The sequence below is a fragment of the Macrosteles quadrilineatus genome, unplaced genomic scaffold, assembly GCF_028750875.1.
Source record: "Macrosteles quadrilineatus isolate MER2022 unplaced genomic scaffold, UCM_ALF_1.0 Scaffold_8__2_contigs__length_117827958, whole genome shotgun sequence".
Taxonomy (NCBI): domain Eukaryota; kingdom Metazoa; phylum Arthropoda; class Insecta; order Hemiptera; family Cicadellidae; genus Macrosteles; species Macrosteles quadrilineatus.
In genome coordinates, this window is record NW_026542601.1 from 74212564 (window position 1) to 74419952 (window position 207389).

General features: G+C 35.6%; 7 protein-coding genes across 9 annotated transcripts; 4 read left to right on the forward strand and 3 right to left on the reverse strand.

Annotated features, from left to right (window-relative positions):
• Positions 1-2198: 2198 nt before the first annotated feature.
• On the reverse strand, positions 2199-19636 carry LOC129000477 (katanin-interacting protein-like). Its single transcript, XM_054427440.1, has 16 exons — positions 19584-19636; positions 19028-19203; positions 17847-18224; positions 16627-16859; positions 14022-14219; positions 12988-13125; positions 12384-12524; positions 11781-11915; positions 9231-9310; positions 8369-8528; positions 6999-7153; positions 6468-6649; positions 5559-5698; positions 4201-4302; positions 3474-3580; positions 2199-2283 (listed from the first exon to the last, which is right to left on the reverse strand). The coding sequence occupies exons 1-16, from the start codon at positions 19634-19636 to the stop codon at positions 2199-2201; spliced, it is 2463 nt and encodes an 820-aa protein (XP_054283415.1).
• A 9912-nt stretch (positions 19637-29548) lies between these two features.
• On the reverse strand, positions 29549-71623 carry LOC129000190 (piwi-like protein Siwi). The gene is made up of 18 exons (XM_054427139.1): positions 71491-71623; positions 59670-59803; positions 58174-58303; positions 53997-54098; positions 53158-53387; positions 52002-52187; positions 51327-51497; positions 50878-51030; positions 49317-49598; positions 47002-47179; positions 39772-39892; positions 38584-38738; positions 37483-37610; positions 36396-36564; positions 33177-33298; positions 31950-32092; positions 31505-31652; positions 29549-30088 (listed from the first exon to the last, which is right to left on the reverse strand). The coding sequence occupies exons 2-18, from the start codon at positions 59799-59801 to the stop codon at positions 29972-29974; spliced, it is 2667 nt and encodes an 888-aa protein (XP_054283114.1). The 5' UTR covers positions 59802-59803; positions 71491-71623; the 3' UTR covers positions 29549-29971.
• Positions 71624-75900: 4277 nt separating this feature from the next.
• On the forward strand, positions 75901-96310 carry LOC129001621 (nudC domain-containing protein 3-like). The gene is made up of 8 exons (XM_054428988.1): positions 75901-76155; positions 78784-78912; positions 79323-79454; positions 80350-80437; positions 84583-84765; positions 85098-85223; positions 89035-89097; positions 96141-96310. The coding sequence occupies exons 1-8, from the start codon at positions 76052-76054 to the stop codon at positions 96234-96236; spliced, it is 921 nt and encodes a 306-aa protein (XP_054284963.1). The 5' UTR covers positions 75901-76051; the 3' UTR covers positions 96237-96310.
• A 1388-nt stretch (positions 96311-97698) lies between these two features.
• On the reverse strand, positions 97699-110044 carry LOC129001475 (facilitated trehalose transporter Tret1-like). Of its 2 annotated transcripts, none has more exons than XM_054428775.1 (7): positions 110012-110044; positions 105714-105783; positions 104882-105017; positions 103824-104012; positions 103030-103215; positions 102747-102853; positions 97699-101082 (listed from the first exon to the last, which is right to left on the reverse strand). In XM_054428775.1, the coding sequence occupies exons 1-7, from the start codon at positions 110041-110043 to the stop codon at positions 100282-100284; spliced, it is 1521 nt and encodes a 506-aa protein (XP_054284750.1). In that variant the 5' UTR covers position 110044; the 3' UTR covers positions 97699-100281. The 2 variants fall into 2 exon arrangements, with proteins under 2 accessions (XP_054284750.1, XP_054284749.1); XM_054428774.1 differs by lacking the exon at positions 110012-110044 and adding an exon at positions 106874-106962.
• Positions 110045-131804: 21760 nt separating this feature from the next.
• On the forward strand, positions 131805-146420 carry LOC129000056 (protein dimmed-like). Its single transcript, XM_054426913.1, has 5 exons — positions 131805-131969; positions 139311-139449; positions 139833-140032; positions 140810-140946; positions 143902-146420. Exons 2-5 carry the CDS (start codon positions 139311-139313, stop codon positions 144002-144004), a joined length of 579 nt encoding a protein of 192 aa, XP_054282888.1. The 5' UTR covers positions 131805-131969; the 3' UTR covers positions 144005-146420.
• A 3884-nt stretch (positions 146421-150304) lies between these two features.
• LOC129000808 (glucose dehydrogenase [FAD, quinone]-like) lies at positions 150305-160855 on the forward strand. The gene is made up of 11 exons (XM_054427829.1): positions 150305-150482; positions 150886-151088; positions 151609-151795; positions 152147-152287; positions 153951-154063; positions 154357-154527; positions 155308-155458; positions 156364-156518; positions 156805-156982; positions 158277-158499; positions 159027-160855. The coding sequence occupies exons 1-11, from the start codon at positions 150323-150325 to the stop codon at positions 159226-159228; spliced, it is 1884 nt and encodes a 627-aa protein (XP_054283804.1). The 5' UTR covers positions 150305-150322; the 3' UTR covers positions 159229-160855.
• Positions 160856-195143: 34288 nt separating this feature from the next.
• On the forward strand, positions 195144-202779 carry LOC128999282 (actin-5C). Of its 2 annotated transcripts, none has more exons than XM_054425687.1 (6): positions 195144-195361; positions 198675-198883; positions 199166-199480; positions 199800-200035; positions 201522-201810; positions 202319-202779. In XM_054425687.1, the coding sequence occupies exons 2-6, from the start codon at positions 198694-198696 to the stop codon at positions 202417-202419; spliced, it is 1131 nt and encodes a 376-aa protein (XP_054281662.1). In that variant the 5' UTR covers positions 195144-195361; positions 198675-198693; the 3' UTR covers positions 202420-202779. The 2 variants fall into 2 exon arrangements, with proteins under 2 accessions (XP_054281662.1, XP_054281663.1); XM_054425688.1 differs by lacking the exon at positions 195144-195361 and adding an exon at positions 196081-196205.
• Positions 202780-207389: the final 4610 nt, after the last annotated feature.

The following is a 207389-nucleotide window of genomic DNA, read 5'->3' on the forward strand; positions in this document are numbered from 1 at the left end:
AATGGTTAAATCCAAACATTGAACGAAATGGGAAACGCTATAAACGCTGCACCATTAGCTGATCGTAGTCGTAATATCTTTAAGTGTTGCCAACTTATTTTCAAGCATACATTATGTTGTTTTATTGTTATTTGTGTAGCTATTATAGCTGCCTGTATTGTCTAGAAAAAACATGCTGTTTTGTGTTGTTTTGTTGGAGCACTGTGAGACAAAGTAAAAAGTGGGGTGGGGGTTGGGGCCCCACCCGGAAAAATGTTTAATTTAAAGCATAAAAACGTATTTTTATACATATTTCATCTCTACAATTTGCTCAACCTTATAGTATTTATGTTAGCTAATAAAATATAAAATATTTGGGGGGGATATCCCTCCCATCCAATAATCTCTGGGACGGCCAGTAGTGGCTGGAATATAACCCGGGCCTACAGGACACAGTTTATACATAGCGCTAAAATAAGTAGATTTCTTATTACATACTCCACTACTGCTTACTACTGTTAAACTCGCTCATCACAGCAAGGAACTAGGCTGGTTTATTCTCAAGATAATGCAAATTTATTTCATTAGAACTTTTAAAAAATAACGCTAATCTTTCCTTTATAACAAGTCTCTACACACATAAAATCAACCAAAGTTTGTATAAGTTTTCTTCAGAATTCAACAATGTTATACTTTATAATGAAATGGCAACCATACAAAGTAGTTATTTTAAGCCAAGTTAAGTATGAATAGAGATGAGTGTAGGATGAGTGACACGATCTTGTAGTCTTGTTAGTGACTAAGGCCTTGCCTACATATTCCTTAGACACAGCTGTTAATTAATAGCCCATACAGATAATGGCAACTAAGGGGCCTACAGTTGATAGTGGAATCTGAACCACATTTTTGCCTTGGTATATACGAATTGGTCTAATTATCAGGATAGTACTACGGATAGTCGTAGTAATTAAATATAGACCGTCAGCTGTGCTGCGGTTACCATAGCTTCTGGCGCACACCGCTTGGAGCGCCATGTATTTACGGCGTACGCGCTACTTAAACTACAGCGGTGTGCGCCGGAACCTATGGTAACCATGGTAATCGCAGCACGGCTGACAGTCTATATTTAATTCTTTTTGTCTATGGTAGTACTCACTCGTGCGGACGTTAATCCACACCAGAGAGTATCGCATCCACAGTGCATGCCTATAAATATCCACAATTCGTGACCTCCTAGTAGCTGGATTACAGGACGACGCCACCCGTCCCAGTCTATACTGTATTTTATACGTGAGATTTACACAACATTTAAGACAAGTTTGATCTCTGATAATCTTTTTACAATTAAACTTTTTATTCTTTATAACCAATCCCTTCAGGTGCTCCCTATGCAGTGGTGTAGTGGGGCGAGAACTTTGCTTTCTGCTTTTTCCAACAAACCTAAGAAATGGTGTCCGATGTGTTATGTCAGATATAATCACCACCTATTTTTATCTAAACTACCTGTAACCAATTATTCCAAACTATTCACGCAAATGGTAGCATAGGCTTTTGTAGACACTGAAATGAATGTTCAAAAGTTCAGGACCAACTTTAATAACCAAAGTATTAGTTTCTTTTTTACTCAGGGAGTTCCGGAGTTGGCTAAATAAAAATTAAACTGAAAAAAATAAATGTACTCAGTTTTTAAAACTAATTCATTTATTTTTTTATGTTATACAAAATAGCACATATAGACATAAATTAAACCAAACATATATTTGTACAAAATATACATGTCTAAATTAGAGTGTACTTGTGGCAAACTGATGATTATTAAAATACGGCAAGAAAATATATACTAGGCCTATCTACAAATAAATATTTTAAACATTTACTACACTTTTGTACTTAAAACTTACAATACATATTCCTGAAACCATTCAAATTAAACTAAATATATATTTATTTAGGAGAACATATTACAGCCAACTAATTTGTTATTGAGGAATATTGATCGACAAATGAATCAGATTCCATGTTTAACACTAAATACTTTGACAAGAAAGGATACGAAACATAATATATACTATCCGATAGTTATTGATACATGCGCAGTCTAGTTGTCTTAGTACTCTGGTACAATATATTTGACATTTCATAGAGTAGACATTACAAGTTTCCACAATTTTATGGGAAACTTCATAATAATTATAACTGTTACAGGGATTACGACCATGTCACGTTTGGATGGAGGTAAATGGACGTTGAGATTGGTCAGGTGTGATACTTGACAATCGGTCTTGCTCCTTTCCACCGCTCAAGCTGAAACATAATATAGACTATATCAAATTTCATAACAATACAAATATTTAATCGTAAAATAATGACCAAACTAAATGGGGCTAATATCTCATAACATCTGGTTGATTTTTGGGGAGTGGAGTATAGACACCCCACCTATGTAGACCAGATGTAGCATTTTATTTAAATAACATAATTGAATGAACTTTTACAGATAATCTCGCATGTAAGAACATTTCAGGAAAATGGTACATGTCATAGTCATAGTCAAATTTCTTTATTTATCTTGTATATACATACATAAATAGTGTCACAGTAAAGTAAAATAATTATAATCTTATGGTAAACTACATCAAAACTCTCTCAAAGCTATTTAAAAATTAATTGAAATAATTCATTAATCAACTTACTAGATTTAACTTATTGAAAAAAAAAAACAATACTTAAAAATGTGTATATGCTAAGTTAAGTATATACATTTACATGTGTTTTGGCTTCTTTTACTACTGGCAAAGACTTAAACACCACTGGGACAGACCTGGAAACTTTTACTGGTGCCTGCAGGTCTGCTAGTAGCATGCAGATGATGTTGCATATATTATATATATTTTGTACAAAACGTGGTGTTGTAATTTTGATTCATACAAATTACAAATATGTGTTTAGTAATATTGGGGGATATGGAATAAATACACAGATTTTTATGCATCTCAATAAGAGGGTTTCATGAGGAAAAAACACACTTTTTGACTGATGTGGTTACAGTTAAGGAATACTACAGCTTCCAATCATTTCTCTCACCCTACTTTTGTCAAGTTTTGGAGCAAATCACCATAAGTGAGAGGTCACACATCACACTGAACTCCAATTCACTTAAACATTCACACAAACATGTAGTAGAGTAAATATTTTTTTGGTCCTAAGATGCTAGGCACGAGCCCTGGATTGTTTTTCACATTACTTCAGGCTAGCCCTAGGGGTTGCGGCATTATCACTTAGATAAAATCCATTGGTTATTTGGCAGGATTTGAACCCGGGACCTCAGGGACTGAAGTCCCGTGCTTTAACCACTAGACCAGCTTGCTCCCCAATAGAGCAAATATTAGGTTGAATATACATTTAAACAATGGACACATAGATTTTAAAAAAATATGGAAATATACTTCAGAGATTAAGTTTATGATTAGGACGTAAAACATCTGCCAAATTACCTGTAGTTTACATGTCGATGGGTAAAACTGACTGTGTGAACATTTGAGACACTTCCAACAATAGTTTCCAAGACTCCGTTGTAAATTAGCAAATCATCCACCAGGATCTGTAATATAGAAGCTGATTAACAAACAGTAATACAATTAGTGACCGTTATTTACAGTTTCTTTATAAAAGATCATACTTAGATAATAAAACTAACTACTAGACAGTTGAGAGTTGAAGTGACATCTTTTTCTTATTCATATGAATTTTTAAATATTAGTACTTTTTCCAGAAAAATCTGAAAAGAAACTGTTTACAAATTTTAGTGCTATGGCGATTGTATTAGACCGGACAAGAATAAAAAGTTATCTGTGATAGCTTTTGTATTTTCATTGAAGTTCATCATAATCGGTACCTATCTAATGTAATTCAAGCAAATATTATTGAACAAAGAGGTTTTTTTTTCATGAATAGGCTTCCACCATCACACCCAGTAGATTTGTGGTATTTGGGAGAGGCCTGTGTGAAAATTTATAAAACACCTCAGTTAACCAACGTTTCGGTATCAACGTAGAAGTTCTTGTTATACGTCAACTGTTCAAAACTCAAGCCCTCCTGAAGGACTATATCACTCTATATCAAGACCAAACAGAAGTGTTTCATCGATTTTGACAAGGTCTTTGTGCAAAGACCATAAATCCACCGAGAGGACTTTTGTTTAACCAAGTGTATAATGATTACCCCAAACTCCTTGACTCCACGAGATGGCGTCTTAGTGTAGTTCCAAATTTTGATGACAGACACTGCTACAGGACTGTCAAACACAATGTACACTCTGTTCAGCTGAAACAAACCACCAAACTTGTCAATAACTTGAGTAGATTCAACTGTTATAATTTCTTTTAATCTTTGACAAACACTATTGATACAACTAAAGATTCCCTCCCCATATTAATGTTGTCACCAGTTTTTTTTTAAATCAAAAGCACCTTAGATGATGTGAGCCATCTAAATTACTAAATTTATGTCAAGTACACAATCCTTTTCACCAAGTCAAACTCAAAACTCAAAGACAAAAAGTCAATGGAATGACCTTTTGCGAGCGATAGCAACTGTTATTCGACCAATCAACTTGATCAGCAACAAAAAAATATAGTAGAAAATAGAATTTAGATACTAGCACATTCTGTGACACAAGCTCACACAACTATGATCTGTTTTGATACAAATTGGCAACAGCTGGTCTATATAGATGGGACGTTCAATTCAGTAAATCTTTTAGTCAATGATACCGGTATTCTTGTCGTCAATCAACTATTTATTACGGTACTATAGACTAACCTACAAAAGTCAACTTCTCATCGCATTGTAAATTTTTAAGCTCGTTTTTTCTGTTTAGTTCATGTCCAGTGACACTGATTGCTAGTGTCGATGAAATTTTGTTTCTATTATTTTAGGGTTGATTTAATAATTTGTGCGTTACTGTATGGTTATATAACTAGGGGAGTGATTGTTTGTGATTAGATCGTTTTATCTGGTTAAACGAGGTTTTAAACTACTTTAATAACAAGAAACAAATTGTAAACAAAAAACACAGCCTCTACAGTGGACCGGAATAAAATTTTCTAAAGCGTCAAAGACACTTGTCGTCTCGTCACAAGATACATTTTAAAGCTGGGTTTTCCTAGGCGTGGGGAGAGGAACGCGGAGAGCGGACTTCTCTTGTCTTAGGTACTTTAATGTTACTGTTTTCCTAGAAGCGGATGCCATGCTAATCGGTTTTCCGCTCTTCGCCCTCCTCGCTCCTCTTCCGGGTCTAGGAAAACCCGGCTTTATACTTTTTACTTAAATAGAGATACATAAACCTTAAATACCAGGACAAAATTTTGTTGACATGACCTAGCCACATGGCTAGCCAATTGAAAAGATTATGTCTACACACCAAACTTAATGGATAGAAGGTTAGCCAGACTTTAGATCAATATTACAAAAGTTGTAAAAAAAAAACAAGTACACACACATTTAAAAAAAAAAAGCTGTAAGCTTCATTGTTAGAACCGTGCTTGGTGCAATCTGCCTCAGCAAATAATATTACTTACCTGTCCAGGCAGTATGGGTGCGAGCCAAGCATGTCTGCCGTCGCTGGAGTTGTTGACACCATCGATCAGTTTATCAACCGTCCTCACGTCGTTCTCCATTCCATCCAACTCTCTCACACTTGCCGGATGAGCACTGATATCTAACAAAGTGTGACTAATTTAGGCATACATATGACTTTTAATGTCACAGTCCAATAATTCAACTAGTCTATATTACAACTTGATAGGATTAAATACAAAACAACTTGTCAATAGACTTTTCCACAAACGGTCTAATGTACCAAGTTGCAAGAAATGACCCAACAGAAGAACCTCGATATTTCAACACTTTGTGGATAAGGGGGTATCGAACTATCTAACGATAGAAAGTCAAAGTATATTGGACATTTTCACACAGCGAGGATTTAAAACAAATTTAATGAATTGTATAACACTTGACAAAAAATAAACATACCTATCAACTTGCAACTCTACTGTACATTCTTTGACACCTAACTGTATAAAATAGTTCGTAATGTTTAACTCCTTTTCACTTTGGATGTTAGAAAAAAATTTAAATTAATGGGATAGGCCTAGTTACAGCATTGAGTTTTTGAGTTCACAAAAACAATTGTGAAGGTCTAGTTTTTGACTTCAGCGTAGTTGGCATCTCAGCTTGTGTCAAACTATACGGTGCACCTATCGAGGGTAAAACTAATGTTTAAACTAACAATCCTTGTGTAAACGTCATATAAAGCTTGGTACTAATATAGGGAAAAATTACAAGGATGATTATAACGGCAAAGTCAAACAATATATAAATTTAAAAATAATGCTGTAGTTTTAGATAGGGCAACAGTGACACAAATTTCATAGAGAAAATATAAACTATACATTATAGTCTGCCATAAAAAACAGTGTTTTACTCACTAGAAGGTGTGAGAGTGATGACATTGCCAGCAGCATTATACATCTGTAGACCATTGAGACCAATGTAGTAGAGATCTCCCCAGGTAGACAACAACTGTAGTTGGAACACAAAGCCCTGTGGCAGCTCTGGGGGCTCATAGTCCAGTGTCAGACCTACTGTAGACATATACAGCATTATACATCTGTAGACCATTGAGACCAATGTAGTAGAGATCTCCCCAGGTAGACAACAACTGTAGTTGGAACACAAAGCCCTGTGGCAACTCTGGGGGCTCATAGTCCAGTGTCAGACCTACTGTAGACATATACAGCATTATACATCTGTAGACCATTGAGACCAATGTAGTAGAGATCTCCCCAGGTAGACAACAACTGTAGTTGGAACACAAAGCCCTGTGGCAACTCTGGGGGCTCATAGTCTAGTGTCAGACCTACTGTTTATTCAGATTATGTCAGACCTACAGGTACTGAAAATATTATGCAAAATCCATTCTTTAAAATAGTCATTCTATATGCCTACCTCTAGGTGACAACTCAAGATTATCGATGATGTCGAGAGAGGACTCACACCTAGACGCCACAAGAGGTAGGACCTGTGCTAGTCTGTGATGGCGATGACCCGGAGACTTACGAAGTGTGAACATCAACGGCTCAGAGTTGTCAAGGCGGACCAATAGTCTCTTCACCTGTTTGTAATACAATAAACTGTCAAGTAAAAAAAAAAAAAAAAAAAATTAAAAAACATTAATTTTAAACAAATTTGGTATATGCAGAAAATAGGTGGATAAATGACTGGAATAACAAAAACTATTTGCAATGGAACTGTAATTATTAAATAACAGGTAATCAAACTGTTGAATGAATTTAAACTAAACTTAATGAAGATTAATTTTTTAATCAAGACATTGATAATACTTGTGACGGCCTGGCATATTTGCCTCATTTTGTTGTAATTTGTTAACTTTGAGCTTAAGCTGATTGGCCTTACTCCCTAAACCTGGCCGTTGGCTATCACCGAATATTTGCTAGGTTGATGTGTCAACCGTATTTAGCAATATTGAATTTTATTTAACTTCACATAAGTCTCCAAGTGAACCTTAAAACTCATATTCCAATTAATTTCATTACTTTGTAACCTACAATAATCCTAACCAGACGTCGTGGCTTGGCCGGATGTGCCTTGGAATGTGCTAACTTTGCATGCACGTGTGTCGCGATAAGCAATGTTACACTTCTAGACTCCGTTCCCCGCTACAATTAGTTTCATTAACGACCATTGTAATCGTTTGGCTGCAGCACCTGTCAAGCAACTGTCCACGCGTTGAATTATGGGCTGAGCGCTCAGCATGCGCTGATTGGCTGACGATGGTCATGTGACCACGCTGACGCTTCCGCTTGGGCGATGCTGAAGCCTCAGATCGCGCCGGAATGTAGCGAACGACGGTAAGGTCCGCCGCGCGCGGTCTCGCGCCCTTTCTTTCTCTTACTCTTTCTATGAGTCCGTGTACGTTCTAAATTCAGTGTTAAAATCATTTAATATTCTGTTAGTCGCGAGTACATAGTGTTAGTGGTTTCTTTTCTTGTATCATTGTAAGCGATTGTAATTATGTAAAGTTTAACCGTTTGATAATTAATAAATTTAGTTGATCCCTATTCGCTTGTTTTAATATTCGTTCTTCCTGCTCCCAACCGCTACGAAGACTAGAAGAGAGGCTGCTGTGACATACTTTCTCATTAGCTTATTAAACTTTACTTCCAAGAACATCTTAACCACGTAGGCCTATCCAGATTCCAAGCTCATCAAATAAAATGCCTTTCATTTTACTCAGTAATTTAATATATGACGACAAATTTTCTCGGCTATGAGAGCAATAAAACCATAGGCAGAACATTTCACTTACACCGCAGTAGGACGTATCAGCCGAATGGTTGTAGTTCCACACCAGGATGGCGCAGATATGGAGGGGCGAAGGGAGAGAAAGCCGTAGCGAGGGGGGAGGGGTGGAGGGGCAAGACCACATGTGGGCCGAGTCTGTCGTGTCGTTAACTCCGTCTAGCAGCCTGCGGAGAGATAAGAGTAAAGTAACGCAGTGGAACATTGTTTAGTAACGTCTGCTGGTTAGAGGAATCAAAGTCAAAATCCCATCAACTAAAAAAAATTTCTCTTTTTATTATTTATTCTCCATAGGAAAACATGTGAATCATAAATGTATATTTTTTTCATTCTCTCTGTAAATATCAAGTGTACACATCACTTTAGCATACTGGTACTAAATTAATTTATTTTATGATCTACAAAGTGGTAAAAAAAATAAATACGAAATTTGATGATTATTAATCAAAAAGGGAGAAACCCTATGAAATCCTGTTCCCATAATCTGATGCTAATTCACAAGCTCATTTGAATAAACGTAGGTTTACACGTTAACAATTTCATCAGACTCGGTTAAATTTTATCTCCAGTTATTATACATCAGTTGGACACTCATACAAACATATCCATTTGAAAAAATTGTGTTTTAGTCTCTAGGGATATCAAAACTAAATTGGTCCCGGATCTATAGTCTACCATCACCTGTGGCAATAGCTTCTTCTCTGTAGGAGAAATTCACTAAAATTATGGTTCATTTCGAAACCCAGTATGTATTATACTGAGCTCATTGGGATCATTATTTGCCTAGTAATTAAGCTACACAGATCACCTCACTCCATATTTGTATTCATTCTACAATTTTTACTTATATTTATGTTTTTAAAACTTACCTGTGTATATGTGCGTTGGCAGGGCTGTGAGAACATGTTATTTTGGCAACACTCACTGGTTCTCCAGTCTCTCCTAGGACCTGAAATTATAAAAACTGTTGAAGCTGAGCTGACTGTTAAACAATGTGCACACAGGTAAAATAAGCCTAACACTGTAATAGAATCCTTCTTTGTTTGTAATGTATGTGGACATCATACAGCATTAGATGGATTTCAAACCATCGGATCATGGTATTGCCACAAAACCATTGACGATTACCGTAGCTGTCTCAACATAAGTTGAGGCAGACTACTTGACCAGAGGGTAGAGCAGGACAATGGCTAGGCCAACCCTTCGATGGACCCTCCCGAGCCTTGGTGTATATCCCATTAACCACGCATCACTGTATACTCCACTTAAAAGAGTAGGGGAGAGTGGGGATCCTTGAGACAAGCTTTTTATATAAATTTTATTTTTTTCCTATATGACTTGAAGGGCTAGATTATGTATTATTATTAAGCTTAAGTATATACCTTTCTCTTCCATTGAATTTCAAAGATCTATACTAAGTCATAACAAAAAAAAATAATAATTTGTAATTTTTGTAAATGTCTCAATGTGCCCCACCTATGGGGTACGTTGAGACAGGTGGTGGGGATGGTTGGGGATGGTGGGGATGGTTCGTTTTGTTTTTCCTTTGTCATTTGAAGGAGACAGTAAGATCATAACTATATCTTTTGATTGCTACACTGCCAATGTCGTCACCATTTGGGAAAAAGAATGAGTTTTTCATTTTAGAAGATTTCCTTAAAAATTTAACAACGAAGTCTCCATTTTCAGTTTTTGTAAGAACTGTTCCTGCATAGAAAACATCTTTTCTGTCCAGAACAAACTTAACAAGCACAAAATCTTCTAGGTCAACCTGCTCTACATCGAAGTTTGTTTGTCTCAACCTTCCCCACTCTGCATTTGTAAACAAAGCCGCCATTACTACTAAAACGAATAGAAATTGGCGAATAAAAACACAGCCAATTATACACTGTTACATGGCCTGTTCAAAAATACAAATCTTAAAAAATTTGAACTATAAGTAAACTAACAGTATTAACTTACCCAACGACTCAAGTATTTACTTTTGATGTTCACAAATACGTTTAACTCACTAACTCAGACACAACCATTCAGAAAGATACAATATTCAGTCTGGGGTTATAGGAGAAAGAAAACAACAGTTTGAGCTTAGTGTTTCCAACCGGCAACATTAAATTACCCTAAATTTATCTTTGTCTCAACGTGCCCCTTGTCTCAAGGATCCCCACTCTCCCCTAAACATATAATAAATTTGTTATGTCAGAAAATAATGTATTCTAGGTTACCGGTATCACAAAACAAAATTGTTCATGTTCGTTCCAAGTAAATCAAGTTTGGCTTGTTGTCCATTGTTGTATTTAGTGCTAAGAAGTTATTTTTGTACACTTATTTGTAAATAAAAGCACTTTTTCATTCATTCATTCATTCCAAGTAAATCAGCCGACTTGGTCGGGAGGGTAAGATCTAAAATTAGGTTTCAAATTCATATTCACTGACTGGTACACACCAGTGTTGTTAATTTTTGCTGTCCCAGACTGCATTAAATTCCAGATACAGTAGTTTATACGTCTAGTACCTAATTTTAGTATGGAGAATATCCACAAACAATATGTATACAATATTAACTCAGAATCACCACATATGATCTTCTTACAAACTATTTCAAGTAATTTTTATATACTAGTTTCTCTGCCCGTACTTTGCTACGGGGTGAGAATGTAGAAAAGAATAATTCGACTTTACTTTAAGTAGGAGTATAATATACTATAAGAAACAGTTACAACACACTTACCAGGAAACATACAGTCAAAGGCTCAATCGTGCTTATTAATTATTCAAATGAAGATCTGTTTAATGTATTACAGGACTATCATTTTATATAGTGTATAGCGTTTAAAATATATGCAAAAGTATAATTCATTGGCCACATGCACCAAGAAACGATTCTCCTTGTAAACAAATTAAATTAAATAGCAGAACAGCATTTCTGACAACTGCTGGAGTTTCATAACAATGTTTAATGTTTGTTTCCCATGTTAATCTTATGGAGAAATACGTTACTTTAAAGGGCCCAAGGGCCTCACTCTCTAATTATTTCCCTAAAAAGAAAGTTTCCTGCACAACTTCACGTTACGCTCTTTCCAGTGACACCAAAAACATGTCAATCGGTTTAATAATTTTGGAGGAGTAATTGTCACAAAAAACCTGCTTGCGTATTAAATAAGTATAGATTTTCTCTTTGTCGAAAATCATACTTATAGTGATTTTTAAGCAAATATCAACAGGCAATAACACTTATCCATCTTGAATATAAACAACAGTGAAAACTACAGTAATTGTTTATGTAATCCATCATGCAGATGTCAATAAAATCACCACTTAATAATGAGTACGTAGGACAAGTTCAAATTATAAAACTCTTCAGGAACAAACCTTCCACTGTTGATTAAAAAACTGGAATATATTACGGTGTGATTTACCTGTACACCAGTCAGGCCCACAAGGCCGTTGTAACCCCAGTTTTCTACCAATGAGAGTGTGAGCGACCTCCGACACATCACTGATCCTGTAGTCAGCGTACTTCCGGCCGGAGCACAGGTGAGGGGCCGTACATCCTGCGGAAAATATCATAAAAGTACAATACATGCTATTAGAGACAAACTTTCCACTGTGCTAGATATTCCATTTTTAGTTTAATTCAGCCTCCAACAGAGTAAGATCTACAGTTGTTAATTAGACCTACTGCTTTGTTGTACACGCCTACTTTTTAACCAAACTAAACTAAAGTACAACTCACTATGAACTACAGCATCTTTCATTTGAACTACCACAATGTCAAAAAAATAAGAGAAAAAAATTATGTTGACGGAAGCTTGTTCTATGAGTGGATCATTGATCTATTTTCACTTTGAATAAAAAAAACTAGCTCACAGTTATATCACTGTGCATTAGTGAAGTAAATAAAATATCACACAGTTTATACCAGCAAACCAATAATTGTGTATTTAGCTGGTCCAAACCAAATAAACGAAATGTCTACCATGATAATTAATAACATCTACTGAATGTTTTTAAATACTTACACCCAGACTGGCTGTAAGAGGCCGTTCTGGCATCTTTGAAAACATCGGCTCGTGACTCGTGTCATTCAAGATGCTCTCAAACGCATCATCATGCTGAGACACCCGCTCCAAGATGTCTTCATCCGTTGTGAACAAGATCGTCTACAAGTGAAGGGAAATTGATTAAATATTAAGTCCGAAAGACCAAACCAAGATCAAATCACTGGACTGAAGGCTTGGCATTGAAGGCCTTAATGGCACTAAAAATGTTTAAAAATCGTTTAAAACTGACAGAAATCCTGTTGATAAGAGGTGTGGCATACGTAACACCTTTAAAGCAGGTTAGCCATTAGAAAAATCAATTTGTAATATGAGGTATCCATTGAAGAAGAAGCTAGAATAAACTTCTTAGGCTTGCATGAAAAATGTCAATGAGTAACTATAAAATCAAAGGAAAAAAGCAATTTTAATCAATGTTTTTATCCAAGGGACTACTTAAGTTTTAAAATCATTCCCCAAGTAAGGGCAGAAAAGCCAGGGAAATTAATTTTGTTTAAAGTCTACTCTATCTAACTAGTTTATTTGCATGTATATACTACAGAAGTATGATTTCAGCCAAACTTACATCTCCAAATGCATCAGTGCTCCCAAGGATTCCGCCGCATGCCCGAGCAACTTCTCCTTGAAATATAAGCTGACCGTCTAGTATGACTGTCATGTCCTTGGCACCACGATAAGAGTGGATGCGCGATTTGTTGTAGTTCTATGGGCACATTGTTATACATGAGCCATACTACACAATGAATTCAACATTGTTATATTCAGTCTAGTACAAATCAGACCATTTTTTTATAGTTCTTAGGCCTATATCAGAGATTAGTGATATAGCCTATGAAAAAATATGAGTAAAAGGTTTATGATAGGCTATATTGTTTTTGAAGATGTTGCATCAAATTGGTTCTGTTGAGTCATTGTAGCTCGACCCAAAGGTTAAACTTTTCAACGCATACGAAGCATCACCCAATATTTTAATTTTTTTAAATTCATTGTGTAGCACCTGAAATGTTCAATTAGAGTATTATAGGTCAACCTATAAAGATATACCTTACGTAAACATGTTTCGCCTATTCAGGCATTGTCAAGTACCTAATCATTACAAGAATGTGTCATCCAAATTAGATTTGTCAAATACAATCAAATAAATACACATTACACATGCACGAACAGACTTTTAAACATTTAGAGTAAGCTTATTATTAAATAATCGCGGTAAGTTACAGAGGCAGACTCCAATATTTATCCAAATATTTTTCTCACTTCAACTTGAGAATAATTTTGGCCAAGCTTCTGATGCCTTGCAGAAGTCCATCTTTGGGTCAAGCTACAATTCAACTGAACCAATTTCATTCAACAAAAAAGACCAACTGAATATTGCAGTTATCTTTTAAAGAAAAAGGTTAGACAGACCTACACCCTTGATTGTTTTATCCTCTACTACAGGGGCAAAGCATTTGTTGGTGTCTCTTAGATTGATGGTTTATAGAGCATTCATTATTAGTGAATTTAATGACAAAAGTTGTTCTGAAAAGCTGGTGTACCAGATAAATGCTTTACGAAGACATTTTTTATTCATTATTTGTTACAAAGTGTGTTCCTAACCCAGATCCGCAGCATGGCCAGTGTCTCGCGTTGCTGGAAGGTGATGGTGATGCGGTGGTGTTTGCCTTCAGTGAACGGAGTGAGCCACAAGTGCATGTCGTCTCTCGTCCTATTTACCCGATCAAGCAGGTTGGACACAACACGAGGGTCTTTATCGTACTCGGGCAGCACGTTGATGTCTGCCGGATCTGCTGTTATCTGCAAGTCATACGTCAACAAACTGTTAGCTAGTCACTGTTAGAGAGGAGGTTCTATACATTGGAAAAGTAATTTAATTGCACAATCAATTGGCCATACTACAGGGTGGGGCAGGGAAATATCCCTACTTTTAAGATGACACTGTGAGTAGTGGGAGTGTGCTGGAGGAATGGGGTTAGGCTCAAATGAAGCTTTTGTTTTGGGAATTTCTAAGAATACCACTTTCAGTAGTAGACATGGCTTGTTCGAGTGAGCAATGTGCTTTTGCACTTGAGATGTTTTTTTTTTCAAAAATCTGTCAATCGTTGCTGTGCAGCTACCGTTGGCTGCAAACTTGTTATGGGGTGGCCTGTCGCAAAGCTGTTACAACTTTGTGTGGGTGAATTACTTTCGTGTATTTGGTGGTGTATTGCGAAGGATATTTGGAGCTCAAAGAACCGTCCGGAGTCCTGAAAACATTGAGCTTGTCAGAAGATCGATTTAGCAGTCTCCTCAAAGTTCTGCTTGTAAGCATGCATCCGTGCTGGCGTTTTCTAGTCATACTGTGCCTCGTATTCTCCATGGGGACCTACACCTCCATCTATTCAAGAGGGTAGTTGCTCATGAACTCACACAACGGGACTGGCAACAAACGAATGCAGGCATGTGAAATCTTAATTGTGGGACTACCTCATGCTGCTCGGGTTTTGTTTAGTGATGAGGCACCTTTCCATATTTCTGGAGCGGTAAATAAGCATAATGTGCAATATTGGAGTGATGCTAAGCCTAGGGTAGTTCAAGGGAAGACCCTAGATGCCTCAAAGGATGCAATTCACCTTGAATGTTGCCACATTCCACAACAAATGCTTCACAAAGTTATTATGAACTCCAGAACCAGAATACAGCAGTGCATTTAAGATTAGGGTCATTAGGGACATCACTTGCAGGATATGCTGTTTAAAACTAAGTTAAGTTATATTATAATAAACTCCCAAACGTGACTTTTTAATCTCAATAAAAAGTTTGGTTCTAACATTTTTGGTTGTCTTTAAATGTACCTTCAAAATTAGGGATACTTCCCTGCCCCACCCTGTATAAAAGAGATGTCTATCCCAATTATTATGTAGGTACTAAAACATTAGATTCTTTCTCAATATGACAATTGTATCAACATCATATTTTCAACCTAGATAGTTTGTAAACTGGGTTTACAGTTTTGTAGGATATTATTGTGCTACGGTAGTAAATCAAGTAGTTTTCTTATGGCTGTTGTTTTATTTTCAGTCTATTAAAATCTTGTAATGGGACTTCCATTAGGGGTCAATTTGCCATTTTTGTTGTTAGCCTAAGATATTGTTCTAACGTGACTCTGTCAACAACTAAATAAAATATAGTAGGGTAACAAGACTAGGGTTATAACCCTCCCCATTCAAAATATACAAAAAATGCAAATATATAAAAAATTACAAGTATTTACTATATTTTTGTACAAATAGGTACCGTATACGGAATATAAACTTAAATTCACCCCATTTTTTATTTTATTTTGTGTGTCTTTATGCCAGTGGAATTTTTTACGTTTTAGAAAATGAACAGTCCAAACCCTGGTCTTGTTACAATCTCACATTAACTATTTTGTTGGATGGCATCATTAATTAAATCAATCATAATAATCAATAATTCAATCTGGGTCTGGAAACGATCTCGCTTGGATTCCAACCAGCGGCCTTCAGATTTATAACCACTCAGCTACCCAGAAACTTATTATGGATTTTGAACATATTATTAAGATGCTAGTCAGTCTGTAAAATAATTAAAATTTGAGGTCCATGTGTAATGGCAGTAATTGAAGTTCATTAACCTTCAGATTTGAATTTCGCTTGTTAAACGCCAAGAAATAAAAATACTAAGGTTCTTAAATCAAATGCCATTGCCATTGAGCAATCAATTAATTAATGAGTTGTAACAAAAGCTCAACATTAGATATTATACTAACAAGACAAAGATTTGGACTGTTCGCTAAGGAACATGTCACTAACAAGATTACAAGATCGCGCCACTCATCCTTCACTCATATTTGGGTTAAAATACGCACATAGTGGCGTCCCTATCTTAAATAATTGATAATTGATAATCGGTCTAAATATCAGGATAGTACTGAGGATAGTCGTAGTACTCTCTCGTGCGGACGTTAATCCACACCAGGGAGTATCACATCCACAGTTACATTTACATATTTGACATTTACATTTACATTTACAGTTACATTTGACACCTGCACATCCAAATGTGCCTTTTTACTTTGGTAAACGAGATTACATAGGCCACCAATCTTCCAGTTTCCAGATAAATAATAAGCCTACCTTTCAATAGTCAATAACGCATGCAGTATGTACTGCACACATACCTCATAAAATATTATTTGTACCTGAGCTACTCGTGCCAACCGACCGCTCACAGTAAACATCTCCAATCCGTTGAGTCCAACGTAATGTCTGTCGCCCCACGTAGAGGTTATGTCCAGCTCAAGTCTAGTGCCTGAGGGAAGCTCCGGGATCATGAAGCTGGCCGGAGGTGGAAAAGACACTTTGGGTATTACTACGGGACTTCTGTCCGGGTGTACCTCAGAGAGCTCACCTTGGATCAACAAGTCATCTGCAACTGTCCACACATTTGTTAACATTTAATAACATTAAGGCGATTATATGTTAAAAGGTAAAAAAAAATATCCCATCTAAAATTCAAAAATGGATACTAAATTAGGGAAAAGTTGCATCACTAATTCGATGACAAACAAAAAAAACACAACTTTGTCCCTAACAATACCCCCGCTGCAGCGAACCTGTGGACTAAGCAAAATTCCATTTGCCTGGATTGATTTTAAATTAATCTTATTAAATTAACATTTATGTTTAACGAGTACCAATGTTTGCTGCTACAGCGAAACTAATTAGGTGTGTTTTTTATTAAAATATTAATAGCTTAGTATAAAATAAATCAACCTGCCAAGTTTGATCAAAATATATCCATAAACAAGCCAACTATAGACATCCCAAGAACAAAACAACCTGCGCAGAAACGAAAAGATCACGTGGTTCGCGCCGGAAGGTGTGGCGTACCCTTCAAACCTGCACGGCTCGAAATGGCCTTTTGTTTCTGGTATGTCTATACAACACTTGACAATATAAGACGTTTTTTCTCCATAAGAATAACATGGGAATTTTAAATGAACAATTTTTAGAATTTTCTCCGTAACCTGTATATGTTATATAACTGTACAAAAACACTTTTATATACTAAATTATTTGTTTTTTTAAGCTCTTTAAAAAGCTCTGGAGAAAAATTGATAAGTTTTGTGTTTTAAGGGTAAAAAATTTGAAAAAACCCCCGTTCCCATGGTCCAATCATGCTGGTTTGCGAACTCATTCAAGTTAAAGCTGGGTTTACCTAGGCGTGGAAGCGGAGCGCGGAGAGCAGACTCCTCTTGTCTTAGGTAATTTAATGTTACTGTTTTCCTAGAAGTGGAGTGAATCAGCGAAACACCATGTTAATTGCTTTTCCGCTCTCCGCCCTCCTCTTCCGCGTCTAGGAAAACCCGGCTTAAGAGGAGAAAAAGGATAAAGAAAGAGTAACCACACTCTTTTTTACCTTCTGGCCTCTGGGAGATTCTCCCACGATGTTTATGGTTGAAGAAGCTCAGTGAACTCCAAGACTCTTCGAGCACATCATCGCTATGTCTCACCCTTGACTCTTGCCGGGAGAGCCTGCCTTTTAACCTTGGACTTGCCTGGATGATATCAGACAAGTCTGTCTCTTGATTGTTGAACTGGATATTGTTGGACCTAATGTCATCTGAGTTTATAACACGGTTGTGTTCAATTCTTGGAGTTGTTGGTTGATGATTGTTGTCTCGATTATGATTTTGTGTAAGTGGAAGATCCCATGAATCCAATAGGTTGCTAGCGTCAGAGTCGGGAGAAGCCAGTGGGGAATTGGCCGCAGCTCTGCGGCCATACCTAGCTGACCCTAAAAAGACACATAGCTTAAGACACAACCCCGAAGGAATTGGCAATTGAAGTTAAAATAAAACTAGTATTATCCTTTATTCAGGCCACAGTGTTGTTTGAATTACACTTCATGACATTAACTGTGTCACATGACTATTATAATCATGTGGACTTATTGCAGAACTCATTTAGGTTTCAGGTTTCTCGTTTTATTTTCAAAATAAGTTTTTATGAACTATTTAATTAATTTACTCAACTCATAATTATTATGCTTTTCATACAAAATCTTTATTATTTTGTGTTTTTTATGTTTATGCCTAATGGGATGGTTGGCCCTTCCGCAAAAATTGGTTGGTTGGCCAACCGTAAGACTGAGTGCCAAAACATACCGTTGGCCAACGATCGACAGAAACGTTGGGCCAACGATTTTTGCTACTTGGGATTAAAGTCAGTCAAATTAACTTTAACTTATAGGCCCTAAGGTTAAAATTCAGTATTTGTTTGATTGAATTAAAGACTATTATTAAGCTGAACATTCATATAATATAACCTACATAGACTAAAGTAAGTCACTTAAGTAGTGACTAAGTGAACCACACCCTTTACCTGTGGATGTTAAATAAATGCCCGCTTACTACGTAGCCTAAGTTAAAATAGTTTATAAACTTATTTGCATAGATGCAAACTTTATATCTAGCACAAATCTAAACTAAAATTGAAATTGAAATCTTTAACTTAATTTCTTCAGCTATGAAACGCTCATGTGTAGGAACTGACATGAGATTTTTCTGAGAAACTAAAATGTAAAATTTGATGGCTAACCTTCCCTTCTAGGCGAGACACAGACAGTATCATCTAGTTGAAGTGTGAGAAGTGACTTCTTCACTGGTGTAACATCTACTCGGCCAGGAGTAGTAATGGCTCGACGTTCCGAAACATCAATTCTCTCCCCATTGGCTCCAGGACGCCAGGACTGTGGTCTTGGCTTGGCTAGGCTCCTGCAAGTCAGATAAACCAAAAGAGTGATTAAATTATTATGCTTTGATAGCTTCCCTAAAATATTCATCTTAAACTTACAGTTATTAACTTACAAACTGACAGTTGAAATTTTGTTAAGTTTTTGATGGTGTGTACCAAATAGATACTTGTATATTTTTTATACTGTACCAGTGGCCTATGACTCATTCAATATTAGGCCTAACTTAATTATAGTTAATCATGTTAACTTAAAAATATAAACAAAGAATTAATTATGACGGGTGTATGATGTACAATGCCTACTTAAGTTTATCCAAGCAACAATTAAGAAAATTTTAGAACACTACTATAAAGCAGCAAATCTAACTTATGCACTAAAAAAAATATTCACTTTACTTACTTGGTCAGTTCTTCCAGCCATAAAGGAATCTTATTGACAGAATTTTGTTCCATAATATTGACAACATTAGACATAATATTCATCTGGTTTCAATTAGAGATTCTAAAAAACATTGTCCATCTAAGTAACTTAAAATATATGTTCAATAGTAAAAATATTTGTTGGATTAAAGTTTGTAAAAGCTGCTATAATGGTGTATCAATGAATTGATTGCGTTATTCTGTTAATTCTTTTGAAGCAAAACGACGCAACTTGACCGACTCCTTAAACTGTAATCGTTCACATCAGAATTTTTAATCACTTGGATATCACGCAAACCCCCCATTTCAATATTTCACCTCACACACTTGCAGTTTGCTGTACTGCTGTACTTGCACTCACTTCCTCACCACTTGACTCGTGTTTATTTACGAATTTCCATGGCAACGACGAGGACGAGACTTACCCTGCCTTTTTTTGAGGTAGCCAATATGATCGATAGAAAATACGACGGCGCTGGAGGGGCTAATACCAACCAACTGTACAGTAAAAAATATTTTTATTTTTCCTAGTCACCCGACAAACTGGACTTCCTAGCATAGATTATGGTACAGAAAGCCAATCAAACGCAGTATTCCAACCAAACAACACGAAAAAGCGTGCTTTTATAATGCACAATGCACGTAATCCGTGTACGCTTGAAAATAAGTTGACAACACTTATTTATGACAACGATCAGCTAGTGCAGCGTTTCCCATTTCGTTCAATGTTTGGATTTAACTCAACCTAAAAACTTGTTGTGCAGTGCTTGAAAGACTAATTCCTGAATACATAATTATATATATAAAATATAATTATGTAATACAATTTAACGCATTATTTACACAAAGTCAATACTTTTTTGATAAAACAAAAACAAAATGTCTAACAAAAAAGTCCCACACACTCAGTCAGCAATTAAGCAAGCGCCAAAAACAGTCAGCCAGAGGACGCACCAGCCAAGGCCATACGCTCAAATTACATTTTTTTCTGTGCCACCACGAACCGAGGACACAAACTCCTCGTGTGCAGCGAAATGCCACTACGCCCACTATAGTTACCGTACACAAATAACTATTTCCTACAGTTAATTTTCCTATCAGTAAACCTTCATTATAGTCAGTCAGAATCCTCCAAATGACACTGTTGGCAAAATTAATCCTGAAAAACAAATCGTGCTTCCCTTTCCCATTCGTTCAACGTTTGATTTAACCTATAACCTAAAACCATGTTTAAGACTAAATTTCTATACTATATATACTGTAGTAACTATAGGATAACTATAATGTGTAACGCGAGTGCAAATAAGTGCCACTTTGCACACTAGTTACACAAAATAACTATTTATCGTCTCTTATTGACTGATTGAACATTTTCCGGCTCTTATTGAATGAACCAGTCAGTGACAAACACTGTGCAGTATATGGATGTCGATGAACCGCGATATCTCAAGTCTTTAGAAGAGGGGCTATTTGGGACAAACTCCTTAAACTACATGCTAATAGAGTTTCTCGAGGATGTAACTAAATGTGGATTCTCATATAAGAAAAATACCCCCGCCACAGCAAACCTGCAGTCTTAGCGAACTTCCATTTGCCTGATTGGATTTACAAAAAAAAATGTCTCCTTAAAAATATCACTTTACTCCCTGATTTACAAAAAAAAATGTCTCCTTAAAAATATCACTTTACTCCCTATTTAAATAAAAGTACCTGGGGACCGAGCTTTGCTCGGGGAAAATCATTAGTTCACTCTGAAAGCACCTTAGTATTGGAGATGCATAAATCCATTCCCAAACTCCACACGGCTCGCCTTCACCACCATTTCCTACGTCATGGACCTGTTTCCCTCCATTCCCATTGCATTTAAAGATTGCAAATACCTTAATCTAATCGTCATAAACAGTTCCCACACTCCGGACTACTCGCCTTGACTACTTCCTTCACCACTTCCTACGTCGCGGACCTGTTTCCCTCCCTTTCCATAGCATTTTAGGATTGCAAATACTTTAATCTAATCATCATAAACAATTCCCACACTCCGGACTACTCGCCTTGACTACTTCCTTCACCACTTCCTACGTCGCGGACCTGTTTCCCTCCCTTCCCATTGCATTTTAGGATTGCAAATACCTTAATCTAATCGCCATAAACAGTTCTCACACTCCGGACAGCTCGCCTTGACTACTTCCTTCACCACTTCCTACATCGCGGACCTGTTTCCCTCCCTTCCCATAACATTTTAGGATTGCCCATACCCTTATCTAATCGTCATAAACAGTTCCCACACCCAGGAAAGCTCGCCTTGACTACTTCCTTCACCACTTCCTATGTCGCGGACCTGTTTTCCTTCCTTTCCATAGCATTTTAAGATTGCAGACACCTTAATCTAATCGTCATAAAAAGTTCCCACACTACGGACTACTCGCCTTGACTACTTCCTTCACCACTTCCTACGTCGCGGACCTGTTTTCCTTCCTTCCCATAGCATTTTAGGATTGCAGATACCCTAATCTTATCGTCATAAACATTCCCCACACTCCGGACTGATCGCCTTCACTACTTCCTTCATCACTTCCTACGTCACGGACCTGTTTCCCTCTATTCCCATAGCATTTTAGGATTGCCCATACCCTTATCTAATCGTCATAAACAGTTCCCACACTCCGGACAGCTCGCCTTGACTACTTCCTTCACCACTTCCTACGTCGCGGACCTGTTTCCCTCCCTTCCCATAGCATTTTAGGATTGCCCATATCCTTATCTAATCGTCATAAACAGTTCCCACATTCCGGACAGCTCGCCTTGACTACTTCCTTCACCACTTCCTACGTCGCGGACCTGTTTCCCTCCCTTCCCGTAGCATTTTAGGATTGCCCATACCCTTATCTAATCGTCATAAACAGTTCCCACACTCCGGACAGCTCGCCTTGACTACTTCCTTCACCACTTCCTATGTCGCGGACCTGTTTTCCTTCCTTTCCATAGCATTTTAAGATTGCGGACACCTTAATCTAATCGTCATAAACAGTTCCCACAATCCGGACTACTCGCCTTGACTACTTCCTTCACCACTTCCTACGTCGCGGACCTGTTTTCCTTCCTTCCCATAGCATTTTAGGATTGCAGATACCCTAATCTTATCGTCATAAACATTCCCCACACTCCGGACTGCTCGCCTTCACTACTTCCTTCATCACTCCCTACGTCACGGACCTGTTTCCCTCTATTCCCATAGCATTTTATGATAGCCTTTATTACTTCCTTCACCACTTCCTATGTCGCGGACCTGTTTCCTTCCCTTCCCATAGCATTTTAGGATTGCAGATACCTTAATCTAATCTAATCGTCATAAACAGATCCCAGACTTCGCACTGCTGCCCTTGACTACAATCATAGATAAAACCATAGACTATAAAACATACTCCCTACAATGTAACGAGTAATCTTCAGTATAATCTTTGCTAAATATTATGCTAATTATTAAGTGATGTTTTCCTTTTGTACTGTATTTGTAATTTGCTAGTATACTGTGGGTAGTTGGCTTACTATGAACACATGCTACAACTTCAAGTCTTTTGTTTACTTTATCCTTGTTATTTAATTCATCCAACATGGTTACCTAGCAACCCATAAGACTAATGTTAAAAAAATGTGATTTTCAGTTTCATTTTTCTACGTAATTAGATTTTTGTTGGCAGTTCTAACTGCATGAAACTCGTTTTTAGGCCAAAAATAAACTATTTACAAGATTTGAAGAAAATCGTCGGAGCCGTTTTTGAGATCTTTCTGCAAGCAAGCAAGCAAGCATACAAGCAAACATTGCTCGTATTAGAGTATAGGATAGGATTAGTTTAACGAGTACTTAGGTTTGCTGCAACAGGGAGGGTAAGTGTTTTTTGTTGTAAAATTTTAATATTGTAGTTTAGTAATACAGTAAATGAATGTATTTTCTAAATTTGATCAAAATATGTTCATAAACAAGCAAATTGCTAACAGTTGACTTATTCCCCATAAGAATAACATGGGAATATTAAATTTACTATTTTTTTGAATTTTCTCCGTAACCATGAGGCGCATAATAATGGTTCAATATACTAAATTATTTGTTTTTTTTTAAAGCTCTACAAAATGGTTTGGAAAGAAATTGTGGAATTTTGGGTTTTTAGGGTAAAAAATGGGAAAACCTATTTTTACCCCATAAAACCCCGTTTCGATCCATAGTCTGATCATGCTGGTTGTTCAAATAAATGTAGGTTTACACGTTTGTACCAAATGTGATCAAAATCGGATAATTTTTGCTTGAGTTATCGCGCTAACGGACACATGACACACATATATATATATATGAAGTTGAACGGCCTCTAGGGACCTCAAAACGAAAAAGCAAATCGGTCCCGGGTCCAGGTCTTACCATGAGTACTAAGGTAATAGCTTATTCCCTATATGGGAAATTCGCTAAAACCTCACTCTGTCTAATGCCAGTTTGGAGGCTGTTAAGGGGAGTGGCAGCATCGTTATTATTGTTGTTTATTTAATTTTTTATTATTGTTATTCATTTTCATTATTTATTATTGTTACCTACTAATTTCTGTTCTATTATTGTTATTCTTTTCATTGTTTATTATTGTTAGTACCTAGTATAAAACACAAACATTCACTGTTGTAGCGGTCAAAACTATTATCTTTGTAAATTGGTGTATTGCCGTTGGTAAATAAATAAATGCCAATTGAGGAAGTAGATGGTGGTATTCCGCAAACCTATTTCTTCCACGGTTAATTGCATGAACACTTATTTTCCTTCTACAAATTTTCAATTCGACATTTTCAAGCAAATATAACTTTTCATCACTTGAAAAGGACATTGTCTTTTGATAATATCACCTCTTTTGATAATAAATACTCTATAGGCTTACAAAATACAAAGCCAATTAATAATTAAACATTCAAAAAAATATTTACTAAAGCCATTAGTGCACCTAATTACTGTAACTCGTCTTTTATCAGTGGAATATTTCCAAACAAATGAAAAGTTCCAAAGATTAAACCCCTATTACAAAAAGGAGATAAATATAAAATGTCAAATTATCAACCTAATTATCATTATTACCAGTTTTTTTTTTTAAATTTATGAAAAAGCAATGTACAATAGATTGATTGCTCATTTTGAGGAAAATAACTTACTAGATCACTAGATGGTGAGCAGCACGGTTTTAGAAAACGGCGTTGCGGCGTTCTGCTGTAACAGCAGCTTTTGAATTTGTTGAATCAGTCATTAATACAGTTGAAACTAAAGGTATATTTATTGATATTACAAAAGCTTTTGACAGTGTCCAACCACTCACTAGTGATAAACAAATTGGCTGGATTTGTACAATTTTTTCAAAATTTAAAGGACTATTTTTAACATATTACATTTTTATCAAAATCGTTTAGGCCATTTTTGGGAAAATCCAATTTTCCCGTTATTTTATGGGGTTTTATGGGAAAATAACATAATTAATTTACAATAACTTTTGAACCGTAATTTTTACAGAATGGGATTTGTACATTTTTGTTCAGAATATTAAGGACTATTACATACTAAATTTTTATCAAAATTGTTCAGGTCATTTTTGGGAAAATCCTAATTAAAAATAAAAGTTTCTAAAAAATGAAAAAAAAAACTATCAAAATTGTAAGGACTATAACATACTATGTTAAATCAAAACCGGATTTTTTCTAAAATACTATTTTTTTATTTTATGGGTAAATAACATAATTTACAATAACTTTTGAACCGTAATTTTTACAGAGATAGGGTTTGTACCATTTTGTTCAGAATTTAAAGGGCTACAATATACTAAATTTTTATCAAAATCGTTCAGGCCATTTATGAGAAAATCTGATTTTTCCGGTTTTTTATGGGAAAATCCCCATTAAAAATCAAAATTTCTAAAAAATGAAAAAAAAACGCCTGAATTAGAACCTATACATACCAAATTTCATCGAAATCGGACCACAGGTGTCCCTAGCTCTCTACACATCCAGACACACAGACATCACTCCGAGAATATATCCACTCAAAACTCAAACTCGAAAATTTTGACGAAAACAATACTTATACTGTGGTATACTGTGGTTATACTGTGGTATAGGGGGAGAAAGTAAAAATCAGAAATAACATTAATCAAACAAGGTGTATTACAAGGCTCAATTCTAGGTCCACTGTTATTTTTAATCTATATTTATAAAAGAGGAAGTTTGTATATATATTTTAAAGTTATAAAACCGCTTGACAGATTGTAATGAAACTTTCAGGCATTATTCAAGGATGGTTTGTGTGAAGTTAGGTGCAGATCCATCAAAGGGGCTCTGCCCCAGTAGCACTGGAGTTTCTCATGTTAACCTTATGAGTACTCATATTTAAATGGAATTACAAATCTTAACAGCTGGTTCAACTAAACTATTTGATTCTGTGATGTTCAATAGCATTCAAAGTTAATAGGTTTACCAACAGGGTGCAGCACTATTTTTTTTAATTTATGACAGCTAATTTGCAAACAAAAGGTGAGTGAGCGTAGCGAACTAACTTCAACCTGGAAGCGAGTTAGCGTAGCAAACGAGCTAACCCGAAGGCAAGTGAGTGCAGCGAACAAGCTCCAACCTAAAGGTTAGTGAGCGTAGCGAAAGCTCTGCCTGTATACAAACTTAAAACTTGTGCTGGATCAGTCAAGGAACTAGAATCTTCTATGCTTCCATTCAGGAAAACTTGATTGAACTTAAGGGGATACGCCACTATCTGTAGGCCATATTTTAAATTTTTTTTACATTTTCCAAAAGTTGCATTTTCAGATAGGTCATTTAAATGTGAACATTTAGCTAAAATTGTTTGCCAATCTGACAACTCCTTCTAGTATAAAAAAAATAAAATATAAACCGCCGCAACCAGCAATTTAACAAAATTTTGAACTATTTTTTTTTTTGTTCCTGATATGTACACTTTTAATTGTGTATCATAATTATGTATTATGAAGGTATAAAATAGGGTACATTTATTTAAAACAAAATAAGTACTTTGCTATTTTTATATATAATATAAAATGATAAATTAGTGTAGTTATGGGAATTTTTCTCCTGCCAACCACCTGTTACATCACCTGCGATTATCTCAATACCGTGTTTTTTAGGTTATTATTGTACAAAAGTTTGAATAACTCCGTTAGTACTATACTTATAGTATTCAAATTTTCACCAGACCTTCTTTATATAGTAATAAAGGATTGTGTGTATAGTAAGCCCTATAGCATTACATTTACTAAAAATATTTATGTTTACGCAAAAATTTTAAATATTTTTCTCAGCTTTTTTATATTTTGAATAAAAGGTGTCCTAAATATTTTGTTTTTTTAGTTACCATAACGATTATACACAGAATTACTCATTATTTCATCCTGAATCAGGAAATAAATAGAATATGTCATTCCGATCAGTAGTTGAAAAGTTATTCTCAATAACGACTTCTAAAAAATTTTGGTAAAAATAACTAAAAACGCATATAAATTTAGTAAATAAGTTATAAATTCAATATTTTTGTACCTAAATCTTCTAACTAAGTCTAGTATAAACAAAATATACTAACTAGGTTGACAAAAATAAAATAATAAAAAAAAAGTTGGAGATAGTGGCGTATCCCCTTAATAATTACTTTTGCTCATCAAGTATTTAACACTACTAAAACCAGTGTTACTTAGTTTAGTACAAAACAACACAAAATGAATGATTTTGAATCAGTAGAAGTTGGTCTAAATTACTATTAAATTAACAAAATTGAAAATACTAAGTTTCTTGGTTTAACAATAATTGATAGTAATTTGAGTTGGGATCACCAAATTGAACAAGTGGCTACAAAGGTCATATCTGGATTATTTGCTCTGTTCAAGCTATCAAAAGTATGCAATCTAGAAACATTAAAAACTGTTTACTATGCATATGTACTTGCAAACATCAATTTCAGAATCTGCATGTATGGAGCAACGACTAAAAACAATTTAGATCGTACTCTGATTTTACAAAAAAGAGCTTTAAAAATAATGCGTAATCTAAAATGGCAAGATACTGTAAAAGACCATTTCAAAAATTTTGGCATCATGACTGTTTATGTATTGTAAGCTTCACTTTGATGATTTATACTTAAGGCAAAACATATCATGCCTATTCATTCACAAACTAGAGTTTTACAAAAAGAAAACAATATATGCTTTTCGGATAATTTTATAATAATTTACCCGACAACATTAAAAAAAAGTTAGTATTATTAGGTTAAAAAATGTCTATAGAATAATTATTTAATTTCAAGACCGCTGTATTCATTGGAAGAACCGTAGTATGTTTAGTCGTTAATGTAGTCTTAACAAAATGTGTTGTTGCAATTCTATGTACTAATTTCATGTACAATTAATTACAAAATAAAGAATGTTTGAATTGAATTGACTTGTGAGAGTATAGCTAAGGCTTACATATGGTGACTTTTTTCAGGTGACTTTGTAGTCGCGTGGGGGTGGCCACAATAGCAGACATTTCAACCTTTCATTTGACTTTTTTACCTTACCAGTAAATAGTTTCGAGATGTTATATTTGATTTTTTAAATTGTATCATTGTTATGGAAATAATTAACAAACTATGACAGTTTTTATGTGTTTTTGGATTAGGCCCAAAGAGTACATTGATGTTTTTACTATTATTTACAGTGTTATACAATTGAAGCGAATCTTTTCCACCCTGTGCGTCTCGTTTTTTGGAATAACCGTCAATAAGACAGAATGCGTCGCTCCTCGTGGTTTGTTAATTAATGCTTATTATTATGTTATGCTTTAAATCTTAATAATATTCAGAATGTAGTAAATTAGTATTGTTTTTTAACCATTTTTAGGATTTTGAGGAATTAAAATATAGTGCTTAATGAAATATGGCTTTTTAACACGTTCACTGCGGCAAACATAAAACAGGCTCTCACCGTTGGCGATGAGGCCCAGGCCCCAGCGTGCCACCGAACACAATTGGCATTTAAATATTTCAGTCGCTGACCAATCCCAAAATAGCAGCGGTGATTCTGCTGCGTTACCCCCGAGAGTGAACGTAGTTCACTGAAACACCCAAGGGTAGCAGCACTGACTGGATCCGTAGCCAGTGTCTTTGTAAGCATTACCAGACGGGATGATACGGGAAATTTTAGTACCAACCTACACCAAAATAAAGCTTGCATTCTAAGCTACAGGCTGGCAATGGCAACGGTTTTAACGTTCCGCTTCAATAGCTGAGCTCACACTGACTGTTCAAAATTAAATCATGGGAACGGCCGATTTCGACCGCTCCGCAGCAAACGTGTTAATTGTACCCTGTGTGCGTCCGGGTTTAAAAGATACAGTCTTTTAAACCTAAATATAAAAATCCATCTGCAAGAAAATACATTTGCTCTCACATTATTTAAGTACTAGAGGGCAGTTCCAAGTTAGTTTAATCAAAATCAAATAGGTCTAGTTTTGTTCTCATTTCCTTTTAATATCGGTTGACAGATTAAAATAATTTATTTTTATAATAGGGGTTATTAAATACATTTTCCATACTAGTTACAGTTTAATTGTGAATGTTCTTTCTGCAGGCCTCTACCCTCGAGTTTCTCAAAGTGTGGGCCACAGCAGGGGGGGTCCGCCAGCATTTTTTGGGGGTCCTCAAATTCTATTCAAATTTATTTTTTATTACTTACACCAAATTAATTTGTTTCTGAAATAAGTAGTTTCGGTTTGTTAATTTGTTGATTATTTATTTTTTATACCTATTCCTTATTATAAATAAGTAATCTTTTGAAAAGATAAGCTTAAAAAGGGGGGGAGGTGTAATTGTATTGGTTCGCATTTCATACTTTCAGAAAGTTCCACAAGGTCAACTTATAACAATTTCATGTTAAGACTTTTTTTTATTAAATTCTCTTTAAACTCTTTAACAAATGTAGAAAAATACTTTACACAAACAAAACAGACTTACTTAGTTCCTTAAATCTAATAATGAATTGTTACTAACAATGAACATATTTACAAATTTGTTCTACAAAACAGAACATAAAACTAAAATGTTTACATAGTAAAATCTCACCAACTCAAAATTACTTGTACACCATCACTATTCTATGCTGCATTAGGGATAAAAACTTAAGAACAAAAAGTGATCAGTCTTCTTTTAAACGGAAAAATGTCAATTCCTGAGTAAAAAACATTAAAGTAAAAGCACTTAAAAATATCATTCCCTGAGCATTTATGCATATGCATTTAATGTCACAAACACTTATTAAGGCACTTTAATGTCACATGTACGGCACTTTGGATTTTAGTTCTTTACAAAAAGAACAGAAGCTCCTCAAGACTTGGATTAGGAGCCCGATGTAGAGATTGACTGACAAGAAACGCCAACTTGTGCGCGTATTGGACAGGTGCTGGCACTCTAACTGTACCCTGAAACATAAAACAGTTCCTGAGCAAACTAGTATTGTAATTCAACAGTAACATTGCCAGCGTGGGCTTACTGGGCAGTGGCTGGAACCCAACTGTACATCGAGACACTGAAATAAGACTAGGTTACTACAAGTCTTCAACCACTACTATGGAAACCTCACAATGGCAATACCCCCGCCACAGCAAACCTGCAGATTAAGAAAATTTCCATTTGCCTGGTTGGATTCTCAAATTGATACAGATGTAATATACATGCTTCAACAGCAAGCAATTGTTAGGGATGAGATGCTATGATACCCTTGAAACCAAACGACAATCGTTAGAATGGAGTCATACTCTATTGGCCAAGATACAGCTCATAACACGTAAGCGGGACTTGGGCCTAGCGAGGGCAAAGTTGTCAGGGGGAGGGTGGAAGTAAGTTAAAGACCGGACTGCAAACAGTTCTGCTGACTAACAGGTTGAGTCCCCGTGTTTCATGTACTTGAGCGCCTTCACTTTAGTCACAAGGACAGATGACACAACCTGTATGACGGTACATAATGTTTCTGAACTAAGTCTAAGTGGAACAATCGCGACTAGTCAGTCGCGATTGATCAAGTGCCAGCTCACGTGTCAAGAGCTGTACACCCAGGTAAAGCTTGACACATTGAAAAGTCATGAAAGTATTTTGAGACAGACATTATACTGACACACACTCACACTCTCACTACACTCACTAATTAGAATTTTTAAATCTTTCCTTGGCAGTGAGCTCTTGAATAGCAATGAAGAGCAGGAAGAAAATTTTGACAGCACAGGTGGAAACATTTTATGAACCGGGAATACAAAAACTGGTACTGTCTTATGATTAATGTAACGTACAGGCTTCTCTATTTTCACCCCACGCTGTAAATATAAAACATGTGATTGTAATTTCTTCCATTTGTTTTGATTTTCTGTTTCTATTTGGTTGTTGTTTGGTTAGCAGTGGCAACTCATAACGCCCATGTTAATATTTTAAAATTTCAAATTCATATTTTATGCATATTTATGAGCCTATTTTAATTTATAAAGGGATTCTGCACATCTAAAGGAAAATATCTTCATTTGGTACCAACCGCGTGTAATTCGGTCCTGTAGTATAATCAGGCTAGCTGTCATAGGTTTTGCAAAAGTTTTTTAGTATATAAGATTGCAATTTCTTAAACTGTCATTTAGGCCTACACAAGAATTTCCAATAATCTAACTGTCATAGGCTTAAGAATAACATTTAATGAAGGCTGTAAGATACATTACCATCTACTTAATCTTAGAGAAAAAGTGAATTGAGAATACAATGAAAAATTATTGTCAACCAAAACAATCCCCGAACCTATAGAAATAAGATTTACAAAACAACGCCAGTGTGAATTGATTCAGATATAATATACTTACACTCCAATTATAATATGTGTGAGTCATTTTGAAAGTTAGTCGCTGCATTTTATCAGGGTCGAGACCAATTGTGTCATGAATGACATTGTAACTTGTAGGGCTCACCGTTCCCTGGTTGACGTACTGGGACACGATAAAAAAATCGTATCTGAAATATAGAAACTTGTATCAGTAATTATCAAGAGTTATAATAACTTTCTTTTGTAATTAATGAAGAAAACAAACACCAACATGCAAATTTATAAACATTTGACAGTGTAGTTTTAGAGCTCAAAACAGTAAGCATGTCATGAGTCGGATAGCATTTATTTATTATTTCATATTTTTTTTATGACAGACAAATCACTAATTCAATTTCATTCTTGTATTCCAGCTATTAAAATTCCAACAGTCTAGAACAGCATCTAACTGGCCAATTCAAAACCAACAATAAGAAGCTATTCACCTCTCTGGTAGAGTGATCACATCGTCGACGACAGTCCCTGGCCTGGGATTCCCCCTTTCACTAAATAGACGAGTGTTGATACGTTTTGAAACAACAATGAAAGCCAGCTTTGGTGCTTGGCCAATCACTTCGCTGATGGCGCGCTGCAAGCAAAAACATAAAGTCAGTTTGCACCAAATGATATCTGAAGAAAACTTATTACAAAGACACTACTGTGCCAAAAGTTTTGAAATATTCTCAGTAATCAGAAAATAAAATATACTACGTGTTATTAATGAATTACCTATACAAAGAGAAAATACAAGTAAGTCTAATAAACGCTTGTGTATATTTGAGCGCATTGTTGTATGTCTAACGGTTACAGTGAAAATTATAAAAGTGTATGTCAAATATATTAAAATTTCCAAGTTGTGGAGGAAACAAAAACTGCTTGTTTATATTTTAATTGAATTTGGCAAATTGATTTATTTAATATATAAGCTATAAACAGAAACCCCTTTTTAAATTTCCTGTAGCAGTAAACCTAAGTACTCAATGAAATTAATGTTTTAAAAAAGAAATATAATATGTCACAAATTTAAGAGAATATGTTAGTGAAAATTAGGGATGGTCAAGTCTCGAAATTTCGGGAAATTTTCGGGAAATATTAAATCTTGTTACACGAGACGAGATTTCGTTTTGGCCGAGATTTTTATCGAGACAAGAATAAAACATTATAAATAATATAAGAATAAAAGAAGAATAAAGAATAAAATTATAAATAATACATTATTCTTGCGGGGTTTTGCCATTCTGTTGGTTCTGATATTATTTGAGTATCCCTGTCCATAACAAAATTGATCACCACAACCATCATCTGTGTGCATTATTAGTCTTGTTCTCAAAGTCCAAGATATTTTTTAGTTTATTTGAATGCATTTCTTTACTTCCCGTTATCAACTTGGTTAACTCAGATCTTAAAAGAAAAGGAAAAAAACACATCCCCAAAAGTTAATTTGCAACTCTTATACAACTCAATATTGTGCAACAACAGTTGATTATTAAAGACGGTGTGTATAATCTGTAAGCTTGATCTAATTTTTTAACTTGTGTCTCCATTCTGTAGGTACTACTTCCTCTCCTGAGACGTGTGTGTGTAAGCCTATGTTATTCCCATGATAGCCCCAATATGCAACAATTCTAATCATGATATTAAATTTGAAATAAATAGTCAAAGATAATACTTACTTGAATGTTTACAACCTCGTGTTCGAACACGTAAGGGATTTGTCCATCTCCCACTCCATCTCTGTAGATGAGAATATGTGATGGGAATGTGCCGTTGTGCTTTTTATAAGACTCGAGGGCCTCTGAAAATTGATACATAATAATTAGTTCTAGGTAACAGTAATATGCAAGTGAAAGTCCAGTATGATAACCACCTGTCATACTCAAGTGCCACTGGAAAACCACTATTGAGGGGGTTCCCTACCTCAAACTGTTTTCAATTTTCTGCGACCCTGGTGAGTTTAGTTGGAACTACAAGATGACAAAATATTCCCTAGGATTGCTGTCTGCTGGTCGTGTCACCGCCAGGACGCCTCCGCAGTAGAAGTAGGCCCATCCTAGTAAACCCGCCCCAGCAGTGCACTCACTTTCACTTTCTCCCCTAGTTCCCTCTCTCTGATTTACAACCCTCGGCGACTGGTGACAACGGGCTTACCTCCCTGAACCTATTCACACCGTTCATACAGACTCAAGACCGTTACGCGCAGAATAAGCGTACTACTAGTTTATTCAAATGAAATATTAATTTGAAACGTTTTTGTTTCACAAGTATGCTACAACCTATATGACTTAACGTTTTTATATTATCAACAGGTTCTTGGCTGTATTTATTTATACTGCTTAACTGGTTTATAATAATTAATATAATGTTATTATGTGTCATGGATAAATCTTGGGGGAAATATTATGAATGATGAATAATGTGTAAAATTTGTATCCCTCCGCGAGACAGTAGTTTCGATAAAGGCCGCTAGAGTCCGTCAGAATCATAGCACTTTTCGCCGTGCAAGGTTTTACGCGGTTTCATTTTGCACATACAAAAAATAATCTTTTCTTGAAACTAAAAGTGACTTGATATTTTTAGTTAAATTTGGCACTAATATTGCTTTATTAAAAATCGATAATTTCATAAAAAGATATTATTATTTAACTGTAAAGTTCACTAACTTTGACAAGTCGTTGCCCTTGATTGCGTAAGCATAGACAAAAAAGCAAACTTAGTAGAACCACTCTTTATGTACAAAATGGTGTTTGGTTTACAATTTAAATGTTAAAACTAGAATCGCTATATGATACCGCGCGAAGCGGTTTTCTGACGTTTTTCGGCGAGGGTAGGGAACCCTCTTAAAATGTTCTCACATCTTGCAAGTGTAGATGAATTGATGATCTTGCGAATTGATCTTATTAGTGACTATCACTTACAATTAATTGATCTGTTTGTTTACTTGACTGTAAGCAAATTTTCCAATAGGGAAGTAGCTATTACCGTATGTGGCACGGTAGGACCTAGGCCCGGGACCGATTTACTTTTTCATTTTGATGTCCCCAGAGGCCAAAAACACCATTAGTTCAAAATGTTATATATATATACGTCCGTGAACGCGATAGTTTGAATAATTTTTGTCAGATTTTGATGAAATTTTGTTTAAAGGTGTAAGGCCGGATAAACTTGAATGAGTTCGCGAACAAGCACGATCGGACCATGAGAACAGGGTTATACAGGTTTTATGGGGTAAAAAATGGGTTTTCTAATTTTTTGACCCTCAAAAAACAAAATTTCCCAATTTCTCTCTACGTTTTTAAAGAGCTTAAAAACACAAATAATTTAGTATATCAAAGTGTTTTTGTACAATTATTGGTAATGGAGAAAATTTAAAAAATTGTAAATTTAAAATTTCCATTTTATTCTTATGGAGAATATTGTAAACTGTTGTGGTTTGCTTGTTTATGGATTTATTTTGATCAAACTTGACAAATTTATTTATTGTAATTAATACTAAACGATTAATATTTTACTAAAACCCCACTTTAATAGTTTCCATGTAGCAGCAAACCTAGGAACTCGTTAAACGTAATGTTATTTAAATAGATTTAATTGAAAATCAATTCAGACAAATGGAAATTTGCTTAGTCGGCAGGTTTGCTGCGGCGGGGGTATTTCACTATTCAGTTGAGCTAGTAGGCCTACCTCTGAACAGTTGGTTGATTATTTCTAAAGCGGGATTAGTACAATAAATCAATAATTGCGATATTTTTTAAGAACAAATTTAATAAGAAAGTTAGAGTAGGCTACCATTTAAAAAGTCCAATTTATTAATTGTCATTTTTACCTCCATCATTATTTAATTTAATAGTTTTTGTCATCTAAAATCATAATACTTTTATGTTCATTGACAGCTTCAACCCACAAAGTTCTTTTTTTACATTTGAATTCTTCTAAAACTAAAACATAATCCCAGAATGGACTTGAAACGCTGACTACATAAATTGATAGCACATTAGTAATGGAAGGGTAGAAATATCACCGAGTCTCGTTTGTCCCTAGTACTCGGGACAGCCGGGTACCCCACACTGTATGGAGAACCTTCACGGGTCAGAAGGCACCTAGAAGATTCCCCAGGCCCTGCTATATAAGGGTCCTCAAGCACAGCTCTGTAGTCAGTGTCAGAGTCAGGCTAGACCATCTCAGTGAGTCAATGATAGAAATAGTGATAAATCCTGTATCCAATGATAAGTAAGCTGTATATACAGCAGAACCTCGGTTAACCGAGGAAATGATTCTATAAAATAATACAGGGCTAAAATGTCAGTTATACTTAATGTAAAATGCTTTAGAAACTTCAACTTTTTAGTTTAAAAGTATTTTCTAATCCATTGTAACATTTATGTAGCTGAAATAAAACACTGTATTATATAGACATACGGTTCTACTGTAGAAGTATTGTAAATAAGAATAACCTCGGCTTCTCATAGGTTTTGGTACACCAGGTCATGGTAGGTTTGATTATAAATACTGTATTTAAAGAGTATCAGTTATTGTTGAATCGCCATCGTTTTTTTTTTTTTTGTCTAGAGGCAAGCCAGCAACAGTAGGTTGGATAAACCTGCCAAATCGTTATCCAGTCAGGGGCTTGGTCCCGTGGTGGCCAGATATGAGGGCCATTGTATGTAGTCCATACATTTAAAATAAAAAATAAAATTTAGGATTCTAATGTTCAAGAACATTAGACATGTTCGATAACACTCCGTTCACAAAAATTACGCAAAGCAATTCCATCCCCAATTCACCCCACTGTTTTTAAACAACACTTCAAGAGATAAGATAAATTTCAATAAAAAACAAACAATTTCCCTTGACTACCAACAACAGACAATAGTAATGTGTGGTTGAATACTTACTAACGATGTTCAGAGCAAGGTCATTTGAAAGTTCTTCACCCGTAGAGTGGTGGGATACTGCAGAAAAGTATCTTGACATGGGCTTATTAAGTGATGCCACCATGGCTCCAAATGATTTGCCTTTCTGCTTCGAATCGTGGCAAACGTCGAACCCAATTGTCATCAAACCCTGATAAACAATATATGAAATAAATTAGTTAATTGTGCACAGTATTTAAAACTCAACTGGATAGTCACTGCTAAGAATGTTGGTATGGGACAAGGATATCTTTTTATATTATTCCTGGTCTAGTTTACATATTTTATATTCTATATATTTTTTTTATGAGTCAAAATAAATTGTCAAAGAAGTTATAAATTGAATAAATACATTGTATACGTTCTTTTAATTTATTACCTTATTAAAATCAGGTGTGATTATTTGTTTGGATTAGTGTACTCTGTTAATTTATTTCAGCTTAACTTGACCAATCAATTGTTTTATAAATACTTATAAAGTCAAACGGGGTGAAGCCCTTGGGTAACAACTAGTAATTATATACTTTTTATTGCATATTTGATCATGGTCTAGGTTTACTGTCGATAAACATGATTAGTGACAGTCAAATCCAGGAATTTCAAACCCCAAATCATACTATAAATATAATTTTTTAGCGTTCAATCTCAACTTTAAATAATGGAATACAAAATTTAGATTCACAAGCAAAGTCTACTCTTACTTATTAAATATTTACTTCACCTACAATAATGCATAATTTCCTGAGATTTCAATTTCATAATTATTTTAATCCTGGCGACAAAAGATAACACACGGGTCTCTCGTTAAATGGATTCTAATACAAGATTCACGATTCAAAGTTCTCAATTTCAAGGTTGACTCAGTCACCTTGATTAATCATTAGCCAAACAAATTTCAACCTAATAAAACCCATCTTTTTAAGGTAGCTAGCAAGTCAGAATAAAAACCTGACCTTAAGTAGATCAATCCACAATATCTTGAGATAAGGATTACAATTGTTTATGCATCTCACTAACAGCAGTCCTTCACCATACAATACAATTTCATACTATTTTGTTGAATACTTACTCCCAATGGCATCTGAACTGACCAGGGGGCTCCTCCGATTTTACAATTTATTTGGATAGCTACTTTGGTAGCTATACTCATTACACCTTTCTTGCCCATATTTTTTGCCAACAGCACCTGGGTCGGAACTATATAAACATAAATGTATTACTTTTGTTACATATTTGAAGAAGACCACCAAGTTGAGTATAAGTTCAATTACAATGAGGTATTAGGCAATATATTTACATCCACTAACAATTTACTAACACCATATTAAACTATATTCTTTAAACAAATTTTCCATATAAGGAATAAGCTATTACTGTGGGTCTCATGGCAAGACCCAGACCTGGGACCTGGGACCAATTTTGTCCCAAAGGAAAAAAAACCCAAGAACAAAATCTTGAATAAAAATCATCCCATTTTCATTTAATTCAGCACAAATGTACGAGAAAGCCTAAATTTCAAATCAATATGATCGGATGGAAACAGGGCTTTATGGGATATAAATTAGTTTTTTCCATTCATGGCCCCCATAGAAAAAATTCTACTGTTTCATTCTTAGCTATTTTTAGACAAAAAAATCAATGAATAATTGCACATGTTGAATCGTTATACGCCATATTAACGATATGGTTATTTAATGGATATCAAATATTTTAATGCAATTTAGTTATTTATTAAGCTTGACAAACAAAAAGCTTTATTAAAGTCAGAAGGAACATAAATATTCCATTTCATTCATTAAACTTAAACTTATTGATATTCACAATAGGTAAGTAAACAATTATAATTGACAGATAAAACTTTTTTGTTGCTAGCAATATTATTATTCTATTAAATACTATTAGTAAGCAGAGGTTGGTTTAAAATTTAAAATAATTATAATGCACGATAAAATTTACCTACGCTCGGTCAATAACAAGATCTAACGAATCTAATAGCAAAAATTAATTTACACTAAGTCCTAAGAAATTCACTGTTAGTTTCAAGTCAGCAATCAACAAGTAATGTGGCGGCTTGAAAACATTATGTTTAACAAAATTCTCACTCAAATACTGAATTTACCTGCTTTAAAACTTAAACCATACACCACAACAATTACTAGTACCCACTTACCTGCTCGATCAACCAGGGACTTTTTCTTAATTGCAGAATATCTATCTGCCTTATTAGACGTTAGAATGACAAAAATCAATTGAGGAGACATATTGGAAATGCAATTGTCAATTGCGTTGACATATGTCTGAGTACGGTCATCAGGAATTTCACATCTGAAAAAATTCAAACACTTGTAAGGGGTTGGTTTATACGGACCAAATATTTTCTTTATAATGAAATTGGTGAAGCATTTTTTTAAGCGAGTTTGTTTGAATATTAAATGTCTCTAAAAAGGAAAGACTGGTATTATAATTAAGATATTCTTGAAACCTTATTAAGAGTCACACATTTCTCACATGACTGGTTTTTGCTTAGGTTTCTTCTGTTTAAGGCTTATCTATTATATTATTAAAGTGATACAATCAAATTTTATGTAAACGTTTAAGGTTATTTACCAAATAAAAATATAAGCATATGATAGCTTAGAGTGTGTAGATTTGCCGAAAAGTATTGATTTGCACGAATTTCCTAAGGGCTCTGACCCACAGGCTGATTTTGAAAGGGCTACAACTGGCATGCTTCCAAAGTTTAGATGATTTAATTTAATTTAGTTGATAAAACAGCTGGTCAGTACAATGAACTGGTGTTTGTTTATTTACTCGCAGAAAAATGTTTGTAACGCTTTATGTAGATCGAGGAGGGTTATGTTTGGCTTTAAAGAAAGGTGGTATACGTACAGTAAAGTAAGTTATTGCTCAAAGTTTCATTTTTTTTATTTATTAAGTAACTTAAGCTACATGTAAAGACGCTTGACTAAAATTGAAGAATTATGTTAAAACATGTCATTCATGAAGCATCAATATGAAGCAATTGATGCTATTGCTACACCAAGGTATGTTGTCATATTCTTTTGGATCTATTAACATCAAAAGTATGGGTTTGAAAGTACTTATACTTAGTAAGTAGGTTTACACTTAATCAGTTTATATTTTCAAACAAAAACACACATCAGCACCACTTTAGGTCTCTAGGTCACATTTTTTTCCCGTTGCAAAGCACGGGTATAGCAGCTTGTATTATTTTACATTCTTTACCTACAACTTAATTTTTTATATTTTTTAACTTATGGATTTGTATTATACCATATACTAATATACTCAATTGAATTGTTTTCTGTAATTGTAAGTGTGCGTTTTTGTAACTTACGGGTCCGGATTGCTGATGGTAAATTTCATGCCACGCGCAGCTTGTTTCAGAATGTCAACAAAAGCGTAGGCATCATTGGCTGTTCGTGATGGGAAAATTATTGCCCATCTACTTAAACCACCTGCAATCAGACACAAATTGAAGGTAGAGTGATAAGCAGTGACAAGGTCTTGAGTGGCAAATATAAGTAAATTAGGCAATGTTTAGTGACGTTTCCAGATTACTAGAAGGTACCCCACCTCAGAAAATCTGCAAACTAAGCCAATATTATACATGGAAAAGATATTTATCAAAATATGTCCAAAATCGTGACCAGATTCATCCTCTATTTAAATAGCATTAGGTTTAACGAGTCTTAAGGTTTGCTGCTACACAGGGAAGTTAATAGTGTGGATTTGTTGTAAATTTTGATAGCTTGGTATTCTCAATGATACAGATTAAACAGGAGACCAGTAGGCCGGATTTGGGAAAAGGCAGAACCGTTGAGAAGCTATTTAAATTGGTGAATATACATCATTAGTGAACAAGAGACAGATTAGGTTGTTAAGTTTCAAACACAGATGCCACCACTATAACATAGACAAAAAAATAAATAATCCCAGCTCACCAGGAATTAACATTTCACAAGTAAAGACCAACACCTTCGGGGGAATAGATTTTTTATGTGTTTACAAAAAAGTCTGATAATAATAGTGAAAATTTTAAAAGCAAACTCAAAGAATTCATAATAAACAACCCAATTTAGGCATATTCTTTTGATTAGTTTTCCACCTTTGTTAGCAACAGAACTAAAGTGTGCATGAGGACAATAAATTATTTTTAAGGTCAGAATACTGAACTGATGTTTGTTATTTTATTAGTGATGTGTCAAAACCAAATCTCAAACCATCAAAACTTAGGAATAGTTTAGATTTATAGATTCGATCACCAAGTTTCGAGATTCAAAAGTTTGGAAATTGAAGATTTTGGCAGTTTTATTTTTGAAACTGCTGAAATTTTTTTGTGCCATTGTTCTTGTTTTTAACACTGTTTCCAAACAAGCTGGTAGCAACAGAGCAAACATCACCATTAACAGTAATGAAACAAGTTAATTTGATTCTGAACTTCAAAAGGCATCATACTATAACTGGTACAATTCACTTTCACATAAATATTTACTTAACACAAAGAAATATTGACCACTAAATGTTCTAATTAATTTAATATTCACTTTTATGTTGGTGTTGGAAGTTTAATATAATTTTTTTGTTGGTTGTTTATGACAAATTATGTTGTAGGCCTATTGGGTTTTAAGATTATCAGTCACATTCACATTTATTTTATGTCATGGTCAGGGGTCGATCTCTTTCAGTTTTGATTGCATACTTAACAATTTATGATTATATGTATTTTTTGTAAACTTGACCTTTGTAACCAGCTAAGTGAAAAAGTTTCGCTTTTAGGTTTTAAAATTCGAAATTCGAGATTCGGCATTTGATTTTTTAAAGTTTCGGTTTCGGTTTTGAGATTCGAAATTCCTGGTTTTGACCATCACTGATTGACCCTGTATATGGAGCATGAATAAAAACTCAGAAAATTAAGGCTTTCTCAAGGCAGTAAAGTTGTTCTTCTTTGACAATCGTTAATCATTGTGAAGAAAAATTAATATCTGGATACATCTTCCTTACTATGAAGTTGTACTCAAGAATTACTATCAAGAGTTTTATTGTCATTGACCTTTCTTTTTGCCAAAGAGTAGACAAGGTCAAAACACATACAAAACATTCCAAAATAACAAATAAGATACAAACTTTATAAAATACTTAGTTAATAAAATATGACATGTCTAGATAATATGGATCATGTAGATACACATTCACATTAAATATAAACTTTAGTTCATGGATGCCATAGAAAGGATTGCTTATTAACCATTCACATAATTTGCATTTGAATATTTTGAAGTATACAGTTCTGGCTGAATCAAGAAATTTATTTAAAAAATGAATGCAGTTTAGTTTATGACTATTGCTACTCTTTTTAAGTCTATGAGCCGTTATGTCTAACTGTAGTGCTATACTTACTTATTTATTACCCAAGCAGGATTTTTTTGACAATTACTCCTCCTAAACTACTGAACCGATTGACATGGTTTTGGTGTCATTGGAAAGAGCGTAAACGTGAAGTTGTGCAGGAAACTTTCTTTTTAGGGAAATAATTAGAGAGTGAGGCCCTGGAGCCCTTTCAAGTTTCGTGTTTCTCCATAAGATTAACATGGGAAACAAAAATTTTTATGAAACCCCAGCTCTTGCCAGAAATTAAAAGTGAGAAGAAGAATATATGTTAGTTGTAAACAGTCAATAAGTTTGCTAATTTAACAGTTTTATAAAAACACTAGCAGAGTACCCGTCCTTCGTACGGGGTTGGCATATAAGTATAAAATGCTTATTGCAGTTATGGGTGAGGACATGGTTTAAGAAAGTTTGGTTCTTTTGTTCTACCACTGCCCCTGAACCATAGAAAAAAGTAAAGGTCTCATTGTGTACCACAGCTTTTTGTGGCTAGTTGGTTCAAATTAGCTGTTGTCATAAATGCAAAAAAATAATAGTGCTGCACCCTGTAGGTAACCTTAAATCCTGTTAAAGCTATTTAATATCATAGAGCTAACTTGTGCAGTTGAAACAGCTGGCAAAATTCTTTAATTCCTTTTGGATATATTTTTATCAAATTTGGCAAATTTATTTATTCTATACTAAGCTAATAGTATTTTCCTAAAATCACCCTTCGTATCCCTCCCTGTAGCTAGATACTCGTTAAACCTAATTTTATTGAATTAGATTTAGTAAAATGAATTGAATTAGATTTGAAAATAGGCTGCAGGTGTGCTGCGGTGGGGGTATTATGGAATTGCAATTGATGTAGAAAGAAGTTAATATTATTTATTATTTATTATTTCCTTTATCCATGAATTAGGCCTATTTCTTTTTCAATGAAATATTCACTGTAAAATATATTACAGCATATCACAAATATTAGAACAGACTCAGTATAATAGCTATCAATGATAATAGATTATAAAAATAAACAAATTATGTAACTGAAAGAATCCTATTATAATGAAATGACATTAGCGTATGGTTTGACAGCTCCATTTAAGTAATGTTAAATAATGTTTACATTCAGGATAGTGACATCATTATTTTAAATATGATCCTTACCCTCTCTGTTCTAATATTCATGCAGTATTTAAATGAATGTTTGAACCAGCTGTATGGAATTGTGAAATCAAAATTAATTTGACAGTTAGTACTGCTTGTTTACATTTTTAAACTTTGTAGGTTTGTTCTTTGTTGTCATGGATACCATCAATCAAAATTTACTTTGAAATCTCTCACCTCCGATTTTTGAAAGCCCACGGGGCATAGCCCTAGGACAATATTGAAGCGGGAATAGTTCTATATGTATCCTCGGAACTGTAGCTTCATGTGTGTGCAATTTGAGCCCAATAGGTTCAGTAGTTTTTGAGATTAGCTCATACAAACACACACACACACACACACACACACACACATACACGCCATCCCTATACTTGTGTGGACATGGGTTTTTAACCAAACTATGTGGACATCAAGGCACACGGCTGAAAAAAATATCATATATATATATATAAAAGAATATAAGAACACTCCTTGTTTATTGGTCTAAATGTAGTAAAAAAAATCATAAAAATTGTGTGGACGTCCCCACAGTTAATGCAAGAGTCGATCATGTCCCCACAGGTAATGCAAATGCTAGTACACATGTCCACACAGATAATGCAAATGTTGACACAATCGAGTGTTTTTTCGCTTAAAGGTGTTAATGTCCACACAGTTTGGGAATTTCACTGGTTACATTTTGACAGTATATTTAGGTTATGTCTCCACTCTTCTTTATTAACAAATTGTTGTATATTAGTCACATCCGAACTGCTATGTAGCATATGAAATAACAATATTCATGTATTAATTCATAGTAAAAAATATTTAATAAGTAAGAAATACAGTTTCTCGTCAGATAAAAATATCAGGACAAAATACTTATGTCTTCATAAAGATATTACTGGAGAACTATCGATATTTTTTTAAGTGATACAATCGAGTTGGTTCCATATTACTAATATAATTTAATATTATATGTTAATATTGTATAATTTGATATAAATATTTTATAATATTAATTTCGTATTAAAATTTTACAATATTGATTTATTAATTAATATTAATTGAGTATTCTATATATTAATAATATATAAATTAAACACTTTGCTGTATTTGGTTTTGACTTAATCTATGACACCAACTGACTTTGTCTCTGAACAGAAAGCCCTAAGGTTGTCAGCGCCTGGGGAAAATGTAGTCGCGGTGCCCCCTCCCCCCCAGTACTAGTCGCATTTGCATATGTTAGCTTCATACTACATTACGTTTACATTTTGATTACACCTATAGTGTTACAAAATAATTTTTAACTACAGCCTCATTTTTCAGATTCGTATTTATTAACACCATAATCTGATAACCTTTACAATTCATGCAAACCTACAAGACCAAAAACTAAATTTGCTGCGGCGCCCGGGTCAACTTGCCCCGGTTGCCCCCCCCCCCCCCCGTCGGATGGCCCTGCTGTGTCAAGCTGTGGTTCATAATTGTTGATTAAGCTCTTTTTTATGTCACGGTGAGACAACAACGTTAGATAAACATTAAACCTTGTAAGTGTTAATTTAACAAGATTCATCGCCCATAAGGATTCAATTTTCATGAAATTTATCATATTTCTATTCTAGAATGGTTTATTTCACCTTCCCAATATTTATGTCGTGGCCCCTAGATCACCAGATTTTAGCGTGTGTAAGTTTCTTCTGTGAGGCGTTCTCAAACTTTGCATCTACACTCACAAACCCCGTACTTAAGGACGCAATTAACCAGAAAGTAAAGACAATTAATAATTAATGATGGCCATTTAATTAATGATGGTACTTGTAATGGAAGAATGTAATAAGACAGGGATAAAAACTGTACTAATTTTGTCACAGCTGAAATCTAACTTAGTGCATTTAATCAATCATCTTAGTACGACCACACAAAGACCGAAAACTCGTTCAGTCTCGGGGGTTCGTGCACACTATCTTGTTGCGTTGTGCGGTTGTTTAGAATCTACTAGAAATGTTTGATGTTGATAAGTTTATTGAAAATGTTCACGGCCAGCTATCACTGTGGGACAAACAGGCATAATAATATTCTGATAGAATAGAATAGCAATCCTAAAATGCGTGTCTATTTTTGTTATCCAAGGCCTCATGATCTGAAGAAGCTCATCGAATGACTGGACTGACATACGATAGTATAAAACAACGTTGTCTCATGTCTCCTGATGTTTTGTAAAACGTACGAAAACGTTCACCTGCATCACGTTCACGACAAAAAGGATGAATCCAATGGCTTCTGTTATTTGTTCTAATTGTTGTAAAATAGTGGCTGTAGTAATTCACTTGCTTCTATTACACACACAAGTTTGATCAATAATATAAAAGGACTACTTCATCCAACCACAGTTGCTGGTATGACGACTAGTTTCGTTCCTTAGAACTTCGTCAGGTCATTGTATGCAACCACATAACCAATGTATTAACATTGTGGTATGTCAAAAGATTCTTTAAAATACTGGCAAAATCACAATAGTCAAAACTAGTCATGTTAATCAAATTATAAAAAAAAGAAAAAGTGATAAAACTGGTTAAAACTGTAAAGTCTGGCCAGCACTGTGTATTCACTTGCAAATTGTTGCAAATGGACCTTACAAATTGTTTTTTTTTTTACTTCATTTAAATGTGATAATTATTTATTATATCACACACTCATTATATTTATTATGAATGAATGAATGAATTATATATTTATTCTAACAAAGTATTTAAAAAAATTGTACACAAATATTTAATGGAGAAGAAAAACATAAATGTGAAACAAACTGAATAAATTAAACTAACCTTTTGATCTAATTCTATTTCATCAAATAGAAAAAATAAATAAATGAGAGAAGATGGAGTGAAAATATGAGCTAAATGGAATCACAAGAATAAATACCAAAGTGAAATAAATAACTATGAAAAAAATATTAGGTGGAATAAAAAGTTAAAAAAGTTTTATTAATATAAATAAATAAATATATTATAAATGATAATTATTCTATGTTTAACCAAACTGTAAGAATTATTTAAATAGTTGATGGGTTATTAATTTATTATTAAATGTTGTACAAGGAATATTCTATATCAGGAGATTGGAAAGCCAAACACTCAAGTCCCATTGCTAGTAGCCGCCAGTTATATATCGATGGTAGCCGCCAGCAGCTTTCCTTGTTCACCAAAAAGTCTGTAGGAGCGCCACTAGTCAGACATCACCAAGTCCACACAGTTAATGTATTTCCTGTGAAAATTGTGTGGACGTGTGTGATGTCCACATAAGCGACCAGGTCCACACAGTCTGGTCACATTCACACTCATGTCCCCACAGCTTATGCAGCACGAAAGCACACACACACACACACAGACACCACCTCTTCTTTATAATAGTATATGGTTGAAATAAAATATAACTATTTTAATTTGGGTTGGCGTAAATATTACAATGGAAAAAGCGAGAGCCCGAAAATGAAAACTGATTTAACACTGTGCTGAATTTCTTAGTAATCATTGAAAGATCCGATCGATTTGCAAACTATGGAAACATAGGAAAGTCATAGAACACCACCAAGGAGACAGAGCCTCGGAAAAGCTAGAAATAATGTTGTTTTATTTTTTAGAATTTATAATCGTTATTATAGACAACCTAATGCGGCTATGAGTAAGGCTATTCGTAGAAAACACTAAAAACAATATCAGCTTTTGAAAAATGATAAAGATATAAGAAATGTTGATTATATCGATATTTTATGTAAATCTTGAGCATTTCCATGATCTTTGAGTCAAATCTTTTAAAGTCATCAGAAATTATGAATGTTTTTTGTCTTAAAATAACGCCTGTAATCTGTAATACTTAGCAATTGCTCGAATTCGACCAAAAGGTTCACTAGTGTATAAATTAATTATTATATTACTGCTGGTTTAACGGATCAAGCGGTAACAAAGCACATCACACTGGGTTTTTTTAAGTTTACAAAACTCACAGCTCACTCACAACCAGGAAGAGAGGGTAATTCAAGTGTATTACATACCAGGTGGCATTGAAAACATGGGATTGGACCGCAGATGTCTGGTCCAGTCGCACTCGTCCCCAGAAGGGACGGTCATATTGTTACCCAGGACTATTCCCTCCGCAGGCAAAACCCGACCTGGGATCTCTACAAGCTGGTTGGCCAGTCTAAGGTTCCATTCCCGGAACTCTCTTTGAACCTGAAATAATTTTACATTATTAATTATTATTGAAGTTTAACTACAAAAATGTTCAGTTTTACAAAATTTTTTACATTTTGTTATTGTTATGGTAAAATATAATAAAATAACTGTCAGTAAAGTACAGCAACTATATGTTTAAGTGGTATGATGAGTAAAAAATTCTCATTTGTACAATTTTTAGATCATAAAATCCTTAATTTTTGGAAAATTTACTATTGAACAAAGCTGTTAAAATTATAATCCCATATCAGTTCAAATAACATGATCTTAGGAAACAAAATTTAGCTTTAAGTATATTAGGGTAGTACAACAAAATTGTAAGGAATTAACAAGAACTTTTATAACATAAAATTCAAGCAATTACCCAATTTAAGCTACATCAGAGACTGGACATAGTTCTACTGAATAAATAATAAAAAAAAAAAAAAAAAAACAGAAGGCTAGTGAAGGAAGGTGGTAGAAGGGGGTGTTGTTGTGACCCATCATTTTGGATTACTTTTTTAAGCTGAACTCAATTCCATGATCCGTTTTTCATTTTCATATTTTGATTTTGAAATATTCACATTTTTAACCAAAAAAATGCAATATCTCATAAATAAAACTTGATAACAAAAAAAAAACCCCGCCGCAGCAAACCTGCAGACTAAGCGAATTTCAACTCGTCTTATTACATTTTTGCTCAAATATTTCCATAAATAAGACATATTTTTATCCCCTATTTAAATAACATTAGATTTAACGAGTGCTTAGGTTTGCTGCTACGGGAAAGGTAAAAAGGTTTTTTTTTACTATATGTCAATAGTATAGGATGAAATAAATAAAATTGCCAAATTTTATCAATATATATCCATAAACAAGTAAACTACAACAATTTTCATTTTCTCCATAAGAATAACATGGGAATTTTAAATTACACTATTTTTTAATTTTCTCCGTGACCGTTAGGCATACAACAGCGCTTCAATATACTAAATTATTTATTTTTTTAAGCTCTACAAAACGGTTTAAAAAGAAATTGCAAAATTTTTTATTTTTAGGGTCAAAAATGGGAAAACCCCATTTTTACCCCATAATACCCCCCGTAAACCCCCGTTCCCATAGTCCGATCATGCTGGTTCGCGAACTCGTTCGAATAAACGTAGGTTTACACGTTTATACCAAATTTCATCGAAATCGGATCATTTTTGCTCGAGTTATCGCGCTAACGGACACATATATAAATATATATATATAGATATATGAATTTGAACGATTAGTGTTTTTGGCCTCTAGGGACATCAAAATGAAAAAGCAAATCGGTCCCGCGCCCAGGTCTTACCATGAGACCTACGGTAATAGCTACTTCCCTATAGGGAAATTCGCTAAAATGATTGCGGCATTGAGTATAGCTTAAAAAAGTAGTTCGAAATGATGGGTCACAACACACCCTTCATATTTAAAATAATATGTCACATTTCAAAATGGCAGATCCAAGATGGCGGCCAAAAAAATACATCAATCATAACGAAGAGAAAATATGTTGACAATGACTGGTAGTGTATACTTATCTTTATATAGCACTACTTTGAGATTATGGTCTTAGTTTGTAAGTGCGTAATGTTAAAATGGGCTGAAAATGAAGTTTTAAAAAGCCCTCATAACTTTTGAATGAATCAAGATTTTTTTAAACGGTTTGTGGCATTGTAATCAGGGTAAAAATCTTTTTTGAAATAATGGGTCACAACCACAACCCCACCTTTACCTTTACATTTGAAAAAAATATTTTGCATCCAATATGGCGGATCCAAGATGGCGGCCGGAAAAGACCACCTTGTCAAAATGAAGTACTTACTACCCAACAATGTTTGGAAGTGGTCTGGGATTGATATTAAAAATAATGTAGAAAAAAATTTGGGGGGGGGGACAATTAAAACTCACCCTGTATAGAATATTAGGGAATATTATAAGACATAGAATATTATAATACATAAAAATATTAGGGTACATACCTAATAATCTGGAAATTGAAAACTAAAAATCAAGCAGCGTATTTTTTTACTGATATGTATTGGAATGAAAACTTGAGTTACACATAGTGATTTAGATTATTAACACACAGTATTATTATGTAAATTATTTTGAAATGACTTCTTACCCGCTCCTCTCCACTCAGCCGCCTGTTCATTACGAGAAGACGGTCAATCCTTTCCTTAGGACCGATGCGCGTATGTTGTGACATTACTTTCATTAATTGAAAGTTAGAACGCATGTTATCTGTTAACCCTGTCATCCGACACAGCTCGGGTATCAGCAACACAACGGAGGGGTCTCCCCCAGCACCGGCGCCCTTCAGCTCCGCGGCTCGTCTGTCTCTTCCCTTGTTTTTGGAGACGAGAAGCGGTTGGTTTTGTGGGCTTCTTATCTGGATATTGTATCGCTGAAAGAAATTACAAGTATTTTTTTTTTCAAAAATGTTATTATACAAATTGATGTATGTAACAAACTGATGTATGTAACAAATTGATTTGCTGGTGGCTACTATGACATTTTAGTATTGTATCGTTGAACTCAGAAAAAAGGCTTAGAAAGTATGATGTTACAGAAAGAGGAGAGTTCCAGTGGAGGTAGACTATCAACAGCCCAAACAAATATTAGTGTTTAACCTATTGCTGAGTCAGTACAACCATAGGCTATCCAACACAAGTAGACTACTTATCCCATTGTAAATTTTGAAACTTCTTTTTCATGTCTAATTTATGTTGGTGACACTGATCACTAGTGTAGACAGCATTTTGTTTCTATTAATTAAAGGTTAATCTAATAATGTGTGCTTTACTGTTTAGTTATAAAACTGGAGGGTGAGTTATTGTTTATTATCAGATCGTTTTATTTGGTTAAACAAGGATTCAAATTACTGAAATAACAAGAAACTTGTTAACAAAGCACAACCACTACAGTGCACCTGACAGAAAGGGAGTAAATTGGGGAGCAAGCTGGTATAGTGGTAGAGTGTAGGGTTTCAGAGCCCTAAGTCCCAGGTTCAAATCCCGCCAATCACTAATGGCGTTTATCCATGGGATAGTGTCACGCTCCTCTAGGACTAGCCTGAAGTTGTGTGTAAAACAGATCTGGGCTAAAACCTAGTAGCCTATCCTAGGAGGAGAAGGTGCAAAAACAGCCAGTTTAATCTATAGTAGTTTGTAGAATCTAACCTTTGAACTCTTATTGTCACACAAGCTTATAGTGGCACTTTTCTCAGCCTGCTAACTGTGACATAGTCTTCTATTGGCAAAGGCATTAAATACGGACTTATCAAGTTGAAATACATAAAGGCATAAAACGGAATCGCTTAAAAATAGGCCTGAACACATTGATAAATTAAGCAAAAATATTCCTGCGTCAGAGTTTTATCAAGTTACAAGTTCTCACACACTAAGGGCACAGTTTTGTATTACATATTGATGTTTTAATAATAACATTCTCTAACAATCTAAATTTAAAACTTTCAGAAACGAATTATCATACGGGCAATTCCCTTTAAATTAATTTCCTAGAATTGATTATTATTGGGGGTATATAGCCTAAGAGTAGTTATCCACACATATAGCTTATCTACAGCTAGCTGTCTACTGTACTTGAAACAAGCTTGTATCTGAATGGCACAATAGATGGATTCACACATTTTATTTTTTTTTACAAAATTAAAAATAACTTACTTCTTTGTAGTAATTCATGTAGGATACTTGAGTTCCGCTTTTGTCAAAAGTGGAAACAGGGCTTTGTGCCCAATCCACGTCGGTTATAACATACGTCTTGTTGTTATAATCGGTTAGGACAACTGTACCCACAACCGCTTTAGTAAACTCAGACTGAAAACAAACAAGAACAATAAGCAACTAATAATCTAAAATACTAAAACTTTTAATGTAAATTAAACCTATTATGCATTGTAACTAACTACTATATTTTATCAAAGCTTGCTGTGAAACAAAATCGTATAACAATGTTAATGGTTGTATACGAGAAAAGAAACTACTTTTAGAAAAACCTGGCATTAATTTATACAAATAGATTGTTTAATTATATTGAAAAACATAAAATAACTTTCTGTAAACAGAATAGTGATATTTTTATCAGGGACACTGTATAATAGACATGTACTTACTTTGAAATCCCGAGGATTTTCTCGTGCGATGGAGCTCAGCAGATCCATGCACGTGTCGGTTCTCATAACCTTGTGTGTGATTTCTGCGCACATCAAAACCTCTCGTTCATGCTGCCTTATAGTGGTCTTGTAACCCGGCCACAGCTCAAGGTAATACTCGGGTATATCAACCTGAAATGGAAATAAATGCAATTTTTAGTTTTTCATGCTTTTTCTTGAGATATGTAATATAACACCATAGCAAAAATACGAGAAGAAGAGAAAAAGCTTTATTGTACATATAACGCATGAACAAATAATTACAAAAGTAATTCCCGAGCTGGTAAATGGTCACTATTTATATCTAGGTTCTTCCTCAATATAAAGAGGGACCTTAATATAACAGGACAAATTAATCGTCACATTAATGGCCATTAATATAGATTTAGATGTTTTTAACAATTTGTGATACATAATTACCGCATGTTGGATTAACCCTGATTTTCAATTATCCATTGTCTCCCCCCCCTCCCCCCCCATTACCCGGGATAGTCAAAATTCCTTTGTAATTTATTAAAATAAGACAAGACGTAGAAGAATGACAATGTAGGTATCACATTGTGGTGAGCTTTTATATAAAAGATTACAAACTGTATATGATACAAACCAGAACATTTCTTGAACAATGCAACAAACCTTGGCTTTGGGGTCATAGTAGTCACGCTGAATGAGCTGAAGATCTAGAAGTTTTAAGCACTTCCTTGTCAGTATGTTAAAGAACTGCAAATAGTGACTGTCACCACTGACCAAGTCACCAACTAGTCTTATTACGATTTGCACTTGAGAACCATCACTCTCTCGTTCTGAGAAAAACTCCACCTCCTGCCGACAAAAGATTGAAGACATACAGCTTTGGGCTCCGTACAAAAGGTACAATGCCATAAGGTCTCTGTTCCATAAAAAAATACAAATTCTACATTTTAAGCATTATTATTAAAACTAGATTATTTTAAAAATTGATCTAAGAGAACATTTTTTAAGAATGTCACAACTTAAAACAGCTCCCTTACAAAAGTTGTTATACACATTTCACTATCAAAATTATCACTAATTATTTACTTCCAACTCATGGGTCCAGCTGGTTTGTTGCTGCTGATAGTATTGTAAAATTGGTTCTCAGTAGTCATTATCAAGGTCCAAGAATCGGTAATTCCAAAATATACTATTACTAATTTCTTTTTAACATGTAGAGTGCAGCATATTCAAACAGGCTCTCGATAATGGCAAGGAGGCCCGGCACCGAAACAGCAATGAATTCGCATTCAAATACTTCAATCTCACGAATAACAAAAGAGCAGCGGTGATTGTACTAGGTTACCCCAAGAAGGACGTAGTTCACTGAAACACCCAAAAGTAGTGGCACTGACTGGATCTGAAGTCCCAGATCTTTGTAATCTGTGTAATGTGGCTTGAAGAGAGAATATCCCCATAAGTGGGACAAAAGCATTGTCATACAAGATTTAGATTTTACAGAAAATTTTAGTACCAAAATCTCACATTCTAAGAAGCTACAGACTAGCAACAATTATAACGTTCCCCGGCAATGGCTGAGCTGACGATAATAAGTGTGCTGGGATGGCTGGCACAACTAAATCAATTAACATAGACCGATGGGAGCGCTCGTGGCCCGACCACATCAATTGACAATTGATGTAGTCAGCAGTCAACGTGTTAACCAGACATAATTAACTATACAAAATAAATCTCTAGAGTTTGACTTTGAAACCACCTTGATATTATTATTAGAAAATGTATACAAGTTTATAAAACATACAGAGAAAGCAATACTTACATCTCCGACTTTAATCAAATTGCCAATCCTATGACTAGCGTACATGACAGTACCGTCGAATATATACTGTCCTCCGATGTTCTGGTTTTGTACCCTCAATAATTTCTTGCGTTCAAACGAGGCATCGATTTCTGGCTTAAAATCCACACGGTACTGGTAGAGGCACCAGTCTGGTTTGTTAACCAAACTGAAGTAGTTGGCCTGCAATCTGACAGGCTGTCCGCTAGTTCCTAAAACCAGACAAATCTTTGTATCACAAGGGAACCAGGTAGGCCTACAGAAAAATATCATACCATCTACAAATTTTAAAAAACCTAATTTCATTTCCCAAAATAAAAAAATATGACCTCACATGTTAAACGATAAACTTGTTTTAAGCAAGGTGTTGTTTTGAAAAGGGTTGCATTAGCCTAATTAAGTAAAATTACTAAGTAAGCTGAACTCTAAATAAGCCCTTTTACTTACAGGACATTCAATACCCAAGAAACACATGTTTTTGGAATCTAGCAAACAAGCTGACTCAGAAACAACTCCATACACTTTGTTTTTCATGTCAAGCATGTATTGTACTTTTACACTCAGTACAAAATCATTGATGAGTCAAGTAGCCTTTTTGAGGACAGCTACTTGCCCAATTTTCTGAACTTGCTTATTCTACCACTTAGTAAATACATAGAGGCAAAGCGTGCAGGGTAATTTACTTGGCCTAAATTGTATTTACCCGAGCAATATTTGAACTGTTTACAACAGCAGTTCTGAAACTAGACAAGAACTTCACAATGGCTCTTTACTCAGCCTCATAATTGCTCAAGTTAAGCAGATTTAAGTTGTATATCTACCTTTTTTGGAAGTCAGATTTTCAGGTCGTGTCACAACATTATTAGTGAAAATTTGGCGCTTTCCTCGCATGTTGCCCCTTCCAACTGGGGGGGCTCCATTGCCTGTAACAACAAAATAACAATATTTGGTTAAGTTAAACAACATAATAAGTGAATATTAAGGATAACCATATTATTTAGGGTGGTTTTGGCATTTAAAACCAGGCTACTAAATCTGGTTTGAAGAATTTAAGGAGTATTCCAAGAGATTTCAAGACAAATTCCTGAATATTAAGAATCAAGAATCATATTAAGAATACTAGAACCCTAGATTGACCTTAATTACGCCACTTTTATATTTAGTAAAATTTTTATAATTTTCAGCGATTGTGACAATACCTGTTAACATATTTTGCAGACTGGGCGACACGGGTAATCGTCTCCCGCAGTTGCTATGACACTGGTAATCATCTTTTGTGACTGCGGCAACATCCGTGACTGGCCTTTTGGTTAATTGACGTTTTCCATGACCGGGCTTTAGATACCGGGAGGTTTGGATTACTCCCTGGAGTTTTCCAGGTTAATTCAAGAAAATATAAAATTCCCGGTATTTCCCAGTTTTCCCCGATAGTAGACAGTAGACACCATGTCATAGTTAGGATAAGATATGTCTTTTACAAACTATTGTTCCAAAGCAAGGCTAAGCACTGCTGTAAGATTGTTTTGCTTGCCGCTTATTGTACCAGTTTTCTACTTCAATCTGGTATAATTTGTTTTTAGATCCAACAATTTTATCGGTGCTAGGGATTGTTAAGCAAATTCATTGTTGTGTAGGGTTTAGGCTTGGATCTAAATGACATGTAATAAAATAGCAATAATGAATGTACGGTAGCATTGTGGAAGGAACCTAATCGTGTCAATCCATTTCAAGATTTTCAAGACCTACAGGAAACTTTTACAAAATTTTAACTGTTATCAGTAGAAATGTCATGAAAGTATTTAAAAAAATATTTACCCTCATAACTTGTTTGGCAGCCACCTGTGTGTAAAACCTTTTTTTTTGTTTTTTTTTTTTTACCATTTACTAGATGTTAAAAAGCTTCTTTATTTTTTTAAATATCAGCGCAAATTAAAAACAAAAATATTTGGCATAAAATGGGCCTCAAATTAATAAATTAAATGGAACAATATTCAAGTTTCTTGAAAATGTTAAGCAACAAAAAATATATTTATTGTATGAATCGTGATAGATTAACCTCAAAATTGTGCTTGACCGCTTTTTCGGTATTTTTTAAGGGTGTATCCGGGGGTTCATCCCTGCTTTATCCCTCCAGTATTGTTTAGTGCTGTTATCTGCTGGACTCAGTATATGCCTCTCATTTAGATGAAACTAAATTTTAATGTTTTCGCCCACTCATCCATGCAGCGGCCAGCCATCGCGCAACCAATCACGTAGTATTTTGTTAAATGCACTCTAAATCCAGTAACACCCATTGTATCGAGACACTAATCTGTATGTAGCGATCGTAGCACAGCTGAAAACTTATTCAATGTTTGTTGGTTGTTGACAGTTGCTAGGTACTGAGTAGTAAGTACTAGTACTTTTTGTTACTTGTAGCCCATGAACCAAATGGTATAAAACAACATATAGTTTCTCACATTTAAATAGGCTCTAGGTAGTCTTTAATAAAATCGTACAAATCAACCAAAAACAGCTTGACGCCAAAGGTGATTTTGTTGGACGATTAGAGGGTTTAACAAGTTAAGGTGTCTGGTAGTTATATAGTCTGGTTCGCTCGTCACTTTATTGATGTTTATAGATGGGAAAAGCACGTAGGAAAGCTTCATAAAATATTCTCATATGGGTCTACTGTTTAAATAGGGAGGGATACCAAATCCCCCTAATTAATACGCCAAAGTGAAATTTGTCGGTTGAACTCCTCTGCTATTTCTTAACCGATTTTATCCATTGACGTCTCATTGGGAAGTGCGTGTAACTGACTTTGCATTTTTGAAAAAAGTCCCTTGTACTCTGCCCCAGTGGCTTTTAAAGTTCCCATGTTATCCACGCCACAAATGTCATAGAACGCCACAAAAAAACATTTACTATCATTATCATCCTACATTTAATGAAGAACACCTACGATATGAAGATTCCCACAAACAATTAACAAGGATGTTAGCCAAAGTGCTACTATTTTTATTTCGTAGGAAACACAGACTTAACTTTATCATGATTGGCAAAGGAAACCCCTCTAAGGCTGAATTAACGGCAAGGACATTAAATATGTTTTCGATTTTAAAATACAATATGACTACATTCAAGAAACCTTAGTAAAACTTTAATTAAATGATTCACATTATTCACATTTAAGGGAAACAAAAAACCATCTGAACAACATTAGGCCTTTTAATTCTGCATTTTTTCAGGTAAATATAACTTGCGTTATAACAGTAACTAGCCAAATTAATGCCAATTGAAAAGCAAATAAAATTGTGAAAGAGAGGTTATGCAGAAAATCAGGCAGTTCTTAAGTAATGTAAACAAAATGTTATCGCTATAAAAAAATCTACTGAAATTTTTAAACGTACTGGCAACAATGGTACAATGCATACTACATTATCATTGACGATGATTGACATGGACAACCAATTTGGCTATAAGTGGGAAACATTTGTAGAATACACTAAAAAAACCAGATCGGCTTTTGAAAAATGATCAAATATATACAAGAAATGTTGATTATATGGAACTGTTAGGTAGGCCTACGTAATCTATGAGTTGAGTCTATAAAACTGGTAGGAAATTACGACTTTTATTCGTTTTTAAAATGTTATTTGTTTTTAAATAACTACTTTACTTCTTTGCAATTGCTCGATTTCGAGCAACATATACACTAGTATTTTATTAAAATATAAAGGAATTACATAAGTACTTAGAGGGATTGATTGGTATGATTTAGAGAACTACAAAATAATATGAGTGCTTGAATCTGAATGTATTAGGTTTTGAATCAATAGAGATAGATATTGCGATAGTTTCAGAGTTTTTGAATGATTTAAGCTGAAGTACCGGTAGCCTAGTGATTAAGTAATTAGTTGCTGATATTGTTTGGGGTTTATCTTAACATTAAATCATTATTTTCCTTATAGTGCCAGCCATGATTCATAAATAACTCTTTTTGCATTTACAATTTTGTTCTCCAATACCTTCCCTAGATGAAGCAGAGAAAACATCTTAATATACTATCTGCAGTAATATCCTGATAATTAAGACAAATCGTAATATACAAGGCAAAATGTGGTTCAGATTCCACTATAAACTGTTCCACTATAAATCACTATCTGCAGTAAACTCGTTGCCATTGGCTGTATGGGTTATTCATTAACAGCCCTGTCTAAGGAAAATGTCGGCCCTAGTAACAAGACTACAAGATCGCGCCACTCGTCCTACACTACATTCATAAGCCTACTTGACTTAAATACTAGGGATGGTCAAGTCTCGAAATTTCGGGAAATTTTAAATCTCGTTACAGGAGACAAGATTTCTTTTTGGCCGAGATTTTTATCGAGACAAAAAAAAAAATTAAACGCCTGCAGAAAGTCAATGCAATACCCGCAATACAGGAGCGTGTTGTAGTTGCGTTTCCTTTGGGAAGGCGTTCTTATTTAATTAATTCTTCAAATGTAAATATTACTTTAATTATTTTAATAACATTTGAGAAGTTTTGTTAAGTGTTAGCAGTGTGAGGAATGTTTTATTACTATAAAAAAAGTAACTACTTTATAAAAATTAATATTTTATTTTATAATTTATTTTATTTTAGGATAAGTTTAACTCTATCCTAACTGATATCACTATGTTTCCTAATCGTAGGCATTTTTTATAAAATAGGCGTGATTAATAAAAAAATGTTATGCTGATGTTTTTTAATAAAAGATTGTAAATATTCTTGCCTATTATTATTTTTGTATTTAAACAGTCATCTAACAATGTTACAAAATCAGGTAAAAATTCCGAACGTGCATTTCCCGTTGTTTATGAGAAGGGAAATCCTGTCTCGAAATTTTATGAGAAATAAAAAATCTCGTCTCGTCTCGAACTAAAAATCCAATCTCGTCCATCCCTAAAATATACCTTTCTTTATATGGTCCCCAATTCAGATTTAAGTATTCAAAGTATAACTGTTAAACTTACCGTTTCCGTTACCGCCGTTACCATTCCCTCCCTCAGCTAGGGCCATTTGCCCTAGACGTTGAACTAGGTTAGGATCCTCTGCTGGTCTTCCTGCACCCCGGTGGGTTGCCCTTCCGGATGCAGAAGGTCCCTGCAATGTATACATGTAATGTAACTGTTAAAAATGAATTCAATATGATCTACTGACCAGAAGATTACTTCAAGCATTGAGTATGTACAAGGATGGTTCATGATCCCCGCCGCAGCAAACCTGCGTACTAAGCCAATTTTCATTTGCCTGATATGATTTTCACTTGAATTTATTTAAATTACATGAGGTTTGATGAGTAGGCCTACCTAAGTATGTTGCTACAGGTAGGGTACCATTGGTAATAAACTGTTTTTTTATAAATGTGTTATTTTATTAAAATTTAGCTAAGTACAAAATTTTAAAAAAATGGCATATTTGATCAAAATAAATATGCACAAACAAGCAAAATACCCCCGCCGCAGCAAACTGGCCTACCAAAAGAATTTCTGTTTGTCTGAATTGATTTTCAATTAAATATATATAAATAGCAAAGGTTTGCTGCTACAAGGAAACTAATACCGTAGTGTATTTTTAGGTGTATTCAGTTGTACTCCAGATTGTGAAACTTGTGTCATTTTGTTATAGGGATAGAAATGGAACGCAATAGATCAACTGCAATGCTACTTTTGTATAGACGGTTGAAAAGAAGAAGATGGAAGAATCGAGTGCATTGGGTCATCCTTTTAAGTGTAAAAAAAATGGAGTTGGCGGTTTTTTATATTCTTTTCAGTGACTTTTTGCAACATGATCAAAACTTGTGCACAAATAACCTAAAGTCAAACACAAAACAACTGAACTAGAAGCACACAACGTATGCTGTTCACTGGTTCTATGTGAACAGTCCCATTGGGCCGCTACCCCTACTACTCCAGCCGGCTTGTTTACCCGACACCGGCTACTGGACTTCATGGAGCATCCCTCGACGGCAGCTGGGTAAGTAATTAACCAACCAACCAACCACAACGCTAAGTCATGCATTTATGAACAGTCCCATTTACTTCTTCGCACCCAATTACTGGGCAAACGAACATGTCGATCAGTTCAGTCAGTTCAATCATGCTCGTTCTTGTTTGAGTAAAAGCAATTTTTCCACAACATTTAGTTTATAATTGTTAAAGGCCTATTGACAAATTTTTTAAAACCGTTTACTCAATATTTAAAAATATTCATAATTCATAATACTTATATTTAATGTAATAAATTTATATGCATAAATTAGGCCTATTATGTTATAATTTATTTTATTGAAAAAAAGTTGAAAAGCTTGCCTCTTAAGTTTTTTTAAATAGTGTATTTTCAAACAAACAAACCACAACCTCATAGTCCTAGTAATTAAAATACCACACAAAAAGTTTATTTGATATTCAAGTGAAACAAAACTCTAATAACATTTAGAATGATTTGGAGTTTGGCTGCAGTATCTTACTTGTGCTGGTCTGGGGGCCATCCCTGGGGGAGGGCCAGCATGGGCTGGTTGAGGTGCCGGTGGAGCCTGTTGAGTTGGAGTCTTTGCCCGTCCTCGGGCACGCCCCCCTCGGGCTGCCGCTCGATCTGCCATAGCTGAAAATATAACACAATTGTTTACAGAAGACCCACACTTAACTGACCCCAATGAGACCAAGCTAAGGTCGGATAACTCAAAATCCCTAAAAACATAATAAAATTAAGTGCTGGTGCTTTTGGAATTATAAAATCATCATTTCTAAGTCGAACTTGCATTAAAAATTAAATAAACTACACTTGTTTCCTTTTTTTCATCTTGATAGAAAAGTTACAGAATAACACAAAACACGGTTTAGTAAAAGACTTTCAGTGGAAAAATTGTAGTTTCATAATTTCACTCTTTTTATTGCAGTTAGAAGAATTGTTGTAAGCCTTTACAGCAACCGTTAATTTCTTTCAATGGGTTTCACCTAGTATATATTAATACACAGTTTTTTTTCACAGTCATAACGGCTGGACAGATTTTAATGTTTGATGTCTCAAATTAAAGGTAGGCCTATTTTTCATAGATGTGGAAATACGTCTTATAATATTATGAAAGGGCATCGCTTAAGAACAGTTAAGGGCTTTAAGTTACGGAACAGTTGCGCTATCAGTCATCATTGGATCAAACTGAATTTACTTTGTTTACAACTAAACATATGTTTATGGTTTAGAAATAGTTTATAGGGTTTATCACAGACTGCAGGACTTATTACTTCTAGAGAAAAGGCGGAATTATTTTTGTATTTTAATATCTCCCTTGGTTTAGTAATTACTGTAAAGTATTTCCTAGCAAGATTTATTTAACAATGTGAATAGTTTTTTTTTTTGTTTTTACTCTGTAGGCCTAGTGTTTTATTCTGTTGTTTGGTTAACTCTGTTTTTTTTTTTTTTTTTTTTTTTGTAGATTTCAGTTTAAAATTAAATACCACCCATAAGACGAAGAATTGTGAGTGGCTGGAGAGTGACCGCGAAGGTGACCGCTTGCATCACTCTCCCAATGGAACATTTGACGGATACATAGCAGTTAGTACTTGTAGGCCTGGGGATGGGGAATACTACCCCCCGGAAAACCACCCCCTAGTTGAAATGTGAATTCACAAAATCTGCCTACTAACCAATATGGTAGCAGTGTCCACGACTGGAATACTACTTCCCTGGCAAAATGTGATGCTATGTAATTTTAATTTTAATTCGAGTAATTCCAATTGATAATAGAAAACGCATGTGGAGAATGGCATACAGAATTGTTTGGTTGGTTAGGTTACTTCATACTTACTTACTTACTTCATACTTCTTTCCTTCATCTTTGACCAGTGACACTGGATAGATGGCGTCAGTAATACTTTTAAAACTAATATTTAGGACTGTACAACAAATATAAACTTTTTAAAAACTGTACACTATTTACATATTTTGGGTTGTGTGTTTGGCGGCAGGTCTTTACCGAGCTAGGCCTTATATATTTTTGGTATCTGCTTTATAATATTCCTCAATGGAGTAGAAAGGATTTTTCCTCAACCATCGCTCTACCCGAGTCTTGAACTTCCCGACCTCCAGATTTCTCACACTAGTTGGGAGCGTGTTGAAAAGTTTTATTGCCAGGACTGGGAAGCATTCCTTCTTTCTACTCAGCCTACAAAAAGGGATATCAATCTTTTCCCTCCCTCGGGTGTTATATGGGTGCAGGTCCCCTCTCATAGTTAGTAAAGGTAGGTTTTCCCTGACATAAAGCAGGCTAAGCAGAATGTACTGGCTAAACACAGTGCAGACTTCGAGTTTTGCAAATATAGGTTTGCAGTGGTCGAGAAAACCAGCCGAGTCTATGATTCTCAAGGCTTTTTTCTGCTCTAGTAGGATATTTTTGCATCCCGATGCGTGTCCCCACAGCTGAAGCCCATACATAACATGACTGTGAAACAGTGCATAATAGATCATTAATAGGTGCTCCTTAGATATTAGAGGCTTTAGGCACCTGAGGAGACGTGTTACTTTTGCTAATTTTAGGCAGATGTTAGCCGTGTGACTGTTCCAGCTTAATTTAGCATCCAGGGTAAAACCCAGTAACTTAACTTCCGGAGAAGTTGATGATTGGCTTAAACTGAGGCTACATACAATTTCTTGTGTCTTATCTTCGTTTAAGCTCAGCTTATTGTCAAGGAACCACTGTTTGGCCATAACAAATTGTCCTGTTACCGATTCCTGGGCCAAGTCAGGTGTTTTGCCTCTTGCAGAAAAGGTGGTATCGTCTGCAAATAGAAGTATGTCTCCCTGCACACCTAGGTCGTTAATCAAGACCAAGAAGAGAACCGGTCCAATGACCGAACCTTGGGGCACTCCATGGTTGACGGGTTGGGGGGAAGAGTTGACTCCATTCAGGGTGAGGATTTGTTTCCTACCTGCCAGGTAGGATGCGAAGGTGGAAAGCACCTCACCACAGACTCCGTAAGCTTTCAGTTTTTCGACAAGCAGGGCATGAGGGACGCAGTCGAAAGCTTTGCTTAGGTCCGCGAGAGCCAGAGCCAGAGATTCATTTGCCTCGAAAGCGTTTAGGACCTCAGTTACAAGCTGGGCAACAGAGTTAGGTTAGTTTAGTCAGTTAGGTTAGTTTAGAACAGTATGACAATGAAACTTAAGTGTCCGTGACTGGAAAACTGCCCCCTCGATCTCTGACCTTGGGGGGGGGGGGGGTAGTTGTCCGGGGGGCCGTCTTCCGGCGACCCATAGGCCTACTAGACCGCCTTGGTGCTACATAAAACCTCGGACAAATAAAAGTTGAATGTTTACATTGTGGTGGCTCAACATTTAATGCAAGAAAAGACAAGTCACATTTTTTATTCTTTGTTGTCATGAAGAAAAGGTTCCTTTACCTTATTATTTATGGAATTCAGCATACCTGCAGGAATCTATGGGAAACTCGCTATACAAAGACAGAGCTACAATACTTAGACCCGGAAATTATTTGGATAAAATTTTGCAATTCAATTCCGCATTTAAGGAGAGTACCTTGAACAGGATCTACAATTTAAGTTCCATGACATATGTATTTGGAGTTGGTTCATCAGTTTTACTTTGCCTTGCTGTGACCTTTGACTAACACTGCAAGTTCTTCCACATTCATCGCAGACCATTATTGTAGAAAACTGTGTAAAATCATTCACGCAGTGGGTCAAGCATAAAGAAATTCAAATAAACAACAAAAATGCGCCACTTTGTAATTTCTCCCAGAGGCTAGGTGATGTGTCGTTGCGTCAAAATTATCTTAGTCCATATATTACTGAGTCACCAGATAAAATAATTGGAAGTGGGTCAGTAATTCAGGAAATGGTGAAATTAACAATGTTGTAAATAAAGACACCACAAATGATATATTGATACCTTTTGTATGTGTTCTTTATTTTTTTAATTCAAAGTCAATTTTGAGCAACGGGTTATCTTGTGATTCTTAGTTTAATAACTTTAATACTGTAATATTAATTGATGCTTCCAAATCTAACGTAATACCTTTGACTATTAATACAACTAGACATTCCATCCCCATGTTAAATTTGTAGCCAGTTTCTTTACCAAAATTGCCATAGTTGATGTGGTCTCCGACAGATTGTGCTGATCTATAAATTACTGAATTCTGTTGAATACACAACTCCTGTACCATTGTTGCTACACTCACTATAAATCACGGAATTCGTTTTAAGGGTTTTAACAGCTATAAAGTGTTTAAGGAGTGTCTGAATGAAGTTTCTAACTACTGGAGCAACTAATAAGCGCTGATATGAATAGTTACTGTTATTGCAAAGAAATATATTGGGCGGAGCTAAACAAATCTCTGTGGGATCAGCTTCAATGCATACATTTTTCATCATCACTCAATAACGGTTGAACATATCTTAGCCAAACTTACCAAGGTTGTTTTGGCAAATATTTGGAGGGTTTAAGACTAAACAATTTCAATTTTTCATAATGTATAGATACAGGGTGAGTTTTAAATGAGTTCCCCTCCTACTTTTTTCTACATTTCTTAATATATCAACTCCGGACCACGTCAGATCATTGTAGAGTAGTAAGTACTTCATTTTGACTGGGTATAAATTTTTGGCCGCCATCTTGGATCCGCCATATTGGATACAAAGTTTTTTTTTCAAATGTAAAGGTAGGGTTGTGACCCATTGTTTTCAACTAGATTTTTATGCTGAATACGATGCTGCAATTCGTTTTTAAAAATCTTGATCCATTCTTAAGTTATGAGAACTTTTTATAACATTATTTTTAGCCCATTTTAACATTGTGCATTTAGAAACTAAGAACATAATCGCAAAATAGTGCTACCTAGATAAAGATAAGTATACACCACATAATATACATAAATCTTTTTCTAGCACTATTTTGCGATTATGTTCTTAGTTTCTAAATGCTCAATGTTAAAATGGGCTAAAAATAATGTTATAAAAAGTTCTCATAACTTAAGAATGGATCAAGATTTTTAAAAACGGATTGCAGCATCGTATTCAGCATAAAAATGTAGTTTGAAACGATGGGTCACAACCCTACCTTTACATTTGAAAAAAAACTTTGTATCCAATATGGCGGATCCAAGATGGCGGCCAAAAAATTATACCCAGTCAAAATGAAGTACTTACTACTCTACAATGATCTGACGTGGTCCGGAGTTGATGTCTTAAGAAATGTAGAAAAAAGTAGGGGGGGAACTCATTTAAAACTCACCCTGTATAATTTAAAAGTAACTCAAAGCTTTTAAGTTTTAACATTCACAAAATGTTGTTCATTACATTACAAAGCACTTGGGAGTTGGGAGATGCACTCATTATATTTTAAATCTCATTATAGAGATTATATTGACAACTTTATGTTATTGATAAGGCCGAGGCCCGAGACAACTAACTGACATCCCCCATGTCCAGCTTTATCAGTAACCCCACAGTCAATTTCTCAAAACTATGCTAGAGGGTTCATTCATTGGCACAGAAGTACGATATGAACTGACGCGACGTGACGAAGGAAAATCAAACTTACACTGTAACGGATATACCTCCCTTTGAAGTTAGAACGTGTCTTCTCAACAAACATATATTTTTTCTCAAACACTGATGAAATCACGGAAGTGTTTAGCTACAAAAGATCCACCAATACGATTTAAATACTATTTAAAGGTTCTACCAAAGGAAGAGATACCATATAACATACTAATAATAACTCCGATGACGTACAGGATAGGAAATATTTTAATCATTGAATGAACAACCAAATTTGGCAACTAACGCAATATTGTTATTGTTTTTACACTTACTCTTTGAACAATGTTAAATGCTCAAAATATGTATATTTCACCCAATTCATCGCAGTTAGATGAATGAATTAACGTAAGCCTTGAAAGTAACCGTCGATTTCGACGGGTTTCCCCTAGTTATTTTGAATACTAAAACCCCACTAATCAAAAGGTTTTAAGACCGGGTTTGAATTTCCAAATAGTAATTTCCCGTGAATTAGGCTACATTTAAAACGAAGCTAGAAATGTGTTTTGAATGTTGTTTTGCCTCTCACCCTTTAAATATTTTTTTACCTTTTTTTCATAGCATCAGGTTATACAAGATGGAATGTTTATAGGCCTACTAAGTGAATTTAAGATTGGCGAGTTTTAAAAGTATGCCTAATTGATTGAAATCACTACAATTAAATATAGCATGGCGAGCTAATGTCCGTCTTGTACAACAATCTCTGAATGTCAGAATCGTCATTTTAGGAAATGATGCTAACAAAATACAACCTTTTATGAACACTATTTCACACACAGTAATATTTATGCATGAAGATTACTGTTATACACACACACAAACTTCACTAACACTAACACTACGAACTAATAACGTATTTAGTAATAAATCGCGGATAACACGAGAACGAACACTATTACCGGCAACAACACAAACAAACAATGGCGAATACAAGACAACTGACAGACTGTAGCAGTAATGACTCACTTCCGTCGTCTACATGCGAGCATACAGAAATAGCCCTGAGTACAGGGCTGCCACTATCTGAATCTATATTTCTTCCTCTTCAAAATGACATAGGTACTAAATGACTAGTAATAATAAATTACACTGTATGTAATTCGTATTTTCCACATCGTCACCTGACGACCATTGGCCATTTGTTAAAAATTTCGAAAACAGCTGTTTACATAAAATCGTACCAGTTGTGCAATCAATATTTCGTTCTAAATATTACTACCACAATGAAGATAAAACCAATGGCTATTCAGTGGTACCACCCGCAACATCCCACGACGAAAATTACCCGAGCAGGGTAATGCCAAACAAGACGCGTTTTGCCAGTTCCCAAGTGTCGGCTGCAAAAGTCGTGCCACGCCAAAAATTCATTTGATTTCTAATCGTCGTGACATTGTTATATACCTGCTACAGGGTTTGTTTATGTAATAAAATGAAAGTTCAGAATGTGATCTTTCGAATGGTAGGATATATATTATTCTCATCTGAGTTGATTAACCCTCCGAGTGTCCATAGTTTAGGCCTTAATGTCCGCCTATTTTTGGCGCATTTGCAAGGTTTTATTAAAACCGATCTGAGAAGCTTAAAACAATGTTAATTCTACTGTTCTATATACAATTTTGTTGGGAAAATCATGGGCTTCAATATTATACATAAAACATAAGGAACATTTGTTTCAAAAAAATTGTTTAGGTAAAAAAAAAATATTTTGGAAAATTAAAAAAAAAAAAATAAGTTCGCGCTCAATGAAATTGTATAAATTATAGGCCTGTAAATATTTGAAAATAGCCACTTTGTTCTAAATTTTATGAGGATTACAAATAAATAATAATATAAGGAAGTTGCAAATAAATAAGTTATGGGCAAAAAACAGATTTCAGTACGTAGCGTTTAGCTAAGAATGCATAGCCTAACCATAGCTAGGAATCTGGCTGATAATTTACATCAAGGGTAAGTGAATGGCATGGGCAAGTGATTGGCACAGAGTAGGTAATATGGCAAAATTAAGCAATGTGATTGGCTGGTCAACCTCTGATGGTTGCTAAATACTTTTTTTCCTTGTTATTCTTCTTCTCCAGAAGCAGGAACCATTTATTCATCATATTTTGGAGGGAATCTGCTGTAAAAGTTTGGGAGGCCAAGTTTTTCAACCTTCATTATAGAATTGAACTGAGGTGAGTGTTCTCTTTATCCAAATGCATCTTCATTAGTTGTAGCATAGACTAAGCAACACAAGTAGACTCCTCATCCCATTGTAAATTTTGAAGCTTGTTTTTTGTGTCTAGTTCATGTACGTCCACACTGATCGCTGGGGTAGACAAAATTTTGTTTCTATTATTTTAGGGTTATTTTCATGATTTGTGCTTTACTATTTGGTTATATAACTAGGAGACCAGTTCTTGTTTATGATTAAATCGTTTTATTTAGTTAAATTATGTTTTAAATGACTGAAATAACAAGAAAAAAATTGTAAACAAAACATAACCTCTACAGTTGGACGTACAGAACAAACAATAAAATTAGCTTCAGCTGTTCCATAAGGATGACAAATCTACTTAGGGAGTATGATTTATCTATGGTTGTAGTCTTATGATAAAACTGATTGTATCTCTGGAATCCTCAGAAAATTCTCTTTAGTTTGAGTGGTTACCTATGACATAACCTTTAGTTTTTTGGGGGTTAACTTAAAGTGACAGTTACTGGAACACAGCAAGGTAGTATTGAGGTTACGTTCCAGTGTATAGCACAAACTGCCAATTAATGGAATAAACCAAAACTAGTAATTGGCATCTTAATAAAAATACCAATTTAGGCCTGTACAATGGTTAGCTAAGTCTATCTTAATAAGCTATACAAAAATTGGAAACCTTATAAATTATAATAATGCCTACCTACTATTCATTAATAGACTGCAATAGGCCTACATGATTTTTTATTTTTGCAGATACCTATCGAGAATAAGATGACTCCGCCCCCTAAGAAGAGGCCCAAGTTCCTCTACACCGAGCATCAAATGCAATTGGCCATAGAAGCAGTTAACAAAGGGGACAGTGCGTTTTCAGCAAGCAAAAGGTTTAATGTCCCTAGATCAACATTAGAAAACAAGGTTAAGGGCAAAACTCCTTTGGGCCGTAAAATGGGGCCTTCGCCTGTGTTTGGAGTAGAATCCGAAGAAATGATTGCCAACTGGATTAAGGCACTCGCGGTAAGGGGGTTTCCAGTTTGGAAATGCGATCTGCTTAAATCTGTCGGTCAAATAGTTAACGACTTAAATATCCCCAACAAATTTAGAAATGGAATTCCTGGACGGAAATGGCTGCATTTATTTTTGAAGCGCCATCCAACAATTGCAGAAAGAACTGTCGAAAAGTTGAGCTCTGTCAGAGCCAATGTGACTGAGGCCAACATAAGGAAATGGTTTTTAGAAGTTGAGGAATTTTTGGAATCAGAAGGGTGTAAAGAGGTTCTTTCCCAGCCATCAAGGCTCTTCAACGCGGATGAAAGCGCCTTTATGCTTTGTCCAAAATCTGAAAAAGTTTTAGGCATAAAAGGCCAAAAAAACGTTGCTGAAATAGTTAGTGGTTCTGAAAAGGAGAGCCTAACTGTATTGACAAATGTAAGTGCTGATGGTGCTGTTGCACCAACGTTGGTAATTTTCCCTGGCCAAAGATTGCCACAGGGCCTACGGGTCACTGTACCAGAAGACTGGTCACTAGCTAAATCTGATAAGGGCTGGATGACAGCGGAGGTTTTTTACGAATATATAGTAGGCTAAATATATTCTACAAGTGGTTGCTAGACAATGAAATTGAGCTGCCCATTATTTTGTTCTTAGATGGCCACTCATCACATATTACATATCATCTTAGCAAGTTCTGCAATGAGCACAAAATTATAATTGTAGCATTATGTCCGAATGCAACCCACATTGTGCAGCCTTTAGACGTGGCTGTATTCAAGCCAGTGAAGCAAAATTGGGCACGGGCTGTGCATGATTGGAGGAAATCTCGAAACAACTCACAGCAACTAACTAAGTTTAATTTTGCACCAATACTGAAACAAGTTATGGATGAGACTCTGAAAAAGGAAACTATTGAAAACGGATTTAAAAAATGTGGTCTGAGTCCATGGAACCCAGATGCCATAGACTACACGAAAACTGACATTTTACATTCTGAAACACCAGCAAACAAGACCAAAGATGCCAGAAAAAATCTTCCTGTTCCTGTTGAAGAAACGCACGAGTATGATAAGTTTGTAAATGTGTTAGAATCTCTCATCAATAAAGAGACACTGGTTCAGTTCAAAGAAACTTACAGCAAATTCACACCCGTTTGGATGGGCGAAGACACATCACAGGACCTTTATGTTGTTTGGAAAAAGGCAAAGGACGCTGCTAAGCTACAAACCTCTGGACCTCAAGAGAATACTGCCAAAGAACCTGTAACTTCTGTAGCAAGAATGTTTCAAATTGTAAATATACCTTCATGTCCTACAAGAGAGGAAGAGGAATCAATTGATGATCTAGGCCTAGATCTTGCCTTACCCTCTAGGCCTACATCTGCTGGAGGAGAAGTTGTAGAAGAACAACCAACTTCTACAAGAGAGAAGCCAATTGAAGAGCTAAAGCTTAACTTACCTTCTACATCAGCTGGAGGAGAATTTGTCGAAGAACATCCCACAGTGCCTCAAGGAGCGAACGAGAGACAACAAAAAATGCTAAAGGTGATCTCACCAAAAACTAATGGGAAAGGGGTTCCTTCCCCATTTAAAAACCACTTATTTTGGCCAGTGACAACTGAGAAAAAGAACAAGACAAGAAAAACTGTAAGAATGCCGAGTGTCGTCTCATCTAAAGCTTGGCTCGAGTTTGAAGAGGCAAAGATTGCTGAAAAAGAAAAAGCAGAGAAAGAAAAAGAAGAAAGGAAGAGAAACAGAGAAAAAGCAAAAAAAGAAAAGGGGAAGAAGGGTAAAGGGAAAAAGTCTGCTAAAGATGTTTATGACGTTGAAGAAGATTGGATTTGTAAAGTATGTGGAATGCGTTACTCCAGCGAACTTATAAAGAGTTTAAGAAGAAGATGGGTGGAATGTGATGAGTGCAAGCTCCAATACCATTACAAATGCATCCCGAAAGCACATTTAAATTTGTATGGCCTAGAAGAAGGAGATGAAGATGATGACGAGGTCGCTTTTATTTGCCATTTGTGTGTGGAGGTCAAAAGTGACGATGATTTGGCGGATATTTTTGGAGAACTAAGTGAAGAAAGTGATATTTAAGATAGTACTTTCACTGTTCCATAAGCTTAGCAATGTTCCTAAGGCTTGTATTTATAGCCTATTATGTTTTATTTGTTTAATAGGCTATTGTTTGTTGTTTAGCTTCATATTACATTGTGGGTTACTATACTGCCAAAGACTAGGACAAAGGATGCCCCCAATTATTAGACCACAGTGACAATTACTGTGAAATTTTAGAAAATTTTTTTACTCAATATAATGTTCCTATTTTCAGTATTATAATATAGATTAAGATGTTTTTTATGAGTAAAAGGTGTGACAAATCAGATGGTGTGGTTGTTTAAACCTTACACCTCAATTTTTTTTTTTCATAAATTTTTTAAGAAATTGCCAATTTTAAAGTGCCAATCACTGGTACACTTACCCAATATCACTACATTACCTACTTCTTCAGGATCATCAACCAGCCCTTCAAAATCACTTACTTAAATCTTCTTATAATGCACCACGTATATCACTACCTACTTATGATTTTTAACACTAAAACAATGATAAACGTAATAAATCACATTCAATCATCGGTCCGAGGGTAACCTAGCTATTTACAAATACGCACGTCAGCTGTCTGCTGCAATTACGATCGGCTCGGAGAACATACAGCGCTGAGACAGACCTCTGGAGAAAGCTTAGAATATAACGAAAAGAACGATACCGAACTCGATCCAGTTCAATCCGATTCAGTCAGTCATAGAGCCTTCGCCGTAAACGATGTTCGCGCGTCGAAAGTGTCGCACGTCGATTTTTCGACGAGTGACGCTCGGAGGGTTATACGTGTTTTTTTTTACCGCTAAAAAAATTTCGGCCCACATCGTCACCAGACGACTTTGGCCATTCTAAGCATCAACGTCAGATCGTCACCAGACGACGATCGGCCACTGCTAGTGTTAAGCTTAGCCTCGGCTGTAAGACTAATAAAATGCACAAGATTTTACAATGGCCTAGATCATCCCTCTGGTAGCCTAAATCAGAACTTGTACTCACCATAAGACAAGCGAGGAGAATTTTTTACATTGCCTTGACTAGGCCTACAACTTGGGCCCAATAAAAATGCACATTTTAACAATGGCCTAATTGATTTAAAGGCCTATCCCTTTAGTGGTAACGGTAATAACAGGCCTAGGATTCCAACCAGACTAGGCCTAGGCTAGGCTTAGTCAATTATTAGACAATCATAATTTGTCTGGTATTTTATGTTTATTATAGTACTAGCTTAGGCCCGTGTAGGCCTAGGCTTCAAACCACACGTCCACGAAACGTTATTAAGTGACCTAGGCCCTAGGCCCATTTCAAACTTATTTAGGCCTAGTTAGAACGATCTCAAAATCCACAAGTTAGCCTAAAACCATTAAATTAGGGTAGTATTTACCTCCTAGAACCATAAATATTCACAAAATTGTGTTAATTAAACTTAACCAGTATTGTTTTTTAGTTACTTACCGAGTTTTAATGTATGTAAAGGGATAGAGAAGAAATCTCAGTGACCTAAGATAACATAAACGGTGTGGTCGCAGAGAAAGAGAAATGGGGTCACGGAGTCAGTGTGTAATGGCGAATCCCAATGCAAAATGCAATGGTGGAGGTGGAGGTGGAGGAACCGAGGAATGGACTATGATGGAGGAAGGAGGAAGAAGTAGTGTTAGTGTAGTGTAGTGGAGTGGGAGTGATCAGGTCCTAGTCAGTGGGAGTAGAGTAGGAGTAAGATGTACCGGAAACGAAAGAAGAAGATAAGATTAAGAAGATAGGAGACAAGCAAAATGGCTCACATTGCCAATTAATTAGTTATTAATAAAGCTGGAGTATTTTTCTAAAGTTATCCATCCGAAAGCTAGATACGAAAGTTTGAATTTTGGAAATAACTTAAAGGTTAAAATCATCCGTACTACTAACTATAGTCCTTTGTTTTCCAACAAGTGGTTTCCAGCCTAAATTCAATATTCTTACGATCGATTAAACATATAATCTATAATCAATGGTCAAGGGGAGTAAGCTGGTCTAGTGGTAGAGTTCGGGCACGGCCGCCTTCGGAGCCAGCGGTTTTGGGTTAAAACCCGACCAATTAGGCGATTACCAATGGATTTTTTCCATGTTATAATGCCAAGACACTCTAGGAATAGTGGAGTAATGTGTAAAACAGTTCTGGGATAGAACCATAGATTAACCAAAACAAATAGAATCCTTATACTATTGTCAAATTTGAAGCTAATTTATTTATTTATTCCAACGGGAAACCCATCACATTGATGCATTACAAAAAAAAAAACAAAAAAATAATCAAGGCAAGATGTGTTACTACAAAATATTCATCAACAAACAGCAACAACGTAATACAATAAGTCTAAATTACTACAGCAAAAAATGTGTGCATTGACCATGTAACACACCATATATATATCGGTTATGTATGGGGATGTATACATAACGACATAACCATGTAACAAACAACTAACAACAAATAAATATTTTCAGATTAACAACGAAAATAAATAATGGATTTGATGGATGAGAGAGAATACAGATGAAAAGAAACTAGCAAATAGTCCACACATCCGCTCAGGCTGAGTTGACGACAGATCGTGTGTCAGTTTACTTGGGACGATCTCTTGACGTTTTAGGTTGTGGACAAATCTCCCAAAACTTTGGGGTTGTTGGGAAGACACTTTTGAACATATACAATGTATATATATCTGGAGCAATGCCTTGACTGCCGACGACATTCTTTTCTTAATCTCGAAAACTCCAAGTAGGACAATCTATCAAGGGTGTTCTTGTAAATCCGGTGAAGTCGTTTTTTTCTCAATGATGGTTGATTAGATCAGTAGAGTACCAGCAAGGGATGCTGGTGCTACCAATTTTCTTGAGTGGTGTATGTTGAAGAATAATATTCTTCAAGGTACCGGTATCACAAAATAACTGAAACGAGGTATTTAGGTCAGAATAGTCATCATCAGGAGTAAGATTCGCCTAATGGAGACTGTGAAAGATATCAGCGTGACGACACCCCATAAGGTCTGGAATGAAAGTAAATTTAGGTTTAGACAGGAATAACTTTGGTTGAAGAACTATGTCAAGTGCTGGATGCTGAGCATCAATGGGTAACAGGGGTGCTACCTCTTCACGAACACACAGATCACCTGATGAAAGAACCAAGTCCAGGAGCACTCCTCTTTCAGATTGAGGATGCATGCCAGCTCATTAACAGCTCTAGATGAAGCAGTAGGGCATAATGGATCAGGCATGGACCAGTCGACATATGGAATATTAAAGTCCCCCGCAATCATAATCTCAGTGAAGTGAGTAGACATAGTGGGTATCACATCCTCAACTGACTGACAGTAGCTAGATAGAATAGACGTCACTGGAGTTGCCTTGTGGGATGTATACACAATTTAACAATAAATGATTGTAATGTGACAGCTGAACATTTACAAAAATTAACTCAAATGGTCCCAATTCAGAAGTTTCGATGATATGACTTAAAAAATGTTTCGTTTCTAGTTCATGTTGGTAATAAATACAATTACCTTAAGCTGATACATAAAGAATAAGGATGACAGATCTATTAGTAGGTACCTAGTATGTTTTATCTATGCTAGGGTGTGAAGGTGGGAGACAAAAAATGATAATCAATGGTGTTCCTAGGTTTTTTTTTGTCCTAAGACGCTAGGCACGAGCCCGGGTTTATTTTTCACATTACTTATGGCTAGGTTTAAGGGGTTACCGAACTATCACTAGTATCTAATAGTTAATGATAAAACCAAAGAAAAAACATACTATGTTTGATGTTTTATCTGATGAAACAAACTCTCCTAGTAGATTTTTCTCATCCTTATGGAACAGCTGAAGCCAATTTTATTGTTAGTTCTGTTTGGTGCACTGTAGAGGACAGAGGATTGACTCTTTGACTAGTAACAACACACGACGGTTATACACCACGAACCAACGCGAACCGTACTCAACGACTGACGGTTCGCTTGGTTTCCCACGGTGGGAAAACTATTTCTGATAATTAATTAGCTATGTTGGATAGCGGTGGTTTGACTATGTCTGATTAATATGTTTTACGCATAATTTTATCGTTAAAATTGCAATGAAAAGGGATTTATCAGTAAAATATCTTTGTAATAATACTACTTTGTTACGTGCATAATTTATTTGTCGTTTCAAGTTGTTTGATTGCCCTTTTTCCAGTTTTATGAGCCTTTTTACGATTTTTAGAAATTTTTAAAATATGGCGTTGTTTTTTATATGAAATTGTTTGTAATTTAATGAGGAACCATGTTTAAACATTCGTTTTGAAAAAAATAATAAAAATAAAGGAGCTAGTTAGATAAAACCAGCATGATGTCACCTTGAGCCTGCCTCCTACCTGGTCTTAGTTGGAGACAAAACACCATTGTTCTTTTGGGCTCGGACCATCTCATGCTCATCCTTTGAGCTCCACCGGGATTAATGATTGAAAGCCGGGAATATGTGTAATTGGGATTCGTGAACCCAACTTTTAAAACCAGGTTTTATTTATGCCCTAATTGTGTGGAGCATATCAGTTTGGTCCATGGCTTATTAAGTCTGGAGCTCGTGAACGTGATTTTTTAAGTCGCATCACAAATACCGGTTATTTCCAGATTTTGGGCTTGGAATAAGATAAAGCCGAGCTCGTGAACCACCTATGATTAGTAGAGATTTTGAGTTCAACCTGTATAGCTGTGACATGAATTTAAAATTCGTGGCTACATGACAATATTTCCATTGTAGTAGTTGCTGCGTATGCTTAAAAAAATAAAGCAGACTGTACTAGAATCTAGCTAGACTTACTACAGTAGCAAAAGAAGCTATTAGCACAGAAAACGTAAGTACGTTTTCTGTGCTATTAGTGATGGTGATGTTGTAGACATACACACTCCCTTCTCAGACTACAAGAAATTCAGAAAGAAAGTCCATAGAGAATACTACAATAATGTAATTTTACAATCCACTAAAGGGCTGTGACATAAAAATGTACAGGAAAGATTACCTACAAAACCATGGTTCACACAATCAAAACTCAACAGAATGGAAATAACTAATATATGCAAACTTAGATTTGGCCATGCTAGAGTGAATAAATATCTCCATTCTAAGAACATGTGCTTTACTCCACTTTGCTTGAAATGCACTCAAGGAGAAGATGAATCATTAAAGCATCTATTCTGGGACTGCCCAAATTATAATTATTTCAGAGATAAACATCTTAAAGAAACATATAGAAAGTATAGAAACAACCTACAAGAAGCCCTGAAATCTGTAAATGATCATATGTACAAGGAAATTAACAATTATTTGAAGGAAATAGGAAAAGCAATCTAAAATAACAAAGAAACACAACACTATTAGAATCACATTTATGTTGTCCAGTCTTGGGTTTCTTAATCCGTGGCCCTCCTCCCCTCTTCTGGGTAGTTAGGTATGCCTGATGGGCCCCTGGCAAAGAAGATCACCTATCTCTACCATCCTAAAGAATCCCTTGAACCTTTAGATAATCCTATCTTTAATACATAATTAGGTACAAAAGCAAAACTAGAACAAATCTACATATAACATTGATTGTGCACATTTATGTTCAACAACAAACAACAAATGTTTGTAAACTAACAAATAACCTTAATTGCAGGATGAATTGGAAGCAACCACAACTCAGTGTACATCGAGGCTGCCTGGTCTATTAAACCGAAGCCTGCTAAGCAAACTAGAGGGGAAAAAAATACTACAGTAGTACATATAGAAATTTCTCCCACTCCCACTACTCCCAGCCCAGCTGTCCTGTCGACTGTTACTGTTGTCGTTGTCGTTGTCAGTCAGTGAGTCGGTCTCGGTCCTTACTTTTATACCAAAATAAAAATACAGTTGATCAACATCCAAACAAACGATAAATTCTTTCATTTTGTATTGTTTATTTGAAATATTTAAATCGTGTTCAATGTGTTTGTGTTAACCTGATAATAAACTAAACTAAGTTGTCCAAATGAGTAGAGAAGATAAACACGACGAACTTTTTTTAAATGTTTTAAAAGAAGAAGGACAGATTTTACCATTTTTAAATTCCGTGTTTGGCTTTTTATACAGGAGGTAAGAATTTATATTAAAATAGCTTTTAGGATCATGATCATAATAATTTTAGTTTTTACCACTGTTCAGTTTGCAACTTAGTGAAAGACTGAGAAAGTAAAGAAAAATACAAGTAAGTTTAGGCCTAGCCAAGGATGACCAAAACCTTGGTGTCTCTTGTTGTTTGTTTTGTGTAGGCTTCTGGTAATCTTATCGATACTTTTATTGCGATACTGCTGGTATTGTATCGGTATCGGTTGTTCTCATATTTACTTGGTAGCCTATTGATACCAAGAGGCCAGTATCGTATCGGAAAGAAATATCTGAGTCAAATGGTCACGCTCATGAGCTTCTGAGCTGATGTTTTCTGAGGCTGGAGCATCAGTGACCCAAAAAAGAAACAGAATTTCACACAAATTATTTAATTTTTGTCTTGCTTGTCTGATGATATGTGGTTCGAGTAAATTATAATTCACTATTCATTCAAGAACTTAACATATTGAACCAAATATTGTAAAGACAGTGTCATCACAACATCCCTATTTCAAGTTAGTATTCCTTAATGACTCCAGCCCTAAGGCCTTGGTCTTTCAGCCTAAACCCACATTGCTATAACATCTCTAGCTGACAAATACATTGCTTAACAGCGTTGAGGGGAGTTCAGTATTGAATGTTGAACCATCTTTATAGAACCCTCATAACCAGCTACCACACGCCCAAGCCTCTGGCCGTTTATTCAAACAGCTTCATCATCATTTGTCATTTGCCTATTGGGTCTGATCAATAGGGGAATGACAAATGATTCATTTGCGAATGACAAATGAGGCGAATGTCATTTGCCTATTGGGTCTGATGATGATTGGAGTGTCCAATCAAAATCGATCACCACTTACCAACTTTTTTGTATATTAACCGTCTTGTGAGTAACACTATAAGCGTAAATATATGTTTTGAGTGTTATAAGACGTATCTTTTATTTACTTTCCGTACAGTCAAATGTAAACGAACAGATACATTGTGATAACGTTCATGTCATGAAGACTAACTTAAGTTAGTCTTGCTTGTAACTACACGTCTGTAAGCACAGTCTCAGTTGGTTTTACCATGGACAGCTTACAATCAGTTTTTCAAACTGAATAAAGTACTAGAAAATGGAAATTTTGTCGTTCAATGTGTATCTCAAAAACCCTTAGCGTGAGTAAAAGCTCACCCTCCAATATGAAACTTCATATTGAGGTAAGTTGTGCTCTTAGAATATAATCAATCTATTATTAGTTATTCTTGCAGTTCAACATTGTGGTTTGGGTTTATTTATCAAAATCTAAGGCTGCTATGGACTTAGGCCTAGTTCTACTTTATGAGTAGCCTAGGCCTATTTTTACTAAATTGGTCATGCTTATGCAGTTTTGGTATGGAACAAAGAGGTCGAGAATGACGGATGACAATTTTGAAAAGCAATTGTTGCTTAAATTCAATGTTTTTAAGAAAACAAAAGATTAAGTTCTTCTCCTTATGTAAATAAGGAGGTTCAACTCTTTAACTCTTCTATTTGATAAATAGAATAAGTACCTAAATATGAGGTATAGTACTGAAGTTTTAATAAAACATTATTTTGCGCCATATATGGGTTCTTTCTTTAGTAGTTCTGCACATTCCCCCATTACATTAAGGTGCATAGGTATATATTCTACAATAGTGTGGCCTATATTCAAATTGGTATTATATAAATGGATGTCAATGTGTCTTGGTGTGTACGCATAACGTTTTTGCGTTTTGATGGACATTTGTCCAAACCACACGACAAAAAATATTTTTATGACTTTTTGTAAAGTATAGTGAAAAAGTAGCTAGCTACTTTTCTTTTGTAGTTGTAGTTGTAGTGTAGTTTAGCTCTTTTTAAGAGAAAATAGTTGTAGTTGTAGCTAACTACTTTTTAAAAGTAGTTTACCCAACACTGATAAGAACTAAGTTACATTATAAAACATCTTATGTAAACATAACCCGAAGAAAACAGTATTCTATTGAGTAATCTAGGCTATTCACGCTAACTTAAGTAGCAGGCTAGTTTTACGACTCAAGCCATCTCACACAGCCCCTTCAGCCATGCTGCACCAGTTCCCAGCATATCAATAAATCATCAAATTTGTCAATAGTAAGGTTGGGTATAAATTGGTGGCTTCAACGGTAGGCCTAACATGTAGACCTTACCATATTAAAAATTCTACTGTTACAGGCTAGAAGTGATTCAACATCTAAACAAAACTATTCATCTCCACACAAACATATAATGAGTAGGGCCTATGATTGATCATGGTTCAATAAATAAATTTAAATAAACTTTTCAAGTTGGCCTTAGTGCCTTACTCCTACAAATAACTTAAGTATTGTGTTTTCATTACAATATTTCACCTAGACTGTACTATTTTTTTATTTTAGGTTAATGTAATAGTGCAACAGTTTGTATTACTGTTCAAATTACGACAAATAACTTATCTGTTGATAAATACCTACTCTTCACTGTTATTTACAGTTTTTTTTTGTTACATTAAACCTACAAATGAGTTTTGGGTCTTGATTGTATCAGACAAGATAGGCTAAACAAAACTCATCTTACCATACTTTTTACACAGTTGTCTTTGGTGATTCCAGAACTGACTTTTATCTTGTCAAAGACAACCAAGATGGTAAGATTGGATTCCTCCCTGGAGTCGCAGAATTGGCTGTCAGAGACACATTCAGGAAGTGGCAGAAAATAGCAGCAGCTACTAACGGAAATGTGTAAGAATTATATTATCAATCATCAAGAACAATATTTAACAAATTTTTGTAATTTTACTATAAAGATTCTCTTTAATCAGTAGGGGTGCGTGATGCAGCATTTTCTTTTTGATTCGATGCATCGATGCGATTCAAAGAATTTCTTTTTTCATATTGTAAAATCTCTTGAGGATTGTGAATAGTGTTTCAATATCAATAACTATAGAGGCCTAAACTAAAACAATATGCCTACCTACCTAGGTTTAAAAGTTTCTACTTCAGTCAGGGTACACAACTTTTTACGTAAGGTTTTCGTGAGTTAGTTTGGATGGCATTTAAAATATTTTTGTCGTGGTAATTTTAATTATGTTTAGAGAAATGTTTTGAATTCATCTCCAAATGTCATGTGAGTACCTAATAATTAATTTCAGATCATGTATGGAAAACAGTTTAGCCAACGTAGTGATCCATGAGGAAGAAGTAGTTACCACCGACTATGAGACCGAGCCAATTGAGGCAGTGCAGCCAACCGAACAGGAAATAACAAGAAACCTCCAAGTTTGGTACGTCACACAACACATAACTTTTTTATGAGACTAAAAGAATTGTTGGGTGTTATGGATTCTATTTGTGTAGATTTTGTATCTGACATTTGAATTGGAAATATTTTTGGGACGCATCTTCATAAAAAAATAGTACTAGTAGAACTTAAAGAGATGGCAACACGATAGTTGATAAGTCGAGTTCTTCTTGATTATAAAAAACGTTGCAATACCGGTAGCTCAATTTTTTGCCAACATTTAATATAAATTTTCAACACTTGGACTTGGACTTACTCCATCCTAGTATTAGGATTCTACTATACCCGAACCATAATACCTGCAGCACAATTTAACTTATTTCTAAGCTTATGTAATACAAAATTTTAAAAGGCTCTGTTAGTTTGGCATTTTATTGGAAACAACTACGGTAATTTTTCATACCTTGCTTTTATGTTTAGCTAGAATAACAGTTATCTTAACCTTTTGCGCTCGGTTGGTTACTTCTGCTGGCCATCATTGAAATAAATAGCACAGAATTTTTTCAACATCAGCTATCTCTGCAGATTGACTTGACATTAACATTGGCGATCTTACTCTCGTAATCAGTTCGGCAGCTTCTTCCTACAAGTTTCGAATAATTTTACTTTCAAAGCTGCCTAGTAGTTATCACCACTCAGCAATAATTTTGTATAAAAAAGGGGTCTTACCCAGTGCTGCATGTTGAGTACTAACCATCCGAGCAGCAAACGCAAAAGATGTGAAATTCATCCAAGCTGCTGGAAAAGACTGCTGTCAGATGGCCGATTAATGTAACCTAAAAATAGTCTAAAAGAGTGTAAGGGTTACAGTTTAACTTTTGGAAATTTAACTTAATTGATAACTTCATGCTAATTAAAGTTTCTGCCATGTGTTGTAGTGATGATGACATCAGCAGTGACACATACAATGGCGCAGACCGTGGGAGCTACAGATGGTCTCAGACTCTTACAGAAGTAGATATAAAAGTGTGTACAGTTACTATTTTTTTGCATTTAAAAATTAATTTTTTTCCTGGACTTAAAATAAACGTGTACAGTAGAACACCAACTGTCCAAACTCAAAATATCCGATTCGCTAACAGAAAGAATTTTTACTGCAGTAAGAATAGTTATTAATTAAATGAGGCAGTTTTTTATTCTATTTACAATAAAACTTGATAGAATTGCTTATTGAAACAATCCTACGGGTTGTTGTTCTGTTTGTAATGCAGATATATTATTTAATGTTGAAAAAACAAATTTTATTAAATTTTCTACTAGATACAAAAACATGGAAAACTGTTCTTTTAATTTAGTTGAAGCTCATAAACTCTTAGGGGTTTATGTAGATGACACACGTAATGGGATTCACATTTGAATTATTTACATACCGGTACCAAAATTAGGTTGATGTCATCTTTATTCATACATTTAAGGGACTGTGTTTCTTCTATTAATACTTAAAGTCGTTTATCATGCTTATGTGGAGTCTGTATTAAGATATGGCATAATTTTATGGGGTCAAGCTACTGGTATTAAAATTATATTCAGGATACAAAAACGTATTATTCGCATTATTACCAACTCTCATCCTTGCAGTTCTTGTAAAGAGACATTTTCAAAATTTAAAAATTCAGACATTAACGGGGTTGTATTTTCTAGAATTATTAAATTACATACATTCAGTTAAAAATTAGCTACCAGAAACAATACATTTTAACCACAGGTATGAAACCCGAAATAAAAAAAATATATTTAGACTCCCCAGACACCGTTTGACCCTATATGAAAAATCTCCATTGTATGCTGGCCGATGGGCTAAGATTGTACAATGTGCTTCCGCCATGCTATAAGTCATAAAAAAAAAACAAATTTAAAGAGACAATAGATAATTTACTGATTGACAAGGCTTTTTACTTAATTGAAGATTTTTACAAAACTTCAATTTAGAACAATTTCCATTTTTTTTTTATTTTAAGTGTTTAATTTTAAGTTAAGTTTAAATCTATTCTATATACAGGGTGTCCCGGAACTCTCTACCAATATTTTAGGGCATTGCTCCTGGGTAAGGAACATACCTAAATATCATATTTAAATTGTCCGGAAGTCCTTAGTTACTCACACAGCCGCCATTTTGTTTTTTCCAGTTATTAATGTTTTCCAAAGAATGGTTAAACATACGAAATGGAAACTTTGCACAAACATTTATGACAACTAGTCAAAGCTACAAAAAAATTATGAAGATTTTTCAAATTCATAAAACAAAATGGCGGCCATTTAAAATTTTTGTAAAATCAACAGTTTTTGAGTTATTTAAGAATTAAAATTTTAAATGGCCGCCATTTTGTTTAATGAATTTGAAAAATCGTCATAATTATTTTGTAGCTTTGACTAGTTGTCATAAATGTTTGTGCAAAGTTTCCATTTCGTATGTTTAACCATTCATTAGAAACAAATTAATAACTGAAAAAAAAACAAAATGGCGGCTGTGTTAATAACTAAGGACTTTCGGACAATTTAAATATAATATTTAGGTATGTTTCTTACCCAGGAGCAATGCCCTAAAATATTGGTAGATAGTTCCGGGACACCCTGTATAATTCCTGTTTTAAAAATCGTTGTACAACTAAATCTAGAGTTCTACTGGACCGATTTTATTAATTAATGGGTCGTTGGAAAGCTTAAGTCGTGCAGATTTGCAAATAATTATGAAAGTTTGTTTTTGTTATGATTTATAGTGATAAATTAAAGAAAACGTGTTTTCCATAAGAAATACATTGAAAACGGTGTTTTTCATACTTTTTATTTGGGCGCGACTTTTAGCTGCCATTTTTGAACATTTCCAAGAAGTGCATGGTATCAATTTGTAGGAAATTTTATTCTCTTTCGGAATATCACCTTCCACTTTGGTCGATTTCCTCACCATTTAAAAGTTGTTTGCAAAAAAGCTAAGCAACATCCGAACTTATAGTAATGAGAAAATATTGAGTTTGGGATATTTTTGTTAAACTTTGTACAACTAAATCTAGACTTCTACTGGACCGATTTTGTTAATTAATGGGTCATTAGAAAGCCTAACCCATGTAGATTTGCAAATAATTATAAAATTGTGATTTTATTAAATATTTGTGGTGAAAAATTAAAAATAACAAAAACATTAAAAACTGGGTTTTTTAAGTTTCTGTTTTCAAGATTCTATTTGTAGCCCGCTTTTGGCTGCCTTTATTAAGTATTTTCAAGAATTGCATAGTAGTTATTTGTAGTAAATTTTATTCTCTTTCAGAATATCACATCTACTTTGGTCGATTTCCCCTCCATTTAAAAGATATTGGCAATAATCTAAGTGATCTCCAAATTTATAGTGGTGAGAAAATACTGAATTAGATATATTTTTGTTAAACTTTGTACAACTAAATCTAGACTTCTACCGGACCGATTTTGTTACTTAATGAGTCGTTGGAAAGCCTAATTTGTGTAGATTTGCAAATAATTATGAAAGTTTGATTTTATTAGATATTTAAGGTAAAAAAATAAAAAATATAAAATAATACATTTAAAACTCCTTTTATTCCAGGTTTATATTTTCAATTTTATATTTGTAACCAACTATAGGCTGCCTTTATTGAGTATATTCAAGAAATTCATAATAGTAATTTGTAGGAAATTTTATTCTCTTTCAGAATATCACCTTCCACTTTGGTCGATTTCCTCGCCGTTTTAAAGTTATTTGCAAAAACGTTAAGCAACCTCCAGGTTTGTAGTAGTGAGAAAATACTGAATTAAAGATGTTGTTGTTAAACTTTGTACAATTAAATCTACAGTTCTACTGAACCGATTTTATTAATTAATAGGTCATTGGATAGCCTAATTTGTGAAGGTTTGCAAACAATTATGAAAGTACTGTTGAGGTTGCAAGCAAGATCGTTTGGCTATAAATCGATGATAAATAACTCCATTTTTTGAACAATTTGTGTTGGTCGTGATTTAGCTGTGTGCTTTAATGAAATGGAAGCTGGTATTTCAATGAAGGTTCTTAGGTCAAAACAAATAGATTAACGTAATTAGAATTAAGTAAATGTATATAAAACTAAATTCCATATCCAAGATATAATCAAATTTATATTTTCTGATCGAGCGATACAGTATCTTGAACTTACCTGATTAAAACTATCAATATCTCAAGTGAAAGCCTTTGAAGTATTTTAAGACAAAGACATATAAAATGACTTAAATAAAAATAGAGTTACGTATCATTGATTGCAGATAGTTACTAAAACGATTGTATTTATTGTTGATTCGTGATTCAGCAGTGTGCTTTAGGTAGTCCGATCTTAATAATCAATAGCTCAAATGAAAGAGCTGGTATTTCACTTAATGTTTTTAGACCAAAATGTATAATGTAATTAAAACTGCTGGAATACATCTTCAATTGAAGAGAAAAAATTCTTTCGTTGAGTAATACATTAGATAAATTAATGATGATGCTTGATGACAAATATGTGCTTGCATAGCTTTATTTTAAGACCAAAATTATGAAAATCGGGCAGGTAGAAGAGCCCTCCTGTAAACCATCGCCAGTTTGTGCATAGCTCGAAATATACGGCAAAATGAATGCCGATGCTTGATGGCAAATGTACGTCCATACCTTTAGTTTAAGGCCCAAATTATGAAAATCGGACGGGTAGAAGAGCTAACCCAACTCGGAAAAAAACCAATTATTTTTATAGATGGCAATAATTGGTTTACCAGTATGCATAATCTAATTATACGAAACATGTGTTAATAATTCAACAGCTTATTGTTATATTGTTATCTAATAAATTTTTCTTTAATTAAATGTTGTTGATAACAATTTGCATATGTTTAAAGTGTGTTCCTTATGTTAAATGTGTGATTCTAATGTTATGTGCTTAAACTGTACCATTAATATTAGCTTTATTAGTGAGTAAAGTGGTGTGTGGATTTCATAACCATTATTTTACTAGAGACCGTTGTATTTAACCACAACGGGCACTGTTGCTAGTGTTAAATATTTTATGTATGGATTTAATTTTGATAATGCACCTATTATAAATGTTATGACATGTATGGAATGTTTTGTGCAAATAAAGTATGTCTATGTCTATGTCTAGGTGCCTGTCCCAAATTGGCTAACCAGAAGTAAAGGTGTCACGGTGGAAGTGGGTTCTACACGAGTGACTGTATCTTGTAGGGACCACGAAGGACGTATGAACACTCTGGTGGAGGGGGAGCTCAACTACAAACACCTACGTGAGGAGTCCATCTGGACACTGACCCCGGGGAAACATGTTACCGTAAGTCAACATCCGTCTTATAATGTTAAGGGTTCAGATTTCCATCAATTCTTAAAAGGGTATGAATAATTATAGGCAAAACCTTTGAGGATATATTCCAACTTTTTTGTGGAAGCACTCACAATAGATCGGATGTTTACTTTAGTCCAAAGTCAATAGCACCGTTTTAAGTGTGAATATAAAAGATCATAGTAACATTTACAGATTATTTGTGATTCTTACCCAGGGGCAAGTTGGCTATATGTATGTAGGTATTGTTTAATGAAAACAGCAGCAACAACAAAACTTTGATAAAATATAATACTGTTACTCTAAAACGCAACTGTTCACAGATTCATCTTGAAAAGGCGAATGAGCAATGGTGGGACAGTATTTTTAAAACTGAAGATAAATTGGACACAACTAAATTTGATACAACCAGACATATTAATGAGCTACGAGAGGATGATAAAATGCAGGTAAACTTTAATTACACCAAACATAAAAAGTACTTAACAAATATATTGATGGGGAAAAAACTTTATGTTGAAACTGTTGTGATTAGAGTATTATTATTCATTATAATATATTATACTTGCTATTTCACTTTCACACCTATTAAATTTGTTATTATCGGGATTTGAAAAAGGTGTGTATTTGACAACAAGTAAGGTTCATTGAACTAAGTGCTCAATGATTTGAATTTTACGTCTATTGATGGATAAATTTCGGTTATTGCGCAGGTTTGGGTGGAGTTGGAGTACTGTTATATATACTTCTGACCAAGATCAAAACAACTTAACAATTATAAAATTTATTGTACTAATTTTCCAGAAATTTTAAGACTAAAATAAATAACAATCTTTGTAATCCGCCATTTACTCAATAGAAGATTATACGTCAAGAACATGGACTCCACTGGATTTGATTTAATGTTATGAATAATTTGGCATTCCAATGTATTTGTATGAAATATTAACTGGCAAATAAAATCTCATTCTCACGAATCTAAGTCCTAAAAAATGCTGAATATAGGAGGCCCAAGTACTTTTTTCATAGCTCATATAAATATGGTGGCAAAAATAAGCAGTTGTAATACAGGGTGAGGAAGTGAAACGGCATGATTTTGAAAAATAACAAATAATTCATTTAAAAAAAAAGGTTAGTTGTTTTGACATAAATCCTAAGTGCATGAGTGGAAATTAATGTTTCACCTTAAAAAATTAATATATTTTTTAATACAGTGTCAGTAAAATAGCGCAGTTGGTTTTACACACATTGTTGAACTATGAATTGAAATCAGCCCATGACGCTTTTTAGCGTTTGCGTTGGCATAACGTCTGCAATCGTTTTAAAGCGCTTTGTCGTGCTAGCAGTGGCTTCAAAGTTATTCATCCAAAGAAGCGTAGCTTTATTTGATGGCACGGAAGCCCGTGGCGATAGACTGAACTCACAACGGAAAGTGCACTGAGCCAGGGGTGCCCACAGGGGGGTTTGATGTCGCAAAATGCGACATCAGAAATTTATTTGGGGGGGGATTTTATGATTTTGGGGGGGATTCAAGCCAGTGGTTGGTTAAAAGCACATAAAAGATTAATCAGATAATTTTTACGACCTTCTTAATTTATTACTGGGGTAATTATGCAATCAAAATCCCGTTTGACATTTTATCTTGATTAATAAATTATTTTATAATTGCTATAAAATATATAGATACTTTTATGTGGATTTCCACTTTCTGACTCATATCATGTTTGACAGTGAGAACAACTCCATGCCAACTGCTGTCAAAGGATTATGGTTGGCTTATTAAATTGTATCTGCAATTTGAGTTTGTTTTTACCTTTCATTATGAACTCATTCTCAAATAGTCTCATTGCCTTGATGGTTTTTTAGATTTGTTTATTATAATATATTCTTGATTCATAAAAAAACCAGTATTATGATAATGATAATCATTTTGCTATTTTTACAACATGAACAACAACATGAAAGCTTGTGATAATATTTTGGCTCGGGCCCAAATAATTATGCCTGGGTCATTTATTCATTGGAAGAAATTGACATACAGTACTGTGACAATTTAATAAAGGTTTTTGATAGGCTATGTGTTTACGTTAACTTCAAGAACTGAAACACATGATTCTGGATTGATTAAATTGTATTTGTTAATTGTTATTGTCTTTTCTTGAATCTAGAAAGAGCTTCAAACAAATTTTACTAGTCTTGATTTGAACGGATTTAGTAGTGTGGCGTAAACTATCGTACGTCACTCGTCCAAAATGTGTTGGCCGGACTCGCATAAAAAAACCACTACTCGACTTTGTCTCGCACGGGATTCAGGACTAGTAACGTAATATACTATTTTACCACACTATGATGTTTTTAACTGTTTTACATATAGGTACATTAATTGGTGGCTGAAAGTTACGTTTTGCAGGCCATGCCAGTTGTTATCGTCATTCGGGGATCGAGCAGGTTTTTAAATCCCTAGGGCCGCAAAATCAGCTGCCCGCTTTTTATACACAATCAGTATCCATAGCATTGCAATAGAGTCGTTTATTGTCACCGCTGCCTAGCAACTATTTATTATTATTTTTGCTGATTCCTCAAATTATTTATCCACATGACCTTAAAGTTGTAGTTGTGTTGACTATATCAGTGTGCAGTGCATTATCATTGAGGTGAATTAGTGGTAATAGGGTATAGTGTGGGGTGGTGAATAATAGCGTTCGTACCACGGACTGAAATGGTTTTGCAGTTCGTCCTCGACGAAATATACTATTAAGTTTAGGCCTAGTAATATTTTTGAGACTGAATATTTTACACTTATTTAAAAAGGACCAAACTCAGAAGTGGATTAAAGGGCAATTTAGAAAATATCTCAAACTTTTTGACATAACTTCAAGTACTTTCTCCCCTACAATTTAATATGGTAAAAGAATTGTTTATGTAAAAACCCTGATCCCAAAAAAGTGGTTTTCGAAGTGATGTGTGTGTCTGTCTGTATGTGTGTATGTATGGTACAGAGCTACAGACCACGCCTGTGGTCCGAGTCCGATTTTGTTGAAATTTGGTATTTTAGGTACCAATCCATGGTCTCTCCAGATGTTTTTTTTTTCATTTTGGATTTTAATAGTGATATTAAATAAAACCCTATAAAATAATGGATGAATAAAATTTTCTCAGAATTGGCCCAAACGATTTTGATTAAAAATTAACATGTTATACTCTTTGACTATGTCAAAAATTTTATAAACCCTCTATGCCGTAAAAATTATGGTTCAAAAGTTATTGCAACTTTTGTGATTTTCCTTTTAAAAACCTATTAACTCATGGAAAATGGGATTAAAAAAACTACATGGCCAATTTTGATTCAAATTGTGTGCATAATCCAACTCATTTAAATTAAAACTAAACTAACAAATAGTTTGCTACTGGAGTTTTAAAGGAAAATGTCCATTTAAATTGGGTTAAAAGTTTGATTCAAACGCTTAAATTCCCATAAATTTAAAGAAGTGTCGGGGGCACCCCTTCCCTCCCCGCATTATAAACATAACTATGGGTTAGCCCCCAGACCTTCCGGCACGGGTTAACCAACGAATTTGGGGGGGATTCTGCGACGTGAGCTTTGGGGGGGATGGGCACCCCTGCACAGAGCACAAACCTTAATATCCACGTTTTTTGTAATATGCCTTTACAGCAAACGTGTGTTATGCACTCGTCCAACGTTACATTGCTACTTAAATTTCCACTTGTCTAGACACCTATGGCCATTTCCACCGTACTCTAATAGCCCTCAATTCCTTGTCAGCTGGTTTTGGAATCGTGCCGTTTTACTACCTCACCCTGTACTAAAGGGTGTTTTTCTTATTTATTTTATGTCCCACCTTCACATCCTAGGACGCTATCGGAATTGTTTTACTCATTACTTCAGGCTATTCCTAGAGGGTTGCGGCATTATCACATATAGTTGGGAAGATTTAAACCCGGGACCTCAGGCAATGAAGCTCCTCGCTCTACCACTAGACGAGCTCCCTTAAAGGGACATCATGTTAGACTGACATGTTTGAACAGAACTCAAGCATTCATAAGCATTGTCAAAAAACTCCTAGTTCAGGTTTAATCCACAGCATAACCTTGTTGATGGTTTAAAGAGCACAAACATTTACTTGACATAAGGATCAAGTTTGCTCCTGCTGGTTTAATAGGCCTGTCATATCAAAAGTATTTATTTTAAATTGTGTATATTTATTTTACCCTATTGTAAAGCTGTATATGTATTTACAGGTTGAGAAGATTTTAGTTAGAGAGGAAAACAAACGCCTTGGCATTTTACCCCCAGAACACCAGGTAAACATAGGGACAGTATCCAGATAATTAGTTAGGGCTTTAAAATATTTGATCACTATAATATCAGACAAATAACATTCATTGAAAAAAGTATATGCAGTAGAGTCCCGCAAACTCGGCATAATGTGGACTGGAAGGGTGCTGAGTTTGTGAAATGCCGGGTTATAGGGAACTAGGTTTAAAAATAAGAACACTACAATTTCTAAGCTTTTTAACCGTCTTTAATATTTATATTACAAGTCAGTACGACAAATCCTTGGTAGGTACAAGTTGCAAATGATTTTACTTGAGCTGTCTTGAGTCCATGTTTAACTCAGACTCAAAAATAACTAATTTTCTGAGCCAGGTGATGACCAAGCTATCCAGACTACCGGGGTTATCGAGTGACGAGTTTGCGGGACTCTACTGTATATGATACATTATTCTTGTCATTAAGATCTTCCCCTCACATCAACCAATGACCATTGAGTTTGATCAATTTAAGTTAGGAAAATACAATCTTGTAATTCTGGTTTAGTATTTATTAGTCCCTTATCAAAGTCGGTTAACTTTGTATTGCAATAATTTATGAAAGGGAGTCTTCCTGTGTCTAATGTTTTGAGCATTTGATTCCTCATTTATTTGTGAAATCTATTTCTGTACCGAGTAATCATGTAACACGATAATTTCTGCATAATTCCCGATAATTTGCAGGCACATCCAAGATAATTTCCTATGATCACGGCAACATTTGTGATGATTCCTCACCATGGCAGCAACACTTAAAATCGTCTGCCGTGGTCGTAGAAACAACTTTGTTAATTGTATCTGACTACAGCAATATTCGTCATCTCTCACGTTGAGCAAACAGTTGTAATGATTTATTCAAGGGCGGTCCTAGACATAAATTTGGGGGGGGGGGGTCACCGGGGGGCCTGGGGGGTATGGAATACCCCCCAGCATAGGAGGGGGTACGGGAAAAAAATTGGAAATAACGTGCTAAAACGAGTGGTTTTGAAGCTATTTCGAGGGTCTAGTTTAATGTGTTCAAGCTTCCCAGTTTATTTTTTAAACGTCAAAGAAATGTCTAAAAATAAACTTGTATAATGTCATGTTTTTTCATTATTTAGAGGGGTTTTAATATCAAAGGAATACCGCAACATTACAACACATTCAAGCATTATTGATTTTCGAAAACACCCTTTCAATGTATTTTCCTTCCACCATGCTTTCAACTGGTGCCAATGTGCATGCTAAACGGAAAATGTCCAAAATCAGACCAAGATTTCGAACCAGAGAACTTATTTTATCTAAGAAGTGTTTAAGAACTTGGACCCAAAACGACTGCATTATCCCTGCCCAGCAAGCAACAGTTAACCTACACAAAGTACACTATCCATATCCAACTAACGTTGCCGTCGGCGTCCCGTCACTGCTACCGTCTGGAGAATTGGTTCTCAGTGTTCTCATTTTTTCTACGCCAGTGCCAGTGGCATTTTACAAGGGGTCAACGTGAGAATAAAGTTTTTGTGCAACTATTTTGTGGTTGTGCTGGGAATTAAATCCGTCCCTTCCACATCTAAGTCTGAGATATTATATCCTGTACATACAATCAGCTGATAATATTAAATTAAATGTTCTTTGTTTATTATGAATGCAAAAAAACAAACAAAGTAAGACTTCAGTTAGAGTTACTACATCTTTACATTATGAATCCTTGTTAAACTTGTTAATAAATAACTGTTATAAAACTTGGTGTTTAGTATACAATAATGGCGACGAGTCAAAGAGAAATAAATCAAGCATTACTGTTATTTCTACAAGAGAAGTTTAGTGAAGAAAAGGAACAAAAGATTCGTCCCCCACTTCAAAAGTTGGAACCTTATGATGAAGGTAATGAAACATTTACAACCTACTTACTTAGGCTCACTAACTATCTTGAATTGAATGGATTAGGGGGAGAGGATGATGACAAAACACGCGTGCAGGTGTTGATTAGCTGCCTTAGTCCAAAGAATTTTCAACTCTTAAATGATTTATGCGCCCCAGACTTACCACATACTAAAACGTATAATGAACTGGTCAAACTACTCAAAGATTACCTTTGTCCAACTCCAAATGAAGTTGCTGAACAACATAAGTTTTACACGCGTTCACAACAATCGGGTGAATCTATTTCCACATACATGAAAGAACTTCGTAGCATGACTCTACACTGTAATTTTTCCTGTTCAAAATGCAAATCCAGTACGATTGACACCCACTTACGCACCCAGTTCATTAGAGGTTTGTACAGCAAAGAGATAAGAGAAAGGCTTCTACAAGAAGATTCCTTGACTTTACAAAGGGCGTATGAGTTAGCCTTATCTTTCGAGATATCGAAACAAGGTAACAATGAAATTTCATCACCAGCTATTGTAAATAAAATTAGTACAATCAAAATCTGACAGCTTTGTATCAATAGATGATTTGAAAGGCAAGTGTTTTAGGTGTGGTAAATCTAACCATAAAGCAAATGAATGCTAGCTACGCAATGCCACTTGCAATGGTAAGGGTCATACTGCTGCTGTTTGTTTGAAGGCGAGTAAAATGAACAAAGGTAAAGTATTTAAAAAACAAATGGACTCTACGGAAAAAGATTATTCCAGTGAAAATGAAGAATTAGATGGTACAAGTAATTCTTTCACTATTACTGAAGAGCTACAACTCAATTCTTTGTCATCCAAATTCAATGACAAATACTTAGTAACACCGCTTCTAGATGGAGTACAATGCTCAATGGAGTATGGTACGGGAGCTGCTGTATCATCTATGTCATTAAGTACCTTCAGACGATTATTCCCACACAAGAAAATTACAGAAGTCCCAAATGTTAAGCTAAAAACCTACACAGGGGAATCGATTAAGTTAAGTGGAACAAGTGAAGTTAAAGTTCAGTTAGGTTCAAAAACAATGGTAGGTAGAATTTTTGTTGTACAAAATAATGTTGATAATATATTTGGGCGCGAATGGATTCGTAACTTTGACATATCTATTCATGACGTAAATCACATGGCGAGTCCTAGTTCTTACAAGCAAAACATCCTAAAGGAAAATAATATGAAACAAGACATTTTTGACACATATGAATCCCTATTTACAAAAGAAGTAGGAATTGCACCAGATAAACAAGTCAATCTTCCATTAAAGCCTGATTCAAGACCCATTTTTATTAAATACCGTGTTCCTCCTGTTGCATTAAAAACTAAAATAGAAGACGAATTGTGTTTACTGGAAGAAAAGGGCATCATTTCAAAGGTAACCAATTCAGAATGGGGAACACCCATAGTACCTATATTGAAAGAAGATGGAACAGTAAGAATATGTGCTGATTATAAGGTAACTGTAAATTCCCAACTGCAAAATGATCACTATCCTATTCCCAAGATTGAAGAGATATTTGACAAGTTAAATGGAGGACAATACTTTACAACCTTGGACTTACATAAGGCGTATTTACACCTTCAAATGGACGATGATAGTGCCAACCTTCAAGCCATAAGTACTCATATGGGAGTTTTTAAGGTAAATAGACTTATGTTTGGAATAAAAACAGCTCCAAACATATGGCAACGCTACATGGACTCAGTTTTAACTGGACTGGAAGGTACTGCTGTTTTCTTTGATGATATAATAGTTCAAGGAAGGACTATTGAAGAAACAAAACTACGCACGATCAAGGTGTTGGAACGTTTGAAGGAAAACAACTTGCACATAAACAAGAATAAAAGTAAGTTTTTTCAAGAGTCTGTGAACTACTTAGGATACAAAATTGATGGAAAAGGATTGCATAAGAGCCATGATAAGATAGAAGCTGTTTTGAAATGTCCCATACCCACTAACGTTACTGAATTGAAGCAGTTTCTTGGGCTTGTAAACTATTATCACAGGTTTCTACCCAACCTCGCAACTAAGATACATCCATTATATGAACTGCTACATAAGAAGAAAACCTATACATGGACAAAACGATGTAATGATGCTTTTGAGGGTATTAAGAAGGAAATCACATCAGAGAGGGTTCTTACAACATTTTCACCAAACCTACCACTGATACTGGCCACGGACGCTTCGCCTCATGGACTATCTGCTGTTTTATCTCACAAGATGCCGGATGGAACAGAACGACCTATAGCTTTTGCTTCAAGGACATTAAGTAAGGCAGAACAAAATTACAGCCACATTATTAAGGAAGCGACTGCGATCTACTGGGGTGTTCATAAGTTTTTCCATTACTGCTATGGTCGAAAGTTTACACTTATAACCGACAACAAACCATTGTCTTCTATTTTCCATCCCTCAAAATGCCTACCACCCTTAACCGCCACTCGAATGTTACACTACACTCTATTTCTGTCAGGTTTTGACTACGAAATACAGTATCGTAAAGCATCGAATCATGTCAACGCAGATTTCCTATCAAGGTTTCCTGTTAACAATACATGTGATCATCAAGAAACCTTAGATGAAACAGCATCAGACAAATACATTTTACAAGTACAACTGAATTCCCTTCCTGTCACAAGTAATGAAGTAAGAAGGGAAACTATGAACGATCCAGAATTAAAGTTGGTATACAATGCACTAATGACATCCTCTTACATTACGAAGCCTGAACAATACAAAGGTTTAGAGGGAGAACTGTCAATTGAAAACGGATGTTTATTTAGAGGAGTACGAGTTGTAATTCCATGTGCTTTACGAAAAACTATTCTGAAAGAACTACATGAAGCTCACACAGGCATTACAAAAATGAAAGAGCTAGCCAGGCAGTATTGTTGGTGGCCTACAGTGAATTCTGACATAGAAAACTATGTAAATTCATGTAAGCCATGTGCATTGAATAAAAACGATCCTCCAAAGTACCATGAACCATGGCCAAACTCCAATATTCCTTGGGAAAGGGTGCACATAGATCATGCAGGACCATTCAGAGGTACATACTTTTTCATAGCAGTAGATTCATATACAAAGTGGTTGGAAGTAAAGGAAACAAAAAGCATATCTAGTTTCTCTACTATAAGAATCTTAAGAGAAATGTTTGCAAGATTCGGCATTCCAAGTACAATTGTTAGTGATAATGGTCCTGCGTTCATTTCACATGAATTTAAACATTTTATGGAATCCAATGGTATCCAACATAAACTAATGGCACCATATCACCCAGCTTCAAATGGACAAGGGGAACGTTATGTACAAACTCTAAAAAGGAAACTAAGTGCAATGGCTGAAGAATCTGGAGACATCCATACAAACCTAAGTAGATTCCTTCTACAAACTCGTAAAGTTATGAACATAAGCACCGGAAGAAGCCCTGCGGAGATGATGTTCAAACGGAGTATACGTACGAGAATTGATCTGCTAAAGGCGAAAAGGATCTCTGACACAGAAGGCGTTGGTACCTTAAGATGTTTTAGCACCGGCGATAACGTTCAAGTTCGAGACTACAGAAGTAATCATCCTAAATGGAAATTTGGTAAGGTGGTCAAAATATTAGGAAACTGCCATTATGAAGTTGAAGTTGAAGGTTTAATGGTTAAATGCCATGTTGATCAAATGCGCTCTACACTAGTATCTTTAAATGAACAGTCCGACAAAGCCTCAGAGTCTGAGTCACAGAAACATGCTCAAGTGGTAAACAAACCAAATGACTCTCCTCAAGCATCACACAGGACAAAGAAATTTTATCCATCATCTGTAATAAGAAGATCTCAGAGAATACTGAAGAGGCAATACACTGATTCTTTTCCAGGGAAGATTATTATATCCTGTACATACAATCAGCTGATAATATTAAATTAAATGTTCTTTGTTTATTATGAATGCAAAAAAACAAACAAAGTAAGACTTCAGTTAGAGTTACTACATCTTTACATTATGAATCCTTGTTAAACTTATTAATAAATAACTGTTATAAAACTTGGTGTTTAATATACAATATGAGACACTACCATTTTGTTGTTGTTTTATGGCTAGCAACATGCCAATTGGGTTGTGGTATTCTTATATATGATACTAGCTGTAACCCGCGGGCTTTGCCCCGTTTAACTTCTTAATTTTCAAGATGATCTCGTTCGCATGGCTCAATCACGTCCTGGTTGAAGTTCGTTCGCTACGATCACTCACCTTTAGGTTGGAGCTCGTTCGCTACGCTCACTCACCTTTAGGTTGGAGCTCGTTCGCTGCGCTCACTTGCCTTCAGGTTAGCTCGTTCGCTACATTTTCCTCTTTACGTACTTCTTTTCTTTATCCAATACCCGAGCCCAATTCAAGTTTTCAATTATCTATGTTAAAATGAATGATAACATTAAATGCCGAAAAAATAAATAAGAAGAAGAATGCGGCCGAATGTCGAATGTCAGCATTGGACACTGCCGTTGCTGTATAGGCTGAAAGCGTCCGTCGTCTGCCGATCTTCCCTACTTTTCATAACGTACAAAAAAACAGTCAGACTCGAACGATGAGTTTTAGGTTAGAGATTGTAATTAGTCCTTTCATTCGCCACAAGTGTAAAGACTACAATAAATTTCAATTTGGCAGAACGATTTGCAATAAAAATTATTAAAGTTCCCCTGGTATAATAGTTTATATATATAAAAAATATTTTGGGGGGGTCATGACCCCCCTGACCCGCCCTGGGACCGCCCTTGGATTTATTACAATCACAGCAACTCCTGTGAGTTGGGCTTCATTGTAATGATGAATGGCAATCACAATATTTTTCACTTTACAGAACGACGGAGAAATACGACAAACGGTCATTGACGCGGTGTGTGGTCATTACAGGGATTAGCTAACGTCATTGGCGATAATTCAGAATCGAAAATTTTCTGGTCCCAAGCAGGTCCGTATTTTCCTAACAGCGGTTGCCGGGGGCCTCACTTACTTGAGGCCTCAATTTTTTTTCTTGGTTGCAACCATGGGAGACAAGACGATGATGATGATGTCTATCATAGGATCAGCTGGTAATTAAAATGCATTCTATTAGAAATGACAACAAATTATAATTTTTATTGTGCTTTCAGGAGAAAATTGATATTCTCAAGAAAGCATGGAATGCTCAAGGATCTCCGTTTCAAGGCCAACCATTTGACCCATCAGTACTACAACTGCCGCAGTGATATTGTTTTTGTGAGTTTGTGAATGTGCTATCTGTATTTTTTAATGTATTTTGTAATATATTTTTTATAGTAAAACTATAGATGGATTAGTTTATTAGATTGGAACCTGACCATGACTAGATAGATCTAAAAGTTAATTTTTATCTTGTAACAATTTTGTTTTTCAATATTTCATGGATAATATACCTAATTAATTATAATGGAAGTGTCATAAAACTAAACTGTCATTAATAATCATCTGCTGTTTAAAGAAACTAACTTATGGAATATAAACTTTTTAAATATTTCATTTAGTTTATTTGCTTTTAGTTCTGTGTTTATTCTACTTGACAAAATTTCCAAGATAGTATTAAAAAAAAAAAATAAATGCATCACATACAAAAAGTAAAAGAACATCTCTAAGGAGACTCAAAACAACCATTAAATATTTCTGTTTCTACTGAAACCTAAAGGATATGCATGCAACAAGAATGAAACATAGGCAGCATGTAACATGTGTGTAACATGTGCAGCAGAATACCTAGTAGTCTACAATCATCGTGATTGGTAGATCTTCTATTTGTTAAATGAATAAATCTCCTCTATCAAATATTATTTCAGTTTCACTTTGAAACCTCTATCTCATCCAGCTTTTTATTAAGAGGTTGGCAGCCTTTTTTAATCTTGCATTTGCGCGTCCACAAACACTACATGTGACTACTTGTGTCCTGTATCCCACAGAAATATGTTCAGTTTTATGAGAACATAAAAGAAGAACGAGCTAAACTAGTCAAACATGAATGAAGCTTTCAAAGCATTCAAGCATTGAATGAGCTTTCAAATTTCTCATCAAAGCAAAGACTTTATTTTATTAAAGTTTTTATTTGAAAGCTTTCAATTTATAACGTTTAACTTCAAGCCTGTCTAGAAAAACAGAGCTTTTACAGTATGAAGAACTGACGACAAATTGTCGCCTTAGCAATAATCTGTGTGTAGCAAATTGAAGTTGGGTCTCTTTATTTCTTTTAGCAGAAGCTCTTTCTTTGATTTGAGACATCCCCTAAACAAAACTCGGTTCCTTGCACGGGAAAAGTAAACAATAGGCCATCGGATCCAATCGTGAAGAGTGGGGTGCTATCAAAAATTTCTGGAGCTCCAATTTTTATGTATACAAACTCTGGGTTGCCAACTGGGCAGCCATCATCAGCTTTGATTCAAGTAGCAACATCATTGGAAGTTGGTCAATTATAACGTCTTGTATCTTATTGTCCGTCAGAGTATATGCCCAGCACCACACATTCTCACATTGTTGAAGTGGATTTTCTCCTAATTACCTGTCTCAATTTTTTAAAAGTTTGTTCAAAGGACATAGTTTGTTTTAAAATCAATTCGTTTTCAAAGCTTAACCTTGTTTGATCTAGGAAACAATCAAAACTGTTTTTGTTATATGAAGGAGGATAAAATACAAAGCTTGTTTTGGTTCAGATCTTTTTACTGTATAAAATGTTTAACACTAATATACAAAGTATACTTAGCAAACGAAAAATAATCGAAAAGTACTAAATTCTTGTAGCAATATTGTTGATGAGATGTTTTTACTTAAAACCTAATTTAATTTTTACCTTTGTCAATTTGTCAAATTTGTCAATGTTACATGGACAGACAAACCTCACTAAGCCAAACAATAGTTTGATGCCTGAAAATTGTTAAGGATTGGATCTTTTAAGTAGTTAAAAACAAAGCTAGTAGGTAAAGATTCAGCTTGTATTAACACTTTAAAAAACCTAAGCCCGTGTGTAGCTCGTGACATTAGTTCATTGTATCTCACCTAAGAGCACTAGTGTGCTTATAGCAACACTTGTAGCATTTGGCTGACAGTGGCATGTTAGCTCAGTTGGCCAAGGCGTTACGTTGACGAGTTCCTTTTATACATGCGTGGGTTCGAATCCCGTGGATCCATACTAAGCTCAATAATGTGTGTTTTAGTTGGTGGGAGATACCCACGTTAAAAAAAATGGTGTCCGGCTGGGGTGGAAGTTGACGGCATTATTGAGTTTAATAGGGATTGCACACACCAGGTTTGTCCCTTTTTACATTACTATGGAGGACACAGATTTTTCTTTTTTTTTCTTTATACAAGTTAAATATGGACATATCGTGTTAAAATAAATAATATAAAACAAACATAAAATCCTATTTTATTTTATTAAAATAGACATAAAAGGACATAACCTAAACAAATATTAACAGAGAAATATAAAAATAGGCTTAGTTCTTTGAGTTTTAAATTGTTAAAAATATAAAAACATTGAAAGTTGCTTTTGTTCAGACCACATTGTGCTTGCATTAATAAGGTTTGCCTTAACCCTGTACCCTATAGAAAGTTATTAGAAAAAGTAATTCAAAGTACAGTAGACTCTCGCTCATCCGGACTAATGTGGCGGACGTCCGGTCTGGATTACAACAAATCTGGACTATCGAGAGTCGAGCAAATACACAGTACTGTATATAGCCTTTTTTAAATTTTGTTCCAGGTTCACAGTAATGATAGCCCGGGCATATGCACTTCCACCGGTAATAATTTTTTCGGCCGAATTTTGTTCCAGGTCCACAGTAATGATAGACCGGGCATATGCACTTCCACCGGTAATAATTTTTACTGCCGTGTTATCCAATTTTTTTCATTATTCGAGGTAGTCTCGGTCCCGTTTTGCTCGGATAATCGGACTTCTACTGTACTGTGCCGCTAAAAAACCGATCCGGACTACCGGGAGTCCGGACAAGGCCGATCCGGATGAGCGGGAGTCTACTGTATTACTATTCAAAGTATTCATTAGGAAGAAGAGTGTACATACAGTATTACTACATTTTCTTATAAATGTTTGCTATTAGTTAGTAATATTTTTTTTGCTACCCTGTGAAATTACCCGTTTTTGTTTATGTTTATCACCTGTAAAAATTCCTCCTGTAAAATTTCATTGTTTTCTACACGAAAAGAATGTTTACTATGTGAAAAGTGTTACTATATTTTTTTTGGATTTTGCCGACGTAAACAAACAAAGATTTGTTTTTGATTTGTCAACTGCTTCAATTAGCAACAACCAAAACTGTACAATCAATATAAGTCCTAAAAAATGCTATGAGTATCCTTAGTAATGTTCCTAACTGTAATAAAGAAATATCCAATGTCTGTTTTAACTACGAAAAAACTATCTTTGTGGTGTAGTGAAAAGTAACGCTAAAAAAATTCTTGACCATAAGTGCTCGATAAATCTCTTACTTCAAACATGATCTCAAATAAGTAATGACTCACTTTCTAATCTTGTTATGAAATATATATATTTTTTTGTAGATGACACAATTTTGATATAACTAATTGGACAGAGCAGTAAGGTACAGAGGAACACACTTATGGGACAACCGTTCGCTTTCAGTTCTAGTAGGTTGTGCCAGAAATATACTTGTGACGAGCAAGGAAGATTCTGTGTGGCAAGCACTTTGCGGAAATTCCTATTGCACAGGGCACAGGGGCTTCATCCACCGTTAGTGTTGTAGTACATGATGGCAAAGGGGTGGTGTGATCCTAGACACCAGAGACTAATACTAGACACCCTTAATTGTACCAATGAATGTCTCCTCTATAGTTTAATTCTCTGTACAAATAATTGTTATAATTAGTTTTTAAAACTAATTTATTCTATCAAATAGCCTAGTTAAAAAAAAACAAGTTCCACGGTAATCATTAGAAATTGTCCATACATACCAATTGTTAAAAGAAAATAAATAGTTTGTAAACAAGCATCACAGAAAAGCTACTTTCTAAGTTTCCCTTGATGTAGAGGATGCTGTGTTTTAAAAAAAGTCAGAAAATCACCAAGTCCTTATTGCTGTAACGAAGTATTTCTGTTTGTGTTTTAACCTGTTATTTCAGCTAAAATACGCTTACTTTGCTAGTTGAAGAATAAACATAATCCTCATCAGTCTTAAGAAATCAATAAAAATCTCCTCTTACAACTAATTCAAATATTACTCAACTTCTTGTTGACTAGTTTGTTGACTAGAAAACTTACACAGCCAATGTACGCCTTCCTTTCCTTAAGGACTCAAAATGTTTTCCTATATCATCGAAACTTTTACCTAGAGTTTCCGGAAGGAAATAATACACAAAGACTGTTCCCGAGACGGAGATAAAACAGAAAAAGTAAAATGCCCCAGAAATTTTGAACACATCTAGAAAATGTGGGAAATATTTTACTGCGCCGAACATGATTATGTGAGTAAAACATATGATGAAACCACTTCCATTGCCTCGTATGGACATTGGTAAAAGCTCTCCGATTAGACTCCAAGGAATGATGAGAAACCCGAAAGCGGTCATGCTTACGTAGATGAGAATCGAGGCAGCTCCAACCCAAGAGTATGGGTCTGCATTGGTCACAGTCGTGAGATCGGTTTGGTTACCTGCATGAGCGAAAAGACCCTCATAAGGTCTCTGACTGAAGAAGACTGCAACAACAACGCTGCTCACAGTCATACCAATACCAGAAGCAATCATTAAAGGCCTTCTTCCGATCTTCTTGGAGGCCATTGCAGTAACAAAACTGATGATCAGTCTTGCCACTCCAAGCAGAATCAAAGCTTCGTACTTGTCTACACTCGTTCCAATCGACTCGAACAGGTTGACAGCGTAGAAAAATATCGGATATGATCCACAGAGTTGTTGGAATAGGAAGATCGTAGTCAGGACTAGAAGCGGGATCAGGTTTTGACCCTTGAAGACTTCTTTGAGGAAGTTTGAACTTGGTTGTTTGTTGACTTGCCTCGTCTGATGAGAATCTAGGAGTCTGTTATATTCTGTCTGGGCAAACTGAAACAAACAAAATACATTTGATATAACAAAGTTAGGTTTTTCTGATATTGCATTTGGAATATAGAAGTGAAGTGTTTTCCTTGCTAGTAGCGGTTTTGTAATGAAAACCTCAGATTTAAAATTTTTAGACAAGGTTTTTTGCGTGTGACGTAAACAGCATCGCACAAATAGTGCAAAAGTAACAATAATAAATTAAATTAAATGAATGATGAATTATTTCATTTAATTTCAATAATAATTCATTTCTTCTTAATTGATTACTTTGTAAATTATCTTTATCCGTTCCAGCCACACCTTTGGCAGAAGAATTATAGAGGATTAGTCTATTAATATTTAAGAGTACGGTAACCATACGGATTCTATTATATTTTGTGTGATACTTTTGATTTATCTAATACTAGTTTTGCATGCTTAAACGAAGGCTATTTAGGAATTAACGAATGTTTTTGAATAAAATGAAAAGTTTGTACAAGAAACGAATTGGATTGTAGGCCTGGACTTTTTTAAAGAGGTTGGTGACCTCTCTTAACCTTGCATTTGCCCATCCACATAGACTACAGATCTGTCCGTGGAACGTATCCAGCATAGCAAGGGGTGAGCCAGTACAGTATGAAGGTGAACTGTACTAATAAAATGTTTGTGGCTGTGGCCGGGATCCGAACCCACATCGCTGCCTTGGGCCAAAGTACATGACGCTACCAACTGAGCCACCGACTCATCAAACACCACATTTAAATGAGCATCTAAAATACTGTACTACTTTTCTTTATAGTCGCCCAACAACTTGAAGCACTTATCATAGTCTTGGACAAGTTTTGAAGATTCTTAGTCGTAGAATTCTATTCTTCTTAAAAGTCGTGCAAGCTCTACCACCCGGTGCTACACAGTTGGAGCTACTTGTCATCAAAGCACTGTGCTGTTAACTATGTCTTAATTTTTGGAAACAAAAGAAAGAAGCTTGAACCAGGGAGGTTTGTGGGAATATCTACCATTTGAATAAATGGGGGAGATCTTGTATGTGATTTGTGTGTGAGGTTGGGCATGAAATTTGGACGTCAACTTTAATTTGGCCATTATGATACTGAATGCCCCATTCCAGGACAGAACTTAGGTTTATTGCGTTGTTTCCGTAAACTTGCCGAGAAATGTCTTTCAGTTTATAGTTTATGGCCATCAAAATGTGCATTACAGCCAGCGCCTCACACCTAGCAGGACACTTTTTTAAAATGTAATACTGAAACAACAGTCAGCAAAACAAGAGCTCCAATATGACGGCTGATAGTCATTGAGAAGACAAACACATGTCTGCACTAGAAACTGTGCAATTAGCATTCACCTACTGGTGTAAGACGGAAAATTTCCTTACTTTCTGAATAACCCTCGTAGATACAACTATGTTCTTGATGCACATAACATATTCACTTGTCAAATACTATTTTTAGGTTTTATAAAACATAAGCTAACACAAAACTGTTACTTATTATAAAAATCATAAAATCTTCAAAGTAGGCATAATTCCTTTTTTTAAGCTTATAACTTTTTTAGAGTAGTAACTTATTTGTCAAAGGTCAAATGTAAATCTTGGTTGTAGATGTTACTCTACTGTACAATTGTTAATGGTAATGTTTCAAATTGTGTATAAATATTTTACAAGTCCTCACAGCCTTGTTGGTGTAGAGTCTGTCCAGTGATTTCTTGGCTTCACTGAGATTGTCTGGCTGATATGTGATGATCCATTGTGGACTTTCTGGACAGTACAACCAGATACCTGAAAAATACACTTATTGTTAGTGTTAAAGATTCTATTGCAGCTGGAATTTGAAAAATGAAAACAAAATACAGAACAAAGTATAAAAATTACCTACACATATAAAAAATACACTATATGAAATTATATAAAGCTGTAGTACCTAACGCTAGGATAGTGAGTCATTGGTCACTCACCCAGTAAAGTAGCCACGCTGAACATCCCAGAACAGAACGCCACTGTGCGCCAGTGCAGGTACACCCCAAGAATGTTAGTAACTACGATGCCAAGACTCACAAAGGCACTGTTGAGAGACAACAGCATCGGCCGGAACTGCTGGTGACAGATCTCTCCGATGTATACAAGGCAGACGGTTGTCATACCTGAGCATCATAAACTATACCATTATAATATATGTCATCATTAGCTGTATGATTATAACCTATGCCATAATAATCTACACATTCATCAGCTCTGCCTTTACAATCAATGCTAGCATAATAGATCATTATCTGCATCATTGTAATATAGGGCGTGTTGTAACATCGTAATTTTGGCATCATTAGCCGTACCTTCAAGGGAGACCATGTGTTAATTGGATGAAAAAAATGTGAAACTTCCATATCATTGCTTACCACCTTCTTTATGACATAGTATAAGTAATTTTGTATAAAATGTGGATGTACACTGGATGTCTGCAGAACGCTTTGACCATGCTTTGATTTTACGTGTTTTTCTCAGGAAATTCCTCCCCTCACTACATCTGTCCTGTCATCATAATATGAATTTCAGTAATAAAAAAAATAGTACTATTATGCGAAAACATTGTTAAAAAGTCATGTCACATTGATTTTGCCAAACAAATCATCCTAGTTAATTGGTTTACAGTTTTTACTATCCAAAAAAAATACACTCAGTTTAAATGTGTGCAAATCAAATTTTGTAAAACTTATATTGGAAAAACATAATTATTTTAAAGTGTGATGCTTACCTCCACCCAACCCAGTGAGGACTCTGGCAATGTAGACCATCCATACATTGTTGGGTGTAAATGCTAACAAGACCCATCCGAGACTGATGGGTAGGCAGGTGATGATAGCTGTAGCCTTACGACCGTAAACATCCATGGGAACCCCACAGGCTAGGGAGCCCACTAAGGTGGCTATGGCTACCAGGCTGGCTAGACAGAAAAAAAACGGAAATTGTTCACAACTGTGAAAAAAATACAATCTGTATTCATCGATTATTATCGCCTGTTAGAGGCTCTTGGATCACTAAAATGCAATTAACGTAGACACAAATCAAATTAATTGATAATTAATCTTATTGAGTTTTTTAGATCACACTATAAATTAGTAAATACTTGCATTGTATCATCTTTGATGTTGTGTTGTGGCAACTAGTTTAGACTCAACACTGTAGTTGTCAGGCTAGTACAGAGGTCATCTTATCTCTTAATTCAAAGGTTGTCAAAATTAATATGAAATAAAATATGCACATGGACATTCAAAATCACAAATATTTAATGACAAAAACGTGAAGAAAATACTGTAAACTGTAGGTAAGTGGGATATATTGTGATCAGACAGAAGTTGTGTCTAGAGACTGCATTAGCATGTTCGTTGATGACGACATCAAGCCTGGGTTTCACGATTCCACCCAATTCCAATAACCTATTCTACAATTAGTCTTGTCATTGAAACAGAAAACGATGTGAGAGAAAATCTACACTCCCACCAAGTGTGAATCGTGTTCTGCAATTGGATTTCTGTAGAGTCTAGAAAGGGGGTTAAGCTATTGAAATACGTTGCCAGTTGCAGAGGTTTATGTAAATTGATGATAAGTGTTGCTAGAGTAGTCAAGAATGATATAAAGCAGATGTCGTGAGACTCAGATTTAAAGTAGCTCGCTTTGGCCTCGTTGAAAGCTCAATGTAGACCTTAATAATCGTACAAAACTACACAAAGGCCCATAGCTCGTACATTAATCTTGCATTGGTCATTCAAAGACAAATGTATTTCTAGCTGGTAAATCTTTGTACTTCCTCACCTATCCAGGACGCCTGATCCTCGGTCACTCGTAGACTAGAGCCTTCCTCCAATAGCTGAGGCAAGGTGGTCGCAGAGTACGACACGTTGATGCCTGTCTGCATGAACACTGAGTGAAGGATACACACGATGACCACCTACCAAACATAAGGTTTATTGTAGCAAGTGTAATGATGGTGGTAGATAGAATCATTGACTTTGGATACAGAACTAGACATCTTTTCTAGATATACGTAATACTATGTATTTGGCATTTGCAAACAAGTTATTTTTCTCGACTGCTAAAAAATTTTGATCGATTGGGCCAGCTGTAGCCATTTATTTTAACAAAAAAGAACAGATGTATGAGCTACTGCATGTAATGTACTTAGAAGATTCCCCTTTATTTATTTTCACTGAGATACTTTGGGGTACATAAAATATTTTGGTGTAAGGATTAAATAGTATTAATAGTAATAATAAAGGAATTAAATAGGATTAATATTAAAAAGAATGAAATTGTAGTAAAAAGTATTAAAGGGTTAAATGTATTGGTCGTCCCACCAAAAACCAGAGCGCCAAATTTCTGGTACACAGGTATTTTACCATACTGTATTTACTGACAGTGCTCCAGGTATTTTGATTTTTTATCGATCTATGCTGGTGTAACCTTTAGGAACTGAAGAAATCAAGCAAACTATTCCTTTTTAATCGTGTCATAGGGATCAAAGCTTTAAACATTATAAGAATCCATACACACCTTTTTAGTTTACTTATTTATAACATGCCCTTACAAGAAACATAAAAAATGCTAATGCATTGAAATACGTAAATAAAACTATAATTTTACGTACCTGGGGATACACATCTTTAAAGGATGGATCTGAAGCTTTTTCACTTTCTTTAGATATAGGTTTCAAGGGCCTGAAAAAACCATCACATTAATATTTAATTTGATAAAAGTTTCAACAGTTAGGTATAAATAAAGATCTATATTGAGCTAGATAATCAGGTATACTACAAAAAACTTTAAATATATCCTCATAACTGACTCATCAAGAATGTTTATATTTCAATATATACGTTTAATGTTTTGATTAGTAAACACACGTACAGGACCAGATCTAGACATTCTTCTATTATACGAGAACAACAGTCCGACACCGTCCCCCCTCCTTATAAAACGTAAATGGTAGTCAGTGCTGGATATTGGTAAAATCACACGACCCCCTTTTGGTTGCTTGTGTTTTATACTAAAACAATATTTGGAACCATAATTGAATTTTTATTTTGAACAAGTTTATTGTTTGCGTGGTTGCTAGTAATAATTAAGTTCCCACTATATAAGCCTGCTAGATGGTGACAACCTCAGGAAGGCTTGACTTGGTACAGATGACAAAACAAGTCACAAGATTGCTGTGCGGAGTCAAGTCGCCCTGAGGATGTAACGGTAAGTGATTTTGATTTGTAAATTTTGACACGGATGTCACCAGACCCCAATTCTATAATAAGTGACCGAGGAAGCCTATCCAGGAAGATAAGTAAAATTATTTCAAAATACTCACATCTTCCTGACTTGTAAACTTACTGGGCAAAACAAACAACACTTCTCCTGTCTCTAGGTCTTTATGACAAATGCTTGTCCTGTCGAATGTGGGGGGTAACATGATCTACCATGTAGGGGGAATGATATAATCCAAAGTGTTTGAAACCCAATACCAAAATACCTCATAGAAACCCTACTGGAGTAGATGCACAACTGATTATATGTGGTAAACTAGACCGAAACAATTCTGGTTGAATAACCAACATTATAAGTAATTATTAATATTACTTGTACTATTGACTCTTAGTCAAAATTATGATTATAAAATTATAAACATTATTTTTAATAGAAAATTTTTTCGATTAAATTTTACTAGGTGATCAAGTAAATAGTTAAATAACAAAAACCTAGTGCTGACTTAAGAATACATTTTCTTCAACGGGAATTCATCGAAATAAATTTACTTACGAAACAGAATCACTATTCCATATTATTGACATTTCTGCTGAATTCTTCTTTGTCTGGAAATCCGCACAACTCCTGCCAGTCCTTGTACGCAATGCAATACGAATGTGAGCGACAACCAACTGGTAATGTTAGGTAGACCATTGTGACATTGGGCAATCTTCCAACAGTGAGTCATAAACTAAGATTCCAGTCAGAGGAGATATTATAATTTGCAAATGTGTAAGCTAAGGACTGTTGCATAAACAAGTTTGCCTCGTGTCGTCTATGCTCAGAAGATTGTTATACAGTCGAGAGTAATAATGTGTGTGTGTGAGTAATAATGTGTAATGGATGTGCATATAACAAATGACTGTAAGGTCATGGAATCGAATTAGAAATATGAAGCTTTCGATTATCCATGATTTATGGAGTTGCATGGTTTAACAAGTGGGAAGTATACTGCCATTTTCTCTCTTTGTCAATAATGTGTCAATAATGTTGAGTGAGATGATCTGTCAGCTGTGAGCTTTGTTACTGACTAAGATCAGCTGTTTCATTAGCCAGGATCATTTATTTAAAGCCCAATGATCAGGAACAGCTGGGTCCAGTTTTGAACCATCAAGAAGCTACTGACTCCTCTCAGGGTCAAACCGGCGACCTTTTGATTGTTAGACGAGCACTGCCCATTTCTGTACGGAATATTTTAGTACCAAGCAATTGAAAACCATTTTTGGGATTTACAGTATAACCTATTTAAGTCATTTTTAATAATTTGTAGGTTGCTCCAGACAAAGAAGCTATGCACAGCACACATGTTAAAGAGTACTTTGATATGAAGGTTGTTTGATCAATTTGATTACAAAACTGGTTTAGGAGCTGGAACCAGCTTTTATGTGTGTACTACCATGCCAAAATTTTAACACAGTTTGTTATCACCTTGTCTAAACTAATATTGAACTTAAGTAGTCTTTGGAGGTTTATTTCTCTTTTCTCCTAGAAAACCTGGCAGAGGATCAAAAAGTCGAGGCTTTGGAGCTGAAATTAATATGAATAAAATGTTAAAATTTCCTAAAGTAACTTTACAAATCAATGAAATTTGGAAATCTATTTTCATAGAGAATTGTTTTCTAAAGACTTTTTGCTTATTGTTCTGCCTTTGAACCATTCTACAAGTCCATCTATTTTGTCATTTCATTTTAATAATAGTTCATGTTGCTACCTATTTGGCTTGACACCTATTGTAGTTTATAATAGTCTTATGACCTGTACGGAATAACAGCTCTCCATATTAGTAAATTTTAGTTTTATTTTTTTAATTTCAATAAATATACGCTAGGGTATGAAATTGCTATAAGCAAATGATCCATCTTTTACACCACTTTACAACAACCAACACCAAACTCATAATTTTCCATAAAAGAAGAATCATCATGAAAAAATCATCATTAAAAATAAAAATGAAAAAAACTTGTGATATGTACCATGGATTTAGTACCTACATACCAAATTTCATCGAAATCGGACCACAGGACACAGGTATAGTCTGTAGCTCTGTACACATCCACACACTTACTTCGAAAACCACTTTTTTGGGTCAAGGACCCATATATATCCACTCAAAACTAAAATTCGAAAATGTTGACGAAAACAATACTTTCTCCATACGAGACAGAAAAAAAGTTTAGCTTAATTGATTGACAATCATTCAGAATTAATTGACAACACTATTTAATTGAAGTTTAAATATTTTCTGTCCTATTTTATCTGACTTGTTGTTTGCAGAAGCCTCTGGTTTATCTTATTTGCCGAACGTGTGGCATTATGTAACATTCATCTTTGTTTACGGTGTTAAAATTCACTGCAGAGTGCAAGAAATTTGTTTAATTTTATTTACAGTTAAATGAATTATTTATCAGCTTGTTATAGTAAACTTCAATGATATTTGGATGTAATATAAAGCACCGCACGAAAATATCAAATGTACTGCATATTTTTATCATACAATAGACCATAATGTTCTATTGTCTGTGTTAATATGAAAGCTTTTAAGAGCACAGAGAAAGACGAATAAGGCAATGTTAGCCAAGTTTACCTCTTGAAAAGTCGTCTGTGGGTGTTTTTAAAAGTAACCGATTGAAAAGGTTAGTGTCAACATTGACAGTTCATGATCACGAATTTGACGATTATCTTAGTTTTTCTTCGTAGCCCTATGAATTGTTCATGTATTTTAATCTCATAGAGTGGGTTCCTAGGTTGCTATAGAGCTATCCTGAGAAAACGTCGATTTTGGAACAAGTTCCACTCATAATAATTAATTAATCGGTCTCTTAATTAATTATGCTATCTGTATCAGACAACAGGTTGACGTCTGTAAAAAATACAGTTTGGGCCGCGCCCACAAAAACAATGTAAAAAATGCCCACGGTGTCCGGCACCGTCTTAGATAAACACAAAGGACAAAAACCCCAAAACTAATGGTTTCTATAGCTCAAAGTTCAATGGTATAGCCCACACTGGGTTTCCCCTTTCGGTTCCCCTCCTGTAAAATATTTTCCTGTCAATAACTTAAATTAGGTACTTTTTTCATGAAAGTCTAACTGTTAGCGCAGGCTCTACCTAACTAAAAATCAATTATCAACCACGAAATTGTAAAAAAATCGGTTTCACTATGCTCACTAAATTGTAATATTTACAAATTAAACTATTCCTTTTAAAAAAGGTTGAACATTGCTGTTACCATTGTAAAAAGTAGTATTTTTCGTTAAAATGTTAGTCTACTTAACCAGGGTAATTCTGTACCTAATACCATAGCTATGCTAATACTGAATAACAGATAACGTTTACTATACTTCAATGTGAGATTATTCAGGGTGTACAGTAAAATGTCTATGTAAATGTTGGCTAACCACGAAATAAACTATTATAAAGCTAGAATTATAGCAAAAACGTAATACCTTTTAATCCTACTTAATCTATATCGACTCTTTTTTAAATCAAATTACCGTTTACGACCTAGATTACACAACTCAATTTTATTCTTAAATGACCTGTACACAATTCATGGACATGAAGGATGAAAAATACTGTTTTTGAATGATAACCTAATGTAAAAATAGAACTTTGGTGTTATATAACAAACCAGACAAGACAACAACTTACTGTAAGCCGGTCGGTTCTTCTTCTACAGCCATCTCAGACGGTCCCTCGTGTGGTAGATTAAAACTTCGAGCCTTGGGATCTCCCCCCCTCCCTCCACACAACATACAAACCCATGTACAGTAGCCACAAACGTGGTATTCACTGCTTATCACCGAATTATGTAAAGAAGTTTACTTCTCTTTCAAATTTGCTAAGATATTTTAATGTGTTACCAAATTTCAATGCGCGTTATAAGGCTTAAAAGGTGGTGTAAAGTATAGTCATTGAGTAGGGCCTAAAGTGACTCTTTTCGACCCGAGCTCTAGTTTTACGAACGAGGCGAAGCCGAGGTCGGAAAATGAGCAAGGGCAACAATTAACTACTTTCGATAACATGCGATTTTGTTTACAATTGAAATTTACAACTGAGTTGACAGCAGCTGATTTTTACTCCATAAGTATTAAAAACTCTTTTTACTCTCTAGAGAGTAAAAATGCTACTTAGACCCGAAACGCGTGCATTAATTTTCAGCTTAATGCACGCGTTGCGGGTCTAAAGTAGCATTATTACTCTCTAGGGAGTAAATTTGTTTAACTCTCTAAGGTAATCGATATACTAATTTTTCGTCATCCTGCAGCAAAAACAGCTGTTTTTAAGGGCGTATTTACGAGAGCTGCTTAGTATAATATAATATTGAGGACACAATTTTGACAATGAAGATGGAGATGAAGATGAAGAAGATGAAGATGGATGATGGAGATAGTCATGAATACAAAATAGCAAAACTCTAGAGGGAATTATTTTTCAGATTGATTCAATCTTGAGTTTTGTATATTATTAAAGTTAAGAATGAGAATGTACAATGATTACAAAACTTAAAGAAATTCATACGGATCATAACGACTTAGATAAATTAAGTTCTGTTATTCTTAAAACAAATATGTTAGTTAAGAAAACTAATTCCATCCAGGGAAGACTTGCTAAATGTCCATACTTCAATCCTAACATTGTAACTAAGTAGTACCATTGTAGTACATTGAAAACGTGTGTTCAGAGACTTTTGATGCTGAAGTTACATAATCGAAGGTTTAGTCTACTGTTGGTATACATTTTAATCGAATGCTGATAAAAATATTGAGTTTGTGGTTGTAAACATAACCTTTGACTATTGATGGAATTATACAACTAATTCCCATGTGAATCTGTGGTCAGTTTAAGAATTACAATAAGTAGTTGAACTGAGCCAATCACTCAGTATCATTGAAGGGTTGATTACTTATTTTCCGATTTCTCAGTCTAGTCAAACTGGAAGGAGAATTAATTTTATTCTAATGCGTATCTTAGTCTGTCACTTCAACTATAGCAGTATAAAATACCCCCACCGCAGCAAACCTGCAGACTAAGCTAATTTCAATTCGTCTGATAGTATTTTGACTATAACATTTACATTTCAAGACATATTTATTCCCCATTTAAATAACATTAGATTCAACGAGTGGGGTTTGAATTCAAATCAATCAAATCAAATAGGTTCAACATTAGGTTTGCTGCTACGGGGAAGGTAAAAGGGAATAGAATGGGACGAAAAAATAAATTTGCTATTTTTTTTGTTGACGTTTACGTTTTATCAATTGCATAAACAAGTAAAATAAAGTTTTCCCTTTCTTCATAAGAATAAAATGTGAAATGTGAAGTACAGTTTGTTTTTATTTTCTTCGTTACCTTTAACCGTACAACAACACTTATAGAATACTAGCTGTAACCCGCGGGCTTTGCCCCGTTTAACTTCTTAATTTTCAAGATTATCTCGTTCGCATGGCTCAATCACGTCCTGGTTGAAGTTTGTTCGCTACGCTCACTCACCTTTAGGTTGGAGCTCGTTCGCTACGCTAACTCGCCTCCAGGTTGAAGTTCGTTCGCTACGCTCACTCACCTTTTGGTTGCAAATTAGCTGTTGTCATAAATGTAAAAGAAATAATAGTGCTGCACCCTGTTGGTAATTTTTGTAACTTTAATGCTATTGAACATCACAGAACAGAACCAACTTGTTTGTTTAATTGAAACAGCTGTTAAGATTCAATAATTTAATTTCTCATAAGGTTAACATGGGAAACTCCAGAGCCACTGGGGCGGAGCCCGAAAGGATTTTTGAAATAAGAATATGCCTATATGTTAATCGGGAATGTGAGCTATCATCATGCCAAATTTCAGCCCAATCCGACCAGTATTTTTCGCGTTCACTTGTCACAAACATACATCCATACATCCAAACTTTCTCATTTATAATATTAGTAGGATTCTTTATTGTTTTAAGCTCTACAATATGGCTGTAATGAAAGTTGGGCATTTCTTTTAAGGGAACAAATTTAGAAAAAAACTATAGTATCCTGATCCCATGACCCGAACCTGCTGGTTCGCAAAGTCGTTCAAGTTTATCCCGTCCAACGCCTTCAGGACAAATTTCATAAAAATCGGACCAAAATTACTCAAGTTATCGTGTTCACGACTTTATATACTTACTCGTAGGTATATTAAATAACAAAATACTTATATTTATTATATAATTTATGTAGCAATTAAATAGCCTACTTAATAAATATTCAGTCTAAAAATATACACCAGAGTTTGATTCGTCACCTGAAACGATGTTAAGTTTTAGAAAGATTACAGTTAGGGACATTACGTCTGGTGTAAAAACCTTCCAAACCTTCAAAACTGGTTCTCAGCTTCAGCTATAAATCATATTGTCAGCCACAAGGCGTTACCTAAAACTGGAGAAGCACTTACGCAGTGTAGGGCCAGTCATATACTGTTTAATTTGTATTAGACTTCGAGCTCAAGGATTAGCAACGTCAAAATGAAATCGCCCATACGATTTTGATAGCTAAGGAGGTCGTCAGTAAATTATGAGTCAGACTGTTAGATGAGCATTGTTTACACATGCAAACAACGATCACATAAGACCAATGGTCTTATTCGACCCTCTGACTAATGGTATCGTGTGATCTTATGCAAAATACAAGTCTAGATTTGCAACTAATGAAGTTTGTATTATGTATATATTAATAGACAAGTATGTTTCTTAAAACCCTTTTTTCTCAGCTCGTGTGCATCGTAGGGAAAATCTACGCCTTTAGGAAGATATTTTGCTGTAGATGTGCATTCTCTTTGTGGATTAGGCTCAAAATTAAACACACCAAATGAATTTAAAATAAAATTAAAATTAACATGGGCCTTGGGTTGACATGCTGGTGACGAAGTAACAACGAAATATAAATAGGAAATCAATACAAATTCCAATCACATATTTTATTTACAGCGTGGGGTGGAAATAGAGAAGTCTGTACATATTTTTGGTCGAGTTTTCGACCACTGGACGACCTAGAATAAATATGATTTTGTACAATTTAGTTTAATTGCCTGGCAATTTAGTTATACTATAAAAGACCCAAAATTGGCGATACGTGCCTAAACCACCTTAGAACTAATTAACATATCGAAATGAGAAATGTGGTTTTCAGGATTATACATTTTTTTTTATACATACCTTAGGTACGACAATAAGTATTGCTAATACAATATTTTACGATAATAGACGAGAAGTAAACCTGTCCTACTCCCTACTTCCTGGTCCTACTTCTCTGAGGTCCGTGTCTACCGCCTTCATATAGCCAGATATTGTACCAATGTTGTTGTGCATTTGAGCTGCGTCTTACTTGGGCAGGCACCATTAATAATTGCATTTCCACAATTGTGATGAATAATCAAACATCAATGCATTGTTCACCACTCGTTTGGTTAAATAAGCTAAAAATGCAAGTAAAATAATTTAGATTTATCGAATGCTTCAATAATTTACATTTCAACAGTTTAACTACCGTTAATTGCAGTTGTTGCAGAATATACGATGAGAACTACCGGTACTTAAGTTATAATTACAATTTTAAGTTAAATATATATAATTTTTCCAATTTTGAAATGAATTGTTCAGTTATTTGAACATAATTATTGTTAGTTTCTTAATTCTTTTAAAATAATGGTATTCAGTGCGTTAACATTTAAAAATAATTTAATTTGATTATTTCGGGCAATGCTTTGATTGGTGATTGGTGCCAATGCTGTGACCCTAAAGTCCCTAAAAGTCCGGAGCACACTATTATATCTGTACGAACGTGAATCAGTCAAGTATAATAAGTATTGGCAGTTAGAATAGTGGAATTGTTTATATTCCGAGTACGAAGATTTATTTCAAAACTATTTTATTTTTAGAAACCAACCTCTTTCTTTCACAAAAACTCGTTTACAGTAGTTTTGGTCGTTAGGAGAAGTATACAGTGCTGTAGTATTAAAAAGTTATCATGACAAGTGTTTTGGGCATTGGATCTTTGACCCCTATAACACCTTGATTTAATGTTTACAATGCGGGTGGTACCGTCAGGTGGTTGGCTTTACTTTACACGATCAGCTGTTCGTCATGTGACAACAAGTTCGTCCATGTAAGTTGTGTGTTCTTAGCTACTGAAGTCAGCTGTTCTCCCAAAATTTCATTCAACTAAACTAAACAATTGACCTAGAGGATACTGAAGTACACACCCCATCTATTTAAACGAGCTGTAAAATATTTCTTATTAAATACTGCAATTAAATTGCAATCTTAAAAGTAAAAACTGTAATTTAATATTGAAAATACAAAACTATGATCTACTCTGGACGTTTTAAATGTGTAAATCTCAGGGATTTATGTACTTGTATTCTATATATCTACTGTACAATCATTTTACCAAATTATACAAAAATATTTAAATCTATGCATTTTTTCTAACTGGAAATATACATAAAATAACCATGTAAAACGCAACGGATCATGTGTATTCCAGCTGAAAAAAAAAAAAACACTTATGTCCAGAGTTAAAGTGCAAAAAATGTCGAAATCGAGTGTTGCTGTAGACCCTTGGGTAATATCACACAAATGATTAGTAATTAGGCTAGATTACTACACCAACTACTGTAATGTCCTAGCCACTGTAGACGTGGACATATACAGTATTACTGTGTCATTATAGTTTCCTATTCAAACTGGATAAAAACTAACAGTTTCATATAATTGTAGTAAATTGTAAGCTACAACTTTTATGGCACATAAATTATTTCTGCGACAACCACGGGAGAAAGAAGGGTTTTGGGTAGAAACGCATCAATGGGTGGCTTAACCTTATTCTTTTTTTACAAAAATAGGCTACAGCTGGTGCATTTACTTGATTTATTTCTACTTCAGTATCTACAGGTCAAAGATACTACAAAAACATTAGTAGAGTATACCTAGGGCCTGACAGTGAGAGAGAGTGCGGGAGTACATGAGTTGTATAATATCTGACATAACAGCTGATCTGGACCATTGCAGACAGCTGATTCTACAGGCGAGTCCGTTACAGTGACGTCATAACAGCTGATCGTATAAAATAATGCAACACTATAAAGTTTATTTTATAAGTTGATGTTAAAAGCAGTCCAGCAGTGTATTTTCTAACCAAAAATGTTAAAAACGCAAAACAAACGCGGTTTTTGTCCAAGTTTTTTTACTATTGGCTAAGTGAATACTGTTCTTTTATTTGCTGCCAAAGAAACCGAAATCATTATTTCTTTGGTTAAATGTTTGAGTCTACACATCTTTTATAAATTTTCCTGTGAAACTTTGCATAAACCATGCAATATAAATAAATCAATGACTATGATGACTATGATTCGTTTGTCTGGATCATGAACTCTATTATTTTACTCGTCTTTCCACTCGACCGTGGCACTACGGAACAGCTACAGTTTCCAATTAATTAGAAAGCGTTTATAAGAATCAATAATTGTTATGATACTCGCTATTGACGAACGGTATAAAACAACATAAACTTCATAATGTGGATCTAAAATATTTTGCTTCACCTCGTTGCTCTATGTCAGTTCTTGGAAAATCACTTAACTTAACACAGATTTCTTCGACAATATTTGCACAGTAGGTAATGGGAAATAGCCTGACTATTGAGGCTGTCTTTGTTGCCTAGTTTTCCGATGGCGAGTCAATAGTTAATTTTTCCTACAACTGCATGGAAATGATCACATTGCCCAACCTGTAAACAGTACGCAAAGTAGCTCGTTCCCGCTCGCTAATCAGCTGATTTTACTGTTTGGCGTTTCTACACCAACCACAGCTGCGGATACGATACGTTAACCACCGGTAAGCAAATAACATAAGCTAAACATCAAACATAACCTTAAAGACATTTTATATACAAGTAAAAAGTGTATCTGTTCTGTGTTATAAAATGAAAGAAGTTTATTATTACGGTATGGTGGTAGGAAAATATATATATACTAGCTGTAACCCGCGGGCTTTGCCCCGTTTAACTTCTTAATTTTCAAGATGATCTCGTTCGCATGGCTCAATCACGTCCTGGTTGAAGTTCGTTCGCTACGCTCACTCACCTTTAGGTTGGAGCTCGTTCGCTGCGCTCACTTGCCTACAGGTTAGCTCGTTCGCTACGCTCACTTGCCTTCAGGTTAGCTCGTTCACTACGCTAACTCTCCTCCAGGTTGAAGTTCGTTCGCTATGCTCACTCACCTTTTGGTTGAAAATTAGCTGTTGTCATAAATGTAAAAGAAATAATAGTGCTGCACCCTGTTGGTAATCCTTGTAACTTTAATGCTATTGAACATCATAGAACACAACCAACTTGTTTAATTGAAACAGCTGTTAAGATTCATTAATTCCATTTCTCATAAGGTTAACATGGGAAACTCCAGAGCCACTGGGGCGGAGCCGATTGGACGGATCACGAAATTGATGGTGTATAAACCTATTCCATGAAATTCTACACGTATGTACCAAGTTCCGTGGCAATCGGTTCAGCGGTGTCTGAGTTTATCACTGCCAAATATATATACAAACATCCTCTTTTATCTATCTATCTATATATTAATAGGCAAGCATGTTTCTTTAAAACCTTTTTTCTCAGCTCGTGTGCATCGCAGGGGAAATCTACGCATACTGTTAGAAAGATATTTGCCTGTAGATGTGCAGAATCCCTTTATAAATTAAAATAGGCTAAAAAATAAGCACAAAAAACTAATTTGAAAACTTCAAAACATTAACATGGACAGCTGGGTTGCCATGATGGTGACGAAATAACAACAAAATGTAAACAGAAAATCAAAACAAATGGAAGAAATCCCAATCACATGTTTTATTTACAGTGTGGGGAGAAAATAGAGAAGTCTGTACATTAATTATTTTTGGTCGAGTTTCGACCACAGGACGACCACTAGTACTTATAGATGAGCACAAACAGTCATTGCCGTTCTCGAAATGTATGACCGCATCATGCCGCACCCTGCACTTTAAGCTTCGTGCGGCCATCTACAACAGTTCTCGAGCGGCAATGGCGTACTTTGCGCTCTTAATACACACATAGCTCTTATATTAAAATGGTAGTTTTTTATATACCGATCTAGTAAATTTCTCGTCGTAGAAGAGTATATATATTGGTAAGTTAAACGAAGTTAGTTAGAAATTGACAAAACAAATTTCTACAATTATTGTCATCGTGGTTGAACAAATTTGACATTAATACCTGGATATTTGCTTGGTCTGAAGTTTGCTATAGCTTATTGACATTATGGTTCGTCTTTCATACAATACCTTAGACTGGTAAGCCATTAGGCTATATTCATGGATCTTCGTGTTTATTGAAAGTCACTCCCCGTCAGTGACGTTTGTGCTGTCAATATTCTGACAGCAGAACGTGTGTAAAACATCTGTCAACAGCTTGACCTTGGCACCAGCTCTGCAATGTTCATTGTGTATTATCTCCTAACGAACTTAACTAACTGCAATTATCTATCACACAGTTTTATTTATCACTAAATTGACTGAGTGCCTTTAATATGTTGGGTTTCGTTTTATATAAGAGCTATTTCTAATATTTCAAAAATGTTGATTATTTAGTACTGAAAAAATTTAAAAGCCAAGTTTGATGTTTAGAAGTCTGCGGAATTATTAGCTGCGTAATCTTTTCTTATCTCAAAAAAGTGTTTCTTGCCAAAACAATCAACCTTGGTTTATTTCAAGCGAAATGTGTGTGTTTTCAAAAATATTTTCAAAGGTGTTCACTAAGAGGAGACACAATAAATGCCAAGTTTTCCCCTGAATAGCATTACGTATTGTATTATACAATAACAGCAGGTCATTGTGGACATATTTTCTAAAACTAGTTTGCAGTACTCGCATTAGCTCCATCAGATCAAATAAAAATCGTATTAAATATTGCGTTCATTATTATTCTTCTAGCAACAAAACATGGAAATGCTGGTCCCCACCTACCTGTACCAACCCCACCTAGATAAGGGTTTTAAATGAAAAGATCAAAAGTAATTTAGTAAGTTACTCTTGTACAGTGATTAAAATTGCTTCAATCAGTGCAATGGGCAAACCTAGTCTCGAGACGTGAAGATATTTGCAATCAATGCTGAGTAAAATATATTTCATCGAAAAAGATTTAATAAACAATATGCCGGACAACTCGAATCCCCTATCTACCTCAACCTATAAAGTTAGTAGAACTTGCCAGTCATGTAACACCCTTAAGTTTTAAATAGTTGCAACACTGACCGGAAGTGGTAATCAGCTGGGTTTACATAGATAGTCATATCCGGTCGGAAGTACTAAGGTAGAGGTAATCATAATGAATTCGCCGGCGATTTCCAAGCTGGAAATCAGGACCGGTGCAGGAGTACAACGTTATGACGTAAAAATGGACAGCCCCACAGAGCACTAAATAAGAAATGGACAGCCATCGCAGTTAGGTCCGAGCATGCTCCTTCTAGATTTTAACAGTTACAGGATAGAAATGAAATAATAATAATATAAGTTCACTACATAATCAGAGCAAATATCGTTTTGTGATAAATTAGTTTAAAAATAAAGGAGTTGTTATATACGACCATAAAAACAAGCAAGGAGGAAATTTGTTGTTATTATAAACTGAATCCCAGTGAAATATGTAGATGGTTATGTGTTCTAACTTTTGGAAAGGGTTTTACTTACTATCTTGATTTGTTTTGAATAATTTAAACATTCGCAGAATTGATTTGGGTGTACACGTTTTGTTGTTTTTGGTACTTACGATTATTGTTATCAGCATCAGCAATGTTTGAAAATCAGTCTTTACGTTCCATTTTATAGACCTTAAAATGTCACTAAAATTTAAATCCAAGTTAGATAGTGTTATACCAACTGGAGTAGATTGAACGTGGTCTGAACTGATAGACGATAGACTATACAAACATACATGAATTACTAACTACTTAAAAAATCTTCATCAATGCTATAATTTTTGACGCCTAAAATGTTCAGCACGAAAGTCAATAGTTTTAATACTTTCATACAATTGTGTCTCTGATTTTAATTAAGTTCGAGTCGTGAAAAGTTATCAAAAACATCCTCAAACACAAGAAGCAGATGACACTCGACACTTTCTTTGGAAATCCAACCAGATTACGTATCAAAGATCATCGACCCTGTGACATTTCCTTAATGTCTTGCCTCCTAGTCTTTGACAGCAACGGTCTTCCTACGTAAGTTATATCCCAATAATATTTCTCTGTGGTCACCAATAAACCTGCGGTGTCAGTTTCTTACTCTGTGGTGAGTGTGCGCCACTGAGCTATAATTCTAACTGGAGGTAGCACTGAATGTCAAAGATGCGTGTCGCCAGCCGCCATGTTTGCGTGAGGTGGGTGTCCATAAGAAGCCATATTATTGCTATAACTATTATTATACTTGGCTTAAAATACCTACTTTGTATGGTCACCATTTCAAAGAAAATTATTAAAGTATTAAAAGTATTCAAGTATGACAAAAATACTCACTGCTATACCAACCTAGTTATAAGAAGCCATGTTATTGCTATGGTAAGAAAACTTACTGCTATACCAACCTAACAAAATCAGCGACTCGCTTTTGACAGACTTCTGCCATGGCAGTGCTACCTCCAGTTATAATTTTAGCTCAGTGGTGTGCGCGCTTCTGTAAGTGAGAGCGTATCAGATGGATTGGATCCAGCTTCAATCACTCTTACCCGGGAAAATCTTGCGGGAAAACAGACACGCCATGGAGGGATTGCGGAACGTCCGTTGTTGGTTAACAAATATGAGGTTGCTAGAGTTTTAAGTCTTGGGAGTAACTTTGGTGGGAAAATGATGAAATATTATTTAGGGCTTAGTTATAATCATGAGGCTAAACAAGCAAAAAAAAAAAATAATAAAACAACAACGAAACACAAAACACCACAAACTATTTTAGGTTTATCCGTCTTAAGAGAAGATTTCTGAATTTTATGATCATTTAGCATGTAGGTATATACAGATTGTACGATTGTAAGTGTAATTTATACTTAGAATTTCCTCTAAAAACTTATCGTTTAGAAGTTACAGGATGCAGAATAAACACAGTAAGCCATTTTTTCACAGGTATAACATGCTATAGCAGCTAACAAGTAGTCTAGCTTTAAAGAAAAATGTGATATAAAAACGTTTAAAATACCATTTTTTATTATAAAACAATCATAAAATAAAAGTGTTCCATAATAAATTTTAAAGATAACCGCCATATTGGAGGGAGGCAGCCATGATTGAAAAAGTGGAGTTCATATTTTTAATGACATAAGAAAATAGTTGAAGTTGTCCAAGTAATGGTTTCTCTAAACTTAATATTTTCTGGGATACCAATGGTGGATCACCCTATGGAAAATGTTTGAGGAATTAATATTCGCAACTATTTCCACTCATTAAAAATAACGAGAGGTCGTCCAGTGGTCGAAACTCGACCAAAAATATGTAATGTAAACTTACTCACTTCTCTATTTTCACCCCACACTGTATGTTCAGTAATATTCAGTATAATTAACTTTGTTATAATAATGCTTTCTATCAACTAAAAATAAATACAGATGGCATTGGTTTTTAATTTGTTTTAATGTTTAAAACAACATATGTGATTTAACAATGAAATAATTTATTAGTAATTTTGTTAGTTGAAAACAAACACATCAAGATGAAGATCCCTCTCTCTTTTGTAATCTCTCTTTAAAGTTCTGTAAAATCATTGAAAGTTTATTTGTTAATATTAAAACTATTTGTTAATTGTATCTCAGTGTTCTAATTTGAAGAATCAAACTCCGCTTAACTTATAAATACACTCCACTCCACACGCTACCGAAATTCTACACTGTAAATAAAACATGTGATTGGAGTTTCTTCTATTTGTTTTGATTTTCTGTTTATATTTCGTTGTTATTTCGTCACCAGCATGGCAACGCATAAGATCCATGTTAATTTTTTTCAAATTTTTAAACTCATTTTTTGTGCTTATCTTTGAGCCTATTTAAATTTATAACGGGATTCTGCACACCTACAGGAAAATAGCTTTCTAACGGTATGCGTAGATTTACCCCACGATGCACACGAGCTGAGAAAAAAGGTTTTAAAGAAACATGCTTGCCTATTAATATATAGACGAGAGCACGCCCCGTGGTCGAAAAATCGACCAAAAGTATGTTTTGTGCAATCTTCTCTATTTTCACCCCACATTGTAAATAAAACATGTGATTGGAATGTCTTCCATTTGTTTTGATTTTCTGTTTATATTTTGTTGTTATTTCGTCATCACCATAGCAACCCATAAGACCCATGTTAATTTTTTTAAATTTCAAGTTCATTTTTTGTGCTTATTTTTGAGCCTATTTTAATTTATAAAGGGATTCTGCACACCTACAGGAAAATAGCTTTCTAACGGTATGCGTAGATTTTCCCTACGATACACACGAGCTGAGAAAAAAGGTTTTAAAGAAACATGCTTGCCTATTAATATATAGATAGATAGGAAGTAATTATTTTTTAGCCAGGTTTACCTTTTGTTCATTGTTCGCCCCTATCTTTGAGAATATCTCTGCTGATTTTCTAAAACAAAAAATCCATATTTTCCAGCAAAATTTAAATTTAGCATTAGACTCTTTTTTAATTTTACGACACGAGTTTAGGAAATCTGATTTTTACGTCAGAATGGTATACAATGTGTTTTACAAGTGTTGCTGATCAACGGGGATAATAAATAACAATTTGCATTAAAAATACTAGTACAGTACAGTAGTACCTTCATGTAATCAGACCTACTCAATTTATCACGCATTTTACTACAAACAATGAGTTTTTTTATCGATCGTGATAGCCCTGAGGTTAATGACTTGTTCAACAGGCGATCGCGGCTACAGTTCATCATGATCGACACCACAGCTGTTATCGAATCCTTCCAAAGATCACATTAGTTATAAAAAGCGTTAGGTATAGAATCCAAACTGAAGAAATTTTGGCATCCTACGAAATTCGTGCCATTGAAACCATACTCCGTCCGTGTTAACGTTATTTATGTCTCTTGTTTTGTATCTTTACAAAATTTGTAGCTGCAATAACAAAAATACTGGTTGAAACAGTCCGCATATTCAAACTTTAATAAAAACTGAATTTATGTTTTTTATTGCCATAAAAATTGTTCTCCCTCTAAACTTAATAGTTTCTGAAATACCAATGGAGGATTTAAGTTGTTCACCTTGTATATGAAGCACTATCTCAATCAACATTGATTGCCATTTCAACATTGTGGAACATTTTTGAAATTTTGTCCCCTTCAGTCTTACCACGATTTGGGATTTCAAATTTTCAAAACATATACATAATATTGAGGCGAATGTGCAAGAATATTGAAAACATGATCAGTGTCAACGCTGAGAATTTAAGTTTCACTACTTGACGATAAAACCAAACTTCTCGCGTACGAAAGATTCATAATGTGTGCCATTTCATTAGCCCTACGTCACACGGAAAGAAGCCTACAGAACTATTATTTACAAATAATAAAAATGTGTTTTAAGCTGCCGTGTTTACATAACCGGTGATATTTGATCAAACATGGCGTTCTGATAACGGGTGATAACGGTAAAGGTGTCTGTACGTAAAGTTCACACAAGGAAGTAAACAATATTCCCCTTTAGCCTACTTTCAAGAACTGTGAAGCCAAAGGCAGAACTTGTGTAGATGGTGAATGAATTAAGAAGGGCATCACAAATTAATAGCCACAATCTGGAATTTTTGGTATATTTTTGGTCAAAATAGCCTTGTTTGCAATAATACCACACTTAGTCAAGGTTCGTTCTAGAGCTGGTTTCTTGGTATCAAGTAAAAACTCGCCCTAAATTTCGTTTATTGGACCAGTGACGATTAATATCCCCCAAGTTAGTTACGGGTCCAGTCATCATTGGTTATTCTTAATTAGACTTTGGGCCTCCCGACAACCAGACCGAACAAAATCAAATAGATTTGACACTTAAGGTTTGCACTTGAAAACTCGCACAGGGAATACGGAATAGTCTCTGGAAAACCACCCCCCCCCTCTCACGGCGAAACGTGACCAAATAACCAATATAGGAGGTGTGTCCGCGACTGGAATACTACCCCCTCTAGCAAAATTATGCTATGCAATTGTAATTATTTTAATTAGAGTAATTCCGTTGGATAACAGAAAAGCCATGTGGGGAATATAAAACTGAATTTCGAAATGTTACAGCAAGTTTGGTTGGTTAGGTTAGGTTAGTTTAGAACAGTTTGACTTGACAACGAATCTTGAGTGTCCGTGACTGGAAAACTCCCCCCCCCCTCATCTCTAACTTCAAAATGACGTAGGAACTTGCTTAGGGGGGGGGGGGGTAGTTGTCCAGGGGCAGTCTTCTGGTGACCCCTCGCTCACCCCTAAAAGGACAAAAATAGCTTTGGGCTGCACCACCATTGGGGAATATAGAACCGCCACGAGTTATTTATGACCGTCCCGAGGTAATTGAACTGCCACGATCGTTCAAAAAATCAAAATGTCGATGTATGAGCTGGAATTCCAGGCCCAAAATGAGGCTAACACAAAACACTGAATTAACGTACAAACTTAGAAATAAATACGTAATATGTTTCTAAAAAAAAAAAAAAAAATAGGAAGGAACTACAGTATGAGAAAACGAATATGCTTATACTTACATTGTGTTTCTGTACTAGGAACTACATAGTTTATTGCTCGCAGTAGCCTTGAATCTTGATTCCTAGTCTATCCTATATCTAAGTAGGGAATTGGAGGGATAAATAATTCAAAAAGTTCCCTCGCTACCTGCAGAACCCGCGTGGCAGTTCAACTGTTTTTCAACCCTGCAAAACTGACCCTTATAATCCGCTCTAATGATCGTGGCGGTTCAAGTATCTCGGGACGGTCATAAAAATCGTGGCGGTTCAATAACAGCCCCACCATTGACAGTGATATAACATTCAGTACAATGAACTGTTATTCCCTCACTCGCATTAGAATATCAGGCCTAAGTAGCCTAAACCCTCCAAACTAATGGTGTAGCAATTAGGTGACAATATCATTTCCGGGAAAACTCCAAGAATTAAGTTATCTTTATCAGTCTTAATGTGTTACTGAGTAGGCTAGTCTTGCTTGTAGAGTCCGGTCAAATGTTTATGTGTGAAAGATCAACTGCGACAGAATTACTAAAAATCACGAAAAACAATCACATTTCTTTTTAATATTTGGTGGACATTATGAAGTACGATTCACCCATTAGTAGATGACGTGGGATCTACAATAAAAATAAATAAATAAAAACATGGACTAATAGTTTGTCCTTAATTATTCAATTGTATGAATGTTAATATGATTTTATTTTTGTTAAAATAGTTGAAATAACAAATAAAGTTGGGATGCTATGAGCCCCAAAAGAACCGAAGAGTGAAAGGTGAGAGGGGGGCTGAAGAGGATATCGTATTGTTCTCTAAACCAAGACAATATCATTATTCTAATAATATGATAATGTAATAGAGAACTGTATGTCATACATTTCGACAGCGGCAATGACTGTTGTACTCGTAATACACAGAAGACTTTTCCTACCACCATAATTAACTTCAAACACACAGATTACTTTATAGATTTATATAAACACATTTAGGTTATTTTTGCTCTTTAAGGTTGTGTTATTTGCTTACCGGTTGTTAACTAACGTACCGGATCTTTTGGCTAGTGTTGGTGTGGAAATGAAAACTGTGGAATCAGCTGATTTAGCGAGCGGGAATGGTCCATTACTGCTCTAGAGCGGCAATGAGCTATTCCTGCTCTAGAGCGGCAATGAGCTGTTTGGCGTATTGTTTACAGATACAGCAATGTGATCATTTCTATGCAGTGGTAGGAAAACTTAATTAATTGGGCGTGTGTTTAGTTCCTTTGACATCGGCGAGAGAGGAGTGGATTTGATAATATCAAATATCTATATTATATGCCGTGTGCTTGATGATCCACATTTGCAAATACACAAACTTTTGAGACTTTTGGCCCTCATTCCCGAGTATTTATTATTTGTTTATTCAAAATATCACTGGCAGACACTAGAAAACACCAACAATAGAATCACTAGCAAGTTATTGATGAAAAATCTTCATAAATTTGAAATTACACTGATCTGGCTAAACTTTATCATTAATTCAGACGAGGTATACTGAGAGATGCTTCATTGGAAGGGACGATGGATTTTGTGCTATTATTTGTAGTAAAACGCAATTAAGAGTTGGTACTCTGATCTTTGAGTCGTGATGGGGAGGGAGGGGGAGGTAACTGTAGAAATTTGCTTGCAACACGTAGAGGCGTGGCGACCTCGAAAATCAGTCGAGAAACCGAGCTACTCGACTGCAAACTGTGGTGTGACGGTTTCTCGACGAAAGTTGGTTGTTTTTATTTCCAGTCAAAGAACAGCCGTTCTTCATCCACGCAAAGAGAGTGTTGGACAAAAATAATGGCAGATAAAAAGTTCTCAACAGTGAAAACCTCTGTACATGCGATTTGATTAGTTTAGCATTTCATCTTGCCGTGCTACTTGCGCCAAAGGGTTCCTTAACTGTGCCAAGCCCTCAAAGGGCCCCAAAAAATGTTCCTTAGTTGCTCTAGCCCAAGCCAGGTAGGGGTGAGTTGCTTGCAGAAGGAATGTCCTTGTTTACGTGTCATCCAAACCAAACCTAACCTAACCTAACGTAACCTAACCTAACCTACTCAATTATACAGTCAGAGGGCCGCCACTTGGACCAGTTAAAGAAACGTATCGGGTGAACGGGTGGCTCCCTGGAGTAGTTGGCGCAATTCAGGATTACCCGAAAAACCTGACTCGGATCAGTTTCTTTCATCTTGTGTTGGACCGCCGTTAAGCTGTGTGCGATATGATATCACGGAGGTTTTGTTTATTTCATATTATATACATTATTTATTTGTGCTTTGAATCGAACGTGTGCTCAAAATGATTATCCTATCACCCATGAATAATGTAACAAAAGAAGACGGATTACAAATGTTGTCTGTCTGACACTAATATAATTTTTTATGTTACAAATATTTATTTACGTATTCCTATTGAATATAGGTTTAATTTACATTGTACAAAATTAAATATTGGAAACCTACAAGGCTCTGCACTTGCTAATTTTTTACTAATCCAACCGAAAGAAAGCGTCATGCGAATTAGAATCAATAATAATTATAAAAATCAGCTTAACGCTGGGCGCTACACCTTATGCAAAACGCCTTTACTTTCACATTCCGTTATAATTGTATAGACGCCCGAAACTTGTTGTCCAATTTAAATGCCACTCGATATTATGAATGGGTGTTCGCTATACTGTAGGTCAGCCGGTCTGGCGGCAATCAGCTGTTTATTGTGATCAGCTGTTGGCGCAATCATTGTTTTGCGTTTCGTGAAGTAGTATGGTAGTGTCTGTTGTTTGCTGCGGTTGCATGTTTGTGTAATGTTGTTTTTAGACCTGCAATGTTGTGTGCGAGTTTGCTATGGTCAGCTGATTAGGGAAATCAGCTGTTACAAACAGTCAGCTTTTTTAGGAGTATGAGTAAAGGACTATATGCATTAAACCATCGACTAAGGATATAACATGACGTATAGTCTCCCATAGGCGAACTGTGCCCAGTTGTTGTTGTTGTTGTTGTTGTTGTTGTTGTTGAAACAATGTAGAGTTGTTTGAATTTAACCACCGAAAACGTGCGCTGATGCAAACTGCCGATTTCTGTCGAATCACCTGTGCAATCAAACCAGACTGAAAGGAAAATTTATTGTAAAATAGTTAATGTCACACAAACTATCACAATTACAACAACTAAGGGAGAAAATTATATTTCGGACTTTAAGACTCTCTTTGAGTGTATTGTTACAAATATCATCGATACACATATAATAAATACTAGCTGTTGGCCCTTTTCACATAAAAATCAAGTAGTCTGCTAAAACTGTGTTTAATTTAGAATAGTTTTTAGGCTACTTGGTTTACAAAATAAGTTCGAATTGTTCAAGATTTGTAGACAAATAGATTTTCATAGACAGATCGACGTACAAAGGAAATAATGTAAAAATTCATTGTGAAAAATGTAATGTGTACACCTATTGTTCATCCAATTAAATCTTAATTTAAAATTTAATTACTATGTAGCGAATCATCAACTTTATCGATGACAAAATACAAAGTACCTACATATCACCTTCCATTTTATTCTATTACTTACTTTGAAATCCCTCCTCAAGACCCCAGTCTGGTACCGGTACTCTTGTAATACACTTTTAACAATTGAAGTTGCTCCACTCTTCCAAACATAGCCTGAGCATCGTATCCTTTTACTTTTTGACAGCACCACTATTCTGTAAAGTTTTCTAGCCTACAATCATTGACATAAAGTTATATAGTCAATGCTACAAACAAGTAAAAAACTATTTTAGTGACAGTAAATATATAGAGATGGCAGATGAAAACTGTAATTTCCTAGATAAAATCCTCCCCTACGCTTGCTTTCCTAATTTCTCCATGTTTTCGTAAAGAGTTCATTATTATCATCATTATCATTTGAGTTGGGGACGCTAGTAGGTGCGTATGTTAAACCAAATAAATTAGTGTAGAATGTAGTGAGATGCCTTGTGTTGATTTTGTCCGACTTCCTCAACACATTATATTTACAGAGGTAATTTTACTGCATCTCAGCATATGTCTGAACCATTCTATTCTACTTTTATCATCTCAAACCTAAACAATCAATATCACTCGAAAACCACTAAATCCTCACACAAGTTTTACGTTCCGAATTGTGTTATATTTTGAATTTCCAAAGAGAAAACGATCGAAATCGATTGCAAAGCGCTTGTTTTTCTTGGCTACCTTCGATCTAGAAAGCGATGGAAGACGATTGCTTGCTGTAGTTGTGGTTAGAATGACAATCAATAGACGCTTTCCTATTCTCTATGGACGGGACTAGTTCTTTGGTTGAGCAAACTAGACATTTGGCAATACTGAATGTTAACACAAAAGGAAACTGAAAGTTTTTACTTATACTTAATCGAGCGTTTGTGTTGATTAAGCGAACACAATTAACTGATTAGGCTACAGGTTTCTGTTAGTGTTACAATACTTGTTCCATGTTAAGGTTGATCCTAAAACTATGTTTTCCTTTACGACAAAGATTTCATTCTAACCTTAATTCAACGACTTAACAAAAAATAGTATTCAATATCAGATCCGTCTAGTAGTGTAGTACTGATGTTTTACTACCCAAAAGAGAAAAGTTAGGATAACTATGTAAAGTACACTAACTCTGATCATACAAATGAAGATGATTTGACAGTAATGTATTTTTGGCGCTTAGTCGATATAATATTATCATACAATTAGCCAGTACAATTCTTTGTTTAGTCAATACAATTTGTTTATACAATCATGCAAAATTACCCAGAAAGAGACGCCAAAGGGAGAAATCCCTCGTTACATGACTTATGTACGTATGTAGATATGTACATTTAAAAGGCATTTAAATGTTGATCGATTCCTTGAAACAATCTGGCTCTAAATTACCAAGACAATGGTTAATTTCCTTTGTATCAAATTATATCAAACTTGTTTGGTCCTTTTTACACCAGAAATAGACAAAAAGTAAAGTTTTTAAACAACTGTAAATAGTTTAACAAAATCCCCAACTGAACAGAATACAACATCTTGATTGTTCTTGGACTGTTTATACTTGTGAATATATTATTTGACTACATGATAAAGAATGATTTGCCTACCTCAGTTGATACACAAATGACCGAAAAGAATTTCTGAATCCTATTTCAAATAAACTTGTTGTCTCTTGTTTACTTGCCAGTAGTTAAACATTCAACTCGTGGATCAGCTGTTAAATTATAATTCACAACCGTTATAAAGAAAGTTTGCCAGCATCACTGGATCTTTAAATTTGCACTCAAAAAATTAATTAAATGCAAAGGGGCGAAACTCTAATAGAAATTACCTTTTCCTACAGTTACCCAACAATGTACATGTTCTCTCACTGATTTGAGAAAGCAAAGTGGCCAATTCGCTCATCAGTGAGACAATGTTACATTGTCTCACTCTAATTACTTTGTCTCACTCCAGATTTGCAACGTGAAGGCACGAAATAGTGAGCGCGTAACATGCAGGCAGCATCGTATGCGCGCGAAATACGTTGGCAGCACTGGCTGTAAATCAGCTGGTCAGCTGTTGTATTGTTGTATTTGTCACTTCACATTAAATGTTATATTAAAAGTTCACTTCTGTGTAAAAATAGGTTATGTTTCTTCACCAATTTATTTGTTTTATGGTAACTGTAGGAAAAGTATAATGTGCAACTCGAGTGCAAAGTACAATTGCCTCACTCGAGAAACCATTCCTCACTCGCCTACGGCTCGGGAGTAAGGATTTCTCTCGAGTGAGTCAATTGCTCACTTTTCTCACTAGTTGCACAAATAACTATTTCATCCCTCTGCTGGATCATAAGCTTTCAAATTACACCTTAATGGTAAAAAGGTATGTTACAGAGAAGATCTTTATTGTATTAAGTATATAGATATGAATTCACGTGATATAAATGAGGTTATGTTAATATTAGGCTAGGTTGGAAAGACTTGGCTCTAATAAGTAACAAACACTCTATTGGCGAAGATAGGTCAACACAGCTTATTGTGTATGATTAATGGGAATGGGCAAGAGTTAAGTTATTCGATTCCCTACGAAATGCAACTAAAACATTTACATTTATTAAATACTAGCTGGCCCGACAGACGTTGTCCTGTCCTAATGTGGTTTTATGTCAAATGCTCGTTCATTTTCAAGATGAGCTCGTTCGCATGGTTCAATCACGTCCTGGTTGAATTTCGTTCGCTACGCTTTCTCACCTTTAGGTTGGAGCTCGTTCGCTACGCTAACTCGCCTCCACGTTGAAGTTCGTTCGCTATGCTCACTCACCTTTTTGTTGCAAATTAGCTGTTGTCATAATTTAAAAAAATAATACAGTAGTTCTGCACCCTGTTGGTAAACCTATTAACTTTTTAATACTATTGAACATCACAGAATCAAATTGAAGTGTTGAACCAGCTGTTAAGATTCTTAAATTACATTTTAAATATGAGTACTCATAAGGTTAACATGGGAAACTCCAGAGCCACTGGGGTGGAGCCCTTTTGACGGATCTGCACCAAACTTCACACAAACCATCCTTGAATAATACTTAATAATGCCTGAAAGTTTCATTACAATTTGTCGAGCGGTTTCGGAGTCCATAAAGGACAAACATACAAACAAACATACATTGAATTATATATATATATATAGACTAGCTGCTGTGTGCTTCGCAACGGGAAGATGTAACATACCGCCTAATCCAAACACTTGTTAAGTAGTTTGAATTTATTATCAAAAATCCACTAAATTTATACAAAAAAGTGGACCTACATTGTAATTGTCCTACTGTTATTTATATATATACTGTTATATATATACTGACATGAAAATATATTAATAACATTATTTTAATGACTTTAACACTTTAATAAATAGAAAGCAGAGCCTGTGTTGATACAGCAACGGTTATAGAATCTTTTTTTCATAATCAATGACATAGTTATAGAATAAATAAACCTGTCACATAGTTGTGTAAAATATTATATTTAATTTCTTTGGATCAGCTGTCTGAAATAATTTGTGGAATAAGCAATTTGGCAGTTCTGCTTGTTTACATTGAAATGTCAACGTAAAGGTAAACATTGTGAACTTTCTCATGCTTTAATGGAGAGACCAATTAATATTTACTTTTGAAAACCTCACCTCAAAACTTTGGACATCCAAGGGGCGTAGCCCGAGAGGAACTCAGGGAAGTGAATAGGCCTATGACATTCCTAGATATGTGGATCATCTTTTTGCTTTATCGGTTTAGTATTTTATTTTAGTCGTGACAGCTGCCAAGACAGACAGACACAAACTTAATTTTATTATAGTATGGATAGATATAAATGTTGGGTATTTCAGCTTCAAATAACCTTCATTTTCACCAAGCAAATTTAGTGGAGGCACTCTCAACTGTTACATTATACATTGGTTTTCTCATGCTAACAAAACATACCCTTGACATAAACACTTGTTCTAGTGCACAGGACAAGTAGAGTTTCTTATCCCTATCCGATTCAAAACTCCCAGCACACGTGTGCGAGTGGCGGGAACAATACAACAATGCTAACAGCTGACGGCGCTACCAGCTGATTGTGAGCAACAAAGATCAGCTGATTGCGTAGGGGGGGGGCTGTGTTACCCCCACCAGTAACTGTTGCCACTCTCCCAGCTGAAATCGAAACTGGATCAGGCAACGTAACTTTCTAGTACAGTTCAACTTACAGTATACGTGGCACCCTGTACATAGTTGTGTCAATTATTGAATTCAAATTCAAAATTTCGAGTGACAATGGTTTAAAGTTTGTGACAGTTTTGGTTGAGGATCGCACACGGATAAAACAATAGTGTAAGTTGACCATGCACCAATTACAGTGCACTTACATTATTTAATTTGTAAATAAGTTAGAAACTAATGTAGTTAGTGTAAATCATAGGTTTAGTATAAGTTAACGCAAATTTAGTTATTTTGGTATATTTCCAGTATATACTTAAACTTACTGTCACTCAGTTTTTAGTTTGTTTCGCTTTAATTTTTACTAAGAATAAAAAAAGATAACAAATTTATTTGATTAGTACAAATTAGTACTGGTGAATGAATAGATAATGTAAAATAATACGCTTGGTTTCTGATTTTGAAGTCTTCTTACTTTTATCTTTATATACCAAGTTTTTCAATTACTCATAGCTTTTCTTTCGCAAACATCGACATGTTGGAGAATTTAGAATATACTGTAATATACACTACTCAATTCAGGTTGTTCATAAAGGGTCCATGTGGTCCTGAGCTCACCTAAATAAATAAAGGAACTTTCATTTAATTTACTAAATTACTTTACCTATATGCAATATACATTGAGTTACCACTCTAAAAAATAAAACTCATTAATTTGTGTACTACAAAAACACGTTCAAATGTAAAGTTATTTTTGTAATTAATCGGGTGATGGCTGTGGTTTTGATCGATGTAAAACTAACTTTAAAAGGGGGTTGGTGAAGTTACATCCGAAAGTGTTACTCTTTCCTACCCAGACCGGAAGAAAATATAATAACTATTAAATTATTAGGTAAGCATGTTTCTTTAAACCTTTTTTTCTCAGCTCATGTACATCGCAGGGAAAATCTACGCAAACTGTTAGAAAGATATTTGCCTGTAGATGTGCAGAATGCCTTTATAAATTAAAATAGGCTCAAAAATAAAAAATAAAATGAATTGAAAATTTAAAAAAAATTAACATGTGCCTTAAGGGTTGTCGGTGACGAAATAACAACGAAATATAAACAGTAAATCAAAACAAATTAAAGATGTTCCAATCACGTGTTTTCGTTACAGCGATGGGTGAAAATAGAGAAGTCTGTACATTATATGTTTTTGGTCGAGTTTTCAACCACTAGACGACCTCTAGTTTGGTATATAACGGTGTTTTTATTGTTAACCTCTTATACCCTATTGATGCCAAAATATTGAAAATAGATTACAGACTTTGTTAACAATGGAACAGGAAAATAAGGCTACCGGTAGAAGGTATTTCAATTAATTGAATAGGGTTTTGTGTGACAGTAAACACAGATGTATAGCACAAAAGTTGCTTTTATTAAGTGACACACTTGCTAGCAAACTTTAGTGCGGAAAAATAAAGGCCAGGCTATTCTCAATTCATCTGCCACGTTAACCATACACGAGCTAAGAGGGTTAAGAGAACTAAACAGTGTTAGAAATCCTGTAAAGACCAAATCCCTATTCGATGAATAATGTTCAATTATAAATAACTTTCCAGAACCTAATTCAAATAGAACTGATACGATTTTTCGGAATATTGAGATTTAATGGTAAGCTAATTGAACAGGGCTTAGTATCAAATGGTTTTATCCCTCTAAAAACGGATTTAAATATTTTCATGAAATATTCATTATAAACAACTCATTTTGAAATAAATTATTGTAAATTTGTTTTTTCTCTATTTAAAAGTCATCCCTAAATATTTTACATAACATGATGCTTATATTATTTATTTCATCACATTACAAATTGTCCTTAATGCATCGGAAGCAGTGGTTCGTACTGATTATTGGAGCTTATCCCATCGGAAGCAGCGGTTAGTACTGATTATTGGAACTTATCCTTAATGCATCGGAAGCAGCGGTTCATATACTGATTACGGGAACTTATCCTTAATCCATCAGAAGCAGTGGTTCGTACTGATTATTGGAACTTATCCTTAATGCATCGGAAGCAACGGTTCGTACTGATTATTGGAACTTATCCTTAATGCATCGGAAGCAGCGGTTCGTACTGATTATTGGAACTTATCCTTAATGCATCGGAAGCAGCGGTTCATACTGATTACGGGAACTTATCCTTAATCCATCGGAAGCAGCGGTTCGTACTGATTACTGGAACTTATCCTCAATCCATCGGAAGCAGTGGTTCGTACTGATTATTGGAACTTATCCTTAATGCATCGGAAGCAGCGGTTCGCACTGATTACGGGAACTTATCCTTAATCCATCGGAAGCAGTGGTTCGCACTGATTACGGGAACTTATCCTTAATCCATTGGAAGCAGCGGTTCGTACTGATTACTGGAACTTATCCTTAATCCATCGGAACCAGTGGTTCGTATTGATTATTGGAACTTATCCTTAATCCATTGGAAGCAGCGGTTCGTACTGATTACGGGAACTTATCCTTAATGCATCGGAAGCAGCGGTTCGTACTGATTACTATCCTCAATCCATCGGAAGCAGTGGTTCGTACTGATTACTGGAACTTATCCTTAATCCATCGGAAGCAGCGGTTCGTACTGATTACTGGAACATATCCTCAATCCATCGGAAGCAGTGGTTCGTACTGATTACTGGAACATATCCTCAATCCATCGGAAGCAGTGGTTCGTACTGATTACTGGAACTTATCCTTAATACATCGGAAGCGGTGGTTCGTACTGATTACTGGAACTTATCCTTAATCCATCGGAAGCAGCGGTTCGTACTGATTACTGGAACTTATCCTTAATCCATCGGAAGTAGCGGTTCGTACTGATTACTGGAACTTATCCTTAATCCATCGGAAGCAGCGGTTCGTAGGCCTACTGATTACCGGAGAAATCGCAGTTGCAGCGGCATTGCACTGATTACTCTCGTGACGCGGAGAGTAAAAGTGTTAAGTGTTTGAATGTGACGGAACGTAATAAACGCTATCGTAGCGTGATACTAAGTTACGTCACCATCGACGTGTCCAGCATGACGTCATGAGGTACTCATTTTTACAGGTCTCTGCCTGTTTCTGTCAAGGAATGGGGTTGTATTGTTTGAACTATATTAAAAGTATATCTGTAAATGTTTCTTACCAGTATATCTTCACGTTATGCCTCGAAAAACAAATTTTACTGTAAATTTTCTGCCCATTCCGTCAATCGTTGCGTTGGTATTATCTCATTCAAATACTTATATTGTTTATAAATAATCTCGTCTGATTGGGAATGGATTGAGAAATATATAACTTTGTAAATATTGATTTACCCCTAGAGTCATTGTGCTATTAAGAAACGTAAACACTTCTAGGGCAAGATTAACAGATCCGTCAAATTGTTGCGGATAATCCGGGAAACAAACCTGTTCCTCTGCTACTAAGTCCGAGATTTTAACCACAAGGCTAGGAACACACCACTGATTTAACCTTAAAACTGATTTTGATGTTTTGACGAAACAAACGTAGCAACGTTCTGACAACTGGCTTTAGCAGAATTATACGTAATGTGTATTTGCAAAATGAGTTCTTTGGAGCTGGCTGTTGTGAATTCTTCTAATAAATTATGTGTCGAATTCTATTAAAACGTTAAGCTAGATACGTCTTTTGCAATGGGAACTGGGACTTCCTTTAGACATAAACTCCCGATTGAAAGTTATTTATTTCCTTTTTAGTAAAAATCCACAATGAATTGATTGCAATCCTGTGCATTTTGGAAATTGATAAATCAGTCTTAACTCTAAAGACGCATAATCAGAAGTAACGCCCTGAAGTAAAAGAACGAGATTGACAAGTTTTGCAAGTTTTTTCTTCGTTAATTATACATGATTGGATTTCTGGTTCCAGTTTTTATGGTTTCAGGATTAATGTCTGTATTTAAGATTCGACAAGTCGCCGAATACTTAACCTGTCATGCATGTGACATAGGGCATTTTCTATTACACTGTCTATTGATATTGTTTATTACTTTAAAAAGGGATCGACTTTCATTTGCCCCTTGTATGAATTAAGCTCTCTGATCCACAAGACTATTCTTCAAAAAGCTTCTAACTGAACGCAAATAATGTTTCAAATCATTTATGTTTTATCTATCATTTATAGTTTTAGTTGCGTTGACCTACGATGTTTAGCAAAAACAAATCATAAATGGCCTTTTTCTAAACCGTAGTTTATTTTAAGTCTAGGCCGTGGCTAGAAAGTAGAACCATTAACTGAACACTTTCATTTCGTACATAATGAGTTACTTATTATATATAATCAATGGTAGAGCATTTCCTATATGAACTAGTTTTCTCCATACAATACTTAACTTGCTTAAAATTTATTCATATATATTTTTAGTGAATACATTTTAAAGAATTCAATATTGTTCACGAAGTTACTCAATTCTGGTGTAAAATTAACTGTAGACAAAACTTCCCCAAACTATTGTAGGCTATATTAAAACTTCACATAAGTAAACTTGGTATTGTAAAACAATATTTAATTTTAAATGTGAACCATACTGTGTTTGTTTATTAATGCAAAGGCTACCAAACTCATTTAACTTTAACTAACGTGAAATTTATAACGAAAATAAATTAAAGTAATGTAGGATTGTGGGATTAAAATGATAAAATACTCCGGTAATTGATTCGTGACGTGATCTTATGTGACTACTGTAATTCCATGTGGCCAAGATGATTGTATTCTGTTAAGAAATGCTGTAGGCCTCCTCTATGGCTCGGGTCTCGTTCATGATGATTTATACGTAATTAAATGATGTTTTCACTCTCCAAGTTGAATTTTATTTACAATAGCACTGTGTTTATTGTTGTTTTATACTCTTAACAGTTTTTACATAAGATCAATCCATTTCGTAAGCAAATTAAAATGCCTTTGAGCCTACATTGATGACCCCAACATTTACTTTCAACTCGGTAGTCCTACCTTCATCATGTTCGTCTTCACACGATTCGATCATCAAATCAACCCATCAGTTCAGTTTGTAACTAAAATAACAACATATGATGACTCAAAAATTTACTCTTACTCGTCGTCATTAATTATAGTTCTTTCATGCATCATGTTAGATTGGTCCCCAGCCGACACCGACACCGGACACTGTAGAAGGGAAAGGCGGACAATAATATCGTTTACTTTCGCCCAACACCGACCTTTCGCTGAGGCACGGCTATCAGCATCAGGCCTGTCCGACCTTCACTCTCGGCCTTGGCATTTCTAGACTGGTCCCTCCCTTGCGTAGTTCTCGTATCTCGCGACACTTTTTTGAAAAACAATCGCCACTGAATGTCAAACTGGTGCGAAGGCTACTTCCAAAAGGTTGTGTTTCCAAAGATATATTGGAAACTGAATTCCCAGATTCTATTGATAGCTGTAAGTGGGAAATACAGAGTGATTTGATCACTATCAAAGCAAAACATGTTATTGAGAAGTTATAAGACACATGTAGAATGTTGACAGTTGGGGATTTTAAGTGATGCAACAAGAGACATATGAGGTTTTAGCCGTTTTCTGGATTTTCTTCTTGTACAAAAGTCACACTATTCTTATAGATTCGCCGAAACTAGGTGTAATAACTGTAGAAAACCAAATTGTATTTACAAAATGTTTAGCTAATTTACAAACACAGTAGGTATATCAAACTATGTATGGATAATTTTTTTTCTACTACTCGTCAAAATAATGCAATCCAGGTTGAGCAGCCTATATATTTCACATTTCTTTATTCTATTTAAATAAAATTAGAGTTTTGTCTATACATTGCTCAGAATTATATATTTTTAGGTTATTTTTACATTTTATACATTAAAGAAGCAGAAACGAGTCTTATCTCTATTTCTGTCTGTCTGTATTTCTGTCTGTAACACTCAAGATGGCAGGACAAGGAAAGATGAAGAGATGTTGGGGAAAGCTAAGAGCATAGATATAATGGATGGGAGACAGATAGAGGTGGCGACTTGTTGTGGGTGAGGCCAAAAACTTACTGAGGTTTGTAACACACGCAATCTTCTCCGTGAAAACGAGAGTACCTATCAAGACCCAAGTCATTTTAATGTATTCACTGGATTGGCGAGAGTGTCTTTAGTGATTAAAATATGGCCTAACTACTTTGTAAATAAAATTAAGGACGTTCAAAAATGCAGTTTTGTGCGATTTTTGTCAAATTTTCGTTTAATTTTTATCACATAATCGTCTATGAAATAACGAACAGCTGTTCGGATCAAGATTTTTTTTTTCTGTCACTGATATGTTTACAAATGTTGTTTACAAATACCGCAACCATTTCGAATCACGTTTTGAAAGCAAATCCCAACCAAAATTGAGATTAAAAACGTTTTTCTTACATAACGGATTTAATTAATCGCAAGTGCAATATCATAGTGTAACCGTAAATTAAATTAAATACCTAGGCATCATCCAGGTCAGGAACCAGAAATTTTTTGTGTATAAAATTGTTCGTGAGTTTTGATAACCAGAAAAAAGACCTTGAATCAGTGTTGTATATGGCTGGGACACTTAATGATCGTCGCCAATAGTTTCCACTCATTGACGGCGCTTCAATGGCGATTGTGTAAAGTGTAAAGTAAAAAATCACAACTGCAGTGGGTGATTGTAACAGAGGTTTACAGATGATGCTAAACTCGCTTTTCCAATGTGTCACTTTCTGTTTCTGCTCACCGTGTAATGCAATCGCTTACAGCAAATAGGCCCATAGCCCATCTCTTGGGTACGTACGCCTACCTATTTATTCATGTAACAGCCTCTTCGACGACGATCCTTGATACCAGTACTTTTCCATAGAATACATGGCCTAGGTACCTACTTAAGAAATAAAATTACAAATGTCCAAAAACCCAACATTGTGTGATTTTTGTCACATTCAACTGACTACTATAAGATCCCCGTATGTAGAACGGGCACACAGCTAGTTTAGTAAGCAATTTTATTAATCAATTGTCAGTTTTCAGTGGACTAGAGTAAACTTTACTGATTGGCTATACCTTACCTATGTGGTCCACTCAAACCTCAGTAAGTTTTTGGCCTCACCCACAACAAGTCGCCACCTCTATCTGTCTCCCATCCATTATATCTATGCTCTTAGCTTTCCCCAACATCTCTTCATCTTTCCTTGTCCTGCCATCTTTAGCCGAGGTCGTCCTAAGTGGCCGTCTTCCGCGAGGGAGATTTTCAGACACATTCTTAGCATAGAATCTTCTTCCCTTCTTTTTTTATTTTTCTAATCTCAGTCTCCTACTTTTTATTTGTGCTATTATTTCATCAATGTATGTATAGATTTCCCTTAATTCTTTGTTTGCTCTGATTCTCCACACACCATTTTCGTAATGAGATGTAAAAAGGATTGGCCATATCCATTATAAAACTAACAATGTCATTTTATTATACTGTAAGTTATGCTTAAGTGAGTTTAATTCTACAGATGAGATCCGAAGTTGGGCTACTCTCAGAAGTAGACAGCGGTGGCAGATCTTTAGAAGAAGAAGAAGACGAGGTGGAAGTAGACGATGGTGTCTCTGACATATCATCTGGGAAAAATTCACTGAAACACATTCAACAAGGTAATAATGATGTTAAGTATAAGTTGTTTTAGAGGTTTACAAACCGACATGGTCTCCTCTTTTATTTTATTTTTTCTGATTTAAATTTATTGCAGTACATAAAATTGAGTACCGGTACTCGGTAATTTGACAGTTTGTGTAACTCACTAACTCGACAGTCCTAAACAGCAGACAATGTTGCACGCAAAAATAGTAGTTTTCATTACTAGTCTCGAAAGCGAGGAGAGATTGTGGAAAAAGCTATTTAGCCCCATAATTTGGCGCTATTCATTGTATAAAAACTTGTACTGTGAAATAATAAATAGAATTTGAATAATATCAATCAGGCCTCATAGTTTTCTCTACAGAAATAAATCAATTGAACTTGAGTATTTTTTGTTCAGACTCAGACAGTTCCTGCAGTGAAGGCACATCTAGGAGATCAGTCAGAGCTAAGTGGAGGTACTTGGCAGGAGGTGGGGGATCCATCACTCCGGGGAGGAGAAGAAGAACTGGTCTGTCCGCGCGAGAGAGGAACATGAGGCGGCTGGAGAGCAACGAGCGCGAGAGGATGAGGATGCACTCCCTCAACGATGCTTTCGAGGTTTGTACAACTTGAAGGGTTTCAAGGAGTGGATTAAGATGTACTCTAGAGGATTTTATGAGACAAAGAGGTAGCCTACTTGAATTTTGGACAAGTTAAAATCCATAGCTACAATTTCCAGAATTTTTATAATCACAACTACAGAACTCTTCAAGGTTTTAGTTCTTAAGTTTTTGTGATAGATTCAACTATGTAAACATAAAACAATACTTACATCCTCCTACGAGTACTTTTGAAAGAAAGTTCAACTGGTAAGACCCTGGTTTATGGAATGCTGGGATATGTCCAAGAACGTACAGATAGCTGATGGTTTATTTATGTTCTCGTAGAACTCTGGTGAGTTTGGTGGTGCAGTTGGTAGTGCCACAGACCTCCTGCCCAAGGCAGCAATGTCGTGGGTTCGGATTCTGGAACCAGCCACTACTTTTTATCAGTAGGCCTACAGTTCACCCTTGTACTGTACTGGACTGGCTCACCCCTTGCTTTGCTGAATACATTCCACGCACAGGCCTCTGTGTTACATGTAAACAGGCAAATGCAATGTCAAAAGAGGCCGCCAACTGAACGTTTTTGAATTGACCAGTTCTCCTTTCAGTCTCAGTGACTCCTGCAAAGCACCCACACTGTTGTTGCGAGCATATAAATACTAATTTTTCAACGATCATTATTTTTATTGTCTTCTTAATCCTCAAAGTTTAAATTTTGAAAGCAACAATATACATTTCAAATTAGTTAATCTTGCACTATTTGATTTGTTAACAATATTTTTTCTGTTAGCAACTCCGAGAGGTGATTCCTCATGTCAAGATGGAGAGGAAGCTGTCCAAGATAGAGACACTGACCCTCGCTAAGAACTACATCATGGCGTTGACCAATGTTATCTGCGAGATGAGGGGGGATGAGAAGCCTTACACGTGAGTAAAGTCATGTTTTAGGAACTTAGACTATTAATAACGTGTTCAAACAATAATAAACCTATCAAAAAGATCATTGGCTAGTTTCCCTCTTATTAGCTTAGTTTATTTTATTTCTTCACTTTATCATTCTTACACCCTTTTATGTCTCCTCAACACAAAGTTTTGGGGGAGTGAGCTGGTCTAGTGGTTAGAGCGCGGGACTTCCCCTGAGGTCCCGGGTTCAAATCCTGCCAAATCACCAATGGATTTTATCTAAGTCATATTGCCACAACCCCTAGGTCTAATCTGAAGTAGTGTGAAAAACAATCCTGGGCTAGTGCCTATAGCGTCCAAGGAGGAAAAAAAACACACACAAAAAGTTTTAATGCTTAATCAAAGATTAACTAGATAGCTCTGTACATCGACCATCTTACTCGCACATATTTATGACTCACAACTTTTACCTTAATACGATTACCCATGCAACTATATCAAAAAGAAATGTTCAGGTAATCAGGTAGCAAACCTTAAATTAACCTCTTTGATTAAAAGAGTTTGGTATTTTCAATCAGTAGTTTTATTGTTGAAATATTGAACAACCTGCAATTTAACAATAAACCAAAGAGTTGCAGTGGAACATTGTTCAGGGGCCTCTCTCACTGAAGAGATATGTGTTTATTAATCAGCAAAACTAATTAGTGACACAAAAATAGTGTGTGCATAAAACCGCTCCATCATTTACTTTTAAAATTTATTTTTATCTGTACTCCATCATTTTTTTGTTTGTTTTTTTGTTGTTGTTGTTGTAAGAGATCAGTCCAAACCCTGGTTTTAAAAGCATTGTCAAAAACCACCAACAACTACAGATGATAACAAGTTAGCCCATCAATCAACATGATGATAACTGTTCAGCTCGTCAACTTAATGAACAGATGATCTTGTAATGTTACCACCTGCAGGCTCTGTGTTAGTAACATAACACGTACGATGTCTTGATGGTGTGTTGGTAGTTTATAAAAAATATTTTAACTATGATGTTCCTAAAAACCATTCAAATCTTAGCTAATTGTTATTCTAGAGCCACCAGCATTAAAATATGCACCAAGGACCAAGGTAGTGACCCCATCTCAATAGATCAGGGCCCGCGAGATCCGTCACGGGCCCCCTATTTTCCTGATTTAGTTCAACCGCCTCCGTGCTATTTTGTTACACAAAATAACAATACATTTCTTAAATGCTGAATAGTTTGATTAATTCAAGTGCTCACAATTGCAACAAAAAAAATCAAGTAAGAATTAAGTCAGAAGACTTGAATTACACAATTCAAGTCAAAAATTAGGCTACTCAGTAAACTGGAAAACTATCCAAAAAGTTTTGACTTTAGCAGATAAATGTACCGTACAGAAAAAATTTTACATTTGACCTGGCTCTTCGGAGCCCTGGGCCCCGGGGGCTCTGCCAACTCTCTAGCCAGTCCTGCAATAGATAATCATAATAGGGTATGCTTCTAAAAGTAAATAGCTTTTCAATTGGGCGAATCTAGTTTATAAATAACATTCGAGTGAGTGGAGTTATAAGGTATAATTAAACTAACGCAAACATTTGAGAAGATATGAGGGTTTTCTTTCTTGAAGCTGGGGTTTCAGGTGACTACGCTTTTCTACTGATTCGGGATTAATTAAATGAAGTTTAAAAACAAGACAATTTTTCTACTGAAATTGCAAAAAGGTTACCAATGAACAATACCTATAGAACAATCTTTCATTATTGTTTTTAACGATTTCTTACAATTTTGAAAGATATTAGTTATTTGTGCAACTAGTAAGAAAAGTGAGCAATTGACTCACTTGAGAGAAATCCTTACTCACGAGCCGTAGGCGAGTGAGGAATGGTTTCTCGGGGAACCGGAGTTTTGCCAACGGTTGTCAGGTAGATGGGGGGGATGCCGTCGGCCACCTCTTGTTGCGGAGATTTGCCAACGGTGGGGGCGGGAGAAAGAGTGTGTGAGGGAGGGAGAGAGAGTGATTGTCAGGGTTGTCTACGCCTGGGGTTGACCGCAGTTATGCGCTTGTCGCAGTGGGTTAGGTTAGGTTAGGTTAGGTTAGGTTAGGTTAGGTTGGGTTAGGTTAGGTTAGGTTAGGTTAGGTTAGGTTAGGTTAAAAATTCAATACATTTCCTTTCACAGTCAGAGGTGCATAACTGCATTTCTTTGAACACAGTCAGCATCCTGCCTGGTTTGTACGCCCCTAGCGGAAGCCACCCTCACGGTTACGTGTAATCTCTCCCCCTCCCCCTCTCGCGTCAACCCACAACCGTTGGCAAAACTCCGCAGTATGAGGAATTCGCGGATGGGGACCCTTTCTACCTGATACCCGTTGGCAAAACTCCTACACTCGGTTTCTCGAGTGAGGCAATTGTACTTTGAACTCGAGTTGCACATTATACTTTTCCTACAGTTACCATAAAACAAATAAATTGGTGAAGAAACATAGCCTATTTTTACACAGAAGTGAACTTTTAATATAACATTTAAAGTGAAGTGACAAATACAACAGTACAACAGCTGACCAGCTGATTAACAGCCAGTGCTGCCAACGTACTTCGCGCGCATACGACGTTGCCTGCATGTTACGCGCTCACTATTTCGTGCCTTCACGTTGCAAATCTGGAGTGAGACAAAGTAATTACAGTGAGACAATGTTAACATTTTCTCACTGGTGAGCGAATTGGCCACTTTGCTTTCTCAAATCAGTTAGAGAACATGTACATTGTTAGGTAACTGTAGGAAAAATAATTTATAGGACTTTATTGTAACCCCATAATCTTTAAGTAAAGGTGTTGGTGATATTGGCAAAAATGATAAATGAATCTAAGCTTTTTAAGTTTGCAGTTCAACTTGAGGTGCATAAGTAGTATCTTAGATCAAGTGGTAGAAAAACAATTTCTCATATAAAAAGATGCTGTCTGTTTCAGGTTCCTAGATGTAGACAACGACCCGGATGATGAGGAGCAGAACAACAACTCCCTCTATCAAGAAAGTTTAGAACCGACAGCACGGAATTTGAACGCAACCTGACCTTTGGAAACACTGTTTGTAACATTTTTAAGTGAGAATTGTCAGCTGCGGGAAAAAGTTGGGGAGGCTGCAACAGTATTATTGTGTATTGGAAACATGTTGAAAAGTTTGGTCAATGTAAGCAAACAGGAACAAAGTGATAGAATAATTGTTGGAAATTTAGTCACAAAATTGGACTCGAAGGTCCAGAGACAATAATTAATTTAAGTACGGTATATATGTGAGAAAAAAAGAGGATGTCTGTACATTAAAATAGACAAGCTTTTTGCCCATCAAACTTTATGGATGGGTGAACATAGTCAGCTGAAGAAAACTATAAATACAAACAACATTTTACTTATGCCGGGATTCAATTTCGCTTTCCAGGATTGTTTATTCTTACTGTGACATCTGATCCTGTCACAGTTTAGTTTTCTTTGGGTTTATCCAAAATCATTTTGCTGATGGCTATTAAATGTGATTGAAAACAACCAAAGCTGATCTAACAAAATGTGGATAAATTTATGTTTTGTCTTTACTAAATGTTTACTTTGGCTTTATGATTTTCAGTCAATTTAGTAGTGATTACAATATTTGAGCTTTAGAATAGAAATTTTTACCATGTGGAGAGTATAAACTAAAGATTAAGGGATTGAAAGCCCTTTTCAGTGTGAGTTCATTGAATTGAGGAAATAAATATATAGGTTGAAAACCAAGTAATTCATTAGGGAGATCTTTAAGGTGAACAACTCTGGGAGGATCGAGAGAATCAATTTAACTGAATTCGATGTTGCATTATAGCAAACCATTTTACTAAGCAGGAACTATCATATTAGCTTTTTAGAAATTATTTTTTAATATTACTCGGCCATTAGTTCAATTATTGGGGTTAGAGATTATGGGTAAAAAGATTGCAACAAATTTTATAATGTAGTTTACCCAAAAGATCAAAGTACGAACTATCATATTTATTATTAATAAAAACATAGTAAGTAGAATCTCCGTCTACCATGCCTCGTCTGATTTGAAATACCTGATGTTCATCAAGCCGTCAATTAATAATTTCAATTATATCCAATACAAGCTCAGTTATTAAAACTTCAGTTGTTGATGACATTTATGAGTATGGCAAGAAAACTTTTAACAGTATGTTCTGTATACTTCACAAAATTATCACGATTGTCTAGGTTGTAGTTTTAAGATGTATATAGTGTTGAGTTAAAGAGGAATTTTTAATTTTTGTCAAAACAATCTTTGCTACAGACAATAATCAACAAATAATTTAGGTATATCACCTACATTGTTCAATTGATAGGTGCCAATATTCTGATTTTCTTCTAATTAAGCCTCATCCTGGACGACGGGAAGCGGAACGAGTGCTGTCCTATTCTTTGCCGTGGGGGTCATATACTGTCAAAACCGTCAGGTAGGCCTGAGTGCCGTTTGACTCCCCTGAGCGTAATTGATTTCAGAGGAGGAGTATTAGTGGATTCTCGGCACCCATTAAGTCATAGTAATTACGTTATCATGTGCAAAGATTGTTTTCTTCAGGGCTTGTTTGGAGTTACCCTATTTTTGTAAATTTTGGCTATAGCGTTAGTTTATGTTTGATTTATGTTACTAAATGTTGTTTTTGTTACTTAAACCATATTGGTTCCCAGGGTTGATTTTTATTTTCAATTTTCATAGGTATAGTTAATTGCTTTAAGTGGTTTTGTGCCTTAGTTATAATCTAACTGTACGTATTTTCTTGCTACTCCATTTTGCAGATTTTGCTTAAATGTGTATCTGAAATTGTACTTTTGTGAGCAAACCATAAGAATTTTTTTCCCATTTATAAAAATTTGTATTATAGGTAGGAACATGTAAATGACATGACAGAGAAAGTTTCTATTGTTAATCTATCCTTTAACTGATGGTTGTATTTGAATTTGAGAGAAAACCGGTTATATATACAAACAAGTAGAAAGTCATTTATTTAATAAGACCAAGGGTTAGAAACATCAAACTATTTAGATGATCTATATATCCAATTTTTGACCTGAAATTATCTTATATTATCATACCAAATTGCATTAACAAAGTATAAATTGGTTAGTAAAATGCAAAAGAGGCTTGAAATATATAAATTAGCAAAACATTTTGGATATTTTACTAAAAACAATCTGGCGAGAGAGTATGATAAAAATGGGATAAAAGACTAGTCATGCATTTTCCTAAACGGCGTTTTAAGATCAAATAAAATCCGCCATTTTAACATTTTATTTTTTTTACACAGCATTTTCTTGTTGACAATTGACTTATTAAAGATTGACTAACTACTCCTATGAATAATGATGCCGTCCATGCTCATGAGTCCCGGGAATCTTTCACTAGTTTTAAGTCATCATTGTTACCATATAAGTGTGAGATAATGTTTTTATGAAATACAATGAGATGGAACAAAGACTTTGTTGTTTTCCTTCATAGTGATAAGAGAGAATTTGAAGTATTAAAGAGAAAGGACAATGAAGTGAATTGAAGGAGGGTAAAATCTAAATAAGATAGATACTCGCTCAAGAAACATGTTTTACTAACACCTAGCCTTATAAAAGAGTGACTATTGTCGTAGTCTTACCAATGTGCAACACTGCATAGGATATCACATTTGTACTGTATATTTGTGTCTGAGAAACTTTTATCCAGCCTGAGACGCACAAAGGGAAGTTCTCGGATTTTTGTTAAATTTTAATCACTCGTGTACCAACATAGAGAGAAGGTACCGTACAGAGAGGGAACATGCTTATGGATCAGAGCAACAAGTCGGCTCATATGGAACGACCATAGGCTTTTGGCTTTCTGGTATTTTGTGTACAGGAAACATGCTTGTGTCGAGCAAGGAAGAGTTGAAGTAAAGTACATGCTAGACACCACTTTAAAGTGTACCATTGAATTTTCCTCTGTACCTTATTTCTCTGCGACCAACATCTATTTGAATGAACCCTCTGAACCTAACATGGGAATTAAAGACACCATCAAGGCCATTTAATTCAGCTTTTAGAAATTTTAAGTAAATTATATTGTTGTTCCACATGCGTGTTTGCTAACGATATATTTAAAGAGCTTTATGTTTGTTGTCTTCACCTTATTCATACAAAATATGGTGTATAATGTAACTAATATTTAGAATGCTTGTTTGCAGATGTGTCTTGATTTTATTGTAGGCCTTAAAAATTCAATACACATCTGGGTGTTCCTTTTAGCAATTAATGAAGTAAACATTGAGCACAATGCATTTTGATTATGATAGGTGGGGTCTAAGTATGAATTTTCTACTGTTTATGAACCTGGATGGTTGGAGTCATTGGATAAATTCCAATAATATTAAGAAAAGGACAAATTTTAATTTTTAAAAGTTTTAGATTTAATTTGTTTAAATGGAGAGCTGCTGCCTAAAAACCACAAATTTTTATGACCGAGAGAGGATGACCTGCTATGACAGCAGGCCAAAGGTAGACACATTCTGAATGTGGAAGCTTACAGGGGAATGGGGAATTCATAAGCTCCCAGCTCTACCCCCCTGCAGCGACTCAAACCAACTTTTCTTCCCTTTCCGAATCCCGCCTACATAAGAGAAATATGAGCTAGGTACCTTACTGCATAAATTACTAGAATAATGCTTTTTACATAACCATTGACTAGAAATAGGTACTGTAGATTGCTATTTCCACTCCACACACCTGTTCATTTAGTCCAAGACAGGCATTTTGCCGGTGGGACACACGGGAGGGACGATGGCTAACATAGTGTCAGCGTTCGCCACTAGAACCGCTAAGTTGAAAAATTAAAATTAATTGGTTAATTAGTTAATTTTATAATTTTTAGTTATTAAATTAAATTTTTAACTATAAAATTAAACTGTCATAACCCAACCTAACCAACCAAACTTGCTGATAATATAAAAAATATATAAGATAAAAATGAAATTAATGTTTACTTATAATTTTTAATTATAAAATCAATTTTAGAATGTTGTGTCATAAAATTAAACTATCATAACGTAACCTAACCAACCAAACTTGCTAATAAACTTAATATAAAAAAGATATAAGATAAAAAACAAATAAAGCAAAATCTTTGACACGAAGTTAATGTTAAAGTTAGGTTGAAACCTCCTGAATACTAGTCCGATGCGCTACCTACTATGACACGAACGCCCCTGGAATCACATCGTCTCGTTTCGGTAATCGTGTTGCCTCAAGAGAAAACATTAGCCACCACAGATATGACGTCACCACACCTTTAGCCATCGTCCCTCCCGTATGCCCATTCCGGCATTTTGCTGTGGCTCAGTATAAAACTGCCAATCATATGGTGTTTTGGAGCATTGGAGCAGCAATAGGGATGTCTAGGAGAACCGATGGTCGATCACCAGCCTCAATCACCACCTAGAGTTTTCATTTAAGGTTCGCCTGATTGTAATTAACTTAATTTAAGTGTGGAGGGGGGCCGGAGGTCCTCCCCCGAAAACTTTTGAAAAAATGTAAGCTCCAAAGACGTATTTTAGGCTATTTGGAAATCAACATCAAAAGGAATTACGGATTCAGTGAACATGGTACTTATTGAAGGACTTTGTAATCGGCTAATTTACGAATTCCATGTGAGAATTTCACCCTTACACATTATGGAAAATAGCTGTCATAAGATAAAAGAAAGGAACAGACCGATCCAAACCCTAAACGTGTGTACTGTGCGTGTACCTACCCCTAATTAATTGCTGGGTTTGTAGCATATAACTCAGGCCTTCTCACAGACGAAGTCAAGAACTTTACTTTGTCTATTTAGAGCTCCAACACCTTTTGGCAATGGTAAGACGTTATTTTGCACCACATAAAAAGTTAAAATTTATGGTGTCTAGTTTATTTCCATTTAAAAATTCAAGAATAATTCCAGACATTTTCAGACGAATGCCAAGTTTTTCAAGACTGGATTTTTCAACAATTAGTGATGTGTTGATACCAAAATGTACCGTAGCGATTCTCAATTCTTGATACTAATGCCAATTTGTTTAATTTATCCAAACTTTTGAATTCTACACCAAACCCTGTCTTTATGTCATAAAGTAATAGTATGTAACTTTTAATGGGGTGTTTTAAAGTAAAGAAAAAATGCAGCAATAAAAATTCAAACTAGCCAATTTGGATTTTTTTGGATGATGAAAATCTTCCACGACCAAATAGACATCATCATTAACTGCCTCGGACGTCGTCGTCGCCAATCGCGATCGCGGCAAAATTATGATCAATTCCCGCGGCCGTGTAGACATCGTCATTGACTCCCGCGGCCACGGAAATGTCATCAGCGTCGTCTGCGATGACCGCAGCAAAATTATGATCATTTCCCGCGGCCGTGTAGACATCATCATTGACTCCCGCGGCCACGGAAATGTCATCGGCGTCGTCTGCGATGATCGTGGCAAAATCATGAAAATTCCCGACTTTCAAAACAAATTAAAGACTAAATCCCTACTTTTCAAGACCGATTTGAAATTCAATACTAATTCCCGAATTTCCCGTTTTTTCCAACTACCGTACTAGACACCATATAAAAATAATAAATTTAGTTTGCAAATATCAAACTTTGAGGTTCCTATTAATTATTTTTAATTAATTTTTCTAACTTAACCAATAAAAATGTGAATCCTGATTTCTGGGCTTAGCCCCCTTTAGCCGCCACTGCCTATAATGTGACAAATTAATTTAAGTTATGTATAATATATTCAGAAATATGCCTACAGGATAAAGTTCTAAAAGTAATCTTTACATTATTAAAATGCAGTACAATTAATTGAAAAGAACTGCAGTGCATATGATTATGATTACGTATTGAATTCTGTTTTCAACATGAAAAGGGAAAACTGCAAAATTGTGAGTAATACCGTTTTCCAAAATTTTTCGTTCCGGGGGGTTTAAAAAAAACTCAAAATGTATCATGGTTTTACAGGCAAAGTAAATCGACAAATTATTGAACAACCATTACAAAGATTATTGATCGACAAAGATTATCATCAATTCATAATAAAATTGTGTCTCATGGTAAAAATCTAAGGCACCCCTTTAAGGAAACAGAAAAAAAACTGCTTGTCGTCTACAGCTATATGATCAGCTGGACAGCTGGAATATTTATTTACACTGGGACAGCTGCAGACGAAAAACATAACCTAAAAACCTGATACACTGCGCAAGCCCGTTAAGTTTATACATTTCTTGACGAGCCCTTCTTTTAATTTAATTATATCAGAAGATAAAAGAGAATTGTCTTAAATTGTCTTTTTCCCCTTCCTCTGTAACACTATGAGAAATGTGGTTCTTTTTACGTTACTCATGGGTTCTAATTATATACACCGTTTCTTCTGGACTCTATATTGCACTTATCAATTTACATTACAAATTTGATTACTTAACGGATTGGTTTTGTAATGATTTTGAGACAATTAATGACGTTTACGACTATATCATAGGTAAGTAGCCATTATCTGTTTCTCTTCCCATAAAGAAGGCATAATCATTATACAACCTTCTAGATAATAGGGAGCTCTTTGGCTGTGTCCTCCTAGCTCTCCATATTATCCCAATATGTAAATAAGAGAATGTTCAATTAGTTACTCGGTTTCATCCTTATGTGTTAAGCATAAAATAAAATAAATTTAAAAACCTTCATCTTCATCTGACAATGTTTAATAGCCTATTGTTCCGTAAACTTACCAAATAAGGTAACCCAAATTACACCAGCTAGCCTAACTAAATTTCCAAACAAACATTTGCTATTTATTAATATAAATAAATAAAAAGATTGGTCTTCACAGAAGTCACATTGTAATGCATTATTGAGAATTATTACATTAGGTACTATTTCTCTTATAGTGGGGGCTGGGTCGGCTGGCTGTGTTTTGGCCGCTAGGTTGTCAGAAGACCCGACAGTGAACATTTTGGTGATTGAGGCTGGTGGTCGACCATCGGCTCTCTTAGACATCCCCATTGCTGCTCCAATGCTGCAAAAAACACCATATGATTGGCAATTTTATACTGAGCCGCAGCAAAATGCCTGTCTTGGACTCAATGAACAGGTGCGTGGAAATAGCAATCTACAGTTCTTGTCAATGGTTTATACATAAAAAAAATATTATCCTAAATTAAATTTTTTTTATCTTAATAACCATGCCTCTTCTTATGACTAGTATTAGTTAATTTATGAGTTAGTAAATTTATTATGAACAAGATTTAGCATTGTTCTTTTTAATTGAAGATTCTATATTAAGTTTTTTTTCTTTTTAAATGAGACATCATTCGATTAATTTCTCCAGAAATATTAGACCTAGTTTCTTTTTCAGTACAATTGCTTACCCGGCCACTAACATAGTATCTTGCGAGATTGTTATAGACTAACTTATCTCTTAGAGTTTCTGTAAGAGAATTTTTTGGGTTATGCTACTTGTAGCTTCTAACTAATAGGCTACATTTATTTCCTATGATGTAAGAAATAAAATACCGGTACAAGTTATTATACAGTTCTGGTATGTATTAAAGGCTAATCAATAATTTTGCTTATCATTATCCTATACTAAACAACAACTAATTGTGTTCCAGCGCAGCCCGTGGCCCCGAGGTAAAGTGGTGGGGGGTACAAGCAGACTCAACTACCTTGTCTACCTGCGTGGTCACGTAGCAGACTATGACAGCTGGATCAGTCCCGACTGTCAGCACTGGAGTCGAAATGAGATACGCAGCTATTTTAAACGGGCAGAACGTCAGTTGGGCCGATACGCCAACGACTGTAAGTGCTCTTAAGCTATTTAACTAATAAATTTTCATAATTTATGAAAACTTTAGATAGACATAACTTATGATAGATTATAACTCAATCATTATCTGCAATGGAAACATTAAGTTAGGCCTATTATCTGTACAGTAGGCTATAGCAAATATGTGGTATAAAGAAAAAATATCAATTCAGAACTAAGGTTTGTCATTTAATTTTTTAAGTCTTTGTACATTATCTTGCATTTCTTTTCATAAAATAATCTTAAAAATAACTCTCATAACTACCTACTACTTTTAGTGTAGGCAACAGAAGCTGCTATCAGTGTTAGCGTTATGCTTTAGTGATCTTGAAAGTATTTTCCAGCTGTGTTCCACTCCACCCTTGGCTCCATACCAGTGTCAGACCTACTGCATACGTCTGGTATGATGGACGGGCTTCTAGGCGCAGGAGAGGAACTTGGATACAAGATTGGAGATCTCAACAGTGGAGAATCTCGCTTTAAAGGTAAATTTTCACAATGAGAGACAATTTTTAAATTAGTTCAAAACCATCATTAGAGTTAGCCTGAACCATTGGCTATATTTTTTCTCTTAAGTGTGTTTCGATATTTTTGTATGTTGGGAAAGAAGTCTAATCTCATAATTCCTGAGGTTTATATTTTGACTTGCAGAGTAGGGTCTTTGACTGTAGAACTTATCCCATCTCCATTTAAAAGTAAGAGCTTTTATTATTAAAGTGTTTTGTAGCTATTTGAAGACTGACGATCGACGTAGTTGAACTGAGCCACCTAAAGAGTGTAAATAAACATACAAAAGAATGGTTGAGATAAGGTCATACCAAAGACAAAAAGTATTAAATATAGACTGACAGCAGTGCTGCGGTTAGCATATGTTCTGGCTTCCACCGTTAGGAGTGCCGTATAGTTACGGCGATCACCGCTGCAGCGTCTGCTGGTAGCATACGTCGAGGAGCTGATAACGGCAGCGAATCAAACACCGAGCACGCTCTAGCCGCACATGGCAGAACCTGCCTTTGACTGTCTATATTTATTCTAATTGTAGAATGGCCTATGACGTTTTGGGTTTTGCAGTATAGCGTAGGTATACTTGTAAGATAAATTGACATAGTGTTGCGCAATAAAGTAATCCCATATATGTCCTACCTGATATTCACATTCTATCATAATATTTCATTTTGTCTCTTAAGAATTATTTAACAGCATTGACAAGTCCTAGTCCACTCCATTCCACTCTGTCTCTACCTCTAGTTCTTTCATAGTTTCGTGGATTGCCAGTCGGGCCACCAACAGCAATAGTCCCAAAAAAACTCGTAGGCCTACTTTGACAGACTGGTTGAATCAACTTTTTCCCCACAGTTACCTGACTAAGTGGAAGTAGCTAATTGTTGTATTTACTTACTTTTGCCCCACTCTAATTTTTTTACCACACTCCAGTATTCCAACCAAACAACTGAAAACAGTATGCATTTATTAGGCACATAATACGTATACGCTTGAAAATAAGTTGGCAACACTTAAAGATCCTACGACTACGATCAGCTGGTAGTCTACCAATTCGTTCAGCGTTTGGATTTAACCTAAACTAAAAACGTATTGAATAGTGTTTGAAAGACTATTTATATGCTTCATAGTAACTGTACAACAAATATAATGTGTAATTCTAGTGCAAAGTGCCACTTGGCACACTAGTTACACAAATTACTTTTGTAAATTTAGTTTTATTAACATTATCTTAAAAACTGAAGTTATAAAATTTTTTTTAATATTTATAGGCCTGGGGTAATTTTGGTGCTTAAAAGACAAAATATCAATACTTACTGCCAATATCGATAAAAAACATCAATGCCGTGAACTTCCATCACTGTCAAAAATATTGAATATCGGCCTTAAAATATCGATATTTCCGATATATTGATTATCGATACCAAACACTAGCCTATGTCAAAGCATGTCTCCAGTTCATTCCCTTATTGGTTTTGTGATTCCTTCTCTTATTAGCGTATTGGAATTTTAAGTGTAACATCTATTTTTTCATAATGAGAATGCAACTAATAAGAGTGAAATTAATTAAATGTAAATATTAAATTCATACTCTGTTTGTCTAAGAAAGAAAGTTATTATTTTAAAACACCTCTTACTTATTTTCAGGAGGATTTATGGCTACTCAGTCCACCACTAAAGACGGTTCAAGGTTTAGTGCTGATAAACTTTTAATCGGAAGAAACAATGTGAAGATCCTGCCTTATACTCAAGTCACAAAGGTAGGATGACACAAAAGATAGAAAGATCAATGGTTAGGTAAAATCTTGATGTTTGTCCAATCAATTAATATCCATTTACTACTTCAAGATATGAAGAAATTTATTATTTCAAACTGTTTATACATCTTTATATTTTAGTTGAGTGTGTTAACACTTAACATAGCTTTAAATCTTGCCGTTTTTCTACCTTATCATCATCAATTTTGTTGCAAATCGATAGGCCTATGCATGGTTTTGCAAATTAATTGAAAATACATCTTGACAATTTTGGAACATGTTATACTGTTTGTTAGGTGCTGCTGAGGCGCAATTTTGAGGCATACGGAGTCCGAGCTGTCCGCCATGGTCACCGCCTGACCTTGCGTGCCCGCAGGGAAGTTATCCTGTCTGCTGGCACGGTCGGAAGCCCCCACCTCCTGCTGCTCTCTGGGATTGGTCCTGCAAAACACCTCCAAGAGCTTGGCGTAGGTGCTATAAGTAGTAATGATTGCAAAACTTAAAATGAAATATCTCTCCTCTTTGTTTGAGAGAGGTCTACAATATAAAACAGTTCTCATCATCTAAGAGGGCTTTACAGCAGAACACCAACTATCCAAAATGCAATTATTGGAATAGCCGACAATTGCTTAAAGAAAGAATTAAAGAAAGTTAAAACCACAGTAATAAAAATTGTTTTTAAAGAAGGCAAAAGCCATGATAACAGCCAAATCCAATACCTCTCTCACGGCCCTGTAGACTTCATCATTGTCTCCCGTGATCGTGGGAAAATATTTAATACATCCCACAATCGTGTAGACATCATCGTTGTCTCTCACGGTCACAGAATCATCGTCATGGTTTCCGTAATCACGGCCAAATCTTGAATATCTCCCGCGCCCGTATAGACGTGATCATCCCGTCTCGCAGTCATGGCTCTAAATCACCATGTCACCCGCATTGTAGCAAATTGTAATTCTGTGATTGTTTTGTTCTAACAAATCATTAATTTAAGGTGGAGTTGAAGGTTGATGTTGTAAAATTTTAAATTGAATAAGCTATCTTTAGCCTAAATCATAAAAAAATAAAGAACAGAACAAGAAATTGCTTTGAACCTTTTATATTGTTAAACTAGCAACCTTCTCAGTCAGCCAAAGAAAATGTCTAATTTTGTTTTGACACAGGGAATTAAGCGGAACGACTACATACAATTTTCAACTCTCTCATATTTTCAGAAGCATCCCTCTTGACATTCCTTTACATTACAGATCACAGTGGCAGTAGACCTTCCTGTAGGAGAGAATCTGCAGGACCATGTGGCTACAGGACTGGACCTGGTAGTGACCAATCAGAGTTCTCCATTGTCCTGGCAGACAGTTGTCAATCCATGGAACCCCATCAGCTACTTGCTGGGACAAGGTGTGTCAGAAATATAAGTATGATACCCAAATTCATTTCTGAATGGTTACAAAACGATTTTTTTAGCAATAAACTGTTTCTTAGCGTTGGTACCCACATAGTAATGCTGGTCTTTTAGCGCCATAGGTATCTTTAAAAAAAATTAGGTTAAGAGTCTTCTTCACCCTTGCGAAAACAATAAAAACACGCCTTGGACGTCCCTCGCCCCGGATGGGACGCGTAAAGAATAAAGATATAATGTTAAAACCTTTTCTCGTACAGATTAATGTTGGTTCTAGGGCTCTCATACACGATATATCCAAGAAAATCAATATTATAAGTACAAAAAAATCTTAAAGTAACGCAAATTGAGTCACTTTTAAACACTGATAAAACTAATTATTTTTTCATTTTCAATTTATTAAGGTATAAGAGTTATAATATAACTATTCAACTACATTGATACCAAATTTGAAGAAAATCTGTTGAAAAACAGCGTCCAAAACTGGGGACGAAATAAACATGTTTTGTCGGATGCTACTGTGCTTACTAGCCTTTAACAAAACTTGGCTCAGGCGGCAGATGAATCACTGATGTGCCGATTTAGTAGTCGTGTGTTTACTATGTTTTCAGAATATTGCGCATAATGACCCCTTGCTACCCGCCCGTCCTCAAAACCTTCCCCACAAGGCCACAGGCTATCCCCAAACGCAACTACACCGGGGGTGAAGAAGACTCGTAATAAGATCTAATAAATAATATTTATCAAAAAGCATTACTGCCATGCATGACTTACGATGCTAAGTAAAGTGGCTAGAGTAACTTGCCCTCAGATGCCTGGACAACCAAACATTTGAGCGAGCAGCAATAGTATATTTACTTGTAGACCAACTATTGATGTATGCTAAACATGTTTGATTCCACAGGTCCAATGACCCACCCGGGCTGTGAGGTGGTGGGGATGGTGAACACTCTGGGTCGTACAGATGAACTGCCCGATCTTCAGTTCATGGCTCTGCCCGGTGGGTTGTCCAGCGATGCTGGAGTAGTGCTCAAGAGGGTGATGGGCATCACGGACAAGGTAGGCCTAAGATAGGCAGTAGTGTTTAAGGCTAAAGCCGGTTCTTCCAAGGTGCAGAAGCAGAGTGCGTGGAGTGGCAGTCTGCTCCACTTCTAGGAAAATGCTACCATTACATTACCTAAGGCAAGTGGAGATTGGACCGCGCTTCCGCGCCTTGGAAAACCCAGATTAAAATATAATGTAGACTGGCAATCTCTTTTGTGGGAACTGTATTTAGATTGTAGTACTATTTTAAGTTTTTCCGACCATATTCCATGGATATCAATTAAGTATTTCTCTATTTCAGCTGTGGAGGGAATATTTTGCAGAGTTGGTTGGTACTCCTGTGGCCACACTGCTGCCAACCGTGTTGCACCCTCACAGTCGGGGTTGTATCAAGCTGAGGTCCAAAAACCCTAACGACCCTCCAGTCATTGACCCCAGGTATCTCAGTGACCCGAGGGACGTGCAGGTTCTTATTAGAGGTAAGATTTTGAATTTTTGTATGTTAAAATCTAAAATTTAATTAAGCTGAAAGCGGTGATTTATATATTTTACAAGTTGCATTTAATGCCGAATAGGTAATGCAAAATTGTTTTCACCACACTATGATGTTTTTAGCTGTTTTACATACGTTAATTGGTGATGAATGTTACGTTTTGCTGGCCATGCCAGCTGTCATCGTCATTTGGGGACCGAGCAGGTTTTTACATACCTAGGGCCGCAAAATCAGCTGTCCGCTTAACTTTCTTAACATTAATGCATATTAAATACACAATCAGTATCCATAGCATTGCAAAAGACTTGTTTTACTGTCACCGTTGCCTAGCAACTATTTAGTATTATTTTTGCTGATTCCTAAATTTATTTCTTCACATAACCTTAGATTATAGTGTGCATTATTATCATAGTAAATAGTGGTAATAGGTTATAGTGTGGTGAAAAATAGCGTTCGTACCACGGACCGAAATGGTTTTGCAGCTTTCGATCATTTTAAGCTCTCAACTTTGTCTCGAACTTAAAAACTATCTCGAGCCGGCAAAACCTCATTTTCGGCCCTAGGTACGAAATATACTATTTCGTCATACTGCAGCAAAAACTGCCGTTTTTAATGCATGCGTTGCGGGTCTAAAGTAGTATTTTTACTCTCTAGGGAGTAAAAATCAGCTGTTGTAAACAGTTGTAAATTTTGCGAATAACCTTAGTAATTCTCCTTATGAGTCACTTTAGGCCCTAGTGATGAAATATACTATTGTGTGTATGAAGTAACCTAGAAAATAGAAAGGAAACTGTAAAAATAAACAAAGCAGATGCTATGCAAAATTATTTGCCACATCAAAAAATTTTAAATTAGCACGCGTCTGCATTTTATTTTTAAATTATTGGATACTTAGGTAAACGGTGTTTAAACATTTTTTTCCTATGGCAAATTACTTTATGTTTTACTGTTGTCATTATTTTTTCAACCCACTTTCTCTGATTATTTGGACATTTGTTACAAATCCAATATTGACTGTAACTATAGGCTACAATATTAAATATCAATATTCTATAACTATGCCCAGTTTAAACAGAAGTTTTAAAACTCATATAAATAAATAAATTCACACTTATTGCAGAAAGTATATCATTATATATCATTGTGTGTAAAGATCCAAAATGAATGAAAATGTTGGACTATGTAGTGAATAAGATTAGAGAGACATCTATATCCAGAAATAAAAATCTTTGAATTTTTAACAATTAATTTTTTTCTCATACAAGTTGTTGACTTTGCAGGGCTACAATTACTAGTCCGACTGACAGAGACGGAGGCTATGAGGAAGATAGGGGGGATGGTTTGGTCCACCCCCCTCCCCCCTTGTGCTCACCTCACCCTCTTCACTCCCCCCTACTGGGAGTGTTACGTCCGTCACATCACTGTCACTGCTTACCATTTTGTCGGAACTTGCAGGATGGGCTCGGAAAACGATGCGACCGCAGTTGTTGATCACATGTTGCAGTAAGTTTGATGACTTTTCATTGGTTTGTGATAGGGCAGTAGTGAGTGATGTTGTTTTATGTTTACAGTACTTTTATACATTTTAGATTAAACATAGCCTAATCGTCTATAGATTTGTTCGTCTGGAGATTATTTTAACAATTTTTTAGCAGAAGGTGTTTTGTTGTTTACTGTTTGTTTCCTTTTATTTAACCTATATTAAAACTATAATAACCAATAACCAAATAAAACAATGCTTGTTCTATGGTATTTATTATTTATAATCAAAGAGTAACCTACAAGTAAAGAAATCCACCCTTATACATGAGAAGAACGTCAACATCAGCGTACCACAGAGAAGTATAGCTTTTGGGACGACTGTGCACTTTCAGCTCTAGTGTGATGGGCCAGAAATATATTTGTAGCAAGGAAGAGCCCGAGTGGCGAGCACTGTGCAGAAATTCCTATTGCACTCTTCGTCTACCGAGGACGAGGGGCGTGGTGTTGGTTTTTTCAACCTTTATAATAACAAAATTTGGTATTTCCAGAGTTCACAAAACATCCAGACTCCGTGTCGTAGATGCATCAGTAATGCCAACCATGCCGAGCGCAAACATAAATGCAGCTGTGATGATGATAGCGGAGAAAGCAGCCGATTTGATAAAAGCTCATTGGCACCTTCAGTCCCTGCAGGTGTGCCACTCTCAAGACGTGTTCCTCACCAGGCCTACCAACTGCCGTCACCATTAGTAGAGAAATTCACCTCTCATACATAATAATTCCCTATTGTCTTTCCACCAATGCAGGACACTTTGTGGTAATATGTAAACAAAATTTTAAGAACCTATAAGTCAGCTAAAAATAACCGAAATGGTTAGTGTTTTTAGCTCATTTTATTATTTGTCCAACAATAATTTTTTGGGAAAAAACCACTTAAAATGTGTTAAAGTGATGGATAAAACCTTTTTGCAATTGATTGGTTGGCATAATGTTGTGAAAAATAAGTAAACTAAAAAACCTGTAATGTAAGTTGATTACTACTACAATAGATACTAAACAAACATCAGAACAGGCTTTCTATTTTACAACAGGGTGAGAAAACTACATGCAGCTTCCAAAGTCAAAAGAAATGGTACACTGGTTCAAATCCTATCTCTTACAAATGGTTTCTGTCAAAGACTTAGTTAAAATTGCATCAAATACTTGAAAATCACTTTCTACTTCAGAAATAGATTTTTAATGAGTTATTTTTTAACTCCTTGAATAAAAATGAAAAAGAAATATGACAATAAAGTTATTGTAGCTGTGGGTTTGCTAACAAAAATCTCAATATTTTTAAGTAAGAGGAAATTGCTACATACAACCAGATTCAGTTTCTAATTTAAACTATTTATGCAATAAAACTTTTACTCCATGGTTGCCAAATCTAGTCAATTTATGAGAAAACTAGAAAGAAAAGTAGTATTAAACTTATCTACTCCAAGTAGATCACAAGTCAAGATTTTAGTTATAAAAAATATACTGTATGGGAAATACATAAAAAGAAACTAGGTACTATTTTTATATCAGATTGTGTGTCCACAATTAAGATAGGCCTACTCTAAGTGCCTTCACTACAGGATTAAAATGTAAAATTTATTTCATTGAGAAACCTTCATAAAAGTTGTCTATGCATATTTTTATTATAAAATATATTTATTTATAAAACTATAACACTATAATGTGAGTTAAGTATTTTTGGCGAATTTCCCATATAGGGAATAAGCTATTTTTAATATGTCTAATGTACATGTGATGATATAGTTTTCTCTAAATGTTTATGAAAACTTCATACACCTTTAAATCCAATTAGTTTAAGACCCCTTCAATTTATAACAGTTGTTAAGGCGTGTTTTCCTAGCTGCAGGGTGCAGTGTTGAACCTGCAGAGTCCGCAGAGCACACAATAAACAGTGCTACGTCAGAGTGTTTTCCTAGGAATCGTACGCCAGCGGGGTTCAGACTGCAGGCCGCGTTGACTCATTCTAGAGGTGTCTACGTCGCAGTCTGCAACGGGATAGCGAGGAGTTTGTGTTATTGTCCGAGTGGTTCTACGAGAGAAACTTAAAATTCGCACCCCGCGAAGTCTAGGAAAACACTAGTCTGTCTTTGTCTGCCGTGTGGTCTAAAAATGCATTGAACAACGCACCACGCTGCGGAGTAACCCCACTGCTAGGAAAATGCGCCTTTAATTTTAATGTTTTTGTAACCCATTTCTTAACGTGATATAATCAATGTTCCTAGTGTTGTATAGGATGAACGATGTGTTGGAAAGCCATCCCATCTTAATCTAGTCAATTGTATTCATTGATTGTTAGGCAATAAATATTATTTATGTAAAAAAATTACTTTAGCGTTTTATTTCTCCCTGAAACTAATTTTTGGACCAGATTTGGGATTATAGGAGGGTTGGGTTTGCTCAATAGCACTCCGCATCCAGGTCCTACAGGAAAAACAGGGGTTCGTTACGATGAGCCCTTAGCCAATCAGCAATCAGCGGTCCATGCAGCTATGTTTAGCAGACAAAAAATCCATCTATCATGGACTGTGCATGAGATGAGGTCAGCGAGTAGTATGTTTTCTGTAGCGATGGGCTTCTGGCCCCAAAAACCTCTTATGCTCTTTGGCCTGGGTCGATTGTATCGATTTGGGCTTAAGGGCGAGGCTAGGAGCGCTTTTGAGTCCATATTTACAATTTCAGAGATTTGATATGGCAAAAAAAATGGATGATTAGACACAAGTTTCCTAATCACCATATAACTTTTTTGTTTATTTTTACATTTTTTGAATAGTATAAAGTGGTGAGACATCAGTTCTCCAAATCATTCACATGACACTATGTTATTAGGCATTGTAGTTCACATTGAACACTGTTAGTGGTCGCCTGTACAAGGAACTGGCGTTCGTGCAATACTTGACTGTGTTGCGGGTTGCGGTCACAGTAGCTGATGAATGTTGAAGGCGTCGAGTAAATCAAAAACTTTTGGTATTACTGTTTTTTAAACCCTCAGAGATGTGTCGTTAAAACTGAATTGGAATTAAATATTTAATTCGACATGATTCTTAGTTATGAAAATGTTTTGTAATTTGTAACGAATTACTAAACTACAAATATATGACATTGCCCTAAAATACTGACAAAATAGGCTATGTCCCTTTCATTATTTAATTATGATTTTTTGTCAGTTGAGTGTCCTTTTTCGTAAGCTACGGATTTTTATGAACTGTCATGTACTTCTTCACTAAATTTTTAAATAAACCTTGAAACAGTAATTATTTTGTTGTTGTTCATTGAAAATATACCTTACAGATAACTAACGTTAGGGGTTAGGGCCTTTCTCAGCAAGCGCTTGTTTGTTTGGCGGCATAACATACAAGCAATTTTCCAATGGATCACAACAACAAGTCTTTGCATAACAGTATAGAATGGACACGATTTTTTTATTGGCTCTTAAAGCCAACCTCAAAATTACTGCCATGGGCAAGCCGCCATGCCTTTGATCCCCTTTGTTTGGCACAACAACACAGTATTTGACGATTGTGTTAAAGCGATTTTCCATCAGCTGATCCACTCATCCTCATGTGGTGTTGTAGTCAGCTGTTTTGTAGTCTGTTGTGTGGTATAGTATGGTTACACAACAATAGACCACCGCATTCACGCATCCTCGCATTGTCCCCAAATCCTAATCGAATTTGGAGATCCACATTTGGGTCGCCCAGTTCACACGACACGCCCATACGCCTGCCTTCGAATGACAAGTTTTCATGAAACACAGTTTCCAATTATAAGAATTTGTGAAATAGAATATAACTACGATTAGGAATAATCTTGATCATTAAGGGTTTTGTTGGGACCTCCATTTGTCCAACTTCAAATTTTACTCCAATTGTAGGTGATAAAATCTTACATCGACATAAAAATGTATATAACATTACATTTTCTATATAAGGTTCGATACATACATTTCACTGGGTTAATGTGTTAGGAAATGTACATTTTAGATTGTCTTTCTTTCTACTAGACTAAATTTAATCAAATCACATGTTATATTAAAATAATGCGTTTTGATTGAATCATTGATTATTATTTTTGTAAACAAACGTTAGTTGTTGAATTTTAAGTAAGACTTGGTAAGACCATTCAATTGTGTACGAAGTCTTGTGATTTTAGATTATTATTTAGAAACGAATAAACTATTTGGACCCAGAACCATGTATAAGCAATTTTTCTTTTGGGACCTAACTTACAACAGCGTGGTGAGTAACGTGATATTATCGTCCGAGTTGTCTGTAATTAATTACTGTAGTAAAAATTGCAATGCAATACCTATATAGGCCTATTAAATAATCTCTCTTCTCTTAGTAGTATTATTCTGTATAAAACATGGACTAATGAGAAGGCAAGTCTACTCAATCTATAATAAAAAGTAAATAAAATAAGCAATTCATTAAATAGCCCATTTTAGTATGTTTCCCTTTATTGAAGCCCTCCTCCTTAACCTTCTTTTTCTTCGTCCTTTTCTTCATCTCCATTATCATCATCAGTATCTTCTCTCTTCTCTCTTCTCTCTTCTCTCTTCTCTCTTCTCTCTTCTCTCTTCTCTCTTCTCTCTTCTCTCTTCTCTCTTCTCTCTTCTCTCTTCTCTCTTCTCTCTTCTCTCTTCTCTCTTCTCTCTTCTCCCTTCTCTCTTCTCTCTTCTCTCTTCTCTCTTCCTTCTCCTTGCTTCTCTCCTTTCTTCTTCTCCTCGTCATCATCTTTATCCTCTTCATCGTAAAGATGGTGACGCCACTTTAGGTTCTCCTCTCTTTATGTTCCAATTCCAAACAAATGTATCCGATTTTCGGTTACCAGAACTGCGGACTTTTCGGTTACTTCTGTAGATCGACTTAGTAGAGAGGGGTAGTCAAGTAAAATGCAATTATAGCCGTAGACAGAAAATGGAATGACAAAGCCTACGTATCCGAGAAAGACTATTTTAGTCGACAGAACAATCTCTATGATACGAGTCGAGAAAGGAATTTTTCGTCGGAAATTCTCCTCTAATTATAAATAAGTAGATAATTGTCATGGTTACTACTTTATTTCAACTATAGCCCATTATAGGTGTTCAATAATGTTGAAGCAATATTCTATTGAAGGCAATTAGGCAATGATTCAATGTTTGAGATTGACAAAAATAGGCTACATGGGGAATGATATCGCAGATTAATTTCCAATGTAAGGCTAACTTTAAGCCATGTAGGTACTTTTAACTTAATTTTATTGGATAAGATTTCCTAATACAATTTCGTAAAATAACTTATTCACAACCTACAACGTTTCCCCTCCCTATGGGCTTGGCACCTACGGAAATAGGCACCACTTACCTACTTTCCACATGAGGAAATTCGTTGAAAACCATTCAAAACCTCAGACAAGGAATAAGAACTTAAGAACAAGGAGTGCCTCACGCAACCACAACGTTTGGTTTATGCCTCTACTCTATTGCTATTGTGGTTGTATAACCTCGAGAGAACTTGATGATCAGATAACACAGGATTTAGTGCACCACTGCGGCAGTGCGACTCTGTCTGAGGGAAGGGTCTTGTCAACTGTCAAAGTAAGATAGTTGGTGATAAGTATCTGCTCGACAACCTTGTAAACCTCTTCGAGAGTAAACCTTAACGACTGCAAAAATAGGTTGACTGTGAAGACAGTCCTCCGTTAACCGATCGTCGTCAGAGATAACCTCACAACAATTTGTGAAGATTTTCCTTTAGCAATATTGGAATGTCCCTGAATGCCAGGTAAAATACATCAGCTCAGAGGCATTCCCATATCAATCCTATATTTATAAGGGTGTAGTATTTTAGTCGCTGAACCTAGCAAATAAGTAAGCTAAATTGTCAACGAAATCCTGAACATCACTAGTTCATTTTATAAGAGATTTAGACATGCTTGTAACATAGATTCAGAATACCAGACAATTTCAATTTGAAATGGTAACAGTTTATTCTTAAAATATCGCCCCGTTTGCTCTACAGACCTTTAGTAAAATGTCATGCTCTTGTGGGAATGGTGGTAAAAAATGTTATCAGTAGCACTCAGTAACCTCGTCCCACTCGATAGCGACCACTTAAGCTCTCGAGGACTAGTGATAAGTGATGATAGCTAGACGACATTGAGTGGTCGTGGTTCAACAATGTAACACTACTTCACACCAAGCGATACAGATAATGTGCAGTGGTAGATGTGATGCAGTCCGTAACGTTCAAGGTTTAATAATCATGCATACTTGACGACGAAAAATGTTAAAATAGTATTATGCGTGATTCAAGCATTTATGTATTGATGACAATAAACTTAATAGCTAATTGTACAGTAACTGATTGCTTGCCGATTCCAAACCTGGTGGTATTTTCTGGCATGTTATCGTACTGAGCAGATTGCCAGTTAATACATTTTTTACTACTCAAGCCTGGACCTTAGATAGTGTTAAACGGAAGATGAAGGAGTGAAGGAGAATGTAGGCTTAGATATATTCAACAACTTAAGTTTATGTACACCTTCGATGGGAATTTATTTTAGTATTGTTTATCATCATATATATTTACAACTAAATGGCCATTAAATTAAGACTATACAAATTACTTGAGAATATCATTTCTAAAAGATTGCTGAAATATCATTCGTAGGCTAGACTGAATCACACAAATTAACATACTTTGGCTATATAATGTTGTCATAGCAGTGGCAAGATGGTTCGAAGTCCAAAAAAATATATATATATTAGCCTCCTTCAAACATGGAGAAATTTCTCTGTTGGAAAACTCCCCACTAAAATCAACACGATAATTACTTTATTATGTAAAATAATGCCTAAGTAAGACCATGGATACGACTCTGGCGTCTGTTAGAAAGAAAACACAGCCAAATGGGGGTTTCTAGCATGTAAGACCCGTTTATGAATCATCGTCTTAACCACATACCCGTCTCTCGTGTGGTTATTTTAATCCCGGGAATAAAACACATGTCACACGTGTGATAAAGTTCCGGGATGTCACAAGGGTGGGTGACGAGTGTTTCTTGAATTGATGACGTCATCCTTCATACGAGATGTTACACTTGTGTGGCTGTGGAATGGATTTGCCATGAAAATCAATTATTTTGTTACCGTATGTCAATTGTTTTTTTTTGTTTTTTTTACTGGATGCAATAATGTAACACGTTAAGCATTTTTGGATGGATGATTTAGATAAAAAAAACTTGACTCACAAGACGATAAATATACGTAAAAGATGGTAAATGGTGATTTATTTCGATTGGACACTCCAATCATCATCAGACCCAATAGGCGAATGACTGTCATTATTTTACTTCTAATCTGAACAAACGTAATTCGACTTAAGTGTTTCATCGTAGATTACCATATAATCCCATAATCCCATTGTAAACATGGATTGTAATATTTTATCTGTCAAAGCTCAATATGTAAATGATTACGTCACCTAATCCATATTAATATAATTATCTGAAGTGTTGCAAAACGTACGATAACCATGCATATCTTTACAGTGGTTGTAAACCTCTTATTAATTATTCCCTTGAAAAAGTATACTGTAAATGGTTCCCTTGTTGGTGTTGTTGTTGTTAGTTGTAGAGGACCTAAATTTGACCACCTTCCCAAATATAATGCCACTCAGTCATCTTGTGAATAGAAGTATCCTAGATGCTGTTCCATGTTAAAATGAAATATTCTGTATTCAGCCCCATTTTCCCATTTTCAACTTCTGACGAAGGCATGTTTGCTAGACATACAATACATTATTGACCAAACATTCAGAACTTTTCTTAACTCCATCCAAACTACTATCTCACGTTCCTGTATCGGTACTGTTCTGCAATTCGGCATTATCTATTGCTCAATTTAGCTCAATAAGATTTGTATTTTTAAATAAAATACAAATTACTTATTGCAAGGATATCTTACATTTTTCTTAGTTTATTTATTGAAATTGAGTTCTGTTTTGGAAGGATCCAGATTCCTTCTCTGTGAAACCTGTAAGAATTATTTTAAGCTTTCATGTCATGTAATTGTTCGGACTCAGAGTTTGAATGTCACAAAGGGAACCGTGATGTTACGGATCGCATTATGCGATGCTCTGTCACTTGAAGAGAAGCATATGTTTATAATTGACAATCCAATAGGCAATGCAAGCTTTTAGCATTGACTATTGGTAGTCAAATCTTTTAGAAACTGAAGTGTGCATCTCATATATGAGCCAGCTATAACCAACTTCTGTTTATTCAAAAAGAGCCACAAACCTAATGAGCTACTGTATAAAATTTTAATCAACCCTTGGTTTTTGTTCTGTGATACTAGATTCTATGGTTTAAAATAGGTTGACCTTTCATGTTGAGTTGGTTAGTTGGTTGAAATGTTGCCGTGTTTGACAGAATTGGAAGATTGAAATATCACACTAATTTTTATTCTATCCTGGCTACTTTGGAACCCCTGGAAGTGCTGTATCCGTAGTCAAATATGCAGTACCCTGACACACACGACACCACCGTAGTCTGTGTGTCCAGTGTACCCATGGGTGCCTCAGCTAGCCCTGGAGTTTATCGCGCACCTTATATAGTCCAGAGGCCAGTCCACTGTCTAGCTGTGAGGGACGAGCTTTGGAACTCTTCCAGCTCTGTTTACTAGAACGTGTCAAGTTTAACCTAGAGTTCATTAAAATATGTAGACAGAAAAAACTAATGTAATCAGTAAAAAATAAACCATGAAATCGTGATTTGTCAAGAATTGAATTAGGGTTAAGGAAACATCCGTTCATGCATCAGTTGTAGTCGTTTTAATACGCGTAGAGAATATAGTTGTATATGGGCCCAACGAACGATCACATGATGCTTTTTATACAAAATTTCCTTCACAGGGCCTACAGCGTAAAAGGTTGGTGTATAAGACAAACTAAATTTTACTTTGGAAATCCAGGATAAGTGTAGCAAGTACTCTCTTGCATTAAACTATGGACACAAAACGCTAGTTAAACGCTTATTTTTAACGCACAAACGTGAAAAGTGTTTAATTAAGTAGAATACTAACGAATCGTGGAAGTGAACTACCATCCATTCGTTTTGAACTACAGTAGGGCCTAAGTGTTACACCGAAAGGAAAGATATTTTTTCATCACTCTGTATTCGAAATAGCCCATTTCCATACAGTTGAGATTTTCAAAAATCTCCAATTTCCATATACCAAAAACAAACAGTGATCAGCTGACTTTTCCTGACATAAACGTTACTTTCGCTACACAAACAATACTTTTCCTGACATCAACAAAGTTACGTTTTAATTTGTTAAGTTTGATGAAGTGGTTTTTTCATCGTGATCAAAAGTACCGTTCAATACTCGTCACGAAATTCTAGTAGTTAAATATACTATTTACTGAGCTTATTTGCATCCCAGAAAGAACTAAATACGTAAATCGATACAGCACTAAAATGATTTTGGTTTCCCGCTATTACCTAAATTTTATTTATTTAGTATACAATATTAACCATTGCACCTATCGTTCGAGGAGTGGCTTGCACTTTCTCTCTGCTACGTTTGATTGCCTTGTAAGGATCGAACCTTGAGAGCTATACATGGTGTTGTGTGAGAACTAAGGAAGTCAGGAAACAGGGGACAAGGTCAATAGCAACCAAATATCCAAATTTGGACACAGCAAAAAGTGTTAAAATAATTTACGACAGAGCAACATAGTGTTTTAAACTGGCAAAACAAGACAACACAATTTCATCATCTTGCTAAATAATCAAAACTAATAAACAAATATGCAACTGTGTGAAGATGACAACTGATATCAATACTTGCAAGAGTAAACGATGAAATAATATATTTGAATGACTTGAGCTTGACACTATACTGTTATACTACAAGGTTACCGCCCCTTATACGACAAGGGCTTCTCTTGTAGCTCAAGATAAGTTTAGGTGAAGTATTTTTATGTAGCTAATACGTTATGTAAACAAGAAAAAACAAAACACAAATATACTATTATGATTAATATAGGGATTTTTGTGGACATTTCAAGACAGATCAGATTTCCGAATCTTCTTGAGATCTTGTATTTTTTCTCCAATTGTGATGAAACATGTCCGCAATAATCAATCAAATAACAATATCTACCAAACAACAACCAAATAACCAAAAACCTTAACAATGCTTCCCTTTAGGTGGTGGGTAAAATTCCATTAAAACAAAAAAAATCTATTACTCTATCGTCCTACTATTGAGTGTTGGAGATATATTAGAACCAACCTATGTTAAATCAATGTTTTGAATCAATGTACATAAGGCGGGTGTCGCATGCATAAACTCTGCACTATGGAATTATATGATAATACTTTCATTAGATTGGCATATTTGAGAACAATTAGATCAAAAAGAACAACATTTCATAAAACCGTTGTCTTTTTACCAGATTTTCTTTATAGTCTTATTAAATTTCGTCATGATTAAAAATCAGGACACAAAGTTGCTACCAAACAATCAGGATGTTCAGTCGTTTCCGTTTCCAACACCCGTTAAAACACCGAAGATGACAGGATCTATAAAATAACACGCAGGATGGCTTCCACATTCAGGAGATTTTTACTACACTAATTTAATTTGAGAGACTTCTTGTTCGAAGCGTGACAAAAATTGTGTTACAGTGGAAGCTGTGTGGCGCTAGGCTAGCACATGTAGAAACTGTAGACTACTTGCATTAAAAAAAAACACCACCAAATATTGAAAAAATATATATATGGATTATGGACCAATTGTACTACGTTATTTTTTGCAAAGAGAGTATAGTTGTTGGAATCTGCTCTATTCCAATTATTTACCAAATGTTGGATGTAAATCAAGCTTGTTATGTTGCTTGATACGCAAGTTTGCTGCGTCGAGACAAGTTTTCACTAGAAACCAGCGTTGGGAAAGTGAAGTGAATGTGTATGGCTGATTTTGGCAAAGCATGGCCAAGGTCAAGGTTAAGAGAAAGGAGTGAGAGTACGGAAAAGTGACAAAACACTCACAAAACTGTTAAAAAATCGTAGACTTGTTACATGTACATTCTCTTTGACGGAATGAGACTATACACTTAAATTTGGGAAAACACCACAGTACTATAAATAACATCGATGGCATTAGATTTTTGGACAAGCATTAATTGCACCAACCGACCTGAGTCAGGTAGTCGGGCATTCCTGAATTGCGCCAACTACTCCAGGGAGCCACCCGATACGTTCCTTGGCCCTTTTTGACTGTATAATTGAGTAGGTTAGGTTAGGTTGGTTAGAATTGGCATGTGCTGTTTTGTAGCATTGAAAATAAAATAAATAAATAAATAAATTAGATTAAGTTAGGTTAGGTTAGGATAGGTTAGGCGGTCACGTATACAAACACAATCCTTTTCCGGCAACTCACTTGGGCTTGTCGCAATTAAGGAACTCTTTGGCGCAATTAATGCACGATCAGATTTTTCGTAACATTAAGAAAATATTTAATGTAATGTAGTAGGCTACCGTATGTATATTTTTTAAAATTTTTAAATATTATTATTTAACTCAAATTTATTTAGAGGTTTGCGAAAGTGATGGCTCTCTTAAACATTCGATGAGTGTAGCCCCGGTCACCAAATCACCCACAAAGTGTAAAGTAACTCCAATGCATGTTGATCTATATAACTCATAGAAGGGCAAAAATCGTCACCAGTTACGTAAGAAGCGGAAACTCGGTTGCTCAAAACTCACACATTCAAAGACGCAAACAAAATTGTTTATAAAGTGGATGCCAGGGGTCAGTGCATTTTCTAATCAGAGGTTTTGATAAGACAAGGATAAGAAACATAAAACGATAACACCAGTTGATTTGTAATGATAATTGATTTGTTCTAAATATAATTTAGAAGCAGAAAATCGTATTCTCTAAACTTAGAAATCAAGATGATCAAGATTCCTAACGAAACAGGGAAAACACAGAGAGCTGAAGTCTGCGGAGTAATTCGTATTTATTTAACGAAGAGAGACGGCGAGACAGAGAGAAAAAGAGAGTGATAGATACGGAACGATGACCGGGTATTTAGTGCAAGATGCTTCAGGCCTTGGATCTCCAGATTCTGGATTATTAAACGAACCGTTCACCAAGCGACTTTCTTTTACCCTTTCGCTCCTGATTTAATTCGGATGAAACTCGCTTGAAAGATTTGCTGAACAGCAAGAGCCTTTCCTGAAAGATTATGGAGACATCACTACTCCAGGGAGCCACCCGATATGTTCATTGCGGCCTCTTTGACAATCATTTTATTAGTATGTTAGGTTATTTTAGATTCGGTTAGGTTAGGTTAGTTTAGGTTAGGATTGGTTGAGATGACACGTAAACAAGGACATTCCTTCTACCGGCAACTCAACCCTACCTGGCTTGGGCTTGGCGCAACTAAGGAACATTTTTGGGACCCTTTGAGGGATTGGCGCAATTATGGAACTCTTTGGCGCAATTAATGCACGACCAAGTAGGTTTATAGGAGTTATAGTGATAGTGTTCAAGGACACCGGTTCGATCCTGACAAAAGTATAACTTTTTAATTGTTCACAACTGGACCCAATTGGAGATCGTCCATGGATCACTAGGAGTTTAATAAATGGAGTATTGGGACACTACCTATGTATTTCTCTTCATTCTCCGGCTCTAGCAGAACATAAAGACAGAAGTCATCGCGTTCTCCCATACAAACCTATGTAGCTGTTTAGTCTCCAATAAACAAGCCCGTTAGTTTAGTTCTAGAGATAGTTTACAATAAAGCCATATTGTTCTAATGCAAACCTATAGTTCGGCCGCTTAGAAAACGACCTGCGCGCTAATGCTAAACCAATGCTGGAGGAGGTCGCTTCCTAAGCGGCCGAAAAGTCAAGAGTTGCGTCTTTGCATGTTCAAAACATTTATGATTTTTTTTATCCCGTAATCAGTGGTGTTAACCAAAGTGAACATGTTCATGTTTGGTGAAATAGATCACCCTATAGTACACAAAAATTAAAATGCAAACATAAATTAATCGTCTAAATAAAAAAAGCGTGACAGTCAATTTAGACCTTTCCCGTTGGGGAATGTAACCAGCTCTTGGTAATTTATTTAATAGAGACGAGCGAAGAAGTCAAGGAGGCAGAGAGGAACCGGTTTAGTAGTAGGTTAGTCCGCGTCCAGCCCAGCCGGACTTGACCCCTACCATTCCCCATTCCCTACACACCAACCACACCGTCACCGTCACCTGCTACTGGGTCGACGTCGGCAACATTCGCGTTGGAAAAGACACAACACAACTGACACCAGCAGAAGTTATTTGATTTGTGTGATAGAACTTGAGACCCTTCGTCTATTTGGGACTGGCTCGGGCCATTACCATTGGCCCAGGTAGACGAAAGGTTAGCAGACACATTCCATTGTACAGACTGACATCCATCTATTTACCATGCGGGTAATCTTTCTGTCACAAAATGTTGTACGATTGATTCTAGAGCAAGATACCACCGAGTAAATGGTTATTGTGCTCACACCTAACAATAATAAGTTCACTGGTTCGATTCTGAAGAAAGTCTAGTCTGAAGAGTTTTGAGGTACGGCTCTGAACCCAGCTCATTAGGCTGTTTAATGGTGCTGAATACAGTAGTCAGCGAGCTAGTCTGATGATCACATTCTATTCTATACCTACTCACATTTAGCAGAAAATACGTAAACACCGTAATCTCGTTCCCCACGCACAGGTTTCGCCTATGTGGGGAAATTCCATTAATATTAAGAATACTGTTTTGTAATTTTTTGTTTATCATGGAATAAATGATGTTTGATTTGATTTGATTTGATCTTATACACTTCTTCGCACGCGAATTCATAATCTATTAAACCACTGTCTGTTGACTAAGGTCAAGGAACTCATTACTGTATGAATCAGGGTCTTTAGTCTAATGTCTAAATGTACTCATGATGAGTTGTTTTCCCTAAGTCCATATAAAGAACTATCTAATTAAACTCTTGTAATACAGTTAGTCTAGGCCTATAGTAACAGAATGGTTAACAGTCTGATGTGCTCCATGATCTACCATTCTGCTCCTTGTCTTTTTTATCTGGTGTACTCTTTTACAAATCTACTAATAATTAGTAGATTTGTAAAATCGTACACCAGATTAAGAAGTATTCTCAATAGCCCTAATGTGTGCACTATTTTTATGGAACAGTTAAACCATGTTATTCAGGGGTGTTCACTTTTTCCTTCCACAGCTACCACTACAGTCTGCACAGCTAAGGTCTTCCTCAGCTAGCACCTATGACGACAATCTTTGAATGTCACGTCTGACTATGCCCTCATTTTTCTTCTATAACATCTAAATACTGTATTCAATTTACATTCATACTGCAAGGAGATGTTTCCTTAGTGATAGTAAATGCTTCTTGTTGAAAAGTCGTGTTGCAATAATACTCAAACTCCAGTTTTGGTGCACGGAACCATATACTTTTCAAAAAATTACGAACAGTAGGATTTACGTCATACATTTTCAAACAGTGGACTTGATGAAAGCGGCAGCAATGATGCTGTATTTCCAAACGTCGCAACTTCAGCAGACGCTCAGGTTCACGTTGCGCCAAGGAAATGTTGCAAGGACGCTATGAAGAGATGAGGATGCTGTTGCGAACACTGTGGACTGCGGAGGGTCAACGAACGCTGCAGTGGTGGTAGCACTGTTCCCTGGCACACTTGTGTATCTTAGATTGGCAACACTGATAATGATACCAGTTGCATTCCCCCAGGTGTTGCAAGTTGCATTCTTACTACTTTTTTAACAAGGTGATTTCGTTCACTAGGTTAGTCGCCGAGTAGAACTTCTCTGTGGGTTAGTGTAACAGAATTTTAATCAGCAATAGACGCGTTAAGTGTAATCTTTATTTCAGTTGTTTCTTTAACCAAGACATGACAAATGTCTATTTTCGCTGTTTACTCACGGACCTGTATATTCTTTCTGTTAGCTATCCTGTTCCACTTCTCCTTCGCAACAGTAGTTGACTTTGTGGTTTGCGTTTCCCAAGATTTTGTTATAACCAGTTTCTATGACCTTGACTATATCTAGTTTTAGTTAACCTTATCCGATCTGATAATGGTATATGTTTCGGGAAACAATAATGTTTAGATATATCATAAATATTGCCATAGGCAAAAAGAATGAAATATAGACCAACAGCCGTGCTGCGATTATCGTAGGTTCTGGCGTCCACCTCTGGTAGCACCGTGTAGTTACGTAGCGCGTACGTCATAACTACATGGCGCTCCTAGCGGTGGACGCCAGCACATTTATTAGTTGCAGCACGGCTGTCGGTCTACATTTAATTATTTTTGTCTATGTTATTACAATCCTAGTTCAGCATAACGTTGAACTATTTAAAAATGTTTCACTTCAATTCATATATAACTTATTTAAATACCTCTACTTCCTCTTATATTTTGTGTTCTAGAATGTCACCGCGCTAAATATAGACATGTTTTTGTTGTTCTAGACATGACAATCTGCTTGTTATAGGTAGAGTCTTTCTAGTCTGAAGGTCGTTCAAGGACGTACAAAACTTATTTATGGAACTCTGGAATAAAAACAAGTTACTCGTATGCATTGTGTCACACAGAAAACCATAATCCATGAAAATTGATTTTTTAATTGTAATCAGAAAATGTTTTTATAATCAAAATTTATGTCTACTTAACATGACTCATTGTCCGATATCTTATCATGTAATGATAACAAACAGATTAGCAGACATTGATTTATGTGCTGTATATTATGATTATTTATCAGGGTCATATTTCGGTTAGATTAGGATAATATGCATTTTTTGCATATGCATATGGGTTAGGGAATTCGCGATTTAAAATCTTTTTGAAATCAAAGACAAATCGATATTTTCATTACATTCTTTCCCTTTTGGATTTTGTGTCCAAAATACACTATTATGGTTTATTGCTCTTTTTTTACTGGATTGTCACAAATGGTTTGAATTTACTAGTAGGCCTTCCACGCTAGAGTACTTACATATGAAATCAGAGTAAGTTTATAAACTAAACATTGTACTGTAGTCGTCGTCTGTTATTAAGTTCCACGTTTAAGTGGCTATACACAGTAGTTATATTTGGCTATGGTTCCAAGAACGGCTATGGTCCTACAAGTAATACCGATTGTACAATACGGAATGTGAGTGCTTGTCTGCTGTAAAATTAAAAAAAAATGTCCATCCTCATTTACTTTTTATGCAACGCAAAGAACACGTCACCCTCAAACGGACGATGCCGTCCTAAATTTGGATCCACGCCAAAAAACAGCTGGTGCCAACAATCAACAATGTCGTCATCAGCGAACCAGCTGATGACTCATTTGGATTGGAATCAATATGTTAACCTGAAGGTAACTTTCCAAGGCAGGATCAATTTCCGAATTTTAATCGTCGTGTATGAAAATGAATTTGTATACAGAGTAGCTACCAATGAAATTAATCTATTTAAGAAAACGTATCTATTTATTTTTATATCCTTTGATATGTAAAAAAGGACCTAAGTTACTGTAATTTACTCTACGTACATTTTGTCAGTATCAATTAATTAATGTGATAACTATTAAAAATGCCCAGCTAGGTTATACTTCACACAGGTTTTTAGAAGTGTAGAGTCGAGTCAAGTTTGTGAGTAGCCATGTTCCACGACTTGTAATATAAAAACCTGATTTTTAACAGTAGCAAATTTTGAAATTGGTGAAAATCCCCTCCCCCACGCCCTTATAAGTTTGTATCTATGGAAGTACAACGCGGATACTTAATTTTAATTGTAGCTAAAACCAATTAATAATCCTAACAGCATCCTTCATATTTGAAGGCGAGCACTAAAACCACTCTGCTGTAGACAACAATAACTTAGCAATCACATATACTTAGGTTTTAAACATATATTTCTACTTTAAACATATACTGAGGGAGTAAACCAAAATTGATTCAAAAATACTTGGGATTTGAATTACGGAATTCAAGTTACAACTTTCACTTTCGCTATCGGGGTTACCGAAATAACAAGAATTCCTGGCAATCGAACTACTTTGTCAGCTATGACGCTGGAAGAGTGACTAGGCGGGGACACACTTGTCATACACCCTTCCGATCCGACTCCGATCATACTGCGGTACGACTGTCGGAGAGGGGAATGGTACATAACATTGAACGCAGTTGTTCACACCTCTCCGACACGCGTCATGTCATACTCCGATCCTACTCCGATTTTGGTTCCGATCACGCACCGACACTGCAATCTATTCGTTTGTCGGATGCAGGACGGGTTGTTTCTAGACTAGTTGCTTGTACAAATTTTTATTTTGATTGTGTTTAAACTTCTATTTTGCTCAAAATGAGCTCTGTAAAAGCAGAGGAGCTGATCGAGGAAGTGCGGAAGCATCCAGTGTTGTACGACCAGTCCACTGAGACATAAACAACAAGACTTAATTGTGTTTATTCTCTTACAGACATTTATTAATATAAAAACCTTTATAAGATTTTTTAGTTTACATCTATTATATAAGTTTCAAGGTAAGTTTACATGTATTATGTAACTTTCAAGTCAACAAGATTTTTTTCGTATTTTCTCTTTCTTTTTACAACAAGTCATAAATTGTGTTTATTCTCTTACGGACATTTATTAATATAAACAGCTTTATACGATTTCTTAGTTTACATGTATTATATAAGTTTCAAGGCAAGTTTACAACGATTAGGTATGTAAATTTCAAGGCAAAAAATAAATTTTTTCATGTTTTCCTTCGAATGTTTAATTGTTGTGTTACCTTCAATTTTGGTTTTTAAAATCACCCTTTATTCTTAAGGGTTTAAGAATAATGGTTTAATATAAATATAAGTTGATGTTTGATGTAAAATTTGTGCGTGCATACCTTCAATAAGACCTCTATAATGCAAATTGGACGGGTAGAAGAGCCAAACGAACTCGAGCGATAAAAACCAAAGTGTTTATTATATAAGATAGGCACTTAAGTAAACCACCTAACTTACCTCAAAAAAACAGCCAAACGCTGTGTAGGACTGATCGGTTGTCTGAAGTACGAGTCTTGCTTGGTTATTGTTTCTCTTAAGTTCGAGCTCCAACTGGTTGAACGTTGACTTTGACATTCGAAAATATTGGTAAAATTTCGTCTCGTCGTCCAACAGATGAGGCATGATCGTGGAAAACTCTCCTTCTGAGGATCTTTCCTTCCATGCAGAATGGACCCAAATTCTCCGTTTCCCACTGTCCTCCAGAGATGTATGACTTTCTTCCTCTTCATCTAAACAAACCGCCATCATGGCTAAATCCCGAAGTCCAAAGTTTTTGAACATATTTCACCTTCTGCACGTAGCTAACAACTGACGAGTTTTGGAAGGACAATCGACCTGGTGCAGGAAATCGGTGATGGGTTGGAAGTGTGTATGATATGTGTGTTCACCCTCTCCGATCCCGCAACGATCCTACTTGATTCCCGCAAATCGGATCGGAGTCGGATCGGAAGGGTGTATGACAAGTGTGTCCCCGCCTCCGCTCATTCCCTGACTCATCGCCGGCGCTAACTGACGTTTCGTGGTGACTCACGCTGCAGTCACGCCTTCCTCAGGGCTCGTAGTATTGACGCAAGTGTATTGCTCCTGGAAAAGCAATAAGCTTGGCCAGCCTGTTGCAGCTGGTTCTCAAGAAAAATATGACTTTTATAGCTAGTTTTACGAGACGTCTCGGCTTTAACAAGTAGACATACTGAAGTAGACATCCCTTCTTTAAGGACCAGCTGTGGAAATTCGTATAAAAACCATTAACTGAATGAGCCTCTCAAGTTGTGTGTAACTAAATAACTATAAAGTACACCATTGCCGCTTGTGATGTGAATAAACTTTAGATGGCCGGTGCCCATACATTTCCAGAGCGGCAATGACTTTTTGTGCTCGAAATACACACAAGCTTTTATCTTACCACCATACTTTACTTTATAATAACACACATATTAACTTTAAATATGTATATACAATGTTAATTTGATCATGTTAATTTTTTTAAAGGTTATGTTATTAGTAAACGAGTCAACTGGCTTATTAGTAAATGTGTTGGCTTGGATGAAAAAGGGCTTACAAAGGACTAGTGTAAACTTGACTCTCTATTGTCAGGTCTAGAAAAATCTCTAAAGTAACGACATTAATTTCCTCCATCACAGCAATACTTGAAATGAATCTCGGTTCTTTTATTTTTTCTTAGAACAAACCACGAGATGAAATGGGCAACCCATTTCAATAAATTGACAAGTCTCGACATGTTTATGTTCATACATTACAGACATTAGAGCAAATTCTGATATCCTTTTCAACGTATTCTTTAGTATCTTTGACTATTTTTTAATATTGCTTTTCAATAATACAGTAATAATTATTTTTGAGTAGACTAAACACAACATGAATCGTGTCCATGGCCCAAAACCTGATTGATAAAGGAAGGAAAGTTCGGCAAAAACTGTTCAAATATCCAAATAACAAGGCTGTAACGAGAAATATCGGTGACGTAATGTTGAAGGCCGTGGCTCGTTGTGGCAATGGAGATGCTATTGAGGTGGCGGTGGCAAGACGTGCAAGGCCAAGGCCCCAGTAACGTATGATGTTGCCGTTGCGTTTGAATTTCAAATTTGAAATTGGCAGTCATATCCAAACTTTCCGAACTTTTTATTTCAGTTAACGTTTGGTCATCGTGACACTTTGGCAACTAATAATTTGTTAAGTAGGCCTATGTGTTTTTATTTGAAATGTAAAATTTTCATAAAATGTTTACTTTATTTGCTACAATTAATTAATTGTCCTCGACTTATTCAAATTCTTAAAGATCTTTTGTATTAGGTCAAATCGTGATAAACACCAATCATTTCGTCAAACGTCCAGGTTTTTACGGTCGTGCATTAATTGAACCAAAGAGTTCCTTAATTGCGCCAAGCCCTCAAAGGGTTCCAAAAATATTCTTTAGTTGCGCCAAGCACAAGCCAGGTAGGTTGTGAGTTGCCGGTAGAAGGAATGTCCTTGTTTACGTGTACTCCTAACCTAACCAACCTAACCTAAGCAACATAACCTAACCTACTCAATAATACAGTCAAACAGGGCCGCCAATTGGCGCAGTCAATGAACATATCGGGTTGCTCACTGGAGTAGTTGGCGCAATTCAGCAGGTCAGTTGGAGCAATTAATGCCCACCCGATGGCTTGAAACCCAAGCTGCGTTGAATGTATCCAGGACTTAAATTATTCCTAGATTCATCTGTAATTTTAGTTTTATTAATAATGTGAACAAGGAGGCTAGGCTGAGCCAACGTGGACTAAAGGTTAAATGTGTTTCTCATATTGTTGAGGAAATAAACATTACAAGCAATAAATCAGCTGAGAATTGAGACCGAAGGCCGAGGTGACTCAGAGACCTCGTGGAAGGAATTTGTTTACAGAAATGTTGTGTTTTATAACATGTTATCGTTTTCAGAGTTGATTTAACAACTTGAGGCAGAGGAATGTTCGAGGACGTACAACAATTTCGCTTCTAGATCGTAATTCACATTCTTTTTGATCACTGATTGTTAATTTGTCTTGTGTATTCTTTTACATTTTACTTTAGTCACTACACTACCAAGCAATACTATTATTTAAAATTGATTTGTTATTTAGTTCAAATTGTTTTCATGGCTGCGAAACAATAAATAACAAACAAAAACACCATCTACGTATCGGACAGAAATATAACCTACAAAATTGTCTTCAACTGATGAAGTATGAAAAACCTATGTGAGAGTATGTACGTTGTGATTTTGTTTTGAACCTTACGTTTCTAGGTAAACTATTTTTGCCTATATCAATACAATGGTAGTAGTCAATGGTACAGTATAAATGCAAGACATAAATTGAGTTGATTGGCTGCTCATTTTGAAGCATAACCTCAAATTAAAACCACACAGCGAATTCCACTAAACAGCTGACTTGTTCAACTTGGAGACTTAATTGTTTAATCAGCTGTCAGAAAGGCCGCTGAGCTGGTGTTTGCAACCGGAGTGGCGCAGTGAAGTAGATTTGCAAAGGTACGACAGTTCAGATACATCGGATACTGCAAAACATTCCATAAATGCGTAGCTTTTGCCAGTATACTGAATATGAAAACACAATGAAAAAACCTCAATTGTGACGGAATGGAGACTCAAAAGAATGGTTGGAAGAAAATAACTTTTTCATTTTGGTAAGATATATTAGTAGGGATAAGAATGGTAACAGTAGTTGTTTACATTATCTCTGTCGAGGGCTTCTTAGACGAATTTATATTTAGTTTTGAAACATTTTAAAATGAAAATGGAACGTCTATTTCCTGATATCATTTGTATTTACAGTCGAAAATTAATACAACAGCTGATTTGACATGTATTTTATATCTTTGTGTGATATCTAATTATAAAATCTATATATAGAGTCCAAAGTACCCATGAACTTTTGAGAAAACTACAAGCCACACCCCCATAAACCATATATGTACTTAAAATGTTCGTCATGACGAGAAACCTTGCGCAAAACTATCCATTATTTCATAAATTGCCCTTTAAGGTCATAATTGCTTTCCAAAGGGAACTTTCCATATGCCTAATGTTAAACATACCTCAGCTGTACTTATTTGTATGTTATTCTTTCAATTTATTACCTTATTAAAATCAGGTGTGATTATTTGTTTGTATTACTGTATTCTGTTTTGTTTATTTCAGCTTAACTTAACCAATCAATAGTTTTATTAATACCTATGAAGTCAAACGGGGTGAATCCCGTGGGTAAGAGCTAGTTTTAGAATAACTACAAAATTATTTTACAATTCTATAAAAGGTTTATTGTATGTATACAGTGTGTAAATTAAGTATGGAAACAAATCTGTATTTTTAAAACCGAAATAGATAGAAATATTCTATTTGTGGCAATAATAGTTAACAAAGATTCCGCAATTTTTCACATGAAAAATATTTTTTTACCCCCCTAACAGGGTAGGTGGTAGGGGGTGACTTATTTTTTTCAAATAGCAACCCCTATTGAGTGACCCCTCATTTTGAAGGGTTTGTCAAAAGAAACACAATGACGCAAATCCGAGGTGAATATCTCACTCCTAGCCCAAATGGCGAATATTCCAAAATGGGTTTTTTTTACAAAAATTAAATTTTTCATTACCCACCATTTAGGCTAGGGGAGAAATATCTACCTCGGGTTTGCGTCATTCTTTTTCTTTTAACAAACCCTTCAAAATGAGGGGTCACTCAATAGGGGTTGTTGTTGAAAAAAATAAGTCACTCCCACCCCCTACCCTGTTAAAGGGGTTGAAAAAATATTGTTAATTAAAAAAATTGCGGAACCTATGTCAACAATCAGTTCTACAAACAGAATATTTCTATCTATTTCGGTTTTAAAAATACAGATTTCTTTCCATTATTTGTAAAATTGGTGCTTTTCACGTACAATAAATCAAATTTTGGAATATTCGCCATTTGGGCTAGGAGTGAGATATTCACCTCGGATTTGCGTCATTGTGTTTCTTTTGACAAACCCTTCAAAATGAGGGGTCACTCAATAGGGGTTGCTATTTGAAAAAAATAAGTCACCCCCTACCACCTACCCTGTTAGGGGGGTAAAAAAATATTTTTCATGTGAAAAATTGCGGAATCTTTGTTAACTATTATTGCCACAAATAGAATATTTCTATCTATTTCGGTTTTAAAAATACAGATTTGTTTCCATACTTAATTTACACACTGTATATTTTCTCAGCTATTCAATTTACCGGCTGTAAAAAATGCACCAGTCCATTATAAATTTTATTTTACAGTAATACATAACCCATTCAATACTTAGTGGATAAGATTTAATATGTACTAGAGGTAGTCCAGTGGTCGAAATCTCGACCAAAAATATGTAATGTACAGACTACCATATTTTGACTCCACGTTGTAAATAAAACATGTGATTGGAATTTCTTCCATTTGTTTTTCGGATCTTATTTAGTTTATTTTGTCACCAGCATGGCAACCAATAAGGCTCATGTTATTTTTTAAAATAATTTTGTGTGCTTTTTTGAGCTTGTTTTAATTAATAAAGGGATTTTGCACATCTACAGGAATAGTTATTTGTGTAACTAGTGGTGAAAGTGGCACTTTGCTGCACACGAGAGCAATGTTTACAGTAATGAACAGTAATGTTTACAGGAATGATCTCGAGTGCAGCAAAGGCCTTTTTCACTCGTGTTACACATTATATTTTTCCTACAGTCACTATAAAACATAAATAATTAGTCTTTCAAACACTATACAACACGTTTTTAGGTTCAGCTAGCAACACAATTACACAAATGGTGCCCTGGAGAAAGTAGTACCCGTGGTCCGTATCACTCCGCTATTTTTCCTCGGCAAGAAATGTGCTCCGTCTTTTGAGAATATAGTTCCGTATGTTTTTGTAATTTGAAGTGGTTTCCGCGCCTAAAAAAAATGCTTTAAAGGTATTTTCTTGTTTATTAAGACCGTAGGAATGTTTTAAAAACGTTTAAAAGAAAAGTCCAGAAAGTTCATAAATACCAAAACTATAAACACGAAATGACAGGTTAAATCGTAGTTATAATAGTCAATCAGCTGTTCATAGTATTATTATCTTTAAGTGTTGCCAACCTATTTCCAAGCGTACACGGATTACGTGCATAATAAAACCACGCTGTTTTGTGTTGTTTGGTTGGAATCGAATCCTGATGTGCGGCAAAGTATAAACCGTGCGGCAAAGTATAAACCGTACGGCAAAGTATAAATATGCAGCAATTAGCAGCTTTCTGTACTATAAACAGTACAGGGAAGCCAACTTTGTCGGGTGACTGTAGGAAAAATATCTTTCTAACAGTATACGTGAATTTTCCGAGCTGTATACGTGGGAAAACACGAGCTGAGAAAAAAGGTCGTGAAACATGCTTGCCTATTACTAGAGTATTATAGACATTCTAAAGTCTAATGTTTTGCTTAAAAGATAAATTAGCAACTTTTCCCAAACATAAGTAATTATAGTTGTGTATACAAATCCTTGACCTTTTCTTAGCTAATATATCCTTTAGTTTGTTGACATACAGTGCATTTTTATTTGTCCATAAAGTTAATGAAATAATCCCTAACAGAATTTTCATATTTTGTAGCTGGTGATTTTACAGTTCTGTGTAAATATTAAATCAAAGTGAATCAGCTGGGGTTTCCTCCAAGATCTTGTAAACCGCGATCAATGAGTCACTGCTGCAAGTGTGTGCGAGTGTGTGTGTATGTTGTGATTGTGATACTTCAGGGTGTTGGATGAGTCAGAGGCTTGAGTCACATAGGGTGGCTGATCTTTAGCAATCAGCTGTCAACCGGAAATGTCGGTCCGGTCAATCAGCACCGGAAATGGTGGTGATAGCACAGAGAAAACTGCGTTTATTCACGTTGTTTTACATGTGTAGTATTAATTATACTACAGTAATAATATTTTGCTCTAGTATCTCTCTAATTTTGCGTTTGTCTGTTTTTAAGTTGGTTTTAATTGTCTTTTGCTAATCTGTCCATGTAAAATTGTCATAATTTTCATGAAATGTAATACTGATTCAATTGTGAATAAGTTGACAATGCTAGATTCCGCTGATCTTGGGAAACTTAGATAAAAAAATCCTATAAATTATCTGTTTCACAGTAGTAAAATACCACTACAAAATATGTCCCTACTACTTGTATATGTTGACTTTTCCAGATATCGAATCTTTACTAAAAATCAGAGGCGAATTACAAAATTGTACTCACAATTTGTAGCAAAAAACGTTAACTTAAAATTTATTTTAAATTCTTTATCTTTAAAAATTACGAAAAAGTAAAAAAGGCATGGAAAGATTATTTATTTGTATTTAGTAATGTTTAATTCCACTATTTTACATACAGAACAAGACCATCCAAAAATTGTGACCCTGCTTGGTCTCTTATACCTAGAAAGATTTAATACTTGGTTAAAATAATTACTTCCGTCATTTTTTAATTGCTTTTCCTGGACGTTAACTTATATGTCCTATCTAGTTTGCACGGATTATCACAATCGACCAAACTTTATATGACCTTAGTAAAATTTTTGTTTCTTAAAAGAACCACCCATACTGCACCAAACACTGAGCCTTAAAAGGCGAGATAAGACGTTATCAGCTGTGGTCCTTATATGGTGAACTCTCTATAAGGCAGTGGCGGGCCTTGGTAGGTCATGGCTGTAGGTTAACCGTGTGAGATCATTAATGAAGATATACCGGGTGTCTAGCGTAATGAAGATATAGCTAACTTTACAGTAATAATAGGATGTCTACCGTACTATAGGGGCAACTTGAAATTACTTTGTATGAGGGGCATGAGCCTATTTATTTTCAGAGTTAGTGACTAGCCAGAGTGCAAATTTGTTGTATATCCCCTACTACAGAATTTGCTTATTAATTGCCATAGAGTGATGTTTAGTAGTTGAATATACTACCGATGATTACCCGCTGTATATCGATGATCTATTATTTTATGTATAAATGATCGATTTGAGATGGGTTTGATGGTGAACGTCTAGGTGCGTATTTCAACCTATAGAGAAGGATGAGTGTGCAATTGAGTGAGATGATCTGTGTAGCTGCGTTACTGAATATCAGCTGTTTCATTAGCCAGGATCATTTTTTAAAGCCCGATCAGGAACAGCTGGGTCCGGTTTCGAACCATCAACAAACTACTGAATGTTTTAAGGATCGATCAGGCAACCTTTTGATTGTTGTGCGAGCACTATAACCACAGCCACCTCTAATACATAACCCATCCAGTCATATGAAATTATCTGAACCGATATAATGAAGTGCAATGCAGATTTATCAGAAAAATACTCGTAGGAATATCAAAAGCTGCTTAGAATGGTGTGCCAACGACCAGTAGAGTTTTAGACCGAGCCGTGTTTCAGGGATATTTATTATGTTTTGGTGCTAACCAGAATCAGAACAAAATTGCCTGAGTATCCGAGTGCTTCCAAGTCTATAGAGCTCACTTGAAGGTCGAAGTCGAAGGTTCGATTTCAAGCAATTTCAATTTCAGGCCCAGATGGCATTTGTCATAGTGCTATTATGTTATCTATCTAACTAAAGATGCTACAGGTCAAATGTAAATAGTAGCAAGATCAGAGGTCGGATGGTTACATAAAAAACGTAAAAAATTCCAAAGACGTTTATATGCACAAAAACCGTATTGGAATGCGTTCAAAGGTTCACCATGGTTAAAAAACAAAGACGATATTGAACTTTAATTTATATTTTCCAATAAAAATTTAAAATCCAGCTAATACGCCACTACTGGGACTAGACTTTCACTGAAACATAACAGCATAAACAATATTAGCTGTTCTAAACGTAAAAGTAGGTTGTAACACAAATAAAGTTTTCTTATTAAATCCCATAATGCTTAAAATGTTAAATATAAAAAACCAAACTATAATAAAAAAACCAAACATAAGCTGGATTACATATAGGCCTATTACACATACCTGGGTGTTGAATTTTATACATTTTATAATTGTTTATCTATTTAATTAGAGATATTGAAAATTTAACTAACCTTGGGGACATTATAAAAAACTTTGATCAAGATAGTTAATCAATTGATTAATGGTTTTAGGTCCGTGCCAGTAAATATGTAGACGGATGGTTCAGGAGATAGGTTTTATCATACCCAGTATAGACTTGGTCAATTTGTTATTTGTTTATTTTTTGTTTACTTGGCATTTGGGAGAATGGAGTGAGATGAGTTTATCAAGATCAGTAAGATCAGCTGTTCTTTAGCCAATTGCCATGACCAATCATTTAACTCATAACAATAAAAAACAGCTGATTGACCTACTGTATTTCCAAACCAAAAAAGCTGCTCACTTTTCTCAGAATCAACCGGAGACGTTTTTCTTTTGTTCCATTCACAAGCGATGAATCCTGAGCACCAAATCCTTTAAGCAGCTGATTGACAAGTCTTCGCAAACAAAGGGATGACGTCAGTGGCGGAAGCAGGCTGGCCTTGGCGACCAAGGTGGTCACCGGAAGGCCGCAGAGCGGAAGTCACCGTTGGACGGTGGAAGGTGGAACTTGGACCTCCTTTGGGTATGGAAATCTCATGGTCAATTGCAACGTTCGCCTTGTGACGGTGTGGGTGATGTCACCCTAACTGGCTGGGGTGATATGTTAACGATGTTTGTCGAGGAAAACTGCTTCCAGTGACTTAGAATTTTAGCCCAACCTGAGATAAATAGTATTGGGTTGTATAATTATACCTGTATGTTCATTCGACATTCATACTGTTAATACTGTTCTATGAAATGGCGACCATGCAAAGTCGGTTTAAGCATTGACTGGAGATGAGTGTAGGATGAGTGGCGCGATCTTGTAGTCTTGTTAGTGACTAAGGCCGACATTCCTTAGACACAGCTGTTAATTAATAGGCCATACAGCTAATGGCAACTAAGGGAGCTACAGTTTATAGTGGAATCCGAACCACATATATATCCACCATGATCTTAAGTAGTCTATTATTTTTATATGCTACAGTATATAGCCTACACACCCAATGGTCTAGAGAGGAATGTTGCCGTTGTAGCCATAAAATACTGTGTGTTATCCTTGACAACAGTATTGTAGCTTACTCAATAATTGCACACACAAATTTCTACATAATAAATTATTAATGTTTTTAAATTGTTTGAAATCCACCAAAAATGTATACATAAAAAGTGTTAAAGATTTTTAAATTACCAAACCATTAATTTAGTATTTCTTAAATGACATAAAATGGTTTACTTAACCATTTTTAACGTCCTATTTTTTTTTGTTTTCTTACAAATACTTTCTACTCAATTGTTTATTGTTTAAATATGTTGTTTATTGTAATGAACCATAGCAACCTCTAATATACATGTGTACTAGATAATGCTATTGTTGCGGGCTTAACGGGTTCTCTACAATAAAAACTTGGCGATTTTATAATAACTATTTATTTACACTAATTATTCTATATTTACAGATATTAGAATTACCTAACACCTAACTAACCCTATCTAAACCTAGCTAAAGCCTATTCTAATTTACAATGTTTTTACTTACAGCTAGCCTCTACAGGATTTATCACTTCTGTTACAACACTGTCACTACACTGTCACTAGAGTCACTACACTGTTACTCTCACTGTCACTACACTGTTACTGCCACTAGCACTAGCACTGGTCACTAACACCGACGGGCGCTTGCCGCGACGATTCTCGGAAGGCTCAACTCAACTGAACTGCCGTGTGCCGGAAGACGGTCCCTTATATAAATTTACCGTGGAACATTCTGGAGACCCCTGGTAGCCTAGACAAAGGTGTTTACGCCGTAGAAGTGTAGAAGGTTCTAGGGCCCCTATTGAGGTAGTACGTTGACATGGGTCTATTGTCTATCAGTGGTGCGCTAGGAGAAACCCGTGTAAACAAACAACCCTTTTGAGACGGCGCCTGGCTATTGTTGCGCGGGGCTCCTGACTTGTAACACTACCCCCTCCTTAAGACTGTTCTGCCCCAGAACAGATTTCTCTCGAAGCTTGAGATCTTCTGGACCAATGTCTCCGGTCCCCCACGGGTTGAATACGCAGACCACAATGTCGATGCCAGTGTCCTCGAAAAGTTCCTGCACCATATTTCTTACAATCCTCCATTCCAGTCCGTCATAACCACATCCCAGCCTGGGAATAGCAAGCTTTTTTATTCCGATCCGAAGAAGTTTGTCTCGCAGGTCTTGCAGGCTTTTCTTCAACGATTCATAGGAGGGCTTCTGGCTTGACGTTTCCTTCGTAACGAGGTAGAACAAATGCTGGCCGTTGCGCTTCAGGTGAAGAGTCGTGCCAATGGTGGGGCTCTGCCGCTCAAGATCTTCGGTCCCTCCAAACTTTTTCCTGAAGACTGTGGCTATACCTCGCGACGCTCTCAGGTCTTCTGCTACGCAGTGTGCCAAGGCATATTCCACTGGCAAGGTGAAGAGGTCCTTGTATAACAGCCTCGGTCCTTCATTTCCACGTCTCTCAGGCACGATGTCTCTTGGCTCGGTTGAGAGGTTCCGAACTTGTTGTTCCTCTTGTTTGCCGTGATCTCCGTTGTAGGGTGCAAGCTTGTTGAAATGGATTAATATGGGTTTGCCGTCTGGTTGTCTCTTAATCCGGTAGATGAAGTCATTTAGACGGGAAATAACTTCATAAGGTCCTTCCCACGAGTTCTGGAGATTTGGCGAATATCCACGACGCCTTCGGGGATTGTGTAGCCACACGAGGTCTCCAGGTGTGAACCCTCCTTTCTCGGCCTTCACGTCGTACCTCTCCCTCATCCTGTCACTTGCTCCAGATATGTTGTGACGGACTTTCTCGTCCATCTTCCACTGCATAATGTGCCTTAGGTTTGGGTCCCCCTTCCGGTCCTCTGAAAGCTTCTTCTCGTCCTTTTCGTCGTTAATGGCGATCACACGACGAACCGATGCACTGTAGCCTTCCTTGCGCGCACAATGATTGCCACTGTCTCCACATTGTCTTCTGAAGAGTGCATCCGCCTTCTTATGGTCCGGCCCAGTGCGATGATATGACTCGAAGTCATACTCCTGCTTCGATCCTGGAGGGATTGAATGAGGCCTAGTCCGGGGACGCCCCATCTCCCCGCAGTTCCAACAGCGTGCCTGCCGGTGACGATTTTTGAGTGCCTCCAGAACTCTCTCTACCAGGTCCTCGATGTCCAGTGGAGTTGTAGTTTCTGTGTCTGCCACACGGACTCGGGCCTGACCTCTCACCGACTGCCGTACAGCCTCGAACTCCAGTGCCTGTGTCAGTGCGTCACTCAGGGTCTTTGGTCTGGCGAGCTTCACTGCCTGTTGAGTCTCAGGTTCACGTAGACCGTCTAGGAATTTATCCACCGCCAAACTCTCGTAGACATCATCCGTGACCGAAGGATAGGCGTTTCTCACCAGGCGAGCAATGTCGGCTTCAAACTCCTGGAGTGACTCGCTGGGCTTTTGGATCCGGTTCCGCAGCTGTGATCGGTAGAGCTGGTCCATATGTCGATGTCCAAAGCGCATGTCCAATCTCCTTACTAACTCTGCGAAATTCTTCCGCTCCGCCAATGGCATAGCATGCAGAACAGCTAGTGCATCACCCCGTAGTGCAAGGCACAGTGCTGAAGCCTTTGTCTCCTCGGTCCACCCATGAACCATAGCCGCTGTCTCGAAGAGAAGCATGTAGTCCTCCCAGGGAGTTTTGCCATCGAAGTGAGGAACGATGTTCTGAGGGGCAACGGCAGCAATGGTGGGCGCTGGTTTGGAGATCGTATCTAGGGTGTTATCCTGCTGAAGTTCACTAGTGCTAGCCGATGATGCAGGTGTGAAGCTCCCCGATGCAGCCATCTCCTGCCTAAGCTTATCAACTAACCTATCTTCTAGATTCTTTTCTATACAGTTAACTTTCTCATCGATTTCATTTATTCTACTTTCTAAACTATCAACTTTGCTAGAATATTCACCTAATTTGTTCAGCATTTTTGATTCTACATTTGACATTTTTGTCTCGATGCTAGCTTCTAAGTTTTTGTTATTTTCTGACATTTTTGACTCAATGCTAGCTTCTAGGTTTTTGCTATTTTCTGACATTTTAGACTCGATATTAGCTTCTAGGTTTGACATTTTTGACTCTAATGTTTTGCTATTTTCTGACATTAACTCTAATGTTTTACTATTTTCTGACATTTTTGACTCTAAGTTCTTAAGCATTTTATTCATATCTGATGTTTCAAATAAAACGTTTTCTGGGTCTTCACCTGCATCAATTAAAGCTTGTTTAAGGCGTGCCTGAAGGGCTGATTTAGTTCCACTAGTATCAAGATCTCGTTCTTCTAATTCTCTCCTAAGGTCAGCTACTTTTAACTCATCAAGTTTCACACCTTTGAAAGCCATTTTTATGCCAAACAAATAAAATAATTTTACAATAAATGATTTTTTTCCTTTGTAAACAAATTTACGACACAAATTACTACTATGTAACGAAGACCCTGAATCTTCCCTTAAAATATCTAATACAACTAAAATTAAACTCAATATTTTACAATTAAAATCGCCAAAATAATCCCACTTCTGACACCAATTGTTGCGGGCTTAACGGGTTCTCTACAATAAAAACTTGGCGATTTTATAATAACTATTTATTTACACTAATTATTCTATATTTACAGATATTAGAATTACCTAACACCTAACTAACCCTATCTAAACCTAGCTAAAGCCTATTCTAATTTACAATGTTTTTACTTACAGCTAGCCTCTACAGGATTTATCACTTCTGTTACAACACTGTCACTACACTGTCACTAGAGTCACTACACTGTTACTCTCACTGTCACTACACTGTTACTGCCACTAGCACTAGCACTGGTCACTAACACCGACGGGCGCTTGCCGCGACGATTCTCGGAAGGCTCAACTCAACTGAACTGCCGTGTGCCGGAAGACGGTCCCTTATATAAATTTACCGTGGAACATTCTGGAGACCCCTGGTAGCCTAGACAAAGGTGTTTACGCCGTAGAAGTGTAGAAGGTTCTAGGGCCCCTATTGAGGTAGTACGTTGACATGGGTCTATTGTCTATCAGTGGTGCGCTAGGAGAAACCCGTGTAAACAAACAACCCTTTTGAGACGGCGCCTGGCTATTGTTGCGCGGGGCTCCTGACTTGTAACACTATGAATGAACACATTAAATAAAGTGTTAACATTAGCTTTATTTTAACAAACGCTTTATCGGGGGTTAAGTTTCATTTCAGCTAACAATACCAATTTGACAGACAAATAAGTGAGTCAAGTTTACTTGAGCTTATTTAAATCTGTTAGTCTAGGAGATAAACTGCAAACACCCTATCGATTGTGTAAGTTCAAAATCCATTTTACGAGCAAAAACATGTTTCGTTTGATAATGTTGACGTTGGTATCTGTTTGTCAAGAGTGGTGGTGCGAATAAATTATCTAAGCCTGCAACAATTTACTACTTATTTACAACAAAGTGCTTACTTGTATAACAACACAATTAGTAACGATAATGAGCCTTGTTCTTTATCACTCAATATGCAAGAGGTGAAACGTTCAAGATAATGTTTGCCAATTTCAAACCACTGGAAACAGTATTAAATCCCTCATTGGATGTTTAGAATTTGTTTTTATTTGCGTATTTCAATGCAACCACAATTTTTTGTGTTTGACATCAACTACAGTGACAGAGTGACAAACAAAAACGATGGGCGATATTATTTTACCGAATATATTTTTGCAGCAAAATTTATGTCAGAGGCTAATTTATTGTTGGATACAAAATTGGCTACAGCTGGCTCATATATGGGATATTTAAGTGTGCAAAAGTCAACGATAAACCTATGTTTCACTTCAAGTGGCCTATGCAGAGTGCGACAAGTAATGACATAAATTTTTCAACTCTGGTTTGAGTTGAGTACTGTCACTGATATCTGTTGAATCCTAATTTTTTAAAGCAATGAAACCTTAAAGAAACACTTCTGTAAACTAGAGTATCAGCTGTGTCAAATACATTTTCTAACTAAGAGAGAAAATTAGTAGCCAGTATTTTTATTTGACAAAATATTGGCTACAGCTGATTTATTCCATATATGTAGATGAATAGATGGGAGGTATAGTTGAGTGAGAAGACTAAAGCCAATGAATAGTTACATAGATAAATAACTCAACCGCACAAACAAAATGATTATTTAATTGTTAAAACAATACAATAACTATAGCAAACAACAATTAATTAATTGTTGCCGAGATGAGTGTGTTGGTCGGTGTTGGTCGCCGTAGCACAGACGTTTTCTGTGGCCGTAGTCAGCTGATAGTCTCATTGTTGAGGTGCGTTCTGTGTTGACTAGGTCAAACCCCCTCCACCCCATTCACCACCCCTTGATGGGCTTACCTCCCCTCACTGACGATTGAATGGTTTCTGTCTCACTCACACACGAGAACCAACCATCGATATGAACCAACAGTGGTAACTATTTATGTAATGCCATATCAGAACCAATTTGCTATTTTCGCACTCACGTGAACTATTTTGCGAGTTCTTTTCTTGGAACTCTAGACTCTATTCTCAATGTGGTTGGAATGGTTTGGAACTGTTGAATGAAGTATTTACCGACCGATTCCCTGAGTCACCATTATATATTAGTATTGTTTGTAAGCGCAAAGCCAATTAATTTATAACCGCTTGTGTTTCCGAGCGCTAGTTTAGGAATCTGTAAAGGGTAAAACAATCACATATCACTAACATTATGAATTTAAATAAAATTTAAAAAAGTATCTTACTCGCATCCCCACTTAATTTTTTTTATAGCATATGTTTATACTTAAAAAATTTAGATACCATGGCCATGGATAGCCTATAATCACAGAAAAGGGAAACAAAGTTTATTTCCTTTTATTTCCTTAGTCAATGCTATAATCAACTATAGTCTATGCCATGACTAAATTTTTTTGGACTTAATTGATTTTTCTCGCACAAGCTTTACTTTTAAACTGTACCAACATTCTGTACTACATTTTGAAAACTCTTATGAAAACCTGTACACATACAACCTTGTATCTTGATTGATACTTAACCAAATTAGTAAGTATTTACTATCGAGCTACCAATACTTTAACACTTTTCATTGAAATGGCGACCATACAAAGTAAGGTATTTTAAGCCAAGTATGAATGGAGATGAGCTGTTTTGCCTAATGAGGTAAAAAATTGTCTTGTAAAAATGGAGACTTAACAGCTACGAGGTTTTATTACAGTATTCACAGCGAGAAGCGAGAACCATAGAAGTTTGAATTCAGGAATGTTGGTCAGAATTTGATGGGAGAAGAAAGCAACTAAAAATTCAAGTAATTTTACTATGATTTATTGTGCAAGTTTCACCTCGCTCTGTCTGGGAAAAGTAGAAAACAGAAAGATGCGACGAACTTTCCTCCGATGTAAAAGGCGACGAGGAACTGATGGACCGGATATGGAGGAATTAAAGAACCGGATATGGAACCGCGTCTGGTAACAGGAAACAAGTGGTTTCTTCTCTCCGCATTGTATATAGGTCAGTTGGATGATTGGTTCTTTGGTTAACAGTGTGACAAGGATTAATTAATTAGACTATGCATTTATTTGTAAAGAGTTAAGTTGAAGAACATTTTAAACTGCTGTTTATTATCTGGAGACACTAATTGCATACAGTATTATGTTTTATTGTTTTCGCAGCGGTATTACTGACAAGGCCTTAATTCATAAATAAATCATACATCTCCACTCGCATTATATTTTTCCTACAGTTATAAGGCATATAACTTACTGTAAATAAATCTTCCAAACACTGTACAAAATGTTTTTAAGTTAGCAAGCGTTGGTTGAACGAAATGGTAAACGCTACACCAGCTGATCGTAGTCGTAGTATATATTTAAGTGTTGCCAACTTATTTTCAAGCGTACATGTATTACGTGCCTAATAAAAGCATACAGTTTTGTGTTGTCTGGAGTGCGGCAAATGTAAAATGAGTGTGGCAAAAGTAAATAAATGCAGCAATTGGCAATTAGCTACTTCGCGTGCTATAATCAGTGCAAGGAAGCCCACTCAGGTAACTTAGGAAAAAATAACTTCAGTGCTATAAAACATTTCCTTTATTCTTCGTTTTTGTGAAATTTGTGTCTACATTCCTTATCATAAATCTGGGTTAAATCTTTGTTCCGTTTGATCCCAAATTAGGTTTGCCTCCCGCGTTGCTACTGTGGGTACCAGATGTCCTTATTTGGCCCCATGTAAACTAACTCCTAAAATGGGATTGGCTGGTACACATCTCGACTGGTTCCTTGCAAGACTTGCAGTGGAAAGTATATAGCCATGAGAACGCAATGCTTGACGTATGAAAATCACAGATGAAAATGCATAACCCCTTACATTATTCCATATTCCATTCGAGTATCTCCTAGATAAGCCAATTCGAATATTTAGGGAACGTTTTAATGCTTACGACATTTTTCATGTTATTTAGCTTAGTTTAGACACATTTTAACTAAACAAAACGATAATTGTCACATTCTTCTAGTGTGTACCACCCAAAAATTAATTTTGTGTAGTAACATAAATGCACGATAGCGACACAAAACACATAAAACAGTCTTCGTATTTTACATTGATGTCGAAATAAAAATAGGAAATATGCCTTACTTTTTGCATACAAGTAGTAAAGAATAACTATTGTCGAGATATAGGAGGTCATGTGAAACCTCTCAGTTATTATGTATTGGCAGGCGAGAAGTGTGTATTCAACGTACGCCAATTAACTAATTACAGTTTTAATTGCCAATTAACTCTATATTCTACATGCCAAACTGGATAAGTAGGCCCCTTTCTTCTTTCTTCTGCCCCGTCACTACAAAATGGTATAACGTGAAAACAGCTGTTTACGTTAATTATTTTCATGGTTAGGATTTTTAAATCGTATCTTTCATTGACAAACATTTCTTTTGGGTAAGTAGTTTTAATTATTATTCAATTCAAAGTTGTGTAGCGTTTATGTATTATACGTGGGAAAAGACCGCGAAATAAATTAAGTTGGTGCACCTAATTCATATTTAGATAAAGATTAGAATTTATTTGTAGACATCCTTAGTTGAACAAAATACGAGTTACGGGATTATGATAGTTGGTGAGTAAAATAATTTTAGATGGGTCAAAAATAATTTTTGTTTATACAGTACATATTTTGTTTGTCTCTTGACTTTAACCCTCGTTTCAGATTCTGTCGTAATAAACGACATGCGCACCCAACAATCATCGGCAAAACTTTAATTTTGAGCGAATCCCTAACAAATTGTTTTTTAGAATAATTTTCATCATTATATACAACTAGAACAATAAATTATACTCGTGTAAAATTTTTCATTTTCTCGTTAAGTTCATATTTACACCAACCCTCATTTACTGTAGAAAAAAGTCAATAATCATCAAATTGCAGATTCCACACGCACACGCGTCGTCTGCAATTTGAAACGATTTCCGATGGAACCCAACCCCAAGAGAAAGGTTGGAAACGAAACAATGCAGTAAAAAGTGAAACCTTTCAACAAACTGTTGATTGAAGAAACCTCTAATTTAATTCTAGTGGGAACGGAACGCTGAGGTATTCATTCGAAATTTCCTACTAGTTTCAAGTACACGCTTGCATTTCGCTTGTGAATCAACCGCCCGAGCCTCTCGACCAATCAGAGAGCGCCATCCGCTTTATAACCATATATGGTATGAGCGGTGTTTGTTACGTGGAGGGGGTTCGGGCGAGTCCAAGTAGCACGGTGGGGGAGAAACCTTCGACTTTTGTGCGACCGCCGACTCGGATTTCATAAAAAACGAGTGAATTTATTTGCTTCTACTGGGATTTGGAGTTATGAAACCATTCTAAACCGATTTATTACTGTTTTTAGCTCGATTTTAGTTTAAATTAGTGAATTTAAGTCGGCTGTATTCCCTTCAGTGTAGACTTCCTCTCCCCGGACGAGTCCATTTTCAGGACGAGACTTTCCCCAACGGTTCAATTGCTCGGTTCACTTGCATCAATTTAGTTGTGGTGCCAGCACTCATTGACGTTCCTCTATTTTAGAGGTAAGTTTAGGAATAATTAAGGTTTACTTCTCAATTTAATGTAGAATATTATATTCTATGTCTTATTATTTTTCATTAAAAAACAGTTATTTTCGAGATCGGTGGGTACTGGTAAGCTTTTTATATTAATTTGTCTGCTTAGGACTTGAATTTACGTTTCAAAAGAAATTAATACGAGCTCGATGTTTTTGTCAGCTGATGATAATTTTTCATCGGTTCCAGTGTTGCATGTAACCCTAAAGTAAGTGAACGACCAAAATTGCAACTATACGCATACGTTATTCTCGCACACGCCGGCTCGCGCTAGGTTTACTAGTAGGGTAGCTATATTCGTTTTACGCGCATCCATAATTAACTTCATTCATTCCCGCCGTGCTATTTTTAAAGTTGGCACCTCTCTACTAAACAAATAGTTGCTATTTTTACTCCTTCCTTAGATCTTCCAGACATAACCTATTGCCAGTTGGGCGTTGTCCATCTACCGGCGTGATAGTAACCATGAACTTGTACACACTTCATTGATTTAATCTTTCCCTTTGGACTTGGAGAATAAAACAGTCAATGTTTTCAGACCCAAGTTACTTAGTAAATAAAGAGTTTCATCGAGATTACCGGCTTTTGAAGATGTTAAGCCACGCCGCAAGCTTTTTCCTTATATGGTAAAGTATGCTGTCATTGGCGCCCCCCCCCCCCCATTGAATATTGGGAGGGGTAGGAAGAGAACTTAGTGAGAGGTTGCTTATAACCTAACCCGTCTGCTAGTGTCAACTTCAGTTCAGTCTAGTCTTGTTAACCAAAAGGTGCAGTTCTGTGCATCCCTATTTTGTACATTTTATTTATTTATGTAAGTTTGAAATATTTTGGTGCTTCTTGTAGAGTTAAGTGCTTTGTGTTGTGCCATATGGATTACCACCAATGAAGATTTAATTGTTTTTAGTGCCAGCTGTGTTATTTTTAAGTGTGTTTTAAGTTATTCAAATTGTGGGTAAAAAAACATAATTTTTTATTTTTTTTAAACTCAAGTTTTAGGTTTAAGCTTAAGGCTTTTCATCCTAACCATACTTGAATACCTACAATTTTATTTTTACTACCGTATCCGTTTAACTCGATGTAACTTGGAATCAAATCAAACTTAAGTTACCTCAGCAGCTTAACTTGTGCCTAAGTATTATTAAGTACCCTACTTGTTAACTTAAAGTTTACAGTTTACAGTAAAGAAGTACTTAATAATCTACTTATGTACGGTACTGTACTGTACTAACAGACCTGATCTCAGTTTGGATCAAAACATTTTGAATTGTAGCTGAATCTAGCTTCATGTGAGTTAAACTTAATTGAGTTAGTTGGATTGAAGTGAGCGGTTGTTCGGGTCCTTGTTGTATCCATTAAGCCTACAGATATTTTCCCAAAGAAATTTAACTAATTTATTTAAATTACTGGGTACACTAAGTTATATCTGTTGACACAAACAACCGAATGAGTAATATTGATTGTTCGATTGTTTAATTCGATATATCATTTGGTTAGTTAGGTTAGGTTAACCTTACCTAACTAACCAAACGATATCGAATAATCGATAAGTTATATCGATTGATATTTCCATTAGGTTGTTTGTGCCAACAGATATGGAAGTGAACCAAAATTACTTACATTCACTTAATGTAGCCTACTCACATGGCAAGCTAAATTATTAAGAGTTTTTTTTTAAGTGTTCTCTCATAGTATATGTACAAAGATTTACAAAATTTAGGCTAGGCTAAGTAACCAAAAGTCTTTGGCCTACTTAGTGAAAAGTTGTGAATTAAAGTTAATCTTAATGACAAGCTGCTGTAATTTCAGTAACTTGATTTTGTTTTGTTGTATTTAACTTCCCTTATAGCTTTGGCGCTTAGCTTAAACCTAAGTCAAGCATATCTTATCACGTCTGCTGATTAAACCATATAACTACTCTTCATCATTTAATTATCATGTAGGTGTATCTAATATAGGTGAGCTAACTTTTGATCGCCTAGAAATTAGCCGCACCAAGTAATTGGAATTTAACACCTTTTTAACTTAAATAGAGCTGATTACAAACTTTTTATGATAATTAAATCCAGACTATTATCTTTGTGACGGTTATTGTGTTCAAGCTTAAAAAAAGTTAGTAGGCAAGTGTTTAATTTGATTAGTTGTAAATTTGATGCTTTTTGGGGGGCCTAAGGGGGGGGGGGGATATCTGCCTTATCTACATGGGATCATGATCCTTTTAGGGACCATTAACTCAGGCCTATCCAACTAATATGTCAAAGTATGCAACTTAGATTCTAAATTTAATGTTCTTTGTTGTTTGAATTGTTATCCAAGGGAGTCCATTGAAGCTAACGGCCATCTTGGATTTGCCCGCCAAAAGAGCATGCTAATTTCGTTAATTCAAACAGCCATTGAAGAGCTATTTTACCAAAAAAATTTTCAAACGCCAGAGTGATAATATAATTTAAATAGGTATCTAATTAACTGTGAGTTTAGAAATTGTCTTTGTAGTTTTTTAATTGTTTTACAAGCTAGAACAAAGGACTCTTGGAAATGATATTTAACAGACAAATAGTTGTTGCATTCTTTATTCGTTCAGAAAGGTTTGAGATAACTTGTGTCGAGCAAAACAAAAACTCCTAAATTAACCAAGTCTTGCTGTTATTATAACAGCAGAATTGATATGTGATTATAAGTAATCAATAAAGTTGTTGAAGGCCTAGTCTATGTGCAAGTGATGTGTGAAAAAACTGTCCTAGTTGACCCTGATATAGATCTCTATCCATTTATTGTCAGTAACTTTAAATTTTGTTCAGGTATTCAAAGGCGAGTTCAAAATGTGAACTAACATGATTACTCTTTCGACTTTCCCACATACAATGTGGGAAAATAACTACTACTTGGAAATAAAAAAAAAAAATATATTATTTTTTTAAGCTCCATGCATTCAAGAAGTTAAGGATTTAATGTTTTTCCAATTTCCATCAAATTTCCACTTTATCTTAAAAGTAATAAACTAATGTCACAATTTGTACAACAACATATTAACAACATATTAATTACCGGTACTCAAATAAACATTTAAGACTTAAGCTTGAAAATGTTAGGCCCTACAAAGATGCATTTAGTAGTTCTTATGTAGTTTTAAGATATGTTGGGATAAACCTTTTGGCACAAACCATAGTCTACATTTAACTTAAGTTAGTCTTACAATAAACTATCAACAACTTCATCTGGTTTGTAAATTGTATCCATATACTCTTTATCAATCACTTTGTAACATATTATGTTTTTGTTACAGTTAATTTATTACAATCACAATGTGTGACGAAGAAGTAGCAGCTCTGGTTGTGGACAATGGATCCGGAATGTGCAAGGCCGGGTTCGCCGGTGACGATGCTCCTCGGGCTGTCTTTCCCTCCATCGTGGGACGTCCTCGCCATCAGGGAGTCATGGTGGGGATGGGACAGAAGGACAGCTACGTCGGTGACGAGGCTCAGTCCAAGAGAGGTGTGTTTTTGGAAATACCTAACAGCTGTATACGTGAAAATATTTTTAAAGGGTTTTAGCTAATCTAGGTATTTCACTTCTCCACAATCTCAAAAATAAAAGCTTTACAGGTTACTTAATTTTTTATTGAGGTGCAACTTGTATTTGTTGTGTCGTAAATATTTGTTTTTAAGTTGCAAGATTAGCTATTAACTAGAATTGTAGTGTTTAAATTAATGTAACCATTACCACATATATTATAAAATCCAATGTGAGTGACTTATAATGACGTTCATTTCTCAGGTATCCTTACCCTGAAGTACCCCATTGAGCACGGTATTGTCACCAACTGGGACGACATGGAGAAGATCTGGCATCACACATTCTACAACGAGTTGAGAGTTGCGCCTGAAGAACACCCTGTACTGTTGACCGAAGCCCCCCTCAACCCCAAGGCCAACAGAGAAAAGATGACACAGATCATGTTTGAAACCTTCAACACACCCGCCATGTACGTCGCCATCCAGGCCGTTCTCTCCCTGTACGCCTCTGGACGAACAACTGGTATTGTGTTGGACTCTGGTGACGGCGTCTCTCACACAGTCCCCATCTATGAAGGTAACATAGACGACAGTTACTAAGTTCCACCATTTGTTAAGTAAAAGTAAGTTATCACAATCAAAGATTTAGAATGAAGATTTTATTTCTATGAAGATTTAGAATGTTTCTCAAATATTAAAGCTTTTGTGTGACAATCAACATTTCCCGCCACCCTCTATAGGTCATTTCTTGTTGACTCGGGTACATTTTATGTACCCATAAATAGTAGGCCTATTTACAAGGTATTGTAAAGCTTTCTACGCCATTTCTAATTTATCAATCTTTGTACATAAAGGTCTTAGGTTGTGTAATTTAAATTATATTGTGTGCTGTGCAGGATACGCGCTGCCCCACGCCATCCTCCGTCTTGACCTGGCTGGCCGAGACCTGACAGACTACCTGATGAAGATCCTCACCGAGAGAGGATACAGCTTCACCACCACCGCAGAGAGAGAAATTGTCCGTGATATCAAGGAGAAGCTGTGTTACGTCGCGTTGGACTTTGAGCAGGAAATGGCAACGGCCGCCAGCTCCAGCTCTCTGGAAAAGAGCTACGAACTTCCTGACGGACAGGTGTGTCTTTGCCCTTGTTTTGCAATGTCTGTAATGGCCTGTAATGGCCTGTTTAAATGTCCAATTAATTCTCAGAACCTATTAGAAAATGAATAAGCCTAATATTTTTTAATTCTTTGATTTAGCCTATTTACACCTCCTTTAACCAACAGACGTAGACTTCTCATCCCAATGTAAGTTTTAAAGCTTGTTTTTCGAGTCTTATTCATGTTAATGACACTGATCGCTAGTGTCGACGAAATTTAGTTTTTTTTATTTTACGACAATTTTATGATTTGTTATTTACTGTTCTTGGCTATACAACTAGGGAATGAGTTAAGATTTAAGATAAAATTGTTTTATTTGGTTAACCCTCCAAGTGTCCATAGTTTAGGCCTTAATGTCCACCTATTTTCGGCGCATTTGCAAGGTTTTATTAAAACGGATCTGAGAAGCTTAAAACAATGTTAATTCTAATGTTCTATATGCCATTTTGTTTGGAAAATCATGGGCTTCAATATTATATATAAAACATAAGGAACATTTTTTTCAAAAAAAAAATTTTTAGGTAAAAAAATATAATTTCGAAAATTTTCAAAAAAAAATAAGTTTGCGCTCAATGAAATTGTATAAATTATAGGCCTATAAATATTTGAAAATAGCCACTTTGTTCTAAATTTTATGAGGATTACAAACATATAATAATATAAGGAAGTATTTGCAAATAAATAAGTTATGGGCAAAAAACTGATTTCAGTACATAGCGTTTAGCTAAGAATGCATAGCCTAACCATAGCTAGGAATCTGGCTGATAATTTACATCAATATCACTACCTACTTCTTCAGGATCATCAACCAGCACTTCAAAACCACTTAAATCTTCTTATAATGCACCACGTATATCACTACTTTTGATTTTTAACACTAAAACAATGATAAACGTAATAAAACACATCAGTCATCGGTCCGGGGGAACCTAGCTGTTTACAAATACACGCACGTCAGCTGTCTGCTACAATATTTTCGGAACTAAAATGAATAGCGCTTAGAGACAGACCTCTGGAGAAAGCTTAGAATATTACGGAAAGAACGATACCTAACTCGATCCAGTTCAATCCGATTCAGTCAGTCATAGAGCCTTCGCCGTAAACGATGTCTGCGTGTCGAAAAATCGACAAGTAACACTACACAAAGTGTGCTGCTTGTCGAATTTTCGTCAAGTAACACTGGGAGGGTTAAATGAGGTTACAAATGACTGAAATGACAAGAAACAAATTGTAAACTAAACACGACCTCTACACAGTGCACCGGACGACCTAACAATAAAAGTGTCTTTAGCTGATCCATAAGTCATGGATGATAAGTCTACTAAAGGAATACTTATTATTTATCTATGCCTGTAGCTTTCTACTGTTTGTTTGTAACATTTTGTCATTTATTTTACTCTTTTAAGAATAAGTTGTCAGTTTCTATTATCGATTATTTATTGATTTATTATTTTTAACAGGTTATCACAATTGGAAACGAGAGATTCAGGTGTCCAGAGGCTCTCTTCCAGCCTTCATTCCTGGGTATGGAAGCTTGCGGTATCCACGAAACCACCTACAACTCCATCATGAAGTGTGACGTAGACATCCGTAAGGACCTGTACGCCAACACAGTCCTGTCTGGAGGTACCACTATGTACCCTGGTATTGCTGACAGGATGCAGAAGGAAATCACTGCCCTCGCTCCTTCCACCATGAAGATCAAGATCATCGCTCCCCCTGAGAGGAAATACTCCGTATGGATCGGAGGTAAGGAACATTGTGGTTTTCAGCTAGATTTAGGATTTGTGTCAGAAATTGAATCATGTGGTATTGTATCATCTTCACTTTTCAAACTTATTCTAATATACTAAAGTAATCCTGTTTATTTATCGATGAATGTATGTAATTTCATTTACATGTACAGAATTATTTAAAGATAAAAAATAAACTTACTAAGCCAGTTATATAGCTTTTGGAACAGGATATGGTTCATGATGAGGTTTTTCTCAATTCCCTTTTGGATCAACTAAAAGACCTACCAGTAGAATATTATGATTTCAGTTTATTATCAGTAGTTAACTGATGTTTGTCTGCCACACTTACAGTTGTCTAATACTTGTCATTTCACTTTCGGTTGTCTAATGCTTCATTTCACTTACAGTTGTCTAATGCTTGTCATTTCACTTTCAGTTGTCTAATACTTGTCATTTCACTTTCGGTTGTCTAATACTTGTCATTTCACTTTCAGTTGTCTAATGTTTTTTGTACTTTTCAGGTTCCATCCTTGCGTCCCTCTCCACCTTCCAACAGATGTGGATCTCCAAACAAGAGTATGACGAGTCTGGTCCCTCCATCGTCCACAGGAAGTGCTTCTAAGCGTGACTCTACTGTTAATATGTGAAAAGTTTGCTTCGGTTCGGATCACGGTGATCCGACAGAACTTTATTTATTGATTACAGTTTATAATTTGTAATCGAAACCTTTACAAGACATTTATCGAGTTGTTAAACTTTTATACTGTCTCAGACGTCGTTTCCATTCCATTCGCACTGAGCCGAGAGGTGCGATCCGTTTATGTTGCATTTATGTTAGTCAGTTGATATTTATATAGCCTCTGTGTAAGATTTTGTGATTAAAATGTTCGGTCCTATTTAATTTTTGTCCTGTATATTTTTTATTACGAGCAATAAATGTGAACTGCCTCGAGTGTTGGAAATAAATCGCTTAGATTGCTCATGTCAAGCATTTTCTTTTGAGAACCTTTAGATATACTGATAGGAATTCCCTTACATATTACATGAAGGAGTACAGTAGAATATTCGTTTTAAAATGAATCTATTAAAATATCTGTGGGACTTGAAAAAATTATAGAAATTAAGAAATAATTTACTAAACTTTACCACAGAGAAGTAAGATAAGATACAGAGGACACATGCTTATAGTACAACCATGCACATTTAGATCTGGTATGTTGGGTTGAAATGCACTTGTACTGAGCAAGGAAGAGCCCGAACCATGATGTCCACTCTCCTACTGCATGAGCGCTGTAGTACGTGATGGTGAGGGGGAAAGACAGTGAAAGGGGGCGACAAATAGAAATGGCTCTAGACACCAGCGACCGGTGCCAGACGCCTCAAGTGTACCATTGAATGTATCCTCAGTTTCTTACTTCTCTGTGTCGTCACAAAACATGATCAATGAAAGACTCTTGGCCATGTTTGTGTGTAGAATAAAGGGATGGCAGGTAGTGTTGAAAAAGTTGCAGTAACTTAAGATCTTGGATGGTCACTAATTAATACAATTTTACCTACGAACAAGAGTTTTTGAGTTACCTGACATGCTAGCTAGCTGAAGGGTTTCCTGTTGTTACTGGCTGCAAATGGGTGCTGCAATAGAATATACTTATGGTGTTTTGTACAAATTAGGTAACTATATTCAAACAAATGTGCGTAATGCATGTAAGCCTCATTATGTAGTGAAACATGACTCATTTGAACCAACAATGGTCTTTCTCACGGAGAAGTAATTATTGCATCAGGATCTACATTAAGGCTAGATGAATCTGAACAGGGAGTGACATGGTAGGTATTGTTGGTAATGGTAACGAATGCTTGACATTCGTGAAATTGCTCACTTATGAACACAATTTAAAACTGCTTAGAAAAGGGTAACTAATATATATTCATTGGCAAATAGCTTGAGTTTTATTAGCCTCTGGGTGAAGAAGAAAGGTTTTCCTTTGAGAAACATTTATGCACTCAAATACAACTGCTTGAGTCCAGTTGGGTTGTTACAGATCAAGAAGGGTAGCGACATTGACTATGAATCCTGTAGCGACCAGGTAAGAAAAACAAGAGAGCCGACCAAATTACCCTGAGTCAATCAATTTAAACTGGAATATTAGAACCTTAAACAACTGTTATTTAATTTTTAAGTAAAAGAATCTAGCCTTATTTTATTACTATTTTTGCAATTTGATTACATGATAAAGACTGGACCTATAACCATTGACTATGTTTTATCTATGCCATATAACTCACTGAGCCAAAATAAGTTTTATTTGAATCTGCCAGTTTCTTTTATGCTATAACTCACTGAACCTCTACTGAGTTATGGCAGTGTCCACACCAGAATCTGAAGTGCTGTTGTCACTGAGTTTTATTTCATCGCCCTCCCTACATATAATTGGAGAAAGCGTTATTTTCCTCAACATTTTTGACTATGAGTTATTTATGGTGGACATATCTATTTTGGGCCCCCTGAACCTAAAAAGTGATGTCTGTGTGTGGATGTGTACAAAGCTACAGACAACACCTGTGGTCTGATTTTGATGAAATTTGGTATGTGCATGGATACTTTTCCAAGGTATCCCCAGGCTTTAAAATTTTGATTTTTAATATTGATTTTCTCGTGGAAAATCTAATTTTACAATAACAGCTCTAACTGTTAAAGTGAAATGTAGCATGTTATATACAGTCCTTTTAACTCTAAACAAAATTATACAACCCCCATTGCTCTAAAAATTATGTTTGAATGTTTTTACAACTGTTGTGCCTATACCCAGTAAATATCAATGTTATTCATGTTATTCCCAAAGCTTACACATACATAGTTGATGACAAGCCAGAGAAAGTTGTGTTAGATTGCTGATATGTTTATTTTAAGTACCGGTAAGGTAAAAGCCTTAAAGTAATTCAGCTAAGCCAGGCAGATTGTGCCTCTGTAAAATATAGGTACCCGTACATATATTTAATTACCTGTATTTATAAGTGCTCGCCTATAGCAATCAAAAGGTCACAGGTTCGATCCTGAGAAAAGTCGTTAGCTTTTTGATGGTTCAATTCAAAATTGGACCCACGCACGCCTTGACACAGATCATCTCACACCATTCTACACTCATTTTGGTTTAAAATACATACCAAATAGTTTTACCCATCTCAATGATTGGTAATTGATAATAATTAATTGTTGATTGCCTCAACACCGCAGGCAAAATCGGAACAAATTACTGTAAAACATCATAAGCCATTTACACAGTCTCAAAACAATTATTGTACCTACTTACTGTACCTTAGTTGTAAATATGTTAATTGCTGCTACAAGAAAAAGTAATAAGTGTTATTTTTATTGGAATGTACCTATCTATGTTCTAATCTAGGCTATGGCTTAGAACTTGATTAGAAATAAATACATTTTCAAAATTTGGGCAGCAACTCGTGCCAGGTCACTGTTAGTGACAAAATATTATTGTAGACTACACCATAAGTTTACATACACAATAATTATTAAATATTTTTAAAATTGTAAATATTTTAATCTATCAAATAAAAAAATATAAATAACCTATTTGTTTAAATTTGTTGTTTATGAAAGAGAAAGTCAGACTGGAGCCTTCCTTTGAAAGGTTTCTGTGGTACCGCGGGTACCTATCTCCGAAGATGTCGATACTGACCCCCCAGCACCAGTGTGTTTCCAAGACGAATAAATATTGCCAGGGCCAGAGGAGCATGCTGATAATCTTTATTAGTTTATTGACTATAAAGTGCCGCCTGCCGAACAAATCTTGTGAACTGGTTCTAGAAGGCACGAAGGTCCACTTGGGCAAGTGAAGCTGGACAATTAATTTGGCCATTGAGCCGTTCGTGGAGGAAAACAACGTCTACAACATAGCGTCTCAAATGAAGAAATTGTAGCTTTGAATTATTTTGCAGAACGGCCACTGGGACTACACAGTACTGCTGCATGCATGCCTTGACAGACACTGAAAAATCTGAGGCATTTCTTCTGGATACCTTCAAGTTTGTTGATGAGCACCAGGTGAAAGCGGTTCCTATCATGGGGGTGGACCAAAACTCCCCCAAACAGCTGTCCAATAAGGGAACAAAATACAGAGTCTTCAGAGCAATGACAATTTAGTTCACGGGTAGCACAAAATATAAAGCCTTAGAATCTACATGCTCGATGAAGGAGCAGTCCGATGAGAAGACCACTCTCGATTCTTTTACCAGTGGAGACATCTCTTCAGAGGTTTGTTCATACAGGAGTACTCTGCAATGTGTGAGTGCGCGAATCTTACTAAAAGTCATACTGATGCAATTAGGACACGTTCAGGAGCATGTTGTTTGAAACATACCAAATCGGGTGGTTTAGGCTAGCTTAGTTGACGTTGACAGAGAGTGTCCTCGGAGTGTAATAAAAAATCAAAATTAAAAATTATTTATCCTACGAAAATAAATAGTTAAAAAAATAATATTAAGTTGATGATCCCTACATAGACAAAGCCTGTGTGTGGACCGAGATACTTAAAACAAATCCTAACATCGTCCGCAAACAAAGGTCCTCCACATCAAGCATTTCCACGATGGCATTATGAAGGCTATAAAAGAGGTGAGGAGCCAAAGAGCCTTGGTGCACGGCCGCCTTTAATTACAGGCCGCGGCCTTCGAACTGGCAACGTCGCAAGTGGTGTTGTAACAGCTGATTTTTTCGGAAGCAACTAATGGTATTTGTGTATTTACGAAAGATTGATTAATGGACTATGACAATATTAACTCCGCTTACAAATGTACAGATATATATTTTAATTCATATTGTTTCAATTCTGTATGCTTTATTTTCAATCTAATATATAAAATTCTCGTGTCACAGTGTTTGTCTGCAAACTCCTCCGGAACGACTTCACCGATCGTTATGAAATTTGGTGTATAAATTCTGTAGGTATGCGAATCGGACGTAAACTATTTCCCGTTTCGAAATTCTTAAAAGGGCTCCGCCCCAGTGGCTCTGGAGTTTCCCATGTTAACCTTATGAGAAATGGAATTAATGAATCTTAACAGCTGTTTCAATTAAACAAGTTGGTACTGTTCTATGATGTTCAATAGCATTAAAGTTACAAGGATTACCAACAGGGTGCAACACTATTATTTCTTTTACATTTATGACAACAGCTAATTTGCAACCAAAAGGTGAGTGAGCGTAGCGAACGAACTTCAACCTGGAGGCGAGTTAGCGTAGCGAACGAGCTAACCTGAAGGCAAGTGAGCGCAGCGAACGAGCTCCAACCTAAAGGTGAGTGTGCGTAGCGAACGAGCTCCAACCCAAAGGTGAGTGAGCGTAGCGAACGAACTTCAACCAGGACGTGATTGAGCGATGCGAACGAGATCATCTTGAAAATTAAACGTAACGGTACTTTCTTTCCATCGGTCTGTCTTAGGGGAAACCTATAACTTAGGCGATACGAAGTTCGCCGGGTCAGCTAGTATTTTAATAAATTTATGTTCATAAATTAAAAATTAAATCAATAAAGTGCGAATTAATGATCTGATGTCACCTGTCTGCCATGTTAT

Excerpts from the sequence above, each read along its gene's own strand:
- LOC129000477 (XM_054427440.1), bottom strand. The coding sequence starts at position 19,636 with ATGGAACAAAATTCTGTCAATAAGATTCCTTTATGGCTGGAAGAACTG. Across the intron at positions 3,581-4,200 it reads GTGGAGTCAAGGAGTTTGGG|ATCCTGGTGGATGATTTGCT; the intron begins GTAATCATTATA and ends TCTATATTACAG. Across the intron at positions 2,284-3,473 it reads CATCGACATGTAAACTACAG|CTTGAGCGGTGGAAAGGAGC; the intron begins GTAATTTGGCAG and ends ATTATGTTTCAG.
- LOC129000190 (XM_054427139.1), bottom strand. The coding sequence starts at position 59,801 with ATGGCAGATCGAGCGGCAGCCCGAGGGGGGCGTGCCCGAGGACGGGCA. Across the intron at positions 51,498-52,001 it reads ACTATGACCCCAAAGCCAAG|GTTGATATACCCGAGTATTA; the intron begins GTTTGTTGCATT and ends TTTCCATTTCAG. Across the intron at positions 51,031-51,326 it reads AAAATCCTCGGGATTTCAAA|TCTGAGTTTACTAAAGCGGT; the intron begins GTAAGTACATGT and ends GTTTGTTTTCAG.
- LOC129001621 (XM_054428988.1), top strand. The coding sequence starts at position 76,052 with ATGAGTAGAGAAGATAAACACGACGAACTTTTTTTAAATGTTTTAAAA. Across the intron at positions 79,455-80,349 it reads ACAAGAAACCTCCAAGTTTG|TGATGATGACATCAGCAGTG; the intron begins GTACGTCACACA and ends CATGTGTTGTAG. Across the intron at positions 84,766-85,097 it reads CCCCGGGGAAACATGTTACC|ATTCATCTTGAAAAGGCGAA; the intron begins GTAAGTCAACAT and ends AACTGTTCACAG.
- LOC129001475 (XM_054428775.1), bottom strand. The coding sequence starts at position 110,043 with ATGGCTGTAGAAGAAGAACCGACCGGCTTACA. Across the intron at positions 103,216-103,823 it reads CCTCACTGGGTTGGGTGGAG|GTATGACAACCGTCTGCCTT; the intron begins GTAAGCATCACA and ends TATGATGCTCAG. Across the intron at positions 102,854-103,029 it reads CAGCGTGGCTACTTTACTGG|GTATCTGGTTGTACTGTCCA; the intron begins GTGAGTGACCAA and ends TGTATTTTTCAG.
- LOC129000056 (XM_054426913.1), top strand. The coding sequence starts at position 139,311 with ATGAGATCCGAAGTTGGGCTACTCTCAGAAGTAGACAGCGGTGGCAGA. Across the intron at positions 139,450-139,832 it reads ACTGAAACACATTCAACAAG|ACTCAGACAGTTCCTGCAGT; the intron begins GTAATAATGATG and ends TTTTTTGTTCAG. Across the intron at positions 140,033-140,809 it reads CCCTCAACGATGCTTTCGAG|CAACTCCGAGAGGTGATTCC; the intron begins GTTTGTACAACT and ends TTTTTCTGTTAG.
- LOC129000808 (XM_054427829.1), top strand. The coding sequence starts at position 150,323 with ATGTGGTTCTTTTTACGTTACTCATGGGTTCTAATTATATACACCGTT. Across the intron at positions 151,089-151,608 it reads GTCTTGGACTCAATGAACAG|CGCAGCCCGTGGCCCCGAGG; the intron begins GTGCGTGGAAAT and ends ATTGTGTTCCAG. Across the intron at positions 156,983-158,276 it reads CGTGCAGGTTCTTATTAGAG|GGCTACAATTACTAGTCCGA; the intron begins GTAAGATTTTGA and ends TTGACTTTGCAG.
- LOC128999282 (XM_054425687.1), top strand. The coding sequence starts at position 198,694 with ATGTGTGACGAAGAAGTAGCAGCTCTGGTTGTGGACAATGGATCCGGA. Across the intron at positions 199,481-199,799 it reads CACAGTCCCCATCTATGAAG|GATACGCGCTGCCCCACGCC; the intron begins GTAACATAGACG and ends TGTGCTGTGCAG. Across the intron at positions 200,036-201,521 it reads ACGAACTTCCTGACGGACAG|GTTATCACAATTGGAAACGA; the intron begins GTGTGTCTTTGC and ends TATTTTTAACAG.